The sequence below is a fragment of the Sarcophilus harrisii genome, chromosome 4, assembly GCF_902635505.1.
Source record: "Sarcophilus harrisii chromosome 4, mSarHar1.11, whole genome shotgun sequence".
NCBI lineage: Eukaryota > Metazoa > Chordata > Mammalia > Dasyuromorphia > Dasyuridae > Sarcophilus > Sarcophilus harrisii.
The window spans coordinates 394565222-394773247 of NC_045429.1; the positions used below are offsets into that span (position 1 = coordinate 394565222).

General features: G+C 37.4%; 2 protein-coding genes and 1 pseudogene across 3 annotated transcripts; 2 read left to right on the forward strand and 1 right to left on the reverse strand.

Moving 5' to 3' along the window:
• The first annotated feature begins 40216 nt into the window (after positions 1-40216).
• Positions 40217-138887, forward strand: SLC44A3 (solute carrier family 44 member 3). Of its 2 annotated transcripts, none has more exons than XM_031967113.1 (15): positions 40217-40437; positions 41105-41212; positions 45553-45695; positions 51325-51461; positions 52533-52626; positions 66923-67083; positions 71708-71797; positions 74348-74472; positions 78046-78232; positions 91588-91753; positions 106834-106990; positions 110021-110107; positions 132794-132931; positions 134985-135221; positions 138214-138887. In XM_031967113.1, the coding sequence occupies exons 1-15, from the start codon at positions 40411-40413 to the stop codon at positions 138301-138303; spliced, it is 1947 nt and encodes a 648-aa protein (XP_031822973.1). In that variant the 5' UTR covers positions 40217-40410; the 3' UTR covers positions 138304-138887. The 2 variants fall into 2 exon arrangements, with proteins under 2 accessions (XP_031822973.1, XP_031822972.1); XM_031967112.1 differs by lacking the exon at positions 138214-138887 and adding an exon at positions 136552-136760 and having other exon boundaries at positions 40221-40437.
• A 7609-nt stretch (positions 138888-146496) lies between these two features.
• Positions 146497-177925, reverse strand: CNN3 (calponin 3). The gene is made up of 7 exons (XM_031967114.1): positions 177574-177925; positions 154453-154574; positions 154167-154233; positions 150996-151133; positions 150433-150549; positions 148194-148340; positions 146497-147661 (listed from the first exon to the last, which is right to left on the reverse strand). Exons 1-7 carry the CDS (start codon positions 177628-177630, stop codon positions 147320-147322), a joined length of 990 nt encoding a protein of 329 aa, XP_031822974.1. The 5' UTR covers positions 177631-177925; the 3' UTR covers positions 146497-147319.
• Positions 177926-204727: 26802 nt separating this feature from the next.
• On the forward strand, positions 204728-204847 carry LOC111720731 (annotated as a pseudogene).
• Positions 204848-208026: the final 3179 nt, after the last annotated feature.

The following is a 208026-nucleotide window of genomic DNA, read 5'->3' on the forward strand; positions in this document are numbered from 1 at the left end:
ACAATACCAGAATATGTAGATTTAAAATTGGAAGAGATTAGAGTCCATAAATATTATTGTTCTATAAGAAATGATCGGGAGGATGATTTTAGAAAGGCCTGGAGAGACTTATATGAACTGATGCGGAGTGAAATGAGCAGAATCAGGAGATCATTGCACATGACAATAAGATTATATGATGATCAATTCTGATGAACGTGGCTCTTTCCAACAATGAGATGATTGATGCCAGTTCCAGTGATCTTGTGATGAAGAGAGCCATCCACACCCAGAGAAAGGAATGTGGGAACTGAATATGAATCACAACATAGCATTTTCACTCATCTTGATGTTGTTCACTTGCACTTTGTTTTCTTATTAATTTTCTTTCCTTTTTGATCTAATTTTTCTTGTGCAACAAGAGAATTGTATAAATATGTTTACACATATTGGATTTAACATATATTTTAACATGTATAACATATAATGGATTGCTTGCCATCTAGGGGAGGTGGTGGGGGGAAGGAGGGGAAAATCTGAAACACAAAGGCTATGCAAGGGTCAATGCTGAAAAATTATCTGTGCATATGTTTGCAAAATAAAAAGCTTTAAATTAAAACAGAGAGAGAGATTAGAGTCCATAGAGTCCAACCCTTTCATACTTTTATAAAAATTAAACTTTACTTTTTTCAGTTAACAAGCATTTATTTTTTTCTCTCCCATTTCCATCCATTTGGTGGGGGGAGCAGAAGAGAGGACAGGGAAGGAGAGGAGATGAGAAGAAAAGAGAGGGGAGGAAAGAGGAGGGTGAAGAAGAAGAGAGGAGGGAAAGAAAAGGAAGGATGGGAGAAGAGTGGAAAGGAGAGGAAAGGAGAAGAGAGGGTGGTAAGAAAAGGAGGAAGAAAAGAGAAGAGATGAGAACAAAGGAAAGGGGAGGGAAGGGGAAGGGAGAAAAAAGGAGGGTAAAGGAAGAAGAGAAAAAAAGAAAAAAAGAAAGAAAAACCCTTTAAACAGGTGTACATAGTCAAAAATATCAAAATCCCACATTGGCCATGACTAAAAATGTACGTCTCCTCTCCCGAAGGAGGTGGGTGACATTCTTCATCATCAGTAGTTTGAAATCACTGTATAGAGTAATTTTTTCAGAGTTGTTTCTTTTTACAATATTGCAATAATATAAATTGTTCTCATTCTGCTCATTTTACTTTGCATCAATCATACTTCTGATAAAAGCCTGGTCTCTACATAAGGATCTGATTCAAATTTATATGCATAGTTCCAAATCACTATTGATCAGAGAAATGCAAATTAAGACAACTCTGAGATACCACTACACACCTGTCAGATTGGCTAAGATGACAGGAAAAAATAATGATGAATGTTGGAGGGGATGTGGGAAAACCAGGACACTGATGCATTGTTGGTGGACTTGTGAATGAATCCAACCATTCTGGAGAGCAATTTGGGTTTCTCTAGCTATTATTGATACAGAGCATTTTTTCACGTAACAATTGATAGTTTGGACTTATTCCTTGGGAATTGCCTGTTTATATTCTTTGACCATTTATCAACTGAGAAATGACTTTTATGCATATCAGTTTGAATCAGATCCCTATGTGGAGACTGGACTTTTACCAGAAAAACTTGTTTCAAAGCCTGTTTTTTCCTACTTTACTGTTCAGTTTTACCTATTTTGCTTATGAAAAAACATTTTTAACTTTAGGTAATCAAAATTATCCATCAGTATGTTTCTTTCTATCCTTTATTTGGTTATAAATCCTTTCTTAACTATAGATGCAGAAGTTAATTTTTCTCTCTTGCTCCTTTAATGTGCTTATGATGTCACCTTTTACACTTAAGTCATGTATCCATTTGGAATTTATCTTATATATGACATGAGGGTCAGTCATGACAATTTACAATTATGGAAACTGAGACCCAGAGAATTTTAAATGACTTGCCCAGGACCACACAACAAATTCTGTTGCCGATAGAGGTCCCATTGGATATGTCATAGGAAGCTGTGGTTGACCTCTCTGACTCAAATATTTCAATGGATATGGAATTTTATCAAAGTAGATATAGTCTTCAGTGATACATATTGTAACCCATCCTTGCCACAAAGAACCCATCCAGCATGTCATAGACCTTCATTTTTTCTTTATATTGAAAATATACCAGTGCAGCACACAAATATTCCATTGTTTACCTGTCAATCTTGCCTTATGATCAACACATTCTTTTTTTTTTAAATCATACATTTCTTTGAAAACATCCTTTACTTTGTTTCACTTTTAAAATTCCTTATTTCTAATATGTTACAACCTACCCACACTCATAAGGTACCCTTAGGTTGCCCTTTGAGTAATACTCCCTTAAAAATTAATTACTTTTCATATCTTCTTAATAACAATCTGTGTCAATCATACCTAAATTTGTAAAAATACAATTCATTTTGGCCTTTTGGGATGCCTTTAATCAACTCTTCTTTCTATCAAATCCAGTCATTGTTTAACACAAGTGAAGCTTTAAATCAGTTATATCCTTAGGACTTAACCTACAACAACTGCACCTCCATCCACCATACCATTTTATGGCCTCTCTAAATGTGGTAAATCTAAGAGCTTTAGGTAGGACACCATGACAATCTGACCAGTTTCTTGTTCAGACCAGAACTCTTACCTTCAAACTGTACTGTCTCCCTGACGGTCTTCCAAAGCAAATGAATTTTAATTTCCTAAAAGAGTTAATAGTTTTCACAAGAAAAGAAGTCTGTTAGACTATTTTAAATATTAATAAGAAAGATCAAATGATGCAGAAAACAAAACTTCATTCTTTGAGTTATAACACTGACTTTGAAAACAATAATTTTTGCCAACAAATAGTTCAATTTATTCAAGTAGATACCAAGTTATTTATCATATTAGAGTGGAGAATTTCCTTTACTAAGCCACAGGAGAATTCAAGCTTTACAAGGCAGATCTCTGTCCCTTTTAGAAGTTAACTCACCAAAGATCACCAACAGAACAGACCTAAAAGAGCAAAACTGTCATTTTTACAGCAGACATCCAATAAATTCAAGTAATCCCTTTCAAAATTCTGCACTTAACCCTGCATTAACCTTCAAATAACAGAGTTTTTAAAATATGTGTTATTAAAAGGGCAAGATATACTGAACATTTTCAGATAAAGATGTATGCTTAAATATCCAATTTGTTTTTTAATATAAAGAATGAAGTCATAAGATAACATTTAATTCCTTCATAGCTGAGTCAAGTCATGAAAACATCATTTAACATATGTGTGTGTGTGTATATATATATATATATATATATATATATATATATATATACTTTTTACTTCTAAATCCAAGTACAAATAAAATGGTCAAGAAAGAAATCAAGACATGTTGAATAATATGATGAAGTAAGAACTGGAGCTTTAGTTCAAATCTCACTCTTACATTTTTTGCATGTGTGACCATGATCAAGTCATTTAACTCCTCTGGGATAAAAGAAACTTAAGACTAGAAGTTAAAAATAGCTTGTTATACGTTAGTGGGAGAAGACTCCACACTGAGAAAATCACAGATTCTCTGAAATCTTATGGTCAGTGCATCCAGGAATTGCATACACCATGCAGTAAGAAAATTCTGACCAAATAAAAATATTCTGGCCCTGGAGCTTTGTTCTCCAAATAACTGACCTTTAAAAATCTCTGAAACTCCATTCAGTTCAATAAATTCATTCTGCCTTTTAAACTTGAACCCTCCTGTATTTTAGTAAAGAAAAATCTCCACTCTAACATGATAAATGCCCTGGTATCCACTTGACTAAATTGAACTATTAGTAGATAAAAATTATTGTTTTCAAAGTCAACATTATAACTAAAAGAATGAACTCAAATGTTATTTTCTGCATCATTTGATCTCTCTTATTAACATTTAAAATAGCCTAACAGATTTCTTAAAGCAAAAAACTAAAAGCAATATGACTGATGTTGATTGGAGAATGATGGAACAAATTGAGTTGTGTAAATATAGTGAAATTCTAAAGTAGCTGGGTGCCTGGCGTTAAGAAGACAAAGCTTCTTGAGTTCAAATACAGCCTCTACTAGCTGTGTGACCCTAGCTATGTCACTATTTGTCTCACTTTCCTCATCTATAAAATGAGCTAAAGAAGGATATGTCAAATCACTCTAGTATCTCTACCAAGAAAATCCCAAATGTGGTCACAAAGAGTTGGACCTGACTGAAGAAAAACAGTGGAGTTTTATTAAATCATCAGAAATAATTGCATAGTGTATGTGGCCCAAATAAGTTATGTGTATTTCCACATGGGTTTGTTTAAGTTTGGCTGGAGTAAATGAGTAGTGAACAGATCTCTGGGAATCTCAACCACCCATCACAAAGGAAGAAATGCAGGCAAAGGGGAGATAGGGCTCATGAGACTGTCTCTCTCTCCTCATAGAATACTGAGCAAGAATTATACACCTTTGTGACCTTAAATAATGGAATCCTAGGGGAAATAATTTTTAAGTTCAAGTCACATTCATGATCACCTTCCTTAATGAGGAAGGATTGCCTCAAATACATATGTGAAAGCTATTATTAATAGCTAATTACATGCTAATTACATAAAGACTGTCAAATAGAGAATACTAATAAACCCATTCATCCATGCTAACAGCAAATAGAAATCAGAGAAGTTATACCAATTAGAATATGCCAGACAATAGAACTCTCTCAGTAGGAGTGGGATAACCTTAGCTCAACTGAGAGAGAAGCATAATCTGAAAACCGTTCAAAATGTAGCAAGCTGAAAATTTCCCAGAGTTTGATAAACTGGAAATCCGGTATATGCAGGCAGAAAGAGCTTGCTTCTTTCTCTTGAAAGCAAATCAATGGCAATAAAATAATCCAAGATAACTCTGAAAGATTTATGATGAAAATGGTATCCATACTCAGAAAAAGAACTGATGGTGATAATACAGATTGAAGCACATTTTTTTTATACATTGTTTTTCTTAAGCAGTTTTTGTTGTTGCTATTGTTCTACTTTTTCTTTCACTATATGACTATTATGGAAAGCAAATAAATGGAAACTTGTAACAGCCTTAATGTGATTTTGTATCATAGTCCTGGGCTGACCCTGTCTCAGACTGATTCCTTGGTAGTTTAGGCTTAATATTGGAAACAAAGCAAGACATCATAGGAATTTCAACAGTCAACAAAAAAGTTATTTGCAGTCATAGTGGAAGAACAACATCCAACAAGACAGACATTGAGTCAATTCAACTGAATAAAGTTTCCTTACCTGAGTTACTCATTGTGATCCAAAAGCATCAGAAAAGTTTCCTGGAACTCCCCGAAGGATTTTTGTATTCAGATGGCTAGGAAGTAATTTCAACAGCCTTCACTTTCAGAGTATCCTGAGTCAACCACAATTCAACAATGATTTCAATACTTTTTAAGGAAAAATAGCCCAACTCACATATCATAGGATATGATTTGCTGAACATTGTCCATTTATTCTCTCACTTGACTTTTACAGTCGTGCTATGGCTAGAAAATAGTATCTATAACTAGAAACAATTTTATACCCATTAGACAGATAAAGAAACTGAGACTTTCATAAACTCAAAGCTAGCAGATTCCAGTGGTGGGATCTGAATTCAAATTTGATCTACCAAAAGTTCTCAGACTACTGGTGTTAAATAAAGCAAAAAATATTCACATCGGGAAACCTAATTAAATAGTTAATGAATTAGACTCCTGTCTATACTTATTGTTAAGCTGCATCATATTTAATTTGTTTGAGGGAAATTTTATGTCTTCATTTTAGTCACTTAGATCCTAGATCTGGAATTTAAAGGAAATGTTAGAGAAGAAAGAAAATTAGGAATTATAACACTACCTCATCTACAGATGAGGAAAGTTAGTGCCTGCCTGTGGATAAGGATTTCACGGTCTTAAATTTCTCAGAGGGCATCAATATTAGATTGATTGTTTCAGGCATTAAATGTTGCGATCAGTTCAAATGAGATGGTGGTGGAATTGCACTTACTAGTTCTTCTGACGGCCTTAATAACCTATCTGCTGCCTTATAGCGACACCCTCCGTTTGACGTTTGTAACAGCAATAGTCATCAATTTCAGGTCATTAAGAGGCTGGGTGGAAAGATAATGAAGTTGACATCCTTTTAAGTATCAAATTTTCCTAAACTGTTCCTATGGGTATTAGTGGAAGATCTAGGAGAAATAGTCAGGCCAGAAAGAGGAAAATGAAAAAGACTGGGAAGAAAAAAAAAAAACAGAAGATGAGAGAAACAAAGAATAATAAAGCATATTAAAATAGAGCTAGAAAGAATCTTAGAGGCTATTCCTTCCAATTCCCAATCCCATTTTACAGGTGAGGAAACCAAGATCCATAGAGGTTAAGTTACTAGTCCCAAAGCACAGCTACAAATGGCAAAGCCCATATAATCTATTCAACCCCTAACTCTTTTTAAACAAAGGTGATTAATTCTGTCACTGATTCTTTTGATAGGCTAGTGAAAACCACAGACCCCTTCTCAGAATAGTGTTCATATCATAAAATTACAACCTTAGATATATAGTAGATGTGTGATCTAGAGAAAGTAACTCAAACTCAACATCAGCCTCAATTTCCTAATAAAATTCTTTTATCTATGATATTACATCATAAACTTCTCAGTATAGCATATTAAAGTTCTAAGCACTCAAGCCACAGGAGTCAGCTTAGTATGATGGAAAAAAACAATGGTTTTGAAGGGATAAAGCCTGGGTTCAAAACCCAACTCTGCTATTTAATCATTGTCTGACCCAAAGCCTTAGATCCTCTTCTATAAAACAAGGGGATTTGACTTGGCCTCTCTTTATGATTCCTTCAATTTCTAAATCTATGACCCCATATACTTTAGGTGAAAGAAAAACAGAAGATTGTATTAATTTTTTTTTCTTTCAGTCTTTTTTCAAGATAAATTGACAGATTTCTTAGGTCCTGGAAGAGGCCTTAAAAGCCATCTAATTTTAAGCTTTCATTATGCAGAAAAGAAATTTAAAGCCCAGAGGGACATGTTTAAGATCCTGTAATTAGGTAATAAACCTTAATTGCCACCTTCTCCAGTATTAATATAACTCTCAGCTACATAAATAGACTATGTACCTCAAAGTTTCCTATTCTATTCATTTTAAGGATGGCCTGTTTCACAGATTTTCTTGTACAGTTTAGTGGAAAGAATGCCGGATATGGAACTAGAAGTTACCAAAGTTTGAATTCTCTGATGTTTACTTAATGGGCAAGTTATTTAATTTCTGATCTTTATTTTCTGGTATTTATAAAATTGGAATAATAAGACAATAGTATGGAATAGGAAAGTAGCCTTAAAAATAAGAGAGGGAAGGAGGAAGGGAGAAATGAAGGAAGGAAGGAAAGAAGGAAGAGAAGGGAAGGAAAGAGGGAGGAGAAGAAAAAGAAAAACAGTATGCCTCAGTCTGTATTCAGTCTCCATCAGTTCTTTCTCTGGAGGTGAATAGCATTTTTCATCATGAGTCCTTGAGTTGGTCTTGGATCATTGTATTGCTAAGAATAGCTAAGCTATTTACAATTATTCATTGTACAATACTGCTGCTACTGTTTATAATGTTCTTCTGGTTCTGCTTATTTCACTCCTTATCAGTTCACATAAATCTTTCCAGGTTTTTCTGAAATCATCCCACCTGTCATTTCTTATTGTGTTGTTTTTTAATAATCCTGGTCCCTACCTATCCTGAAATCCTTAGACACTGATTAGTTTAGCAATTAGCATATCCTCTTCATTTATAAATAAATCGATCTAGTTTTTATTTATAAAAGACTGTTTACAGACTTTCATAAATAATACAACATCTCCCCCCCGATTACCTCAAACTCAGTGCTCACAGGTTGCAGATTTGAGCTCCTAGGGAATGACTTCACCCAAGTTCAAGGAATTCTGGGTGGGTGCCATTCCTAAAACGATATCTCATTAAAGGTCTTTCTCTTCCATTTTTCTTGATATCAAATGAATAAATGAAGCATTGAAGTATTTTTTTCCTTCTTTGATGCAGCTCCTTGAAACTCCTCTTCATCACAGAAACAATAAGAGAATTGCTATGTTATCACAAAGAGTGCTTTCCAAGGGACCTGTATGTGCACGAATGTTTGTGACAGCCCTCTTTGTAGTGGCTAGAAAATGGAAACTGAGTGGATGCCCATCAGTTGGAGAATGGCTGAATAAATTGTAGTATATGAATATTATGGAATATTATTGTTCTGTAAGAAATGACCAACAGGATGATTTCAGAAAGGCCTGGAGAGACTTACATGAACTGATGCTGAGTGAAATGAGCAGGACAAAGAGATCATTATATACTTCAACAACAATACTATATGATGACCAGTTCTGATGGACCTGGCCATCTTCAGCAAAGAGGTCAACCAAATCATTTCCAATGGAGCAGTAATGACCTGAACCAGCTATGCCCAGAGAAAGAACTCTGGGAGATGACTAAAAACCATTACATTGAATTCCCAATCCCTATATTTATGCCCACCTGCATTTTTGATTTCCTTCACAAGCTAATTGTACAATATTTCAGAGTCTGATTCTTTTTGTACAGCAAAATAACGGTTTAGTCATGTATACTTATTGTGTATCTAATTTATATTTTAATATATTTAACATCTACTGGTCATCCTGCCATCTGGGGGAGGGGGTGGGGGGTAAGAGGTGAAAAATTGGAATAAGAGGTTTGGCAACTGTTAATGCTGTAAAGTTACCCATACATATAACCTGTAAATAAAAGGCTATTAAATAAATTTTAAAAAAGAGTGCTTTCCAGCAAAGAATGAGGGACCGAAACAAATGCAGGGCACAGTGGCTACTCACACATGGCAATGACTCTAAGAGCTTCTTCTGCTTTATGCTTCATTCCCTAAGCACAGGTGATAAAATATCAATCAAGAATTTTTATGCTAAGTTATAATCTCATGAGTTCAAGAAGTTGGATATTCCTGCTACTTACTACGTAATGATTCTTCATCAGAAGTGATCTTTGCAAAATATCAGAAAAGGTGACTATCACCAATAGAATTTGGCCAAGATACATGCTTGCCAGAAAATGTTGATATTAAAGGGAGTTGCTCAGACAGTGTAGAGCCAAGTAAATGTCCCATCAGGGATTCCACAAAATGTTTCATATTTTAAATATCATGATGCCTTCTGGGAGGGCATAATGGGTAACATGGTACTATATTATGTTTTAACTATTTTTATGTGCATTTGTGAGTCTTTTGTGTTTATGCTCAAGCTTACCAAGGTCTTCTTTATGAACCCAAAGCTGGGATCTATTAGTAAGAAAGGGTGTCTGCATGCTGTGGATCTGTGGGTATTTTCACTTTGTATATATTTTACATTTTATTTTACATATAGTTATATACAAATAAATATAAAACATATGTATCTAAATAAATATCTGTATTTTAAATATTATACAGTTAAATACATAATAATGCATTTATTTAGATATGTGTGTTTTATGCATATGTAGATATGTATGATTTATATGCATACATTTTATTTCATCCTAATCCACTATAATAAACTTAGCTCTTCTCATCAATACAGCGATCCAAGACAATTCTATAAACTTGGGATAGAAAATGTCATCTGCTGCAGAAAAAGCATTTGATAAAATCCAACATTCAATCCTATTATAAACATTAGAGATTATAGGAATATATAGGAATTATAGAAAAATAAGGAATTTTCCTTATAATGATCAATAGCATCTATCTAAAACCATTGTTGGTGGAGTTATGAACTAATCCAACCATTATGGAAAGCAATTTGGAACTATGCCCAAAAGGCTATCAAAATGTGCATACCTTTTGATCCTGCAATGTCTCTACTGGGTTTGTGTCCCAAAGAGAGCATAAAAAAGGGAAAAGGACCCACATATACAAAAATGTTTGTAAGCAACCCTTTTTGTAGTGGCAAGGAACTGGAAACTGAGTAGATGTCCAGGAGTTGCAGAAGAGCTGAAGTTCTAAATTTTTTTTCTTGCTGCCTCCCTTACTTTTTCCCTTTCCAAGATAGCAAGCAATCTGGTATAGGTTATACATATATAATCATTTAAAACATCTTTTCATATTAGTCACATTTTGAATGAAAAATCAAAGCAAAAGGAAAAAACAGCCAAAAAAAGCAAACAAGCAAAAAAAGTGAAAGTAATATACTTTATTCTATATTCAGTCTCCATAATTTTCTCTCTGGATGAGGATGGCAATTTCTTTTTCTTTCTTTCTTTCTTTCTTTCTTTCTTTTTAAATAATACCTTTTTATTTTCAAAATACATGCAAAGATAGTTTTCAACATTCACCCTTGTAAAGCCTTGTGTTTCAAATTTTTCTCTCTCTCTCTCTTCCTCTCACCCCTTCTCCCAGACAGCAAGTAATCCAATATATGTTAAACTTGTGCAATTTTTTCCACATTTAACATGCTGCACAAGAAAAATCATATCAAAAAGGGAAAAAAAAGAGAAAAAAAACCAAGAAAACAACCACAAAAAGTGAAAATACCATATTGCCATCCATATTCAGTCTCTACAATGCTCCACAGGCTCTCTCCCTCTCCATCATTGGAACTGGATGGAATCACCCACATTACTGAAAAAAGCCATGTCTATCAGGGTTGATCATCAGGTAATCTTGTTGTTGCTATGTACAATGTACTTCTGGTTCTATTCACTTCACTTGGTATCAGTTCATGTAAATCTCTCCAGGTCTCTCTGAAATCATCCTGCTGATCATTTCTTATAAAAGAATAATATTCCATATCATTCATATACTATCATATCTTTATCTTGCCTTTGAGTGCCACCTTCCTCTAAGGATCTAGAAAATACTACAGATTGTGGTTTACAATGTTATGGAAAGAGAAAGAAGCATTTGGGGTCAATTCCATTGCATAGCAATACATTCCAAACAACAACGTTTTATTAGATTCTTACTATATTCCAGGGATTATACTGTGAACTGGCAATACAAAGACAAAAATGGAAACAGACTTTACCCTCAAGAAGCCTACATTTAACTGGGAATAAAATTATATATATATATATATATATATATATATATATATATATATATATATATTAAAGTTCAATAATATTTTTTTTTCAATTACATATAAGGATAGTTGTCAGCATTCATCTTGGTAAGATTTTGAGTTCTAAATTTTTAGACCCAAAGACCCAAAGAGTTTTTTACCCACATATGCAAAGACCTAAAAACAAGTTATATGCTGTGATGTCTCTAGGAGAAATTCTAGAAGTAGGCAAAATGAGCCAAATAAAGTGATTTACACAAACCCACAGATCAAATCTAGTTTATGTAAGCTCAGGACTTCTGGTCTTAGACCATGTGTTAAATGAATTCCCTTTTTTAAAGTTCAGAAAATACTAAACAGTTAACTTCTCTTTTCCTGGTCATTAATGATGCTTTACTATAAAAATATTAATAATTATAATATTATCATTTACACAACTTGAAGGAAAAAAATTATTTGACCAAATCCAAATTAAGTTCCAAAAGCTTAGAATGTACTGTAATTCTACAATCTAAAATAACTGTAATTTTAATTGGAGCCAAGTACAATCAAAATTGGTCTCCACAAATGTTAGCCACAGAAACAAAATTATATGTTACAATTAAGGAATTGCTTAGTTATTTCATAGGAAGCCCTCAAAATTTCTGATTCAAGTAAATCCAACTGGAACTTTGTCTGGATTTTGCTTCTTTGAAATCTTTCCAAATTTCAAAATTGCCCCAAAAGTTGAACTGAGATCTAAAAATTATCTGGATTATTAAAAAAGAAATCAAATAATTCCTTTTCTTAGATGTTGTCAAATCATAGGAATTTGAAGATCTTTTACTGTTTGTTGTTTTAATTTGTGTAATGGGAGACTGATCAATGAAAGTCCGGTCCTAGAAAACTGATTCTGGAAGCTTCTGATAAACAGAATGAAAGATGCAGCTCTTCAATCCAGAACATATGCAGTTACTCTGTGATTGCTTCCTGTCCCTTTATTGCATTGTAAAGAAAAAGTTCTTCGGTTGACTGCTGAACCAGAAATGAAAATATACCCAAAAAATTGTTGATTAGTAATTTCCAATTATATCTGACTTTATGGTGCTATTTAGAGTTTTTGGTTTGTTTTCTTTTTCTTTTTTTTTTTTTTTTTGATAAAAATATAGAATATTTGGCCATTTCTTTCTTCAGCTCATTTTATAGATGTGGAAACTGAGCAAATAGAGTTAAGTAACTTGCCCAGCATCATACAGCTAATAAATGTCTAAGGTTGGATTTGAACTTGGGAAGGGACTTTCTGAGTCTGGCTCTCTATCTAACATGCTACCTAGCTGCCGAAGACACAAAAAAGACTCCATTGAAAAAAAACTTAATCTCCTTATTTCTTATTAACTATATATGGAAAAACAACTCTCTGAGCTCCAATGTCCTATGGTATTCTGAACAAGTGTTATGTATCCAGATTAATCTTCTCATTTATAATGTATATTAGAATCATGACTGGCCAGTGTTGTTACCCATTTGGCTTACAACTTGGCACTGGTCAGAATTTATCAATGGATTATTATCAACCCATGCTTGGAGTTTTGCTTTTGAACTTCTCAGTGCTATATCACTTTCAATCCAGATATATTTCATTATCACACTTGTGAGTAAACTCACTGTCAGTCAGACTTCTGCTGATTAATGGGTTTGGTCTCTAGTGACCATTACTGTCTTGGAATAGGACAAAAAAAAAAAAAAAGCAAAACTAAAAACAGAATACCCAAGCATGCTCTGAAGTGGAGACAGGTCCCTCCATTTCAGAGTATCACACTTCTAGTATATTCATCAAATATCCATAAGTTCCCCTGTGCAGGTTCCCAGGACATTTCGAGAACTGACTCTTCATTGGCTAGTCTCCCATTTCAATTAAATTAGAGAACAATCTAATTAAAGATAATAAATTTATTCATAATCTGTTTCAGCACTGTGAAATTACACTAGGCTTGAACCCTGATAATTAAATAATTCTCAGCCCTAGTTTCGACACACCCACGGGAGTCTCCTGTTTTCTTAAAGTGCATTGCAAAATTCTCAAAAAAAAAACTTATTTAAGTTCACTTGAAATTCCAGAGTTATATAAGGCTTGATGAAAGAATAAAATTTCTTAACAATCTGAGCTATCCAGCTCTTTTTGTAGTGGCAAGGAACTAGAAACTGAGTGGATGCTCATCAATTGGGGGATAGCTGAATAAGTTATGGTATGTAGTTATAGTATATAGTTATGGAATACTATTGTTCTATAAGAAATGATCAGCAGAATGATTTCAAAGAGGCCTGGAGAAACTTGATGACATAAATTGATGCTAAGTAAAGTGAATAGGACCAAGAGAACACTGCACACAGAAATGAGAAGATTATGTGATAATCAACTCTGATAGATTTGGCTCTTTTCAATAATGAGGTGATTCTGAGCCATCGGCATCCAGAGAGAAGATTATGGGGACTGAATATGGATCACAACATAGTATTTTCACCTTTTTGTTGTTGTTTGCTTGCTTTTTCTCTTTCTCAGTTTTTTCTTTTTGATCTGATTTTTCTTGTGCAGCATGATAAATATGGAAATATGTATAAAAGAAGTACATATGTTTAATCTATATTGTGTTAGTTGTTGTCTATGGGGAGGGAACAAGAGGGAGAGAAAAATTTGGAACACAAGGTTTTTGCAAGAGTGAATGCTGAAAACTATCTTTACATGCATTTTGAAAATGAAACTATTATGAAAAAAAAAAAAAAACAATTTGAGCTATCCAAAAGGAGCAATGATCTGCTCTAAAGACATGGGATCCTCTTCACTGAAGGCCTGTAGGTAGAGGTTGGATGACCACTTTCTGGGGATTTTATGGACAGGATTCTTGTTCAGGGATTAGCTAGACCAGACTGGCTGGGAGGTCCCTCCCAATTCTGGGATGATAAGATTCTATGATGCAAAATAAATTGTAGAAGATATTAATTAAATGTTTTAGAAAAGCAAACTACTCTTAGGTATATAATCATTCCCCAAAGGTTAAAATTCATTAGACAAGGGGATGAAATGAAAATAGACTGGGTTCTTCACTCAATTAGACTATGAGTTGATACAGAGGAATATACTAAACTTAGAATCAGGAAAACTTGGATTCAAGTCCTACTTCAAATATTTACTAGCTATGTGACAGGGCATGTAACAACTTCATAATATAAGCCTGATTTCTTATCTGCAGAAAGAGAATGATAATAGCACTTACATCACTGGGTTGTTGTGAGAATTAAATTAAAATCATGTATATAATAGCTTTTTGAAACCTTCAATCAATGTTAGCTATTTTTATTATTCTTTTATATACCCTAAGACTCCTAGTAAAGTACCCTACAGTTACTGGTACACCCTATTTACTTATTTACTTGCTGCTAACTTCAAGGAAATCAATAGCAGGATTACCATGAATTCACTGAAATCTCTTTCACTTCTCAATCTATGATGCTGTCATGGACCACTCTTGAAAATGAAGTAATAGCCCTTTGGCAGCAGAATGATCTCTCTACTTAGGACCTGCTAAAAGCATTAAGCTACAAAAAGTTATCAAACTGTGCATATCCTTTGATCCAGCAGTGTTAGTACTGGGCTTATGTCCCAAAGAGATCTTAAAGAAGGGAAAGGGACCTGTATGTGCAAGAATGCCTGTGGCAGCCCTCTTTGTAGTGGCCAGAAACTGGAAACTGAGTGGATGCCCATCAACTGGAGAATCGTTGGGTGAATTGTGGTATATGAATGTTATGGAATATTATTGTTTTGTAAGAAATGACCAGCAGGAGGATTTCAGAAAGGCCTGGAGACCATGGAACTGATGCTGAGTGAAATGAGCAGAACCAGGAGATCATTATACACATCAACAACAAGACAGGATCAATTCTGATGGATGTAGTTCTCTTCAACAATGAGATGATCCAAACCAGTTCCAATTGTTCAATAAGGAAGAGAACCAGTTACACCCTGTGAAAGAACTATGGGAAATGGGTGTGGAGCACAACATAGCATTTCCACTCGTTCTGTTATTGTCTGCTTGCAGTTTTGTTTTTCTTCTCAGGTTATTTTTACCTTCTTTCTAAATCCAATTTTTCTTGTGCAGCAAGATAACTATATAAATATATATATATAGTATTTAAGATATATTTTAACATATTTAAACTATATTGGACTACCTGCCATCTAGGGGTGGGGATGGGGGGAAAGAGGGGAAAAGTTGGAATAGAAGATTTTACAAGGGTCAATGTTAAAAAATTACCCACATATATGTTTTGTAAATAAAAAGCTATAATTATATATATATAATAAAAGCATTGAGCTAGCCTTACCTCAAGCTCACCCATGCCTAAATTAGCATTCCTTTTTATAATATTTGGGGCCAGGACTGAGTCCAGGCAAATCTGTGGTGCCTTTACTTCTTTTCTTTAGTTTACACCATCATAGAATTTTAGGGTCAACAAAGTTTTTAGATTCAATCTATTTATTATACAGAATAAGAAACTGAAGCTAGGAGGTAGGTAATCTTCCCTTTGATGACAGAACAAGGAGTATGAAAGGGGCTTTTGATTGTTTCAGTGCTCCCAGACAAATGGTGATATTTACAAAAAATTATTTCCTTCTTTCTTCCTCCTCTGTTAATGATTTCCCTTGTGAACTCTTGACTACATTGTTTAGTGATAAGATATCGGGTGATTTTCCCTTCTTTTCCTCCTTCCTCCCCCTCATTCCTTGTTTCAGGCCCTCTCTCCTTGACAGCAACTTCATAGTTCTTCACAACAGATTAGAGGAATTAATTCTATTCACCTTTTTGAGAAAACCATATAAGAAATCAGAATGTCTCAGGAGCATTTTGAGAATGGGAAGTGGGTCTCTGCTATGTTTTTGCTGGTGAGAGAGAAAGAGAGTTGCTATGCTTAATAAAAAAAATTTTTCTGAAGAAAAAAAAGCAAAAAACAACAAACAGCAAAGGTATTGAGTTCCAAGATGCAGTTCATGGTCAAACAGCTTCTTCTGTCTGCTATGAAATTCTCCTGGCCAATCTATGTCTGCCTTGTAGATCCAGGACTTGTAGCTTGTATTCTCTGGAGTAAAAAGAAGAATCACAGAATGTCAGAATTGGAAAGGATTTTGGAAGTCTACTCCAACCCAAACATGAGCAAGAATCCTCTCTCCATCAATCCCAAGAAGTGTTCATCCAATTTTTGTTTAAAAATCTGGCTAGAAGGGGGAAGAAAAGGAATACTGAGGAAATTTTGGAGGATTTCTTTAAAAAAGAGATACATATATATATATATATATACATATATATATATATATATATGTATATATATATATATATATATATTTAATAAACACAATGGAAGTGGGTGAAGGAAGGGCTGATTTTCAGAAACTGTCCATTTCTCTCTAGGCTCTGCTTCTGAGTTTCTGGACTTGGATATCATACCTCAGCAACCATCACACTATGGAGATATCCATAAGCATTTTAAGCCTCCTCACCCTGAAATCTCCATCATTACCTATTGAAGGGGGTGTGAAACTGTGTTTCCTTTTGATCTGTAAAATTAACACCCTGAAACTCTGTCCCCTTTGATTCCTCACCCCCAAATTCCAGAGAGTCTATGAGAGCATATTCTCCAGGCTGGCCCTTTCTAAGGTAAATCATCCCCACTGATAGCCTGATAAGCAGATTCCCATTCAAATTCTGTTAGGAATTTTTAGGTCTCTTTTAGGAGACCTGGGTTGGATGTTGATAAGCATCTAGGCCTGGGGACTTTGGCTTTCTTTTCAATCTGAAACTTTGAGCCTCAAAATTCCTTTTTAAAGGGCGATTTCTAAACTCATTCTTTGCAAAATGTCCAAAGTAGGATCCTTCCCTCTGTGGAGATATTCTCTTCTCAGTGCTAACCCCGTTTGCTTAACAGGACTTGCCACTGAGGAAGTCAGGCTTTCTAAAGCTCGCTTTCTATCCAACAATAAACTTCCATTTTTTGATACTTAAAACTCTTCAGGTTCATGAATTCTTTCACGAAGAACCTGGGTCAACCAAAAAGGGATTTCCACAACTTTTCTGAACTGCCACTAACCTCATCACCTATGACCTTCTCACTCTGGAACATCCTTCAATTTTCTTCTTCCTTTGGTGAGTTCTTCCAGAGCCTCTATTTTGGGAAGGAATCTAGATTAGCCAACTTTCACCCCCCTCCTATCTCTGCTTCTGAGTTTATAGACTATATTCCTTCCCTAACATTTTGTCCTCTTTTCTTTATTGCCTTCCCATATTAGACTGTAAACTCCCTGAGGGAAGAGATTTTTTTTTTCTTGCATTTGTATCACCACAGATTAAGCACAGTGTCTAGCACTTAGTTCCTGCATACTAAATACTAGTTGCCTCATTGCCTTCCACTTCTGTATTGCTCTAATTATTAGGAGTTCCCTTTTTTAAAATATCAAAAATAAGCCTTCCTTTGTTCCTATTTCTGTCATCTAACACCTTTCCACCTGACAGCCTTTCAAATAATTGAAGACAACTATCTTGCCCATCTTAAATCTTTCTTCCTATAAATTAAACTTACCTCATATCCACTGATGAGCCTGTCCTTCAGAGAATAAGCCCTGACCACCAACACAATCCACAGAAACCTCTCCCTCCACTGCCTGCCTGTGGTCCTGACCACCTGTACTTTCTGAGTTATATACAGTACTGTGACACCTTTCCTCACCTATTCCTTTGGATATGGATCAGACTTATGAGGTCCCTCACAATTCTCAGATTCAGGAATTTTTATCTTGCTTGGAAATTGAAATTTTTGAATGTGTTAATCTTGTGTTTTCTACTTGACTATAAATTCTTCGTATATACAAGATCCTAGTAATCTATTTGACGTGGAGGACCCACCACAATGTAGTCACAGACATGGCATAAAATAAGTTTACTATAATAGTTTCCCAAACTTAAAAACACCATTTGGTACTCTCCCTAAGAAATAGATTATATCCTTCGCTTACACCTGCATCAATAAATTCTGATTCCTTATTATAAGTGCTCATTTTTTTTCCTTTAACATATAACTGAATTTGCTCTAAATTAATACCAGCTCTTACTAAATCTCCTTAAGGTCAAGCCTTCTTGAGTCAACATTGGAAGGAAAAAAGCAAAGCTCATAAAACTGGCTATATATGTTTAATGTCTTTATATTTTTATTAACTACATCACCACTTCAGGAATCCTTCATGCCACATATAAATTAATGCCATCTGATTTATTTCCAGCATGAGTAGAGTGTTAGGCTTTGAACACTAGCCAGCAGTCAAAGAATATTTAGCAACACTGAGGCCTAACAGATTTTGAACAGTTGATTTCTAGGCAGATAGTAGAGTTCAGAACTATTCTCTTTCTAGTCCACCATATTTTAATTGTTGACAATATTTTGTCCAATCATGGCCATTATTCTTTGGGGACAAGTAATATTAGAGGATAATTTTTAATGTTTCATTTTTATGTTACATCTCTACGTGGGATTAGGATAATTGTGCCCTGTTCAGTTCTATTAGCTCTATAGTCCATTATAGAGAACTCACATTTCAAGATGTCTGAAAGTATCCCATCAACATTTGGTTAGCTATGTAGAGTCTAAGCCAGGATGAACCTCATTTTCCTCAACTGTAAAAAGGAGTTGGTCTAGATAGTCATCTCTTCCAGCAATAGTTACATGATTCTATGATCCTTTAAAATATAATGAAGCCAATTTGATGGTCAAGTGTGAATTGCAAAGTCTTTCTGAGCTAATTTAGATATTTTTGCAGACTCCTTTTAGGCTAGATTTAGGGTATGCTGCAACTTCAAAAACCTCATTAAGTGCTCACTTCTGCATATTACATGCTCAACCAGACAATTTCTTTTCTAATTTCAAGATGAAGGGGAAAAAAGGATCTTTAAGAAGCTGTGGGTATGTGAAAAACTAATACCTTGTCAGGAGGGGTGAGAATTGGTCTAGCAATCCTGAAAAAACACTATGGAGGGGGCAGCTAGGTAACTCAGTGGATAGAGCACCAGCCATGAAATCAGGAGGACCTGAGTTCAAATCTGGTCTCAGACATTTCACACGTCCTGGCTGTGTGACCCTGGGCAAGTCACTTAACCCAAATTGCCACAGGGGAAAAAAAACCAATATGGAGTTGGAAAAGTCATTTAACAATTTGTACCCTTAGATCCAATTATGTTTCCTGAGCATGTACCATACGGAGGTCAAAGACAGAAGGAAAGATCCCATATGTCAAAAATATTAATAGTAGCATTATTTATAGTAGCATAAAATGAAAAATAAAGAAGGCACCTAACAGTTGAGAAGTTCAACTCAGCCATTTTTTCAATTGTATCTGACTCTCTATGACTCTATTTGGGGTTTTCTTAACAGAAAAAAATGGAGCCATTTCCTTCTCTAGTTAATTTTATAGATAAGGAAACTGAGGCAAACAGCATTAAGTGATTGTCCACAGTTAATAAGTATTTAAGACCAGATTTGAACTCGGTTCCTGACTCTAAGCCTGGCATTCTATCCATGATACTACCTAGTTGCCCAATAGCTGGAAAAGAGCTGAACAAATTGTGAAATGTGATCATATTAAAATATTATTAGATTATAAAACATGACAAATATTATTAAGACAGAAAAATTTGGAAAGACTTTTAAGAAGTGATGCAAAATGAAGAAAAGAGAGTGAAGAGAACAATTGACACAATGGCAAGAGTAACAAAAAAGATAGCAAAAAAGTCAGCAAAACTCTGATCAAAGCTTTCCAAATAATTTCAAGGAACTGACAGCAAAACATAGCTCCCTCTTTTTGGCAAGGAAGTAGTTGATTGGATATATAGATTAAGGTATATATAGCCCAGTCGCAGTAGGTGGATTTTCAGAATCACAAAATTTTAAAGATGGAAAGGACCTCAATGGCCACACCCCCAAAATTTACTCTTCAGTATGCCAGACAAGTGGTCCTCTAGCTTCTTTCTGAAAACCTGAAATGAAAGAGAATTGACTATCTTCCAAAGCAACCTAAGCTCCTTTTAAATAGCTCTGTGTTAGGTTTTGTTTAACTGAAATTTCTTTGCTATGGGGGGGGGAGGAACATACTCAGGGGTGGACAGAGGTATTACTGGGAGGTGATAGCAAAACTTTTTTTAAAAAATTTTTGGAAGCTTTTTCTTCTTTTTAAAAAGATCTTCATTCATCCAAGTAGTGCTGTATAGCTAATACAAAGAGCAACTAACAAAGCCACTAAGGCTTTTTTTCCTACGGTAGAAAATGTAGAAGGCACAAGAATTTAATACAAGCACTTTTACATCAGACTATGAAGGCAGGTGAATTCAGATGCTAGTTGAGTTGGGAAAAGGGAATTTGGGTTCCAAGAACCTGTGGAGACATCAGACTCCAGCCTGTTCCTTTTCTCCTTTTCCCGTCTTCTAATGAAGAAGTCACCAAATTGATATACAGATGGCACAATGGATAGAGTTCTTGGCTTAGAGTTCTAAATTCAAATCTAGTTTTGGATACTTACTAACTGGTGACATTGGCCAAGTCACCCAACCCTTGTTTCCCTCAGCTCCTCATCTGTAAAATGAACTAGAGAAGGAAATGGCAAACCACTTCATTATCTTTACCAAGAAATCCCCAAATGGTGTCATAGAGAGTCAGACACAACTGAAAATGATCTTTCCCAGGATTTTTCCTTCCCTCCTTGTTTTCTAGATGGACCAGCCTCTATTCCTTCCCCCTTCAGCAAACAAAAATAGTACCAAACAGGGAAGGAATAAGGATAATAATGGCAACACTGATAAAACACTTAGTATTTGTAAATTATGTATGTTGTTTTGTGTGAAACTGTGTTCCCTTTTGATCTGTCCCCTTTGATTCCTGACCCTACCAGGCTCCATGGAATCTGTGAAAGAGCTTCTCTGGCTGGGCCTTTTCTAAGGCAAATCACCTCCATTGATAGCCGGATCTCCATTCAAATTCAGGCTGAAAAAGCCTTCAAAGTAATTTCTTTTAGGAGATCCTGGTCTGATCAGCTCAAACTGCTACAGACTGGCCATCAAGTTCTGCTCATATAATAGATTTCTGTTAATTCGTTTTTTTTTTTTTTTTTTTTTTTTTTTTTTTTTTTTTTTTTTTTTTTTTTTTTTTTGCAGAAGGTCAAAAGTAGCATGTATTCTCTGCTTCTTTGGTATAGCTACCAGGACCCTCCCTGCTGAAAAGGCATTCTTTTCTCAGTGCCAGCTTCCATTTCCCTAAGCTGACTTCTCATTCAACAATAAACTTCCATTTTTGTCACCTAAAACTCTTTGGGTTTGTGAATTCTTTCACGAAGGATCTGCGTTGACCACAACTCTCTCACTGTCACTAGAACCCCATCAGTTTCATCTGGTCCTCACAATAATCCTATGAGATAAATGTTATTATTATCCCCATTTTACAGATGGGGAAACTAAGGTTAACAAAAATAAAGTGATTTGCTGAAAGTCACACAAAAGGAAAATCTTTGAGGTGGGATCTGAACTCAATCTTGCTAACTCACAAGTCCAGCTCAAACTTACTGCCACCTACCAGCCAATAATAGTAATGATGTTCCCAGGTTGTGAGCAAAATTCTCATCAAAGCCTCTTAGGGCAGAGAAGAACAAGAACGTTGCTCTCCAAGGCTGAAGCATCATGGATGATGAAGTTCTAGGAAAATCAATCAATCATATCAATCCACAAGCAAATTTTTTAGGTGCTAGAGATAACAAAAATAAATTGGAATCAGTCCCTGCCTTCAAGTTTACATTCTATCCTACTGGAAGAGGTAGCAAGTATATGTGAGTGTGTGTGAGTGCATGAGTGCATAAAATAAATGATCTTTAATTTGGAGAGAAAGGTACTAGCAGCTTTGGAGATCTGGAAAGAGTTCCTACAGAATATGGCCCTTGAGCTGAGTTTTAAAGGAAGTAAGATTTCCTAAGAGGCAGAAGTGATGGATGAGGGATTTAATTCCAGACAGGAAAACTATATTGTGTGTGAGAAACATTTAAAAAGCCAGTCTGACTGCATCAGTGTGAGTGTGCAAAGAGCACTAATGAAATTAGGAAAATAATTTGGGAGCCAGTTTTAAGATGCTTTAAGTTCCAACTCCAAGATACCTCTATAAATAAAATAACTATTTCTCCATCCCATTCAACTGAATTTACCAAAATGATTTCTTATATTATTTTCACATTGTGAATTACAAAGTTGATTTTAGGATTTGTTTCATTTTAGGATCAAATGATATAATATTATCTTTGCAAAACCTAAAATGATGTGTAAATATTATCATCATCACTATTGCTTGCTCTGCTTGGTGCCAATTTTCCCAGATAACAAAACTACTGATTAAGGCTTTGTTTTCAAACATAGGACAAGTCCTAACAAACTGATTGAAAAATGTTTGCCTAATGTAGGTGTATGTATGTATGTATATAGATATATGTATGTGTGAGAGTTTGTAGGTGGGTGTGAATGTGAATGTGAATGTGTGTGTCTCTATGTGTGTTTAATTGTAACCAGCTTGAGAGAGGTAGGAGGGATGACGGGAAGGGAAGAATAAAGAAATAAGTGCACAGCAGAAAACAAAAGAATAATCTACAAGTAAGCAAAGAAAAAAAGGGCAGCCATGAATATAATCTCTTCTATTATTATACATGCTTTCTTGAAAGGGAAATTTATTGTTATGTATTTTGAATCCTCCCCAATATTCTGCTGGGCACATAACAATGTTTTGCTTTGTTGTTGTTGTTTTTATTTTCCTTTTCTGCCTTTCTTTCTCTATTTTGCTTTTTTTCTTATTTTTTTAAAACTTAAACCTTATTAGTTACAAATAATATTTTAAAGAAAAAAGAAAAATGTTTGCCTAAATTATTTTATTTTTCCTGTTCAAGATTGCTTTTGTAAATCAAGTAAAAATTTGAGACAACACTTACTTCCTTTAAAACACATAAGTTGTTCCACTTTTGTTCAGTTATACAGCTTTCAATCTAATCCAATAAGGTTTAATAATAATAATGATAACTGACATTTATATAATCTCTACTCCCAGGCACTGTGCTAGGTATTTTATTTTCCCATTGAGCCTCACGATCACTCTGATAGCATTATTATTCCCATTTTACAAATGAGGAAACTGAGACAGGCAGTGGCTAAGTGACTTGCCCAGACTCAAAGGGCTAGTAAGTATGAGGCTGAAATTGAATGCAGATCTTCCTGACTCCAGCTCCAGTGATCTATGTACTGTGTCTGTGCTTACTATGTGCAAGGTTCTAGGGATATAAAAACATCATTTTTGCCCTCAGGAAGTTTAAATTCTATTCAGGAAATTTATTTATTCTGGATAAGAACTATGATTTCATTGATCAAAGGAACTTCAGGAGGGACACTCCCTCTACCAATACAGTTCAGCACTTTCAAGTTTTAGTAGGTCATCTGAGACACTGAGAGGTAAACTGGCTTACCCAGGGTCACACATGTAACATATAGAATCATCTGGATTTGAACCCCAACATTTTTAACTCCAAATTCATCTTCCTTTTCACTTGGCCATTGTTTCTATATACTAGGTACTGTACTGTCTTTGTATAGTCCCTGCCTTCAAAAGGAGAAGAAATCAAGATTATCTATAATCACACAAGTGCTCTAAATCACTAATGATTAGGGAAATGCAAATTAAAACAGTTCTGAGGTACCACCACATACCTCTCAGAAAAAGATAATGATGAATGTTGGAGAGGATGTGGAAAAACTCAGACACTAATGCATTGTTGGTGGAGTTATGAAATGATCCAACTATTCTGGAGGGCAATTTGTAACTATGTCCAAAGGGCTACAAAACTCTGCATGCCTTCAACCCGTAATTACGGCTACTACATCTTTTATTGCAAAGAGATCAGGAAAAAGAAAAAACTCATATGTACAAAATGTTTATAGGAGCTCTTCTTTTGGTGTTGAAGAATTAGAAATTGAAGGGATGTCCATCAACTGGAGAATAACTAAACAATTTGTGGAACGTGATTGTGATGAATACTATTGTGCTCTAAGAAATGGTGAGCAGAATGGTTTCAGAAAAACCTAGAAAGATTTATATGAACTGATGCAAAGTGAAATTAGCAGAATCAAAAAAAAATTCTACACAGTGATAAAAACACTGTACAACAATCAACTGTGAAAGACATCTATTCTCAGCAAAACAATGATAGCAGACAATTCCAATTTTGTGATGAAAAATGCTATCTACCTCCAAGAAAAAAAATTATGAACTTTGAATAAGATTGAAGCAGAATATTTTCACTTTTTTCACATTTTTTAAAAAATGGCTAATTTTTAAATGGAAATAGGTTTTGCATGATTTCACATTATAATTGGTATCACATTTCTTCTCAATGAATCAAGGAGGGAGAAAATCTAGAACCCAATCTTTTTTAAATGAATGTGGAAAATACGTAAATAATGAATTTGAAAATAAATAAATAAATAAAGTAAATGATTTGAGACTCCTTGACTTTTGTAGCACTTTATGAGACAGATGGCACATTATCCCTAAACTTAACATTCTTGAAGTAACTGTGTCTTGTTGCTCTTCCACTGTGTAAGCAGGAGTATAAGGGATGGAGAAAGGAAGGAAGGAAAGAATGAAAGAAGATTCTATTATAATCCTCTGGAGTTTCTATGGGAATTATAGCTATCTGTATATAAGGAAAAGTACTTGATTATAGCCTATTGTTTATCCCTTTTGTGAATTCATGCAGGTTATTCTCAAAACTTGAATTGTATTATTTAACATGTATTGGTCAACTTGCCATCTGGGGGAAGGGGTGCGGGGAAGGAGGGGAAAAGTTGGAACAAAAGGTTTTGCAATTGCCAATGCTGAAAAATTACCCATGCATATATCTTGTAAATAAAAAGCTATAATTAAAAAAAAAAAACAACTTGAAATATATGTTCTCCTTCCTTATTTCTATTGAAATCCTTCTTTTCCTTTAAAGCTTAGCACCTTTAAGAGTCTTCTATGTTGCTTTCCATCACTAAATTGATAGTGTTTTTTCTATTCCCAAGTTGTCTTACAGTATTATATTTCCTGACAGATAGATGATATAGTGCTGGATCTGGAGTTAGGTCAAATTTGTCTTCTGCATAACATTTGTTGGCAAATCACTTAATTTCTGTTTGCCTCAGTTTCTTCATCTGTAAAGTGAGGATAAAAACAGCATCTCCCAAGTTTGTGAGAATCAAATGATGTGATGTTTATGAAGCATTTGGTATAGCACATGCTAGTTTTTATGTTTTTTAATATAAAAATCTAGTCTTATATCATACATATTTGGATAGATACTAGATTTCCTCCCTTCTTTCCCCCCTCACCAGTAGATTGTTAACTTCCTGAGGGCAGGGACTATATTATTTCCACCCTGTACTACAGAACTTAGTATACAGCAAAGTGCCTGATTTATAGAAAGTATTGAATAAATCTTTGTTAAGTGGTAGAACCTGCATGTTAAAAAACTTGTGTAGCCAGTATGAGGATTTCTTTTTCTTTCTTCTTCCATCACCGCACCCTAGAAGTGGTGTCTCCAGAGGGAATGCATGTGGCAAAACTGGTTGCAGATATATGACTTCTCCCACCTTAGGTGTGGCAGATAACAGCCTAGAGTTATTTGAATAATCCCACCCAGTTTCCCCATATTCTTTAGTAATTAAGGAGAATAATGAGGAAAGGTTGGGATGCTTTGTTAGATTCTGAGAGAAGGAAGGAAAGAAAGAAGGAAAGAAGGGTAAATAAGAAGGATAATGAAGAAAATTTGGTATGCTTTGTTAGATTCTGAAGGGAGAAAGAAAAGAAAGAAGGAAAAAAAGGGAAGAAGGGAGGGGGAAAGGAAGAGGGAGAAAATAAGAAGGGAAGGGAGAAAGGAAGAAGGGAGGGAGGAAATGAAAGACTGATAGGCAATAGCAAGATTTGTCATTACCATCTCTGAATCATTAATTTATGCCTGAGATTCTTTTAAAGACAAAGTTTTGGGGAATGCCTTCCTGGGGAAATAAGAGAGCAGAGATCCCCAAAAGGAATGTCAAGAAAATGGCCTTAGAAAAAGAAGAGGGTCCCTGGACTAGCATTGCATCACTACAGTTGTGACATGGGGATAATTGTCTCCTGCCATAGAAGTAAATTCAGGGGTCATTCCCATTTGTGATTGCAAATACTGCATATGATTGATGTAATATAGATTCTAGGGGAGACAACAATAATTTTAAGGTCCCCTGTCCTTAGGGGGCTTCTGTTCTAACAATCTGTCAATGATTCTAAATCTTCTGGCTTTCGAATCTATGATCCTAAGGCTCTCTGATCTAAGAATGCTATTGTTCTGTCAATTTTTATAAAAGTTCTCTGGCCTAGGAATATAATATTTCTTCCCTTAGATTTTAGGGAAGATATATGTGAGTGATCCTGAGGCTATTGTTCTAACAATCTGTCTGTCAATGATTTCAAGCCTTCTGACTTTAGGATAGACCTAGAAACATTACTGTCTCTTGGTCAGTGATAACCAAATTCTTGAGACCACTTCTTGGTTCTATCCCGAGACCCATAAAATTAGCATATTGATAACATGGAGAACTGCATAAATATGTCTCCTTGCTTCTGTTTCTTTGCTAAATCCTCTTGGAATTTAGCCTGCTTCAACTGGCATTATAATTATAATAAACTTTGCCCCTTGATTCGGATATGGATTCAAGCCTGCAAATTCTTTTGAGACACCTTGTTACAAGGGTCTGCCAACCCCAACTTTTTGGGGTCCTTTCCCATTCTCAACATTTGGTGGCCCAGTATAGGGAGAGTCTGGCCTCCCCTGGCTTTATTCCCTCCTTGTCAAGGGAAGCTCCTCATCTTTTTCTCCCTCAAAACTATAACTAGGACAGCCCAACCCACTGGGAGAAGGCTTGCCTGGTTAATCATGAGCTCTGTGCTCAGCAAGTTTTCCTTGACTGGGGCCCCCCAGACTAGGCAATTCATACAATTTTCAGCAAAGTTCCTAGGCAAATTTTGCCACCCTTTCCCTTTCTCTGGGATGCCAGATAGTCAAAGTGCTATAGGATGGCTTTTGGCAAAATTTTATAGCTTTTGGCAAAGATGGGACAGTCCTCTTTCATGACATTTTTGTCTGTGTCTGCATCTCTGTACAGGATGCCTGTGTCATGTTTGTTCTGTGAGCTAGATTTTATTACCTGGAAAGATTTAAAATGCAACCAGCAAGAAAAATCCTTTATGCTGTAGTTAGAATGTTGGGAAGATTTCTTTAAAAAGCCTAATTTTTTCCTGTGGACTTCAGCTCTGGCCAAGCTGAGACTACACAAAATAGTTAGCTAATTAAAATTAAAATAACATCTTAGCAGATTCTTAAAGTTTTGAGGGGAATGATTTAGAAGTTTGGCAATTAGTTATTTTAAGATGGCAAGAAAGATTCCTGAAACACTGGGGATAATTCCAGGAATTTGCCCCATTCCGAAAGAAAAGAAAAAAAAAAAAAGCTAGGTAAATAGCAATTTTTTGCAAACCCTTCCTTGACTCCTATCTTGTCCAGAGTCCCCTTCTTTTTCTTTGGGAAAGTACCCCAGAAGGTACTGATGGACCTTTTCTACTCCACTCCCCAGAGTCCTGAGTGCATCTGTCTCAGTTGTAGGGATTGCTAACAAGATTATAGCCTAAATTCCTCTGTTTGCTAACTCTTCTCATCTCAGAACTGTAGGGAAACTCAAATTCTGCCTCACCTACAGAAATAGGGGAAGCAGCAAAACCATGAGGACCCCACACAAACACCTCCCTAACCCAGTTTTGGGGGAGTGAGGGTAAGACCCAACAGTCACCATTCCTTGAACCCTGGCACCTGAAACTACCATCAAAGGGAAATCCTGGCACCAGTCACCCCAGCTTTCAGCAGGTTCTGTCCAGGAACTACCAAGGAAAAATTTGGGTACCCCTGGCACCATCCAGCGTGGCAGTGTGAGATGAGAAAGCTAGTCAGCCTCTGCATTTGGTTAAGACTACCATCCTCTTTTTCAATTGTGGATTTGTATTAGCTATGTAATGTATGATAAATGTATGATTATTTTATCTCTGCCCAGTTTTCTGATTTGTAAAGAGAAATAATAGTGATTATTGTTGTGAAGACCGCATGATTGCAAAAGTGCTATATGAATGTTAACTGCTTTATTGGATATAATTACTTCATATTTGAAAACTTCATGGGTTTTTTTAGATGTGACCAACTGATAAATGATTTCTATTTGTGTGTAAAGTAATTTGGAAATCTGTTTAAAAATATGATAGTAAAAGCAATTTTAAAGGAGCTCTAATTAAAGCCCACTAAAGAGATATGTAAATTGTAACCTATTTGCACTGGTAGTGTTAACCAAAGACTTTGGGAACTTTAGGAAAACAGAAAAGCAGTTTGCTACTACTTTAAAAACTCTGGCAACAAATGCCTGCTTTTGAGTTACGTAGAGTCAGACTTCCAAGGCCCCTGTCAGTAAAAACTGACATCTTAACCCTTTTCCTGATTTACAAATGAGAAATGATTTGTGTGAATAGGAAAATAACCAAATGACAATTCAGTTTGTCTAGAACATTTAATCAGAATCTAGGGAATCTAACTAAATTCAAATCAATTTAAAATCTGTTCTATCTCAATTTTAAGAATTGTCTTGTGTTCTCCCTAAAACAAAAGGGAAAACTTCCCTTTAACAGCTAAGATTATTTGGCTATACTTAGGAAAATTCTACAATTGTTAACTAAGTTATTTGGAGTTGTTGTCAGTGTGTTAAACTAAAATTGGTAATTACTGTGTGTGGAAAAAGAGAGATGAGATGAAAGCCATGTGCAATACCTTTTTTCCCCTTCATGGAGTGAGGGGAGGTATCAAACAGTCCAGCCCATAAAAACATTAAGAGTAGTTGGGATAGGCAACAGCAACAGCCCTTTCCCTGGGGTCTCTGTCAACTCTCCTTAATTTATAAGCTTGACAGTTTTCTTGAAACCAACAGAATAAGTAAGGTCATAAGCCCTGAGAACTGAGCCTGTTTAGGATTTATAGTTCCTAAATAAGGAATGTGTTTCCTAAGAACATATAAGCTAGTTTAATGATTGATCCTTGCACCAGAATAAGTTTAAACATATAAAACATGTTAAACAAATCTCCTATGTGTGTAAGTTCTGGTAAATTTTAAAAATAAAGTATCTAGTCCTAAGCTGCAATTAGTAGAATTTGCTATTAGAGATAAAATCTCTTGGGACTGTAACTACTAATCTTTTGAGTTTTGAATTTGATTGTCTGATCATTAAATCAGGAACCCACTATTCCAGAGAAATGCTATAAGTTACTCAGAGGAATGCTTTCCTGGACATCTTATCTGGGCAAGAGTTGGGAGGACAACCTTAGTCTCTGCTTAAGTCCTTCTGACTCAGTTTCCCAGTTCTCTTTCTTTGTTTTTCATCCGAATATTCTCGAGTCTGGCTATGAGGTGGAATTGTTACTACATGATCGATTGTCAAAGAGATCTAAGGATGCTTTATCCTATCATGTATGTGTTCTCAGGCTGAAGTCTGAAGAGTCTACTTTGACACTATTATACTCATGTCACTCTTTTAGCAAATTTTTCCTCTTATAGCAAATTTTTATAATCAGAGCAAAGGATCAGTAGAAGCCATAAGCCCATACAAATACCCCAGGGGACACAATGGTTTTCTACCTTAGATCTTAAAGATACTTCCTTTTGCATACCATTGCATAAAAGATTCACAATATTTTTTGCCCTTGAAGGGGCAAATCTAGGGAAACGTAACCCCCATCAATTAACAAGGGCAATCATATATATAACATAGAGATAGCTCAGGGCTTTGTGATAGCCCCCACTTATTTGGACAGATACTGGCTATCCAGTAAGTAGATGATATCTTGATCTGCAGCACCACCTGAGAAACTTCTCAGGCAGCAGCCAAATAAATCCTTAACTTCCAGCTCCCCTCCCTGACCCAGGGCTATGAAATTTCTTTGTCTAAAGTCTATGAGTTTGATTAATCACTCCCTGCACCATTGTATACATTCCTGAGTGCAGCTGGATTTTTATATCTATCTTTAGTTATTGCCAAGCCCCTTTATAATTCCATTCAAGACCCTGTCACAAATCCCCTCAAATGGGGGCCCTAATCAAGCCAAGGTTTTTAAGACCCTGAAAACTAAATTAATCTCTTGCCTCAGCCTTAGCCCTACCTAAAGCCTTTTACACTGTACATTGATGAAACGTGGGGCCAGATCCTGGGGTCTCAACTCAGTCTCTGGAACCCTATCCCAGACCCCTTGCTTAATTCTTTTATATATATCTTTTTATTTACAAAACATATGCATGGGTAATTTTTCAACACTGACCCTTGCAAAACCTTCTGTTCCAACTTTTCCCCTCCTTCCCCCCACCCCCTTCCCTAGCTGGCAGGTAGTCCAATACAGTTTAAATATGTTAAAGTATATGTTAAATACAATATATGTATACATATTTATACAGTTATCTTGCTGCACAAGAAAAATTGGATTTAGAAAGAAGGTAAAAATAACCTGAGAAGAAAAATAAAACTGCAAGCAGAAAATAACAGAAAGAGTGGAAATGCTATGTTGTGGTCCACACTCATTTCCCACAATTCTTTTACTGGATGTAGCTGGTTCTCTTCATTACTGAACAATTGGAACTGATTCGAATCATCTCATTATTGAAGAGAACTATATCCATCAGAATTGATCCTGTCTTGTTGTTGATGTGTATAATGATCTCCTGGTTCTGCTCATTTCACTCAGCATCAGTTCGTGTAAGTCTCTCGAGGTCTCTCTGAAATTATCCTGCTGGTCATTTCTTACAACCAATATATTTCATAACATTCATACACCACAATTTATTTAGCCATTCTCCAATTGATAGGCATCCATTCAATTTCCAGTTTCTGGACACTACAAAGAGGGCTGCCACAAACATTTTTGCACATAAGAGTCCCTTTCCCTTCTTTAAGATCTCTTTGGGATATAATCCCAGTAGTAACACTGCTGGATCAAAGGGTATACACAATTTGATAACTTTTTGAGCATCGTTCCAAATTGCTCTCCAGAATGGTTGGATGTATTCACAATTCCACCAGCAATGCATCAGTGTCCCAGTTTTCTCACATCCCCTCCAACATTCAGCATTATTTTTCCTGTCATTTTAGCCAATCTGAGAGGTGTGTAGTGGTATCTCAGAGTTGTCTTAATTTGCATTTCTCAGATTAATAATGACTTGGAGCATCTTTTCACATGGCTAGAAATAGTTTCAATTTCTCTGTCTGAAAATTGTTTATTCATATCATTTGACCATTTATCTATTGGAGAATGGCTTAATTTCTTATAAATTAGAGTCAATTCTCTATATATTTTGGAAATGAGGCCTTTACCAGAACGTTTGACTGTAAAAATGTTTTCCCAGTTTATTGCTTCCTCGTTTACTTCTTAAAGAAACTAGATGTCTTTGGGATGACTCTCCTGCCTTAAAGCTAGCTGCCACAGCCCTTCTAATTGAGGAAGCCTCTAAGCTCACCCAAGGCTAACCACTGGAGGTTCTAACTTCCCATAGGGTTCAGAGTATTTTGAAAGCCAAAGGTCATCAGTGGCTTGCTAGTGGGAGGCAGGTATCAGGCTCTCCTGCTAGACACCCCCAAGCTGACTCTCCGGATGTATTCCACTTTTAACCCTGCCATTCTGCTCCCTGACAACATTCAGTTAACATTCATTCATTCATAATTGTGAGGAAGCCTTGAATTCTGTCTACTCCAGTCAACTTGATTTGAGGAACATTTTTCTTGACAACCCAGAAGGTGAATGGTTTATAGATAGATCCAGTTTTCTTGAAAATGGGGGAAAAAAAGGCAGGTTTTTCTGTGGTGACCCTCAATAGCCTCTTGGAGGCTAAACTACTCCCCCTCCCGCCCCAGACTTCTGACCAGAAAGCTGAACTCATTGCCTTTATTAGGGCTTTGGAACTGGGCAAAGGAATAAGAATGAATATCTATATAGACTCCAAACACACTCTTCATATTTTGCAAACTCATGGGGCTACATAGAAAGAAAGAGGATTTTATTTTATTTATTTTTATTTTTATTATTATAGCTTTTTATTTACAAGATATATGCATGGGTAATTTTTCAGCATTGACAATTGCAAAACCTTTTGTTCCAATTTTTCTCCTCCTTCCCCCCATCCACTCCCCCAGATGGCAGGTAGACCAATACATGTTAAATGTTATGTTAAATACAATATATGTATACATATCCATACAGTTATTTTGCTGCACAAGAAGAATCGGACTTTGAAATAATGTAAAATTAACCTGTGAAGGAAATCATAAATGCAGGTGGACAAAAACAGAGGGATTGGGAAGTCTATGAAGTGGTTCATACTCATTTCCCAGAGTTCTTTCCCTGGGTGTAGCTGATTCTATTCATTATTGAACAAATGGAACTGATTTGGTTCATCTTATTGGTGAAGAGAGTCACGTCCATCAGAATTGATCCTCATATAGTATTGTTGTTGAAGTATATAATGATCTCCTGGTCCTGCTCATTTCATTCAGTATCAGTTCATGTAAGTCTCTCCAGGCCTTTCTGAAATTCTCCTGCTGGTCATTTCTTACAAAACAATAATATTCCATAACATTCATATACTACAATTTATTCAGCCATTCTCCAATTGATGGGCATCCACTCAGTTTCCAGTTTTTGGCCACTACGAACAGGGCTGCCACAAACATTTTTGCACATGCAGGTTCAGAAAGGGGATTTTAAAAGCAAAAAATTTCTCTTGTTTAATATGCAAGGGAAATTCTACAATTATAGCAAGCTGTCCATGAACCTAAAGAGGTTTCTATCATGTTTTGTAAAGGTCATCAGAAGGGAGATTCACTTCAGGCCAAGGGGAACAGGCTTGCAGATTCAGCTATCTGTGCTGCTGCCCATTTGCCCCTGACTTTAGTACCTTTAGTTCCCCAGCTCTCTGACTCTTTCTCCTTCATGTATCTCCCAGGAACAGGCTCTTTGCTAAAGAAAAGGGATACACTTCCCCTCTGGGTAGTTTCAAAAACTCTCAGGCCAGCTTCTAATCCCAGAGGCAAGTGAGTTGAAACTCTTTTTGGCCTACAACAAGCTATCCACTTGGGGAAAAAAAATGCTTTCCAATCTCTTGTGAAATCTATTTTCACTATTCACAAGCTAGGAGAAACAATTAAACAGATTTGTTAGGTCGGCACAGTTTGTGCCCAAGTAAATTCTGAAAGAGCTGTTAAACCCTTCCCCCCTCTCCTGAAGCCCATCTGGAAGAGGGGTATATATTTGGGGAAGACTAGCAGATAGATTTTACACATATACCCCCTCTCAGGGGGCTTCAAACAGCTTTTGGTTTTTGTTGACACCTTTATTAATTGGGTAAAAGCTTTCCCTTGCAAGACTGAGAAGGCTCAGGAGATATCAAAGTGTTTGCTAAAAGAAATCATACCTCCTTTTGGCCTGCCCATCTCTTTGCAGAGTGACAATGGCCCAGCCTTCACTTCTCAAATAACTCAAAAAGTGGCTGAGGCACTTAAGATTACTTATCACCTCCACTCCGCCAGGCAGCCTTAGTCTTCTGGGAAGGTGGAGAAAATGAATCACACCCTCACATGAGTCTTTTACTAAACTGTCCCTGGAGACTCCAGAGAATTGGGTGAAGAATCTCCCATTAGGAAGGACCATATAAGGTCATTCTGACTATTTCAACTTAAAGGTCTCCTCAGCTGAACTCAAGTTTCTAGAATTAAAGTGCTTTTCCTGTTACTTTTCTCCCTCAGACATTCCTGAATATTCCTGTAAACCCATAAAGAAACTGAAATTACTCTTCTGCAGGGCTCTTGAAAACACTGGAAACAATCTAGATAGAGAAGGGTGAAATTGTCTGTGTCTTTTTCTCCCTCACTCTAGCTTTCTTTCTTTCTTATTGTTTTCCACTTTTTCCAGGTGTACCTTTAACAACACTCTGAGCATGAGAGCTTTTACTCTTATCCAGCTCTCTCAGTGTCACTCTGTGGGCCCCTACCAGTGGGGAGATAACAGGCTAGGGAGCTCCATGGGTAGTTGGGACATTCAGGATTGTTGGTTGTGCCCTCAGCATTCTCAAGGCAGCCCACAGATGAGACCTGTTGCATTATTTGCAAAGGCCCCATTCCCAAACGTCACCTGCATATCACCCCATTTGTACTAGCTACCCCCTCAAGAGAGGAACTTTAACTTGACTATCCCCTGTTTTCTTGCAGGAAATGATCTCTTACCCACATAATAATTGTAGATATCCATTCCAAAACTATTCTGGCAAACTCATAATGCTTCTACACCACCTTCCTGAAGCTTCTTCATAACCTCCTGAGAACTAACATTCCTATTGGTAGATTTGTTTCCTCTAGACTCCAAACTATGAACTTCCAACGATTTGTTCACCCTGAATACCATTGACTAACTGATTCTGACACTCAGACCCCCTCTCTGAATCAGGCTGCTGTCATCTTCAAGTCATGTACTTTTTCCTCCTCAGTCTGGACCCCCACTATGCAAGCTTCTAGGGAAGAAAGCAATAATTTTAAGGTCCCCTGTCCTTAGGGGGCTTCTGTTCTAACAATCTGTTAGTGATTCTAAATCTTCTGGGTTTGGAATCTTTGATCCTGAGGCCCCCTGATCTAAGAATGCTATTGTTCTGTCAATGTTTATAAAAGTTCTCTGGACTGAGAATATAATAATATTTCTTCCCTTAAACTTTAGGGAAGATACATGTTACTGATCCTGAGACTATTGTTCTAACAATCTGTCTGTCAACGATTTCAAGTCTTCTGACTTTAGGATAGACCTAGAAACATTACTGTCTGTTGGTCAGTGATATCCAAATTCTTGAGACCACTCCTTGATTCTACCCTTACACCATAAAATTAGCATATCGATAACATGGAGAACTGCATAAATGTGTCTCCTTGCTTCTCTATCTTTGCTAAATCCTCTTGGAATTTAGTCTGCTGCATTTGTTATTACAATTACAATAAACTTTGCCCCTTGACTTGGATATGGGTTCAAGCCTGCAAATTCTTTTGAGATGCTTCATACCCCCAACCTTTTGGAGTTCCTTCTCAACCTCAACATGATGACACAGAAATATTTATTCTGGGATGGGGATTTATCTATGAGCAATGCCGATAAGCACCCATTGGAATCTTAAGTAGAATCACAGAAGGAACCACTTGGGAACCTGGAGAACCAGGAACCATGCTGGGAACCTGGAGAATTACAGGAGGCATCTTAAATAAAAAAAAATATTTGCTGGAGGAGCTGCAACATCTATTTCTGGGATCAGTAGGGAAAAGAATTTGTCCCTTGTTGACTGTAAGTGGGAGAGAGTAGCTTATTGCAAATTGTATGTATTTTTTAAGAGCTCTTGGGATCATAGACTTGGAGATGGAAAGGATTTCATAACTCATAAAATCCAACTTGATTTTACAAATGAGGAAACTGAGGTTCAGAGTTCTGAAGCAAGTTCCATTTGGTTTTATTCAACTGTTGCAAGAATGTTGCTGAAAAAATCTCCCAATGTCTATATTCTCACAAGGGAAATTTGACAGAAAAATATAAGATTGTGGTTTAAGGGAAGAAAGACCAATACTTTTGTTTTACTGTTGTGCCACAGTTCCCTTTTAGTGTCCTGCCTCAGTTTCCCTAAATTGTTCTGACTCAGTTTCCCCAATTGTTCTGTCTCAGCTTCCTTAATTGTTCTGCCTTAATCCCCTTAGTTACAAACCCCACCTCTGGTTCATTATGACTAATATAATTCAGAGGTTATAAATTGTCAATGTGTAAACTTAAGATAAGGGGGAGTTCAGACTTCCTAGCTCCTAAATCCTCCTGTCATCAAGAATTTATGGTCCTACCCCCATGCTGTCATTGTTCTTCTTTATCCCAACTTTTCAGAATGTCCGATACCTCCCCCAAACCTGTCAGAACTGGATTGATCGTCCCGTTTCCACTCTCAGTGCTCTGTCTCCTCCCCTGCCTCGGTCTACCCCTGTAGCTGAGACATATGTGTATGTGTATGTATATATATATATATATATATATATATATATATATGTCATTGGGAACTCACATTACATTAAAAAAGAAGAACAGGGCGACCCAGAGAGATTGAATGGTTTGCCTAAGGTCATATCAATGGCAAAGTAGGTACAAAAACTAAGTTTGAAGTTAGGAAAACCTGAATTCAAATCTTACCTTTCATGCTAGCTGTATGACCCAGGGCAAATCATTTCAACTCTATCTTTACATTTGTAAAATAATGGGGTTGAAAACCTTTCCCTTCTAAATCCATAATGCAAAATGGTAGAAGAAAGATTCAAATCCACTACTAGGGACTTCAGACAATTCTTTTGTTCTATGACAAGCTGTCAAACCAAAGGATTGCAATTGTAGTCATTAAACATTTAGCTATTCAAATCAAGTTAATACCAGAAACAAGTTGTGGCCCTATAATATAGATTACCAAGTATAAAATCACTTCCAAACAGATGAGTCACCTGTGATAATGTTTATTGAGCACTGACTTGATTAGAACTAGTTCCATAGAAGCCTCCAGACAAAAAAAAAAAAAAAAAACCGAAAAACCCACTTAGTTTCTCTGCTGCCAGACTCTGTCTCTACTCCAGACCAACTGGAAGGGACTCTTTCTTTCAACTGTGTTATCAATCGTTCCTACCTTCATTTGGATATCCATCAATGAGTGACCTCTGTCTCCAGAGTGTATTTGCCCCTTAGGCCTTCCTGAACAGAAAGACTCTGTTCCCTGTTAAAGGACCTCCAGTGTCTGATAGCCCTTGAGGGAGGTCTATTGTGATGGGGCCTCATCCAGTTGTCCCCATCACACACCATTCCCATCAGTTGTACCTTGTTTAATGACTTAGCACCTTGGCAAAGAAAGAACAGATAGCCCAAATTTTTTGAAAAATTGCATTTTAAAGGGAACAGGATGAACCTGAAGAGATCATTACTCTCCTTCAATCTCCTCAGGAATTTATTCTGAGAGGAACAGAACTCCAGTTAATTATTAACAGGTATCAAATGGCAGATATGGACTCTCAAGATCAAAAACAATTGAATAATCCATCAGAACTGTGCTACTGATATCTGCCAGTGTAATGCCAGAGAAACTGAGGCAAGATAGAGATTAGAGAGTTTTTAATATTTTATTTGAGAGGGAGAGATTTGCTGGGGGCCCCCAGGGCTGATTGATGTCTGAAAGCATCCAGCAGCAAATGTGAGTTCTCAATGACATATATACACATGGCTCAAGCTACCGGAGTAACTGAGGCAAGGGCAAAGTCAGAGCACTGAGAGTGGGAACTGACTATCAATCCAGTTCTGACAGTGTGGAGGGAGGCACCAGACATTCTGATAAATTGAGATCGAGAACAATGACAGAATGGGGGGAGGAACCGACATTCTGATAAGTAGGGAAGGTCTAGAGTCGTGATATCTAAGATAGAAAGGTCTTTCTCTTTATCTGGATTAAACATTTATAGTTTATAATCTTAGTATAGCCAGCCCTAAATTATATCAGTTCTAATGATTAGGAGGGAAGGGTGGTGTTGCAACCAGGGGGATTGAGGTAGAACAATTAAGGGAAACTGAGGCAGGACAATTAGAAGGGCACAACACCAGCATCTCTTTTGAAGGAAAGGGTTCATAGACTCAAAATTTGGCACAGTAGACAAAGTATCAGGCCTGGAGTCAGGAAAACTCATTTTCCTGAGTTCAAATCTGGCCTCAGACACTTACTAGCTGTGTGATCCTAGGTAAGTCACTTTACTTGCTTACCTCAGTTTCCTCATCTGGAAATTGAGCTGGAGACAGAAATAGCAAATCACTCTAGTATCACTGCCAAGAAAACCCCAAATGACTCCAAAAGAGGTCATGATTGAATAAAACAACTAAATAACAACGTGCTAGGCACTAAACTAACATTGGAGATACAAACAAAAAGAAAAACAAGATCTGCCCTTAAGGAACTTACAATTTAATAGGGCAAGACTGCACAAAAGGAAGCTGGGAGGTGAGAAGAACTAGGGTTACTAGGTAGAGCTGAAAGTGAAGTAGGGCAATGGATGAAAAATGAAGTTCTCTGTAAAGTTGCAACCCCTCTGTAAAGGAAGGCTTTGGGAGGCATTTATGGCTCATCACTTCAGCATCCATTCCGAGGGGAGAGGCAACTTGAGAGCATATTGAATATCAAAAGCTGAGACAATCCACATTGTGGTGATGAGATTTCAGATAGTCAGGTTATCTTAGGGAAAGAATGATGTTAGTGAAATTAAAACCAGGCATAGACTTTGATGGAAAATGAAGAAAATTGATGGAAAAAGATGAAAAATGTTAAATCTCTTTGACAACACAATGAGGATCCTCCAAAAAATATTGATGAACTAAAACAATGATTTAGTAACTAGAATGTAAATTACATTGCAGAAACTCTGTTTTAAGAGTTGCTATTTTATTTAAAAAAAAAAAAAACATTAAAAAGCCTCAGAACTTTGAACTAAAAAAGCATGGTGAAGTCCATTCTTTTCATGAGGAAATAAGAGCACCATAACCAAGGACTTTAGCTGGAAATTAAAAAAAAAAATTATGTAGCCACAGACTCAGTGGTTCTATAATTTTCAGTATAGAAAGGAGAGAAGAAAAGAAAAGAAGGAAGGAAGGAAGGAAGGAAGGAAGGAAGGAAGGAAGGAAGGAAGGAAGGAAGGAAGAATCAAGTCACAACTTCTATCTGCTTCAGTTTCCTCATCTATAAAATGAGAATATGATAGCACCAACCTTCCAGGGTTGATATGAAGATCAAATGAGATAACATTTTCATAGAAAATATTATCTAAAAGCTATTGTTTCTATTATCATATTGAATATTCATTCAATGCATAACTATTAAGTGATTAGTTGTGCACTGCATTGGTCCTAGGAAATGGGTGACATCATTTCAGGTATTGTTTCTTACCTTGAAGAATTTATAATCTAGTAAGAGTTGTAATATCTGGAATTTATAAAATGTTTTGCATACATTGTTATCTCATTGGATGTTCACAGTAACCTTCGAGGGAGGCACTATTATTTTCCCCACTTTACATACGGAGAAAGTTGTCCAGGATCACACAGCTAGTATCAGACAAAAGGTTTGACTCTAATAAATTGACTCTAGGGGCAATGGTCTATCCCTTGCACTACACTCCCGTACTTTCAACACTTGAGTGAGAAAGGGTTCCTTCCCAGTGAATTTACTGGTTGGGGAATTAGCCGAGGCAAATAATTTAGTTTTTAATGAGTTGCTTGGGCCACCCAGAGATCAAATGATAGGATCAGATCATCTTAATATCACCCCCTGGCTTTCCCATTGAAGAAACTGAAGCCCATTGAGTAAAATGCTTTGTTCAAAGTCTAACATGGCATCAGTGGGGATTTGATCACAGGACATCCCCCGCAACATGCTGCTTCTCCACAATCAGTATGTTAAGAAGTAGGATTTGTACTCAGATTTCTTCTGCATCCACGTTCGCGTAGCTTTTCCACTCCATCCAACAATATTAGTTCCAGAAAAACATATGGGTTTCTGTATTTATTCTCAGGTACGGTGTGCAGGAAAGGCAGAAAACTTCCCAGATCTCCAGTCCTTCCCCTTCCCCCTCCTTGGGTATGAAGTTTCCGGGACAGGTGAGAGAACCTGGCTCTCACCCCAGGTCCTGGTCCTTTTGCGACGTCCGAAGTCACCTGGCGCCTAGAGGCAGGCGGGCAGGCGGGGAGGTGGGGCTCAGAGATGCTGAGGCGGGGCTCGGGAGAGGCGGAGAGAGGTGCGAGGGGTGGGGCCACTAGCCTAGGGGACACTTGGCTGCCCGCACCCCTGCGGGCCCTAGCTGGCCACGTGGAGGCGCTGGCCGCTCCGGCTCCACCCTCTGCAGCCACGGCGACCACCTGCGGGCAGCTCTGCCTGTGGCTTATGCGGCTCCGGCTACTGGGCATAGGACGGGGTGGCCCCGGCTTCTAATCCCCGGCGGCGGGTGGCAGCCCGTTGGCAGGATGTCGTGCTTCGGAGGGGAGTATCTGGTAAGAATCCGCGGAGAGCCTGCAGGGAGTGGGTGGGCATCGGGTCCCGCACCTGCTGTCCCTTTGCATCCCGGGGGAAGGGGCGAGGGAGCGGGGAGCTGTGGAGCGAAGCGCGCCCGGAACCCCAGTCTGCTGAACTGTGGGGCGTAGCCATTCCAGCTGCTGCCAAACTTTCTGACTACCTGTAAGTCTGTGGCCTAATTTGCACCCTCCACTCCCTCTCCCCCCCCCCACTTACTTTCCTATTTTAGGGACAATACCTGTGGGTACAAGGTCTGGAATAAGGGACCCCGCTCTTGCCCTTGATGATAGCATAGGGCCATAGGCTTGGAGTTAAAGCTGCATCCAGGTGTATGTAGCTGCGGCGAGCAGGTGGTATAATAATAACAACAACAATAACAATTTGGATTTATATAGCATGTTAAAATTTGCACAGCGAATGCAGCTTTCAAAAATGATTTCTGAACAATCACCCCCTCCCTTGGGTCAGCAATTATTCCCTGTATTTTATTTCTGCTATTAATGAATCAAAAAGTTAAAGTTTCAATTTCAGTTCCTGGGGTTGGGTTGGAAAGTTGAGACCCACGTGGTTACTAATCCTCTACAAGTGCCTTTGCTTTTTATTCCCGCCCCCCTCACCCCTTATATTTTTCCCTTGCTCTGAAAGGTTTCTGCGGAGGAAAACCCGAGACAGAGAGAGTGGAGACCCCAGATTTATAGAAAATGTACAGATCCAGCCTGGTTAATCCTGTTCTTTCTTTTTTGGGCTGGTTTGGTAAGTCTGTTGGGGAGTGGGAGGAGGGAAAGGTGGAGAAAGAAGAGATTTATATGAAAGGATGCATCTAAATTAGAACTCCGGTTCTTGTGCCTGGAAGGGCCTCAAAGCCTGAGTTCTATGATTCTACAAAGCTCTATATATTCTATGTGACACTTTTTTTTGTAACTAGCTTTATAAAAATAGAAATACTAGTGCTTATGTACCCATTAGGTGCTTAATAAATGTGTATTGTATTGTGCAGATAATCCTGAGGAGTCTTGTTGGAAATTTCCTGTGGTCTGTGACCTGAACTCATATGAAATTTTCTCCTGATGCCCTTCTGCCAGATCTTAATGGGAGACTCTCTAAGGGACACTGACACTGGAGTTTACCAAGTGATAATAATGTCATCCAGTCTTCATTTTGTTTTCTGTGGGGATATGTGCTTATCCTCTTACCACCAGAGATTGCTGTTTGAGAGTACAGATGATTCTCAGAATGTGATTTGGGATTTCCCTTTTTATTAAAAGGAAAAATGGAAATCAGGGAAAAGAATTGTGGAAGGCCACCTGGCATAGTGATGAGAAGTATGTTAAATTTATAACCAGAACATTCGTATCCAGTTGGAATTAAGATTTTTACCACTTATATCTCCTGTGACCTTAAGCTTTGTCACTTTCACTTTGGGGGCTCAGTTTCCTCATCTGTAAAATGAGGGGACTGGTCTAGATACTCTCAGAAGTCCCTGCTTCCTCTCAAACCACAATTCTAATTATCACTCATTTTGATTACTCACTTGGCAATTAAAACTGAGACAAATCCCAGGAGAGTATCCAAGTGACTCTTTGGGGAGTTGTCTTGGACACACACACTTTTTGATATTTTGTGCCTGGAGCCTACTGTTAACAACACCCTGGCCCTCACTTTAAGGTGAATGGTACTGATTCCCCATCCCATCCTCCCTCTCTCCCCACGACCCACAACTGCCTCTCTTATCCTTTCCAGCATAGACTATAAAGGTTTATGGGTTTCCTCCAGCAAAGGCAAATTCAAAATATACCAGTTCGTATGATTGTTTGCAGGAAGAATTTGTAGGATTACTGCAAAGGGTCTCTCTCTCTCTTCTTAAAAATTCAACTAGTGTGGAAAATGAAAAGAACTCTTTTATTCATTGAAAACAAGAGGGACTAGCCTTACCTGGTCGGGGCATGCTACTTGCTACCTTGTCAATGATTAATTCTGAAAGCAATGGAACAGCTTCCAAGACCTGTGCACCTGGAATGAGATCCCTGTTGCTTAGAGCCCGATTGGCATTGAATGTGGGCAGGTGCCACTTTTGTCCTCCTTTAACACTGGTAAAGATATTGTTGACTCTACTAATTGGTTTCCAAAAAGGCAGTGTAATGCCAGGGGAAGAGGGTTGGTTTTGGAATCGGTACAGTTCTAATCTCAAATCCAGGCACTCCCTATTACCTGTGTGACATTAGGTCAATAACAACAATAACAATAATATTAGCTTTTATGTAATACTTTAAGATTTGCAAAGAGTTTTACATGTGTTATCACATTTGACTCTCACAAAAACCCTATCAAGTTGGTGCCATTATTTAAAAAAAATTTTTTAATAATGGCTTTTTATTTTCAAAATACATACAATAGTAGTTTTCAACATTTACCCTTGTAAAACCTGTGTTCCTAATTTCTCTCCCTCTCACTCTACTCTCCTAGGCAAAAAGTTATTTAATATAGGTTAAAGATGTGCAAGTCTTCTAAACATATTTCCACGTTTATCATACTGCATAAGAAAAATCAGATCAAAAAGGGAAAAAAATGAGAAAGAAAAAAAAGCAAACAACCAACAACAAAAAAGCTGAAAATACTATGTTGTGATGTTGGATGCTATTATTATCCCCATTTTACAGATGAGGAAACTGAGACTAACCCAAGTTAAATGACTTGTTCAGGTTCATGTATTTATGACGTGCCTGTGACAGGATTTGAATGCAGTCAGTGTGTTCAGCTGACTCCAAGGCCAGCGTTCTATTCCCTAGCCCACCTCCTTTCCTCTTCTCTGGGCTTCAGTTTTCCCATCTATAAAATGAGAAGTTTGTACTAGATCAGGGCTTCTTAAACTTTTTTCACTCATGACCCCTTTTTGCCCAAAAATTTTTTGCGTGGCCCCAAGTATATAGGTATATAAAATAGGTATACAAATCAAACATTTGTTGATAATAAATCATAATTTCAGAACCCTATATTCAATTATGGGACCCTCTTGGGGTGGGAAACCATTGTTTAAAAAGTTGGGGACTAGATGACTTTTAAATTACCAGATCAAAAGCTTTCATCATGCCAATTGGCTGTGAACAATTAGTTACACCTAATTTGGAATTCAGAGAATTGGGGTTCAAATTCTTACTTTTCTCATTTGTAAAATTAAGGGATTGTATTAGATCACCTCAGAATCCCCTTCCTTTATCATCTTACACAAAGTATATAGCAATAAAATTAAATATTCTAAGTAGATGAAAGATCTTGGGGGAGAGAGTTTCAGGGTATCTAAGATTTTGGGGGGGGAGTGGCAAGAGAGGTAACAGTCAAGTATTTAAGTAATGGTCTACTGGAAAGAGTTAATATAACACTCCTTCAGGTTTATCACTAATTTCCCCCCACCATTTGTATGTCTTTCTACATTGTTTAGTGGGTATGTTGACATTTAAAGGCAGGTGAGTAGATTCCTGCACAGAGCTGTTTTCTCTCATAAATGGTCATTTTAATCTTCAGCTTTCAGTTCCAAACTCATTTTGGTAAAGAATCCTTAGCTGACAAGGCCTTCACTTTCCTAAATCAGAGCTATGGGGAAAGGGCAAACCAGCTGCCCCTGGTAGGGGCCAGCAGAGTGTATCCAATTAGGGCCAAACAGAAAATCCTAACTTTAGGAGACTAGAAAATAGTGCCTATAGAATCTACTCAGTCACACTCAATGTGGATCAAGCATAGTATTTTTTCCTTTTTTGTTGTTTTTGTGTGCTTTTTTTTTTCTTGTGGATTCTTTCCCTTTTGATATGATTTTTCACAACATACTGAATGTGGAAATATGTTTAGAAGAAGTGCATGTGTTGAACTATATTGGGTTATTTACTGATTTTGGTGGAGGCAGAAAATTTTGGGACACGAGATTTTGCAAAAGTGAATGTTTAAAACTATCTTTACGTGTATTTGAAAAAAAAATATTGTTGAAAAAAATTTACTCCATCTCATTGATGGGAGGAACTCATATTTGAATGGTCTCTTCAAAAATAAAATGTCTGTGTTAACCAGCCTTACTGTCTGAATTCAGACCAGTTCTTTCAAAGGAGAAAGAATCCCAAATAAGGAGAAAACAGAGAATTAGAAGGTAGAAGCACAACTCTCTATAGATAATCCAGGAACAAGTAGAAGAGAAATTTATTCATGCAAATGAATCAAAAACAACCAATACAATATGACATGATGCCTTAAAGTTTGCACAGCACTTTATGTAGATTTTCTCATTTGATCCTCACAACAGTCCTGTGTGTACTTACATCAGAAATATTATTATCCCTGTGCTCCTTTGATTGAATCCATTTTATGGATTAAGAACTTGAGCCCTGATTCAAAGTTCAAGTCCTCCTATCTCCCAAGCCCAATTTAAGAATTACGAAGTCTGAGTAAGATTTTTTTTTTTTTGAGATAATTGGGGTTAAGTGACTTGCTCAGGGTAATGCAGCTAGGAAGCATTAAATGTCTAAGACCAAATTTGAATTCAGATCTTCCTAACTCAAGAACCAGTGCTCTATCCATTGTACCATCTAGCAAATGCTGAAATTATCTAATCTTGAGGAAGACTGGGTAAGGAGAAAATTTCCTTATACCTAAAGATGAAAAGATGCAATGAGATCCACTTAACTTATTAGATTTTAAAAATATATATATTTTTTTGAAGTATAGCTTATTATAAGCAAAGAACCATGAAGCTGAAACATGGAATATGGGAAAGGATGTAATGCTACTTATTAAAAGAGAGAATTAGGATGATGACGATGGGTGGTAAAGTTTAAAGAGCTCTAGCTCTTCAGGCAAAGGAGCTGGGTTCAAATCCTGCCTTTCATACTTTCTACCCATGTATTACTGAAGATCCGTGGGTCCTCTTTCCTTATCTATCAAAGAAGGGAGTTGGGCTAAGCTGGACTTTGAGATCCCTTCCAACTGGAAATCCATGATCCTATGATGAGATTTCCCTTTTCACATCAAAGTTTCTCTGATTTTTAGAGATGAGTTTTGTGAGGATAAGGCTGCCTTTCATTCACCCCTTGTTCTCCTTGGGTTTGACCTAGGCATTCATCATGGGCTATTCTGTGATTGCTGGAGCTGCAGAAAGACTGGTCTTTGGCTATGATAGCTATGGGAACGTGTGTGGCAAGAAGAACTCCCCCGTGGAAGGGGCCCCTCTTTCTGGACAGGACATGACTAAAAGGAAGTAAGTGTCTGCATCAGTTTCTCAAGTAGCTCCAAGATCATTGTCCCTGATTCAGGTAGTGACCATGATGATGATGATGCTTTTGTAGCATTGTGTGTTTTGCAATCGGATTATAAAGGAAAGGTGAATGAGGATAACCAGTAGCCTGCCATGTGCCAAGCACTGTGCTAAACACTTTACAAATATCTCATTTGATCCTTACAACAGTGCAATGTAGGTGCCATATTGTCCCCATTTCACAAATGAGGAAAACAAAGGTGAAGTGGCTTGCCAAGCTCACCCAGTAGGTATCTGAAGGTAGGTCTGAACTCAGTTCTTCCTAATTGCAAGTCCACCGTTCTATCCTCTGTGCCACCTAGCTATCTTTAATTATTCATCGTAGATCTAGGACTATCTGGAACTATCTAGGAACTATCTGGTGGCATCTAATCTCATCCCCTCTTATTACAGATGATGAAGCTGAAGCCCAGGGTGATTAAGTGTTTTACCCAAATTTACTCAGAGAGTAGTCATCAGTAATGAAATTTGAATCTAGATCCTTTGATTCCAGAGACTATTTAATCCTTTAACTCAACAAATACTAGTTAAGCTATTCCTAGATGAAGACCCTGCACTCACACACGAGATAAAAAGGGAAAAATTACATAGAATCATGGAATTTCAGATTGGAAGAGACCTCAGCCATCTCATTCATATCCAACCCATATCAGAAATGAACCCTCACTAATAAATCCTAAAAGAAGTGGATAATAATAATAACAATAATTAACTAGCAATACAAGGTTAGCAGGCAGATCCTACATGAAGATCTCCAAGGAAGGGAAGAACATTGCCTTCCAAAGTAGCCCATTTGGCTAGACATAGCCTTGCCCTCAAGGAGCATACAGTCTAGTGGGGAGAAAGGGTCAGACATTTATAGAAACAGCTCTAACACTAGGTAAAATACCCAGTGTTAGAATGCAAAGGAGAGGTTGGGGAAAATATCAAGGGAAGCTTTATAGAGGGGATAATTTCAATAGACAGCAATATAAACTTTTTCTAGACATTAAACAAGAAGAACATGTCAAGTCTGGCTAAAAAGATTTGCACAAAACAAAGCAGAAAAGTTAGACCCAATGTAGAGGGTCTTGAAAGTCAATTAAGAACTTTGCATTTTGCTCCATAGGGAATAGGGAGCTTTAAACACTCGAGCACAGAAAAATATTATGATCAGATCTGTCAAAAAGATTATTGTGACAGTGATATAAGGACAGATGGGAGAGGGGAGAGATGGTCCCTTAGAAAGCTGTTTCTTGCTATAGTCTTTTTGAAGAGTAATGGAAGCTGAACTAGAATAATTATGGGAGGATTGTAAAGACGTGGACAGAGAAGAGAGATAGTTAAGATAGAAAGTCTTTCAAGCTGATTCAACATATTGGGATGAGGGAGGAGGAAGGGCCAAAGATAAATCTGAAGTTTGGGGCTTGAGTGACTGGGAGATGGGTGGCACCATAAATATGGAAAAATTAGGAGGAGGGTCATGAGGAGTTGGAAGAGACATCAGGAGTTACTTAGTTCAACTTATAGCCCAAAAGGAATCTCATTACAACATACCCCAATGACTGGTCATCCTCAGTGTGTTTGCTTGAATACCTCTAAAGATAGAGCATGGGTTTCATTCCAAGGATATATCCCAAGGCAATCCATTCCACTTTGGGGTAGTTTTCTTTGTTAAAAAATTTTTTTCCAAATCTGCCCTTTGGGGCCAAATGATTAAAATCTAACCTCTTTTTTACATGACAGCCTTTCTAGATGGGAAGATGACTTCTGTTTTAGACAGAAATACCAAAGGGATGTTCAAGTGGAAATGGTAACATTCAGCAAAAAGATGGAAAAACAAGGTTAAAGTTCAGGTTTTTTTTTTTTTTATGAATCTAGATTTTTATGAATCTAGCCAGAAGACTAGATTAGATTGCCCCAAAAGATAATATAAGCAGAAGTGAAGTAAGTATTTATAAGGGAGAGGGTGGGAAAGAGAAAGTGAGATACCAGATAAAGAACTACTAAATAGAACTATGTATAGAATGTGATATATAGATATATAGATAGATAATATGTGTAATGTATATATATTTCTATATGTATATCTACAACTTAGATCCATATTTGTGTCTCATAGTCATCTTTAAGATGGGGGGGGGAAGAAATTTAAATGATAACTTCATTGTATTTTTAAAAGGAATAGCAAATTGCACATAATGTATTTTACAAGTTTTTGTGCAATCAGTTTTTAATTATACTAAATCATGGAAATTCTTGTTTGATTCCATGAATTAAAAATAGAATAAATATATTTTTTTTTCCAAAAAGAGCTTTGGGGCAAAAAAAAAAGAGGGTAAGAGAAAAAAAGAACCAGAGAGATGAACCAAAAAAGAAGAGGGCAGAGTGTGTGAAAGTTTTATCATAGAAAAGGTCCAAGAACCAAAATTCATCAGTAGTCCATGAGACCAGATGTTATGGAATAGAACTAATTTAGAGCTAGGACTTTAGAAGGGACCTCTTAAAAGTCAATGAGTTCAGTCCCTCATTTTATAGTTGAGGAAACTGAGGATGAAAGAAATTAAGCCCCGAGTCACAGATTTCATAAGTATCTGAAGCATTTGGACTCAAATCTTGCTGATTGCTGGAAGGGACAGCAAGGTAGCATCGTAATTAGAGCACTGGGCTTGGAGTCAGGAAGACTCATCTTTATGATTTCAAATCTGGCTTCAAAGGACTTTGTAGTTGTGTCATAAGGGGTAAGTCACTTAACTCTGTTTACCTCATTTCCTCTTCTGTCAAATGAGTTAGAGAAGAAGATAGCAAATTACTCCAATATCTCCAACAAGAAAATTCCCAGTGGAGTCTGGAAAAATCAGATGTGACTTAAAAACAACTCAGTAACAGTAACAGACAACTTCCCTATTACAGACTCACTCACTGGTTAAGGGAACTCGTGAAGGGGCTTTTTGGATTGGAGAATTAGGAAGCTTGGAAAGAACAGTTTCAGGAAACTGAGGACAGAAACTCATTTTAGGGGAGAGAGGAATGAATTAAAAGTTGAGGCAGATCATCTGGGGGAGGGGGGGGGGTAAGAGGTGAAAAATTGGAACAAGAGGTTTGGCAATTGTTAATGCTGTAAAGTTACCCATGCATATAACCTGTAAATAAAAGGCTATTAAATAAAAAAATAAATTAAAAAAACAACAACAACAATGAGAGGATTCAAACCAGTTCCAATTGTTCAATGATGAAAAGAGCCATCTACACTCCAAGAGAGGACAGTGGGAACTGAATGCATTTCACAATATGACATTCCCACTCTTTTTGTTGTTGTTTGCTTGCATTTTATTTTGCTTGATTTTTTTTTTACTGGTTTGATTAGATTTTTCTTGTGTAGTACAATAATTGTATAAATATGTATGCATATATTGGATTTAACATATATTTTTATCATGTTTAACATATATTGGACTACTTGCCATCTAGGAGAGGGCATGGGGGAAAGGAGGGAAAATTAGAACACAAGATTTTGCAAGGACTAATGTTGAAGAATTGTTCATGCATATGTTTTAAAAAATAAAAAGCTTTAATTAAAAAAAAGTTGAGGCAGATAACATCAGCATCAAGAACTTTGGGGGGGACTTTGGAAATAAAGTGAAGAAGAAGGATATAACAACTTGAGGAGATGGTAATGGAGAAGGGAATTGTGGTCTAGAAAAATATATGGTAGTGGGGTTATAAGAGATGGGACCCCTGAGTGTATTAGTGGGCAGAAGGAAAGGAATATAGCTGGTGGTGGTTTTGAAATTCCTCCATCCCTGGCAGCAACATAGGGGAGTATTGAAATGGTCAGGAGGGAGAGGGAAGGAAAGGGACTATTTCTGCCCAGTGAAGGAGGATGCCCAGCCTCAATCACATAATTTTGCTCTACCTAGACCAAGCCCCAAATGTAGCTCCAAGAGTTTTTTTGAATGCAGAGGGGAAAGAGCCACATGTAGGGCTAACCTATACAAAATGTATATGTATTTGGAAATATCTACTTATTTGAGTGCTTTTGTGCAAGAGGAACGAGTCTGTTGTTTCCCTCTGTCCTATCCCTTGCCTCTGTCCCTAAGTCCCCCCACCTTCCCCTCTCAGCAGAAAGTTATTATGTGAAAACTTACTTGTACACATTCAGGTTTAAAATATATCTTGTTTTGGTTTGGGATTTGTAATCTCATTCATGTGGGAACTGTCAGCATGGAATCTACCTCTTTAGACACAGAGCAGCAACTCAGTTGTAGTTTACAGTTTTAGAAAGTTGCCAGGGGCATTTAGAGAGACATCTCACCCATCCCTGCTACTCTGCCTTCGGTCACATTATCATTCTATGTAAGAGGCAGAACCTGAAGTCTGCCTTTATTTCATTCAATTCCACCATGCTACCTCCTTATTTTATTCAATCAACAAGCATTTATGTGCTATTATACTTTATTATATTATAAACTTTATTATTTATTATTAATATTATAAACATTAATCCATGATAAAGACTATATATAATATATACTAAATATTAATAGCATAAGATTTATTATGTGCTATTACTTTCTAGGCACTGAAGACACAAGATCAAAAGAATTAAACAATCCTTACTCCCAAAATTACATTCTAATGAGGGGGAAAACAAATCCATATATATAAGTATGTTTTAGGCAACTGACCACAAACTGTGTCCAGGCTGTATTTAGTAGCCACTTCTGATCTGGATCACAGTCTCATAGGACCAAAAGGATCTTAGAGATCATCTAAAAGGAAGGAAGCGAACATTTATTGACTACTGTATGTCAGGCACTGCCTCAAGTCTCTGTTTCTCTGTCTCTCTGTCTCTCTGTGTCTCTCTATGTGTGTTTCTCTGTCTCTGTCTTTCTCTCTCTCTTTCTCTGTCTCTCTGTTTCTGTCTCTGTCTCTCTGGCTCTCTCTCTGTCTCTCTGGCTCTGTCTCTATTTCTGTTTCTGTCTCTCTCTCACATACACACATGTCTGTGTGTGTGTGTGTGTGTGTGTGTGTGTATAATTTGATCATCAAAACAACCATAGGAGGTAGATGCTGTTATACCCCTTTAAGAGTTCAGAAACTTGAGTCAATCAAGAAGTAATGAATGTCTGAGGCTGGACTCTATCTACTCTATTACCTTGTGGCATTATTTAATCCCATCCATGTATTTTACAAATCCAGATCCAGAGTTACAGAAGTGCAAAGGTCTTGGTGCAGATATTAAGTTTGGAAGAATAGACATGATAATGTTAGGGCCCTGTGAACTTTATTCATACTCCTTCTTAGTACCCAGTATAGATATCATAAGATCATAGACTCAGATTTAGAGTTAGAGTAGTTTGCCATTTCTTTCTCCAGTTCACTTTACAGATGAGGAAACAAAGAAGGTTAAGTGACTTGTCTAGGGTTGCCCAGCTGATTGTGTCTGAGGCTGAATTTAAACTCAGGTCTTTTGGACTCCAGGCCAAACACTCTAACCACTGTGCCATCTAGCTGCCCACAAATACTTTAAAGGCTGCAGTTAAAAATAACAAGAAAAATGACCTCAAACATAATTCTCTCCTCTCCCTAGGCATGTATTCTTTATGAATTCCTGTAATTTGGAAACCAAAGACCTCAAAATCAATTCCATTGCTCTCTGTGTATCCAGTTGTCCTGAAGAACAATTAGACACCCTGGAAGACATCCAGCTCTTCGCCAAGAACAATGGTAGGAATTAGGCAGCACAGACCGGCTCCCCCCTTCCCCTACCTATCTGAAACTTAAGAAGTGTAACATGCAGTCCTCTTCATGAGGGGGGATATTGTGAGCTGAGTTTCTTGGGGTGTTTTACTTCCTTGCATTGGATAATAGAGATGATAGAGTTCTCTACAGCTTGTCCAGTTTTATCCAGGTGTGTCTATATTTATCTGAAACATTAGTTCCTCTTTGTATGTGTACTCAAGGTTGGGGAACATTTCTTCTCCCATGGAGATTGCCACTATTCAACAAGTGGATCAGTATATATGTAACTGATTTATTGCTGAACAGAACAGTGGGGAAAGTGTGCTAATTCAGAGAGGGAAGTATGTTAATTCAAAGAAGGAAAGGAAGAAAAGTCCCTAAATGCAGATTATGAAGAAATATACTTATTTTGTCTATACTATACACTATACAATACTCATGAAACCTGAAGTCTATTAAAACCTTCAGATCTTTCTTTTCTCCCCAAATTAACTGCCTTTTAACTATATTTCCAACTCCAAAAATAGTATTCCTCTTGTACCACCCAGCTGTGTGGTAATGTCTACCATTACTACAATTAATACCTACCACTGCTGCTGGGTCATATAAGTTTCATTAAGAGAGCCATAGGCAAGGGCACCTAGAACACTGCACAGACCTTTAAATCTGACTTTAACTACTTTACACTTAACTAGCTGTTCAATCCTGGCCAAGTCACTTAACCCTGATTACCACACCAAAAAAAAAAAAAAAAAAAAAAAATTGAGAAGAGGGCTAGCCATAGGTAGAAGGGACATCTCAATTGACTTGAATTCTAATCAGCCATCATCTTCAGGCTCACTCACTCGCTATTTCACCCACTGTTCAATAAAGGGGGAAATCGATATCTCAGAACAAGGGAATTGGCACTATTTGACATGAGAGACAACCATCTGCTAGACATATTGAAGGGAAGATTTCCTCCTGGGCAGGATTCGAGCTAAATCACTGAAATACAAATAAACCCTCAGAACCCACCAAACTCACCAGCTTCTCATCTATGTTTTGTGCTTTTAGGTTCATTCCTTTGTGTTTATAATTTGAATTCTGTCAACTATACCCAAAATCCAAGTGCTGCCTCATTGTGCCCTAGGCTACCTGTTCCACCAAGGTAAGATATTGCCTAGACAGTCATAGCCCATCATAGTATCCTAACTTTAGAGCTAGCTTGACGGGGCTTCAGAGACTATCTAGGCCAACCCCTGATTTTACAGATGAACCTGAGGTCCAGAGAGATTAAATTTGTAGATTAATTAATTTATCCAAAGTCCATCAGAGTAGTATGTAAGTATCAAAATTAGAATTTTATTTGGGTTTTTTTGCCACCAAAACTTCAGATAGTATGCCAAAATTTATATTCCATTTCAAGTGGTAAGAAATGGAGACAATTCACACACATGGACCTCTATGGCTAGTTACATATTGACTTAGAAAATCATTTAGTAACATTATTTATGTTCTATTGTTTTTTTTTAAATTTATTTTGTTAACTACTTCCCTTTAATGTGGTTCAACTCTCACTTGAGAAGGTTGAGAGCAGATGTTTGGCTCCTCTGATCTAGTCCATCTCTTCACTTTACAAATGCATAAAATCAGCTCAAAAATGAAAAAAAATGACTTGTCTGAAGTCATATTACAAGAAAGAGGCAGATCCAGGGCTGCTGGTAGACTAGATTTCTAATCTATTTTCACTGTGATACAATAGGAATTCTCAATATATTTTTTTAAATCTTAGGACCCCTTTACAGTCTTACAAACTGAGTACTCAAAGAATTTTGTTTTATGTAGGTTATATCTATTGATATTTGCCATACCAGATATTAAAAGTGATTCCAATTTAAATATTTGTGTGTTTAAAATAATCACTATTCACCTATACCTGATAACATAAATAGTATTTTTTTTTTTAAGGAAAGTAACTATGCTTTCCAAAACAAATTTTCACATGTAGCTAGATGGCACAGTAGATAAAGCACTGGCCCTGAAGTCAAGAGCACCTGAGTTCAAATATGACCTCAGACACTTAATACTTTCTAGCTGTGTGACCCTGGGCAAGTCACTTAATCCCAGTTGCTTCAGAAAAAAAAAAATTCTTTTCAAAAGAAGAATGGTGTTTTTTTTTTAATTTTGTAATTCTCTCTCTCTCTCTCTCTCTTTCTCTCTCTCTCTTTCTCTCTCTCTCTCTCTCTCTCTCTCTCTCTCTCTATATATATATATATATATATATATATATATATAAAAGATTATCCAAGTTCTCATATCTACTTCTGCATTCAATATGTTGCTTTAGTTGAAAAAATAAAGAAAATCTGACTTGTCAGATATATAGTAGGAAAAAGAAAGAGTTATTTGTATATGCAAATAGTGTTTTAATATTATGAAAATTATTTTTAACTTGAAGACTCTCACAAAGGGTCTCTTGACCTCTATGGGTCTAAAGACCATACATTGTAAACTGTTAGACTACAATATTCATTGAATGCCTACTGAATCAAGCCCAGGACTAGATAATTTGGAGATACAGAAAGATATGTTTTCCTGCCGTCTGGAGCAAGTTAAATGCTAGTAATAACAATGAGAATTCCATAATGCAAGAAACAATCTCTGCTTATGCAATTTAGAAAATTGAGCTAAGGGTGGATAGATTTCATGCTTAAGTTCACCTAGCTAAGAAGCTAATAGAAGTTAAATCAAACTATTAAGCAAGAAGATGTTGGATAGCACAAGGTGGTATAAGGGAGGACCTTTTAGTTCTCCCCACTCATCCTATGACCACCTCAATTGAGAGGCAGTAAGGGAGGAAAAAACCACCTGCTCCTCTCCCCATGATAATGTGCCTGCTGAATGTCAGAGATAAATGCTACATTTATTGTCTGCTCAAAGCCATTTTGTTTATAGACACACCCTCTATACAAGTTACCTTGTGCAATGTTATTTCGCAATACCATCATTAATATATTATTACCTCAATTATATTTTAGACCTGTAACCAGTCAAAAGAGATTAGCTTTTTATTTAAAAAGAAAGTTCAATTTTAGGGGTAAAGATGATATTTCTATCAAGAAATCATTGTGAAAAAGGTCAGTGAAATTTTTTTTTTTAGAAGGGAAGTTTGGTCAAGCAATGCTTATTAACCAAAAGAGTGTCTGTGTCAGTTGGACTTATGAGGTGTAGATGCTGGTGGTCAGGTTATAAAATATAGATATTATAGTATAGTGTTATAGGTAACTAAGTGGCACAATGGATATAACACCAGATCTGGGTTAGGAAGACTTATCTTCCTGAGTTCAAATCCACCCTCAGACACTAGCTGTGTGACTCTGGGTAAGTCACTGAATCCTGTTTGACTCAGTTTTCTCATCTATAAAATGAACTGGACAAGGAAATGGCAAACCACTTCAATATCTTTTTGCCAAGAAAACCTGAAACTGGATCAGAAAAAGTCAGAAATGACTAAGAGTATAGTATATAATATCTAAAATTTAGATATTAGCATAGTGCTTGCACATAATAAGCACTGTATAAACATTAGTAATTTTCAATAACAGTAGTAATAGTAATAGTAAGTACTCTATAAATGTCAGCGATTATCACTAGTGGTAGTAATGTAGTAATACTACCACATATAAATATACAAATGTTAACAATTATAAGTAGTAGTAATAGTACTAGGAAGCACTATATAAATGTTAGCAATTATCAGTAGTACTAGTACTAGTACCAGTAGTATTCAGTATAAACATTAGTAATTATCAGTAGTAGTAATAACAGTAGTAGTAGTAATAGTGGAAGAAGAGAACTGGCCTTAGAGTCAAGAAAAGCTAGATTCGGGTCTTTCTTTCCTTGGACACACAGTCAGTGACAGTGTGATCCTAGAAAACTGTCTAAAACATTTATAGGGTACTTTAACACTGGCAAAGCGCTTTACATCTGTTATCTTATTTGATCCTCATAACCCTGAGAGGTAGGTGCTATTATTAGCCCTATTTTACAGTTGAGGAAACTCAGTCAGCAGGAAATTACAATGACTTGCCCAGAATCACACACAGATAGTAAATGTCTGAGGCAGAATTTGAATTCAGATCTTTGCATCTCCAAGTTCAGTGCCCTATCCCATAAAAACCTGACTGGCTTTATAGGATAAACAACCCATTGAGTTGATCTATCAATACATGTATCTTGACCAAATGCTATAGATGAACAATGAACTAGCCCCCAAATTGAATAATTGCAGAATAGATAGCAACAGCATTTGAGAAACTACTCAATGCTTCAGGGATTCCCAGATTTTTCTTCCTACCTCCCCAAAGCCCATTTTTCCAGCAATACTTTTCTCTCAGTGCTCCTAGTTCCCATGGCTAAGAGTCATGGAACCCTATGGAGAAGAATTCCAAATGGAGGTGACCCAGAAGGCAAAAGAATGATGCGTGGGGAGAACAAGTCAGCTGTAGGATTTAACCCATAATTCCTTTACAGGTCAGAAACAGCTTCAAAAATATCAACTAGCTCTTGTATGAAGGGCCCAGTCACATAGCAAGAGCAAAGGACAGCAGCTAGGAAGTGTAATTGCTTTGCTGGAATCCATGAGCTAATCATTGGAAAACCTATAATGTAGTTGGTAGAATTCCTATGGAGGTTTTATGGAAAGTCTCAAATAAGAATCAAGTGGAGTAAAAGATATGAAGGGATTGGTAATCTTTGTGGGAAGGACCTTGGAAATCATAGGATCATAGATTTAAAACTAGAAATTACCTTAGAAGTCATTGAGTCCAACCCCTTTATTTTACAAATAGGAAAACTAAGGCTGGGGAGGAGGGAAGCAAGTGACTTAGAGTCACAAAGCTTTTGTAAGAGAGCTAGTTAAGGATTTGGACACAGATCTTTGGAATCATAAGAACAACTCTCTTTCTACCATAGCATACTTTCAAATAAGATTATATGCAATGGTCAGAGGCAGAGTTCTCACTGATGAGATCACAGATTCATTGAAGGACAGATATTTGTAATATATTGTACATAAACCACACTGTAAAAGTTCTGAAATTATTCTATAACATTGTTCAACCAATCTGTCCCTTGTAATGTTAGTTACAGAACAGTTCCAGAGTTCCTTCCCTGAGTAATGATTAGGAGGGCTGGGGGGGGAAGAGGGGGGGAGTAGGACTAGTGGTCTAGAGGTAGCTACTATATACTTAAATACCTTTTTGAAGCAGTGGGTAATAAGGAAAGTAAGCCCTATCTTTATAATAGTTTCTTTTCTCAGTGATGGGTGTTGAGGGGCTAGGCTCAAAGTAAGTCTTGTAATTTAAAAACACTATTATTCCCAAGCCATTTTGGTTCAGAATCCTGGGCCGCCTCTGCCAGAGTCTGAGGAGAGATGGCAATCAAGGTGGTAATAGTGCTTTGATTTATCTCTCATGGGCTCCTTCCTGTCTCTCCCTCAGAGATTTTTGCCATTTCACCTAGACCTGTATATCTCTTCATCTTATACATAAGAATAGCTTTAGTCAGTATCAAATAGTGAAAGGACCTGGATTTGTATTTTTGTTGATATTATTCCAAAAAAGAAATGCACCAGTACAGGTCAGTACCTACTCTACAATTTAGATTCTTAGGAAGTAGCTTAGAGCACTGAGAGATTAAATGATTTGCCCAGGATCGTATAATCATCCATATATATCTGGATCCAGATCTCCCTGATTTTGAGACCACCTTACTATGTCTGTCACCTTGCCTCTCAATTCCAAATGCTTCACTAAATCCTAGTTGAACTATGTCAACAATATTCCCTTAATCTACTAATCAAGTGACATTCTCCATGAAAATCTGCTGACTCTTTATATTATTGCTTCCTTTTCTAGATGTTCACTTATCATCTCTTTAATAGTATTTTATAAATTTTATCTGGAATCAAATTAAAGCTCACTGGTCTATAGTGTGAAGATCTAATTTTCTTTTTTGAAAACTGAGCTATTTGCCTTTTCAGTTCTCTGCTACTTCTTCCACTTTCCATAATATTCCTTTCTTAAAAAAAAAAAAAAAAGCTTTATTACTACTCCTTTTTTTTGGAGTACAGACAGATCTATGCATATCTCTTTACATTTGTATTATGACCACCAAACCAAAAAATAATTTTTATAATTTTTCAAAGATCAGTTTCACTAGTTCAGTAATCTTATCTGCCAGCATTTGGAGTCCATGGGGATATATTAATCATTTGCTTGTTACCTTGAAGTCATCGAGGATAATTAGGTCTTTTCTTATTATCTCCCTGCTCATTTTGGGTTTTGACCCTCTTTTAGCTACTTTTGTTTTTTCATTTTCAATCACTAACTAGGTCATTCATGTTCTCAGAATGAAAAATTTAAGTTCTTCCTTTCTTCTTCCATTCTGATGTTATCCTTTGCACCTTGAGCAGCAATCCTGTGCCTCTCACCCGTATAGTAGCTAAAACTGTCTCTGCATTCTCTTTGTGTAAAGCACCTGAGAAATATTGATACTTTAAAGATAAGAAATGACAAGACCAAGCACCTCATAGGCATTCAGTAATAGAATTGGAGATCAAAGACTTCTGGAGTTGTTCTTGTGCTATTTCTTCTAGAGTCAGTGCCATTTGTCCTCAGTAAATCTGAGAGACGAGGAGAACTGTTGGAGAGGAAAGCAATCCACTCCCTTCCTCAGGAATGTCTTCTCTTCTGAGTCTCCTCTGAGATGTCAAACATACGTTGGTGAAATATAGCCATGCTGGCGAAGAAAATAGCAAATGTCTTAATAACTCACATCTAAGTTATACAACAGCTGAAGACAGAAAAATACAAAGAGTACTGCTTGAAACTCGTGAAGCAGTTAAAGTATGAGCTTTTTAAAGTTGGAATGTAACCAGGGCTAACTGAACTTGCTCTTCTCACTGAACATGGGATTTGAATGCCACAGGAAGATTTGGGGCAGTGCCCCTGAGTTTTTAATTTTCATTTGTTTTTATATAAACTTAATAACCATCACCAAAAACTACAAAATAAGGACACAAAAAGAAGGAATAAACGCTAACAAAAACCATTTAAAAGAGCAGAACAAAAACAAATCAATAACAAGTGATAAATGTGTTTGTCTTGGTTCTTCAACCAAGTCTTTCTAAAATCCTGCTGGTTGGGGCTCTCCTTTCTTTGATTGGCCTTATGATTTTTTCAGCCTGGAGATATCCCAGAAGGCAGCTAGGTGTGCAGTGGATAGGGCATCAAGACTGGAATTAGGAGGAACTGAGTTTAAATGTGACCTCAGACACTACCTGTGTGACTCTGGGCAACTCATTTAACCCTGTTTGCCTCAGTTTCCTGTAAATCTGTAGAAATGAGCAGGAGAAACAAATGGCAAACCACTGTGCTATCTTTACCAAGAAAACCCCACATGGGATCACAAACAGTCACAGAAAAGGGATTGAACTGTGAGATTCCAGTCAATAACTTTCATGAAATACAGATCAGAATTTGTTTTGTAACTTATAAGAAAGTTATGGGAAATTGCTTTTGGATTACTTTCTCTTTTCCTACTGAGTTGTGATAACTCTCATCTGCATAGTATTTTAATGTTTGTAAAAGTACTTAATGTTATCTCATTTATCTCAAAACAACTTGTGAGCTAGTTGCTATGCCCATTTTGCAGACTCAGAAAACTGAGACTCAAAGAGATAAGGTGACTTGCCCAGCATCTCCTTGCCTAGTAAGTATGTGATGTGGAATTCAGACATACACCCTTGAGCATTCTCTCCACTGTGACCTGTAATGTATATTCATTCATAAAGCTTTTTTCTGCTGTATATTTTTAATTCAAAGCAAAACTAATAGTTAAAGTTCAGGTGGATAATCATACCAGAAGAATGAATTATCCATCTAATCCCATGATGGTTAAAAATAAATGTTATATCATGCATTGCAGCTATGCCATGATATCATTGCTCTCCTATAAACACTCATTTCCTAATGCTGGCTCTTTAAAGGAAGACCAAGATGAACAAATCCATTTCTCCCTCTTGAATGAATGACATTTCTTGAGCTGAAGGGGACTAAGATTATCTCCATAATTCTATCCCCTTTTATAGGCAGGTGGAGTAGGGTATTTTATTTCGGGTTGTGCTGCTAAGGTGTTTTTTTCTTTTTTTAAGAGGTAAAAATCTTATCCTGACCTAACACTGGCAAGCCCAGGAGACTATTAAATTTGAGACATTTGGCTGTGGCACCAAAGGACATTTTCCAAATACTTCTCTTTGACTAAGCCAATTGTTTACTTTTTTTTTTTTTTTAATCAGTCACTGGGATGGCTGATCCACCCTTTCCAGCAATGTCTGAGTATCAAGGACACCCTCCAGGTTTGTAGAGGCACAAAATCGCTTTGCTCAGTAATGGAAGCATGGCTCAGCAGATAATACAAGAGCCTAGTGCCTCTCTTTTCCCAGCTTATCCTACCCAGTATTGTGTTAGACTTTCAATTTTAAATATACAATAATTTGTTGTTAATAAGTACCTGCTATAATCAGGGCAGTCTTATGAGAAGCAGCTCAGTGTAATGGATAGAATTTTGCCTGTAACATTTACTAATCATGTGACCGAAGGCAAGCTATTCAATTTTTAGGTGTCTCTGGCCACTCTTGAAATCTTTTTTTGTTTAGGGACATTTTGTTACCAAATAATCACCAGGAAGTTGTTTCTTAATGTGTCCAGGGCATTTAGTTCAGCCATCGATTTGTGCTGACAATAGTGGGGGCAGAATTTGGCAGACAGTTGAGCATTCATCAGTTACCCTTGTGTAGAGAAATCAAGGGTAAGAATCTAGGAAACTAATTGTGAGGGTGGGTTCAAGGAACTGGTCCAGCAAAGATAAGAAGATAATATCTTCCATTTCTTGCTTTTTCTGAAAAAGAAGTGTTTCCTCTGTATCCCTCCCTCCAACTCCTCTTCTGGTAAGACATTCATGTCTGAAGAAGGGTCAATGGTGCTTTCCTTGGGAACATCTGACTGCTCAACTTTCTTTCAGTTTCATGCTCCTGTCTAGACTTCCAGAGGTTCAGGTTTTGTAGGAGCTACCAGTACTGCTGGGTTCCAACTCCTTTAAAGTCATGGGGGCCCAGGTGCATGAAAAAGGGTCAATCATGATTCTCTGAGTTAGGGCTTTGTAGCTGTTGACCCCCATGGCATATGTGGCAAACAGGACTTGCATACATCTGGGTCCTTCAGGGACTCTGCAGACAAGGCTTTCCCTTTCCCTCACTTTTATTACCAACACCTCAGTGTATCCCAGAAAATCTAAAATACAGAAAGTGGCAGTACCAAGTAGCAAGGAATCCCACAAGATAATTCTGTTCAGGGTTGTTCCAAAGATATACTGTGTCATTCTCCTTAGGTCTTTTATCTATTAAGTCATAAATGGGCTTCAGTCATCATTGGGCACAAAATGCCCAAACTGAAAATTTCCCAAGCTACTTGGATACAAAGACAGAGACGATAGGGTTCCTACCTTCAAGGAGCTTATATTCTACTGAGGAATACAGCATGGACACAAATAAGTATGGTACAGAGAAATTTGAGGAAGAAAAAAGCTCTAATAATGGGAAAATAAGGGAGGCTTCACAGAAAAAAGCAAACAACCATAAAAAACTCCAAAAAACCTAATGCCCAAACAACCTGCTAACGTTATATAGTGAAAGATCTGTATGAAAGGGGTAACAAGCTCTAGAGAAGAAAATAGAGGACCTCCCTCATACTCAGAGCTACATACAGTGGGGGTCTTTTCTTCTAGAGCAATTTCTGCTTTCCTTATCCATCTCTCATTGCCCCTGAATTTCATATAGCAACAGCATTCCAACTTTTTTCTTCCCAGACTCACAGCCTGATTACCATCTTCCTTCCCCTGAAGAGCTTTGTCATTAGTCCCTACACACTTGCAGGGCGGGATTACAGAAGAAAGACCAATCCTTCTTTTCAGGAAACTAAAAAGTCTTCTCTAAAGTTAAACAACATTGGTGGGACCTAAAGAAAGGAAGGTTATCCCAGCAGCAGAGAGAATATTGAACCTGGAGGGGAGTCACAGTACTCCTCTTTCCCCAATGCAACCTCCCCATTCAACTTTTGCTGCTATCATTCAGCAAATTCTCCTGCAAATTTCACTCCATTAAAATGTATTACCCAATCTACGTCTGGGAGGCAGCAAGGGGACATAGTAGATATGGAGTCAGGAAATCCGGAGTTCAAACTCAGCCTCAGATACTTTCTAGCCTTGTGACCCTGAAACCTTTAGTTGCCTCAGTTTCCTCATCTGAAAAATGGATCTAATAATAATACCTACCTCCCAAGATTGTTTGTGAGGAACAAATGAGATACTATTTGTAAAGCCTGTTATAAACCTTACAGCACTATGCAAATGCTAGCTGTTGACATTGTTGTTTGTTCTCTCCTAGCCTCCAAGTTATTCCTCTTTTCTTAAAGAGTTCATTCCTATCTAGCTGTCTTTTTCTTTTCCCCAACTCCTGTCCTTAATGAAGGCACTTCAGTATTGGTGATGATGCTCTCTCAAGCATCCTGATTTCTTAATTCTTCAGTCTTTTTGAATCTTATGATACACACATACAGACATGTGCACACTCATGCATACACTGTGTTTTGACATCCCTCTAAGCATTTTCTCAGTGCAGTGTAAGTTGAAGCAGAGTTTCTGAGCTTCACTGATAGAGGAAGTTTCGGAATTCAAGAATTTCCTCTGTTAAGGAAATCACAGGATCAGTCCTTCTCCTCTATAAAATGTTTACATATGTATATATATATATATAATTTTTCAAGATAGTGACAAAATTGCTCAGTGAAATTGTACTTCTTTTTTTATCTAATGTGAATTTTTAAAATGTTTCATGGCTCCCTTTTGGGGGGTAATACCCACTCCCTCCATCCCTTTCTCTGATTACTATGTCCTCCAAAAAGATATCCTCCTTTATAATATGAATAAAGTCAAGCAAAAAAAAAAATCAACTCATTGGCCATATTTGCAGATCACAGTTATGTTGAGTGGTCTTCCTGTGATGTTGAATAGGATGGAGGGAAGAGAGAGAGAGAGAGAGAAAGAGAGAGAGAGAGAGAGAGGAGAAGGAAAGAGAAAAAAAAGAAAGAGAGAGAGAGAGAGAGAGAGAGTGTTGATTTGTTAGGAGAGAGAAAAGAGGTAAGATAAACAGAAGAGTGATATAGTTAGTGGTGAAGTTATAACTGAGAATGAGGTAGAAAAGAGAGAAAGGAGAATAAATATATGAAATAATGGAAAATGGCATCCTAAAGTGGTTTGCAGATATTCCAGTGCTCCTTGAAATGTGAATTAGCTTAATATGAAAATGAGACCAGGCCAGGCTCAAGATCAAGTGAGTTAGAGTAGGTAGTGTCTTGGGGTTTTTTGAGTGGCTGCACTGAACAGAACAAAACTGAGTAGTTTGCAGATAGGGACATCCTGGCCTTGGTATCATTTATTCCAAGTACTGTCTTGTTAATTCATTCACTAATTGATTATATGTTAAATTGCGTATGTTATAGGCTCCTAATTTAGTTCATCAGATACTTAATGAATATTTCCCATATGCAGGGCTTTGAAGATACAAAGACAAAAACATATTAATCCCTGCCTCAAGGACCTTATAGTTTCTCTGGGGAAATATAGCCAGCTAAAAGCAAGATTGTTTGAAGAAGAATGCTCTGACATTTGGGAGAATAATGGAAGGTTTCATAAAGTCAAGTTCTGAAGGGAAGACAAGGATTCTTAATGGCAGATATGAAGAAGGATTGCATTCTAGGTAATGGGGTATTGGCTAGGCAGAGAGAAGCTTTTGGAAACTACAGAAGTGAAACTAGTACTGAGGCATCACTACTGAGATCGCGGGATCTGGAGTACTTATACAACTCCCAGTTCTATACCCAGGCATGCAGTTTAGATTGAATTCAGTCCTAGGAGAAGCACATCTTCACTTAAAATGATTAAGATCCCTTTCTCAAATTCTTAAACTTGTTAAATCTCTCATCCCAACATTCTAGGAAAAAATTGCTTCAGACATGGGTGATGGTTCATATCTAGGTCTCCTTAAAGTAAGAACTTACAAAGGAATCCAGTATATAATATGAATCAGTTGTGGGACAAATAATTCTTCCTTCACACGAGAGGAATGCTCAGTACAGGACATTCCATAAGCATGAATGAACAGAATGAAACAGATTCAGAAACTTCTAACTATTGTTATAGTCTCTTATAATCAAAATGTAAAGCAATTTGCAGTGCTGCTGATGGATATTTATTTCTCACTTCACCTTTACTCAGCACTGTCCTTACAACTCTGCTGGTGAAAAGAAATATGCTTTTCTTGTCTGTGTTTATCCCCTTCAAGAATGCTGGAGGAACTGATTAAGATTCCCCTTCTACCTCCATGCTGCTCTAATGGTAACCCCAGAGACCCCTACAGTTCACCTAAAAAGTCAAAGTCAAGATAGCCAGCCAGAAATTCTTTCTTTTAACTGGCATAGCATTGTCTGTGGCTACTGTCATAAGGAAGGAAAATGACCAAGGGAGCGCTCAAGGCTTACTATGACCTACCAGAATAGCAGCAATGGGTTACCTCATGACTAGAAGCAACCACAGAGTTTATCATCTTCAAAATATCCACATGAATGTAATGGGATTGTTTTTCTATAGAAAATTAGGGAATTCAGAAACAGGGGGAAAGACTTGTATGATTTATTGCAAAGTAAGGAAAGTATAACTATGAGAACACTGTACACAGTGCATATATTAATCACAACCCTAAAAACGAATGAATTTTAAAGATAGTCTCAGCTCTGGAAAACTGATGAAATGTGTCTCCCTCCCTGTAGTAGATAGGTGGGGAACTAGAAGTACAGAATTCACAATTAGATATTGTCATCATATTAGCTATTTTGCTTTGATGCTTTTCTTTGTTTGAAGGAAGGGTTCAATTTGCAAGGGGAAAATCATGGTATAAAAAGCAATTAAATAAATTTTAATAGTGCAACAAAAAGACAGGGGAGAAAATGTGTCAGTAACTTTGGAGAAAGCAATTTCAGTAGATTATTGGCTCAGAAACCAAAAGGTTAAGAAGTGAGTATGGAGGAAGTAGAGGAAATTTCTCTCCCTAGGAATTTGGCACTAAAAAGAAGGAAAGCTACAGGATGATGGCTGGACAGTGCCAAGATTACTGGCAAAGGAGAAAAAGATATTTGCATTAGCAGCCATCAACTCCAAATCACAGAGAGAATGGGCTGCGGGAAATTAAAGTTCTGGGAAACAAAGGATGAGGGAAGTTCTAATTGATGTGACTTGCTTATCAACAGAGGACAATAGTACTGATAGTCAGGAAGGTCATATGAGGAAAGAAATCCCTGATTTCCTTCTCTCCAGGAGCAGTCCTTTTGTTTTCTATCTATATCTGGCACATCCCTGGAGATGGGGTAGGCTGGGTCTAGAGGCAGGAAGCTTAGTGTAATGAATGAGTAGAAGAATCTTATAGTGATGGAGACTAATAATTCCAAATGGGACTATTACACTCTCCCCTCTTACTACAGTCCCAGTCCCAGTGAGGGAAGGGGGTTATGGCAACTGCCTCCTATTCTTTTCTCCATGATAGTAAGAATAGAGTCCTGAACTTAGAACCAGAAGGAACCAGGTTCAAATCTCACCACCATTAACTTAGAAACTGAGCAAGTTACCTTGCTTCTCTACCTCTGTTTCTTCTTTTGTAGAATGGGGGTAACGATACTTTCAATTGACCACCTCAACGATATTGTTTGTGAGGCTCAAACGAAATGGTCTATATAAAATGATTTATAATTTTTAAGGCATTATATAAATGTCAGGACTGCTGTTTCTAGGGAATAACAGCAGACATTCAATGCAGAAAGATGAGAAATTACTGCCCTCTGCAGATGTCAGCTAGAAGGGCAGAGGGAACTTCCATGTATTCTCATCTCTGATTCTGAGTGGAAGAGGCTGGGAAGCTCTTCTGTAACTTCCCTTGACCAAGCCTCTGCTTGGAGTTCCCCAGTAAGTTTCACCCAACTCCCTCTGGAGGCAGCCTGTTCTTCTCTAAGATGGTTCAGATTGTTAGGAAGTTCTTTATATAAAACCTAAATCAGCTTCTCTGCAACCATTACTCCTGACTTCTACTTTTGCTCTTTAGTGTCAAGTTAAATGTGTGAGAGCTCTTCGGGTACTTGAGGATGCTACCTTGGCCTCCGTGAGACTTCTTAGGCAAAACATCATTAATGTCTTCAGTTGAACCTTTTATGAGAAGGTATTATCTCTCTCATGGCAAGGTTCTCCAGTCCCTTCCTTTCTCCTCTTCAGAAGACCAAATGAGGCCAGCAGTCTTGTTAATATGCTCTGATCTATAATTGCTATAATTGTATTGTGTTCTACCACTGCCACCAACCCATCTCCTGCCACTTCCACCAACTTCCTAAGAAACATGATTCCAATCAGGGAAACTTGTAATAAATGATTGTCAGAAAGGACCTGAGTTCAAGCCCTAGGGATATAAAGAAAGCCAAAAGCCAGTCCTAGAAAGTCATTTTACCTTTCCGCGTCCCAAGCGACTCTTTTTTTTTTTTTTTTTTTTTTGGCTGAGGCAATTGGGGTTAAATAACTTGCCTAGGGGTCACACAGCTAGGAAGTGTTAAATGTCTGAGGCCAGATTTGAACTCAGGTCTTCCTGACTTCAGGGATGGTGCTCTATCCATTGCACTAAGTAGCTGCTCCCTGGGCAACTTTTAAGATAACAGAACAAGTCATCATCTGTAAAGGGAGCTTCCTCATAAGACTACACAAATGAAATCATAGGCAGGTTTGTGCCAGAAAAGAAAAAATAATTATTGTTATCAAAAGATATACTTTTGATATCAATTAATATTTACTATTAGCTTACCTGGGTTCCATCACATCCAGAATTATTAGAGGTTCAGTGTAGCTGAGCAAAGTCACTGTGATGATTAAGGATATTTTAGAAATGAGAAGTTGGAAATTAGGAATAGAGGGTGGAGTAGAATCTGGTATTGCCATAATAGACAGAATGCTGGGTCTGCAGTCAAAAATACCAGAGTTCAAATACAGCCTCAGAGACTATCAACCTGGACAATTCACTTTAATTCTGTTTGCCTTAGTTTCCTCAACTGTAAAATGGGGATAGTTATAGCACCTACTTCCCAGAATTGTGAAAACCAAATGAGGTCATTTTTGTATAGTACTTAACGTATAATTCCTATCACATAGAAAGTTCTCTATAAATGTTGTTTATTATCCATAATACTATAGCTCTTGTGTGTGTATTAGCTAGAAGGACTTATAACAGCATTGCCATCCATCCTGTTTTTAATTTTTAGCAAATCTTTCCCCTTGTTCAATCGCTGCATCCCTCAAACTCCTGAATGCTACTCCCTCTTTGCATCAGTTCTGATCAATGATGTGGATACCCTCCATCGAATCCTAAGTGGAATCATGTCAGGAAGAAATACAGTGCTCAGCCTGTGTATCCTCGCCTTAGGTAATTTTCTTTTCTTTTCTTTTCTTTCTTTTTTTTTCTTTCTTTTTTTTTTTTTTTTTTTTTTTTTTTTGATTCCTTTTGGCAAAGGTATAGTGAGTGAGTCCCTGTGAACCTAGAACTGAGCTGGGTCCTGTCCTGTGAGCATGCTCACCTTCTGGCTTAATCAAATAGAAGTCAGCGTCATCATTTAGCCTGCATTCCTCCTGTGCCACTAAGAGTGAAGGCTCGTTATTTACTTTCCCCCAACCATCAAGTCTGGGGACTGAGTTTTTCACTGAAATATTTGAAAAATGTCAAAAATCCTAACATCTAAAGTCATAACAATCCAGGGTCTTTCACACATTTAGCTAAAGAGCAGCTCAGCAAACATTTACTAAATGTCTCCTCTACTCCCAGTACTGTGGGAGGTGCTGAAGGAGGTACAGAATTACCATCAGACATGATGATGAGGGTAGGTGAAATGAAATGTGTATGGTACCTTCGGTTTACAAAGTGAACACTGGGCTGGAGTTAGAGAACCCTTGAAGCTTACTGCCTCCCAAAGCCTCAGTTTCCTCATCTGTCAAATGAGGGAATTAGAAGAAGCCTCTGAATCCTGTGATCCCATCTATTCTTCATTAGAGCCTTTTAATAATCCTATGAGGCAGATATTTTTACCTCATTTTACAATTACTTTTGATTAAGTAATCACTTAACCAGGATCACACTATCAGAAAGTGTCATAGATAGGCTTCAAATTCCTGATTCTAAGTCTTACCACTTGGGATGACCGCATATTTTAAAATCAGCCGGAATCAGGAATTCAGGTTAAGTAAAAATCTTCAATCTTTATTCTTTGTGGAGGTGAAGGGAGATGGCAATAGGATGGTGAATGGCCGTGACACAAACCTGGCCAGCAGTGTCTCTCTCCCCTCTCTTCCTGCCCCTCTGCCTCCACCCACCAAAATCGTCCCTACATCATTTCCTATACAACACATCAGGACTTGCACAGAGAGTGGGCGGGGGCCATTCTTTCTCCAAGCATATATATTAATAGAGTATGGTCCAATTACTGTTTAGCCTCACGTGCTTGGGACCTCAGTACATCAACTTGAGCTTCAGCCCATTACATCTCCCGCTTTCTTTTGTTTTAGAACACAGGTGGTCATGCCATCCCTGACTTCTCAGGGAGGTCAGAGCCCCCAAGCGGAGGTGATCACACCCTCCCTGACTTCTCAGGAAAGGAGGTGAAAGCACTGAAAAGGAGGTGATCACAACCCCCCTGACTTCTCAGGAAGGGAGGTGAAAGCACTAAAAAGGAGATGATCACGCCTTCCTTATATCTCAGGAAGGGAGATGAAAAGCACCAAAGGGAAGTGGGGGTTGCTAGCGGGTTTCTGGGCTGAAGGGTCTTATTATGCACAAACCCATCAGCATGGGAGGTATTACACAAGCACATAGCAATGACACAGAGGCTATTAGTAATGACCCTTCCTCAGTCAGTGCAGGCTTGATGTGGTGTAACAAACATGAATTGTACACGCAAGTAGCGGAATAGCAAATAATATAAATCAGCGTGGTGTTGTAAAAAATTGCCAGAAGTCCTAGAAGGAGGGTATGTAAACAATAGTCACACATATGCCTTCTTCAGCAGCCAAGAGATAATCTAAAACCAATCTATTGTCCATTGCTTCACATGTCAGGGAATCCAATGTTTTTGAAGTCCTGCAAAAGTCTTTTTATGTGTTAGGGAATCCAATGATTCCAGCAGATTTTGAAGTCCTGCAACAGTCTTATCATTTCTCAGAAAATCCAATGATTCCTGAGGGCTTTCAAGCCTTATGTCTCAGAGAATCATTGGATTCCTGAGGGTTTTCAAGTGCTACAACAATCTTATGTCTCAGTGAATCCAATGATTCCTGAAGGTTTTCAAGTCCTACAACAATCTTATCATGTCTCAGAGAGTCCAATGATTCCTGAGGGCTTTCAAGTCTTATGTCTCAGAGAATCCAATGATTCCTGAGGTTTTTCAAGTCCTACAGCAATCTTATGTCTCAGTGAATCCAATGATTCCTGAGGGTTTTCAAGTCCTACAACAATCTTATCATGTCTTGGAGAGTCCAGTGATTCCTGAGGGCTTTCAAGTCCTACAACAATCTTATGTCTCAGAGAATTCAATGATTCCTGAAGGTTTTCAAGTCCTACAACAATCTTATCATGTCTCAGAGAATCCAATGATTCCTGAGGGTTTTCAAGTCCAACAATTTTCGATATCCATGAGTCAAACGCCATAACTGCCACGCTCTTTCAATGGTGAGCACAATCAGCAACAGAACCACCCGATATTTCTTGGGTCTTCTCCTTCATTTCAAGGGTCTGCTCCGTCTCTCTGTGATGGACAAGGGGAATACGGCTCATTGGCATCCATCTGATTCCTTCTCCACCTGTAGAGATACAAGCAACCCCTCTTCCCCAAGCAGTTAACCTATCTGGTCCCTTCCATTTACCATTTTCTGGGTCTCTCCACATCACCTGGCGATTATCTATAAAGATAGAGGAGCTGCTCGCACTGAACACTGCCCTTCCGGTGGGTTATAAAACCTGTCTGCTGGAGCCAGTGCATCTTTGTCAAAAATCAAGAAGTTAATAGTATAAAGGGTTAGATTTAGAAGTTCTCAAGGGTTACCTTCAATCCTATCTATAATGAGCCTCTACTACCCTTACAGGCCATATATCAAATAAGGGGAAAAGTTATCTGTGTATATAGTCGTAATAGTTCACAACATTTCCTGAGAAATGCTTCAGAGAGTTGCTAAACAAAGTGAAATGAGCAGTAATAGTAACATTGTACAATATTCAACTATGAATAACTTAGCACTTCTCAGTGATACAGTGATCTAAGACAATTCCAAAAGTCTGCTGATGGAAAACGCTATCCTCATCCAGAGAAAGAATTGATAGAGTCAGAATGCAGAGTGAAGCGTATTTTCTTTTCTTTACTTATTATTTATTTTTTGTGACACTGCTGAATTAATTTTTTGCTGAGGTGGTTGGGGTTAAATGACTTACCCAGGGTCACACAGTTAGGAAGTGTTAAGTGTCTGAAGCTAGATTTGAACTCAGGTCCTCCCAACTTTAGAGCTGGTGCTCTATCCACTGCCCCACCTAGCTGCCCCAAGATAATTTTTAAAATAAAAATTTGAGTTACAAATTTTCTCCCTTACCCTTTCCTGAGACAGTAAACAATTTGAAATATCGGTTATATATATGCAATTACATAAAACCATATTTCTATATTAGTCATGTTGTAAAATAAGAAACAGAGCAAATCATGAAAAAAAAAATTGAAAATATGCTTCAAGGGGGCAGCTAGATAGTGCAGTAGATAGAGAACTAGCCCTGAAGTCAGGAAGACCTGAGTTCAAATCTGGCTTCAGCCACTTAACATTTCCTAGCTATGTGACCCTGGGCAAGTCACTTAACCCTAATTGCCTCAGCAAAATATATATGTATCTTTTACAGGTAATTAGAAAAAATACGAGAGAGAGAGAGAGAGAGAGAGAGAGAGAGAGAGAGAGAGAGAGAGAATTAAGAAAAAGAGAGTTGCTAAACCTAGTACTCTGGGAAGCTGAGGAGGAATATTGTTGGCAACATGGGAGAAGGAGATTAAAGGAGGCTCCTTGGAAGAGGTATTATTGGTGTGGGTCTTTAAGAGATGAAGATGAGTTCCACAGGTGAGAATGCAGAGAGGGGCACTCCAGATATAAAGGAAGACTGACCAAGAAGAGCACATACATCTATGTGCATGTGTGTTTGCAGGTGGAGAGTTGACTGAATTGATGGGGGTGTGAGGAAAGAGTAGTAATAAAGTAAGACCAAAAAGTCAAGGTGATTGCAGACTAGAAAGGGCTATAACCTCAGGAAGCAGTAGGGGAAAGATCTTCAATTCATTTCATTAACCACTTATTAAAGTCTACAAGGTACCAGATAACAACATGAAATCATATATAACATGAAATCACAAAGATAAAAAGGAAATAATGCCTGCCTTTCAGTAATTTACATTTTCCTCTTCATGTTTAATTGGCAAACTTGCAACAAACTGGAGCAAAAATTTCATTTAATCCCCACCCCATCATCCTTCCATTCCCATGTGAGACAAAAAGAATTCATAAATGTAGGGTTGCAGATCAGTCATTTTAGGATTGAAGGCAAAATCACTTTTGGGATTTGACACTTTGTAAGTATTTATTCATAGTCATAATAATTCTGTGTTTGAGGTGCTATGAACCCTCGGGACCTAAAGAGCAATGTGACACAGACTTTGCTCTCCAGGATCCAGCAAATCTTACTTATAATCTTATAATCCAACAAAATCCTGCCATTTCCAAATAATTAATGAATGACTCATTTTTCTGAGTAAGTCAGACTTCATTCAGCTAAGCACTCAGCACAGTGCGTGGCATATAGCAGATGTTTAATAATTGTCTATTTTGATTGATCACTCTCCCTTCACAATGCTGGGCTGTTCTTATGATCTCTACTGAACAATGTTCAGAGATTTTACAGAATATGTAAAGCTTCTGGTCCTAGTGCATCAGATGCTTTCTCCTCGTTGTTGTGATTTCTTCCCTTGATTTTGCAGCTTTGTCTCTGACCATGATGTTCACCTTCCGATTCATCACCACCCTCCTGCTTCATATTTTCATTTCCTTGGTTGTTTTGGGCCTCTTGTGTAAGTATTTCTACATGGGTTGCAATTTTTTCCATAGAGATCTTTGATTTCAATGATTCAGAGAACCAGCCACATGAAAATGTTCTCTCCCAACACATCCCTAACTTAAAATCTTAGGGGGCACTAAGAAGCTGACTTGCCCAGGGTCACACAAGCAGCATATGACATGTATGTCTTTCTAACTCAAAGGCTGTTCTCTACCAAATCCCCTCTGCAAGATGAACTCGCATATCTAATCTTCCTTCAAAGAGTTATAAAAATTAACTGACACTTTTGGAGAATTGATGAAAGAGTTGCTTCTGGTTTGGCATTTCCAACAGCTAAAATTCAGTCTATTGAGAATAATAAGAACTTGTGTTTTTATAATACTTTAAGATTTGCAAGATGCTTAGGAAATATTATCTCAGAATATCTCTGAAAAGTAAGCCCCACATGTATTAGTCACCCCATTTTACATCTGAATAAACTGAACTTTGCCTATGGTCAAATAGCAATTAAGGACTGGTAGTGGGATTTGAACCAGATTCTTCTTTATTCCAAGTTCTACCCAAAATTCCACACTGCCAGACTTTGGGAAATCTACATTCCATGTGAGGCAGATAGTGGATAAAGCACTAGCTCTTGAGGCAGGAAGATGCAAATTCAAATTTTACCTCAGGCATTTACTAGCTGGGTGATCATGGACAAATCACTTTAATCTCTGCCTTAGTTTTCTCAACTGTAAAATGATCATAATAACAGAACAACATCTGGTTCATGGGCTTGTTATAGGATCAAATGAGAGAATATCTGTAAAGTGCTTAGCACAAATGCCTGGCATGTAGTAAGTGCTATGATAATACTTATCTCCAGTCCCTTTTACATCTGTATATATTCTTAAGTGAGTCAGGATGATATATGTTGCTTTTTCTCAACTCTGACCTTTCTTCTATAAATTCAGGGATCATTTTGATAAGACTAATATTAGGCACGTACTATATGCCAGTCACTGCATTGGTTGCTGGTTACAAAAAACACAAAGATTTCCATGGCATTTGATATGTAAAAGTGAAATACAAAATTGTCAGAATTTATACCTGTATGAACTTAAGCTAGTGAATTAATCTTTAGGGACCTCAGTTTTCACAAGGTGCAATAATAGTGGAATAGCATCTAGGACAAGGGAAATGATGATCCTTTTGCCTTTTGTTCTACTGAGATCACACCTGGAGCAGTATGTTCAGTTCTGGACACCCTATTTTAAGAAGACTTTTCACAAACAGGAACAGAGCCAGAGAAAGTCCTTAAGAATGGGGAAGTAACTGGGGCTGTCATACTGAGGATTAACTGAAGGAATTAGTCTGGAGAAGACTTACAGAGAAGCTGAAAGCTGCCTTCAAGGGTTTGAAAGTATGTCAGATGGAAGAAGGATTGGACTTGTACTTTATAGTCCCCAGATGTCAGATCAGGAACAAAAATTAGAAGTAGCCAAGAACTAGATTTTGCCCTGATATAAAGGAAAACTTCTTGATAGTTAGGACACCCAGGAGTGAATATGATGGGAAAGCAAAAAACAACAATAAAAATTACTCGGAGGGAAAAGAGGTCAGAGTGAAGCAATCGATATTAGGGTAACACTTGCCTTGCCCAGGATAACACAATTAGTAAGTACCAAGTGTCGGAGTTTAGATTTGAATTTAGATCCTCCTGACTCCAGGGCCAGTGCTCTGTCCATTGTGCTACCTAGCTGTCCTTAAAAATACTTTTAAAAGAACAACTGCCCCTTTTCTAAATTAGAATGGTCTCTTTTAAGAGGTAGTGAGCTTTCCATCCATTAAATCATTCAAGTCAGCAATCATCTATTAAGCACTTACTATGTACCAGGTACTGTACTAAGCACTTGGTGAGGCAAAGAAAGGCAAAAACTAGTCTTTGACCTCCAGAAACTCATATTCTGTTGGGGGAAGGCAGTGCAAGGCAATCTATAAATAATCACTTAAATACGAGTTTATAGTAGCTAATTCAAGTAGGAATTGGTTCACCATTTATTGGAGATATTATGGAGGGAATTGCTATTTAAGTACTATAAGTACTATTTAATCTCTGAAGTCTCTTCCAGGGCTAAATCCTGTGATTATTCCTTGTTTGAGTGTTTGATAAATATGCCTCCATCTTATAAATAAAAAGTGGGTCTCTGCCTTGCACAGGATCTCACAGCTAGGACTGCTCCTACACGTGGCACGTGGGGCACCTCCCTCTCCTCAGTTAACTGGGCTCTATTCTGACTCTAGACTACTCTTGGAGACCATCGGAAGATTCAAAGCAACTGCAGGGTGAAGCAGAAAGCCATAAAAGCTAGTGCTTTGCAAGTTGCATTCATGACTCATTGCCTTCCCAATTCCATTTATGGCTTATTGCCAGTAAAGCCTTCTGTGGTTTGGGACCCCTGCACTTGAGAAAGGCCATCCTGGGATAGACAGAAGTCAGACTTAGCAGGTCACAGCTTTGCTGTGGGATCCATATTTTCTAGAATGAGGATTGATTGAAGCTAGATGGTGTTTTGTTTTCCAGTTGTCTCTGGTGTGTTATGGTGGCTTTATTATGACTATATCAATGACCTCAGCATTGAACTGGACACCGAAAGAGAAAATATGAAATGTTTACTGGGATTTGCTATTGTCTCCACAGTGATCACGGTAAGAAGTGACCCTACTCCAGCAAGGCAAGCAAGTGACTCAGCCTGTCAATAGATCCTTGTTAAGGATTAATTCTTATGTACTTACTGGACAAGGGTAGCTAGGTGGAGCAGTGGATAGAGTGCTGGGCCTGAAATCAGGAAGACTCAGGTTCCTAAATTCAAATCTAGCCTTAGACACTTACTGGCTGTGTGACCTTTGCCTCACTTTCCTTATCTATAAAAGAGCTGGAAAAGGAAATGGCAAACCATTCTTTGACAAGAAAACCTCAGATGGTGTCACAAAGAGTCATATGTGAATGAAAAAATGACTAAAATTCTGGGTATGCAAAGAAAGCTCCCTTCTCCCCCCAAAAAAACCAGTCTCCCCTTAAGGATCACACATTTTAATGGGAGGAACAACATATAAATTACTATGTACTTGCAAGATATATAAAGCAAAGATGAAAGTAATTTGAAAGAATGAATTAGCATTTATGAGATCAGGAAAAATCTCTCAGAAAGTAGAATTTGAGCTGAATATTTCAAGGCAGCCAGAAAAACTAAAAGGTGAGGGCAGAGCATTCCACACATGGGAAACAGTCAGGGTGAAGGCATAGAGGTGGGGGATGGAAGGAGCACATGGAAAAGAGCAGGACCAACAGTCGGAGCTGGGAAATCTTGAGAATTACCTTCTCAGAAAAACAAAAACAAAAAGGTCACAGTTAGCCCTTCACCTCAGAATGTACAGGTGAAAAATGATGACTCTCTCTTTCTCTGATTCCTACCCAGGGATAAAGGAAAATCTTTCAGGAAGAATAGAAAGCTTCAATTTTTGTGAAACCCCTCCTACTCCCTCCCAGGCACCAATGGCTGTTAATTTAGCACTCTGCTGTTTTCATTCCTGTCTAAGCAGAGACAAGGTAGTAGCCGAGAGGGGATGAGGTTACAGCCTCCCAATAACATGGCGAATGTTTCCTGTTTGGGAAGACTGGCACCTCCCCCCGGCCAATGAACGTGCTGCTCTCTGGCTGGCGTAACATCTCACGATGCAGTGGGACACAGAGCCTTTTGTTTCCAAACCTGTTGGCTGCTGGGTGGGTTTAGTTTTCAGAGAACCTGCTTTCTCCTCCCCTATGAGCTCTTTAGTTAGAAACAGATGAGTGCCAAGTGGCAAGACAGCAGAAAGAAGTTTTATTCTATCCTTCCCCCCCACCCCTTCAAAGCCTGAAAAATGTTACAGGGTCTTGTGGGTATTGGAACTGACTCTACCATGGTTTGCTAGGACCCTTCATGGGGTCAGAAATCAGCTCAGCTGTAATCCCTCTGTCTTTTGACAGATGAAATACTTTTAAAAAGGGAGGGAGGAAAGCGTTATTCTCCCAGAAATGAGGTTATAGAAAAGGAAAAGGTGGATTTCTTAAAAGCAGGCATCTGCTTCTTGAGGCATTATCCTTGGCCTTCCTTTTGCAAGACTTTGTTGCACACAAAATCTCCAAGAACCACACAGCTCCCAAGGTGTGTTATCCATTCTTGATGAAAAAAAAAAAAAAATTGTGTAAACTTGTGATTTAAGAGGGAGAAGGCAAATCTGTTGAATGCTCTGTGTAATATCCTTGAAAGGAATAGTTAATAGCATTTCTGTCACTATGAAATAAAGGTGTTTCAACTACCAAAAAAAAAAATTGGGTAAGCTTAGGTTAAAGAAAAGGATGCTCCGATAGGGAGGGGAGTCTCTTCTCCCCATGCCTAGGGAAGGTACAGTAGTGGCCACAGGAAAATGTACAGCATTATTATTATTTTTTTTTTTTTTTTTTTTTGCCTCAGCCCATTGCATCTGCCACTTGCATTGAGGTTCTTTTCATTTACTTATTCAGCATTTATTAATTTATCGAGCATATGCAGTATACTCTGCTAGAAATTAGGAAAAAGAAAAGATAGGTAAGAAATGATGCTTGCTCTCAAGGAGATTACAGTCTAGCAGGGATAGTAAGATATATACACAAATAAATGCAATACAAATTAGAATGAGTGAATAAAAAGGCATTTATTAAACACCATGTACTGAGCCCATGCTAAGCACTGGGAATACAGGGAGAAAAGTGAGAGAGTTCCTAAGATCGAGAAGTATACATTCAAATGGGGAAGTAAACACCTATCAGAAAGATTCAGAGACTAAGTGCCTAAAGTGAGGACAATGAGATCAGATGAGGAAGAAATATAGCTAGGTCCCCTTTCCTCCCCCAAACTAGATATCATTGGACATCATTCCTCCACATGTATCTTGCATCCAAATCAAATAAGCCCCTAAAGCATCATTCTCAGTATCCTCTCAGCCAATCAGGAGTCGCATGTCCTTCAATATATACAACACCTTTCAGAATGGCCAACGAGGATGTTAACATGTGTGTAAGGCATTTTCTATCTTATATTGCCTCCTACAAGATAGATTACAAAACATGTACTTTACAGGCTCATAGGTTTAGCTCTGGAAGGGAATTTAGTACATCATCTAATCCAAACTTCATTTAATAGAATGATCAATCAATCAGCATTTATTAATTACCTGTTGTATGCCTTTCCCAAACTAAGTGGCAAAACTAGAATACAAATATATAACCTTTAATTCCATATCCAAAGTTCTCTGCACTGTAGCCTCTTGTTTCTAAAAACACCCAGATGAAAATCTCACTTTATTCTTCAAAAGAACATCCCATTTTGCTTTATTTGCAATTTACATCCAAATAAAAGATAAATGTAATGGCACATTATGGCACTTTTGGCTTCTTATCCTTTTGCATTTTACCTCCCATTTCCCATTAGTTCACCAGCTGTTTTGAGCACCTTATGTACATTTTTATAGTAAGTACTATGGTAGAAATGTGATAGAAATAAAAGATGAATGCCCTGCCTAAGAAACTTCATAGTAATTCATTCTTCATTGTTTTACCTTACTGCCTTCCTTTCCTTTGGGCATGGAATTTATCACTTAATACAAAAAGAATAAACAAAACTTAGTCAATAAACATTAAGTATCTGCTATGTACCAGGCACTGTGCTAAGTGCTAACAATACAAAACGGCAACAGACTCTCTGTCTCCAAGGAGTTCCCAATCTAATTGGGGAAGAGAACAAATAGACATACATACAAGCAAACTGTATGCAGGAAAAATAGGAAATAATTAATAAAGGGAAAGCAGTAGAATTCAGGAGCCATGGGAAAGTCTGTAGATGTAATTTTAATTGAGACCTAAAGGAAGTGAAGGTAGCCAATAAGTAGAGCTGAAGAAAGAGAATATTTTAGGTATGGGGGACAACCAGAAAAAATACTCAAAGTTGAGAAATGGAGTGGCTTATTCATGGAACATCGAAGAGGCCCTAGTCACATTATCAAAGAGTATGTGGGAGGAAGGTGTAAGAAGATTAGAAAGATAGGAGGGAACAGGTTATGAAGGGCTTTGAATGTCAAACAAAGGATTGAGCTTTTTTCTGAGAATTCAGTTATTTTTAAATTTCTTAAAACTTAAAGAAAAAAAAAAAAAGCTATTCTCCCAGGAATTTTAAAAGAATTTGCTAATAGTTTTTTCCTTAACAGGTGGTTCTGCTCATACTGATTTTTGTTCTCAGAGAGAGGATGCAGTTGACAATAGACCTTTTCCAAGTAACGAGTAAAACTATCAGCAGTTCCCCTTTCCTGCTCCTCCAGCCACTTTGGACATTTATAATCCTCATTTTCTTCTGGGTGCTGTGGGTTGCTGTCCTGCTGAGTTTAGGAACCGCAGGTAAGTGACCAGATATTTTCTGGCTCCTCTAATTCTAAAAGTACAGTTTATTATGGGGACTTACTCTCTTGTTGCAAGGGAAAGTGACACCATGGCAAAGAGGAGCTGATGAAGATGGAGGAAGGGGATGTCAGGATTTTGCCATAGAAGAAACATAGAAATGTGCTTTCTACTGATGCAGTTTGAATGGTCTCAATACCTTGTGGTCAATAAGTTAGTGGCAATAAGAGAGTTTTTAAGAATTCCCTTTAAATCAGACGCAGGTTTAGGAGTAAAAGAATTCACTCATTCCTGAATTATTAGTTGCAAAATGAAAATTTATTGTTGGATAGAAATCAGTTTGTTAAGAGACTGACTTCTATAGTGGCAGATCTATTGGAAAATGGAGTTTTGGCGCTAAGAAAAATGCTTTCTCAGCGGGCAGAATGGTCCTGGCAAAGTGCTTGGGCCATCTGCAAAGACCATAGTTGAGGGAAGCTGTTATATTGGGTATCTTAGTGGGGGCTGGGACAGCCCAAGCAGATCAGACCAGGATTCTCGGTGGAGCTTCAGGAGCTGAGATTCCCAGGCTTAGATTCTTATCAGTTTTCAGCCAGGATCTCCTATTGGAATTAACATCACTTCAAAGGGATGCTTTTTGACCAGGATTTCTAACTGAATCAAAGGCTCTGGCATCCTGGAATGATAACTTATCTGGGGGGGATATGCCTTCCCCATGAGGAGCTGAGACTCTGAGAGGAATCACAGTTCAAAAGGAAATAAGTTTCATAAAGGGACCACAACTTATAGTAAAGGAAACAGTTGCCTCCTGCTTCATCACCTCTTGTATAAAAGTGACTTTGTTTATTGTGTATTGTATTATCTGATTATTATTTGGTTTTTTGAGAAGTAGCAATGAAGTTTTTTTTTAAAAGCATATATATGTATATATACATACATATCTACATACATACTATGTAATGAACCTGAAATGAGATGATAGGACAAAATGGAGGAAAGGCTGTATTGTAGGTTCAATAAATGTTTTCTGAAAGTGCTAAAGCATTTGTAACTGAGCCAAAATAACCCAGAGATGTTCCTGAGGAAACACAAGCCTTCCTTTCTTATGAAAATTAAATTCCAGGAAGTCCTTAAACTTCAGGTCCCAATTACTGCTTCTGAGAGTCCCTCTGTCTGTATTACAAAGACTCAGTGGCATTGGATCAGTTCTTTGTCAATTCTGGGTGTCACTCAGTGACATCATAGGAGAATAGATTCAAAGTTGGAAGGGATGTTACAGAGCTCCTATATGCCCACCCATTCCTTTGGGGCACCCAGAGAGATTAAGTGACTGGATCGTGGCCACAAGCATGGTAGGTGAACACTGAGCCAAGATTCCTGAAATCATAGGATCCTGGACTTGAAAGGTCCTTCAGGGATAATCTAATCCAATTCAAATCCAAACACAAAACCCTTCTACTACAGCATCAAGGACAAGTAGGTCATTAAGCTTCCCTGAAGCCCTCTGACTCTTCATCACCTCCACAGTAAGCTCCTTCTCCTGTGGATCGCACTTAGTTTTTTATTTCTATCAAGCCTCTCTGTTGCCCATCTATAATAATATTTCAGCCCTCTGGAACCAAATAAATCAATCTAGTCCTTCTATAGATCAGCTTTCCAAATGACTGGAGAAAGCTCTCATCTCCCCCCAAATCTCCTCCTCATCACTATTCTCTGTCTCTGATTGGAGAACGAATCCATGAAATCCAACCCTCTGTTTAAGAAGTGAGTTCAGAAAATCTCATTTCTCAGCTGACTGAACTATTTTGGGACTTCTCTGACTAAACCATGCCCCTGGATGGAAAACCTCTCTCCACCCTTTTTCAACTTCCTTTTATTTTCCTATGTTAGATGTTAAACTCCTTGAGGGCAGGAATTATCTTTCTTTGTATTTGTTTCCAGTGCTTATTACAGTATCTAGCATATAGTAGGCACTTAATAAATGTTTATTGACTAATGAACATACCACTAAACATACTCATTTACTTCCACTGACCCTGATAGGACTTGTTCTTGAAACCTCTCATCATCCTGATTTTCTTCTTTGGGCAGATGTGCTCCAGCTTATCAACATTCTTGCTAAAATCAGGTACCCCAAATTGGGCCAAGATTCTAGATATGATACCTTGTGTTCTAGTATTATTGGAAATTTGTGTGCATTTCCCCAATTAGAATATGGGCTTGTTGACTCCTGGGATCTTGCCTTATAATTCGAGTTTGAAGCTGATTGCTTTTTAACCCTGATATCTTCCATCACTATGGACCCGACGGATAGAGACTACAAACACTACCACCTTCTGAGTGATTTACTGGAGCCTGAGCTTGCAGGAAGGCAGTCATTTTGGTGTAATTAGCCATGTCATTAGCATATGATAAGGCTCAGTGAGGGTTTGCTGATAATACTATTGTAAGAAACAAAATATCTTACCAAGAATTTCACTGACTCCCTGATGAATGCAGAAAAGATTTATTTTACATTCTTGCATGAATGGGTACCTAGCTCAGTAGACACATTTTCGAAACCACAAAGGCAGTCTTTTATTTCCTATCCTGAAGTGCAATTCCCTCCCCTGGTTTCCCATTAATTGGGTATTACAGAAGTTACAGAATGTGAATCTCCACCCCTCATTACATAACCAGTCCCTGCCTCCAAGGAGTTTACATTCTTATGGAGGAAGGTAACCATGAAGGGGAGAAGGGGTCAAAGCCCAGAAGGCTCCTATTCAAATCTAAAACCTCAGCCCCTCATTACATTTTTTGATGTCCTTGGGGGTCCCAGCATCCCATTTCTTAGATTTCAATTTTCTCATTTAAGTTTCCATTCTCCAATTCATTTTTTCATAACGCTATGAAAATGTCATCTAATTCTCACACTATGAGAACCCAGCAAGAAGCAGGATCCATTGGCCAACATCCTAGCTGACATCATTGTTAGGTCTCTACACTTGGAGTCGGGAAGAGCTGAGTTTGAGTCCTACTCCCAACATTTATTTATTAGTTTTATATCCTTAGCTCTTTTAATTTTCTGTGCTTGGGTTTCCTCATCTATAAAAGAGGCTGCTGAACTCAGTAGCTTCTGAAATCCATTCCAATCCTAAATATATGATCCTATAAATATGGTGAGTAACCTAAGGTAGACTTCCTGTCTTGGCTGACTTTCTTTTGAACCAGGCATTGGGGAGGGTAGCTCTTGGCCAAAATAAATAAATCTGTCTGTACCTGTGTGTTGATTTATCTCTTAATCCCTGAGGTTTCCTGTGCTCCAAGAAGCTTTAACCCTGAAAGCTGTAAGAGCTCAAGCTGAGAGAAAAGAAATAGGGAACATGCATTTATTAAGTGCCTATTATGTGCCTGGCCTTGTGCTAAGCAATTTCAGATATTGTCTCATTTGATTCTTAGGGAGCTACTGTGTCCCCCAATACATACTGTCTGTTGACATTAGGACATTCCACTTGAATTTCTACTCTTTAACCATCATCCCTATTTAGCCACCCTATCCTCCCCAGCTGCCATGCTTCTTTCCTCTTCTTGTTTCTAATCCATCCTTTCCCCCATTTTATCCCTCAGGGGCAGGCCCTCCTGAGCTATTTCTTTTGGGACCTATGATTTTTTGGTCCAGATAACTCCTAGTGAGGAAATTCCCTTTATATTACAAATCAGTGCCAGCTTATAAAAGGTGATTCAATGGATAGAGTGCCAGGCCTGGGATCAGGGAAGTTTAAGTTCAGATCCAGGTGCAGAGACTTACTAGCTGTGTGTTCGTAGCTCAATAACTTAACCTCTGTTTGCCTTAATCCCCTACTGGAGAAGGAAATAGCCAATCCCTCCAATATCTTTGCCAAAACAAATTCCATAGACAGTATGGTCCAAGAGGGTCATGAAGAGTAAAGCATGACTGAATCAACTGGACAACAACAGCACCACAGCCTTAGAACTGAAAGTCCTAGAGTGACTGAAGCACTGAAAAGTTAGGTGATTTGCCCAGAGTCACACAGGCAGCATGTATCAGAGACAGGACTTGAACTCCGGTCTTCCTGACAGAGAAGTCCTCTCTTTCCTTGTCTTATATGGTAAAAATTAGCTAGTCTGGAAAACTTGTACTAATGTGGTAGCGGTGAAAGGCCATAAGTTTAGAGTGAGGACTTAATGGCATTCCTCATGCTTCTTGGCAAAAAGGTGGTGGACTGCGGATATGGCATTTTCTTGTGAATTTATTCAAGACTTAAATGTAAAAATAAGAAAAAACAGAATAAAAAAGGAAAGAAAGAAAAGAAAAAATCTATTGTGTGTGCAGCAGAACATCAGGGAGAATTTTTGAATTCTATATGTAACAAATTTCCATTACAGGAAGGCTTATATAATAATAAACAATAATGTATTCATGATTGCCCATCTTCTCTTTGTTTCCTTTTGTTCTCTATGGTATACTTTTTACTTTATTCTTTTTTCCCTCTTTCATACTCCCACTTCCCTTAAGCAGGCTACAGTTAAGCACAAATATGTTTATGTGTACATTATACACATATATGAATGTATATATGTATATGTATAAATGTGTGTATATATATGTATATGTATAAATGTGTGTATATATATATGTATATACATATATATCCATACGCACATATAAACATTCATACATATATACATATGCCCATACACAAACATCTAAAATAATATTAATATGACTGACATATAATGTAAATTTCTCTCTTGATTGAATTTTTTTTTTTAAGTATGACTTTGAGATCAATGATTGCTACATACATTTTTAGACATTGCTAATGGGACATATGGTATATGAATGGCATCCTTCCAGCTTCTTGGCACATAGGTAGCAGATTCTAGGTACAGCATAAAACATACATTTTCAGACATGGCCAGTTTAGTCAGTCAAAAATATTTATTGAATGTTCCAGAATTTACTGTGTGCTAAGCTTGGCAGATTCAAAGAAGGCAAAAACATAATCCCTCCCTTTGGATAGTTCTCCTTCTAATAGGGAAGTCAACATAAAGAGAGAAAAAAGTACACACAGGATAGGATAGCATATAATCTCAGAGGTAAAGAGCCAGTAGGAAGGAGAGATGGAGAGCAGGAGTAGTAAGGCTCTTTTGCAGAAAAAAGGGATTTGAAATGAGTCTTAAAGGAAGTCCAGGAAGCCAGAAGAAAAAGGTCAGTAGAGAGAACATTTCAAGTATGGAAGATAATTAGGGTGAAGGACTTTGAAAGATGAAGTGTTATGAGTGAGGGGCAGTAGAAAACCAGTGTAAATGGAGAAGGGTCTGGTGTAAGAAGACTATGAAAAGGAGGAATGGGGTAGGTTATAAAAGAAGCCGAAAGGAGTATCTTACATTTGATCCTCAATTTTTTTTGTCAGAGCTGTGTTTTAGCAAAATTACTTTAACAGCTAAGTTAAAGTGAGAAGACACTGGAGACAAGAAAATCAGCCTGTTAAGAGGAAGAAGAAGGAAGCGGGGTGGCATGAGTTGGGGTGGGATGGATCAGTAGGTAGTGACTGTAAGGTAAAATTAAAAGGAGTAGCGATAGAATACATTTTTGAAAACAGAAGTCCATAGCAGTTTCTCAGAGCCCTTCCTGCAATGCCAAACCTTATAACATAGGGATAAAGTATGGGATACTTTATTGTTATGACTATTCTTTTTATCTTTACTCTGCTGCCTCTTTGTAGCATGGAGTTGACTCTGGGGTCTTCAAGACCAGGCCAGTAACAAATTCTACCAATCAAGAAAGATTTATGGGATGGTCCCAGCAACAGCTTGAGTCTGGCAAGATGGCCTGTTCCACACAAAGAGCCATTTTTTTGTTCTCAGAAGCCTTTTAGCCAAAATGTCAAAGTTTGGACTCTGAGAGACCAGAGGAAAAGCAAGAGGGAGAATCCTGACCAGGTGGCAGAAGCATCTCATAAGTGGACAGGTCTCTGAAGAAGTTGGTATCTCTCTTTACTTAACAGGACATTCTTTAAAGGCTATTTCAACAATTGGCAGGAAAATGTTAGCTCTTTACACATTGGTATAAACAGGCAGGGGATTGGGGATGCTGGGAAACACCAGCAAGATGTGGAAATGTTGAGTTTAATATCCTCAGCAAGGAGTATTGCAATTTCTGACCATCTTTCCTATCTTTGGTCTGGGGCTCAAGAAAAGTAACTAAAATAGAAAGTAAATATTTGCAACTTTTGAACCGTGTTATTGGTTGAAAGAATATTTGACATGCATAAAAACCAAAAAGGGAAAATATGATATCTATCAAGGAGATTGGATGTTTGTTTCTTAAACAAATGGGTTCATTGAGAATGGGATGTTATTAACCCATCACACAGCTAATAAAATCCCATGAAAATTAAAGATGGGTATGGGCTAATCAATGGATGCCTCTGTGCAGCCAGCCACCATAGCACGCACCAACTGAAATGGAAAAAATAGAACTGTAATAACCTCAGCAAACCACCAGATGCTGTTGTTGTACTGAAAGGAACCAGGATGAATTTGGCCACATTTAACTTCTGCCTTCCTCTTGCCTACGTCACCCCTCTCTAGCAGCCTTGCCCTGCCTGGATGACAGACTGGGCATCTGCATATGGTAACTCAGAGGGAGGAGCATGGCTGTCACCCTGAGCAAAAGTTGTGAGAGCCAGATTATGAAAAGTTATGTGCTTAGAAAGGAGACCCTAGGACCTGTTTACATAATGGCAAGAATTCTGTAAATGAAAACTGCCCTGAAAAAGCAGCTGGTATCAGATTAAACCAAATGATCCATGTTAATCTCAGAGAACAGATAATGAACCACAGTCCTTTCCTTTCCGGAAGAGAGATGAGGGACTATAAAAAGGGAATATTGCATATGATAGCTCACTTGGCCATAACATCAGTTTTGCTTAATTTTTTTCTCTGTTAAAGGGGATAGTTTATCCCCTTTGGGTTTTTTTTCCCTAAGACTTGTCCAGGGTCACACAGCTGGGAAATATTAAGTGTCTGAGGTCGGATTTGAACTCAGGTCCTCCTGATTTTTTTTATTGAGCTGGTGTATCCCCTTTGTTAAAGGGAAAGGTGAAATGTAATATCAGGAAATGACTCTAGATAAAGGGGGGAAAAATAAGATCCTAGGTTAAGAACTGGAGGAGGACCTTGGGGCTTTCAAATCCAACCTTATCCCTGCCACCATTTTGTAGATAAGAAAAGAAATAGAAGCTACAAGGAAAAGGTGAGCTGCTCACCTGAACTCAGATTCTCCTGACTCTAAACCCAGTGCCCTATCCATTTTACTGAGCATTCTTTAAAAATCACAAATTCAATAAAACTTGTATCTTGAAAAAGAAAAAGAGGTAAGGTAGTCCAATGAGAAATAACATCAACAATGGACTTGAGGTCCAGGCCTAACTCCATCATTTGGTTGACCCATTTCACAAGTATGATGTGAGTATAAAATAAAGTAGTAGATCAGTCAGTCAGTCAACAAATATTATTTAGTATCTACCACATGCCAGGAAGGGTTGCTAGGTGGTATAGTGGGTAGAGCACCAGGTCTAGAATCCTCTTTCCAAGTTCAGATCTGGACCTCAGACGCTTGCTAAATGTATGACCCTAGATAAGTCACTTAACCCTGTTTGCTTCAGTTTTCTCATCAATAAAATAAGCTGGAGAAGGAAAGGGCAAACAACCCCAGTATCTTTGCCAAAAAAACAAACAAAAAAATCTTAAATGGGATCACAAAGAGGCAGGCACTACTGAAAAACAATTAAACAATAATGGGTCAAGCATTGTGCTAAGCACTGGGATACAAAGAAAAGTAAAAGATGTTCCCTGTTCTCCTAGAGCCCACAACATACTGAGAATAACAGTGTGTAATTTATTCATTTATTTCACTCATATCCAACTGTTTGTGACCCCATTTGGGATTTTCTTGGCAAAGATACTGGAGTAGAGTAGTTTGCCTTTTATTTCTCTAGTTCATTTTACAGATGAGAAAATTGAGGCAAACACATTTGTCTATGATCATATAGCTGGTAAGTATGCAAGTAATAATATACAACAAGCTATAAACAGAACAAATATAGTGATCACAAAGTAATAGATTATTGTTTTATTGGAAATTATGTCAGTATTGGCTGATAATTTGCTATATAAATCCTGGTTTTAGGATCTTTCCAGAATTCTCATTGTTCTGTCTGGCAGATTTGAAAATAGTTTAGCTAGTACCTTCTTTCATTTAGTTAACCTCAAACATAGAGTATATCTCCATATTTTGCATGTCAGTCAACAGTAGTCAGTCAACAACAATAAATGCTTGTTGATTATTTCAAAAAATTGAAAGATCCCTACTGGTTATCTGCCATGTGTTCAGCATTTTGGAAGATGGCAGGTAGGGAGGAAGACAATACATCTCTGCCTTCAAAAAATCAGAGTTGGAAGAAACTTCAAAGACCAACCCACACCTGAAAGATCATCAGTTCTAACTCATGTGCCAAGAGGTCATCCAGCCTGCTTGAAGACTTGCAGTGAAGGCAGGGTTTGGTGGGTTGATAACACCCCATGTTCAATGAAATCTGTTCAAGAAACAAACACCCCACTTTAGATTATGTTTGCAAGTTTTTCATGCCATATCAAAATCTGTTTTGTAAATTCCCATCTCCTTGCTCTTAGCTCTGCCATCTGGGCCCAGACAGAATGCCAATCTTCCCCCTACAGGAAGGCCTTTCAAATACAAATAGCAGTCATGTCCCTCTCCCCCATAAAAACATCTTCTCTGAGCCAGAAATCTTGCTTCCTTTAATGTTTATGTGTTGCCAATTACTAGCCTTGTCATTGTTCTATAGATGTTTAGGTGCTTGGAAGCAACCTTGGAAGGGGCAGGGATACCTCTGGGAAACATAGCCCTGTTGACAGTATATGATCAAGTACCAGATTAAATGGTAGAAGGAAAGTGCGCTCCACCTGGATTCAGGAGATCCAATCCCAGCTTTGACATTTACTACACTTTTGCTTGAAAACTATTGAGGGGGAAAACCCAGAATTTCCCAGGACAGCTCGTCTTACTTTTTTGGAAAGCTCTAATTATTGGGATGTTTCCCCTTAAACAAGTCTAAATTTGCTTCTTGATTATATTCAACTCTCACTCCTAGTTCTGTTCTCTGGAGCCAAGGAAAACAAGGCCTTCAGATATTTGGAGACGACCATTCTGTCAGATCCCCTCTTCTCTCTACCCCCTCTCCAAACCTTCTTTTTTCTAGTCTTCTCATCAGCAATACATTACTGATCATTTTATAGGGTGAATTACTCTGGAGCAGGTTTGCTGGAGATGGCTGGTTCCACCTATCACTCCTGGCTACCCAGAAAAGAGCTCAACTTGATCCTTACCTCTTTCCTCTTTCCTGCCATTCCTGACCCCCAGAACTCACTTTATCTCTCATCTCCCAACTTGAGATTTTGTGCTGACTGTCCGACATACTTAGAATGCTCTCCTGTTTCTTAGAGTTTGACTTCTTCCCAGACTCAGTTCAGACAGCACCTTCTAAATGCAGCCTTTCTTGGTCCCTGCCTTCCTCATTGAAGTTACGTTGTATCTGCCCTTTGTATATCTTGTATGTACCCATTAACATACATATTGGCTACACCATTCAACTTGTTCAGGGCAAGTATTGTTTTTTCTCTTTGTATTCTTAGCACTCCTAACCCATACTATGTCATTGTTCAGTTATGTCTGTCTCTTCTTGACCTCATATGGAGTTTTCTTGGCAAAGAAACTGGAAAGGTTTGCCATTTCCAATAGATTAAGCAAATACATTCAAGTGATTTGCCCAAAGTCACACAACTAGTGAGTGTCTGAGGCCAGATTTGAATTCAGGTCTTCTGGACTCCAGACCCAGTACTTCATCTATGAGCTATCTAGCTACCTCCAATGCAAAAGAAAGTTAAGTGACTTGCCCAAGATCACACAACTAGTAAGTGTCTGAGGCTGCATTTGAATTCAGGCCTCCCTGACACCGGATTCAATGCTTCATCCACTCACTCAGCTTTCTAGCTGACCCGTACTAAATCCTAAATAAATGCTTAGGACTGATTGCTTTCCCACTTTCTATTGGCCATAGAATCTTAGGTCTGGGCAACAATTTAGAGATCATTGAATTTACAATTCCCATTTTATGGATAAAATGAGGTCCACAGAGATTAAATGATGTCTGCAACAATATATAGCTAGTTAGTAGAAGATGTAGGACTAAAACATAGGTTTCTTGTCCCTCATTCTGGTGTTTTTCTATTATAATCTCCCCTTCCTACTTTTTGGGGGTCCATCTGATACTTTTCAGAATTCTGGTCCCTTTCAGACCTTCTTGATAAAGTAGCTAACCTTCTAAATTGGCCAGCAGAGGGCTCTTGAATGCACAAACACTGGCATATTGCAAAGGGCACTCAAGTTACACCAACAGACAAAAATACACGCCTACCTGCCAGCTCTTAGCTCAGACCTTAGTTTCTAAACTTTCACAATGAATCAGGGTTTCTGATTTTTTTATTTTTTTTAATGCAGTTTAAAGAGTAATTCTACACACACACACACACACACACACACACACACACACACACCTTGGGGAAGAAAAAGGCCAGCCAGAGGCTATAAGCATCCACTCACAGATCACCATAAAAGTGAACAAAAGGAAGGAAAAGTCAAATGCCTGGGAAAGAGACCTTTGCTGAGGTTCACATGCAAAGGGGGAACAGACAGCACGTTTGGTTGGTCCATGTGATGTGGTGGAAGCAATACTGGACTTGGAGTCAGGATAAGTGAAGGTTCAAACATTACCTCAGAAATTTACAAGCTATATTCACTGACTAGTCATGTAGCCTTTGGGAACTTCCATTTCCTCATCTGCAAAGTGATGGTATTGATGGGACTAAGTATAAATGCTTCCTGACTGGCCTCCCTTCCAGCTCTAAGATCTTTTGCAATCCTGGGCAATCACTTAACCCTTCAGGGCCCCAATGTTTTCATCTGTAAAATGTGGGGATTGGATGAGACAGCCTTGAAGATCTCTTCCTGCTCTGAGTCTGAGGTTATATAAGCCTCCTAGCTCTTTGAAAACTTTAAAGCCACAGATAAATGTCAGCTGTTGTTATTCCTACTCAGATCTGTTTCTTCCTGAAACGCTAAGAGCTCTCTGGCCCAAGGAGACCTTCACTTATCAACTTCGGAAGTTGAATTTGCTGCCCCAAACAGTGACCCACAGTGTGGCTGAGGTTGGGTCATTCCCCATGAACACATCAGCAAAAACAGCCAAGAGATGGAAAAGATAAAATCTTCACATTTTTTTTCATTCAGAGATAACCCCATGTCTGAGAAATCTGCATTTATGTTACACAGCAACTAATCTACTCTCTGGCCCTCCTGTTATTTTAATCTTAATTCCCAAAGAAAAACAGAACAGAAGAGGTAATATGTACTTAATAGAAAAAAAGAAATGTAGGAAGAAATTTTAAGGGATGACTGGAGTAATGTTGGGCTTGGAGTCAGAAATACCTAAATTCAACAACACTTTTCCGAAATGTGACCATCCTAGAAAAGCCTGCCTATTTATCAGCTCCTTGGTTAATATCCAGGCTATAAACAGACCAAAGCAGAACTAGGATGTCCATTCATTAGAGCCCAAGAAACAAGGAATTCTGGCCATCTCAAGACTAGGAAAGTTATTTTGCTATACAGCATAATTCCCTTCCCCTGTGTCTTGTACAAATAAATAATGTGGGGACTTTGGAGAAGGGCTGAATTATATAGGGCAGCTCGGTGGCACCATAGTGCAAAGTGCTGGGCCTGGAATCAAGGAGAGTCAACTTCCTGAGTTCAAATCTGGCCTCACTGGCTAGGTGAACCTGAACAAGTCACTTAACTCTGTTTGTCTTAGTTCCTCATCTGTAAAAAATGAACTGGATAAGGAAATGGCAAACCACTGCAAAATCTTTGCCAGCAAAACCCAAAATGGAATCACCAAGAGTACAACACAAATGGAATAACTGAAAAACGGCAATTTAATTATATAAAGTTGATTTGTAGCACTGCAGAAAATAAGACAGTAACTTTTCTCTGAGTTTTTGCCTTTCTTTATATTCTAAGTGTATAGCACAGTGCCTAAGACATAATAGGTACATAATAGGTACTTAATAAATGCTTGTTGACTATCCAGTTCCCCAGATCACCATAAATGTATACCTTAGATCTGAACTCATGTTAATAAAAATTTTTATTTGCTTTGTGTCATGGACTTCTTCTAATAGTATTTTTAAATGCATAAAATAAAACACATAAGATTACCAAGAAAACTAATTATAATGTGAAGATGGAAGATCCAATGTGCTACACATTACACATGTTTATGGACTTTTTCAGCGTACGCATCAGTTTTGCTGATTTTTTTTTCCCTCTTAAAAATATTGGTATATGGGATGGGTCTCAGGAAAGAGAAAGAAAGGTACTGGAAATAGGTATAATTATAGGAAAAACATGATATCAATACAAATTTGTTTTTTTTTTTTAAAGAAACATAGCTATCAAGGTATTAGGGGAAAAAAATAAGTTCATAGACCCCAGGTAAAGAATCCTTTTTTTTTAATTGAGACTATTAAGTTATATAATAGAAAAAGCAAAGTGTTTCTTGGTTGAGATCTGGAAACACTCTTCCTCCTCCACTCCAACTGCTGGCATCCTTTAAAATTCCAACTAAAATCCCACTACCTACAGGAAACCTTCCATAATCCTTCTTAGACACTTACTAGCTGTATAGCCATATATATAATAGATTTCTATCTCACACACTATCTGTGTGGTCAAGGAGGGAAATGTAATAGGTTCTAGAAGTCTATACTTTGTAGGGAAAGGGATGTTAAGATAAATTTCAGGAAAACAGCTAAGACTTCCAGTTGTGTGGAGTAGTGGATAAAGTGCTGAATGAACTTGGAGTCAGAAAGGCCTAGGTTAAAATCTTGACTGAAATTTAATATTCTATGATCACAGGCAAGTCACTTAATGACTATGTATGTCAAGCAGCTCTTTAGAACTTCTTAAGATGGCAGTCTACCTTGATAAAAAAGACTTCCCTTATTGGAATGTCCATATCTTGATCACTTGTGCAAAGCAATGGAGACTCAGAGACAAAAACCGTCCCTGCTTTAAAAGTTTACTTTCTACTTGAGGTCTTAACTATTACTAAAGAATAATCCACGAAGTAGACCTGCTGCCCTCTTGAACCATTTGGCAGTGCTGGACATTGGACAAGGTTGTTTGAAACATTGTTTCTTTGACCCTCTAGGTACAGCACAGGTAACAACAGGAGGACGTGTGGAATATAAACTTCTTTCTGGCATTCGATATATGTGGTGGTACCATTTAGTGGGCCTTATCTGGACGAGTGAATTTGTCCTGGCCTGCCAACAAATGACTATAGCTGGCTCAGTGGTCACTTGCTATTTCAATCGGTAAGTACATTTTCTCTTCTATTCTTCTATTGAGGCGTATGGATGATGTCTCATGATAAAAATCTCAGAAGAAATTGTGGGATAGCAGCAAGGTCAACAGAGGTACAGGATGTAGCAATAACAATTGATACATTGCTTCTTAAAGTTTTAAAAGTACTTTGCTCTAGAGCCTCAAGGTAATTCTTCCAGCAGTATTTTTTTTTTTTTTTTTTTTTTACAAAAGCAGCAGCCAAGGCTCAGAAACTGAAACATTTCTTAAATTCCTACTATGTGCAAGGATTATGGTAAGCATTTTTTAAAAAACTACTTGTTTTGCACCAGACTAGTGTGTTAGGTACTGAAGATACAAAAAGAAAATGAGAAATAGTTCCTGCCCTCAAGGAGCTTACATTCTAAATACAATGACATGTGCACAATAAGTAAAAATAAAATAATAGGGAATAGAGAGTTCTGTGTTTGTATCTGCAGCACATCACAGTGCCTGGCACATAATAGATTTTTAACGCCTTCTTGTTTATCATTAAATAATATATCATGTATGTTTTTAGATATCGCTCAAGCTCCATCAGTGTAGCTGACAAGTCAAATTAATAATATATTGATTTTCTCTCTCTGGTTTCTTTTTTGCTTTCTTATCTTGAAATATACAAGGAATCATCATCATCAAAAACCATTTCTGTAGCAATTTTTCACTTTTATATTCCACAACAAGCCTTTAATAAGGCTCTGTCTTGCCAACTGCTGAAGGTTATATCTCTAGACAATTAAAATACTTGATTTAAGAATCATACACTATAATTCATTTCTACAGTCACCCTTTAGTCAAACAATTCAGGCCCTTAAGAGGTTTTCCTCTTTGACCTTGGCAGAGCCATGCTTCTCCATGTCCTATTTGATGTTTCAAGGCTCATTCTTATCTCATAGTTTCAGGACTGGAGACTATCCCTGCCTGTGTGTGGAAAGGCAGATTGTACCCATCCCAAGGATTTAATACAGTCAAAACATATTCATCAATGTCATTCACGTCATACAAGTTCCAAGAGTCCAAACAAACCAGGACATCAAGTCCGATGTTAAAGTCAACTAGTCACATTGGCTTTTGTTTTTTAATCCTTAGCTTGGGAAGGTTTCAACTGAAAGCCACATGGATGATGAAAGGCCTGGGAAATAATATCTCCAGGAGAGATGAAAGGAACTGGGATTATTCAGCCTAGGGAAGAGAAGCTTGAGGAGTGACTTCATACTGGTCTTTGTATGAAGAATGGTAGCCAGCTGTCCTGGCTCTGCTGAAGACCAAATATGAGGAAATGTGTTTTAACCTAAGCCTCTCATGGCATAGCTTAAATTTGGGAAGAGTTTCTTGACAGTTCAAATAGCTAGTGCATTACCAAGAGAAGTTGTAAAATTTTCTTCTGTAGTTCTATAACAACTGGAGAGACATTCATTCATTTATTGGGTGGGGGAAATGGAGTTAATTTAAGATTGGACTGATTTAAAGCCAGAGGGATAGACTGAATAACTTCCCCAAGGGCTTTCCAAACCCAAAATAGATATTCATTCATTTATTCAACAGGCATTTAGCAAATGCTTTATTGTGCCAAATTCTGTGCACAGCAGTGGGGATACTGAGACTAAAAAAGAAATCATCTTTGCCCTGAAAGAGCTTCCATTCCACTTGGGGGCATGGAGATAGAGGGGAACAACATAGTTAGGTAAACATCACATAAATAAAAAGAGCATCGTATAGAGGAAAGAGTGATGAACTTGCCTGGAAAAGTCCTAGTTTCAAATCCTGTCTGTAACATTTACCAACTATGTGCATAGCCAAGTCCCTCATTCCTCTCAATCATTTGTAAAATAGGGATGATCAGCCTTGTAGACCCTTCCTCCTTCCAGGGTTATTGTGAGACTCAAATGAACTAATACCTGTAATGTACTTTGGAAACTGAAGCACTATGAAAATGCCAGTTGTTATTCCTATCATCGTCGTCATTATCATTCTATCTATGTAGAACCATGGATCTCAGTCAGTACAAATTTGATCATATGTTGGTTGAAGGAACCTCTTCCAAAGTTATGCAAATGATTTCTTCATTATTAATAACTCAATAATTATTCTATTAGCAATTAGAGGGCTGGCCTTGAACTTAGGAAGATCGGGGTTTGAATATTGCCTTTGATACATACCATCTATAGCTGTTGAATTCTGGGCAAGTCATATAACATCCAGTACCCCAGGCATTTCTCTAAATCTATAAGGTAAAGACATTGTTATTCTGCATTGTTGGAGTAAATTTCTACCTTACATAGATGAAATCAGATCCAAAACAGACTTCCTTGAATTTATATATCACTCTGAATTTACAGAGCAATTTCCTCATTTCAGTCCTGCTAAGTTACAGATGTTATCATCCCCATATTACAGATGAGAAGACAGAGACACAGAGAAACTAAGACTTCTTCATTGCCACATACCTCATATCCCACATTGAATGAGATGAACATTTATAAAGTACTTTGTAACCTTAAAGCTTAAACCCTTCCTGTAGATTCAATCAATAAATATTTATTAAGCACCCACTGTATAAATGCTAGCCATAATAACCTTGCTATTATTATTATTCCTGATAAGTTTCAGAACCAGGATATATGTCCATTTATATGATTTTTTTCAAATGTCCTTAAGCAAATATGGAACTATAAAATTTTCTCATCTGCTTTAGATTAGGTGGGGTTTACTCTAGATCAATAACTTGCTTCTTGATTTTTAAGAATCATTATTTGGCCCTGTGATCTGGCTAGCCAAAATTTGTTACTCAGCTACTTGGATGGATATGGGATCTTGTTATTTATGATCCCTCTCATGGTGCATGCTGTCTCCTAGTCATTCATGTCCTTTGTCTGTGATTCTGGTCCTTGTCCTTCTGTAAGTTCAGCCAAAGGAAGCCCAACAAACAGACCTGGGCTTTCCTCACTCTAATTTTCCCATGTGTCCTGAGCTGGCAAGGATGCCAACAGAAAATAGAGTTATGCATTGGTTGTTCTTCATTTTTCCTGACACCATCCTATCTTCTTTTTTGATTATTTATTTCTTTGATTACATCCTTTACTCTGCTTCTTTTTCAAAGCTCTTTATTTGGTAGGGATTCATAGCTGTCCTGTGACCCATCATTACTTTTTAAGCAAGACTTATTTTTAATTTTTTGCAGACTCATAGGCATAAAACAACACTAATAGGGTACTGGTATTTACAAAATGTGTTTGTATTTTTTGAAAGAAATTTGGAGTCTTTTAAGGAGCATCATAATTTTTCAAAGATAGTCCAATCCATTTTCCCGACATTCTAGGTGATACAGTGGATAGAATGTTGGGCCTGAAGTCAAAAAGACCTGAGTTCAAAGCTACCCTCATATATTTACAGCTATTCAACTCTGAACCAATTAGTTAACTTTTGTCTGCCTTATTTCCTTCAGTTGCAAAATGGGGCTAATTATAGCACCCATCTTCTGTTTGCTAAGAGGATTAAATAGCATAATATTTGTGGTACCTGGTAGGTGCTTATTAAATATTTGTTCTTTCTTCTACTAACTTTCCTCTCCACTTCTTTAATTCTGAACCCATCTTATTGCCTGTTTGCATTGTTTGTCCCATTTAATGAGCAAGTTCTGCAAGTTAACCATCAATTACACATGAACATCCACTTGGCTTTGTATTCCAAGTTAGTTTGGCCTAATCATCCACCTAGAGTTCATTAGTATGTTTTGTTTTGTTTTGTTTTGTTTTTAACTATTCTACCAATTCAGATTGAAAGGAATTTTGACACCTCACCAAATGCCTTGGATCAATATTGCTATTTTTTAGAGTTGATGACATTGAACTATAATGATCTGTTAGATGGTTTTAGTGCCAAAAGGGAAGAACTTGACTTTTATTGAGTCTGGGAGAGAATGGAAGGAGACAGGTGGACCTACCAAGGCAAAGTTGTACCTTAATGTCTTCATGAAATCAATAAAATCTCATCCATAAGCAGTATTTCCCTTTTTTTTTTTTGTTTTTTAGAATGTGTCAGGAGATTTAGGTATAAGGAAAAAATTCCTTCAAATTAAAAATGAAGTCCTTTACCTTGGCAGATAGTGAATTATCACCAGTGTACTTCAAACACAGGCAGATAACCTTTTTTATTGGCAATCTTTTCAAGGGAAGTCGATTTGGTTAGAGATTGGTCTAGGTCAAAGGTATATGTCACATGGACTACAAACCCAATAAAATATAATTAGCAAATATTTATCAAAATGAAAATACAATGGGGTAGTTAGGTGGTATAGTGGATAGAGTACCAGCCCTGGAGTCAGGAAAACCTGACTTCAAATCTGGCCCCAGACACTCAACACTTCCTAGCTGTGTGACCTTGGGCAAGTCACTTAATCCCAATTGCCTCCACAAAAAATAGAAATGAAAATATAATGAAACATAGATAACACTGTCAATATGCAATCCACAGGGATCCTTTAATATATGGTTTAGTAGTCTCAGTTTCTGGGTTTCATACTTGGGGATCCTTCCAAATCTGAGATATTATGAGTAACTTCAAGCTGGTACAGCTGCCTGCCATCTATATGACTTTTCAGCATTCTTCCTTAGGGTAACACCAAAGAAATTCTCCTACTCTTTAAAAATGTACAAAAGGATTTTTTAGTGCTTTTTATTTTTATATCACTGTCACTTATATAAATACTGTTCTCACCTCCCTGATGAACACTCCCTCATAACAACGACAAAGCAAAACAAAGCAAAAAACAGTCCAACAAAAATTATTGAAATAGCCATCTCTGCCAAGATAATTCCCATACTTTTAATCCCTACACACATACAAATAGAATTACATCTCTGCCAACCAGCAATGGAAGAGCTACTAGTGAGAATTGAGGCCAGGGAGACTGAGGGTAAGTAAGCTTGTTTCTAGTAGAATTGAAATAATAAATGTCCCAGTTGTCTAAAAAGATCTGAAAAGACTAGCAAAAATCTCGTTAACCCCAGCAGCCTCCCTGGAGGAGCAGGTAAATAGGTGCCAAGTAAGAGTCCTATTACATAGTTAAAAAAATGAAGCATGAAAAATTTTATTTTCCTAGCCTCTTATCTCGCAGGAATAATGAAACATAGATAGATATCCTCCAAGTTCTTTTTTCTAGCTGCTTACTTCAACGAGAGATGTGTTTAAGTTTTTCTTATTTATTCATAATCGGAAATACCCTTGAATTTGCAAAGAGGCCATATTTCCATGTACTTCCCTATATAACTGCTTCTTGTGAATAGATAGGTCCAGTGATTGGCTACATTTGTAGCATCCTTTTGCCTAAAGTAAGTACCTACAATCAGGAGATCAGTATATACTAGTCTATCTTTAAGCCTTTCTAGTAAATCTTCACTCTAGTTTTCCAGTGAAGGGAGGCAACAAATTCAGAATGTAATCACTATTATCAAAGGTGCTTCAAGACCAGGGGTTTTGCAACTCTTCCCCTTCCCACCCTGAGATGGTATTTCCAGAAATGATTGTGATATAAAAACTCTTTACATATAGTTTTAAAGGGTAGAAAAGTAGAGGGGCAGCTAGATGATAGAGTACCAGCCCTAAAATCAGGAAGACCTAGGTTCAAATTTGGCCTCAAGACACTCATTTACCCTAATTGCTTCACCAAACAACAACAACAACAACAACAACACCAAAAACCCAACAACAAAAAACTTCTGGTATTACTCTGAAGGAAGAATTCTCCAGAGTGAGATGGATGGCAGACACTGGGGGTTGGACCACCCTGCAATTACTCACAGAATTATGGAGTTGAAAGGACCCCATCCCACTCTACCTCCCAACTACAGCATCACCAATCATTTTGACTTTTGTCTTAACACTCTGGAAGAGAGAGTGAGACTGATGATTTTGTGCAATTCTGCTTCATTTAAATCCAGTTCACACATCAGTCAAGACATCACCCTGTGATATCATTGGTCTCTTTTGAAAATAAAGGACAAACATCATTTGGAGAAATAATTAGTGGTTTTTTTCCCTAAATAGGTCAGGAATTCCTGATCTAAAGCTTTGGTTCCATTTTAAAATGCAAATATCTTTCTGCACTTCATCAAAAACTGGTCTTGTCAGACTAACTTTCCATCCTTTTTTGACAGGCTCACTAAACTGGTTGATCAGGAGAATACCATAGATCAGGATTTCTTAGGTATTTTTGTGTCAGGGATTTCTTTGACAGTATGGTAAAGCATGTAACTAACTCTCTGAATAATGTTTTTAAGTGCATGAAATAAAATACATAGGCTAACAAAGGAAATCAAGTATATTTAAATACAATTATAAAAATTTTTGAAAACAAATTCAAGGATCCCAGACTAAGAACCTCTGCTACAGATTCTAACACTCAATAAACATTTATTAAGCACCTGCTGTATGCCAAACACTCTGCTAAGCTTTGGAGATAGAAAGGAAGGCAAAATTAGTTCCTGTCTTCAAGAACATTACTGTGAATTGTGTTTGCTTAGATCTTAGCTAAGCATTTGACAAAAATCTCTCATATCAAACTACAAACTTTCAAGTAGTTTTCAAATTTCAAACTACTTCCATGATCATGACTTAGATAAATCTTTGAACACAAGAGATTATTAAGTACCTACTATGTGCCAGGCTCTGAGATATGTGATAGAAACACAAAGACAAAAAGGAAACAGCCCCTAAGGAGGATTTTTTTCTGTCAAAGGAAATAAGATGGAAATGCATGAAGAAATATAAAGTATACACCAAGAAAATAAAAGGTAATTGGTGGGGAGAGGGAGGAAGGAGGCAATAGCAGAGGGAGTTGGAAAAGGCCTTTGAGGCAGTTGTAAGGGGGAAGTGTATTCTGGGCACAGGGGACAAAGGAAAGCAAAGAAATGAAAGAGAATGTTGGGTGTGAGACACTGCTAGAAAGCCAATTTGCTAGGATGAGAGAGTAAATGAAGAACTAGGTCTGGAAAGACAGACTGGAGTCATTCGGTAAAGGATTTTGAATCCTTTGTATTCTATCATAAGTGAGAGATGGGCTCACTTGAGCTTTGTAAGCAGGGGAATGAAACCACCAGCCCTGTGCTTTTGAGAATGTTCCTTTGGCAACTATATGTAGAGGGTGAATTGTAGAAAGAAGAGACTGATCTCCTAGGCTAGTGAGGTAGTGAGAAACTAGAGCTTAGAAGAGAGCTTTGAAAAGATAGAACTGGAAGTTATTTTTGAAGTTAAAGTAATTGAACCAATGAAAACTGATGAGATCACTGAAAGAGAAAAAAGTAGAGTCTTGGGACAGAGCCTTGGGGCGTATCCACAGATAAGGGGGTGGAATCCAGATAACAATCTCGCAGGGAAGACTGAGACTTAGTGGTCAGACTGGTAAGAAGAGAAACAAAATAGAACAGTATCAGGAAAACCCAAAGATGCAAGATTATCTGGGAGGAAAAATAGTCAACGGCATCACTGGCTGTAGAGTTCAAGAAAGAACCATTGGATTTGGCAATTAATAGGTCACCTGTAACTGTAGAGAGAACATTTTCAGTCCAAAAAGTTCAAAGCCAGATTGTAAAAGATTTAAAGAAAGTGAGAAGAGATTAGTGGAGTCAATGAGTGTAAACAATTTCCCCCCCAGGAGTTTGTGAAAGGAAAGAAATATAGAGCAGTAGCTTGAAGGGATGGTAGGTGCAAATGAGAGTTGTTTAAGGGTGGGGAAAACTTGGGCGTGTTTATAGATAATAGGGAAATCTGGAGATTGGGAGCAATCAAACTTTGATCCTGAAGGGAATGACTGCAGAGGTAATCTCCAGGGTCTTCTGTAGGAGACTGAAGAAGAATCAAGGGTACAAATTAAGGAGCTGATCTTGGTGAGAAGGGCCACTGCATCATCAGATAGTGACGTGAAATGGAGAGAATGGGGAATGATGAAGTCAAGTGGTTTTGAAATTGGCAGCCAGGGAAAAGGAAGAGCTTAATGCAAAGGGATTCTAATTTATCTCTGAAATAAGAAAGGAGGTTCTCAGCTGAGGGAGTAGAGTAGCTTGAGGAGAGATGAATGATTTGTAGAAAAACCGAGATGGAAATATTGGGAATATTTGGGAAATATACGTAAGAGTAAAAGAATTATCTTGCTTCAGAGATGGCCCACATATAATTAAATAATAACAATTTGTAATAGACCCCATCAACATGGTCGTATGGCTTGTTCTAACATTTTTAGCATTATGTGAGCAGGAGCAGAGAGAGGTAGATTTCATGATAATTTTAACTCTAGAGTTAAAAATTAGGAAGTGGAGAAAGTAAACCTGGAAATGAGAATGATATGCTGAGGGGGGAAGAGGTCAAAGTACAGGCAAAAAATGATTTTAAAATATACATAGGGATCAATGAAATGATTAGATAAAGGAATTTCAGAATTGGGTCATAAAAGTGGACAATTATGAGTAATAGTGAGATCAAGGTCATGACTTGTGTGTGGCTGAAGTGTAACAAGGGTATAGGCTATCTAAATTAAGGAAATTGATGAAATAGAAGGCTAGAATGTTTGAATAAATATCATCATAAAGGTTGCAGTTCCCTAGTAAAAAGACAGGAGTTGGGATAAAGAAGACCATGATCCAGATAATGAATGAACTCTGAAAAAAAGAGGAAGAGGGCTGATAGATAATTGTCAGCAGGATCTGGTTTGGGTAATAAATTTGAAAAGAATAAATCTCAAAGGAAGAAAGAAATCTCAAAGAAAGGAAGAAAGGTTGCACATTGATGGCAGGGAAGAGAGAATCTAGAGAGTCATGGGAGAAAAGGCATATGTCTACTTTTCTTCTGGGCCAGTGGGAGCATGAGAGGATGGCAAAGGTTCTTTTGGAAGAGTCCAGGTCTCTGAAAAAACACAAGAAGAAGAGATCTGAAGGGAAGTTTATTAACAATAGAACAAGAATTAAGGAAGGCACAGTGGAAGAGGCAGGCAGAATTGTTTAGAAATTTGAGCAGAGTGGGATAAAGGGAGATGGAGATAATAAAATGGGAATTGGTAATGGAAGTACATAGTTTTCACACTAGACAGCTAGGAACATAGTCTCACTGAGAATGAGAGAATAACTGATGCCGTTAGACAAGGATTCCCGACATCTGACATGAATGTTAGACGGTCTATCTTAGTCTTCCTTCAAATACAAGGAAAGAAGAACGATTGACCTGGTATTAATGTTCTTTTCTTATTGAAGAGGTTCTGGCAACAAGAATTTGATATCTGAGTTTTTTGACCCAAACTGGATTCTAGTAAAATTTTAGGATGTCTTTTATTAAAGAAATTTGGACATTTGGAAAAGAAAGTGAAATTCAAAATGAATCAGCCTTGTCTTCATCAAGAATAGGTCATGTGTCACAACATAGCATTTTCACTCTTTCTGTTACTGTTTGCTTGCATTTTTGTTTTCCTTATCAGGTTTTTTTTTTTTTTTTTTACTTTCTTTCTGGATCCGATTTTTTTTGTGTGTGTGTGCAGCAATAAACTATATAGATATGTATATATACATATTTGTATAGTTACCTTGCTGCACAAGAAAATTTTATCTATATCTATATGTATACATATCTATATACATATATTGAATTTAACATGTATTGGTCTACCTGCCATCTAGGGGAGGGGGTGGGGGGAAAGAGGGGAAAAGTTGGAACAGAAGATTTTGCAAGGGTCAATGTTGAATAATTACCCACGCATATGTTTTGTAAATAAAAATCTATAATAATAATAAAAAAGAATAGGTCAAGTGAGAGTCACTTCATTTTTCTTTTTTACAAAGTTACTAAAATAATGAATCAGGGGAATTCTGTAGTTATTGTTTTATCTAGATCTTAGCAAATGTGATTTTTGGAGACTGAATGTGGATCAAAGCAGAGTATTTTCATCTTGTTGTTGTTGTTTGTTTGCTTCTGTGTTTTTTTTTTTCTTTCTCATGATTTTTTCCCTTTTGATCTGACTTTTCTTATGCAGCATGATTAATAAGAAAATATGTTAAGAAGAATAGCACATGTTTAACGTATATTGGATTGCTTGATGATTTGGGGAGAGGGGAGGAAGGGAGAGAGGAAGAAAATTTTGAAACACAAAGTTTTGCAGAGGTGAATGTTGAAAACTATTTTTGTATGGAAAAATAAAATACTTTTTTTTTTTTTTTTGCTGAGGCAAACTGAGGAGTTAAGTGACTTGTCTAGGGTCACACAGCTAGGAAGTGTTAAGTGTCTCAGGTCACATTTGAACTCAGGTCCTCCTGACTTCAGGGCTGATGCTCTATCCACTGTACTATCTAGCTGCCCTCTAAAATACTATTTAAGAAAAAGAAAATAAATATGGGCTGGAACATGGTCATGAAGGGATTTACATATCAGACAGAGGAGTTTGTATTCAATCCTAATTATTGAGGAAAAAAAAAACAGTCTCAAGCATTCTGAGTAGAATCATAGGGTAAAAGATTGTTATGTCCTTTCTAGTCATATTTTAAATATTAACTTACACCTTATTCCCTAAGGAAGAAATATGGACAAGTTAGGAACACCTGTGGAAAAGGAGGTGGCAAAATAAACCTTGGTTTCTCTGTTACCCTACCAGGATGGCTGAATGGGATAAAGTCAGATCTCATAGATACAGAAGGCTGTCTTGTTTCTCTTTACCCTCACATCAATATCCAAGGCAGCTGTGCCCCAGAGCAAATCTTAGAGCTGAGAATGAAAGGGAGGAGGAGCTGGTGATGGGGGAAGGGCAATGTGGGAAAAGTCAAAGGGTTTCTGCCCCTGCTGGTGGAGGCTGGCCTGAAGCCTGCTAGGTAGAGAAAGTTGAAGAGAGCCTCAGAGAAATAAAAGTAATTTCTCCAAAGTCACTTAGATACCTTTAGCAATACCTGGATTTAAACCTAGTCTTCTGCCTCTAGTTTCAATGTCTCATCCACCATTCTAAATCCTGCCCAGGGGACAGACATACATAGTAAATTAAGTTCAGCCATCACTAAGCAGATGGAGAGAGGGCTAAATTATCCATTTGCCAGTGAAGAATTTTTGGGCCAGCTGTAAAGAAATCAGACTTTGCCCTTCTGTGTCTACTAAGCGTGGTTAATATTTTAATTCAATGTTCTTAATTCTCCCCCAACCTCAGTGGGAGGAACTGGTTGGCATGGACTCTGATGAGGTCGCCCTGTCCCAGCATCCTATAATTCAACCATGGAATTTCCCAAACCACCCTGTCCATAACCAACCTTGTAACCGGGTTTAGGATAGACTGCGCCCCTCCCGCTTACTCCTGGCAGCTTTGCCTTTGGATCATAGCATATAAATGTGGAACTTGTATGTTCATATACAAAATTAGACCTAAAAGTCATTCCCCTTGTTGTATCAAAGAGGAAACCAAGACTGAGAGGTAGTAGTGGCTAATAGATAGTAAGCCTACGATTGGAATCTAAGTCTGAATCCAGGGTCACTACACCACAATGTCTTGAATGACAACTACAATATTAAATGGATGCACTATGTGATGTTACAGGAAGTAGAGGTGGAGATGTATATACTCTAGACTGATAGATGTGTTCCAGTAAAACCCTGTTACTAATATCATGGCAGATCCATCCTGTGGGTCAGCCCCCAGGTCTCATGTATATAATGCTATACCTAAAATTCACTCTTCCATGGCAGGCCTGTAATAGAGATGTTATCCTTGATCCCTGGACACAAAATCAATCAATCAATAACCATTTGCTGTGTGCCAGACACTGTGCTAAACACTGAGCAATATAATAGTAATGTAACTCAGCTGCATGTATGTTGTCCAAGTAAGAGAGCAAACTCTTTCCTCTTCTCTCAAACACCCCCCCCCCAAAAAAAAGGCAAAAATAAAAGAGAAAATATATTAGTTTTATTCCTGCAAGATGTTCTTCTCTGGGATTTTGTGAGGGTTGCAGGAACAAGTGGGGGAGAGATAGGGAGAGTATCCAACCTATGATTTCATCTGGTGTGAAGAAAACAGGAAAAATGCTGACTCTTAAGTAATGAGAGGACTTGGGAGGGATGGGACAGAGGTGGATGGGAACAATAGACTGGGAAGGTGACAGGAGAAGGAGGTAGTTTTTGCTTAGGCAACCATAGATTCTGCCTCACTGGAATTAAGTTATTAATACTTGGCAGTTTGATAGCCATGGCTCAGGGATATATGTAGGGTCTTTGGACAGGTAGTCTCTGAAATTAAAAAATAGTTCTTGCTCTAAAAGAGATTACTTTCTAATTGGAGGAGACAACATATGTGTTTGTATATGTAATACTTATATATCTTCTATATAATATACATGTTTATCTATTTGTTTATAATGTGTATTATATGTTGTCTGTTATATACATTATATAAACAATATTATGCTGTTTCCTTCATTAGAATGTAAGCTGTTTGAGGATAGAGACATACTACTTGTGTTACCCTAGGTTGGTCACTTAACCCCAATTGCCTCGCCATAAAACTCTTAAGTTCTTTGAAGTAGAGATTCTGCTTCTAAATTTTATATGTAACATGCATATGTATAGATTATACATACACACACATATGTGTATGTAAATCCATATAAAATAGATGGAAGATATCCTTAGAAAGGATGGTACCAGCATTGGGGTGTGACCAGGAAAGGCCAGCTGGAGGTTGTAGCCCTTGAGTTGAGTTCACACGGAAGCCAGGATTCTGAAACAGAGAAGTGAAGAAGGATTATGTTCTAGCCAGAGTAAACAGCCAGGGCAAAGGAATAGGGATAGGAGATACAGTGCTATGTGGGGGGTCCAGAATGGCTGCTTCATAGAGTGAGTAGAAGGGAGTAAAATATAGGAAGCCTGGAAAGGTAGAAAGATGCCAGATTACTTTGAGAATAGTTGAGAACCAGTTCATGCCTGGAATCTGCTGGATAGAGTTTTTATGCCAAAGAACAAGCATCCTATAAAGATGAAATCAGAGGGCTTGTTCTCCAAAAAGAAGAAAAAAAAGAAAAAAATCCTGGTCTGAATAGATGATTTATATTCATGATAAAGACACATTTCTTAAAACCCTGAGACCTTTCTGCCTTTCTGCCAGAACAAGCCGTGAAGTAAGAATGTTCATTTTCAGGGGTTTCTCAGCCATCAGCTTACATTGCAGTGTAGAAGGACCCATTAGGGAGTCCATAGGGCTTTGCTTGGCAGGAGTGAAAGAACTGTTCACAAAGGCCTCTGTCTTTCCTGTGAACTATGTCTATGACTCTCCGTGGTGTGGTGTCGGTGGGAACAGAGTGGTGGGGCCGAATAGAGGGGCGTGGGGCTTGGGGAGGGCAAAGGTTGATATCCATTCTGCTCCTTTTCTTTTCTCTTCCTGCCTGTGACGCTGGCCCAGGGACATTCTTGGGAACTGTGTCATGACCATTTCTGTAAATGATTCGCATGAAAGTGACCTTTAAAGAGAAAACAGCAACAACCACAAAAAAAAAAAAAAAAAAAAAAAAAATCTAAAACAAAATAAATAAAACCACCCCTTACTTTCAGGAGTGTCCTATCTGGGAGCTATTTGGAAGGGCCTGCATCTGAGAGTGTGGTTGTTTGGGTTGCTATGGGACAACCAAAATGTATTTCGTTCGCAGAGGGTTATTGTTCTGTTGCTGAAATCCAATCGCCAAAATCCTACACAACCACGTTTGCTCTGGTTACATTCCCACGTGCAAAATCAGTTCTTTTGAGGTCATTGATTAGATATCCTGATAAACTCTGAAGCAGGAATGAGGTTAAGTTCAGTGACAGGAGTTCAGGAGCAAAAAAGAAGGAAAGTAACTAGGGGGATTTGCTTACCTCAATTCTGAGGGCTTTCTCTGTTCTTATTTCCATTGACAGTATTGAATATAAGCAAAAGACCTTTGGGGTTGTTTTCTTGTTTTGTTTTGTTTTATTTGTTTTGTCCTGGCCTGTGATTTCATTGGTTTAAGAAGCTCCTACCTTTGAAGAAGGGAATCCCTTGTTCATCTTATGTCCTCAAGAGTTGGGACACTGAAGGTTTACTTAATTTGCCCAGAGTCAGCTAAGTGGCATAGTAGATTAGCCCTGGGCCTGGAGTTAGGATTTGAGTTCAAATTCACCTTCTCCCTTTCTAGGGCAAGTTATTTAACTTGTCTTTGCCTCACTTCTTCAGCTGTAAAATGGGAATAATAATAGCACTTACTTTGTTAGGATGTTATTAGGATCAAATGAGATAATATTTGTAAAGCATTATAAAGATGCATTATAAAGATTATAAAGGAATAAATGCTTATTCCTTTTTCTTCCCTTCTCTATCCCCCTTGCCACAGAATCACACAACTGGTATATGTAAAAAGCAAGAACTGAATCCAAGTCATAGGCATAAAATCTTAGATTTATAATTGGAAGGTTCCTCAAGGATCATCTCTAGCCATTCTTAATCTAGGACCCTGGAACTTTTTTTTTATATATATATTTTGATAACAATTTTAGTATGTTCAATGTTCTTTGGAATCCTATATACTTAATTTTATGCATTAAAAACACTGGAAAAGGAATCCTCCATCACACATACACACACACACACACACACACACACACACACACACACGCTAAGAACCCCTGCTCTAGTCACACCCTTTTAATTTGTCACTTATTGCTAAGGAAACTGAGGGCCACAGAACCTAAATGGCTTACCCAGTGTCACACAAATAGTGTCAGAGCTGCGATGCAAATTCATATTTTCTAACCTATCTAACCATCTTTCCATTGTAGCACACTGCCTGACTCCAAAGCTGGTTCCAAAACCAATTTCCTACATGACCTTTCCCCACAAGAGCTATTAGTAAGAAATTCAATGAGCCCAAATAATTGCTTAAATTCAACAAACAGCAAAGTGTCTGAAGGCTCTCCTCTCCTCCATAAGGCTAAAACTTTGAACCCTCTTGCTGATCTAAAACATAAAGATGTCATGGAACAACTGGATCATTGCCTTTTTGAAAGCTTTCTTTTTTTCCCCTTCCCTCCATAGAAATAAAAGTGACCCTCCTCGCCGCCCCATCCTTTCATCCTTGGTCACTCTTTTTAACTATCATCAAGGAACGGTTGTAAAGGGGTCCTTTCTAATCACCATAGTGAGGATTCCGAGAACGGTTTTCACATACCTCTCTAATACCCTGAAAGAAAAGGTAAGTGAATTATACTGTGTGCTTCCCCCTCTCCCCCAAACCCTGCCTCCTGCCCTGGCCTGCTGCCAAGGGTCAGGTTGCAGGAAAGAAACCAGCTGGAAAACTACAGCTGGCTTGGGGTGAGGAATCCAATCTGGGCCCTTGTCAATTCAGTGGGCTTCAGTATTCTTTCAATCATTTGTTTTCACTGTGCAAGTCTTTCTCTTACTTTTTGTGAATTTTGGTGGTTGGGCTTGAGAGTGAGAGAAAAGGAGAGGGAGAGAGAGATCTGGAAATTGTTTGAGTGCCTCATCTATTTAGCTGGATTTTTTCTCATTTAAATGTTTGCTAGAGGAGGAAAAACAGAGGAATAAATACTTGAGATAAAATTTGAAGTCCGCCAGGGCATTTATCCCACGGCCATTTTCAAAAAAACAAATAAATGAAGCACTAGGTAAAAAGGTTTACTTCTGGTTTTTATGAGAGAATATTCCCAATCTTTTCCATTTTGCACAGGATGTCATGGAAAGTTGCTGCTATGTACAACAGGAATGGGCAAGCTGACCCAGATCCCTGCTCCAAACCTAAGCAAAGATAGAAAACTATAGAGTTTTTGTTTGTGTTGCTGCTCCCCCCCCCCCCCCCCAAAGCTCCCCCAACCTATCCTACTGGTTTTTATTTCCATGCACATTTAGTTATGAATGCCAACAGAAACCAGAACACCAGGAAAACAGCTGCTCTCATGGTATTTCTGGCCCGCTGGAACAAGGAAAGATTGGAAATACCCCAAGCCAGCCTGTTCTCACACAATGTTAAGCTCTCTTCTTTTGCCAGAGGATTGGAGAAACATCCGAAGTTGCAGTTATTTAAGATCCAAACCTTTCGAGTCTATGTACCATTAGTGAAATAGAGAAGATACTATATGTATGGATGTCTTCTCAAGTCCTTGAAGTTCTGGTTTTTGTTGTTGTTGTTTCTGGAGAGTAAAATTGTCTAGAAATTGCTGTGTGCTTTCTTAATAATCCATGGAAAAGCCACGAGATGAATACAGAAATTGGGAAACATTGATTGGATTTCACACAAAAACACTTTGGCTTTCGGATCATGAAATGCATGTTAAGTAGTTGTCATTTGAGGTGTAGAGCTGTTGGGTTTGGGTTTATTACTGTCTGGATCTCGAGGAGCCTCATTTTGGTGGTTTTCTTTCCTCTCAAAGAGTCTTTTCCCCAGCCAGGATAAAACTGAAAATTTCTTCATTTCTGGCTTCTGCTTTTTCAGAAATGGTCTTTTGCTCCTCCCATCCCAAGAGACCTGAAGAAAGTGACTCCTTAGGGAGAAATTAATTTTTATATAACTCAAGCAGGAGCTTTAGCTGATCCAAGAGGCAGAAAAAAAAAAAAAAAAAAAGCACCAGTCTCTGAAGGGAAGCCTTTTTATAAATCTTGGGAAGAAATTGGCAGAATAGCTCCAGGTCTCAAGCATGGAATCATAAAATCTGCTTTATCATCACTGAGATTCCATGGCATCATGAAGCCCAAATCCTTTTTGATCATATTATACTTCTAAGGACTCTTAAAAGGAAGCAACCTGTAAGATTCTTCAGGGGAAGAACATTAGTCTTTGTATCCCCAGGTTCTTAATGTTTATTGATTGATGGCAGAGTGCTGACCTTAGTCTCAAGGGCTTTGAGTCTAGTTTTCAGTTGTGTCACCTTTGTGACACCTGTGTCAATCTCTTTAGACCTCAGTTTCTTTATCTGTAAAACGTTTGACCTCTAAAAGTCCCTTTCAGCTCTAGAGTGATTATCCTTTTCTAACTTAAAAAAATCTTCCTTCACATTAACAATATATCATCAATTTAGAAATTTCAGCCAACCACCATTTGTCTTTGCTACTTTAAATAGGCTAGTTTATGATCAGAGACAGGCCCAGAAGAACTCAGATAAAGTTTCATCCAGTTGAATTGGCTTTAGAGCAAAAAAAAAAAAAACCCTACTAACCACAAAAAAAAATAAGTCCATATAAGGCTGGGGTCCTGCCGATGTAAGATTTCATAGTTATTTGTGGAAATTCCTTAACTGATTATTAACTCTGATGTGGGTACTTCATGTTTTACTCCTCCCCTCTCTCTCCCAATAGTCCAGTATTGAAACATGTGAAGAATTCAGATTATCTTTAGAAAATATAATTTTCTTTCTTGGACTTTAACCTCCAAACTAAAATTTTTGTTTCTATTTTATTTTATTAAAATGAAATAAACTCGTTCTCTTAAAATGAAACAAACAGGTTCTCTCTTTTTCGTGTATATGTATAGAGCTTGGGGATGGGAATTGGGGGATGAGGAGGAGATGGTATGAAAGATGGAGCTAGCTTTGTGGCCTGTCTTTAACAAACATTAGCTATGTGAATTTGGGTAAGTCATCTAACCTTACTAGGCCTCAGTTTCCTATTCTGAAAAATTTATGTAGAGTTCTGTCCCAATTCTAAAACTATAAGTTACAGGCAAATTGTTGATCAGCAATAGCAGAGTTTACACATCAGGTATTCCCTAACTCATAAAATTGCTGATTCTGGTCAAAAAAGGGTATAGATCAAAGATCCACATTGCTTGGCATTCTTCCCAAAATGCTATGTTTTTCATATGCTAAAGCCATTTATAAAAATTGTGTGCAATTTAAAAAAGCATTTGGTAGGAACCAAAAAAAAAAAAGAAAAAAGGATTCAAAAATAGTCTTAGAAAATTGCCTGGAGCATTTAAATGTTCATGAGCTGCCCACTCTCATAGCTAGTCTGTATCACTGGCAGAATTTGAAGCTAAATCTTCCTGACTCCAAAACTAGCTCTCTTCAACTCCTGTGAGCTACTGTTTCCTGTTTTTTACTAAATAAAAACATTTCTGTGTGGTCATATAAGAATCACTATATTCAGAGTTATGCCCAAGCCAAAATAAACCTGTTTCCCAATTGCTTCCTTCACATTTTGCGGACAAACTCATGGAGCCCTACTCCATCTGCTTTTTCTTCTTTTTCTAACTTTTTCTTTTTCTCAATAGGAAGACAGTGCCTGTGCAAAGTACATGCTTAAGTGCTGCTTATGCTGTTTTTGGTGCCTTGATAAATGCTTGAGCCATGTAAGCCAGGTAAGTTTCTCAATTGGAAATGGGGTTTGGGTGATATGACACTGAGAGGAAGATTGTAAAATGCAAGTTCTTTTAAGGCCAGTTACCTTTTTGTTTTTCTATTCCCAGAATCTAGCACAGTGCCTGGTACTTAGAAGGTGCTTAATAAGTGTTTGTAGGGTTGAGCTTAATTGGATGAAATGGAAGGGGATAAAATTGATAGCTCAGGATTGCTTTTGGCTTTAAAGAACAGTAGTCTCTCAGGTTTGGAAAGAAACATATTTCTCTTCTACAGAGAACAAAAGGGAATAAATCACTAGTTTAGTGAATATAGTATTTTTGGTGTCTTGTCAGAGAACTATAATTTTCCCTTAAATGGGAAGGAAATTGCCTCCCTAATTTTATACATTCCACCAATCTTCTTTCAAGATATAAATAACTTTCTCCCCCTGTGATTTATAAACACATACTACCATTGTTTAAATTTTGATTTTTTTTTTGTTCAACAATATTCAAATTGATGAAAAACACAGATTTTTTGAGTCGAATTCTTTCTCTTCCAGAAGTATGACTTCCCCATCAATTCCCTCCCTTCTCTCATCTTCAATATCTCTTATTGATTCTTCTGGTGATGACAAATACCCAAATCTCCCTAGCCCGTAAAAACCCTTTACTTTCTCCTGCTATCCCCTCAAGCTATCATCCAAACTCCTAGAAATGACCATGTATAATCATTGCCTCCCAACTCACCTCCCCCACACTTAAAAAAAAAATTTATTGATGTCTTTTTAAACACATCCCTTCCCAGTGACCCTCTACCACCTTCACCATAGAACCCTCTTTTTAAAACAAAAACAAAACAAAACAAAACAAAAATAAATAAGCAAAACAAAATAGCACTTTGGGTGTCAAACCATATACATCTCACTGTTCATCTGTATATTCCACCATTTCCCTGCCAAGACGAGAGAGTTTAGTTTCACTGATATATTCAACTCTGAAGTAAAGATTGGTCATTGCACAACTCAGAATATTGATGTCTTTGAGTGTTTTCTTTTACACTGGTGGGACTTTATAAGCTATATTAAAAAAGTATCATCATTGTGTAAATTGTTCTTTTGGTTCTTTGTATTTCATTCTTCATCATTGCATGTAAAGCTACTCCAGTTTTTTGGATTTCTTCATATTTGTCATTTCATCTAGCATAATAATATTCTGTCACATTCATATATATAGTTTATTCAGCAGTTACTCAATATGTAATACTTTTCCCTCTGGTCTTTGACCTCTTTGTGGTATTATCCTAGAAGTGATCCACTGATACAAAAGTTATATAATATATAATAATGTTTCTATTATAATTGCAAAATTATATTCCAGAAAAGGGGAGAATTTGGACCAAATCTTCTGATAGGTCCCTTGTAACTCCAACATTTAATTTACGAAGCACATATTGAATGCAGGCACATACAATCTAGGTTAAGTGCTATGGCAAAACCACATACAATCTGTAAATCACCACATAAGAGAGAAGATGTCAAGTACTGAAATGAATTGTACAGGGCCCTAAGATATTTCAGAAAAGGGATTACTATCAGTGCAATCTGGAGGTATCAAAGAAAGCTTCATAGCAAGGAGAATTAGGGAGCTGTGAAACATTAAAATTAGAGCGTACTAACTTCCCACTGGAGATCTTTACCTAAATGAAGGTCCACTTTCATATAGGTAGAAAACATCTAGCTGATCTACATTTAGTAACAAAATCTTAGAGAACTCCCTTAGGCTCAGTGACTTGTTCATGGTCCCAGAGCTAGTGTCAGTGGCAAGGTTTAAATTTAGATGGCGCATTGGAGAGAGTGCCAGGCCTGATAGCAAGAAAACTTCAGGAGTTTAAATCTGGCCTCAGACACTAGCGGTGTGATTCTGGGCAAATCACTTATATATGTTTGTTTCAGTTTCCTCATCTGTAAAATGAGCTGGAGAAGAACCCCAAACACGGGGTTAAGAAGAATTAGACCCAATTGAAATGACTGAACAAAAACAAGAACTCTTTTTGACAAGAAAATACTCTATTGACTGCCTGACATTGCTACTCATTCTTATACCAATGACTAATAATAATAATGCTTACAATTATGTAGCTCTTTAAGGTTTACAAAAGATTTTCCATGCATTATCTCATTTCATCCTCAAAACAACCTTGTTAGTAGGTAATATTATTACCTCCATTTTTTTCTGGGAAACTGAGGCTAAAAGATAGGATCATATAGCTAGTAAATGCCTGAGAAAGGATCTGTTGAATGCATGTCTTCATGACTCCAAGACTAGCACTCTATGGCTAGGCCAAGTTTTTTTTTCACTAGTCCCTAATGTTGGGTTGGTATTGATTACTTTTTTTGTGTGTGTGAGGACACAAGCTCCCCCTTCCTCTATTCCCCAGTGTACTCAAATCCACCTCCCACAGGTCAGTAAGGTTTCTGGAATGCCCTACCTAGACAAATGTGTTCCCCTTGTACAACCTGAAATCCTACATTTTTTTTTTTTTTACATTTTTACATTTGTAAAGTGCCTACGCTATTTTGAACATTGCTAAAAGCTGGGGGTGAAATACAAAAGTGAGATAATTCTTGCCCTCAAGAATCTTACATTCTGTTGGGGAAAAAAAACATATTTGCAAGTAAATATAGGACATATTATATATACACATATACATACACACATATATCTGAATCTGTTTTTTTTAATGTGAATTACTATGCAGACCTAAGTGACCAAAGAATTTTTGCCTTCAGTGTTCATATCATATCATGTCTTTCCATAGGAAGGCAAGGCAATGATCATTTATTAAGTGCCCACTGTGTGCTCTTTGCTGCATATACCTGTCCCTATTGATTTTTAGTTATTAAACCTAAAACAGGGACTGCTGGGATGGTACTCTTTGATGACTGCAGTGATGACACAGTGTCATGTATTTTATTTTATTTTTAATAATATTTTATTTTTCCAAATACTTGCAAAGATAGTTTTCAACATTCATTTTTGCTAGACTTTGTGTTCCTAATTCTCTATCCTTCCCTCCCTCCCCCTCTCCAAGACAGCAAACAATCCAATATAGGTTAAACATATACAGTTCTAAACATATTTCCATATTTGTCATGCTGCATAAGAAAAACCTTATCAGAAGGGGAGAAAACAAGAGAAAGAAAACAAACAACAACAACAAAAAGTGAAAATGCTATGCTTTGATTCACATTCAATCTCCATAGTTCTCATCCAGAGGGATGCAGATGACACTTTCCATCACAAGTCTTTTGGAATTGCCTTGGATCACCTCATTGTTGAAAAGAGCCAAGTTCATCACAGTTGGTCATCACATAATCTTGTCGTTTCTGCGTACGATGTTCTCTTGGTTCTGCTCATTTCACTTAGCATCAATTAATATGTCTTTTCAAATTTTTCTTAATCAACCTGTTCATCATTTCTTATAGAGCAATAATATTCCACAACATTCATAGAGTATAACTTATTCAGCCAATCCCTAATTGTTGGACATCTACTCAACTTCCAGTTCCTTGCCACTATAAAAAGGGCTGCTGATGTCATGTATTTTAGTGGTGAGGAGCAGGGAAAAGATATGGCAAGTGTAACTTTTTATTTTTGACAATATAATTTGAGTGAGTGACAAAGCCTATAGTACTAAGTTCAAGGCAACATTGTAACAGTCAGAGTGCTGAAATTGTAGTTAGGAGAGACCTGGGTTCAAATGTTGCCTCTAATAATTATTATATAACCACAAGCAAGGCATGTAACCTTGCTAAATTTCAACTGCCTCATATGTAACGTGGGAATAATGATATTCCCTAAATAAGGAAATGCCTTCTTCATAAGGCTGATGTAAGGAGCAAATGCAAACCTTAAAACATATAAATATCTGTTATTTCTAACAATCATATTATTATTATTATTTAGACTTTTTTTTTTGGCAAGGCACTTGCAAGTAAGTGTTAAATGTCTGAGGCCAGATTTGAAGTCAGGTCTTCCCGACTCTATCCACTGCACCATCTAAGTACCCTTATTATTTCTAAGAATTTGATTCACATTCAATCTCCATAGTTCTCATCCAGAGGGATGCAGATGACACTTTCCATCACAAGTCTTTTGGAATTGCCTTGGATCACCTCATTGTTGAAAAGAGCCAAGTTCATCACAGTTGGTCATCACATAATCTTGTCGTTTCTGCGTACGATGTTCTCTTGGTTCTGCTCATTTCACTTAGCATCAATTAATATGTCTGTTATTTCTAATTATTTCTGTTATTTCTAATAAGAATAGCTGACTTTTTAGGATTATAGATGTCAGTCTAGAAGGACCTTTGGAGGGTACTGAGTTCAACCCTGTAATTTTACAGATGAGGAAAATTGCAGCACAAAGAGATTGTGGTATGCCATGGGTCATACAAGTAATACCTGAGGTGAAATTTGAATCTGGCTCTTCCTACTCCAATTCTAATTTTCTCTCCAATACACAGTTTTTAGTACTTTATTCTGGCCAGAGTATTGTGAGACTGTTTCTACTGTTATTATTGTTGGCTTGGACCTATGGAGATAATGTGATATAGCAAAGACCTGACCTCAGAATCCCAAGACCTGAATTCAAGTGTACTGTCTCTGACACATCCTGTTTGTGGGACCCTTGGTAAGACTGCAGTTCTCTGAACTATAGCTAAGTCTCTAATATTATAAAGCTGCAAAAAACAATTGTTGATCTGCATTGGTCAAGGGAGTTCCTCCATAGGGAGGAAATCTAAAACCCTGAAACCACAGGCTATTATCATTATTATCATATCAATAATAGAGAAGCAACTATGTAAGAGAGGTGTCTCCTTCATAAAGTTAAAATAAAGCATATTTTAAGATATGTGTATATATGTATATGTGTATGTATAGGCATATTTATATTGTGTACCTATATACATATAAACACAAGTGTACATGTCTGTGTTATGTATAAAATCTATAATAACAATGTAAATAATAACCACAACAATAATAACAAAATCTTGCATTTTGCATTGCCCTGGTCTGGGGCATTTAGAAAACTGGCAGAGATGAGGATGCCTTCTGTATCTTCCTATCAACATTATCTTTTTTGTTTGTTTGTTATTGGAGAGTTCAGGTGTGTTTTTTTTTTTTTTCATTTACATCATAGTCTCTTCCCAATCCTATTAACCTCGAGCAAAAACTCTTCAAACAGAGAAGTACAGTTCAGCAAACAAAGTGATATAGTGATCATATCTGGCAGCATATATTTTATTCTGTAACTTTAGTTTACTGCCTTTTTACTGAGAAGAAATAGCTATATTTCATTTTCAGGTCTCACAAATCAAGATTGGTCATTGCATTGGTCTGAGTTATAATGATTTTTAATGTATTTTTCCTTTACATTCTCTAGTTGGTCGTGTGTGTTGTTTTCTAAGGTTATTTTCTCAGTGTTCATGCTGTGTAGAATAAAGAATGACATCTAAGGTGCTAATAAAATTACAGCCAATGATAGTTTCAGAAACCATTATTCAATGCCACATTTCTGCCTTTGGCTGTGATGTGGGATTGCTATGGAGCCAGTTAAGTAGTTCAGTGCTCTGTTTCACTGATCAATGGCCAGAATCAGGACAAGACGAATCACATTTACTTGGTTCAAACAACAAAGTTTGCCTAGCTCTCTACAGTTCTATCAGCTCAAAGATCCTAAATAAATACAAGATCGTTATCTCTTTCCACCCCAGATTCTACTAACTTTCAAAATATATTGGTCAGCAGGGTCCCTAAAGAGCCCATTGAAACCATCTCAGCCCTTGTCTGATGTGATTTAAAAAAAAAAAATCGGTGGTAGCTAAGAAGTATTTAGATACACACATCCAACGCCCCCGCCTTCCTCTCCGCCCCATACTTTTTTCTGGCTTCCAAAGCACATAATGTCTGCTTCTGTCTCAAGAGCCTTTGTTGCAGACTTCACTTTTTAATATTTCAAAGCCTTCTTTTCTTCTGTCTTCCTCTGTGAGCCCGATTTCAATGAACCTTTTTTTTTTCACCGTCTATCAATAGTGCAAGGGTAGTCCTTCACTTTTCCATTTGGAGTTTTGGTTCATCCTCAGCCAACTGGCAGATCTTCAGTTACCCTCTTCCATAGAGCAGCACGTGCATTCAGGAAGAAAGTAACGAATGATGTGGGGTTTCTTTATCCAGATGCCCAACATGATTTAAAAGCCTTAAAGGGGCCTCGTCCTTCTGGAGTAGACATTGCCAGAATCAAGATGCCTTGGGAGATTTTAAGCGAGCCAAAGAAAGCTATTCTTTTAAAAGTTTGCATGTCATTAAGACAGTCATTCTGAATTCAAGTTACCCTCTTAGTCATGTCTTTTCTGGGGACTGGCAACTAATCTTGTGAAGATGGATATGCTATACACGTGTATGCATATCATGCAAAAATATACATTTGTGTATACATGATCATTTGCTGGAAAAAATCTCTTGTAGCCAACAGTAATCCTCATAGCACAGCTGTTTCTGCGCAAATGGTACTTATCCCTATTTTAAATAGAAAGGAATGGAGGCACCAAGTAAGCGTACCATTTGCCAGGAACCATGAAGTGTCTCAAGAGCAACAAACAGAAGCTGGTATTAGAAAGGTATTCCATGTAGAATTGAAAGAAACTTTAGAGTCTTATCTATCTCATCCTGAACATTTTTTCAAGCCAGAGAAGTAAACAGATCAAATTTATCCAGGGAGTAAGCAAATCTGAGTTTGAACCCAGGACTTCTGTTTTTATTCTACCTATAACATCTCACTGCCTTGATCTTGGATCCTGGGGTATCATTTGGAAACCACTGAGACTAGGGAGCATGACTTTCTATAACCCTGAGATAGCATAGCTGTTTCAGACTGCTAAAATGTGGGCTAGAATCTGGGACTAGAACTACATTGGACCATACCATTCTTGACCTCCATTTGTAACAAAAGTGAGAGCACACCCATCGGAAACCAAGTTTTTTTTAACAGTTCCTAGCTTAAAATTTCTCTTTCTGGACACGCAGGAGTAAACCAACATAGAAAGGATGGTAGAGAGGGGTAAAGTATGTGTATGTGTGTATTGTGTATATCTGTGTATGTGCACATAAACAGATATATAGAATCCCCCATTTACACAGTTTTTTGTTTGTTATTTATTTTGGTCATGTCTGACTCTTTGTGACCCCATGTGGGGTTTTCTTAACAAAGATACTAGAGTGGTTTGTCTTTTCCTTTTTCTGGCTCATTTTACTTATGAAGAAACTGAGGCAAAGGGTTAAATGACTTGTCCAAGATTACTCCCCCCAAGGTACTAACTTAGTGGTAAATGGGAGTCTATTTATATGACATAATTATGTGACTGCTTCTAAAGAAATTATTCATGAAGTTTCAGTTTGATCTTTCTTCTTAATTTAATTTAACCAGAAATTAGTGTGCCTTCTATATGCCAAGCATCGACAATACAAAGACAGAAAAGTGATCCCTGCCTTCTAGAAACTTATCTTCTTCTATAGAAGGAAACAACACATACATAGAAAATGAACTACAAACTATGTATAATTTGAGAGGAAAGAAGGGTCATAAGCAGTTGGAGGAATCCGGATAGACTTCTTGTAGATGACCCTTGAATTGAGCTTCAAAGGAATTGGGAATTCTGTAAGGTGACTGTAAGGGAGTGTGTTCCAGGAGTGGAAATTTGAAGATAGGAATTGGGATGGTAAGTACAAGGAACAGGTTTCTCTGGTTGGAACAGAGAATAATAAAGTAGACTGGAGCCAGATGAAAAGAGCTCTAAAAGTAAAACAGAGGAGTTTGTATTTTACAGCCAAAAAAAAAAAAAAAAGGCTTCTTCTTTTAGCCCCTTGTAAATAGGTGAAAAATTGAGAGATTTTAGAGGTAATGAGGTTATGATTTACTAACCAATGAATATTTATTGAGTGCCTGCTATATACCAACCTTTGTGTTGGAAATGCAAACCCCTGCCCTCAGAGAATTTACATTCTGATGGAGCCAACAGTCTGTGAATGAGTTCAAATCTAAATACTTCCTAATGGTGTTTCCCCTAGCAAGTCACATTCCCCTCTCTAGACTTGATTTCCTCATCTGTAAAAATGAGGGGATTGAGTTTGATGACCTCTAAGGTCCCTTCTACTTCTAACTCCATGATCTCATAAGCCTCCAAATACACATAGTACATTTATAGCTTTCAGGGGCAAAGGCAGTAGCTGCCAGAGGTAGGACTTAAACCTAGATCTCAACTAATTATAAAACTAATATTCTTTCTGGTACTGTGTGTGTGTGTGTGTGTGTGTGTGTGTGTTTATAATCTGTTCTGCATGTGTGTATATATATTAGATATATATATATATATATATACACATAGAATATGTATATATATACACACACACACAAATACATTGAATGGATATACACATAGAACATATATTTCAATTTATATGTACTATCTAAATAGACTGTACATAAATAAATAGAATGTATGCATACACATACGCATATACATAGATATACATATACATAGAATATAAACTTTTTGAAGGCAGGGACCATTTCATTTTAATCTTTGTATCCCCAGTACATAGCACAGTTCCTGACACTTAAATACTGGCAATATTCAGTATTTATAAAAATGTTTGTATATTATTCAGTATATAGAAAGAATCCTTTGTATAAATAACTTAATTGCTCACAAGATTGTGAGTTCCCTAAGAGTGGATACCATGATTTCATGCAGCTACGTGCTGATTAATATTTAACAATCAGTTTTTTGAAGAAAAGAAATCCATGCAGGACCTAATTCAAATTTAATCTGCACTATTAACATTTTCTCCATCTTAAACCTAGCCAATTATTCAGAGCAATAAATCAAGCTCTGATTTGTAGCATTTGCCCATTTCTAAAGCATAAATGGAAATTTACAGTGAAAATTTAACCATTAATTTGGAATTGATTCCAGCACATCCTTGCCCTTATGTGTCTTTTGTTATCCTCTTAATACCTAAAGCTGTGCCCAGGACACATCCTCAGCTTCCAAACCCGGTGCTCTTGCCACTGACCCACATAGAAGTGAGGAACAAAAGGCTGTAAGGTCCGATAAATGGTAAGAGAACTTGATAAATTTGGTTGAATTGAGCTGAATGACTAGAATCTGCTTTTGATGTTACAATAGCAGAGAGACATTTGAAAAATGCCATGGTGGCATTAAAGGTTTCTATAGAAAGTTGAAAAATTCTAGATAATCGTTTAATAGAGAAAGCAATGGAATCGAGTCCTCAGGTTTTGAGTTCAAATTTGGACTGTCTGCCCCCCCCCCACACACACACACACACATTTGTGCATATCACTCTCCTTTTCTGTAGACCTTGTACAGCCAAATAATACCAAATAACACCATTTAGATTGTTTCCTTTCTTAAAAAGTAAAGGAGACTGGACCACTGCAGCAAACCCCACCCACCAGCATATCGAGCTTCCTTTCTTCAATCCTGAACTAATTAAACTAACAAATACAACTGTAAAAAAAAAAAAAAGCAACAGAATTATGGACTCATAGGTTCATAGATCCAGAGGAGAAGTGACATATAGGATCATCTGGTCTTTCTGGGGTTCCTAAAAGCTTAAATTAATTGCTCTGGATTACTTAGATAACAAGTGATATAGCTAGGATTTGATCTCATATCCTGTGATTCCAAGTTCAACAGTCTGTCTGTTCTACCATCAATCTCTGACTCCAAATTTAGTTCCATTTCCCCATCATCCCCACAGAACTGAGGAAAAACAAGATCTAAGTACAAGAGAACTTGATTCTGCACCATAGGGACCTGAGTTCAAATCTAAGCTCTACCACTCACCATCTGTATAACCTTGCATAAATAACTTGACCTCTCTCTATCTCAGTTTCCTCATCTGTACAATGGGGAAGTTGAGTTAGCTGAGCTCTCTGATCCTTTCCGGCTCTATGGTCTTTGATTCTGCTGTATTAGCTTAAACTAGTTCTGTGTTCCTGGCACCTAGTCAAGTCACTTTTAACATGATAGCAGCAGGGCAAAGAAAGTGAATTCAAAAGGAAATTAAGGCTGCCATCAAATGCGATGGGTAATCTTCTTCATAAAACAACTACTGGTGTGGTATCTTAGAAGGAACACACACACTCACACCCATATTCATGTTTATATACATACTGGGGGACACATGTACATATATACTTATACACATACACATGTATTCTTATCTACATATCATGTACATGTGTAGACATATAGATATAGATATATATATACACTTGTGTACACACATACACCCACTTTTATATCCACTTGTATATCCATATATATACTTTGTAGACTCACACTTTTATATACAAATATATACATACACACATGTATTCACACACATATGATTTTCCAAGTAAAAGTTCCAGAAAAAGGTTAAACTAATAGAGCTGATTCTTGTTCTTTGATGCTTGAAAAGGAAAAAAAAATCGGTTGCCATGGAAATCTTTCAGCAGCCTCGTTTTCTCTGAGTTTCAGCCTGCCATAAGGAGTTCAGCTGTCACACAGAGCAGGCTTTCTCTTCACAAACAGGGCCCTTTCCGTTTACGGCCTGGCTCTCAGCCAAACGGCTTTCCTCGTGAAGCTGCCCAGGTCAGTCCTTTGCCTCCCCAGCCTGGCCAAAGCTGTGTACCCCTCTTCAGAATGTGCCTGTGGCAGGTCTTTTCAGAATGTATGGTGTGTAAACATATACATCAACATTCCCATTTGGCCATCTATGATTGCTCATACTCTATCCTATCCTACTCCTTCTTAGTCTAGAAGGAGATGGCTGTAGCTCCCCAAGGCTCTGAACAGAAATGGTGTGATCCGAGTGGCCTGGGATCCTGTGAAGACAGGTTGGGATCAGGAATGAGGGAAGACATCTACTCTTTAGAGAGAAGTTATTTTGCCTTTTTTCTATTAGTATTATCAGGCAGGATTTTCTCAGGAAGAGAAAATAAATGTTTGTCAATTGAAAAAATAAAATTTAAACTTCAATTAGCATCAGTTGATGTAAGTCAATTAAAAAAAAAAACCTTAAATAAACAATAAAAGATGATCCTCATCTTGTTTGAATTTTTCTACACCACTCACTCTGACTTGGGTTTTCTGCAAGAATTAAGTGAGGTATAAGAAAACTCTGTGGTGAAGTACAAAGAGAGTAGATTCAAGCTCATTTCTGAGAAAAATTGGCCGTTCTCTGCATCCCCAGTACTTCAGCAAATGGGTACATAGTAAGTGCTTCATAAATCCTCATTGGCTATGTGTCCATGAGCCAGTCATTTGTCCTCTCTGTGGTCTTCCTGGGCAGCTCTCCTAAAGACTCTGAATTAAGGAGAAGATTTTGTTCTGCATTGATACACAAAGGGATTTCTTTCATCTAGCAGTTAGTTCCTGGTACCAATGGAATTACAGGCCCAGACCCTAGGCCTACATGCATTTTGCAGATGATAAAGAACTGTACAAAGAAGAATTTGTTATTCAGTAAGGGCTTACATAGTCCATGGAACCACAGGCTTAGGGTTATAGAGTCAGAAAAAGTCATCTAGTAGAGATCCCTCCAGTTGTTGTTTAGTCAGTTAGTCATGTACAATTCTTTGTGGCCCCATTTGGGGTTTCCTTGGCAAAGATACTGGAGAGGTTGGCCGTTTCCTTCTCTATCTAATTTTACAGATGAGGAAATTGAGGCAAACAAGATTAAGTGACTTGTCTGGGTGAAGCAGCTAGTAAATGTCCAAAGCTGAGTTTGAATTCAAGTCCTGATCCCTAACCTCACACTATCCATTGTGCCACCTAGCTGTCCATTCCAGGGCTGTGAGGCTATTCTTTGTTGCCCACTCAAAGCCTAGTATAGTACAGTGTATTGATGGATATGTACCTAATAAATCATTGCTGAATAAATGGAGAGATTTGGCTTTGGCTCTTGTATGGCACTTTGTAGTTATACCTCAGCACATAAAAGGTTTTTTTGTTTTTTTTTTTCATTTCAGTTCATCTCCAATGTTCCTCTCAGAACCATTGACACACAGTTCTTCCATGACTCCATTCATGGGTGTCAGGAATTTGGGGGGCTAAAAAATTCATCTCTGTGGCTAACCTGGTGAAGACACTCTCTGAACTTAATCAAATTATGTTATGTTATTTAGATTACGCTCTATTCAATTTCATGAGCATCATCAAATTCATTGTGCATATTTAAAGGTGTTTTCTGAACCAGATCCTTATTATTCAATTTAATTTAACAATAAATTTAACAGTCCTATATTAAACAGCTGTTTTATGCAGGACATTACTTATGAATGGAAGGCGCGACACGTGCATTTCCATTAGCTAAAAGTGTATAAAACTTTCATAAGAAGCATACAATTTATGAATTTCCAGCAACTTTACAATTAGTCCAGCACCAAAGCCTATGTAGCAATTCCTTCCACAAATTCCCTAATTTGGAATTAACCAGCTTCCATTGGAACACAACCAAAGATGGAGAACTCCTGTCTTGCGAGATAGCCCTTTTTCTCCTCTTCACAATACTTCTGCATTGTCCATTTTGACTTTATTACCACAATTTGTTCAACCATTCTCCTCTCAGTAAGGACCAACCTTTCTTCCATTTTTTTTGCTTGATAAAAATGTCTGCCATGAATGTTTTTTGTACTTACAGGGGCTGTCCCAACTTTTTCCAGTGGATTTATCAAAACTCCAGGGAATACCTTAGTGATAAAATAAGAAGCTTTAACTTGTTTCCATTTTCAGGACACTGTCCTAGGCATGAAAATCTCCAGAACTTGACAGACCCACATAGCACCACTTGCTTATCTTAGCCTGAAGACCAGTATATTTTCCCATTCACTGCTTCATTTCATTTCTTGTAGCCAATATGAGTGAATTCCTGGAGTAGCCAGAATGGAAATAGTTTAGTGAATGCTAGCATCACATAGGCCCAAGGATTTCTAATGGAGTAGCCCTGCTGAGGAGCTTGTGATAAAAAAGGGCTCATAATTCAACTCAGACCTGGATGAATGAATGAATAAATGAAGCATTTATTGTGTGTTTACTATGTTGAAAGCCTTGTGCAAAGGGCTAGAAATACAAATAGAAAGGCAAAACAGTTCCTGCTCTTATGTGATTGCACATATACATGTTAAAATAGATTAAATAAGGAACCTGCTAGTCCATTTTATTGTCAGGACTGTGTGATTTCCCTGGTATTTCATTTAGTTCTGGAAGAGCATATGAATCACAGAACAATTCTGGGAACCAAGCAGTTTTTTATAACTCATATTCTTGGGCTGTAGCCGATTATTTATTCTTATGTTTCTGGTGCACTATGAAATAGATGGCCATTTTCTTGACAAACTAAATGGATTAATTCTTTTTAGATGCTTTCTGTCATAACCCAAGCATTTGGGGGTTGGAGATTTTGGGTCCAAACCTGTGATTCCATTGGCATACAGAACTCCCTAGAAGGAACCACTCCCTGCTAATACAAGTCAGCTACTGTTATGCTTTTATACTGTTATGTAGAGTTCTACAGGGTGGCCTACAGCAAAGCTTCTTAAACTGTGGGTCATGACCCCATATGGGGTCATATAATTCAATGTGGGGAGTCATGAAATTATGATTTATTACCAGTAAATATTTGATTTACATACCTATTTTATATACCCATATACCCGGGAGCACGTAAGCATTTCTTGGGCAAAAAGAAGTTATGAGAGGAAAAAGTTTAAGAAGCCTTGGTCTAAAGTATTAAGAGGTTAAGTGACTTGGCTAGGATCATACATTCCTATTAAAGGCAGGACTTGAATCTTGGGAGTTTTCTTGACTCTCAAGCTATTTCATTATGTTCTCTTCTTTGCTGCCTCTCATCCCTCACACAAATGAAAGGAAAGTAGTTATTGCTTGAAGCCAGTGAATTCCATTCCAAAATGAAAGCTGATGTTTTTTTCCTGCCAGCCTCCTTGGTTAATATCTTTACCCCTTTGCAGAGAGATTAATTCTGCTTACTTCCATGAAAAGAGGAGTTATGTGAGTTATGAGCCTATTATCAATGTGGGAAGACAGCTAAGTGGCACAGTGTCTGGAATGCCAGTTCTGAAATCAGAAACTCAAATCTGGCCTCAGATACTTACTATCTGTGTGACCTTGGGCACACCATTTAACCGTGTTTACCTCAGTTTCCTCGTTTGTAAAATGAGCTGGAAAAGGAAATGACAATCCTATTTCAGTATCTCTGAAGGAATACCCCCAACGTGGTTACAAAGAATGAGAACAATTGCATAATACCACCAAGAATTTCAGGAAATTCCTGAAATGGCAACTGTTTTATTCAATGCTGATACACAATTCATCAGAAACTTATGGATTAGTCTTTGAGAATTCCCCAGAGCTCTGAAAAGTTAATTAACTTAACCATGATCACACAACAATCAAATAAGTGCTTTATGAAGGATTGGAACAGATGCCCTTCTGGTTCCATGGCTAACCTCACCCTCTACATCAGGGGAAACCCTTCATTTCTTTTTTGAATGCATTTTCTGTAGAGCATTTACAAAAAAACAGTGACAAGAATGTAAATATACCATGTCAACAAGCATTTATTAAGTACCAATTATGTGCCAAGCATTGTGCTAAGGGCTGGTGGTGGCTATAAAGAAAAGCAAAAACCATCCCCTTCTAATGAGGAAGATGACACACAAATAACAATGTGCAATGAGATGGATACATGCAAACTTGGAGGAAATCTCAGAAGGAGGCACTAGCATTAAGGGGGAAGAGGATTTTGTGTGTAAGGTGGGGTTTGAACTAAATCTTGAAGGAAGCCAGGAAATCGAGGAGACAGAGGAGGTGAGAAGGAAGAGGATTTCAGCCATAGGGAAAAGCTAGTGAAAATTCATGGAGTGCTTAACAGAATTTGGATGAGTCTCAAACTCCTTGACCTAACACAGTTAGAAGGCATCTCCACAATGATGAGTTTCTAGAACCATTTGAATTATTGAATTATAACAATTATAGGTTTACAGTTTCTCTTTCCAAGAAGAAATTGTTCCAGTTTCCTGGAAGAGAAAATTTTGGCTCTCTTTAAAATGAGATGAATGATAGGACAATGCTGGTTTCAGTTTGAATTTAAGATGAAACAGCATTTTTTTTCATGTCAGATCTACATAGTGTCTTTCTCTAGTTGGCGCAGTGGATAGAGCACCAGCTCTGAAGGGAGGGAGAGGAGGAAAGTCAATAGAGAAAGAAGAGGGAAGAGAGAGAGACAGAGACAGAGGGAGGAGGGAGGAAAGAGAGAGACAGACAAAGAGAAAGAGACAGAGGGAGGGAAGGAGAGAAAGAGAGAGAGGGACAAAGGGAAGGGGAGACAGATAGACAGACAGACAGACAGAAATGGAGGGAGGGAGAGTAATGTATTTGTTTGTTTGTTTTTTTGTTTTGTTTTGCTGAGGCGATTGGGGTTAAGTGACTTGCTCAGAAAGTATTGAGTTAGGCCAGATTCGAACTCAAGTTGTATCCTTTCCATTTTCATTCTTTGATGTTTCAATGCAAAAGATTATAAATTGGGAGGGAGGTGAATTGCAATATACACCTACTTACCCTTGAAGGACTGAACTAACCCAAATCATTTCTGGGAAAACAGCTCAGTGTCCCATGGAGTGTACTCCATGCCAAGTATTCACTATAACTTAATTAAAAGACTGCAAGTATTACAAGAGATCTAATTTTAAATAATTTAATTATTTATTATACTTTTTAAAAATTTGGTCACTATGAGAGCCAGAGAGTTTGTGATTCCCTGAATCAGGAATCTTAGTTAAAGCAATATTCTTCTTGCTTATGTCAGCATGGGGAGACTTCTACCATTTCTCCCTACAACTTTTGTAAACTGTCTTTTATATCGCTCGGAGTCTTTCTGGAGGAGATCAGAGTGAATCTAACGAGCAAAATATTTTTGTTGAGATTGGCCCCAAGTGATTCAGGAATATATTTCCTTTGAGTCTGTATCAGCATTGAATAGGCCATATATTATCATTTATAGTAAGACAGCATGAAACATTGTAGATAAAAAACAGACTGCAACTGTTGGGTAGATTCAGTTCAAATCTCATGCCTGACCCTGATGTTGTGATCCTAGACAAATTACTTAATTGTTGGTGTTCCAGGTTGCTTTCTAAATCTATAACTTGCAAAAATGGTTATTAATCTGCACTGGTAGAAAGGGTATTCATACCAGAAGTTACCTACAATAATGAAATCACAAGTGTAGACCAAAAAACTTCCAACAAAATCAAAAGAAAACCTTCTTAGTTACACAAAAAACTTCACCATCTGAGGACTATCTTTAGGGATGACAATTTTGTTGTCATTTTTCAACCATGTCCAACTCTTCATTGCCCTATTTGAGGTTTTCTTGGCAAAGATGTTGGAATGCTTTGCCATTTTCTTCTCTAGTTCATTTTACACATAAGGAAACTGAGGCAAACAATTAAGGGGCTTGCCTTGGCTTACATGGCTAGTAAATGTCTGAGACCAGATTTGGCCTCAGAAAATGACTTTTTCTGACTCCAGATCCAGTGTTCTATATCTACTCCCTAATGATTAGAACTATCCAGACTGAAAATGGTTTGCCTAAGGGTATAGAGGATCTCCCTTCATGGGAAGTCTTTAATCAAAGGTTAGATGATCAAAAGAGAAAGAGACCCACATGTGCAAAAATGTTTGCAGCAGCCCTTTTTGTAGTGGCAAGGAAATTGATGGATGCCCATCAGTTGGGAAATGGCTGAATCAGTTGTGGTATATGAAAAAAATATTATTGTTCTGTAAGAAATGACGAGCAGGCTGATTTCAGAAAGGCTTAGAAAGACTTATATGAACTAATGTTGAGTAAAGTACAACCAAGAGAATATTATACACAGTAACAAGATTATGTGATGATCTATTGTGATAGACTTAGTTCTTTTCAACAATGAAGTGATTCAAAGCAATTCCAATGGACTTGGGATGGAAAGACCATCTGCATCCAGAGAGAAATATAGAGACTGAATGTAGATCACAGAATAGTATTTTCACCTTTTTTTTGGTTGTTGATTGCTTGCTTGCTTTTTTTTTTTCTTTCTCATGTTTTTTGATCATTTTGATCAGATTTTTCCTATGCAGCATGAGGAATATAGAAGTTTAGAAGAATTGTGCATGTTAAACCTATATTGAATTGCTTGCTGTCTAGGGGGAAAGGGAGGGGAGAAAGAGAGGGAGAAAAATTTGGAACACAAGGTTTTGCAAAGATGAATGTTGAAAACTATCTTTGTATATATTTGGAAAAATAAAATACTATTAACCAAAAAGAGGTTAGATGATCACTAGGGGAATATTTTGTGGAGAGGATATTTTATCAATGAAAGGTGAGATTATATGACCATTGAGATCTGAATCAGAAAACTATTAGTAAAAGCAGTGTTCCTCTTTGCTTGTCAGGATGGGGATACTGCCATTGTATCTTCCTAAGAATTTCATAGACAATCTTTCTTTTTTTTTTTTTAATAAATAATAAATTAATAAATTTATTTATTTAAATAAAATAATAATTAATAAATTAATTAAAAAACATAAAAATGGAACTATACTATACTGACTATACACTATACACTGACTTAGAAAATTGCAGGTTAAGATTATCTATGTTTTATTATATTTTTCTCTATTTTGTTAAATATTTTCCAATTACATTTCAACCTGGTTCTTGCTCGATACAGGCAGAGCAGACAAGGAGTTTATCATTTACATTTCTGCTACTCAGTGAATATATGTAGTGGGCATTTTGGGGGGCTATAGGTTAAAATTTAAGGTATCAGAAGTCCTTTACCACTTTAATATTCTGTGATTTTATATATAGAAAAGTAGAGCTCTATTTGTATACTTCTCTGGTCATAGACAATCTTTCAAGACAGCCAGAACTCAAATATGTTTGGAGAGCTAATGAACTTACAGTATGGTTAGAGTGTAGTGGTGCATGCCTATAATTGCAACTACCAGGGAGGGTAAGGCTGGGAGATTTCTTGTGCAGAGGTAAGCTGGACTGGGCAAAAGCTGAATGAGGGTCTATAGGGAAAGAGCTCTCATCAACTCTGTATTAGGAGGGAGGAGCCAGGTTACTTAAAGAAAATGGAGCAAGTCAAACCTTGTATGCTGATCAGAATGAGCCTGAGTGAATGGAAGAATGTACACATTCTGCCTGGATGAGCTAGAGTCCCAGTTTTAAAAAGTGAGAGATGATGCAGCTAGGTTGGCGCAGTGGATAGAATACCAGCCCTCAAGTCAGGAGGACTTGAGTTCAAATCTGGTCTCAGAAATTTAATACTTCCTAACTGTGACCTTGAGCAGGTCACTTAACCCCAATTGTCTCAGCAAAAAAAAAAGTGAAAGGTACAGAGAGTAAGAGTAGAAAGGGCCAGTGGATTGGGGGTTCCAAAATTCTGAGTTAAAATACCCCATCTTTGCCACTTATTACCTGAGACAAGTCATTTATAATCTCCCAAAATTTTAGTTCTTTCATCTGTAAAATGAGAAGGTTAGGACATAGATTTCTTTTAAAATTGGGACAATTAAAAAAAAAAATTCCTAACTCAGTGTTGCCCTGAGCTTCTCCTATAAAACCTGAATAATGAGAAGGTTTGCTTGGTAATACTAGCTATCTTGGGCTTTTTTTCCATTGTGCTAAAAAGATTAGCCTACAGGATCTCTTGAGAAACTTTCCCAACCACAACAGCAAATTCCCTAATCCTTAGATAAACATCAGAGTTTACAGATTCCTTTAACACAACCATCCCTGAAATTCACTGGTCCAACCCAACATACCAATGCTTAGAGCAGTTTTAAATATATTACATATGCACTATAATCCATCTTCCAGCTGTCTCTGACAAAGAAGCAATTTCTCTTTCTAAGTGTCCAATTAGCTAATGTTATAACTATAGAAAACTTCATTTCATTTCCTGTGTCTTGAGTGTTTCTGCCTACCTCCCACCCCATCTCAGCCCCCACTTACATACTCAGACATTAATTCTAGGTCTCCCTGTTGGACTCTGGGAATGGAATCTTTTGAACCAAAATGCTATGTAGCAGTAACTTCAAGCAAATATATATAATTTCCCTGTCAGGGACTTTAATACTGTCTTTCTGTGGGTATGGTTCATCCTTTTGTTGAAAAAGAAATCTTTTTTTTTTTTTTTTTTTTTTTTTTTTTTTAAGATTACAGGTACAAAGAAATTTGAAAGATTGTGAGAGTTTGATTAAGGACCATGTTAACAATTAAACTTGGCCAAGGACTAAATTTATTTTTATTTCTTTTGGCAAGGAGGTGGAAAGTTGTCAATAAGATAACAATATTTCAGGGGAGAAAAAGACATCTCAGCAAAAATATTATTTAGTAGCAACAATTTGGCACTATGGAGAAAGTTAGTACTTAGGAAACAAATAAAGAGCTCTGAATTTAGTAGCAGTGCCTTGCCCCTCTGAAAAGGAATGGTTGAGCCACAAATGGAATGTAATTTGAACATCGAAGCCCACCCACCTTAGTCATGTTACACACTCCAAGAGACAGGTGGCAAATTCTCTCCATTCTCCTAGTAAACTAAGTACTTCTTAATTTCCAAATGGCAAATGTGTTCTGTTTCATGAAGAACAAATGGCTATATCATCTTGAGTGTGGAAAGCAAGCCGTCTTGTCCATCCAAGTCATCTCCCTCAGGGGGACAGTGATGGTCTGATGGTGGGTAGCTTCCTACAGTCATTGGACGTCTGCTGTGTTCAAATTGCAATGAGTGTGGAGTGCTTGACCAATTCATCCTCTATATGACACAGAGTAAATAAGTAATCCTTAGCTTCTCATTTAAAGCCCTCACCAGCTAGCTCCCATGTATACTACTTCACTTTTATTTCTTATTAGTCCCTTTCATTGATTCTCCATTCCAATCAAACTGGTTTGGCTATCTCCTACAATAAGCCTTTTCTGCTTCTCCTGGTTATTAGGGTTTTTTCTCTCTTAAAAATTACTTTGTAAGGCTATGAACAGACAATTTTCAGATGAAGAAATTAAAGCCATTTCTGGTCATATGAAAAAATGTTCTTAAAATGCAAAATAAGACAACTCTAAGGTACCATTTCACACCTGACAGGTTGATTAAGATGATAGGAAAAGATAATGAATGTTGGAGGGGATATAGAAGAACTGGGACATTGTTTGTGGAGTTGAGAACTGATACAACCATTTTGGAGAACAATTTGGAACTGTGCCCAAAAGGCTATCAACTGTGTACACTCTTTGATCCAACAGTATCTTCCCTGGGTCTGTATCCCAAAGAGATCATAAAAGAAGGGAAGAGACCCATGTGTGCAAAAATGTTTGTAGCAGCCCTTTTCGTAGGGGCAAAGGAACTAAAAATTGAGTGGATACCCTGGAGAATGGTTGAGTAAGTTATGGTATATGAATGTAATGCAGTATTATTGTTCTGTAAGAAATGATAAGCAGGCTGATTTCAGAAAAGCCTGGAAAAACTTAGATGAACTGTCACTGTGTGAAGTAAGAAGAACCAAGAGAACATTGTACATTGTAACAAGAAGATTATGTAATGATCAATTGTGATGGACTTGACTTTTTTTTAACAATTAGATGATTCAAGGCAATTCCAATAGATTTGTGATGGAAAGTGCCATCCACATCCAGAGAGAGAGCTATGGAGACTGAATGTGAATCAAAGCATAATATTTTTCACCTTTTTTGTTGTTGGTTTGCTTGGTTTTTTTTTTTTTTTCCTTTGTCATATTTTTTCCTTTTTGATCTTATTTTTTATTTTTGCTCAGCATGACAAATATGGAAATATGTTTAGAAAGAATTGCAAATGTTTAACCCCCCCAAATGACTTTGTATTAATTTTATATGCTACGTGTTTACTTATAGATGCTCTATATTACCCTTCTCTCAGCCGTAGAAAAAGTTCTTGAAAGCAGGTATCTCATTTTTTATCTCCATTCCCAGTGCCCAGGACAGTGTCAAGCATGTAGTAGGTGACTAATAAAAGTTTATTGAACTGAAATGAATCTAATATATCTTTCTCTACTGATTACAGAAACATCAAATTTTAGAGCTGAAAAGACCAGGGATTAATATGTGCAATTATTGATCCACCCCATCCAAAATACATCTTCTACCTCAGCAGCATACTCATTGCTAAGAAAGTCTATCAATCACTCAATCCATCAACATTCATCTTTGCCAACTTTTTTACCCCAATTGTTTTTTTTTTCTGATTAACAAGTTTTTCTCTTATCTCATACTTTTCCCTTCAATTTCACAATAAAAAAAGAAAATAAAGACCCTTTTGTCAAGTACAGTCAAACAAAATAAATCCACCATGTCTTATTCTTCATTTTGAGTTTATCATCTCTCTGGCAGAAGCTGTGGGGCATCTTTCAAAGTTATTTTTTTTTCCTTTAGAATGTCATTATATGAATTTTTCTTCTACTTCTTTGCTTATTTCCCTGAGTATTAATTCATACATGTCTTCCCAATTTCCTCTGAAATAGTCCATTTTCATATGTTCTTATATCATGGTAATAGTTCATTATTTTCATACACTATAATTTGCTTAACCATTCCCCAATAGATGGTCACCTTTTTTAATTTCCAGTTCTTTGCTGCTACAAAAATTAGTACATATGGGTCATTTTTCTTTTCTTTTTTTTTTTTAAAGATCTTTTAGGGATACATATTTTTTAACAGTATCAGAGCCAAAAGGTAGACAACAGTTTTGTGACTTTGGGACCCTGATTCCAAATGGCTCTCCAGAATGGCCAGACCAGTTCATAGCTCTACCAACAGGTTATAGCATTTCTCCTTTCTATATGTAACATTTTTCAAAGAAATGTTAGAAGCAGGTGGTCTGGAAACATTTCTGTTTCATACAGGAAAAGGGATTTGTCAATTAGATCAGAACCAGCCTCTAACCTTTGGGTGGCCAGAGCCAAACAGAGCAGGCTAGAGACAGGAGAGTCAGGAATTGAACAGAAGTTTAATTTCAAACTGAGGAAAGCCCTTGCAAGCGGAAGTCCTCCTGAGGGGGAGAGCTTAACATGCTGGGGCAAAGCCAGTACTTTATATACATGAAAAACCACAAGCAATCTGGATTATGATATAATCATTCTTAAGTGTTGACTAATCAATTCCCATGGCAGACTCATGCATAGATAATGCTTGGCTTCTTGGGGAGGAGACAGGGAGAAAAATTTGGAATTCAAAATTCTTATTTTAAAAAAGAATGTTGTGACTTTTATGGAAATGTTTTGCATAACTTCACATATGCCTTCTCATTGGGGAGGGAGGAAGGGAGAGAATCTGGAACTCAAAGTTTTAAAAACAAATTTTAAAAATTGTTTTACATGTAACTGGGAAAAAATAAAATATCAAATATATTTTTCAAAAAAGAAGCAGTAAAAAATGAATGTTGAAAACTATCTTTACATGTAATTGAAAAATATAAAATACTATTTACATTTAAAAAATATTTACATTCTAACTTTTCTAATCACCCTTCTTTTAGAATGCCTATATTGCCACTTCAATCAACGGGACAGATTTTTGCACCTCTGGCAAGGATTCACTCAGTATTTTATCCAAGAATCCAAGGCATATTACCTCTATTAGCTGCTTTGGAGACTTCATGATTTTTCTAGGAAAGGTAAGATACTAAAGTTTTTTTTTTAATATTATGGAATATTATCGTTCTGTAAGAAATGACCAGCAGGATAAATACAAGGAGGCTTGGAGAGACTTACATGAACTGATGCTGAGTGAAATGAGCAGAACCAGGAGATCATTATATACTTCAACAACGATACTGTATGAGGACTTATTCTGATGGAAGTGGATTTCTTTGATAAAGAGACCTAATTCAGTTTCAATTGACCAATGATGGACAGAAGCAGCTACACCCAAAGAAAGAACACTGGGAAATGAATGTAAACTGTTTGCATTTTTGTTTTTCTTCCCGGGTTATTTTTACCTTCTGAATCCAATTCTCCTTGTGCAACAAGAGAACTGTTTGGTTCTGCACACATATATTGTATCTAGGATATACTGTGACATATTCAACATATATAGGACTGCTTGCCATCTAGGGGAGGGAGTGGAGGGAGAGAGGGGGAAAATCAGACCAGAAGTGAGTGCAAAGGATAATGTTGTAAAAAAAAAAAATTACCCTGGCATGGGTTCTTTCAATAAAAAGTTATTATAATTAAAAAAAAAGAAATAGATAAAATAATAAAAAAAACATATGAAAAGAGAATTTTAAGGCTAAAATAAGATTATGTGTGTAAAGCACTTTTTAACCTTTAAGTACTATATCAAGCTATTATTTTTCTGCTCATCTGCCTCCATTTGATTTCCACCCACTGGATTTATCTCTGCCCTACAAAACCATACAGAATATATCTCCTGATGAGAACTTGTCACCACTACCATTACCCAGGCTTTCTCTTTTCCAGGTTGACTTTTTTTTTCTTTGGTGACTCCTGTGTCCTGTAGACCAGGTTGCCTTTCCATAGATCATCAGGGTTGTTCACTTTCTGATTACTCTCCACTTTGATGCTGTATCTCAGAACGTCTTTCCTGCTCACAACTCCAGATGTCATTTTCAGAAGATACAGACAATAGGACTTTACCTCCTTTCTTCTAACCAAGACATTTCTGCAGGGCTTGTTGCAGGCTCTTTAGTTGTTGACATATCTTCCCTTTCTTCGCTGGGCTTCACTCAGTATACAACAGCAGCAATTTGTTGGCACCCATCTTTCTTAAGCTAACAAATAATTATGCCTAATAAAAGAGTTTAAAGAATGCATTTACTAAATGTTCTGTCTGTGGGCATTAGCTTTTGCTTTATATGGCACTTTGAGGTTTATAAAATATTTTCATTTCCTAATAACCTCATTTGTGGGTAATAGAAATACTAGCCTCCTTTTTACAAATGAGGAAACTGAGGTTGGAAGAGATTCAGTGAACAATTGTAGAGAGTAAAGGTTTACAGCAATACTTTTTTCATAACCGAGTGAAATAAATTCCCTTTATTGACAATATCCAAAAGTTGATGTGTCACATTTTTCATTCTGAGTCTCTTACTTCTTTGAGAGTAGATGGGGATCTTTCATCCTCTGGAATAATGATTGTCATTTCATTGATCACGGCTCTAAAATGTTTCAAAATTGTTTTTACTTTTAGTGCTATTGTCATTTCATAAATTATTCTGACTTTGTTTCCTTTGCAAAATTTCATAGAGTTCTTCCGAGTTTCTCCTGAAACTGTTTATTTTAAATTTCCTATGGTGCCATGCTATTCTCTTTTATTAAAATGCCATAATTTTTTTTAGCCATTCCCTAATCGTCAGGAATCTCTAGTTTCCAGATTTTTTGTTTTTTTTTAAGTGAAAATATCATGATGTGATCCATACTCAGCCCCCATAGATTTCTCTCTCTCTAAGTATAGATGATTGTCCATCACAAGACTATTGGAACTGGCCTGAATCATCTCACTGCTGAAAAGAGCCATATCCATCAGAATTGGTTGTTATATAATATTGTTGTTACAGCAACACTTTTTAATTAGATGCTAGTCTAAGAAAGGGTAAAATGTTTAAAGGGTAAAATTGCTATTTAAATTGAAAAGTATTAGTAAAACCTCTCCCTATACATTGCTACTAAAGATGAATTTAATTAATTTCCATTTTATTTTTTGAATAGGTATTTGTAGTATACTTCACTGTTTTTGGAGGGCTAATGGCCTTTAACTACCATCGTGAGCTGCAAGTATGGGCAATTCCTTTGTTATTGGTAGCTTTTTTTGCCTATTTAGTAGCCCACAATTTCCTATCCGTGTTTGAAACTGTGCTGAACACTTTGCTTCTGTGTTTTGTCATTGACATGGAAACAAATGATGGATCGCCAGAGAAACCCTACTTTATGGATCAAGAATTGATGGTAAGCAGTTTGATTTGCACATGGATTTATAGGTGGGCACACCACATAAAAAGACTGTGGCTTACTGAGTTTGATAGGCAGTATGAGATAACAGTACTGGATTTGAGTTACAGAATAAAAGTTCAAATCTTAGTTCGGACACTTGCTCCCTGTGTGATCTTGGGCAAATCACAGATGAATCATGAAAAATCAAGGCATATTTTTCCCCTGAAAAGCTTCTCTTAGAAAATAGACTCTGTTATCCCCAACTCTAAAGAAGTATTACTTGAATTGCCATGAAAGATTTAGCTGAGATATGAGAGGTGCATTTGATTGTGGGATCAGTAATCTTATTTTTGGACACAACATATTCTGGACCTCTGTTTCTTCATCTGTAAAATGAGAAGATTAAAATGGACATTTGAGTTCTAAATCTCAAATTTAGTATCATATTTCGCAACACTAAAATTCATTTATGTAATATAAGTAGTATGAAAGCAGATGATTGTATTGGGAGAAAATATTTTTAAATTCTTTGTTTTAAGTATGTAAGGCATTTTTATAATCTGTTAGGTCCAGAATAGAATTATGCTTTTACAATTACTTCTGTTATTGTGTACTAACCTTTACCAAAGTCCCACTCTAGTATCTCATTATGGCATGGAGGAAAACTCTGAATAGCTATACAATAGAATCCTTTAAATTCAAAGCCAACACTTTTTTTCACTGTACCAGAGTTAAAACTGGAAAGGCTTTAAGAATAGGCCCAGAAGTGGTCTGTCATCTGAGGACCAGCCTAGCTAGGTTCAGGGAGGCATATTATTACTAGGTTGGCCCTTGGGGTTGAATTTTTAGGGTGCAATACGTCCTAAAGCTGTCTTGTTTCTTGTAAGGAAGGAATCAAAGGGTTGGAATCTGTGTTAGATTGTAAGCATTTTGAAGGCAGGGGTCGGTTTTTGCGTCTTTTTGTATCTTAAGCCCTGTGTCTGGTATATAATTAGGCTTTTATAAATGTTGATAGATGGATGGATGGAGATAGGAAATACTCAGAGACATTTCTGTATGAATAAATTTTTTAATACTTTGTATTGGTATGCACATAAAGGACATTGTTTCTAATGGTTTTAAAAAACTAACGAGGTATTTTCATGCTCTTAGCCACATGCTTTCATCATGTTTTTATGAGCTATTTTTATTTCATTCATATCTGAATTAAATAAGCTTTTTAAAAAATTAATTTCTCACATGACATATAGCAAAATACTAGCTATGTTATCTATGTATTAGCACTGCAGGAATATAGCCCTGGAAACTACTTCCTGTCTTTTTTGTTTGTTTGTTTTGTTAATAGAGCTTTGTGAACAGAAGCAACAAATTAATTGATTCAAGGATAAGAAGGAACAGAAAGTCATTAAAGAATGAAGATGGAACAGAACTCCAGCCCATTGTGAGATAGGAGACTTTTCCTTACAGTCCAGTATTTATGCTTCTTTTGGAAGAACATTATTGCTTTCAGCCCTCATTATGTCTTTTGCAAAATAAATTTTTAGATATGACTGACTCTTGATTCTCTCATTTTTAAAAATAAATTCTCTTGCTAGAATCATCTTGGTTAAAGTAAATATTTTTTCATACTCTACAAATGGGTTAACAACAAAACCTTTTAAATCCCCAAGTGACTGTAGCTAATCTGTTAAGACAAATATTTAAAACATGGGGCCCTTAGCTTTGGATTCAGCTCTGTGGAGATTTCAGGGAGTACAGAAACTTGGATAAGGAAAAATATTCATCTTCATTTTCATTAGATTGTAAGTGAAATTTAGCATTTCCTTCCCTTATGAATGTGAATGATAAACATTATTGTGAAAAGGCTTCTGTAGGCTTTAGCAAAGAGATATATTTCATACACACACACATACACACACTCACAAATACACACACATGAACTCCTGATTTAAAGGGATATAGTACTACTACACAGACGATCCAAGATTTAGAGCTGGAAAGGACAATGGACATTAGAGGCCACTTAGTCCAACCTACCTCTATCATTTTACAGTTTAGTAAACTGAGAACCGAAAGTTTAAATGATTTGCCCCAAATCACACACACAAATATTAGAGCTTGAATTTGAATCCAAAACCTCTAATTCAAAATCTCCAGTGCTCTTGCCATGGCACAACAGTGTGTCAAGGAAGATAATAAATACAAAAGCCTTCTGATAATTAAATTATAAAACACTATAAAATGCAGGGTGTTATTTATTATTCAATGGAATTTACGTTACAAAATTTAGTTTGCACAGAATGTTCAGTCAGTCATGTCTAATTTTCTTTCCAATTGGGATTTTCTTGACAAACATGCTGGGGTAGTTTGCCATTTTCTTCCCTGACTGGTTTTCCAGATGATGAAACTGAGACAAACAGGGTGAACTTAGCTGATGTATGTGTGAGGCCAGATTTGAACTCAGGAAGATCAGACTTCCTGATTCCAGGCCTGGGGCTCTGTCCACTGTCTAGTTTCCCATAGACAAATGAGAAGATCGTTAATTTTCTTTTAAACTGAAAAATGATCTCAGTTTACAGTTTTGAGAGACAGCTAAAATATTTACCGTGTGCTGAGCTCATTGCTAGAGAGGAAACATAAATACAACCAAGACAAATTACTGTCTTCAAGAAACTGATATACTAATAGGGGAAAAGAGTGCATAAAGGGAAGCTGAAAAAAGAGGGGGGGAGGTACCATGGACTAGGAATGGCCAGGGAAGTAGCATGGACATCTGATCCTGGACAAGACATGACAAAAGCTTATCTGCTAGAACCCAGCATCCCAAGGGTGGAGTCCAAGATTGCAAAGGAGGTAGGTTGACAGGAAAGCAAGAGGGGAGACAGAGATAGAAGCTGGAGGGAAAGGGAGGAACATAAGCGCTAGATAGACCATTTTCATTGTGGTCTAGCCTGATGCAGAATTCCTGGTTTTGACCTTCTTCCACCCTCCTCTCCCTTAAACACAGTTTCACTTTCCCTGGATGAGCTCTTTAAAGAAGAATCTGATGAGAGCCAATACATGGAAGCTGCCAGGAGACAAATTTAAAACGATGTAAAGAGGAAACTTCCTAATAGAGCTGTTCAGAAATGGAATGGTCTGCTGCCGAAGGCAATTTTCAAGGAAACCCTGGAATGTCCACTGATTGATATTGTAAAGATTGAATCCTGCTGAGTTATGGAATAGATTAGACAGCCTCTGAGATCATTGCTCTTAAGATTCTGGGAGTATTTAAGGAAACGAAAAGCAAGTAGAAAGGTTTAGATAATAACTAACCTTCATATAACCCTTTAAATTCTGGGGAGCACTACACATAAATTATTTGATTCTTGTAACCATGCTATGAGGTGGGTATAAGCGTTGATATGCCCACTTACAAATGAGGCAACAATTGAGTGATTTACCAGTCACACAACTAGTATTTGGGGCTGAATTTGAATTCAAGTCTTGCAAACTCCAGCATTCTAACCATTGTAGCACCAAGCTCGATACTGTGGATCCTAATCCAAAAGTGAGAATAGCCTATTCCTTAGAGTTTACATTCTACTAATATTGCCTCCTATTCAGTTATTAGGAGTAGAAAATATTTTGTTGGGCTCTAATTCCAATAGACTTGTGATGGAGAGAGCTGTCTCCATCCAGAGAGAGGATTATTGGGACTGAATATGGATCACAACATTATTTTCACCATTTTTGTTGTTGTTTGCTTGTTTTTTTCTTTCTCATTTTTTTCCATTTTGATCTGATTTTTCTTGTGCAACAGGACAAATGTGGAAATATGTTTAGAAGAATTGCATATATTTAACCTATATTAGATGACTTGCTGTCTAGGGGAAGGGGGAGATGAGGGAGAGAGAAAAATTTGGAACATAAGGTTTTGCAAGGATGAATGTTGAAAACAATCTTTGCATGTATTTTGAAAACTACTATCATTACAAATAATAAAAAATTTGGGCCTATGACAGACACTTTATCACAAGAGTGGTAAAGTAGATTTTTGTCTTCATCCTTGAGACTTATTTCTTGCTAAGACAGCTTTTTAAAGAGGTTTCCCATCCTCCTTCCTTCCCCCCAATCATGATGTCATTCTCTTTTCTCTCCTCCCCTTTATGTTCTTTATATCTCTTCCCCTTTGGACACTCTTTTTCCTCCTTACAGCTCTTTTCCCTTGGCTTGGTTGACAATGTATTTTCTTGGGTTTTTGCTTTGTTTTTTTGGCCTATCTGCATAACAGGCACCCCATCTTGCTCCCCTCCCCCCTTACTGGACCATTCTCCAGAGTTCCTTCACCAGTTGGATTTCTGCTTTGTTCTTGCTATCAGCTTTTCCTAGGAATAGATTTATCTCATGGTTTCAGCTAACAGGGCAGGGCTTTCAACTCTCAAATCTCTAAACTTCTTTCCAAACTTGACATCTTGCCCAAGCTGTGGGCTATCTCTGACTGTCTTCCCTGAGAAGGGTGCTGGAACACAGCCTAGTACAATAGAGAACGTTGAATTTGCCCTCCTAAGACCTGTGGTGAGTGCCAGCACCAACATTTTCCAGCTGTGGGGCCATGGACGTGTCATTTTCTCTCAATCTGTTTTCTCATTCATAAAAAAGGGATACTATTTGGATTACTTGCCTCAAGGAGAAATGACCTAGAAAGTACTCTTCCAGCTCAGAGGTATTAATTAAACATCATATTACTGTCCAAATGCTAAGAATTTGAGAGTGTGATTTGGGGAAAAACCTTCTAATAACACTACAGCTGAGTTCAAAGTTCAGCTGCATTCCTAAAGGTCTCAAAGATAGGAAAGTCTGGAAAATGAAAATATTGCTAGTAATTTTCACACCTTAAACTGGTGGGGTTTAAGGACATTAAACTGGTGTTTATTAGTACACTTGATAATTTAAAGCTTTGAAAACCAATTGAAAATAAGGAGGGAACATTGGCTTCTTAAACTTTTTCCACTTGCAACCCTTTTTTACCTAATAAGTTTTTACATGACCTTGCTATATAGGTATATAAAAAAGAAATACAAATCAAACATTTACTGATTTTAAAAATCATAATTTCATGACCCCAACATTCAACTACCTGACTATGACTGTGAGTTGTGACTGGAAGGTCACAACTCACGATTTAAGAAGCTTTGGTCTAGACAGTAGGAGATGCTGATGGATAGGGGAGGACTGAGATGATGCTTTCTTAGCACAATAGCAAAGAAACATCATTGGGATGGGGCAATGAGGGTAGGCAGCTTTTACCACTCCCTGCCCTTCATCTGCCTGTGCAAATTGCCCAGTATTCATTCTGAAGTTTTTTCCCCACCTGGGGAACTAGGCTCCCCAATGTTCCAATTCTACTCTGATCTCAAATTCTTAAGGAACAATTCTGTATTTTGGTCCTTGTCTAAAGGAGCTTCCCTTTCAAAGATGGGAATAAGCAAAAAGAGGAACCCAAATTACAAATATCAGAGCATTTGTTTTTACCCAAATTATTGATAAAAGTATTAAACAACACAGAACCAAGCACAAATACCTGAGAATGCCTTATTAGAAACCCCCTGTCACACTGACATTGAACTACTTACAACTTCATTCTAAATTCACCAAATTGCATTATCATGTAGTCCACAGCTCTCCAAAGTATAAAAATATCTTATCCAAACCCATATTCAAATTTTCAGTCTTTTTCAACTATATCCAACTCTTTGTGGTCCCACTTGGGGCTTTTTTGACAAAGATATTGCAACAGTTTACCATTTCCTTCTCCAGCTCATTTTACAGACAAGAAAACTGAGGCAAACAGGGTGAAGTGACTGTCCCATGGTCACACAGCTCATAAGTATCTGAGGGCAGATTAAAATTCAGGAAGATGATGAATCTTCTTGATTCCAAATCTGACATTCTATCCACTGCATTACCCAGCTGCCCTAATTTAGGGAAACTATATCCACAGCATTTCCTATATCTACCATTGTAGTAATCTGGTAAAAATGAAAAAATTAGGTAAATATGACATGCCTTGTACTTGATAAACATGGCTCTTTATAATTATCAATTCCCTTTACAGAGGTTCCTCTACAATCTCCTGAATGATCCATTATAAAAATTTCCCAGCAGTTCATGGGCCTATAGTTTGTAAACTGTTCTCTTCCTTTAAAAACTAAAACTAAAACTGGGACTGCAGCTGTTTTCCAATTTTGTGACACCCCTGTTTTCCATGACTTTTCAAATATCACTAATAGTGGCTTTAGTAATCACATCCATTGCCAATTCTTTCAGTACTTTAATAAAGATATAGTTCATTTGGATCAGGTGACTGGAATCCATTAAGGCTACTAAGTGCATTCTTACTATATCCTATTTATCTAGGGTATCAACTCTCCTTTAATGAAGGTCTTGGACTAAGGCCTCTTCCAGTTTTCAATCCTACAATTCTAGGGACAAGGGTTATATCTGTAACTCAAAGGTTCTTAGCAACATTTTTTTTTGGGGGGGGGGTTGTTCTTTTAGCTTACAGATCCACCCAAAAGACTTAGGGGAAACTATACAAGTTCCTCTGTCAAAAACATCTTCTCCCTCCTCCTTCTACCTTTACCTCTGTGCCCCATACATCTTTGCTGAAAAGGATGGTAGATTAAATTTTTTTCTCTCTCTGAATTTTTGCTATTCTATGAGTTTTCCCCAAGTCTGTAATATATGCAGTTTCTCAGACAAGATAAGAACCAGTTTCAAAGATTTTCAAGTCTTTTGGTGGCATCTTAATCATAAAAGATAAGACCAAAATCTCGAGTCCCTTTTCTTATACGTGCCCTTATTCCCCTTTAGGTATTTTCTCCCTTCCCAGCTACCGCTATGCATGCATTCTTCCAAAAGACTATCATTTTCCCAAAACCTCCAAGAAAAGAAAAATTTAAATACAGTGCGTGTTGAATTATTTTTTCCTTGCTCTCTCATCTAACAAAGAAAGGAAATGAAATGATGTAGCACCTACAATATTTATGTTCCTTAATTTTGAACTCATTAGTCACTTAGTCCCCCATCTTGTAGATGAAGAAAAAGAGTTTAAGTGACCCTGTCTAAGATTACACATAAGTCTCTATTATCTATCCTGTACCCCCTTATTACTTGACTGAGAATTGGAATCCAGGTCCTTCCTGATTACAAATTCAATTTGTTTTTCCACTATGTCAAGTTGCCTGTTTTGAAACTCCATCAAATGACCGAGTCCTTTTTTTCAATTCTATTTTTTTAGTCAGCAGCAGTTTTAAACACTAATTTACTATAAAACCTAATACACTGAGCTGAATATGCCATTCCCCTATGCGAAAACCTGCAATGGCTACTATTTCTAGGATGAGTCCATCACTTAGCTCCTCTTCTCTTGCCAGTCCCCTTTACAAAATCTGTGATCCAGCCCATTTGGACCACTAGCCATGATCCTAGCTCGATGTTTCAAACTTACCCAATTCATGTAAAATAGTCTTTCTGACTGAAAGGGGCTTTTTTGCTCATTGCCAACCCTTGAGATCTGTCTTCCTACTTTGTCTTGGCTTAAGCACCATCCTTCTATGAAGCACCTCCCAAGTGCTAGTACTGCACCCAACACTGTTGCACCCATTGCCACCACCATTCCCACACCTCAGTACAATAGTGGAACTCCTCAGAAGCAGGAACTGATTTATTTTTATTTCTTTATCTTCAGCACAATACCTTGAATATGGTAGATTAAGAAAATATTATTAAGAATTTTTGCTTAAGTGATTGAACCAATATGCTAGCATCTCATTTAAATCTAGATTTACTTGCTAACTTTTCTCTGACAGTGATATTTTCACGGTATTAAGGAAGAAAGCAACCAGTGGCAGAAAGAAACCAATTCCTGGTACCTTTGTCTTAGTTTTAACTCTTCAGTTTATTTACTGGCAAAACGGAAACTATAATTCTTTTATTCCTCCCCAGTTGGCTCTTTATCTTTCTCCACAGAAGCAGTTCCAAAACTTGGCCTTTATTCATCAAGCCTCCCACACCTCTCCCTCCCTCATCCCCGTCTACCTCAAGAGAGAATCTAGCCTCTTTATTGAGAAAACTGAAGCCGGAGTTCCCTTTTCTATTTTTCTCTTCATGTCAAAAAGCCTTTGACATCATTTCTTACTCTTTTCCCCCAGGCGGATAAGATGGCCCTTCTTGCCAAAGACAACCCCTCTTCATATTCCTTTGATCCCACTCCATCCTGTTTTCTCCAACATATCAGATGCAATAATCCTTTCTTCTCTCTCCCCACTGTCTCATCTTCAACCTCTCTACTTTATTAGTTTCTTCCCTGATGCCTACAAATGAGCCATCTCCTCAGTTCTTAACAAGTCTTCACAAGACTATCATTCCACTCAAGTTATTGACCTAGTTTTTCCTTGGCCAAATCACTTAGAAAAAAGTGGGTTGCCTTCACTTCCTTTCCTTTCATTCATTAACTTTTCAGCCCTTTGCTATCTGGCTTCTAACCTTCTTCTAATCTATGGAAACTATTTGCTGTAAAGTTACTCATAATCTAATCATTACGAAATCTGATGGTCTTTCCTCAGTCCCCAATCTCCTTGCCCTCTATTGCATTTGCTATTATTGCTCAACTTCTCTTCACGGGATTTGGGGACATTCTTTATTCTGTTTTCTAATAGCTCACCAGCTTTGACTGTGGGTACTTCCCAGCCGTCTTCTCCATCTTGGAAGTTAGACTTCTCTCTGTACTTTCATGACCACCTTAACAACTGTAGATTTGATTTCCCTTTGCAGATAACTTTATGATCTGTATATTTAATTCCACTCTTACTCCTGAGCCCCAGTCCTAAATCAGATGCCCTTGGAACATCTGAAATTCAGACAAACCATCCCTCTTCCATATTTCTTCTGCCAAAAGTACCATCTTCTAGTTTCCAATTGCAATGTTCTTCACCCCACATATGGAGTTGGTGGCCAAACCTTGTTATTTCTAACATCTCCACATCTCTGTTAAGCTTAAATTTTTCTATTTATAACTACCATTTTATCAAGATTCATCTCCAATAGCCTAATTGGGCCCCCTTTTTCAAATTACTCTTCACTTATCCTCCACACATTTGTCTGGAACATAGTAGACATTTCATAAATGCTTGTTTCCTTCCTTCCTTCTTAGATAGTCTTCAGACATCTGAATGAATATTTAACCCAGATAATTCTACTCCTAGCAACAAGAAGGTGAATTTTGTATTTTTTTAAAATGAGTAATCTGAAAATGGTGCTCTGGTAAAAAAAAGGAACAATCCTAAAACTGGAATTGTACTGTATAAATCAACCTTTAACATGAGACCTTCCTTAAATAAACAGAATTATTTAAATTAGTAAGGAAAAAAAGGAAAACCAGCATTTACTCAATTCCTGGACCCCTTCCCTAGATAAAACTTTGAAGAATTAAGTTCCTTGACAGAAAACTTAAAATTTATCTTTCTACCCATGAACACCAAGCTTTTATTAACGCATACCATGATCTTTACCTGTGATAGCTTTGGATCTTTTTCTCTATTCTGAATGACCTCATTAACTCCCATGGGCTCAATTATCACCTGTACACAAATGATTCCCACATCTAAATGATTTAGATTTAGCTTTTCTTCTTTCATTCCCATGTCATAAGCAGCCTATTGGACATCTCAACCTGGATATCCTTTCAACAACTCAAATTTAGCATATTGAAAACATAATTCATCTGTCCCCAAGGCCCAATCTATGACTCAACTTCCCCACTTTTCAAAGCCATTATCTTTCTAGTCACCCAGGTTTCAACTTCATTGTAATCAATTCTTTGAGTTCCCTGCTCCCATAGCCAATTACTTGCCAATTCTATCCATTCTACTTTCAGGGCTCTTATTTCATCTTCTCTATACCCACAACCACCACAAGTCTAACCTCTCACTTGGAGGAGCCTTTGCATTTGCCTCTGTATCTCCAATCTATCCCTTCTCCACACAAGCTGCCAAATGAATTTTTATGGCTTAGGTCTGACCATGTCATTCTGTGATTCAAGTTCCAGAAGCTTTCTGTCACTTGTAAAGCCTTTCATGAACTTTATTTTACTTTTCCAACAGTATACTATGTTGCCTATACCGTTTTCCACATAACTTTTCCTCCTATCCCTATGCTTCCCTATTTTTAACATATTCAAGATGCTTTCTTCAAGCAAGCTCCAGCACCACCTTAAGTGACAATGAACCTTCTTTTTAGGTATTCCTGCCTGCTTGTGCCCAACTTTCCAGACATTCCCTCAAATAGAGGAACTGCCTTTCCCCCCACCCCAGAACTCCTAACCTCTCTGAATGACCTACTATCCCCAGGACTTAAGTGCTAACAAAATGTTTGTTAATTGAGCTTTATGTGGTTTGTTTTAGGCGTTTTCAGTATGGGTATAGCAATTCAAAAATGAAAACGCGTGGATACCTTACTGAACTTGAGTAGACTGGCCCCAAAGGAAAGAAAATTATCTCCTTCCTTTTCTTGGAAGCCAATGACAAGGAGATTAAGGTGCATGGGGTTAGATTAAGACATTGTGTGGAGAGGAATAATACAGGAATTTATTTTGCTTGACTGTACATATTTGCAGAAAGGTTTTGTTCTCCATCTCATTAACCCACTCCACCCCCAAAGCAAGGAGGTGGGAAAGAGAAAATTCTTATAAAAAAAAAAAATTTTTTTTAAAGTCTGTTTCCAAGGCAGGCTTACAGGATGGAGTATATATAGTGTAAAAAAAAAAAAAAAATAGCACCACTAAAATATTTTTAAAAGTGTCCCCAAATAATTTTACCCTCTAAGTTCCTGTACTCTAATCAAGGTCAGTGAGTAAATTATTGAGGTTTTTTATTGTTGAAATAGTGAAAAATTTAAATGGTTTTATAAATGTCACAAACGTTTATCACTTCAGTGGTCAAAATTAGGTTTCTCTGCTATATGTGAATGAAAAGTCATATTAAAAACTTCAAGGTTTTTAATCAAGTCAATGATTCCTAAACTTGAATATCTATTCTCATAGAACATACTATATAGATATAAATATTGTTACATATTATATATAGATACAAATATTATTATATATTATATATAGATATAAATATTATTTTACTATATTACATGATAACCATGATAAGGAGATAATAATTACTGTGGGCTGGATGAGAATGATCATATTATTTTATCTATTCTAGAAAGTACCTAGAAAATGACCAGCCTATGGTTCATATAGTGTTCAAAAAAAATATTTATTTATAAAAAATACAATGAGATCAGTTTATGCTGAGAAATGCAGCAATAAATACAGCTGAAGAAAACAAAAGCAACAACTCTACATTAATACATTGGCACAAACAGGAAGAGTAAATGCACTGTCCAATCCTAAAACTTCTGCAGGCTCATACTGTACAAGCTCCTTTAGTAACACTACTTTTTAAGTGTCTGGTCAGCTTAGGCATTAGAATGAATACACATTTAATCACAAATGCACATTGATCATGACTTTATTTAAAAATTAGCAAACAATACTGTAGAAACAATGATATTTAAATCTCTAAAATGCTGCATCTCAGATTTAGTTGGCAAAAAACACATTTAACAATAAGCATGAAAGTTTCAGTCTTCCATGTAGAAACCAGATACTAAACTGTAAAAAAAAAATAAAAAAAAAAAAGAGAGAGAGAGAGAGAAAGAGAGAGAGAGAGACAAGTTTCATGTGGTCCATAAAATACCAGTTTAAAGTAGATTGTAAAAATGCATAGATCTTTAATAAAAGAACTGGCTGTACAAGAGTGCTCCCCTTTCACAGTATTCCTTTTTACTTCATATGCAAATTATTGGTTATGCTGTAGAATATAACTGTTACAGCACTAAAAGGCATCTATTTAGGGAAGAGGCAGAAAAAGGAAAAAGGAATGTATGTAAGGCAATATTTCTTTTAAGTATAATAAGCATAATAGTGTTTTAGGAAGACGAGATAAAAATTACACAAGGCTAGCTTGGTTTTCACTGAATAAAACAATGGACTAATACTGAGCTTTTTTTGTGCAAATCTAATAATCAATGCCCTGGTCACTATATTCGTAATCTCTTGGACAGTCATCTTGGTACTCCACATGATATTCATCTGGATATTCTGCCTGATAATCATTATCACTGATTTCAGACCCATTTGTTCCTGTTCCTTGGCTTCCATTATGTATTACAGGTTCTGTTGGTGCAGCACAGTATTTGGGATCATATACTTGTCGCCCGAGCCCATAGACACTCATTCCTTTCTGGGAAGCAACTTTGTTGGTACCCATCTGTAGTGAAATTGTTGAGTTGTCCACTGGTTGTAATGTTAGCTTCTGGTCATAGATATCTCTTCTGGTACCTGGTGCTAACATTCCAGCCTGGTATAAAAATATTCAATAGGAGGCAAAAAATCAGACTAGAATCTGAAATAAAATAAACCTCTGTGAACAAGTCTGGGATTCTTACAGCAAAATGTTCTTCCCAGGATACTAAGTACTCAAGTTAAAACATTCTTACTGGAATAAAAGTTAGCATGAACCCTGTTTAGTTACTAGACATAACAAGATCCAGTATGCAACAGGGACTTCACAAATATTTGTTGATGTAAAGAGCACATTTCCTGATAATAAAAACCTATACCTTTAAAAGACTAACACTGTGCTATATGCCCTAGAATGTATTTTAAAAAACTGCAATAATCCCTACCAAGGAATTTTAAGCATAGGATTTTTCAGAAGCTTATCCTTTTTTCCCCCACCACAAACTTCCTGTTTTCAAAAAAGAATTGCATTTCATTCTGAAGTTCAGGTTTTCTACAATGAAGATATTTCTATCTTGTTCAATCATAAAACTTATAAGCATATCGGACTATTTGTTAACTTTGACTATTAAAAAAAAAATACCACTTACCTGACTGGCTCCTTTGTTAGTACCCATCTGCAGACTAATTGTTGTCTGGTCAAAGGGCTTGTCAGTTTGCATTTTGGGATCATAAAGATGTCTCCTAGTGCCATAGGCAGTCATTCCTGCCTGGCTGGCACATTTGTTGGTTCCCATCTTTTAAGAAAAAAAAAAAAAATTCATAGTTACAATTATTAAAAAAAAAAAAAATTCATAGTTACAATTATTTTTAAAAAAGCCAAAAATTATTTAGAAGATAAGCTTTTAAGAATTATATTACTATTAGTGAAATGTGATTCTAAATCCATTCTCAAAGAAAGGCTATCCCTGTGTTATAGATTAAAGTCTCTAAGACCATAATGTTTTGGCAAATAACACTAAGCCTGGTTTTATAACTAAGGTTTCTTTAATTATTTCAAGGATCACTGAATTCTACAAAACAAAAATTAATCTGAATTTTACTTTAATGACATTCAGCACTTTGAAGCAAAGTGTTGAGGCTCTCCTTGTTTCATTTCTCAAACCTCAAAAAGAATGAAAATAACTTGAAAGTTTATAATGGGGAAATCAAGTCAAAACAAACAAACAAACAAAAACTCAAGTTACTTTTCTGTCCACCAGGGCTCTCTTAAGCCAGATCCCTATAAGACCTTTTGTACAAAAGTGGAACACCACATCACGTATGTTCTTAAGGAGACAAAAGCTCTTTACATTAACACTGAAGCACACCTTATCTTTTGGGTGGGTTCGCCTGTTTTTTGTTTTTATTTGCCTCAGTTTTAAAAGGCTGTTATGTGTTCGGTGTTTGGGCCACAGGAGCAGAGAAGAGAAAGCAGGAAAAAATGAAGAAAAAGGCTGAAAAAGTCAAGCCTCGAAGCAAAGCATTCAATTCTTTACTGGGAATGTCAGTTTATTTGTGTCATAGCAATAACTGGCAAGTGTATCTGCAGGATAATTTTAAGATGTATCAACATATTCCCAGCTCTGAAGTAACATTTTTTTTTTCTTTTTGAGGGTGAAGATGTTTCAATGACTTCAGAAGTCACAACAATAAAGAAAATTTAGGTCTGAGTGAGAGTAGTAAGGTTGCTGATAACAAAAGTGTAGTTTTAGTCCAAAATATATCTAAGACTTTTGTAAGAATGTATTGCTGTGAGGAACTACACATTTTTAATATTTGGTCTACCTTCTCAGGAATATTTTAAAATTGCAGATTCAGATTAAATTACTGCACCCATTTCAGGGTCTCCAGGCCCTCATTCTCATCCTCAAGCCCACTGATGCTTTCAGTCTGATCTTACATATAGAAAAATGACTGTGAACTAAGATATGCAGCCTGGATTATCAGACCAGTTTGACCAACACAATCTACAACAAGTACAAGCAGAAATCTCCTTTAAAAAATGCCTTTGGTACAAGACAATAAAATCACAAAGGAATGTCCTTCATAATTTTACAAACATTCGTTTTAGTATGGTGATGTCAGAAAATGACAACCATTTCCATAAAGTAGTATACCATCTGAAGCATAGGGCATGCGATCTGCTTAAAGAACTGAGCTAATGCTTTTAAGCATCTGAGGTCTACATGATGAGCAACCCTCAAGTTTCTAAGCATATGACTACAAAAATTATTTGCCAAATGGAATTTTCCCCAGATTCTTTAAACTTGGTTCCATTTGCCTAGATATTCCTAATGTCTAAAAAAGGAAGGCTGCTTAGCAAGTTTTAAATACATTTAAATCTTAAGTTGAAATATTTACATTTTAATCACTTGTATGAGTATAAAACTTTGCAAAAAATGAATTTCCTTAAAATAAAAATCATCTTCCATTAACAGAAACATTTCAAGTATTTTTTTTGAGGAGGGATTGTTAAGTCAGTCACACTGTAAACAGTTATCTTTCTAACACCTTAAGTTTGATTTTCAGGTAAATATTACCTTCAACATGTCATATCTTGCTGGGTAATAATTCAGAAGACATCTCTAAGTTTATCCCATCCAACAATTCATAAGGAGCTTTTTTATGACTTCTTCATCCTCCCTCCCACCTCCTCACCACCCCCTAACCTCCACCTTATGGAAATAAAGCTCAGCAGAATGACAGAAAACATATTGCCTCCTTTTAACATATTAAAGAATATACAAAAATTAAAGTATGGCTATTTTAAATAGAAGGAAAATGTGCTTTAGGAAGCATACGTAAACTACTTTAGGAAAAATACATAAAATGCCATATGCTCCTTACCTGCAGGCCAATTACACTTTGTCCAGCTTTCAGTTTTCCTTCATCAAAGCGTCTCGCTTGCTTTTCTGCATATTTGACGCCAATGTCAATTGTTGTATGGAACCCTTTTGTTTTAGCCTAGATGTAGATAAACAAACAGATTGATTTCACCTACATCATGACTTTATACCAACAGAATCTTAACAATGGAAGGGGAAAAATGACACTACACTAAGAAGAATTAAGGTACCAAAACATTCAACTTACTTATATAGTTCTTTTAAAAGGCCAACAGCAGAGTATTTTACCTGATCTTTGAAATATGGGACAAATTCTCTGAACAAATCACACTAATATTACAAGAATCCTCTGTATGGGGGCAGCTAGATGGTGCAGGGAGGGAGGGAGGGAAGGAAGAAGGGAAGAAAGGAAGGAAGGGAGGGGGGGAGAGAGAGAGAAAGAAAGAAAACAAGATTCCTTTGGAGCTGTTCATTTTTTTGCTGAAAGTTATTTTCTCCAAATCTTCAGTATAGCAATCTATCCCCAACAGTTAATTTTATACTAGTTAATAGATATATACATACCAGACCTGCTAAAGCTACCAGAGTAGTCTGAACTTGGGTCATGTTTCCATTCTCAAAAAGATCATTTGCTTCAAAGATGTCATGTGGCTTCATACCATAAGCCTGAATGGCTTTGATAAAATTGCCAATGTTCTCCAACTGAAAAAGGAAAGACAATTAAGTTAAATTTTTGGAAGTAAACAGTTTAGTGTAAAAAAAAAAAAAAAAAAAAAAAAATCAGCCTAATGATACATATAATGGTCTGTCTAAAAACATCTAGAAAAGAAACTTGTCTAAGAATTCTTGACTGACTAGAAAGAATTACATGCTGAGTGAATTAAGTAGAACCAGGAGAACACTGTACACAGTGACAGCAAGGTCAGGTGATAATCAACTATGATAGATTTAGCTCTTCTCAGTAATGCAGTGATCCAAGACAATTCCAATAGACTTGGGAAGGAAAATGTCATCTGCATCCAGAGATAGAACTATGGAGACTGAACATAGTGTTTTCACCTTTTTATTTGCTTTCTTGTGGTTTTTCCCCTTTTGGCCTGATTTTTCTTGCACAATATGACAAATATGGAAATATGTTTAGAAGGATTATTCATGTATAACCTATATCAAATTACTTGCTGGGGAGAAAAAAACCTGGAATGCAAAATCTCAAAAATAAATGTCAATAATTATCTTTACATGTGTTTGGAAAAATAAAATGTTACTGAGACAAAAAAAAGAGATGGAATCATCACTCAGCTTTCAAACCTCAGGGTCAGCATTGATGCTATACTTTCTCACTCTTCCATCTAATCCATTTGTCTCATATATGCCCTGTTCATTCTCGAACACTGCCAAAACCGTGGTCCAGACCCTCAATCTGCCTTGAGTTCCCCCACCTCTAGACCATTCTCCACTCAGCTGTCTCAAAACTCTAGAAGGGAATATCTTTGGCATCCCAAGTCCTTCATGAGCCGGCACACTCCTCCCACCTCACCCAAGACCTGACACTTCCCTCCACACATTCGGGCTTCCCTAATGCTCCTCCCACAAGACACTTCCCTCTACCAAGAAATTTTGGCTGAAATCCTCGCTAAAATCCCATCAACTGCAGCATGACTTTTCTGGGTTTTCTGTATTTCCCTATATTGATCTATATTGAAAGACAATCAAGTTAAATTTTTGAACTAAAGCACACATTTATATGACTACAAAAATTTATTTTTTGATCATCTCGTTTATTTTGTACAATAATGTTTACACGTAGTTTTTTTGCATATTGTATCCTTGACTGAGATCCTTGAGAGCAGGAATTTTCTTTTGTCTTTCCTTGGTACAACCACCACTTAAGTGCGGTGTCTGGCATACAGTAGGTGCTAAATACTTGTTTGCTGACCTGACTTACAACACCTACTGTGTGCTATTCACAACGGACAAGACATAAGATAGGATCTTCTAATCTAAAGGAATATAAACAGATGTGGCAGCATCTTCCAAATGGTGTGTAAAATAACAAAATCATCAAATCAAATTACTAGCATTAAAGACAACTTTTAGAAGTTGTGCCAGTCCAAAGAATTCAAAGAAAAAAAGAAATTCCACAAAGGAGGGGCTACGAATTATATTTTCAAGTTAGGCTTTTGACAGGCAGAGGCAGACAATGGGAAGACAGCACCATTTCAGGTGAAAGAGCAGACTAAGTGGGGCCCGTTCAGGGTGGCATAGGCAACAAAGACAGGCGGCCACAGAGGGACAGGGTAGGGATCGTTAATCTGAGAGCACTGAAGGGGGGGAAAGACTGTGGCAGAAAAGGAAAGGCATTTGGGAGGATCCTGGTCAAGGGATTGAGGATCTGAACTGAAAAAAGAGGCAATAAGGCAGCTAAGTAGCACAGTGCAAGATCATTGCACCTGCAGACAGGAAGCTGAAGGTCAAACACAGACTCAGACATCACCAGGGGTATGATCCCTGGCAAGTCACTTTATCTCTTCCTATATCCCCCATGGGTAAAACAAGAATAACAGCAACTAGTCGCTGCAGTGAGGGTGAAGATCGTGTGGGCTCAATGCTGAAAAGTGCTTTACAAATCTTAGTGGGTCATATGAATAAAAGCTAGCATTTTTATTTATAGAATGGGTAGTAGAAAAATATGTGATGGTAAAATTTACAATAAGGTGCAAAGGAGTGAAAATATGGGTGAAGAATGAGTAATCAGTGAAGATCAAGATTTCAGTCGGCATAAAAAAGCACAATGTTTGGAAATAAGAGGGAATGACTCTACAGGCCTTTCAGAGAAGCTAAATTAGATATACTCATCAAATGTGCATATGATAAATCTGCTAGGGCTTGCTTTTTAAGTTGGACAAAATTAGTATTCAAAAATATTCTGGAGAGTTAGAAAGATGGACATGTTTAACTAATGAGATCATGATTACTTCTATAAAATCTATTCTAGTGTTCCAACTTTTCAAATGCTAGAGAATTAGGATGTGAATCATGACTGCTAATGACATAATAAAATTATAAGTTGCCATTAGTGTTCAAAACAAAAATGTGGGTGTGAATCTAGAGAGGGAGAAGAGTCAATAACGTATAATTTTAAGCTCTGCCTTTTAAAAGTAATATTTGTAAAATAGTTTTGCTAGAGAAAGCAACCAGGATGGCAGTCCTATAATGAAGGATAGCTTAAAGACCTCTGGGCTGTTCAGTCATGGCTGCAAATCTTCAAGTACATAAAAGATAAAAGTAAACTTGAGGAAGACAGATTTAGATTGAGGAATAAAAATTTTAATCATTCAAACAGGTCTTTGAACACTTCCCAGTGGCAAACATGATCAGGTAAAATTACTATTTATTTTATTTTATTACAATTTCCAAAACGTGTCTGAATACTGCCCGAGTGAAGAGGCAGCAAGGTACTAGTTACAAAGGCCTGGGGACTCAGCTTAACTCCCTTCTGCCCCAGAATGCAGCGGACTTTAGACAAGCTGCTTAACCACTCAGTGCCCAAGAAACAGAGTGATGTTCGATAAATCTGTAATCATGAAGTCTGGGAATGCTTCAGTACTTTTGTTAAAAGGAAATGATTACTCAAATTTTTGACAAAATGGCTGTGCTGAAACCTAACTCACAAGTGTTCATTACACAGAAATCAACCAAAACTTCTGACCTGTATGTTTTGTGTTTTCTGCTCACCTGAGGCCAGTTTAATGAAGACTCATTGACTTTCTTCACTGAACCTGGCTGAAGCTTGTTTATAAGTCTGAAAAGAAAAAAAAAAAAAAAAATTAAATTAGCCACACACAAAAAGCAGAAATAAAAGTACTAAACTTATGTGATTCTGATTCTTAAAGTAATTAGGTAAAAAGAGTTTTGACTTGGAGCAGAGAAAGACAGATACACAAAGAAAAGTAAAAAAAAAAAAAAAAACAGACAAGTTGGGACTATCAGGAATAAATCTACTAAGTAAATGAATACTTACTCGCAGAGGATTATGCCATCTTTTAAGCCCAGCTGAAAGTTTGTCCCAATACTCAAGCCTGTAACTTCTTCTATCCAGTTGCGAAGATCTTCTTCTGCCTGATGGTCATACTTGGAGGCAATCTGTAAATAGACAGATATTTTAGAATTTAATTTTAAAGATCTGAAAATAATGCTGACACTGACTTTCTATTACCCATTAAGATTAAAGCTGATATTATAGAATAGTTTACCCTAGATATTTCAATGGCTGGTCTAGTCAAAATATGGCTTTACATGTATAATTGGCATCCTATTGTTTAAAAGGTGCAGAATTTATCCTGAATTTAATGACAATCTGAATAGATAGGTAAGGGGGACAGAGGGAGGGAGAAACTGGAAAATTTAAAAATTTCAAAAATGACTGCTATAGTAGAATTATTTAAAAATACAAAAATTATAATACAAAAAATTCTATTACTCTTCAGTGAGGCTCAGGAAGGTAAAATTATTTATTTATACAAGGACTCATAGTTAATAATTGGTATAACTGGGATTCAAAACAAGCTCCTATCTCCCAAATATACTGCTTTTTCTCCCAAACAGCATTATCACAAAGTAACAAAATTAAAGAAAAATTTTCTTCTAAACATCCAGGGCCATGCAAAAATTTAAAGTCAAATTGATATGGAAAGCAAAATGAAAATGAACAAGTAATTTAGAAAGCTAGATGACTAGTTAAGTACTAAATTCAAGATAAATTCTGCACCTTCAAAATAAATGTCAGTAACACTTAAAATTATGTTCTAGTTCTTTTATCCATTCAATAAATGAGTTGAGTAATACTATGCAAATAGTACATCAGTGTATGAAACATAACCCAACATACTTCAAAACACTATAGATCAGTTTTTTCCATAGATGACCCTGTCATCCTTAAAGAAAATGCGTATTATGGTCAGCAAATAATAATTTAAAAGTTACCAAAAAACAATCCCTAAGTTCTTTTAAACAAAATTTTGGGTTCTGTGTGCACTCCAATTTGTCATCTGTAAATCATTTGGGGCTTTTCTTCTTTCTTTGTTTTTTTAAAAATATCTCTTCATATAACCCTTGACCCACCCCCCCTCCCTCCAAAAGAGCCATCCCATATAATAATGCTATAACAAAGAGTATCTTTTTGGAAGAGGAAAAAGATAACTAGCTGATACATTGAAAAAGCCCAAACACTTGCGCAATGAGAAAGACTTGTAGACCTCCCACCTGTGCTAGCAGTGGGAGGGAGGTGTTTTCTGGTATTTTCATTTGAGTCTCACTTGATCTTCATAATATTGTTACATTTACTTTGGATATTTTGCTGTTACTGTGTTTTTTCCATTTACATGGGAAGTGTGGGAATGTTCCCCCCCACAAAGGGCCATTTGGATATTTATAACACCACTCACAGGCCATACAAAATTAGCCAGCTACAAAACTCAAGCAGTGGGAAGTCATTGTTCCTAGTTTTCAACCTGAAGTCCATGGACCTGACATTCCCCCATTCCCGATTTACACTGTCATAATCACGGTTTGCCATTTTCTTGGCTCTGCCTATTTCACTCTACATCACTTCATGTAGCTCTTCCCATGTTCCTGTGTTTATCACATTCATCATTTCTTAGAGCACAATATTCCATTACATTCATGTATGACAATTTGTTTAGTTACTCAAGTATACCTACTTTCACTAATGAGCTATCATAAAAAGTACTGTTACAAATATTTTGGGGTATAGCATCAAATGCTCCAAGTGCCATAATTTCTCAAAGAAAATGATTTTAGATATTTATTCAGTAGGATTATAGCTGTTGGGCAGATGGATAATACAGTGGGGGTAGGGGGCTCTGGACAAAGTATCTGAATTCAAATCCTGCCTCAAACACTTCCTTTCTGACAAATGTGTATCATTTGTGCCCACAGCTGTGTATCATTTGTGATCAATCAACTGTGCTGATAAACTTAGTTTACAAGACAGTCTCAATGACATCCATTATTACTCAAAAGCTATTGGCCTAATAATACACATGGGCAAACTATATGATGAAAAAGCTCCAAAATATGGAATCTAGCTGTCTTACTGGGCACATGTGCACTGGAAATGACAGCAACTAGAAAACCAATAGTACTCTCTCCTGCCACTGGCCAGATGACCTTCCTTGGTCAACCACTCCCTTCATTTTTAAATTAAGGGGGACTAAACCAGAGGGTCTCAAAGGGCCCTTTCAGCACTCAATCCATGATCCCATCATGTGAATTGTTTCCTAGTGCAAAAGCTTCCCTTAGCAACCCAAGATTTAACTGATATAATGCATGATTCCAAAAGGACCAAGAGAACTCCCAAACTGCCTACCTACTGATCTCCATACCCAGTGAAGAAAGAGAACAGGCAAAGATTACATGATTTAACACACAGATTTATTCAGAAAGTGCTAATGGAGAAAATGCTGGTGGGAAAGTAACTCACAGTACTGGAAGGAGATACAAAAGCTATTTCCAGGTACTGGCAGGCTAGAGACTTCCCCCTGAGGGCAGTGGGCTGAGGAAACAGGGGCTGGAAGTTCTCCTCCTTGGGAAGCTCCAAACAGAGGCCCAAGACTCTCTTCAGAGACAGCAGCAGGGATTCTTTTTCGCTTGGGGGTTAGTTTAGCAGCTGGCTTTCCTTAAAGATGTGGATCAAGCGAGAAAACTGAGATACTAATACATTATTGGTAGAATTGTGCTGATCCAGCCATTCTGAAGAACAACTTGGGAATTATGCTCTAAAAATTATCAAACTGTCCTTTTGACCCAGCAGTGTTTCTATTGGGCTTATATCCCAAAGAGATCTTCAAGAAGGGAAAGAGACCCACATGTGCAAAAATGTTTGTGGCAGCCCTTCTTGTAGTGGCAAGAAACTAGAACCTGAGTGGATGCCCATCAGTTGGAGAATGGCTGAATAAACTATGGTATATTAATATTATGGGATATTATTGTTCCGTAAGAAATGACCAGCAGGATGATTTCAGAAAGGCCTGGAGAGACTTAGGTAAACTAATGCTGAGTGAAATGAGCAGGACCAGGAGATCATTGTACATGGAAGCAACAAGATTATACAATGATCAATTCTAATAGATATGGCTCTCTTCAACAATGAGATGATTCAAACCAGTTCCAATTGTTCAGTGATGAAGAAAGCCATCTACATCCAGAGAAAGGCCTGTGAGAACTGAGTGTGGAATACAACATAACATTCTCACTCTTTTTGTTGTTGTTCACTCGCATTTTGTTTTCTTATTCATTTTCTTTCCTTTTTGATCTGATTTTTCTTGTGCTAGATAATTGTATAAATGTTTACATATATTGGATTTAACATATATTTTAACGTATATGACATATATTAGATGGCTTGCCATCTGGGGGGAGGAGGGGAAAATTTGGAACAGAAGACTATGCAAGGTTCAATGTTGAAAAATTATTGTGCATGTTTTGAAATGATAAACTTCAAAAAAACAAAAACAAAAATAAAAAAGATATGGATCAAATTCTACCTCAGTACAGAGGAGGCTATAGTCTGGTCCTCTGCTACTAGGGCCTGCCTCTGTGGTCCCATTCCACTTATATAATCTATATAATATATATCTATCCTCTATGTTCATCATTATTTGCATTTCACCTCTCTATAACATAGAACAGTATGTTTGCCTTTCTTTTGTATTCCTACAGATGAACACAGTATGTAGCCGTGTAAGCACTAAATAAATGCTTGTTAAACTGGCTATGTTTTACTTTGTGGACAACTAACGTGTGCAAAAAAAACCCCACATTTCACCTTGCTTCCTAAATATTTCTAATTTTTCTCAAATCTTGGAATCAGACTGGAATTTTTTTTTGGTCCACAAATAAATACAGCTAATTTTCCTTTAAAAGGTGACATAGAAAAACATATTTAAAGAAAAGTAAAAAGTTTTAGGGTTTTGTTAGCAGTTTTAAAAAGAAATCACAAAATTAAGACAGGTCCTTAAGAAAAAACATTAATTCTGTACAATCTGGATTGTTTGAAGGTCCCCAGGTTTATAAATTTTAAAGTAAAAGATCTTGTGTCTTTAACTCATTCCCTTTCCCCATCACTTAAGAGTCTTCCTTCAATTTCCCAATATATTTCATTCATCTCTGCCTTAACTTGCCACAGGCATCTCAATTTTTACATGCAAAACCTCCCCCCTAAACAAACAAAAAAAACCCACCTCATTTATTATTATTCACTCCCCCCCCCAAAAAAAAATCCTACCCTTTCTTCTGAACAGAATTTTTATACAGGTCATTGGCCATATTTCTAGTCACCCAGGGTCCAACCTGAGAGTCCTCTTTACGGTTCACTTTCCCTCATTTCCAGAGATCTATCACTCAGCTGCCAAATCTTGCTTGCCCGTCCCCTAACATTTCTCTCCACTTCTTTCTACTCAATCCTGGGTTCACACCTTTTCATCATTTAGCTAGCTATTGCCAAAGTTTTCCCTCTCCTCCTACAATCAATCAATCTCTCTCCTCCAATTTATCCTTCCCATAGGGACACTGTTAAAGCACACAACTTTCCTTTGTTCAAGAAGCTTCAATAACTCCCTCTTGCCATAAGGATAAATTGTTCACCCACTAGCTCAGATACCCCATCAATGAAATAGTACAATACATGAATGAGTTAAAATTTTAAAATCAAGATAGTTTTGTCCTAAAGAGGCCTATAGTTTAGTAGGAAGACAAAACACATCTAGAAATAACAATAACACGACCCTTGCTAAATGAATGTACCAGACATCCCACTAAGGCTTAAGCCTATAAAGAAAGATTTAAACAAAACAAAAGGAAAAGCCTGGGTTTTGTCAGAAGATGAAGGATGACACTCAGTCAAGGAGGATGAAGGCCCAAAGAAGTGGCTGTGTACTCTACAGGCAGGATGCTGTAGACCTTATATGGAGTTACAGTGCTGTAGAACTGGACACTGGAACTGGCCTTTACAGAAGCAGATGTGGCCTGCCAATGGAAGGGAAACATCCTAGGAAGCACAAGCTCAGGTGCAATCATCACAGAGTGGAATGACTTCTGGATTTAGAGTCAAGGCCTGAGGCTCAAGTCCTAGCTCTGAATGAGCTTTAATGAGAACAGAGTCCTAGGGGCTCAGGGAGAACCAGTTAGCTGAAAGGTGGGGCCTCCTCTGGCTGGACCCTCTAACACCAGCAGCAGTGGGGTTTAGGAAGCGAGCGGGCTAGTGAGGGCACAAAACAGAGGAATGAAGGAGTTCCAGCCAGAACTTCTTCACAGAGAGGAAGGTAAAGTCATCTCCTGTGAGGGTGGGGTTGAGTTAGTCATGGGAAACCAGATTTGTTGTTAGAATTTATAATACATATTTTCCATACAGGATATACGATTATATTAGTTAAAACTAAATATACTGGCTATATTCCCAGGCTTACCCACAGAATTTTTTTTTAAGAAAAAGCTATATTTTAGCAGAAACTGATACTGCCCTCTAAAGATTAGATTTCTAACATTGCTTCCATAGTGAAAATGTGCTACAAGTTGGTATACCAACTGTCACAAACATCTCTTCCTGCCACCACAGAGAGAAGGTAGTGTAGATGCCATTGCCATTGATACATAGATTATATGAGGTTTAAGGCTTTCTTGTTGCAAAACTAAGAAAAAAAAAGTTGTTTCAAAGGTCAAATTACATTACAAACCAAATATTATTACCTATTTTAATTAAGGGCATTTGTTATTTTAGGGCAAGGTACAGAACAAATAACAGGAAAAAAAAAATCACACCTAATTTTAATTAAATTTTAACCTGTATCTTTCAGATACAAAGAAGGGCCCTTGAGATTATCTGTTTTTCAAATACAAAACCAAACTTTATTTGCCATTCTTAATTTGTGGGCCATACAAAAATACAGGCTGCCAAAGTCAGCCATAATTTGTCAAGCCCCGATTCTGGTCCAAGTTTCTTGTTTACACATAAGAGAAATGAGAGCTACAGAGGCTGAATATCCCATTGCCCAGCATCCCACAGCTATTGAGTTGTGGAGCCTGGATTACAATCAGGGTTTGGCCGACTGTGGTCTAGTGTTCTGTACACTGTCACATCACCTCAAATGTCCCCAAAGATAGCAGAAAAGGAGGAAAATCAAAGAATATGGAAAAACAGAGAACTAAGAGGAAAAAGACCAAAAATTAGCCCCTAAAGGATTAACAATTGATCATATATTTGGTCCAAACCTCTACTATAGTAGAGAAATGTCTACATACAAAATTTGTGTGCTTTTACGTAAATATCAGCTCTGACAAGTACATGGATATAGAATAAACATATAGACCAATCCCTCGTTTTTTGCAAATGTTCTGAAAGATGTAGTCACCTTCCCAGAGGCTCTTCCATATCAGCTAGCCAAACCTGAACTAGAACTCGTGTCAATGCTTATCACTCTACACTGTGTGGTGTTGAAAAATAAAACAGCTTTTTTACATTATATAAAAGCATTATTTCTAAATAGGTTTGATTTTAAAAATGGAACAACTACAAATCTCTCAGTGATCATAAGACAAAACCACATTATTCTTAAAACCTTGCTAACAAAAAGATGCACCTCAAAAACCTAATACTTATTTAGGAGACAAGTTTTGAAATCTTTAGAAATTTAAAATACTTGAGACTTAAATATTTAAACCTAACATTTAAACCTAAACATTTAAGTGTCTACTTCAGAGAAGATATTGTAAAGGTGCTGGGGATACAGAGATTTAAAAAACATCTTTAGAGTTCTATCCAAAATACTAAGAGTACTGAATGATACTAAGCAGATTCTTAAATGTTTATAGTTTTAATTTTATTTAACATAGTGTATGTTATAAACCCTAAAGTCCATCTCAAACAGCTACTATAGAGTTGGCAGATTTCAGGAAGCCTTCCAAAAATTGAAAAAACTTAAGTCTGCCTGTTTTAACCTAAAATACAAAAAGCCTTCACTTAACAAAATAGTAGCAGTATCCAGAAAAAAAGATAGTTAATATTATTCCAACTGGCAATTTCTTAATAATTATTATTAGAAAGGCTCTGGTTCTGTGACCAATTACACTGTAGATTTAAATCATCTAGATTTCAAATGGGAACTGTTAGAGTCACAGAATATGTTCTGCAGGCTACCTTGTGCTCTGAGGGAAATGTTTGAGATCATCTTTAAATTAATCCTTTTTTTAAAAGGAGGAAATTCATGGAGAGGAAATAAGTATCCAGAAAACCCCATGACCCTGTTTTCTTGCTCTATTTTGATGACAACATTCATTTTTGTAAAAAGTAAAAGAAATTGGTAGAAACATCATGTTGCTGTGTAATGAATAAGGGATTGGAGCCTACTATAAACCACCTGTGAGGAGTTGCCTAAATTACCAATGTCTTTGGGCCATAGTGCCTCACTGATAAAAATGAAACATTTGAACTGGATATTATTAAAGGTTATTAGCTCTCTAAAGTGAGGAGCCACAAACTCAAGACAAATGGTAGGCATGCCAGAAGAAATTTAACAAATGCCTGGAAGGGGGGGGGAAGGGAGAAATTCCCTCCCCATTACCAGTTTTTAGCAGAGGCTGCACCTGCTGCCTGGCACAACAGGGCATTAGCTGTGAGAAGCAGAGGTCGTGAAGGAAGAGGGGGGCCATGAAGAACTGGGGTGTTCAAAAGATCAACCAGGACGGTCTGCTTGTTGGTACTCCTCTCCCTCATCTCCTTTCCAAAGCCTGTGAAGGGTGTTGATGCTAAGAAGACGGGATGAACAAGGTGTCTACCCTGGCTGTACCCCCAATTTTCTCCAACTCCTGTCCCTACATACTAAAAATTCCCCATTCTTTCAATCAACCAGTGCGTGTAGAACACTGTTTCCACACTCTTGGACATCAATTCTGGGCAGGACAAAAAGAGCATTATATTGAGATCACTGCAACAGCTTCTTTGGGGCTCTTATCGTATGGTCCCAGAGCTTCTTCACATAAATTATTGCTTATCCACACTTCCTCCAAAAGGATTTTGTGAACACAAGTGCAAAAAAGACAGGTTCCTTTGGGTCAGCATGGCTTTGAGTAATCACAAGAAAATTCAAAAACAAACCTGATATTTTCAAGATCAAATGCTACACCCACAAAAGTTCTCCTATCAGGAGATTTTTATTTTTGTATATATGTCATATATGTATAATATACAATATTCCATTATATGTGCTTAATATCAACAATGTGAACATGGTTACAAATTAACCACTTTTATAATAAAAAAGCCTCTTTAGCAGAAAACTTTTTTTTTTAAAGGGCCAGAAATGATTTGCTCCTATTCTCTGTACCTGATTTCTTCCAATATTGTGAAATCAATGCCATTTAATTTGTAATGAATTTTTTTTGTCTTTTTGGCTTATAGTACATAAAAGTGGAAGAAATGATTACATGTGCTTTACTTAATTACATAGTCATTCATGCCACATTACACGTCTTACACATTATTACACATCGTGGTATGTACTACATTGCTATGAAATATAAGACTTCTTAAAGCCTTACATACGTAAATACTCTACACTTGACACTTTTACAAGTACCTGGTCTTTTATCAAGTAACCTAAATGTAAATATATATATATATATATATAGTATTTGAGAGGAAACTTTTGTTTAAAAAAATAAAAAAGACAACATACGTACATAAGCTTTTCATGTGACTGCATGGGAAACAATCTGCCTTATGCCTCCTGGAATTAAGCCTTGCTTTACTGAAACTCTTTTGTGTATTGTTACATGAAGAATGGGAATCTAGATATTTTTTTCTTTTTTCACCTTTTCATATAAATGTTTCATTTAGACTCAAGGATAGGTTAAGAATCCAAAATTATCATGAATTACTAGGAAAGTTAAATACCTCATTATTTTCATCTAGCTTCAGGATTTTATAATCCACAATACAGATGGATTTCCTAATCCCACACTTTCAAGAAGCAGAGGCTGGGTAAACAAGTCAGTGGTTCAAGTCCTGCCTCTGACACAAGTTGACTGTGACTGTCAGCAAAACCCCAAATGTCTCAGCACTAGAGGCAGTCCTCTACCTCTGTAATTGAGGGGGGACGCTGACCTCCCCTGAAAATAAGTGTCCTTACCTGGGAGTTCCCACAGGTCCAGGCAAGCCCAGCCTTTATATCAAAGAAGTCAACAAGATCACATGTACAGCACCTCACAAACCTCTCATTCCCTAGAACACCGCTCACTACACTTTATGAGGAAGACACCAAAATGGAATAGGAGGCTGGGAGGCAGTGTTGGGTCTGGGGCTCGGTGTGATCCTGGGCAAGCTGTGTCACCTCAGTTTGCCTCAGTTTCCTCAATGGTAAAATAGGAATAACAGCAGCCCCTACCTGCCAGGGTGGTTGTAAGGATCAAATGAGCTAACAGACTGCAAACACTTAGAATAGCACATGGCGCAGTGAGCTCTATGTAAGTGTTAGGCGCAGTGAACTCTATGTAAGTGTTAGAATGCTAACTATTATTTTTTAAATTCAGTATCACACTGATACTGAAAAAAACAACCATGACACAAAAGCCACCAGTACCTGTGCCTCCTCTCAAGAGTTCTCGTCTTCCTGTTAAACTGGTTGCAATTTGTTCAAAAAAGAATGAAAAAGCTGGGGGCTCACTATATGCTTTGCATGGGATACAAACAGGAAGCTGCCAGTTCATCTGTATTTTCTGGTCCGTTTTTTTTAAATCAGGGTGAAGTCCTGAGGCTATAGCTCTTTGGGACCCCAGGTGAGAGTTGCTGTTATTTTAAGAAACAGGGTCAAACCAGGGGGAGGGTAATCCATAAAGTTCAAACCTGCTGGTGAGGGAGGGGATCTGTCTCACCATTTCCAGGGGGATGAAGGCGGTTGGAGCTGGCGCAGAGAGCACCTAGACAACAGGTCAGAGATGAAGGTTGCCCAAGGTCACCCACTGGACCAATAATAACGGAATATAAGAAATGATCAGCAGGCTCATTTCAGAAAGGCCTGGAAAGACTTACATGAACTGATGCTGAATGAAGTGAGCAGACCCAGGTGAACACTGTATACAGCAACAAGATTATGTAATGACCAACTGTGACAGATTTGGCTGTTCAACAATGAAGTGATTCAGGGCAATTCCAACAGACTTATGAAAGTATCATCCACAATATGTACAGAAGGATTGCATATGTTTAGCATATTGGATTACTTTCTATCTAGGGGAGGGGATTGGGAGAAAGGAGGAAAAAATTTCAGAATACAATGTTTTGTGATAATGAATACTGAAAATTATATATGCATATTTTGAAAATAAAAACCTAATTAAAAAAAAATATCATCCACATCCAGATAGAGAACTATGGACACTGAATGTGCATCAAAGCATAGTATTTTCACCTTCTGTTGTTTGTTTGCTTGTTTTTTCCCCTTTTGGTCTGATTTTTGTTTTTCAGCATGACAAATATGGAAATATATTTGGATGAATTGCACATCTTTTACCTATATTTGATTGCTTGCCGTCTTGGGAAAGAAGGGGAGAAGAAAGAGAAAAATTTGGAACATAAAATTGATATTCTTTGGGCATAAGTTCATTTCAACCTTTAGGGAAGATAGTAATAGTATGCCAAGGTCTTTGGACAAGTTAAAAATTGCTTTAAAAACAAAATCTGAAAGAAATATAAAGATTCACGTATGGATGACAGGGGAAAACTTGTTAAGACATCAGTAGTTCATAGGAGAGATTAGGAATTTTAGTTGACTATGTGTGCAATATGAGCCAATGGTGCAACATGGTGGTTTAAATCATTAAGGTACCATCAGTCTGCATTTGTAGATGCAAAATATCCAATAAAGGAAGGATACAACTTATTAAAAAAGAAAATAACAAATTAGGAAATGATCAGTGGTATGGATCAGGTTGATGGGAGAGGCAGAACTATATCCCATAAGGAATAGTTGAAGGCACTATAGATGCTCACTAAGAGAAAAGCTGCAGGAATGTGAACATTAGCTATCTTCACATTTTTGAAGTCACAAAGATAGCCTTCCTCCTCTTGCCTTATCTCCCTTATTCCCTAACTTCCCTACCCAGTGATCATTGCAAGTTGGTTGATCAGGGCAGAGGAGGCCCCAGCAGGTCTGACAACCTGTCCTACCCAATCACTGATGCCAAAGGGGCCCCTGAACATAGTGAAAAAGGAGATGCCTGGCTAGAGAAACAGAGGGATGTACTTGGCCTCCAAGCTGATGAAGGCCCACAGACCAGGGAGGCAGCTGTCCACCTTGAGATGGCCCTAGATGCCAAGACACAAGGGCTTAATTACAACGATTTCTGCATCCAGAATCCTCGGCAGTTGCTACTGCCAAAAGTAGCATGCCTGGAAGGGGGAGTTAGATGAGGAGTATCTGGTGCATCAAGCAGACCCTCTACTTTAAGAAGGGACATCTACTCAACATGCTCAAAGTCTCATCAAGCCAGAAATCTCATTCTCCACCCTATCCAAGGGCTGCTTCGTAAAGCAACAAATTTCCTCCTTACCAGAAATTAGAAAAGAGGAACTAGTATATTTTTATGATAAAAAGATTTTTTAATCCCAATTTTAAAAAGGAACATAAAATATATTATTGGTGAGCCATATTTTCAGAGAATTAGGCCATGGAAAGGGCTTAATTTTATAAGTCGAGGCACCTCATTTGCAGAGAATAAGATAGAAAGTGGAATTTTTTCAAAAAGGATAACAACTTGTTGTGGGTATTTCAAACAGGATTCTTATTTGGTTATTTGTTAGACTAGAAGCTTTCTTCCAAGTGAAGGGCACTCAAGTGGCCTGTAAATTAAGAACCATTTATTAATGAACATACTATGTGCCAAGCATTATGCTAAGTTCTGGCACGCCTTCAAGGACCTCAGTCTAATTGGAAGAGACAACACATCTAGGGTTTTCAGCTAAATTAGAGAAGCAGATTGGATGGAAAAGTTCCTGTTAACCCTTCCTTCTGCCACATGACCAGTCTACTTTTTGGCTATTTTTTTTTTTTGCCTCAATTCATACATAGAAAAGCCTCCGAGGTTAGAGGATTTCTTTCTTTTTAAAAAATACACAGCCTGTTGGAGAGACCTACATGAATTGATGTTAAGTGAAATGAGCAGAACCAGGAGATCACTATACATGGCAACAAGAAGACTATACGATGATCAATTCTGATGGACATGGCTCTTCTCAATAATGAAATGATTCAAACCTGTTCCAATTGTTCAATGATGAGGAGAGCCATCTACACCCAGAGAGAAAACTGTGGGAACGGAATGTGGAACCCAATAGCATTCTTACTCTGTTATTTGCTTGCATTTTGTTTTCTCTCAGTTTTTCTTTTCCTTCCTTCTTAATCTGATTTTTCATCTGCAGCAAAATAACTGTATACATATGTATTCATATAGGATTTAACATGTATTTAAACATATTTAACATGTATAAGACTACCTGCCAAGGTTGGGGAGAGGGGAGGGGGAAGGAGGGGAAAATTTAGAACGAAAGGTTCTGCAACGGTCAATGTTGGAAAAATAGCCCATGCATATGCTTTGTAAATAAAAAGCTTTAGTTTAAAAAATAAATACTCAGCATGGTGCCTGGCCCATAGTAATGATCAACAAAAGCTTTTTTCATTAATTCATTCACAAAAAATAACTAATAATATGCCCACTGTAATCTTAAAGCACACATGAAGTCCCACCTAGCTCCAAGTACTCCTTTCTTATTTAGAAAGATAATCTGAAAGGCTGAATATTCCAGGTCCCTTGAAAGCCTGTACAAATGCCCAAAGGATAAAAGAGAAGGAATCTTAAATGCAAGGAACAAGTGATAGTTCAGTCTGGGTGAAATGAATGTCACGTGAAGGGGAGGGAGACTGGAAAGGTAAGATGGTGCTTGAAGACAGAGGGATTGAAATACCAGATAGAGGCTCCCCAGGATCAACTGTGGGTCTGTTACTACATGGCCAAACCTGTGTATAAAGGATGGCTCAGAAAGGGGAGAGGTTTCAAGCAGGCAGGAACAATCAGACAGCTATTTAATAGACCAGAGAGGAAGGTCTGAATGAGGGAAGCTGAGAGAGTGAACAAAAGGGCAAATGAGAAACAGCAAGTGTGAGGTACTGGGCTAAATCCTGGAGATACAAAGAAAACAGCAAGGCAGCCCCTGCGTCTCCAAGAACTCATTTTCTAATAGGAAAAGACAAGAGACAGGAAGTCTTTCAGCTGCAAGCTGGATGCAAAGACCCTGCTGCAGCAAAGCAGAAAGTAACTCATCTCTCCTGTTTCAAATGATAAAAACCATATCCACTTGTGTTGAACTGAAGATGGCTCTGGCAGTGAAAATTCTTCTTACTGACAACTAGAGGAAAGGGGAGAAAAATCAAGAAGTCCTGGAAAGGAAGGATAATAGGTCATCAGAAAAATATGCACAGATAATTCCCCCCCCCCCCCCATGCAAGTTATCAATAACCACATGAAAAGACCACCTCACACTCATAAGACTGGGGAAGACCACCAAAAAAAGAAGCAACAAACATTTGTTACTCCCTAACAATAGGGAGGCCGTGGAGCCCTATTGGCTGAGCTATGAATGGTCCTTCCATTGTGGAAGAAATTAGCCAAAAAGGCCACTAAAGCTCGGGGTCAGTTAACCAGGTCTCTAGCCTGGTTTTGTGCTCCAGAACTAAAAATAATTTTTGCAATTAAAAAAAAAAAAGTGTTAATTTATTAAGTGTAAAAACAATTCTTATTTAACTAGCTGGCCCTTACAAAAACAAGCAGCAGCCATTTGGCCCTGTAGCCATGATTTCTTGACCCCATCATTAGGCTGTGGGCAGTTTGGAGGCCCAGTGGAAAAGAGTGCCAGGCCCAAGTCAGAAAGATTCGTCCATGAGGCTCAAATCTGGCTTCTAACATTTACTATGTGACTTTGAGCAAATCATTTAACTCTATTTGCCCAAGAAGCTCATCTGTAAAATGAATGGAGCAAAAAAAAAAAAAAAAAAAAAAAAAAGGCAAACCACTCCAGTATCTTTGCCAAGAAAATCTCCAAAGACAATCATAAAGAATTGGACACAACTGAACAAGCACTAAGCTATGACTATACCCTGACTCATCAATATCATGAGACATATACTCCCAAAAGATCAAATGCAAGATCAAAGGACTACCAATAAATACAAACAAGTATTTACAGCAATTTTTGTTGTTATAGCAAAGAACTGGAAACAAAATTTGTTTCCCACTAGAGAAAGCTGGACAAATTTCAATAAATTACCAGTACAATTACTAAACTCCGAAAGACTGAAGATGTAGCACACTTCACACCTCTGGGCAGAGAGAAAATGCACAAGTACAAAATGAAACATTTTCATAACTATTAATTTAGCACAAATCTATTAGGCCTTGGGGTTTAAATGACTTCACCAAAACATAAAAAGGTCAATAAGACAAATATGTCAAATGAACCTCATTTTATGTTATTTCAACCCTTGCAACACACACACACACACACACACCCCTAGTGGCTTTTAAACAATGTGATGTGGCATTTGCTTATCAGGAGATAGGGACGGAGGTTTTATCTCGGAAAATAAAAATAGGTTTTCTTTATCTAGGTAGAGATAGGGATTGTTACAGAGAACCCTTGGATAAGGAAATGCCTACCAATGCAGGCCTGACTCCTTCTCTACAGATAGTTTTAGAGAAAGGTCTAGATACAGTGGTTCTCAAACTCTTTTTCTCAGTATCTTTATGGTATTTAACAACTATCGAGAATATGTCCAAAGAATTTTTATATGGGTTTATATGGGTTACATAATAGATATTTATCATAAATAGAAAAAAAAAACTAATTTTGAATTTGTAGACCCTCTGAAAGGATTTCAGAGACCCTCCAGGATTCACTGCACCACACTTTTGGTCTAGAACATGGAAAAATGCCTTGCAAGGACAAACAGCCAGTAGGTGTCAGGCAAAACTTGACCCCAGAATTTCCTGGATCTAAAGGCAGCTTTATCCACTAAAAGGGAGAGGGGGGAATATGGAATATTAGGGAAGGAAATTATCTTTTTTAGGAGCTCCCTAAGGAAAAGGCCTGTGTTTCTTTATTCCCTTATCATACCTGGGACAGAATAGGTACTAAGACATTTTTTTAACCCTACATAAAAAAGATCAGAAAATCCAATAAAATTCCCTTGAATACACATACACACATATGTATATAACGATTGTGTCTTTTTCCCTTTTCATTTAAAAAAAAATATTCAGAGGTAGAGTTCTGAGGTTTTAAGTGAAGGAAAATAAGGACCAAAAATCTTTACCATCAATCACCTTTTCTAGTCCTTTGTATCCCCAGCACTTAGCATAGTCCCTAGCCCATAGTAGATGCCTAATAAATGCTTCTTGACTTGACTTTTATCTAAGGAGCAATATAGGGAGCCACACTGGAGGCTGTACTGAAGAGTAGGGGAGTTAATATGATCAGTTCTATATTCTAAGTAAAATCACTATATTCTAAGTAAAATCAGTTGGTCAAAGGAGAGGAAGACAGTTTTCAAAGAAAGAAATTTAATCTATTAATAAGTACATGAAAAAGAAATTCCAAATTACTACTAGAGGAATGAAAATTAAAGCAACTAATAGTTCCACCTCACATCCATAAGACTGACCAAGATGATAAAAAGGGAAATAAATGTTAATGAGGCTGAAAGAAAACCCAAAGGCCACATTGGTGAAGATTATGATCCAAACATTCTGAAACTACATCCCTAGGTTACTAAGCCATACAGACTCCCTCACCCAGAAATACCACAGTACCTATACTGCAAAAAGATCAAAGAGAAGAAAATTCTATGAGTAAAGTCTACCAATTTGGAGAATGGCTGAAAAAATTATGGCATATAGGAATGGAATATAATTGTGCTTTAAGAAATGATAAAAAGGACAGTTTCAGAGAAATTTGGGGAAACTTCTATGAAACTAGGAAAAAAAGTGTACAATGACAACCATCTTATAAAGACAAACTTTTAAAATCTTATAAACTCTGACTAACACACATAACAGATATTTTTACAGGCCTGCTGAAGTATTGACAAAGAAGTTGAAGGCCCTGGTGTATGTATTTTTTGGATGTCTTAACATGGGAATGTTTTGCTTCACTCTGCTAATTTGTTATAAGGTTCTCATTTTTCTCCCTATGCAATAAGGGCAAGACAAGAAGAGAAAATAGATTTTCAATTGAAAATAGTTTTTTAATGAATAAGAATTATAAGTTTTGGCTTACCAATAGTAAGCCAAAAACCAAAGTTAATTAAAGTCCCCCCCCCCCAAAAAAAAAAGATTAACAAGCAGCAAGTTGACTAAAATGCTATAGGGGAACAGCAGAAGAGAGAACAAGTGAAATACTACCACTTGAATTACAGCTGCTGAGAAAAAAAAAAGATGTCTTGAATCAATGTCAGTTATGAAAAAACAAAAGTCGAAGATAAGGTCTTCCTGCTTGCAGAACTTACTCAGTTAAAAAAACAACAAAACTAAAACCAGTGACAGAGAAAAGGGACTTGAATTTCTAGAAAGATTTGGATTGTACATATGAAAAAGAATCCTAAAAGCTGAGAAATGCGACTTCAGTTCAGGCCATCAACTATAAAAGTCTCTTTCTGGACACCTTGAAGAATACAAGTAGCTATGTAGGATGCTAAGTAAATCTCTTTCACTTAATAGTTAGAACTTAGATGCAAATTTCAAAATTGCACAAAACCTTTCATGTATTCTTATTTTAATATCACACCAATTTCTGTGGGGTAGATGCTGGTATCTCCATTTTATAGATGAAAAAACTGACCCTGAAAAAGGTTAAGTGGCTTGTCTAGGGTCACACAACTCAAATATCAGAAGCAGCTGGAAGCAAACACTGCAGGTCCAGTGCTTTTCCCAGTTTTCCTGATATTTCCAAATCAAAATGCCTATACTGAGACATTTAATTTCATCCTTACTTTGCCTTTGCATGTAGACTTTATTGTTAGGATCCTGGGTTTTGATGGGTAGCTCATAGTCAGGGATGCACACCTCTAACTGTGTCTCTCTTCTCACTTGCTCCCATTTTAAGTTCCTATAGACCAAGATCCACCTTCATTGCTAGCATCTGATTCTTTACCACTTAGCACAATGCCTAATACAAAGTAAGCTCTAAATAAATGATTTACCATTCACTCATTAAGATCTTCTAACCTACCTTATCTTCCTGAGTTATAGAAATACAAATAGTGCGGGGGAAGAAAGACAAGACTAGTGAGCCAAACTGTTTGTAAAGGTTCAAAGGAGAATTTATTACCCTAAGTTACTGACATGGTCCAGGATTTTACATATTGAGGCTTAAAGTATTTAAAGAATTGTTAAGTTCTTTTCTTTCTTTCTTGAGGGGGCAAGGCAATTGGGGTTAAGTGATTTGCTCAGGGACACATAATTAGTAAAATATTAAGTGTCCAAGGCTACATATAAACTCAGGTCCTCATCACTCCAGGACCAATTGAGTCATCTAGTTGGCCTTAAGCTGTTAAAATTCTTAACAGGGGGTCAGTGATCCAAGAGATGCAAGGCTAGATTTCAGGTCTATGAATGTCAATTTTTAAAAACGTACCTTTCTTTTTCTTAACATCCAAGTGAAATTTTGCATTTCCTCTTACTAAAAAAGATTTAAAACCAGGCATGTGGTTCAAGCACTTTATCAGAGGCAATAAGAAGTCACAGCAGTTTGTACTGAGTTTAATTTTAAAGCTATATTAATTTAAGCAATTATAATGCTAACATACAGAATTCTGATCTTTTACAACTAAGAAGCTGAAGTAACTTATTTAAAGCAAAAAATTGTTTTGTTGAAATGGTGTCTTTACAGTGGCATTGAGGAAATGCAAGTATACGTCATCATGAATAACTTAATCTCACCTCAAATATTAGAAATCACCAAATTGCACACATTTCTTTTCAGAATTTCAAGATGATGAATCCAATGTGGAGTTGCCCAAACTTTCTGAGTTGACTCCTGGTTTTTGTCCTTATCCTTAAGGTAATGAATGTGCAAAATCCCATTTATCTATACTGTCCCTCTGAAAATTTTTGTTCTGTATACAAGGGTTTAGGCAAACAAATTCATGATTCTACTCTCTATATTCATTAGTATTTTAGTATCTCGGTTCATATCTCAGAATTTAAGCTCCTTGAGGATTCGCTTGCATCTGTATACCTCCAAGCAACTAGTACAGAGTCTATCATGAATCCCATGATTAACAAATATTTAATTCAATCACTGAATTGAGGCTCATTTAAGACTGAAGACTCACAATTGTTTTTAATCTGTCTTTAGATATCTCCCTACCCCTTTTTTCATTTCAGATGCCCTCTGAAGAGAACACTACTCAACTCTCAGATGTAACAATGTTCTCTTTTCAAAGTAAGCTCCCTCAAATTTCAGACTTTCTGATTGAAATTTAAAGGTCTGTAATTTCATTAGTGTTAAGTTAAATTCCTCTACAATTTACAAGATCCTCTTCACTAATTTCTGAGTGCAAAAAATTCTATCACTTTATACCCACCTTAGTAATAATAAGCCTCCCAAAAGTGGCTAAACTGGCCCTTAGATTTAGAATTCAGGCTCACAATCAGTTTTTCCAGCATGATTGAATCCTTCAGTTTCCTAGCTGCAAGAGCCACTTCATTGAGACTGCTAGAAAGTGGAAGGATCATAAAATATATAACCCTAAGAAATTGAAGTTGTTTAATCCTGGAAAAGTCTTGGGGTGGACATGATAACTTTGAGAATTGTTGGTATCTAGAGAACTAGAAACAATGAGTGAGCAAATCCAAGCTTCCTAACAATTACTGTAGAGCTACACCAAAATGGAATGAACTGCTTTGGGAAATTGTGAGTTTTCCTTCACTATAAGTCTTCTAGAAAAGGATGAAAATCCTTAGATCTTTCCGTAAGGAAAACTGCTGTAAAATTTGCAACCATCTACAATTTAGTTTCTAACAATCCAAATTATGTCTCCTTTGTCCTATTTTAACTAAGATATTTAAAATACATTTTAAAACCTATCACCTAATATTCATTTATTAGGAGCAATGAGTGAAAAATTGTCAGGTTTTGGATCTGAAGAAAATTCCTAACAATTTATCAGTTTTGCTATACAAAGAATTCCTAAATAGGTACAGACTGAACTAGAGAACCTTGAGGACTCAGCAAACTTTATATTTTATAATCCTATTTTATGGTTTTATTAAGAAGCACATTTGGCATAGTAGACAGAGCATTAGACTAAGTCAGTAAGATCTGGGTTCAAATCCTGCTTTAGACATAGTAGTTTGAGACCCTGAAGGAGTCATTTTAAACTTTCTCAGGCTTCCTTATCTGTAAAATTAGCATCATAATAACACTTCAGAAGGTAGCAATCAAATAAGACAATATAGCTCTGTCTCAGTCATTTACCTTTACATAGTACCTACAATAATTTTAGAGATTATTAAACACTACATACCACTTGGTATTTAAAGCTTCTTTAAATGGTAACTTTTATGTACTCAATGACCAATTAGGAAAGGGCAGGAACTTCCCCATTATTCTGCAAAGTATAGCAGTCATTCACTGCCAAGAAAAATAAGCCATTTGAAGGACTGCCAAAATTATTTGTACCTCTCACATATGTGAAGAACTATACAAAAGGCTAAGAGACATTATTGCTTCCGGCCAAGAGTAGTCATCACCCCCAGATTCATGAAACTATAGCTATTAATTTATATGAATATGCGAGGCTTATTCATGAATTGACACAAAAGTATAAAAGCATGTTTTAAAATGTTACTGCTCCTCCTCTAAGCAAATAGACATTTGAAGTGACTTTAACACCTACACAATAGAGCTGGAAATGGAAGAGGGGGAAGGAGGGATTCTCCTTTTAAAAGCAGGTCTACTACATAATGGTAAGCACTGATTTTTTTTAATGCCAAAGTAGTTTATTGGGATCATTTCCTAAAAATATGCACATTATCAAATAATGATGTAGAAGCTTGATTCTTAGAGAATACAATTACATATATTTCAATTATATATATATATATACACATACATGTATGTATCTACATATATGCACACACATAAATACAGGCATATAATATATATATAGGCACATATTTATTATGCATAACAAATATATTTAATAAAGAAACAGGAACCTGCTAAATTCATTAGGTTAAAAAACAGTTTAACTGATCCTTGTTTCTAAATGAAGAGCATTAAATATTTCTTGGCAAAAATAGGTTTCTTTCCATCAGTAGACAATATTATGGTAACTGCCATTAAGTAATCATGGGAGCTCCTCAAAGGCAACTATGAATATTCAAGAGATTCGTTTCACAATCTATAAAGGAAAAACCTCAATGGGTAAAAAAAAAAAAAAAAAAAAAAAAATTACTATAGTTCAGACCAATGGGGCCACTAAGGATCCCTGAAGCTTCCATGTTGATTTACAAAACCACTATATTCTATTCTATTTTTATTGATTTTGTCAAACATTCCTCAATTATATTTTAATCTGGTTCAGGCTGTATTCAGTATTGAGATACATGTGTCTGACACCTCTTATCCAGACTAGAATCTGAGAAATTTACAGAGTTAATATAACAACATTTGGCCTAGAATATGTGAAATGAAAAGGCTGGTTGCTTTGAGACTGTGAAGATCTTTAGACAATTTCAATTGATTCCCCAGCTCAATAAATAAAAAAAAAAATTAATATAAATATCCTCCCACATTGTTATATGGCTATGAATCTTAGAAACCACAATCTTTGAAAAATTACAGTTGTGAGTAACCCAATGGGCAACTAATACAAATAGATTTCAATCTCTTTCCTAAAATAAACTCCCCAAACTAAGAAAACAGAAAATCAAAAAAGGCAGGCTGGGAAGAAGAGGAGAGGAAGGGATGTTAACAAATGGCCATTTGAGTGCAGCATTGGTACTAAGGAAATGTAAAACTAGCCAAAGGAATGCCTCCAGCAAGGGTGGATCCTCTGGAGAGCCTATGGGAGAAAATGGACTAGAACTGTAAAGTAGAGAAGATAAATATGAGATGAGAGCAGTAAGAGGAAGAAATTCCTCAATAAGATCAGAGAATTGTTACCAAGTCCTAAAAGCATAACCAGCTAGGGTTAAAAAAAATTTCAAAGGCTTTAAAATGTATGCTTATTGTTGCTTTTCCTGCTATCTCAAAAGGCATTCCAAAATAAGAATTCTACTTAATGATTATTCAGTAGCTTTCTCAAATTCCCTCCGTAAGGAAAACTGCTGTAAAATTTGCAACCATCTACAATTTAGTTTCTAACAATCCAAATTATGTCTCCTTTGTCCTATTTTAACTAAGATATTTAAAATACATTTTAAAAAAAACCCTATTTTTTTTAACATGTATCACAATCCCTGAAGTTAAATTTTATATATACCAAATATATTGCAGATATCTAATATGCATATAATGTGCACATATGCGTATATCACACATATAGTGAAAATTAAACCCCATAAAAATTGAGCCAGGAAAAGCACTTTCTTATTGTGTCGCTTGGGGGAATGAGTGGAAGGAAAGCAAGCAGACAAGAAAGAATGTCCCTTGGGAGATGGCAAAATCTCTATAATTAGCACCAGTTCAAAAGGCCACTCCAGGGCTAGTTGTATACATTTGACAGTAGCAATGTGTAACATAAAGCTATTCTTAAAACACCAGGCAGTCAGGTGAATTCAATGGCAATCCTGAAATGCTTCGGTTCCCAGGAGGTTAATGGAAATTGAAGTACAGCAGCCCAGCTTTGTGGCTCTCTTTTGGCTGCAACAGCAAAAAGGAGAGACAATGAGCATTCTGTGCACGGATCCGCTCCGATTGGTCGGTTTCTTCCCCCCCAGAAGCCCCTGATGTAATGTGCTTGGAATGTAGGGAGGGAGGAAGGAAGAAGGGGATTTAGGGAAGGGAGGGGGGGGAAGAAAACTCCTCTCATCTTTCCCCCCTAACCAAAAGAACTCAAAGAAGGCAAATACCCACATAGCCAGTACCAGGCAAAACAAACCAACGGGCTCAGCAGATTAAAGATAAAAGCGCTATCTATGAAGCCCAAACACTCAAATCCACACCCATGCCTTCATTATTGCCGGGGAATTAAAAAAAAAAAGGCAACAAAAGATAGCCAGGCTAAGAAGAGAGCAGAGGCTGCAAACTTGGCAGCGCGCAGCACAAGTTCCCAAGTCCTCAGCCAAATGCACCTCCGGGGAGCGCTCGGCTCCTCCGGCTGGGACAGCGGCTGGGGCCCGGCTCCCCAGGCCATTGTGCTCCGCGGAGGTCCCGGAGCGCCACCTCCGCCGGCCCCAGCGCTCGGAGAAGCGGGGAGCTGCGCGGAGGTTGGAACAACCCCAGCCTGCGAGCCGAGCGCGCAGCATCCCACCCTCCCTCCTCCCCCGGGCTGGGAGGGAACAATAAAGGACCTGGGATTTGGCCACGTAGCTGCCCAGATTCACCGAGGGCCGAGGGATGAGGAGGTAGGTGGGAGGGAGGGAAGGAAGGAAGGAAGGAAGGAGGAGGCAGAAGGGGTCGGTCGGCCAGCAGTCAGCCCATGAAGGAGACGGCCCCGGGAGGGAGAAGGGGCGTCCACCCCCAGCTCGGCGCGGGCCAGACGCGGTCCCCAGCGAGCTCTCCAACGCTCTGGGCGCCCTCGCCCCATCCAGCAAACGTTAATGGTGCAAGGTGGGGGTGGGGGTGCGCAGCTAACACTGGGCTCCAGCTCCCGGCTCGCAACTAGATACCCCGCGTCCTCCGGGAGCTCGGCCGCGCAGGAACAAAGCCGGAGGAGGAGGGGAGCAGCGAGGGTCACACGGCGGGCGGAGGGACCCTGCCCCTCCGCGCACCCGTCTCCCTCCCCAGTCCCCGAAAGCACCCCGCCCTGCCGCGCCGCCCCGACCTATCCCGGGCCCAGCTGATTGCATGTACCTTGTTCTTGACCTCGGCTGAGAGCCCGTAAGAAGGGCCCTTGTTGAAGTGGGTCATGGCGCTAGCGGCTCGAGTCCGGCCCCGCGTGTCAGCGTCCGCAGCAGTGGGTCCTGCCTCCCCGGCTGAGCCCCCGACGGCGACCGCAGCTACTTAGGATGCTCCGCGTGGCGTCCCGGGAGACAACGCTGAGAGAAGGGCGCTCTGGGATGGAGGAGACGGTCCGGGTCTGGCCCTGGGGCTGGACGGGGCTGGGACAGACGGCGGTCCGCAGAACCTTCTAGTCAGGGACACGGATTCCCCTGCACCACCCGCGCCGCGGCTCCCCGCAAACTGCCCCCCGCCCCTCTGCCCGAAGCCTTTAGGGATTGGCCGAGGAGGCCGACCAATGGGGAAGCTCCTCCTCCCCGCCCTCTCTCGCCGAGGATCAAGCCTGACCAATTGAAAAGCCGAGAGGGAAATTAGAGCCCTTCCCCCTCCTCTTCTCCCCCTCCCCCAGCCGGGAAAGGATCGAGCTACCCCGTGCCCCCGAGCTGGGCCGGGCGGGGCCGGCGGCTCCACCTCTGGGAGGGGCCCGGGAGAGTGGGGGGCCTGGGGCGGGGCTGAGCCCCCAACTCAAGCCTAGAGGTAACGTCAACGACCTGGCATCTCCAGCCTCCCCGGGCCGGGGCTTGGGAACCGTGGGCCCGCCCGCCGACGGCTCCGACCAGACGCCCACCCCGAGTGTCCTTCGTAGAGGTCCCGGGTCACCGGACCTCTTCCAGGCCGCCCAGGAATTACCTGCGCTCACCTAGGTCTGATTCGCCAGGGCACAAAGTGAAGATACAAATTGGGTTTCCTTTGAGATCCCAATCTCCGAAAGTAGTGAGGAAAAGGCAGGTGAGAATGAAGTCGGAGAAAGAAATCCAGAAAGGCGTGCACTTGCATCATACACCCACTGTGGAGCCCTGCGGATAACAATAATACTCATTCCCGGCTCTTGTACGTAGTAACATTGTAAAGTCTGCAAAGGGCTCTACATTATAGTGTAACTTGTTTCTCACAACAATCCTGTGTACATAGTATTCTCTTTTTACAAATGAAGAAACAGGCTGAGAGGTTGAAAATACTCTTGCATAGGGTCACACAGTTACAGGTAGTAAGTCTCAGAGGCAAAATTAGAACTCAAGAGATTTTTTAAAGAAAGTATTTTTTTTTTTTTAATGATGATCTTGCTCTCAAGGAGATTATGATGAGTGGATGAGGAAATATGTAGGGTAATAAGGAATATTTATCATTTAGGTACCCAAATGGGTCTGCAATTCCAAAGACTTAAGCATTCCCTTTTCATACAAATTGTAACCTACCCTTGCTTGCCTACTGGATACGGCAGATCCATTTTTTACTTGAATCTTTACTAGGGAATGGGTACCTGGCTCAGAGCAGTGAAATTCTTAAGGTCACCAAAGTGTTTGAAGATATGTGTGTGTGTATATATATATATATATTTTAAATTATGGAAAACCCCTATTCTTTAATACCAATTTTCCTTTAATGTCAGTTTTAGTAATGTTATATAAATGCTTTGATGATGGTATCCATTTCCTTCTCCAGCTAATTTTATTTTATTATTTGTTTATTTATTTTTTTGCTGAAGCAACTGGGGTTAGTGACTTACCCATGATCACACAGCTAGGAAGTGTTAAGTGTCTTAAGATCACATTTGAACTCGGGTCCTCCTGACTTCAGTGCTCTATCCACTGCGTCATCTAGCTGCCCCTCCAGCTCATTTTAAAGATAAGGAAACTGAAGTTAACAGGGGTAAATCACTTGTCCAGTCACACAGCTAGATCTAAGGCCAGATCTGAACTTTGGAAGAGAAATCTCACTGATTTCAGGCCCCTGACTCTATCCCCTGGGCTACCTAATTGCCCCATTACTTTGATGATATCTTTTCCTATTATTTGAACCAAAAGCTCTGAACTCCTCTGACTCCTCCACTTAGAAGATTATATAACTTGAATTATAATACTTGACTAGTAAATGCTGATTTTCATTAGTGGTCTGCTTTTCCTTTACATCTTTGTGGATTCCTAGTAATTTGTACTAGGGACTTGCTTCCAAATCTAAATTGAGTGGAAGCCAATGAAACACATGGGTTTCTGTGTAACCTGCCTATCTTTTTAGGGGATCATACATTTCTCAGAGCTGTATTCCTTCTGCACTTCCACCATATTCTTCTCTATTGCCTTTTGTCCTCAGCTTCAGTTCTTTAGATATCAAGAGTATCCAGAGTCTCTGTCTCAATTGACAGCCATACAGTAATATTAAAAAAAAAAAAATAGTGTTAAAAAGATGAGTCTATTTCAGAGAGAAGCTTGAGGATCAATAAAAGAACTACAATTTCCCAATCAAATGATTTATACATTAAAAAGTTTAATATGATGAAATGTGATGGGTTCTATGGGAGGAGCAAAATTATACCCTTTGCCCTTATGCAAATTAGGCTAGTTTTTCTTTGTTCTAGCTCACCCGTCACTGGAAAGGTAGTGGGGCCATGCTCAGTAATAAGTTTGCTCAGGAGACTAAAGGCTCACTGTTGACATCCTTCTGGGTCATCTGAGTATAAAACAGTCATGAAGAGCTCCAGGGATTCCTTCTGAAGCTTGGCTGATGGATCCTAAAGAGTAACTCAGCTAAGTCTCAGAGGTATCTTCAGTAATCAGGTCTTGTTGAACATCCTTCTGCTATGGCTAAGTAAATCTTCTTTTATTGTTGTTCATCCTTTTCAAATCACATCTCTAGTGATTTCTTGAATTGGATTTAAGTGAAGCTGACTACTCCGAGTAGGTCTGCCTCAAGTGAAGGGGCTCACTCCTAGAGGTAGTACTTTGTACTTGGAAAGAGTAGACTTAAATTTAGTTTCTATAAAGCATTCATCCAATAAAACAAACTCTCTTCCATAGCTTATTGACCTCCTTCTAGCAGATATTTTGGGATGTTATTCACCACAAAATCTGACCTGGACTCCATCTCCACCACTCCACCCCTGATAGTTTGCTTTCCCAATTTTTCAAAACTCACAAAGTCTTAGCCTAACCTAATATTCCACATAGGAGCAGCAAAAACTTGTATTCATGGCCTAGTAGGGATATTAAGATCTCGTTCAAACCAAGAGGTAAGAAAGAAGATCAAGATTATCCAGTTAATAACTTTTGTGATTATTCTTTGTTCTAGATCACCAGTCACTCGAAAGATTCTGCATCTTCACAGGGTAAAGGGATCAGAAACAATACTTTCACATGCTCTGAATTTTGTGTAGAGTTGCATTAGAAAAGCATACTGTTCATGCTAATAAGAAGTGGTCTCATTAATCAGTCTCATTCCTGAAACCCCATCTTCCCCCTTCACATACCTGTTATTTCTCCTCATAGAATATAAGCTCCTTGAGAAATAAGACTGCTTGTTTTTCATCTTTGTATCCTCAGTCTTTAGAACAACAGGCATGAAACATGCTTAATAAGGTCTATTGATTGATGGCTTGATTGGCACTATGTGAACATCAGTGTAAAGCATGGGCTTTCCCCAGATACATCACCTATCCATTTCCTTTTCCAGTCAAACATCTCCAATGCTACATTTTTATGATGTTTTGTCACCACAAATTATCCTTAATAATATGCTACAGTCAATTTATATCCATCATTTATCTATTTCTTTTTGTATGAGTTTTAGAGATTGGGATATTCCACAATTTAATAGCTATATAGCATCACCCAAAGAATATTGCTGTTAAAAATAAGAGATTTTGTTTCAAGGAGAAGCTTGAGGTCAGTAATGCAAACCAAACTAATCTTTCCCCTCTATTCAATTCTAGACCCAATTTATTCTTAGAAGCTATCTAAGAAATATTTACTGATGGATCAGCTTTAAGAGGTTTTAACATAAGGGAGTAAATGTGATCATAAATTTAGAACTGGAAGGGATTAGAGAATGTCTGGTCCAACCTTCTAATTTTCTAGATGAGGAAAATGAAGTGAGATATAAAGGTCACATAACTCATAAGTGGAAAAAGTCTCTGCCCTTCTACAGCCCTAACTTGAGATGATACCAGAGGCAAAGATAATAGTTGTTGTTATCACCTCCTGACAATAGATAGAGAGACACTGGCCTTCTCAACTCTGGAATTCCCTTTTGTATGGGTCCTAGGGAGACGCCAAGTCTGAGGTCAGAAATGTCTTGCTGTTCAAGTCCCCTAAGGTAAAAATACTTATGATGTATAATATTTGCACTATGTTATGATTACTTCTGCAGAGGGTTTCTCCTCTTTCTTTCCTTCCTAACTTCCAGAAGAAATCTTATAATTCACATATCTAGAACAGAGAAGTGAAATTTCAATATCAGAACTGATAATTGAGTTTTGTTCTGCATATGCCAAATCAGATAAACTTTCTTGTTTGGCCCAAAGTAGTGGAACCAGATATGACAAACCAGTTTAGAAAAGAAGCTCCAAAATTGCAACATCCCTGTCAAGATGAAAAAGGAAGGAAGGAAGGAAAGAAGGAAGGAAGGAAAGAAGGGAGGGAGGAAGGGAAGGAGGGAAGAAGGAAAGAATAAATTTCTTTGACAGTTTAAAATGAATTTTCCAATGGCATGTGCCAATGATTTTCTTTGTGTGGGTTCTAAAATGGAAAAAGAAATTCTGAAGTTATTTTAAAATGTTATTAGTGGTAATCATGAATTCTTCCGCAAGTCTTACTCAAGTACTTTATAAAAGCATGGATGTGATCTAAAATCCCAGAATGTCCTGCTGCAAGAACAGGACACAAGTTCTGACAGGACCACTCAAAGTAGAAGGTTTTCAGAGTTGAGCTAAGTGACCCATCTTCCTCAAAGGTTCAGTCTAGCTAAGTGCAGAGAGGATCATTATTTAATACTTAAATTTCTTTCTGTATTTATTCTTAGGATTAATAGTCTGACCTAAACCTGATTTAAATCATCTTCAGGAAGTGTTTTAGGTATAAAGATATTCAATCCACATTTCAAAAGTACTTTTCATTCTGTTTTTGAAAGGTTGGTTTTCAATCATGATCCCAAAGAACAGATTATGAAAGACAAGTCCCTTCTTATGAGAGAAACACATAGTATGTCATATATCCCTTGTCGGATGTAGTTACAATAGTCAATGTTTTTCTTTAATTGTGTGTGTGTGTGTGTGTGTGTGTGTGTGTGTGTGTATGTGTGTGTGTGTGTTACAAGGGAGAGTTCATATCTATCTATATGTGCTGAGGAGATATTTCCAGTAATGTGAAAAACAAAAGGCATCCATAATTTTTTTTTAAAGAAACTTTGGTTTTATTTCGGCTTAGAATGTTAGGTATTTTTAACGGAGTATGTCATGATCTTAATGGAAATACTTAGGCAGTGAATATTTTGTTAAACTAGCCATCAATAGTTAAGCTGTCACATCATGAATTTTTCTTTTAAGATCTCTGCTAGTGTCAGGCTTGCTTCTAGCTCTTATAATCCATTATCAGTTTCTTATTACCTTTATTCCCTTCACCCAAAAACACTGCTCTAGGCAGAATAATTAATTAACAAATAGGCATTTATTAAGCACATGCTACCTTATGGAGAGTTTTTAAAAGTAATTATTTTATTTTTTCCTCCAATTACATGTAAAAACAATTTTTAACATTCATTTTTTAAAATTTCGAGTTCCAAATTTGTTCTGGAAATTTTAAAGAGAACTGGAAATATAATGACAAAAATGAAATTCTCTGCCCTCAAGTGAGTTTATATTCTACTAGGAGGAAATAATGTAAATACAAAACAAATACAAGGTAATTGTATTTATAATATTATCAACTGGAGGAATTTGTAAAGGCCACAAGGAATGGACTCAGCCTTTGAACTGAGCTTTGAGATTAACTGTGGATTCTAAGGGGTGGGGGTGAGGAGGGAGAGCATTTCAGACATAAGGAACAGGCTATGTCATATCACTGGTATGGAACAAGGCCAGTTTGGCTATAGAAACAATCTGGATGGAGTTGGACAGAAAGAACTTTTCATTTCACCCCAGAGGTACTAGAGAGCTACTAGAGTATTGAGGAGGAGAGAAACATAGTCAGGCTTGTGTTTTAGGAATATCACTTTGGTAATTGTATTGATAATAAAATGGGAGTTGAGAGGCCTGGAGAATTAGGTGGCTATTTCAGTAGTCCAACTGAGAGATGATGAAAGCCTGAACTTGATCACATGAACGGAGAGAAAGGAATATATTTAAGAGATATTATAGAGAATTGCACATATATAACCTGTATCAAAATGCTTACTTTCTTAGAGGGGAGGAGAGGAGAAAATTTGGAACTCAAAAAATTTAATGAATAGTAAAAATTGTCTTTACATATAATTGGAAAAATAAAATACTATAAAATGATGTTATGGAAATAAAATCAATAGCACTTAACTAACTAAATTGGGAGGTTGAGAAAGAATGAGAAGTCAAGTATGATTCTGAGATTTTGGAACATGACTGACTAGAATGTGGCAGTAGGTGTTAGAAAAAGATAATTCTGTTTTAAGCATGTTGAGTTTGAAATGCCTACAAGATTGTTTGAGATCTTCATTTGGTGATGCAGGTAATTAGGGCTGAACATGACGAATGAGAGTGATCTATATAGAGCCACTGGGGGGGGTCACAAATAAATGAATGAATGAAAAAGTGTTAAAGGCTTACTCTCTGCCAAACACTATGCTAAATGCTAGAAATCCAAAGAAAAGAAGCAAAATAGTTTCTGACCCAAAGAACTCAAATTCTAATTGTAGAACACAACATATAAAAGAAAATTTAGTAGCTTTAAGTCCTAATGGTGCCATGGTAGAGCACAATTGGCAAGGCCCTGGTGAATATTAGGTTGCCAAAAGAGGTCAGTGAAAAATGTATAGAGATATGGTGAGAAGGTCCAGGACAGAGCTTTGGGATGTCCCTAAATTAGAAGTTGGAATATGAATGAGAATCAGTTTGGTGTAATGTATAGTGATAACTTGACTTAGAATCAGGAAGAACTGGATTCAAATCCGACTATCAATACTGTGTGGCTTTGAATAAGGCCTAATGGGCCTCAGCTTTCTCATCTTTAATATGAGAGAGATGAACTTTAGGTCCCTTTCATTTTAGATTTATAATCCTATTATTTAGCAAAGAAAACTGAGGTTTGATCAGGAAAAGTAAAAACCTGAGAGCTAAGAAAAATGAGTGTCATAAAAACAAAAGTATCCAGGAGGAAAGGCTGCTAAAAAAAAAAGTATCAAAAGATAAAGAAAGGTCAAGAAGGATGAAGACTAAGAAAATTGATGGGATTTGCCAAGTAAGAAAGATATCAATTGGGAACTTCAAAAAGAACCCATGTATTTTAGGGCAGTTGGCTCAGTGGATAGAGCACCAGACCTAAACTCAGGAGGACTCATCCTCCCAAGTTCAAATCTAGCCTCAGACACTAGATGTGTAACCCTGGACAAGTCAGTTAATATTATTTGAGCTGGAAAAGGAATGATTAACCATTTTAGTATCTTTATCAAGAAAGCCCCAAAAGGGATCAGGAAGAATTGGATACAATTGAACAATAAAAAGGATTGAGAAGTGAATGAGGAAGAGAGGACACAGAGGCAACAGATATAACTAGCTTTTTGCTTGGGGTTCTGCTATGAAAGCAGAAGAGATATAGGATGATAATCTGAGGGGATTATAAAGTCAAGGGAAGTTTTTTAAAGGACCTAGAAATGTTTGTAGTCAAGAAGGAGACAAGAAGCAGTGTAGTGAAGCCTATGGACACCTCAGAATAATGATTTTAAAAGCAGAAAATAAAATAAAATACATAGGATTACAAAAGAATTCAATAATATTAAAATAAAGTTATAATTTCCCCCCCCCCCATTGAGGTCCATGGACTCTTTGAAATCTGTCCATGGACCTCTTGGGGGTCTGTCATCCCCAGGTTAAGAACTACTGGACTTTGTTCCATCAATCTAAATTATCCAATGCACCTTTATTCTCTTCCTCTTATTATAGATAAGTTCAAATCTCCTCTATCTTTTAAAAAAACAAAGTAGGAAAGTATTCATTCCTTACATTTGATGTTATAAATGGAAATCATTGCAAATAGTATGAGAGTCCATCTGTAGTAGATTAGCAGTTGTGATGAAGTGGACACATACAATAAAGCTTACTGTTGCTAGAAAAAAAAAATAAACAAAAGAAAACAAAGAAAAAACGGCTATACTTGACTTGGTTATACCCTTAAACTATTGGCCAACTTATTCCTTTCCATGTGCAAATTAAAATAAACTATATTCTGCCTTCTTTCTCACCACCCATTTACTCCCTAACCTCTTGGACTCTGGCTCCTATCTTCTCTACCAAGATTTCCAAAGTTATTAATAAGTTCGATAAGGCTGAGACACTAAGGCATTGTTGGTGAAGTTGTGAAATGATACAACCATTTTGGAGAGCAGTTTGGAACTATGCCCAGAGGGCTATAAAACTGTGCATACCTTTTGATCTAGCAGTGACTCCACTGGGTCTATATCACGAAAGAAATCATAAAAAAGGAAAAAGGAACCACATGTGCAAAAATGTTTGTTGAATATTACTGTTGTATAAAAAATGATGAATCGGCTGATTTTAGAAAGGCCTGGAAACATTTACATGAACTGGTGCTATGCAAAACAAGCAGAACCAGGAAAACATTATACACAGCAATAGCATGATATGCAATGATCAACTATTTCAGACTTAGTTCTTTTTAGTGGTTCAGTGATCCAAGGTAATCTCAATATCCTTTGGATGGAAAACACCATCCTAATCCAGAGAGAGAACTATGGAGATTGAATGTAAATCAACATATGCTATGTTCACTTTTTTTTCTGTTTCTTCTGGGTTTTTTCCTCTTGTGGTTTTTTCCATAACAATAAAAAAAAAAAAAAAAAGCAAAGAAACAATTTAGGTATAATGTGATGGCTGCCTTACAAGTATTTAAAGGTCCATCATGTGACAAGAAGATTCATCTTGTTCTCCTTGAAACCCAAGGCAGAAACTAGGTGCAAGGAATGGAATATCCCAAGAAACAGATTTAGCTTCTATGGAATAAAATATTGAGAGAAAGATGAATTATTTGTGTGTGTGTGTATGTATGTGTGTGTGTGTGTGTGTGTGTGTGTGTGTAATTTTCTTTTTTATTATAGTTTTTTATTTATAAGTTACATATATATAGCATAAGTTTATTTATAAGTTATACATATATATATATATATATGTTATATGCACGTCCATTTCAAAGTCCATGGCCTTGGGAAGAAGAGCCTCCATGGAGATGGCTTTGCTCTGTGGTACACCAGGGACCATCTTATGCCAGGTCCTGTGTTTGGGAGCAAGGACAACTTCCATGGATTGGCCATCTTCCTGGACACATATCCCAATGATGAAGCTACTGAGCGTGTATTTCCCTATATATCAGTGATGGTGAACAATGGTTCCCTTGACTCAGCTGCCACACAACCAGCAGCTCGGAGTCTCGAACCCAGCCCAATCTCCCCCAGCTTCTCTTCCTCCCTCCCTCTCTGCCTCCACCGACCAAAATCGTCATTTCCTATACAACACATCAGGACTTGCACGGAGAGTGGGCAGGGACCATTCTTTATCCAATCATGTATATTAATAGAGTATAGCCCAATTACTATCTAGCCTCATGTACTTGGGACCTCAGTGCATCAGCTCAAACCTCAGCCCATTACAGTTATAAGTTATTTATAAGTTACAGCATTGCCAACCTTTTGTTCCAATTTTTCCCCTCTTTTCCCCCATCCCCTCCCCCAGATGGCAGGTTGACCAATACATGTTAAATATGTTAAAGTATAAATTAAATATAATATAAGTATACATGTCTAAACAATTATTTTGCTGTATAAAAAGAATCGGACTTTGAAATAATGTACAATTAGCCTGTGAAGGAAATCAAAAATGCAGACGGACAAAAATATAGGGATTGGGAATTCTATGTAATGGTTCATAGTCAAATCCCAGAGTTCTTTCGCTGGATGTAGCTGGTTCAATTCATTACTGCTCTATTGGAACTGATTTGGTTCATTTCATTGCTGGAGATGGCCATGCCCATCAGAATTGATCATCATATAATGTTGTTGAAATAAATAATGATCTTCTGGTCCTGCTCATTTCACTCAGCATCAGTTCATGTAAGTCGCTCCAGGCCTTTCTGAAATCATCCTGTTGGTCGTTTCTTACAGAACAATAATATTCCATAATATTCCTATACCATAATTTATTCAGCCATTCTCCAATTGATGGGCATCCACTCAGTTTCCAGTTTCTGGCCACTACAAAGAGACCTGCCACAAACATTCTTGCACATACAGGTCTCTTTCCCTTCTTTAAGATTTCTTTGGAATATAAGTCCAGAAGTAATACTGCAGGATCAAAGGGTATGCACAGTTTGATAACTTTTTGAGCATAGTTCCAAATTGCTCTCCAGAATGGTTGGATGTATTCACAATTCCACCAACAATGTATTAGTGTCCCTGTTTTCCCACATCCCCCAACATTGTGCATTATCTTTCCCTGTCCTTCTAGCCAATGTGACAGGTATGTAGTGGTGTCTCAGAGTTGTCTTAATTTGCATTTCTCTGATTAATAATGACTTGGAGCATCTTTTCATATGGTTAGAAATAGTTTCAGTTTCTTCATCCGAGAATTGTCTGTTCATAAAAGATGAATTCTCTTTAGAAGTTATGAGTCCCCCCTCAATAGAAGTCATCAGGTAAGGCCAAATGGTTCTTAGTATGATATGTTGTTGAGAGAATTCCTGCTCTGGTGGGGTCCAAGGTCATTTCCATCTCTTGAGACCCTGGGATTCCTTATCAATAAATCTAATCACCTTTTCTCTGTTTCATTCTGTCTGTAGCACCAACTATCTCCTCCTTCAGGATACCATCTCCTCATATGGGTATGGCTTTGCACTCTCAGGCTTCATTCCTATCTTTCTAAAAGCTGCTGCTAGTTTTCTTTTCATGCTAATCATATTCTTTTTATTAATTAAACTTGATGGTTCCATTGGACCTTTTGTCTCTTCCCTTTGGCTACATATAATGTGGAATGTCAGGGCTGGAAGGAACCTTAGAGGCAATTGATCCAAGCCATACCTGGGAAAGGATCCCTTATAGAGACTGTGTCATGTAATGAATATAAGGTTGGCCCTGGAGACAGAAAGAACTGGACTATAATCCTGCCTCAGATGCCTACTGATTGTGTGACCCTGGATAACTCATTTAACTTCACGGAACCTAAGGCAAGATTATAAATTGTAAAGTAGGTGCTGATCTGTCTTGGTAGAAAAGAGTTTCTTCCCCTGGGAATTCCCTATACAAGTTAAATAATTAGTCCTGTTCCCTTCTCACTCCCTAAAAATAAAAAAAAAATAATAATTCCATCTACAATATCTCCAACAAGTGGCCATTTACCCTACAACTGAAGATCCCTAGGAAGGGGAAGCTACTATTACCCAAGGTAATCTATTCCATTTTCCAATAGCTCTAATTGTTTGAAAGTTTTTAATTACATTAAATCTGAGTCTACCTCTACAACTTCTAGTCACTGCTCCAAGTTCTTCCATCTGAAACCAAACCAAGACAAAAAAAGCAAGTCCCCTTTCATGACAGTCCAATCCATCAAATACTGGAAAATAGCCCCCACCCCCACCCCATCAGTGTTCTCACTTCTAGACTGAAGCTTTTCATCCACAAATTAATTATGACAAAACTCAGAGCACTTCATGGAGAAGACAGGAGTTGGGGAAGGCTTTAAAGGATGTGTTAGAATAGCATAAAAGACAAGTAGGGCATGTTAGATAAAGGGAGGGGCATAAGATAAAAGTCAAGGAAGTGGGACAGTGCATAATGTGTCCAGGAAATATGCACTGGGTGGATTGGGTTGAACAGATAAGAAGAAGTTAATAATATGGAAATAGGTTTTGTATGATTGCACATATATAATCTACATCAAACTGTTAACCATCTTGGGAGAGAGTAAGGAAGGACGAAGGAGGAAAATTTGAAATTCAAAATTTTATTTTAAAAATGAATGTTATAAATTATGTTTTCATATAACTGGAAAAAAATAAAATACTACTAAAAAAAAGAAGAAAGAATTGAATAGCTTAGTGGTTAGAATTCTAGATTGGATTCTGGAATTTATTTTGTTCAGTCCTATCTGACTTTTAGTAACCCCATTGGCAAACAGTGGTTTTTATTCTGGAATACCTGAATTCAAATCCAGCTTCAGATACTTGGTAGCTGTCACTAACTTTTGTCTGCCTTGGTTTCCTCATCTGTAAAACAGGATTGATAATAGCATATAACTCCCAGGATTTTGTAAGGATCAGGTGAGATAATATATTTAAAGGAACTTTGCTATATAAATACTCACTATAAGGAGAGGCCATGTTATTTAAGACTTTATCCTCCAAGACAAAGAGTTTGGACTTGATCTTATCAGTAAGGGTAGGGAAATAGTCATCAAAGATGCAGAAAAATGTCAAGATAAAAGTAATGTTGTAGGAAAATTAATTTAGTAATAATGGATAGGATGGATTAGGAAAAAATGAAAGAGTAGAAGATTGATTAGAAGAGTGCACTTTAGCTGTCTTGAAGAAATTAAGGAATTAAATGAGGCCAAGGTAAAAAAGAACCTGTCCTAGACTAGGGTAGCATCCATGAGAATGGAGAACAAAGGAAAGATATGAATATGACAGATGTGATTAGGAAAAGAATGAAACATTTTAATGATTGGCTGCATTCAAGATAAAGTGACTTTGGGGATCCAGGAGAATAATAGGATTATAAATCTAACAAAGAAAACTAGGAGCTAAAGTGGAATGAGCAGAACCAAGAGATCATTGTACACGGAAACAAGATTATATGATGATCAATTCTGATAGACTCTTTTCAACAATGAGATGATTCAGGCCAGTTCTAATGATCTTGGGATGAAGAGAGCCATCCACACCCAGAGAGAGGATTGTGGGAATTGAGGATGGAGAACAATATAGCATTTTCACTCTTTTTGTTGTGGTTTGCTTGAGTTTTATTTTCTTTCTCATTTTTCCCCTTTTTGATATTTTTCTTGTGCAGCAAGATAATTGTGTAAATATGTATGCCTATATTGGATTTAACATATATATTGGATGACTTGCCATCTAGGGGGAGGGGGTGGGGAGAAGGGAGGGAAAATTGGAACACAAGGTTTTTCAAGGGTCAGTGTTGAAGAATTATCCTTGCATGTGTTTTGAAAATAAAAAAGCTTCAATAAAAAAAGAAAAAAGAAAACTAGGAACTAATACAGAATACTATAGAAGACAGTTCTTGAGACATGTATTAAAAAAATTTCAGTATCCTAAATCAGGATAATTTCATGAGGAATTACTAAATAATTGAATGATACATTTTTCCTTTCCTTAAGTCTTCTGATCCAAGAAAAAACAACACTGCCCAACAGTGAAGAAATATCTGGAGACTTTAAAAATCTCTAACAAGCTAATATTCTTAGTCATTTAAAAACAATTAACCAACCAATCAATAAATATTCAATTTTATCTTGTACTCCAGAAACAACTAAAACATGAAAGTGTCATCCCTTATGACATCTCTGTGCATATAGTTGCTTTGATGTGTCTCTGGTTCCATCTTTGAGATCCTCCTAATGGAAATCTGAAACCTCAGAGGCGGCCTTCCAGTACTATGAAGTTTCCTTTTGAAGCATCCGTCTAGGATGAGTCACCCAGGGAGCTGGAGGCCTTCCTATGATGATTTCAATTATTGTGCATCATTGTAGCAACTGAGCCATCCAACTAAGAATCAAAGTTGCCATCAATGAATCAGGAAGCATTTATTAATCACCAATTATGTGTCAGGCAGCAGAGACAAACGAATACAAAGAATCAAACACTCCCAGTCTTAAGGGGTTTACATTCTAATGAGGGAGATAACAATCATATATACTAGTGTAGTATGCGTTCTCTTCTTGTTCCCTTGTCCTATAGAAGCTTGGAATGAGCTTATATTTGGCCACCCTGTGACTTAGAGACTTTGAGAGTCGCTTACAGCCAGTTGAGCCGGAACTCAGTGAAGACACAAACGGTGGGATTGGTACTTAGACAATAGGACTACCTTGAGCTACCTCCTGGGAACCAGTAGAGGAAGGACAGTTGGCCCTATTTTTCCACCTAGCTCAGGTTTGGGCTGTTTTGTGTTTCTCTTCCTGAGTTTGTGATCAAGCAACAGCCTTAAGATGGATAGTTCTAGTAGGTGAGAGCCTTGGACTGAAATTAGGAACACCTGAGTTCAAATCGTACCACAGACATTTGACTAGTTGTATTAACCACTCTGTCCCTGTTTCATTACCTGTAGAAGGATGATGCTGTGAAGATGAAAAGAAATCATTTTTGTAAAGAGTTTAGCAGAATGACTAGCACATAGTAGGTAGCATATAAATGCCAGTAAATCATTATTACAGTTATTACTATGATCATGGTAGAGCAGTCACAATATTAGCGCTCCGTTGTTACTGAACTAAATTGCCCTTCTCTTTTAATCATTCATGGTATACCATAGATACTGAAATATAAGACTAATTTTAAAATTACATAATGTTCCTTCTATCGTTCCAGATAAACCATAGTAATCTTTTCAAAGATCTTGAAACTACTATTTTAAAATTATTGTAAAAGACTCTTCCCCCAATAGAGTACCTTTCTTGAGGGTGGGGTGGAGGCAGCTATTTTGTTTTCCTTAGCTCCTAGCACAGAGATTGGCACTCAGTAGGCACTTTGTGACTGGCATAACTATGCTTACTAAATTAATAAATGTGTAAAGGACACCCCTTTAGGTATTCCCTGGAGGATTGTTCTTTGCTCAAAGCAAAGCTTGAGATTTGGAATTGAGAGGAATGGAGAAGGAAATGGAGAATTATTTTAATTACCCTAAGGAAACTAGGTGGCACAGAGGATCAAGTGCTGTATTTAGAATCAGGAAGACTTGAGTTTCAACTCAGCCTCAGACTCTGGGCAAGTCACTTAATCTCTATTTGCCTCATTTTGCTCATCTGTAAAATGGGAATAATAATAGTACCCATTTCCCAGAGTTACTGTGGGACTCAAATGAAATACCATATGTAAAACACTTAGCAAAACTTAAAACAATATGTAAATACTAGCTATAATTATTATTAGTTTTATAAATGTTTTATAAATGGGGTCCTTCTAGAACCTCCTTGCTTTCTACTTAGAGCTTTTATCTTTACAATTCTGATTTCCTCTTCATTCTCTGATCCCCTGCTCTTTTTTTTTCTTTTTGTCTTGCCCTCCTCTTTCCACTGCTTACATATAACAATAAAGTGTTAAATAATTGTTGAATGAAGGGAAGAATGAATTTAGAAGTCTGAGAAGAGAGGGCCAGAGGTCTGGAACAAGAAGGAAGTGGCTCCATCCCCCTCTTTCCAACCACAATCATATTGATCTTTTTTCCTTTTGGTTCTTTTGATAACCTTTGTCTGCTTTTGGCATCCAGGGGCGTCACAGACTCCACTTAGTATTTCTAGGATTAACTAAGGATTTACAGAATTGCTGACCCTTCTAGGATGCAGGCCAAGTCATTTTGTATTTACTTTATATTGGGAAGGTTGTGGAAAAAGTAGGCTATGGCAAGCTAATGCTTGGACTCAGATCTTGCCTCTAGTGCTTATTACTTTTGTGAATTTGGAAAAGTAATGACTTCCCCTAATTAGAATGCCTTGGAGGTCCCTTCCAGCTCTGTTGTAGAAGTAGACCCGGATTTCGTGCAATTAAAAACTTTGAAATAATTAGAGTTATTGAAAAGTGCAATGGACTACCTCATTTGATCACAACCTGAGAAGTGCTGTTGTTCTTGTTGTTGTTGTTGCTGTTGTTCATTTGTTTTATTTGTGGCTCCATTTAGTGTTTTCTTGGCAAAGATACTAGAGTGGCTTTCCATTTCCTTCTCCAGCTCATTTTACAGATGAGGAAACTGAGGCAAACAAAAGTTAAGTGAATTGCCCAGAGTCAAATAACTAGTAAGTTTCTGAGACTAGATTTCAACTAAGGCCCTCCTGTCTAAAGGCCAGCATTGTATCCACTGGGCAGTTTAGCTGACCATCTAGACGTATGATCCTATGTCATTTTGTTAGCAGTTCTGAATCAGTGATCTCTAAGCTTTGTCGTTTTAATAAATATATATTGGTTGGGGCAGAGACTGCTGTGGGAAGAATTTTCCCAATGAAACCTGCATGGCTATTTCTGGGGATAGCAGAGTAGTGATTGTCTTCAGGAGGTCAACTATTAGTTCTGGGGAAGAGAAGGTTGAGAGCTTGCATTATAGTGGAAGGGGGTGGAGTGAGGTCATATTGGCTTTAATAGAAGGATGGATGTGCTTGTGTTGGGTTCAAACCCTGTGACTCTATGAGGGGATACCTCATAGTAGAAGGCTGAGAGAATATAAAGCTATTTGCCATACCCACTAATTGATGAGTCATAAACCTTTAACTGTCAAAACCAAAGCCTCCATTTTAAAGACCACTGGTTTAAATGACTGCAAATAGCTTAATTCCGGAAAGAGTGAATATTCTTAGCTTATACTGAAATTTTCATATCTATTTTGTGAAAACAAGCTTGTTCACCTATAGAGATAAAAAAAAAAGAGCACTGAGTTACACAGCAATAAATGTCATATTGAAAACTATTTCCTCAAAATTCAAATACCAAGGAAGCTCAAATGCCATTTTTTTGGTTGTTCCTTAGATGTAGATGAGAAAGAAACAAATGACAAACAAATTAGATGGTAACTGGGATCTCTTCCCAAAATGACAGTTGTACTGATTTCTACTCAATCTCCTATATCATCTTCAGTTACAATTTATATCTATATATGTCTTTAGCAGTTTTAATCTAATAGTCTCTATCATTTATCTTTATAGAATTGAAATATCATGGATGTTCATATCAGTGGCCCTGTAGAACTGATGTGCCCTTTGAATTGTTAAAGAAAAAATAAGAGGAGAGGAATAGTAGTGAAAAGTATATTGGTTTTGGAGGTAGAGCCTTGGCTTTCCATTCCTAATTGACTTAGAGCCAGAGAAGGAGGTGGAGCAGTCCTGGAATCCCTGGAGCAGAGCCGTAGGTTGACTCAGTTTGTAGGCCCTGGCTTGGAGGAACTTTGCATTCCAACCGGAGCTGACTACTTTTGGTTGGTTCCCCAGACTCATTCCTTGATCTGACTCCATCCAAGCCTGGAATATTTGTTTCCCTTCTCTATGAGGTCTCTTGGAACAACTACCTTCATTCAAGGTTTAATTCCTGTTACCTCCTCAAGGCCTTTCCTGATTTCTCCAATTGTTAGCCCCTTTAATTTCTTTGTAATTTTGCATTTTTTTATTTGTGATAAAATTCAGCTCCTTAAGAGCAGTCATATTCTGTTTTTGTATGCACAATGCTCAGTGCACATTTTTTGTGCAGATGTGAGTGGAATTCCCAGACTGTTATTGATAGTCTTAGACTACATTCCTAGGGATATTGGGAAGTTCAGTGGCTTGTTCTGAGTTACATGCTCTTGTTTAGTCCTTTCAATCCTCTCTGACTCTAAATGACCCCATTTGGGGTTTTCTTGGAAGACATCCTGGAATTGTTTTGCCATTTTCTTCTCCAGCTCATTTCACAGGTGAGGAAACTGAGGCAAGCAGCATTAAGTGACTTGTCCAGGATTACACAACCAGTAAGTATCTTAGGCCAGATTTGAACTCAGGAAGATGAGTCTTCCTGACTCCAGGTCTGGAGCTCTACTTTGTTCCTTACCTGATACTAACTTCTCTTCCCTCATCCCTTGGAGATTACTCCTCCCAGACCCAGGATTTCTCCTCTGCTTTACAGATGAGGAAACTGAGGCCTAGAAGGAGAAGTGATTGCCCAAAATCATATATTTACTAAGGAGTAGAGTAAGGATTCAAATTCAGGTCTTGTTATTCCAAGTTCAGAGCTGCTTCTGCTTCACCAAGCTATCATTCTACAGCTAAGAATTTATTATGTCATAACTCTCTAAACTGGGCTTCTTTGGGATAGGAATGTGGTCAACATATTAGGAAAAATTTTCCTTCTTTGTGTGTGTGTTTAGAATTGGCTATTATGCTATTATGTTTCCAACTCTTTCTCTAACTTTGCATTTTAATTTGGCAGGACCATGATCTGAGATGAAAAAAAAAAGGGACTCACTCCACCTAAAACTTTTTTCCCAAAAGACTCAAGAAAACCACTTTGTAAAGGATTTAGAGCCATTTTCACTTTGAACTTACTTGTTGCAATTTCCCCTGGAAGGGAAAGGAGGAAGAAGGGTGTGCTTAGGTGTGCTTAATTCATTCACTATTTTATATACTACTATATCAGCAGTCCAGATAAAGTACTATTACTATCACTGGCTTTTGGAATAATTCAGTTTCCTTAGTGTTCTGGCAGAAGTTATATGCTAGGGAACTTCTAAAAACCCCAGTTACTCCATTTGATTATTTCCTGAAACAAATATATCAGGCTCAGATTAAATTTGAACACCTATAGATGGTGACATTTGCTTTTAGCTAATTGTCAACCCTTCTAACCTCATCCTCTAATCCACTTTGGCAAACTTTAGGGATTTAGTCAATTATTTTACAAGTATATATTAAAGGTCAGCTATGTGCCAAGCACTGTGCTAAGGCTTGCATTCGTAATAGAGTCTAACTCTTATATTCTAATTATCAGAATGTAAACTTCTTGAGGACAATTTTGCTTCTAGCATGGTACCTGGTACATAATAAGACTTGCTGACTTAATGGAGGTTTTGAAATAAATTACAATATTATGATATTGTGATTGGATTTTGAAATTATGTTTTTCCTTGAAAAACATTGTTCTTTTTCATTTACCTTCTTATACTGTAAAGTGTTCCATGCACAGGTTTGGGGCAGCCTTTACATATATTTCCTACTTACTTATCTGTGTATATACACATTGTAGAGCTGTCTTCCTACAAGCTTTCTTCCACTTCAGAAGAATGTAAACACATTGAGGGAAGGGATTATAGTTGTTTTTTTGTTTTTTTTAATCCCTTTAGGGTCCTGAGTGCCTGGTCAATGTTTATTGAATTGAATTTGTCCATTATCTATGTTTTAGACAAGGACAGCAGATAGACAAGTACTCATTCTAGAAAAGGGGAAGAAGAGGAGGACTGGATAACAATAGCTAATTTATAATATTTATATCATGCTTATATGTGCCAGGTATTATGCTAGAAGATTTTCAATTATTATCTCATTTGATTCTCACAACTTTCCTGGAAGGCAGGTATTATTATTATCCCCATTTTACAGATGAGAAAACTGAGGTAGTTAGAGACTAAGTGATTGCCCAAGGTCACACAGTTAGTAAGTGTCTAAGGGTCACATTTGAACTCAGATCTTCATTACTTTGGGCCCTTCACTCTATCCCCTGCATCACCTTGCTTCCCCTAGCAGGTTGGGTGGTCATTTTCAATGACCTCCAGTTTCTTCCTGTTCCCAAAGCCCATATTTTCTTTTCTTTTTTTTTTTCCTGGTAAATTTATTTATTTTTAATACACATTACTTTATGAATCATATTGAGAGAAAAAAATCAGAGTAAAAGGGAAAAACCATGGGAGAGATTAAAAAAAAAAAACAGAAAAAAGAAGTGAACATAGCATGTGTTGATTGACATTCAGTCTCCTTAGTTCTTTTCCTGGATGCAGATAAAACCCATCTTTTCAAATCCAGACTTTCAGTCATGGAGTCACTTAACAAATGAATAAATGAAAATGCAAATATCAAGAATCTAAGGAATGCTATCCTGAGTGCTAAATACTAGGGATAGAAATAGAAAAGCAAAACAGTCCATGCTCACAAGTTGCTTATGATCCTTTTGGAAGAGGCAACATTTTTAGAGTTGTTCTTTGTCCTTCATTCTCCAACAGGACTATGCCATCAGGAAGGTGACAGCATGACATGCAAGTGAGTTGGATTTAAGTGAGGGAGGGTTGGGCAAGGTCACCTGCCTCATTTTCCCCTCCAGAGCTATCTGGGTCCAGTGACCAGATATAGATCAGGATGACTGGAGAGGACCCTGAATGCAGTGGGGAAACCTCAGCCTTTTTAAAATAGAGATAGTTCTGCTATGAAAAGATTATAAAAGTCCAGAAGCCCTAGGAGTGCAACAGAAGAGATGGCAAGACCCAGGAATCTGTAGATGCACTGAAAAGCCAGATGGAAGTATTTGGGGTTCTGAAGGACACAGCAGTAAGGCTGATATAAGTCAAGAAAGTTCTCCATCTTAACCACTCATCTGAAGGTTTATATTTGGTGCTCCCTCCTCATCCAAGCAGCCATGTCTGCTCTGAATGGCAGGGGTCTTAGCAGAGTCCAATCCATCAGTACTGGGAAATGGGGAATGAAACAAAAGTTCTGGTTCTGAAGGTTTCCTCCTTCAAAGTGAGATAAATGATTATTAATAACCAATAATATGGGGAGATCCAAAGCTGCCCCATTTTTCTAAAGTCTCGATTTTAAAAGTTCAGTTTCTTGTGGGATATTATTGATAATGAAATTGGACTAATTTTCTTATTCAGACCCCACCTAGGTTGGGAAGCTATTGTACTATAACCAATTTTGGGCAAGGGTGAATTATTTCAATAGATCGCCCAGGGAGTAGGGAATATCTTAAGAAATAAATGACATAATCAAAATTCAGGTCCAGTCCCTCACTGTAATATTCATTCTCTTGTTAATTGTTAACCTGTGATAATACATCTTTTTTCCAATGGGTATATATGGTGAGCCCACCATTATGATTGTCTTTCATATAAGAGAGAGACGGTTAAATGATCATTTTTTATTAATAAATATGTTGACTTTATTAATAAAATAAATTACCTATAAATTATGTCTCTCAGACTTTTAAAATGTCACAGGGAGTAGAGATGAAGATGGAGCTCAGTTCTCTTTAGAAAAGAATGGGAAATAGAAAGTAGTTTGGAACAGAAGGGCTCTTCAAAGTACTTGTTCCAACAAACTTTCAGTTTTAGATAGGAGGCCTTGGGGAGGAAGGGGCCTCTTGAAGAATCAAAAGTATGATAACCCAAAGTCCAATGAAAAGACACCTTGGTGGGGATACAGCTCTAAGCTTTTTGACAAAAGTGGCATAAAAATATATGATAATATTATGGTAATTTTGGATTCCCTTTTATTGTTGTTCAGTTGTGTTCTGAGTCTTCTTTACTCCATAGACCATAGCATGCTAGGTCATTCTATCCTTCACTATCTCCTAAAGACTGTCCAAGCTCATATTCATTGCTTCCTTAATACTATCTAGCCATCTCATTCTCTGCTGTCCCCTTCTTTTGCTTTCAATCTTTCCCAACATCAGAGTCTTTTCCACTGAGTCCTGTCTTCTCAAATTGATATGGTCAAAATATTTAAGCTTCAGCTTTATTACCTGTCTTTCCAATGAATAGACTGAACTAATTTCTTTAAACATTGACTGATTTGATTTCCTTGCTGTCTAAGGGACTCTCAAAAGTTCTTTAAATTAATTTTTATTATTCCAGGCTCAGGGCCATTCCTGCTGCCATTTTTGTTTAACTAAAAGCCCGTCTCCTGTTAATAATAACCTTACCTGACTGAAACTTGAATCCTACAATAATAATGTTCATGTAGAGTTCATTTCTCTCTTTCCAGAGTCCTCACCAAGTTCATTTGTAAGTGTAACATAGTCATTGGACAAATCACTTTCTTGCTCAGCCAGGTTAGTTTAGGTAACACATTAATTCACTGTAAAGTAGGTCTCTCCTCAGGATTCAGCTATTGGATTGAGGGCTGCCTCCCTCTGGGCTAGCAACTCTGGTTGCTGAGGAGACCTTTGATAGCTTTTCCAATATTTCAAAACTCACAAGGTCAACTTTGGCTTCCTAAGATCAGGCAAGAATAAACAAAAAGAGACAAAAGAAACAGAAGGTTTTTTGCATTCATAAATATAAAGTGACGTATTTGAGGCTGGAGGAGGTAAGGACGAAGAAGAAAAAAAGAGAAATCATTAACTGGAACTTTTTAAATAAACATTCACCCCTGGTTCAGCAGCCAATAAAAAGACTTTTTGTTGTTGTATGATATGATTACAGTAAATAGTCAGTGAATGCTCTGGAGTCAGGGGCAGGGCCTCTATTAGATATCCCTGAAAGCATCCTCACTAAAGCTTCCTTTCATTGTTTTGGCTTGGGACAGGAAGGGGCAGGAGTATATATTCTAAGTTTGAGAACTGGGCCCTTATCCATTACATAGGTATATATTCTCTCCTCCTTTAAATTGTAAATCCCTTTTAAAAAAAAAGGAATGTTTTATGTAGTCTTAGCATTCTCAGTGCCTAGCACAGTGCCTGGAATACAGTATGTATTTAATTGTTGACCAACTGAAGTATAAGGCATTGTAAGAAATACAAAGATAAATTAGACATAGTGTCTGTCCTTAAGGAGTTGTTTATCTATATATATATAAGCATATATATATCATATGCTTAATGTGTTAAATGTATTTAGAAATGTATTAAATATTCCCAGAAATGTATTAAACATTCATAATACAAGATAATACATAATACAAGAGAGAGAAGGAAGGAAAGTAGGAAAGGAAGGAAAGGAAAGAGGGAAGGAACTAAACATTTATTAAGTGCCTATTATAGATTCGATTGTGAGCTTCTTGTCTTTTGCTTCTTTCTGTATTCCCAGCAAGTAGTTGCTTAAAATGTTTGTCTTTTGACTAGTCTACTATATGCCAAAAACACTGTGCAAAGCGTTTTACAAATATTATTTGATCTAGTAGAAGCATGAAGTGCTTTAGCACAGCAAACATTTTCTGTGGCCCAAGATGATTTCTTTTATAATCAAAAAGCATCATGAATCTGAAGGGTGTCTTAAGCAGGCCTGTAGTGACTGGATTTCATTCGAGTTGGGCACTTAGCCCAGGTGGAGTCAAAAGCTGTTGTCATACAGTAGATACATCCAAACATGTGGGTTTGATTTACTAGAAAGACAAGCTGGGGGACAAGAGTGCCTTTCAGAGACAAAATCCTTTCCAGAGACATTACAGAATACTGACTTAAATGGCACCAAAAGTAAGAATACTGCATCTGGTTGAGAGGCTATAATTACTTTCATGACAAAGGAATGAAGGATAGAAGGAAGGGAGAGCGGAAGAAGGAAGAAAGGAAGGAAGGAAGGAAAGATAATAGGAGTGTAGCAACAAAGACCCATGCCAGAAAACTAAAGCTGACAAAAGTTCCAGAAAGTATTGAATTAAGGGGAGTGACAATTGTGTGTTTATTTGCAATTTTATCCTATGCAAGAAAAGAGCAGTAATCACATATATAGGCATCAATTTACATCCCTATTGCATCTGCATAGTGAGAGCAGACCTCCTTAGATTCTTGAATAGAATTTCATAGCTGAAAGGGACCCCAGTGGCTATGTCATCTAACCCACAACTGTAAAAGAACTGCTCTTATACCCCATTTGAAAAGTGGTCATCCAACCTTTGCTTTAAGACTGTCAGAGAGGGGAACTTATTACTCCCACAACAGCCCTTTTCCCTTTTGAATAGCTTTTGTTGTCATCGAGTTTTTCCTGGTATCCTGCCTAAATTTGTCTGTTTGCAATTTTTTACTCTTTGGTTCTACTTACAACTTCTGGAATCAAGGAGAATAAATTTAATCTCGCTTTCATATGTCAGCCCTTTAAATATTTGAAGATAGCTACCAGAGATCCTTTCCAAATTTAAATCTATGATCTTATGATCCTATAGTCTCCCTCTTGTCCAGACTAAACACTCCTGGTTTCTTCAGTCAATCCTCTTATGTCCCTGAAGATGGATGATGGAATGAATGAATGAAAAAAAAACGTATTTCTTAAGCACTTATCATATGAACCAAGCACTGTACTAAACACTCATTATCTACCCACCCCAACCCTCTGAGGTGTCATCTTTAAAACCTTATTTAACACTCACCCCACTTCTCTGTCTAGTCCCAAGCCTTGCTTTTTCTTCCTATACCATATACTTCTTCTCTCTGACACAACCAGTCCATCATCCCTGGACTATTGTATTATTACTATTGTAATAATTTGCCTCAAGGCTCTCCTCATTCCAACCCAAACTCTACTCAATGGCCAAAATGATCTTCTAAAGCCCAGCTTCTTAAACATTGGGTTGTGATCCTATATGGCGTCTCATAACTGAATGTGGGGTTGTGGAATTGTGATTTATTATTGGTAAATGTTTGATTTGTATACCTATTTTATATACCTATATATCCCGGGGAAACACACAAAAAATCCTGTTCTAAAGCACAAGTACAGTTCCTTATCACTTTCATGATCATATGTAAAATCTTCATTAAAAAGATAATTTTCAAAAGCCATTTCATGACTTGGCTTTTTGGTGTTCTTTTACCTTACAACCTCCCACCTCCACCCCACACTATCCAATCTAGCTACATTGTCCCTTGTTTTATACCTTCCATACATCACTTCATCTCCTAACTCTATGCCTTTTCACTGGCTGTCCTCCATACCTGAAATTCTCCTTATCTCTGCCACTTGGCCTTCTTGGCTTCCTTGAAGATTCAGTTCAAATCCTACCTTCAGTTAGAAGCCTTCCCCAGCTCCTTTCATTCCTAATTCCTTTCCTGTATATATACTGTATTTATCCCATATGTATTTTTTTTTTTAATTTGCATTCTTCTCCCCTAGTAAAATGTAGGTTTCTTATGGACAGAGACCATGTTTTTGCCTTTCATTCTATCCCCAGTTCTTGGCACAGTGCCTGGCACATATCAAATGCTTATAAGCACATAAATTAAAAAAAGAAGAAACTAGACTCTAGGGAAGTAACAAATGTAGCACTGTTTAGCTGCAGGGTAATTGCCAAGACCTGAGAGTTATTAGGATGTATTGGGTTGTCTGCCCCAAAGAAATGACCCACCACCATTAGGAAAGGAAAAGTGATTGTAAGCACTGGAGTGGAGAGAGATTTTGGGACCCTATGGCAATGAAGACAATGGAGTTCAGTGTCTATTTAAGAAAGAAAAAGGAGAAGGAAACGTGGATAACTCTACAGGTCATACTCCGTGGCATAGCTGGACATTTGCCTATTGATAACCACAAAAGACAGGATCTATCCTTTTGTATATGGGCCATTTTAGTAAATAAATGAATGAAATATCATTTGTTAGGTGCTTCCTATGTGCCAAGCACTGTGCTAAGCCCTGCCATTATAAATAGCAAAAAACCAAGATTGTCTGTGTTCTCAGGACCCAGGTTCAGCTATGGGATAGATGGAAAGGTCATGTGAAATACCTTGGATTTGCGAAGCTGCTAAGAACTTGGAAAACCCAGAAAAACAACCTTCAAAGTATTAATTCACAAGTCAGTTTTCCTCTATTCTGATTTCATTTTTATCTAGTAAATATTTAACAGATCAGTTATTTGGTCAAAGTCTATTCCAGATAAGAAATGCCAATAACCACTTAAGGAAACTATCAGGAAACCATGAGAGATGCAAGGTTGTATGTTTTAGCTTATAGTAGCTAAAATTCCAGTTCTTTACTTCCCTGAAGGCATTCTCTTCAGGGGCCATATTTCCAAGTTGAATTTGCTTTCTCTGTAGATGTTCCTAGTACAGTTCAGTAGTTTATGAGTATGAAGTCTGTTCATTTGTCAGGTTGAAAATAACTCATGCTTGCTTGCTCTAAATGCCAAAGACACCCTGGGTTAGTGCCAACTTTCTATTCATAAAAATTTATGTCTTGGGGGCAGAGAAGGATATCTAAGAATTTTTAGTTTGTGAGTTTCTTGAGGGTAGGGGTGCACAAGTGGGGCTTGCAAAAAATTCATATTTTCTTAAATTTATATCTTTCCCCCTACACTATGCTCGTTACCTACATCTCCTTATACCTAAAGCCACACAATTTCCTAATCACTTGACATATACCAAATATTGAAATGAAACCTGCTGTGTTTTATTGCGCATTTTCTCCCCTCTTTAAACTTAAAATAATAATAAATAAATAAATAAAAAATAAAATAATAAACTTAGAATAAAAAGGAAGTACAGATTTGAGAACAGGACTAGAGCTTACAGTTGGCGAATAGTGGGGAGTTTGTAACTACAAGTTGAGGTTTTGGAACATCAGGACTACAAACCCTGGGGGTGTATCTCATTCATCTTTTCTTATTACAACTTTAATGGCGCAGTTTGATAAGAAAATGCACATTTTATTTCATTTGAAAACTCACTTTTAAGGGGAAACTAAGTGGATTTGAACTGTGATCCTGGAGTTAGGAAGACCTGAGTTCAAATACAATCTCAGACACTTGTCAGGTGTATGACCCTGGGTAAGTCCCTTAACCTGGTTGTCTCCACTACCAAAAAAAGAAAACCAAAAAGCCAATCCTCTCCCTCATTTTAAGTTCTTTGATGATCCTATCTTGGAGATACCTAACATGTAAGGATTTAAAATCTGAATATCTGGATTCAAATCCAGTTTCTAACACTAACTGTGAACTTTGGAAAGTAATTTGGCTTTTCTATAATTTCCTCATCTATAAAATAGGGATGATAGTACTTGCACTAATTAACTTAGAGGGGATTGTAAGAAAAGTTTTTTATAAGCTTTAATACCTTACATAAATGTGAATTATTGTATCTCATTCAGCACTTAGAGTGCTTTATGCTTATTCTACATGGGGCTTGTGAGTCAACAAATAGCAGGGTGTGAGAAAGAAAACAGAAATATTAAACATATACTTAATAAAAGGACTCAAACTTAATGGAGGCTAAATAAGCTAATCCTAAAGAATGAGGTAGTTGGACTTGAGGGTCTCTAAGGGCCCCTTCAGCCCCAAATCTAGAATTCCCTGAGTCCAAATTTGGAGCTGAGTAACCATAAACCAAAAGACTGAAGCAAGTAATCTTCAGGTTTTTTTTTTTTTTTTTAATTTGGAAATTTACCTGGCTATGTTATGTGAAACAAGAAGAGGTTAGTAGTCTCTCTGAAAAGAATGGAAGAGGTTGCCTTTATATTACATATATGGCGAAGGCATTGCCAACCATTCTGTCATCTAATTATTTTTATTTTGTAAATGGCCATTGTGTTGATTTGTTTTCATAAAATGTCCCTTTTGTTTTAAGATAGATAGAAGTCATTAGGAATTGACAGTGATGCTTTAAAAAGCATCAATTTTATATATATATATATACACACACACACACACATACATATATATGAATACATATACTTATTAAAGAATTAAGTCCAAGGAACTGAGACAAACCCTACTTCCTCTAAGTGGGAACTGATGTCTGGGAGTGACTGTAGGAGAGCAACAGATCATGGAATCTCATCATTGTTGTTTGTAAGATTCGAATGCCAGGTAGATACCAAAAGGTGGATGAGCAGCCCTGAAAAGGGCTCAACAAGTCCTTACACCAGAGGTGCTACTCCTTCTTGAACACTCCATACACTTCAGTGGAATTCTATATTGTAAAAAAACAGTGCATCCTGAATGGATGAGTAGATTCAATCCAATCCAATATGTATTTATCATCAGCTGTGCCATCTACAGTATGATCTTGGGTAAATCCCTTAACCCCTGGGTCTCAGTTTTCTCAATTATTAAATGACAGGGGGAATTAATTAACTTCTAATATTCTCTCTTCCTTGAAATTTATGATCTGAATTGTATAAATATGTATACATATATTGGATTTAATATGTATTTTAACATGTTTAACATATATTGGATTACTTGCTATCTAGGGGAGGGGTGGGGGGAAGGAGGGGAGAATTTGGAACACAGTTCAATGTTGAAAAATTATCCATGCATATGTTTTAAAATAAAAAGCTTTAATTAAAAAGAAAAAGAAATGTATGATCTGATGTCTTCAAAACAGAGGAGATGAGATGTCTTGATTACAGGATCTACTATCACCAAAACAGTTTTATGACCTTGGATCAGAATGAATTCATGATGAAATCTTAATATTGTCTCCCTGCTTCTTCCCTCCTCCCCACAGTGGAATCTTTTACTTCCTTCAAGATTTGACTTAAGGTGTATATTCTCTTTGAAGTCTTTATTATCTTGCCAGTTGCCATTGCCTGCTTTCCCCAAATTATCTTGTATTTCTTTTACATTCTGCATATACTTGTATAAGGATATGTTGTCTACCATGATAGAATGCAAGCTTATTGAGAGCTAGAACTATTCGATTTTTGTCTTTGTATGCCCAGTGTCAGAGGTAATGTGACCTGGTAGATACAAAGCAGGGCTTTGAGCCAGGAAGTCCTGAGTTCAGGTTCTGTCTCTGATGCTTATTGGCTATTGGTCCTGGGCATTTAACTTCTTATGGCTCTAGAAGGGCTCTAGGAATTTAAGTTGCAGAGATGGTGTTGACCTGCTTTGGAGGTAGCTTGGTGGTTCAGTATAGAGAGTGCTAGGCCTGGAGGTAGGAAGACCTGAGGTCAAATTTATTTCAAGTATTTACTAGCTGTGTGATCCTGGACAAGTCCCTTAACCCTGTTTGCTTCATTTTCCTCATATATAAAATGGGAATAATAATAGCACCTATTGTTGTGAGAAAAAAATGAGATATTATTTATAAAGTATTTACTTAACAGAGGGCCTCACACATAGCAGGTGCTTAATAAGTACTAATAGAAGAATATTTTTATTTTTGTTTCTCCTTCTCTATTATCTACAAAGTGAACTTTTGTAAAAATTTCTTTTGTCTTTGCCTTTTACCTAACTCTTTCCCCCACTGCATCTTTCCCTAGTTAATACTATTCATAGCAAGGTCTTAAAAGTAAACCACAATTCATACACAAAAGAAGTTTTGTGACTTCTTTTCCTTTAAATGCTATTTTTTATGAGAATATCACATCATTTAGTGAGGTTAGCCACTTACATGCAGGAGCAGCCTTTAAGTGATAATCATTACTACTGGGTGTCTAGACAAGCAAAGTGAAATAAATTGTTCATAAAAACTCAGGCGGTCACAGTCTTTCCTACACATATGATGGATTTGATGTACAATTCCCTTGTGCTTTTGTGAATAATTCATTACATCATGGAGAAAGCGTAGGAATTTTTTTTTTAGACAATTCACATTCTGTTACCAGAAAAGAGCATCCTACAGAAAAGACAGAGAGATAGTTAAAAAATATGCAATTGCTGCATTGAGGTTAGCTATCCATTCAACTCAAACACTAAATCCATCTGTCATCTCATCTATGTGGATGCTCATTCCAGAAATGCAGATCACAAACCATCCATGCTTGTCCAACCTCTGTGACCCTTGTGTATATCTTCTCACACATTTTTTCAAAGGGGGTCCACTCAACCTGTTGTATAAAGACCTTCTTTGCTTCCTCTTGACATTGAAGGACACCCATGGGGTGTTTGAGTTGGCTATTACTAATTTCTTATTTTTACCATGAGACTAGCCAGCCTCTCTTTGCTGATACATGTCTCTGATGGCATCATTTACCTTTATGTACTATATAACCTGGTCATACCCACCATTTGCCTCAGTTTTGTTCTTAATATAATACTCATTTTCAATTCTTCATAGACTATATATGTAGTGTGTTGGAAGTTTAACAGTGGTTGCTGGTAAATATTTAACAAGTTCTCTAGGGGAGGGGGAGTTTAGACACACTTTAAGATTAATCTGAATTTTTACCATTTTCTTCATCACTTTCTTAAGCCTAGACAATAAACAAAATAATAAAGTAAGCCCTGGTTGATAGTATTTTAAGATTTTCAAGACATAAATGCTCACACTGAAAAACTGACAATAAGCTCTCTTCAGCTGATATGAGCCATGTCTAGCATACCCAGACTGTAACAGTAATTTAACATTCAATATTTTATTTTCATTAGTTATATTCACTATGTCAAGACTTCCTAAACTTTTTCTGCTTATAACCCTTTTTCACCCAAGAAAATTTTAATGTGACTCTGGATACATAAGTATATAAAATAGATATTCAAACCAGAGATTTATTGATAAGAAATAATAATTTTGTGGCCCAACATTCAGTTATAAGACCCCATAGGATGTTGTGAAGCATAGTTTAAGAAGCTGCACACTGTATCCCTATGTTATTTTCAATAACTTTAAATTTATTCAGATTTTTAAAAGAACATTTTTATTCAACCCCATATTTCTGCACATCTGAGAGATATCCATTTCTATGCTAGGACAGGATCCTAGTTAAGAATTAGCCCATGGTTGCCATCTGATCGCTGCTGCCA

Bases quoted from the DNA above. Each gene is read 5' to 3' on its own strand.
- SLC44A3 (XM_031967112.1), top strand. From the start codon at position 40,411: ATGTCGTGCTTCGGAGGGGAGTATCTG. The intron at 41,213-45,552 runs GTAAGTCTGTTG...GGTTTGACCTAG, and splicing joins TTCTTTTTTGGGCTGGTTTG to GCATTCATCATGGGCTATTC. The intron at 78,233-91,587 runs GTAAGTGACCAG...TTGACCCTCTAG, and splicing joins GCTGAGTTTAGGAACCGCAG to GTACAGCACAGGTAACAACA.
- CNN3 (XM_031967114.1), bottom strand. From the start codon at position 177,630: ATGACCCACTTCAACAAGGGCCCTTCTTACGGGCTCTCAGCCGAGGTC. The intron at 150,550-150,995 runs GTATGTATATAT...ATCTACATCTAG, and splicing joins TGGTAGCTTTAGCAGGTCTG to GCTAAAACAAAAGGGTTCCA. The intron at 148,341-150,432 runs GTAAGGAGCATA...TTTTCTTAAAAG, and splicing joins AAAGTGTAATTGGCCTGCAG to ATGGGAACCAACAAATGTGC.